The sequence below is a fragment of the Leptonotus elevatus genome, chromosome 18, assembly GCF_054856555.1.
Source record: "Leptonotus elevatus isolate MCC_2025b chromosome 18, RoL_Lele_1.0, whole genome shotgun sequence".
In the NCBI taxonomy this organism is placed as follows: Eukaryota; Metazoa; Chordata; class Actinopteri; order Syngnathiformes; family Syngnathidae; genus Leptonotus; species Leptonotus elevatus.
The window spans coordinates 16,771,910-17,015,440 of NC_141256.1; the positions used below are offsets into that span (position 1 = coordinate 16,771,910).

Consider the following 243,531-nt stretch of genomic DNA (forward strand, 5'->3'; position numbering starts at 1 on the left):
AGTATCTCACTGCCCCTTTACAAAACATGCACATTCACGCACACACATTTGATTTTAAGTTGTGAGGAGACGTCACGCACCAACACTCCATTGATTTGTATAGGATTACGCTCACCTCAAACAAAAGCCTCTCGCGACTTAACGGTTGAAGATGCAGATTCCAGAAATGGCTCGTTAGAACGGCAAGGGTTTGGGGAACGCGAGCATGTTCTCAGTTTTTTAATCGGATGAAAAATGACCAAATGAGAGCAGGTTGAAAACTTATGATTGATCGAAAATGAAGAGGGAAAAAGGGCGAAAATTACATTGAAAAGAGATCAAAAATGTGCGACTTCTCCTCGCTTAAAGTGAAAATAAAGGTACTAAATGAAACCTTAGCCAAATAAAACTTAGTTCTTCAGAAAGCAGAGGCTTGTGGCTACAAAATGTGCCAATTTGATGTCTAGTGAGCAAAGATTGTGGCCATGGTGACGAGTTGAAGTGAAACTTTTGGAAATAGATTTTTTGGTTCCCGTCACTGAAGCCTTAATTGGGTATCAGAGTGGCGATTACACTCACTGTCTTTGAACCCGCACAGGGGGAAGAGCTTTCATTCCTTAATTTTTTTTTTGACACTGAGTTAAAGATGACAAAAATTCCAACAAAATGAGCTAATTTTCATATCAATCGGTTAACGTATGCGCGCGCAGCGTCTCTTTGAAAAAGGTGCTTGATGTGTGATTTTGTCTTTCCTTTTCCCATTCATTCCTATGGGACTTTTATTTGGGAGTTTTTTGGGAATAGCGTCGCCATGGTAACTGGGAATTCTTATAAAAATAATAGCGCAGCGAGTCAGAGCGAGCCGCATCGTTTGATACCTCATTTGTCCCGGTGCGATCTACGGTTCGGGCCGCATTTTAGCGGAAAAGTCGTGGAATAATAAAAAATAACTAGAAAAATTCCCGCGGAAATTTTGAATGGGCCTGCTAACTCTTTTCAATGAGCTGAACAGTTTAAAATTTCAACCATTGAAATCGGTCAAGAAATGTGGAAGTTAACCATAATCAAGATCAAATAAAGTATCTTACTGTCCCTTTAAGAAATATGCACATTCACGCACACACATTTGATTTTAACCAACATTTCAATGAGCTGAACAGTTTAAAATTTAAACCATTGAAATCGGTCAAGAAATGTGCAAGTTAACCAAAATCAACAGTATGTTACTGCCCCTTTAAGAAACATGCACATTCACGCACACACATTTGATTTTAAGTAACATTTCAATGAGCTGAACAGTTTAAAATTTCAACCATTGAAATCGCTCAAGAAATGTAAAAGTTAACCATAATCAAGATCAAATAAAGTATCTTACTGTCCCTTTAAGAAATATGCACATTCACGCACACACATTTGATTTTAAGTAACATTTCAATGAGCTGAACAGTTTAAAATTCAAACCATTGAAATCGGTCAAGAAATGTGGAATCTACCATAATTAACAGCATCTCACTGCCCCTTTACAAAACATGCACATTCACGCACACACATTTGATTTTAAGTTGTGAGGAGACGTCACGCACCAACACTCCATTGATTTGTATAGGATTACGCTCACCTCAAACAAAAGCCTCTCGCGACTTAACGGTTGAAGATGCAGATTCCAGAAATGGCTCGTTAGAACGGCAAGGGTTTGGGGAACGCGAGCATGTTCTCAGTTTTTTAATCGGATGAAAAATGACCAAATGAGAGCAGGTTGAAAACTTATGATTGATCGAAAATGAAGAGGCAAAAACGGCGAAAATTACATTGAAAAGAGATCAAAAATGTGCGACTTCTCCTCGCTTAAAGTGAAAATAAAGGTACTAAATGACACCTTAGCCAAATAAAACTTAGTTCTTCAGAAAGCAGAGGCTTGTGGCTACAAAATGTGCGAATTTGATGTCTAGTGAGCAAAGATTGTGGCCATGGTGACGAGTTGAAGTGAAACTTTTGGAAATATATTTTTTGGTTCCCGTCACTGAAGCCTTAATTGGGTATCAGAGTGGCGATTACACTCACTGTCTTTGAACCCGCACAGGGGGAAGAGCTTTCATTCCTTAATTTTTTTTTTGACACTGAGTTAAAGATGACAAAAATTCCAACAAAATGAGCTAATTTTCATATCAATCGGTTAACGTATGCGCGCGCAGCGTCTCTTTGAAAAAGGTGCTTGATGTGTGATTTTGTCTTTCCTTTTCCCATTCATTCCTATGGGACTTTTATTTGGGAGTTTTTTGGGAATAGCGTCGCCATGGTAACTGGGAATTCTTATAAAAATAATAGCGCACCGAGTCAGATCGAGCCGCATCGTTTGATACCTCATTTGTCCCGGTGCGATCTACGGTACGGGCCGCATTTTAGCAGAAAAAAACGCGGAAGATTAAAAAATAAGAAAAATAACTAGAAAAATTCCCGCGGAAATTTTGAATGGGCCTGCTAACTCTTGCAACTCTTTTCAACGAGCAGTTTAAAATTTCAACCGTTGAAATCGCTCAAGAAATGTGGAAGTTATAATCAACTAAAAGTATTACTGCCCCTTTAAGAAACATGCACATTCACGCACATACATTTGATTTTAACTAACATTTCAATGAGCTGAACAGTTTAAAATTTCAACTATTGAAATCGCTCAAGAAATGTAAAAGTTAACCATAATCAAGATCAAATAAAGTATCTTACTGTCCCTTTAAGAAATATGCACATTCACGCACACACATTTGATTTTAACCAACATTTCAATGAGCTGAACAGTTTAAAATTTAAACCATTGAAATCGCTCAAGAAATGTAAAAGTTAACCATAATCAAGATCAAATAAAGTATCTTACTGTCCCTTTAAGAAACATGCACATTCACGCACACACATTTGATTTTAAGTAACATTTCAATGAGCTGAACAGTTTAAAATTCAAACCATTGAAATCGGTCAAGAAATGTGGAATCTACCATAATTAACAGTATCTCACTGCCCCTTTACAAAACATGCACATTCACGCACACACATTTGATTTTAAGTTGTGAGGAGACGTCACGCACCAACACTCCATTGATTTGTATAGGATTACGCTCACCTCAAACAAAAGCCTCTCGCGACTTAACAGTTGAAGATGCAGATTCCAGAAATGGCTCGTTAGAACGGCAAGGGTTTGGGGAACGCGAGCATGTTCTCAGATTTTTAATCGGATGAAAAATGACCAAATGAGAGCAGGTTGAAAACTTATGATTGATCGAAAATGAAGAGGGAAAAAACGGCGAAATTAACATGGAGGAGATAGGCGCCAAAGTCCGACTTCTCCTCGCTTAAAGTGAAAATAAAGGTACTAAATGACACCTTAGCCAAATAAAACTTAGTTTTTCAGAAAGCAGAGGCTTGTGGCTACAAAATGTGCGAATTTGATGTCTAGTGAGCAAAGATTGTGGCCATGGTGACGAGTTGAAGTGAAACTTTTGGAAATAGATTTTTTGGTTCCCGTCACTGAAGCCTTAATTAGTCACACTCTAAATAGGCGACTTTCCCCCTTTGCTCACTGTCTTTGAACCCTCACAGGGGGGAGAGCTTTCATTCCTTAATTTTTTTTTTGACACTGAGCTAAAGATGACAAAAATTCCAACAAAATGAGCTAAAATTCATATCGGTCGATCAACGTATGCGCGCGCAGCGTGTCTTTGAAAAAGGTGCTTGATTGGAGTTGATCTCTTTCGGATTCCCATTCATTCCTATGGGACTTTATTTGGGAGTTTTTTGGGAATAGCGTCGCCATGGTAACTGGGAATTCTTAGAAAAATAATGCCGCACCGAGTCAGATCGAGCCGCATCGTTTGATACCTCATTCGTGCCGGTGCGATCTACGGTACGGGCCGCATTTTTGCGGAAAAATCGTGGAAGATGATATAATAATAAACGCAACAATAAACCCTTTTTTCTAGGATAGTAATATGTGCCTGCTTGCTGCGCAAGCAGCAGCTTCGCTGCTGCTTGCTCCGCTTAGCAGGCCCATAATAAACCCATTTTCTAGGATAGTAATATGTGCCTGCTTGCTCCGCAAGCAGCAGCTTCGCTGCTGCTTGCTCCGCTTAGCAGGCCCATAACTAGAAAAATTCCCGCGGAAATTTTGAATGGGCCTGCTAACTATTGCAACTCTTTTCAATGAGCAGTTTAAAATTTCAACCGTTGAAATCGCTCAAGAAATGTGGAAGTTATAATCAACTAAAAGTATTACTGCCCCTTTAAGAAACATGCACATTCACGCACATACATTTGATTTTAACTAACATTTCAATGAGCTGAACAGTTTAAAATTTCAACCATTGAAATCGCTCAAGAAATGTGCAAGTTAACCATAATCAAGATCAAATAAAGTATCTTACTGCCCCTTTAAGAAACATGCACATTCACGCACACACATTTGATTTTAAGTAACATTTCAATGAGCTGAACAGTTTAAAATTCAAACCATTGAAATCGGTCAAGAAATGTGGAATCTACCATAATTAACAGTATCTCACTGCCCCTTTATAAAACATGCACATTCACGCACACACATTTGATTTTAAGTAACATTTCAATGAGCTGAACAGTTTAAAATTCAAACCATTGAAATCGGTCAAGAAATGTGGAATCTACCATAATTAACAGTATCTCACTGCCCCTTTATAAAACATGCACATTCACGCACACACATTTGATTTTAAGTAACATTTCAATGAGCTGAACAGTTTAAAATTCAAACCATTGAAATCGGTCAAGAAATGTGGAATCTACCATAATTAACAGTATCTCACTGCCCCTTTATAAAACATGCACATTCACGCACACACATTTGATTTTAAGTTGTGAGGAGACGTCACGCACCAACACTCCATTGATTTGTATAGGATTACGCTCACCTCAAACAAAAGCCTCTCGCGACTTAACGGTTGAAGATGCAGATTCCAGACATGGCTCGTTAGAACGGCAAGGGTTTGGGGAACGCGAGCATGTTCTCAGTTTTTTAATCGGATGAAAAATGACCAAATGAGAGCAGGTTGAAAACTTATGATTGATCGAAAATGAAGAGGCAAAAACGGCGAAAATTACATTGAAAAGAGATCAAAAATGTGCGACTTCTCCTCGCTTAAAGTGAAAATAAAGGTACTAAATGACACCGTAGCCAAATAAAACTTAGTTCTTCAGAAAGCAGAGGCTTGTGGCTACAAAATGTGCGAATTTGATGTCTAGTGAGCAAAGATTGTGGCCATGGTGACGAGTTGAAGTGAAACTTTTGGAAATATATTTTTTGGTTCCCACCACTCAGACCTTAATTAGTCACGCTCTAACTGATGCAAGAAAGGCGACTTTTACCCCTTTGCTCACTGTCTTTGAACCCGCACAGGGGGGAGAGCTTTCATTCCTTAAATTTTTTTTTGACACTGAGCTAAAGATGACAAAAATTCCAACAAAATGAGCTATTTTTCATATCGGTCGGTTAATGTATGCGCGCGCAGCGTGTCTTTGAAAAAGGTGCTTGATTGGAGTTGATCTCTTTCGGATTCCCATTCATTCCTATGGGACTTTATTTGGGAGTTTTTTGGGAATAGCGTCGCCATGGTAACTGGGAATTCTTATAAAAATAATAGCGCACCGAGTCAGATCGAGCCGCATCGTTTGATACCTCATTTGTCCCGGTGCGATCTACGGTACGGGCCGCATTTTAGCAGAAAAAAACGCGGAAGATTAAAAAATAAGAAAAATAATAAACCCATTTTCTAGGATAGTAATATGTGCCTGCTTGCTCCGCAAGCAGCAGCTTCGCTGCTGCTTGCTCCGCTTAGCAGGCCCATAATAATATACACTTTTCCTGGGTGGATAGTAATATGTGCCTGCTTGCTCCGCAAGCAGCAGCTTCGCTGCTGCTTGCTCCGCTTAGCAGGCCCATAATAATAATAATAATAATAATAATAATGTGTTATGTAACAATCTTTACGAGAACCGACCTCACGTGCCCATTCTGACGGAGGATGCTAAAGCTAATGTCAGTTTGAGGAACATTTTAGGGCTATTTCGACAGACAAGACACTATTGTTAGATTCATCTCAGGTTAAACCACGGGACACGCGGACAGACACGCTGTTAATAGCAAGAACATTTTCCAACTGTGTGAGTATGCCAAATAGTGTATTATTTAAAAAAAAAAATCCTTACGTTCGGCGAGCATGGACATCCTGGAGGTCCTGACGCGGCTTCAGTCGTGGGAGTCTCACAAGGTGCCTGACGAGAATAACACGGCGCCCTGCTGGTTGCCTGTTTGAAATCACATTTGGATCGGATCGTATTTCGTATAAAGTGTATGGTCGTTTTAAATATTTATTCATATCATTTGCCGTTTTTTTTTTTTTTTAAGTACAGTAACTTAATTCTTTTATTGAATCCACCAACAGAGGACGCTGCAACCCATGAAAAAGAGAACCGTATGTCAGCATCAGCATCATTAAAGTTCAATGAACCCCAACACCTTTGTTTCTCTTTTTTTAAATCACATGTGCAACTTCTAACATGAATCAAGGCTGCCCGCTGACAAGATACACTATTTTTTTTAACTTTTAAATATAGCAAGAGTTTTCCACTTGACACACACAGTGACAGTTTACAAGCAACACTTGAACGTGGCAACTTGTTCTCACCCCACTATTAAAAAAAAAGAAGAAAAAAAAGTGAACTCCCTTGGCGTAAAAGTGGACCAGCTGGATTTTTGGGCAATATTCCTGTCCCTTTCTTTATGCAACTGACTATTTGCAAGGCGACTTGATGGCAGTAATGACTATGAATACGATTTCAAAGTAAGCTTCAAAAGGCCAGTCAGTCTGTGGGAGCTCAGTTTAGTCAGACATATAATTTGGTTTTGTTTTGAAGGCTAGACAGTCAAAATTAATGTCTTGGTGTGGATGAAAACAAATTTCGCCCTGGAGTTGCTCGTGTTGTGAAAGGAAAAAAAGTTGTGTAGCGTCAAGAAGCAGGCTGACCTGAAAGAAGCCTATTGTTATGACTATTGTGATAAAGACAACATGGCAATGGAGTAAAACTACTCGCATGCACTTTTGCACTTATTCGGTGCGCCTGAAAACAAACCAGGTCTTGACCCACTTTGGACAGCTTTTTTTGAGTCCCTGCACTGTTCCCGTGTCAGAAACTGTTGCCATGGCAGTCCAGACTGGATTATGTGAGCGACAATCTGACACCAGATCTGCTTAATAACGGTCTGGTGATGACATTAAAGGCACATTGTGTAACTAGCAAACACCGTTTGAGCATTTTCCTCCCTATATCCTAATTGATATCCATTTTAGGCTCATGTACTCGTAAGACAATTCAGCACATTAGATCGACTATGTCTCACTAGCCATGTTTTTTTTTTCTACTAGTACCCAATTAAACCTCACTAGTAAACTCCTTTCATGATCAGCAATCTTGCTCCACGTTTGTTGCAACCTTCAGCAGGGCAGGAAAGCGGCTGAACTTCATTCCAAGATAGTCAGAGGTGGCGACCAATCCTAAAGGCTATAAAAGTGACCAGTCCAGGTCCTGACGCAAAGATGGATTTTTGGTAGAAAATCTCAACCAAAATTGCACCAAAAAAAAAAAAAAAAAGTTGAAAGAAAATTTTAGATATTAAAAGCATTTTTTATTAAAAAAAAGTTTTTTTATTATCATTCATTAGCATAAGATAGCAATGTTAGTAAACTTACCTTCCAAATTGCTGAGACACGATGAGACGTAAAATGTCACAAAATATCAACAGATAAAACTGAAAAGAATAAAACACTTTTCAACTCATCATTAATATGTGTAGTTTTTATCTTGGTCATCTAAAAACATTTATTTTGAAACATTTATACGCCCTTACTGGTTAGCAGACACTGACCGCTGGAGAACTTAAAAGAGAATGTTTATTAAAAAAATAATAATAATTCTAGTTCATTCAAAATCATTTTGATGAAAACTCCTTGTGCAAGATGAAACTAATTGAAATGAATCCTACAATCCAGAGTTGTCATGGTGGGTTATCTTCAACATGCAGACGCCTTGGGGGGTTGGCGGTGGTGTGGGCCTCCGTTGCCACGGCAACAGGTCCACGGCACACTATGTTATAGAGCTCTTGGCCCACCGCGCCCCCCCGCGTCTCGTCCTTCACCCCCCCCCCCCCCCCCGCCTGCTCTCATGTAAGCCTCGGCACACAGTGGGAATCTTCTTACAGCCCCCCTCACACAAAGCGAGCGCTCCTCCCATTGGCTGACAGGTGACAAGCCTGCGGGTTACATAAGAGGCTTGAAAGGGAAGGACTCCCCCCCCCCCAACAGGCTGACCCCCCTCGGGGTGGCCTTTGTTGCCGTTTGAGAACCGAGCCCGCCACAACCGCCGCAAACACAACACGCGCCTTTGCGTCTTTTCTTGGAAAAAGCTTCGAGACTCATCCGAGTTTGAGGAGATGCAAATGTGGAGTCTGTTGGAAATCACAATGCACTTTTTTTTTTATTGTATGTGCAGTAAACATCATTTATCCACAATAGAGATGCAACATGAAAAGTATTTATAAACACAATTTGAAACTCTTCTTTAGTGACTGTTTTCACCCAGAAATGGGAGAATACAATATCGTATAACATCACTTTTTTATTTTTTTTTCCTCTTTGGGTTCATAGAGTTGCTTGGTCAAAACAACTCCCGCCACCCGACATGCGGAGACTTGACACCAAGAAACCGAGCCACGTCGAGCGACTTCACTTGCTGCATGTCATTCATCAGCTATGCTTTGATGGTTTTTTTTTTTTTTCTTCTCGTCACGCTGATGCTTCAGTTTTTGCTCCAACTTCCCTCATGCTACGTGGTGCGCGCGCGCGCGACTCCATCTATGCTAACAAAGTCTTCGTCACAACCGACAGCCAGTGGGAAAGAACAGAGCAAGACAGTAGGGCTCGTTCCTGCCGCTCTCTGATATCGCTTTATCATTTGAGGTCTGTGTTCGCAAGAGGCAGATGATAAGCGCCCGTTCACGTTCATGCGAGAAATTGGAGAAATTGACACGACGCTTCCGAGCAGCAGCCATCTTGAGAAAATACCGTTTTGAATGTTTTCGATTTTGAACGTGTTCTTTTCCATCAGTTTCAGTTGACTTTTTCCTTCTTCTCAAATGTTATCTGTGTTTGTTTTTTTTCAACAAGTCTCTTGTTGTTAGTTGAACTCGCTCCACTTTTCTCGTGTTCTCATGCAGAGTTGAACGAGTTTTTTGAAGCGCGCTGAGGACATTCAAGTGTCACTCGTCTAACAGCATTACTACACATGGAATTCATTTCACCCGCGTTTCCCCCCCCCCCCATCTGTGGTGTGTCGCTTCACATGTGTACGTACGTACGCACACAAGAAAGCCTCCCCGGATTACATACCATACGGCGGGTCGGCTGCCAAGCGCCACAAGATCAAAATCGAGCCACAAGATCAAAATCGAGCCACATGCTGAACTTTGTCAAACACAAGTGATGGGAAAAATGCTTGAGACACGCATTCGCACGCGAAACAAAACACAACCTTGCTAACTGAACTGGTGGCGCTTGCTAAAAGGCACGGAAATGTCAGGAATGTTCGCAGTTCAACTAGTGCACATTCAAGACCGAGAAAGGCTCATGATGTGCAGACTGTATTGCGCAACATCCATTCGACAGAGTACTTGAAGTGCAAGTTAGCAATTTGTCTTTTTTTCTCATAACAATTATTGTTACAGATCTGTTTCCAGTCTTTTCCCTGTATGAGAAACATTCAAAATAGGCCCCAAAATGCTGGAAAAAAAAGTGGTTTATTTTCAACACAAATGGTGGAACAGCAGGAAAAAAAAGACAGGATTTTTGTCACCTGAAAATATGAAAATAACCCAACACCATTAGAGTTCACGTGCGTATTTTGCCACATCATCCCACAGACAACAAAATAAAAAAAGTAAAGAAGCGCTTCCACTGGACACCAATAGAAAGAATAAATTATCTTGTGGAATAAACAGAAGAATTCTCCCCAAAAATGTCTCATCGCGCCTCCTTGCACACGATTCCTCAGTGCATCAAAGGAAACATCTTTTTTTTTGACGTTGCTAAATCCAAAACAATCATTCAGTTACTCCAGTTTGGACATTTTGCAACGTTTTGCAAAAGCGACGCCTGTCAGGCCAAACATGAGAAATGTGTCTTTATTCCCATGTAACTTTGCAACTGTGAACGTTGCCACGATTTCGCAACCCTAGTTAGGCAATCCTTGGTGATGCAGCAAAAAAAAAAAACTGGTTTGCTTTCCCGGCTCGTCCCACGAACGCTCCCCCCACACGCCCGTGTGACCCGAGCAAAATTCTGTGGGGGGCTCGTGGAGCCGGGACAGCCCTCAAAAGAGAGAGAGAGAGAGAGAGAGAGAACGACTATGTACACAGGCCACCTAAACTCCAATACCTCTTTGGTCATTCTATACATTATGTACAAAAAAGCTGCGTTAGCTTAGCTGAGGCGTCCCCGGGGGCGGAGCTAGTTGGCGCGGGCCATGCGCGTCTCGCCGCTGAGGAGGTTCAGCATGGTCTGCACCAGCTCGGGAAGGTCGTAGTCGTGCTTCCAGGCCCAGTCGCGCTTGGCGTTGGAGTCGTCAAAGTCCATCGGCCAGGAGTCGGCTGCGGGGGCGGGAACCAGAAGCGGGTTAGGGCGCATTTTAGCTAACAATCAGCCTTGGCGTTTTCTGTGGTTAGCAGATGTGCGTTGCAGTCGGCTGCTTTTTGCTTTCAAGTCTCAGTTCAGGCATTCCTGGGTGGAGTTTGCCGTTTCGTCAATGGAGGGCGGTTAAGTTGCAATAGTTGGTCGCCATTGCACATTATACCGACGTATTACGTTTCATATCCAATTCAAATTGGTTCACTGCCAGCACATGTAAAAACGAAATAATGGACCTGTGACTTCTGCAGCCGTCAATGGCAGTGAATGAAAGCCTTGGCGGAGGTCTTTGCTTTCTTGGGTGCCACTTTGGCAGCCAACAAGAACACACGAAATTTTCAGTGCCGAGCCCAAGAAAACACTGACATATTTTTATTTATTTATTTTAAATACGAGACTCTATTCACGAACCTAAATAATCCTGAAATTGCTTTATTTAATTTTTAATACGAGACTTTTTTTCACTAACCTAAATAATTCTAATAATTGCTCCATGAAAGTGCATTCTCATCATTTCGCATCATTTTTTACTGAGCTGAACTGCTTCCAGTCTGACCCGCCACAATAAAAACTCATATTGCAACAAGAGTCCGACTTACCGATGGCCTGCCGGACCGGGTCCACGTCGTACGAGACGTCCAGCTCGGGCACGTGCTTGCGCAGCTCCCGGACCAGCTCGTCGGGCGTGAAGCTCATGGCGTTGATGTTGTACGTGCGCATGCTGAGCGTGTCGGCGGGCGCCTCCAGCACCTCCAGCGTGGCGCGCAGGCAGTCGTCGATGTACATCATGGGCAGACGCGTGTCGGGCCGCAGGAAGCACGAGAACTTGCCCGTCTTGATGGCGTCGTGGAAGATCTGGACGGCGTAATCTGCAGGGGGCGGCACAAAAAGGCGTATTGATTCGGGGGTGTGGTTCATTTAAAGTACCTTTAGCTCCGCTCATTTTTTTTAACACGCAATTATTGACTTACAAGAAAGAGTAAGAAAACTTGGAGAAAAATATTTTATTCGGGGTGTGGTTCATTTAAAGCTCCTTTAGCTCCGCTCATTTTTTTTAACACGCAATTATTGACTTACAAGAGTAAGAAAACTTGGGAGAAAAACATTTTATTCGGGGTGTGGTTCATTTAAAGCTCCTTTAGCTGCGCTCATTTTTTTTAACACACAATTATTGACTTACAAGAGTAAGAAAACTTGGGAGAAAAATATTTTATTCGGGGTGTGGTTCATTTAAAGCTCCTTTAGCTCCGCTCATTTTTTTTAACACGCAATTATTGACTTACAAGAGTAAGAAAACTTGGGAGAAAAATATTTTATTCGGGGTGTGGTTCATTTAAAGCTCCTTTAGCTCCGCTCATTTTTTTTAACACGCAATTATTGACTTACAAGAGTAAGAAAACTTGGAGAAAAATATTTTATTCGGGGTGTGGTTCATTTAAAGCTCCTTTAGCTCCGCTCATTTTTTTTAACACGCAATTATTGACTTACAAGAGTAAGAAAACTTGGAGAAAAATATTTTATTCGGGGTGTGGTTCATTTAAAGCTCCTTTAGCTCCGCTCGTTTTTTTTAACACGCAATTATTGACTTACAAGAGTAAGAAAACTTGGAGAAAAATATTTTATTCGGGGTGTGGTTCATTTAAAGCTCCTTTAGCTCCGCTCATTTTTTTTAACACGCAATTATTGACTTACAAGAGTAAGAAAACTTGGAGAAAAATATTTTATCCGAGGTGTGGTTCATTTAAAGCTCCTTGAGCTCCGCTCATTTTTTTTTAACACGCAATTATTGACTTACAAGAGTAAGAAAACTTGGAGAAAAATATTTTATACGGGGTGTGGTTCATTTAAAACTTGGAGAAAAATATTTTATTCGGGGTGTGGTTCATTTAAAGCTCCTTTAGCTCCGCTCATTTTTTTTAACACGCAATTATTGACTTACAAGAAAGAGTAAGAAAACTTGGAGAAAAATATTTTATTCGGGGTGTGGTTCATTTAAAGCTCCTTTAGCTCCGCTCATTTTTTTTTAACACGCAATTATTGACTTACAAGAGTAAGAAAACTTGGAGAAAAATATTTTATTTGGGGTGTGGTTCATTTAAAGCTCCTTTAGCTCCGCTCATTTTTTTTAACACGCAATTATTGACTTACAAGAGTAAGAAAACTTGGAGAAAAATATTTTATTCGGGGTGTGGTTCATTTAAAGCTCCTTTAGCTCCGCTCATTTTTTTTAACACGCAATTATTGACTTACAAGAGTAAGAAAACTTGAGAGAAAAATATTTTATTCGGGGTGTGGTTCATTTAAAGTTCCTTTAGCTCCGCTCATTTTTTTTTAACACGCAATTATTGACTTACAAGAGTAAGAAAACTTGGAGAAAAATATTTTATTCGGGGTGTGGTTCATTTAAAGCTCCTTTAGCTCCGCTCATTTTTTTTAACACGCAATTATTGACTTACAAGAAAGAGTAAGAAAACTTGGAGAAAAATATTTTATTCGGGGTGTGGTTCATTTAAAGCTCCTTTAGCTCCGCTCATTTTTTTTTAACACGCAATTATTGACTTACAAGAGTAAGAAAACTTGGAGAAAAATATTTTATTCGGGGTGTGGTTCATTTAAAGCTCCTTTAGCTCCGCTCATTTTTTTTAACACGCAATTATTGACTTACAAGAGTAAGAAAACTTGGAGAAAAATATTTTATTCGGGGTGTGGTTCATTTAAAGCTCCTTTAGCTCCGCTCATTTTTTTTAACACGCAATTATTGACTTACAAGAGTAAGAAAACTTGGAGAAAAATATTTTATTCGGGGTGTGGTTCATTTAAAGCTCCTTTAGCTCCGCTCATTTTTTTTAACACGCAATTATTGACTTACAAGAGTAAGAAAACTTGGAGAAAAATATTTTATTCGGGGTGTGGTTCATTTAAAGTTCCTTTAGCTCCGCTCGTTTTTTTTAACACGCAATTAGTGACTTACAAGAGTAAGAAAACTTGGAGAAAAATATTTTATTCGGGGTGTGGTTCATTTAAAGCTCCTTTAGCTCCGCTCATTTTTTTAAACACGCAATTATTGACTTACAAGAGTAAGAAAACTTGGAGAAAAATATTTTATTCGGGGTGTGGTTCATTTAAAGCTCCTTTAGCTCCGCTCGTTTTTTTAAACACGCAATTATTGACTTACAAGAGTAAGAAAACTTGGGAGAAAAACATTTTATTCGGGGTGTGGTTCATTTAAAGCTCCTTTAGCTCCGCTCATTTTTTTTTAACACGCAATTATTGACTTACAAGAGTAAGAAAACTTGGGGAAAAATATTTTATTCGGGGTGTGGTTCATTTAAAGCTCCTTTAGCTCCGCTCATTTTTTTTAAACACGCAATTATTGACTTACAAGAGTAAGAAAACTTGGAGAAAAATATTTTATTTTACATTTAGAACAGATATAAAATTTGCGATTAATTACGATTACAAATTGTAATCGTCTGACACTCCTAGTATTGATAGTTAGTGGAAAATAGTTGAATTGACTCAAGCGTGTGGCGAGCTTAAAAATAAATAGTTACATAAGAAGTGTATGACGGGGGGGGACTTGCTCTGAGAATAGACGGGCATGAAAAATTGATAGCTCGCATGTGACAAATAATCTCTCACCTGTCGTGCCGCCACCGGGCATGGAGTCAGCTGAAATGATTCCAGGGTAGCGGAGACAGCGGAAGTCCAAGCTGTAGCGGTGGTGGTAGTACTGGGGGGGGGGGGGGGGGGGGGGGGGGGGGTGTTACGCTGTGTTAACATGTCGTTGCGCAACATGGTAATAAAATGCTAATATTTCACAACTATGCTCACATAACTATAAAATAATCGCATTGACTATTTGGGAAAATGAAGAATTTCATTTGTTATCATACTTCGCCCATGAGCTCAGCGTGGACTTTGGAGACGCCGTAAATGGTGCGGGGCCTCTGCACGCACAGGTCAGGCGTGGGGTTGCGCGGGGACGTGGGTCCGAAGGCGCCGATGGTGCTGGGGACGAACAGACGCAGGCCGTGTTCGGCCGCGATGTCCAGGATGTTGTGAAGACCTGACGATGACGACGAGGACGAGGAACCGTTAACCAAAACCAAAACAAACAAAAAAAACTTTTCCCGCATGCAACCCGCGAGCGATGGTCGCACCGGTGATGTTGACGGAACGGGCCAAGGCCACGTTGGCCTCGCCGACGGCGCTGAGCAGGGCGCTGTAGTGGACCAGCCAAGTGATGCGGTTGTTCACCACGATCTCGCGCAGGTTCTTGTAGTCCAAAATGTCAGAGTAGATGAACGGGCCTGATGGCGGCAGAACAAAATTGTTTATCGTTGGATGCTTGACTCGAGCTTGCTTTTTGATTTGTCTTTGCAGACACAAACTGAAGCTTCAGCCGTCATTTTTTTCAATTGGCTAAGGTTTTTTTGGGGGTGGGGAGAAATTTTAATGATTTACTTAATAGCAAAAATCTGAACATTTGCGGGGGTCTCCTTTTGTTTTCACATCTGACGTCTTTAACTTCACACAACCACATTAGTAAAATTGCATTATGCTAGGAAAAAAATTATAAAATTATAAATACATTAACATAAAAATATTTCTAAATAGAAAAAAAAATCTATTTAATTTAATAATGTGCAAATATTCTGTTGTGCCAAGTAAGAAATTAAATGTTTACTTAAAACAACTCAAATTAGAAATGGTATAGTTAATAATTACTAAAACTACAAGATGAATCTAATTAAAGAAAAGCCATAATAAAAGGATTGGATCTGTGTTTAAAATATGCGCAAATCACATAAAACAAAACAAATTCATAAATGTTCCGTTTAAATCTTTTAAGCTTGATTGAAATCTCACAATTACAATTCAAGTTTTTTTCTCTCTCCCGAGCACTCCCAAAATCAAAATGTGTGGGCAAAACTGCAAAGTCACAGTTAGTTGCGCATTTCTGTACACAACCACTAATGACTTGCATTAACTTGAGCTGCCGCTTGTTGTTCTTATTAGTCACTGGACCTTGGTAACACATTAACCTGATCCATAAGCCAACCCGCTTGTGGTCTTTGGGACGCGTCGTCTCATCGACAAAAAAAGTGCACCTGCCGGAATCGATACGCAACAAAGTTGGGCAAGCGTGCGTACGTACGTACCGCTGTGGAAAACGTTGCTCGACGGCTTCCTGATATCGGACAGAATCACGTTGTTCTTTCCAAAGCGCTTCCTGGAGAGCAACGAGACATGTTGGCGAAACTAAGCAACGGCAAAATGAGCCCGTGGACGGCTTGTTCTTACCGTAAGACTTTAGCGAGCCCCACGCCGAGCTGCCCCAGGCCACCTGCAATGGACAGAAGCGTTGATTGTCACGCCGCGAGAGAGCAACCGTGGAAGACTCAAGCTCAGAGGGGGGGGGGGGGATGTGGGGGGGGGGGCGTCTTTTGTTTTGTTTCGAACTGGCACAATACTCTGGTCGAATTGTCAGCCGTCTCAAAACTATGCCCCCGCATCCCAGCAACCTCCTTGTGAAACAAAACGGGGGCTCCGCTGACCTAGTCTCGGGGAGAATACTCGATACGCTGTTACATCATTTGCCCGTGCGCTCTTTTCCAAGACAAAAACTTCAGCTTTTCGGATGCTCGCTCAGCTGACTTGACTCAAAACGGGTTTGACTCGGGGGGGGGGGGGGGGGGCAAATGGCAGCACTCACCCGTGATGAGCACCTTGGGGTGGTCCGTCTCGGAGAAGGACACCGAGTGGAAGCTGGCGTCGGACGTCACCTGGCGCGGCGAGAAGCTGATGCCGCGCACCGCCACCGCCAGGGGCGGGCAGTCGCACGCCGGGCCGCCCAGCATCGCCGCCCGCTTGGCTACCTTGCTGAGGGTTCTGATGACGGACATGCTTGATACCTGTCGGGGTGGATTCAGATTTCTTTTCAAGCTTGAAAATGCATTTGACTGCCACCTTCGGGTGCTTGTAGTCGGTGCAGCTTTTAGGTCAATAAAGCCCCCGTTGTGTCCATGTGTTTCCACACTGGATCTTTTCCGTCTCTCAAGTTATTTTTCCAGGAATGCAAATATTGAACATACTTGGGTACGGGGGGGAACAAACAACATGCATGCACACAAAACGGGCAAGTAGAGAAGACACACTTGGTATCTTAATTGACATGCACGAAATGGACTCTTTATAAAATGTATAATGTATTATCCTAAACACCACTTGATGATGTGTATTATGCTGTTCATTACACTGGTTTAGTGTTTATTTTTTTAAATTAAGGTTGCTCATAGCGCTTTTTTTAAACTCCTAATTATTATTTAATTTACACTAATCTAACTCAATCCAATGTATTTATCATTTACTACTTAGCGGGAGTTTTTTGTACATTTAAGATGATTTGATGCGATTTATGTTATTTTTATTCTTTAACAGGGATCATGATTTGATTGGTTGCCATTTTTGCCCATTGTTTTCGGGGAGAACGTTTAAGATTATTTGAACACGTATTTGCTCCTTTTCGCTCGTTTTTAAAGCTCGTCAACACCGTTTCTTCGGTAGTAAAAAAAAAAGTACTCACCGCGTGTAGTTTGCAGCTACCAAAAGAAGGAAAGAGGAAAAGCAACTTGGGGAGTTTTTATACGAAGGCTGCCCTGCCTTCAGCGGCGGCCAATCAGCAAGCGAGGACGCTTTTTGTAGCCGTTTCCAGGGAGGGAAAAAAAATATTACGCACGCTTTCGTTTTTGTGTCCTTGTAATGGTGCGACAAGCTTGTTTGTATGCCGCGTTTAAATAACAACGCCCCACGCCAATGACGCACGAGAAAGGCTTGACTCGGGTGCACCCGACGCCGCTTGTGGAGCACCTGTTAACGGACACCAGCACCAGCAGCACCACCCGGCCCCTCCACGCCATGTGCGCCGCATTGTTGTGCCAACATCTCGGCTTGTGTAACGCGCTCGAGTGTGGCTCCACCTCGCGGGATGTGGGAGAGACGTCACGTCTTCTCGACTAGCCGTTACTTTGGATTTTGGAACGTAATGGCAGAAATGTCGATGTTTATAAAAAAAAAAAAAAAAAAAAACGGAAGTGGAAAATGGTGGTAAAACGGCGGTTAGCCGCTTAGCTCGGACTTGTTCGGAGTGAGCGCAGCAAAACATACAATTAGTATTGGACTTTTAAAAACAACCAAGAACAAAACTATTACTATATGTTTAAATAAAAATGTTAAAATTGCATCTCCAGGACCAGGGCATGTTTAAAAAAAAAAATCAAGCTGCCTTACGAGTACGCGCGTTCTGATGCGGAAGTCGTTCTCATGTATTTTTTTTTCATTAAACAAAATAAAAGCCTTCCTCCTTGAATTTAAGTGTACTGTACTTACCACAACTAGCCGCAGTCCAACTGACCTTGACGTTCTTCTGAAATAGCTTCGTGGGTGGCGTGTTGTGACGTGAAGTGATGCTCGTGTGTTATCTGGAGCCAGTGTTGCATCAGCTGCTATATATCAGAGGCCGACTGCGTTGTGGGGGAATCCGGTCTGGTCGCTGATTGGTCGACGCCCGGAGGTGCGGCGAGGGCTTGGAGGGCAGGCCGCGCCCGTGTGACGTCACTGCAGACTGGCGTCCATTCCACTGTGTCAATGGAGGGCCGCGAGTGGGGCTCTTTTTTGCTTGTTTACCCACACAAGACCTGCGAGACTACTGCACGCGTCCACGTGGCTGCCACGGAGGCTTTCAATTGGGTTAATTTACATCTTGGGTTATTTTCTCTGCTGTCACACTATTTGCGTTGTCAAAAGAAGACTTCCCCCAAATATTTGACTTGCATTTGTAAATATTGACCTCATTTACTGCTCGTATTTTAAAGCTGAATTCCGCATCTCACCAGCCATTTTAGCTCACTATAAGCACCAAACCTACAAAAAGAGCAGACTTTCTTTTACCAGGAAAATAAAGTTTGTAGCTTTTTCTGTTCTTTAGTAATCAGCAGTAGAACATGGGTTGGATTAACAAACAACACCGGTTTCTGACCAAAAAGCGGTGAAAACTAAGCTTTTTGTGGAACCCCCCCCCCCCCCCCCCCCCCCAAAATAAAGCAGAACAGTAGCTTAGATGATAATATTCTTAGCTTTTGTGACACGGAAATGATAAAACAAAAATAAAACCGAGAAACAGCTTTTGATGGCAAATTGATTTAGATATACGAAGGTTTTGATTTGACAATCTTAACTACACACTATTCATAAACTTTGTTAAAACTCATGATTACCAACTCATTCCATTAATACCACAGATACAAATAGGTCTGTACGACAACCCTTTCCTTTGAGCTGCATGCCTATTACACGACTTGAACAAAAGACAAGAGACCAATCAGAGACCAGTATTTTGGGGTCATGAACTCTAGCTTAGCAACAGTTGCTATGTTAGACTTCATGGCCATTGTTTGTAGAAAATTCTGTACATTCTCGGCTAATATTAGCTGATAAAAGTTGTATCTTGGATTCTACCTGTACGACTTCCAACTTATTTTGCTATGCTGGGTCACTAATATGGTCAACTTAATATATTTTTCATAAATAGATACTATTGGTCTGTCTCCAACTTGTCCTGACATTTTTACGCCTTATTAACTCATTTAAAGTGTTGAAAACATCTTGAACAAAACTATTAACGCACTTGAACGCTCCACTGTCTGAGGGTTGAAATACTCTGCCTCTTCCTTGGCTTTACGGGAGCTGTGTGGCATTAAATCACCTCAAGATTGAAAGTCTGGATTATTATTTTTTTTTTTAGATAAGTGAAATTAATTAGGTTAAATATATTTGAGTGAATCTGTTTTATTAAAAATAAATCGCTGTAACGCTTCTTTGCAGAACCAAGTGGGTCAACCACAAAGATAAAAATTATTATTTTTTGTCTGTTTCACAGTTTTATGTCATCATTCATGGATCGAAGACCTTTGAAGACTTTGAGAAGATGATGTCATTTGCTTTTGTGCCTTATAGAAAGCAATGTAAGGTATAATGTCAACATGAACGATGCAGTGTTTGCTAATTCAAGCAAGATGGCATGTTTTTGATTTCCGGAAAAGTTGTCAATTTCGTGATGTAAAAATTCCTCCCGACAGCAACGATTTGGAGGTGAACTATACACTTAAAAAAAATAATAAAAAATAAATAAAAAATTATCTATCCCTTCGATCTATCCCTTTAAGCACTTTGTCCATAATTCCGATATTAAGGGATTCCAAAGTTCAACATTTCATTTTTTACTCGACAAGGTGTCTGTCCAGGGGAAAAAAAGGTTTGACATTGCCGATTTGTTTACACTTGAAAAAGGTCGGCCAAAGAAGCGTGACGATGTGTGTGTGTGTGTGTGTGAGTGGAGTGAACTAAAAGGGGCGGGAACAAGGTCCGCGCCAGCGTGTGAGTGGACGAGCAGGCACACCCATTTCCCCTCGTCGCAAGAGGAGGAAACCATCTTGTCACAAAAAAAGTTAATCAGTTAACAAACACTTTTTTCCAACAACAAAGTTGTAGAAGGTTTTTTTTGTGTCGTGACCTTCATGCAATCACGCATTGTATAAGGCGGACGGATGTCGTCGGCAGCCGTCACGCGGGCCACCGAGGCAGCTGACGGGTGACTTATTTATTCCACCGTCACCTTGTCAAACGCTTCAGTCGTCACGGACATAGCAAAATAGTTGCGCCGGCGGACCAATCGCGCGCCGAGCCGCAAAGGGACATTTGCCGTTGTCGTTGGAATGGCGCGACAAGTCTGCGTCACGGTTCATTTATGCGATGGCTTCATTATCGTTTAGAACAGTTTGAAGTTCATCTGGGGGTCATCTGTGCCGCTTGAAATGGCGGCATGTGTGTTTCCTCATTCCATTTTAACACGAGTAGGAGTTGAATGTGCTTTGTATGATTAGATTTGACTTTTCCCTTCAAAATGATTGATGGTCTTTTGTTGGCATTTGAGACAGGGGGTGTGTAGACTTTTTATGCCCAATATTTATTAAGGAGACGTTTGATGACGTCCGTGCATCTTTTCCTTAACTAAAAGAAACGCTGCTTGACAGCACTCATCACTCGATAGTTTTATTAGCTGTGACAAAGCCAAGGAGGACATGATGCATAAATACGTTGCATATAAACACAGCATTACGTTGACGTCTCTCTGTTCCATTTGTACACAAACAAACAAAAAAGATTTTGGCACAAAAACATCATCACGTGCGTTGTAGGAACTCGACTCTTTAACATTCAATTTTCATTTAAAGCACCGTTTTAACATAAGAGGCGCACGGAAATAAACGGAATGCCGTGTGACATTGTTATAGTATTTAAGTGTTTTGTAGCTGACAGACAATATCATTCAACTCTATTCTAAGATACAATGTAAAACAAAAGCAACAATTAAATAGTCACGTTGCAACATTGATAGCGGTAAAAAGGATCATTTTGAAACATTCTTCCCATAATTAACAATAATAATGACATAGTGTTATAGAGTGGTGCCTTGAGATACGAGTGACCCGACTGAAGAGCTTTTCCAAATACGAGCAGTCATTCCGCAGATTTTTTTTTTGGGCTTGGATTTGAAAGCATAAAGCATATTTAAGATGTGAGCAGTTTGGTGGCTCGAAAACTGTTCAAAAAAAAGAAGCTTCAAAGTGTTCAATTGCCACTCCCAGTGGAAGCTTGCTGTCAAACGATATATAAAACAAGACAATTACGCGCTCAAGTATTTTCAACCACCAAGCAACATTGTCATCAGAACGCCCCGCCCCCGCTAGCTTAATTCTAAAAGGTCATGGGAACTTCGAACCCTTTAACATTGGAACACAAACGTGTTCAAACCAATAATATTGCATCTTACTGAGTCAGAGTATGCGTGACCTCTTTGCCTCTTTTTTTTTTTTTTTTTTAAATATAAAAAGCACATTACAAAATGATTTTCGGGGGAAGGCTGGAACATATTAACATTTTGAGCGACGAGCCTAAACTCGCATCTCAAGGCACCGATTTACATGTGACTGCGTAAAGCAAATAAAATCAAAAGTGCATTGTTTTGAAAAATCATCAAAGATCACACTGTGACGACCTTGACTCAGATAGGCTACGGGCGTCGTCCTCTATTCCATGGAAACTTTATTTCCAATACAAGAGCTGCAGGGAAAACTCTTGTCACGATATGAAACATATCGCGACAAGAGTACGATTGTCTTGGTAAAGGCAGAACTTTTTTTTTCTGCATCTTTTGTATTGGAAATGGAATGCGAAGTGGTGAATGTGATTAACATTCAACAATCAAGTTGAATCCAACCCGCTCCCACTCACGACGGGCGAGCTGACCCCACCTACGCTCGTTACGCTTATTATGCTTCTGCCTTATGGCAGGCGCTCGCTCTACCGGTTGCCATAGCGACCATTTGGCGCTTCCGGAGCACGGAGGTTCAGTAGGAGGTCTTACACTTATCCCCCCCCCCCCCCCCTTTCTGTAGTGGTATAGCCTATATGCGTCTCGATCGGAATACAAGTCGTCATATCACTACTTTTGTCCATCCAGTGTAATGCGAGGAATGTATGGGCTTTTTACAGTAACAAATAAATGGCAATGTTTCATTTCTTCGGAGACGTAATAGCTCAAAACTCAACGACACATCCAAAGCAGCGGCTGTGCGACGTAAACATAAAACATACAAACGCGTCTCGTTTTGTACCTGGCGGTGATTTAGGGCGTTTGCAGGAGTGGATCTTGAGTCTCCAGCTGGGCCAGCTGCCGGCGCAGCAGGTTGACTCGGTTCTGGAGCTCCTTGTTGTACTCGATGATGTGCATCATTTCCTCGTGGGCCTCGTCCAAGCACTTGGACGAGCGGTTCCAGCGGAGGAACACTCCTGGGATTCAAGACCGTACTGGACGTTAGTGGCAAGTGGAACAAAAAAAATTGATGTAATGGACGGACGTGCATTATCAATTCAGATAATTTAAATGTGAGGAAGACTTCAAAGAAGGCAAGCCAGCTTCAGAAAAATGCACTTTTTTCCTTTTTTTTTTAACAAAAACAAAAATATTTTAAAAACTGAAATACAGAAAGCAGTAATGTGTGCACTTATCCGTTTTTTTTTAATTATCTGTCTCTAATCAATTATTTTAAGATTTATTTTTTTAAACCTGGAATTCTTGAATAAACGGGAATATACCACCAGTAATCATTTTTAACGAAAAACGGGTTGGTTTAAATTCTAGACTACAGTGAAAAAAAGATCACAAACAACCTGAAAAGGTAGTAAAAAATTATAACAAGGCCGCAGGGTTTCTACCTTATAGAATGTCAATCAAAATTGAGTTTTGCGAATATTCTTGTTTCGTAATACGAGCGAAGGCGATCGTTTTCCTGATTTCATCGATTGTAAACACAATTATGGGACAGTAATGAATTGCCGTCCATGGCTGCACCTGTAAGTCATAAATGTCACATTTGACTGAAGAGCTATTTTTTTATAGCAGCAGTCAATAACGGCCGTAAATGTCAGCATGCGTGAGCTTTAAAATCTGATCAGTCGCACGCGGCGACAAATAATCGCCGCCGGCAGAGGGGTCAAGCGGGGTCGGGTCTGCCAAGAAGCAGCGGCGTTTTTTTAAAACTCGTCCACTTCATGTGATGCACGTCAAAATCAAACAACACAACAAAAACTTCCGCAAAGCGCGCCTGCCTTCGGCGACTTTATCGCAGCTCGCAAGTACAGAACATTCCTGATTGCGTTTTTACAGGAGGGAGAGGAGATTAAGCGGCGTCCTACTTAATCACAACCGGAACAAATGCGCAATAAATTCAATAATAAAATATATTGCGCAAACAAATGTGTATTATGAGTAATGTTTTTCAACTACTCTGACATTCGGCACACTAGTAGGAGAACTACATGTCACGAGGGAGGAAAAATGGTATGCTAGTTGACATCTGCATGCTACTAGTGAAAGGATAAATGTAAAATTGAATTTTAAATGGTCACAAGTAATATTTATTTGCTATCCTTGATAACTAGTACTAAGCATTAGCGTCGTTCTTCTAGTTCATTTAATTGTGAGAGTACCAAGTTCGTACAGCACAGCAAAATTGGCAGTGTTAATTCAACACCTATAAAGTTAAATTTAACACTTTTTGTAGTTAAAGCGCTATATAAAAAGCAGTCCATTTACCATTTAAGTGTCTATAATGGTCCACACAGAATATAGTTAAAACAACAATTTAAAATGTTTTTTTTCTTTTACACTGAGATGGAGTTAAAACAACTCTGATCATGGTTGAAATGTAACACTAGCCAGTGTTAATTTTACACTAGTGTGTAGTGTTAAAATATTACACCATCTAGTTGTATTTTTAACAGTCAAAACGGGTTGCTTTTATTAACACTAGAAATGTTAACATTAACTAATGAATGTGTTAAATCAACACGGCCAGAGTTGAAAATATCAAACTTTTAACACTCCAGTTTTTGCCGTGCAGTCTGTTCTGTGAGAGAAAACGACTTCATGTGCCCAAACTCCTTTTGTTTGAATGTCAGTGTTCCCCAGTGATCAGTAAGGAGGACTCGTTTCTCTCAAACTGGAGACGTGCAGGTGCAAAGGTTGACCTTTAACTCTGTAGAGGTGTAATTATCTAACACTCGGTGATCAACTCCGTAAAAACATCGAGTTTGGACACCGTTAAAAGTCTAAAAATGTTAAAATTACACTTCACGAGTGAAAATCAACTCCCAAAAATGTAACCCTGAAATTTGAACACTCCAATTTCTGCTGCGTAATACATGGACCTTAAGATGGACCTGAACATTTTGAACGATACGCTCAAAGCACTTTCCGCATGCACTTTTTGTAACAATGTAGACACGGACACAAAACAAAGCGTCTGGGATTAAACGACTCCACACGCGTGACCGCACGCCCTCCCTGAGCGTCAGGGTGGTTTCGGGTGTCGTCTGCCGGGCGAGAAAGCTCAAGCAATGTGAACGATGTGCAACATGTGAAAAAGGCAGAAAGCCAAATGAAGGCTCGGCTATTCGAGCTGTGCAGTCACGTGTCGTGTGGTAGCTTGATGTAAAGCATCTTAGGGCACGAGAGGTCAAAAGTCTCACCACATTTTGTGTCTTTTAAGATGGCTCCTAACCCAATTTTCAACTTTTCATGAATTCAGTCTGCCTGATATGTAAATTACATGCAGATGAGCTACTTTTGATGCTGTTACGCGTTTGCTTTCCACATTTGGTGGCAAAAAAAAAAGTAAAAAAAAAGTGTGGTATGTCCTCCACATGGAGTCAAGTCAACTATAAAAGTGATATTGGTTCGAGAGGACAATACTGACCCCTTGTGGAACATTTTCCAAATATCAGGCTGACACCTGGTCTATACGTTCATGATGGCATTCAGGTATCCAAGCCTTCTAGGGTTTGGGCCTGTCAGACTTGAACCGGCTCACCTGAAGAAGACTTGCACATTCCACAAATGCTATTTTATGATGACAATGACCCCACGTACAAAATGAATTGTTGTGTTGCATAGAGGTGACATCTTGCAAAAAAAAAAATACAGATGGATGCAAATATTGCCGCCCTGCGCAAAAAGTGTTGCTACATATCCATAATGCGTGTGGGATGAATCCAATGTTGGCTTTTTTTTTATTTATTTATTTTTTTGCTTTTGTGTCTTACCCTCCCACAGCAGCAGACTCTGCGGGGCCACCGAGGGCCAGATGACCAAACCGTTGGCCTCGTAGAGCGGGTTGCTCAGACGCTCCAGCTCCTGGGGACGATTCACCCACGACCACAGCGAGACCGTCTTCTCAGACACGCACAGTTTGGTCCTGGGTGGGGGGAGGAGGACGGCGATGAGGAGGCGTGAAGAGAAAATAAATTGATGTGTTGCAGTTGACGGGTTAAAACACACAGAAAGTCGACACGAGACAAACAGGGTCACAAGTAATTTGTTAAGAACAACGTAAGATTCGCACGCGAGGAGAGCAAAGTAAACAATAAATATATTGGTCAAATCCTGCCAGGGTGATTCAACATTTGGCTCTGGGGTGCCTCGTTGTCACGGCGCGAAAAGGCCCAGTGAGGCCTCGCTAGGATTTTATGTGAGGGCATAACAATTAATGATTCTTTTTTTGTCATAGTTGTTAAAGGGGACGTCAACCCCAAAACATGTTTGTTTTTTTGGGACAATAATATGTTCTAAATATGGTATTCTGCTTAATATTACATTTGTGGAATAAGAGTTATGCAGCAAAATCCAGCCATTTTTATCCATCTCAGGGGGCGGCCATTTTGCCACTTGCTGTCGACTGAAGATGACAGCTCACCTGTTTTCATCTCTCGTTGACAGCAAGTGACAAAATGGCCGCCCCCTGAGATGGATAAAAACAGCTGGATTTTGCTGCACAACTCTTTTATTCCACAAATGTTGTAATGATTCGAATGTCATGTTTAGACAAGTGAGGTCACGCATAACATATTATTGTCAAGAAATGTTGAAAGTTGACTTCCACTTTAACAACTCTTCTCAGTGGTGTGTCAAATTAACAAGATTCGGTTTTACTTTGCAGGGACCTTGAACACCAAATTCCAGTTGAAGCGGAAAATATAATTGATGAACGGAGGTGTCAGCTGACTCCACTTTAAAGAACTCAGAACGTTACCTCTCCGCTGCGCTGTTGCCCAGAAAGGTGCCAAACTGGGAAGCGTACGTGTGCTCAAAAAGCAGCACCAGGAAGGCCTCGGAAAACTGGAAGGAGCACGGAAACTGCCGGAGGATCTGCCACACGCAGTCCAGGAAGAGCAGGAAGACGGGAGCCTCCTGGCGAGGTTTGCCGCTCGAATAGGCCGACTGGGCGCAACGCTGCCGGAACGGGTGACCCGCCTGGACGCAAGACAAGAACGACTTTCGTGTCGCACATTTGATGGCTCTCAAAGGGGCGACTTTGATTCAGACCGGCGCTCACTTGGAGCCACTCCCGCTCCACCAGGCCCTGGAAGCCTCGGATGGTCCTGCAGCCGGGATCCAGGATGATCTGAGCCAAGGAGGCGATTTGAAGGGTGGAGTCGGTGCCTTCCGTGCCGTGGACGAGGACGGACGCTCCCTCCCTGAGACACAACATACGCGGTAACGCATCACGGTATAGACATCTCAAATCAAAATGGCGTCCACCCCGGTGGGAGTCGGGAACCTGTCGATGCACTGGGCCGCCAGGCAGGCGGTGGTCAGGATCTCCTTGACGTGCGCCAGCCAGTTGGACGCCTCCAGCTTGCTGAGCCAGCGGTCCATGTTGTGCGACTGGTCGTTACACGCCTCCACCAGCTTGATCAGACTCTCCTGCAGCACGCTGGACCTGATCAACAAACAAGTGTTTCAATAAACGTTGTTTCTTTGCATGGATGCAAATGCAGACAACTTTTTTTCCGTTTTTGGCACATATGATAATAAGTAAAATTCCTAAATCGATAGTTAACTCACGAATCGCAAATTTTGTACTTGTTCTTCTAAGTTTTCATACGCTGGTAAACAAGAGTGGAGAAAACTTAAACTAATAGTAATATAGCTGCATATTTTAGTCACTAATGTCATAATAATTCATAAAATTGAGTTAAAATTTAAATGATGTACTACACTGTAAAAAAACAAGTGATATTGATTTGTGTTGAGGTCATTTTCTGCCACGAGATGGCATAATTGCATATGTAAGACATTGGTGACTGCTCAGTGCATTTTTCTTGACATGAAGTAACTTGTGAAATTCTGCACGTTTTTAAAAGTTGAACAATACAACTTGACCCCAGTCTCCACAAATATATGCATTATTATCAAATGTATTTCTGCTCAATTTTGACGTGTACGTGTCTGCTGCATTGCGACTGGAATTCCCCCAGTACAGGCTTTCCAAGTAAAGGGGCGGTCATTAATCATGCAAAAAAAAATAATTAATTTTATTTTTTAAAAACTCAAAATTAACTAACTACTTTTGACACCCCTAATAATAAGCTGTTGATTTTCCGTAAAATTCCCAATATTTGTGGTCCATGTTTATAAAACACAAATATTGCTCTCTGCTCACCATGCACACCACCACCCGCACTCTCCGTTCCAGCAATTCTATGAAGCTCTTAATCCCTTAAGTCTGCTGTACTTTTGCTCAACCTTCTATTACTGATCCATCATCAGTCTCGGGTTCACCTTTCGATGGCCTTGTGGATCCTCCTCCACTGCGGGTAGTTGGCCTCGGACTCGAATCCGCCCCCTTTGGCTTTGGCCTGCTGGGCCACGTTGATGGCGCGCGTGTCGATGACGTAGCCGCGCTTGCCCGGCCTCAGGGTGGCGTTGATGAGCTTCTCGTCTTCCTTGCAGCGCCGCCCGTTGGTGCCGGTGAGAGGCTGAGACGCTCGCATCATCACCTGCGGCGCGCATCCAAAAAGTGGCTCATATAACAAGATCACATTATCAAGGATGGCGTTTGCTCACCATGCCGTTCTTCTTGTGGTAGTAGCTGAGCACGGGGAAGCGGCCGCCGTGGCGGAACGTTGCCGCCGTCCTCAGCGCGTCGTCGTCGATGCCCTTGGGCACCGCCAGCAGCGAAGGGTAGGACGGGCACACCCGGTAGTCCTTGTTGACTTCACTCAGCCGCCACTCGTCTGTCTGAGAGAGGACACCTTCTAAAAATAGGTCACCACTGGTGGGACATGGTGATTTTCCTGTCAATGTTGCTGGTGGTGATCATTTGAAAATATAAATATGCAAAGCGTTGCATGTTGATAATCATCTATTTCTGACATTGTGTGTACAGTCACAGTGTCTTCACGCAAATACATTTAATGATTAAATTCAAAGTAATTTGATCAAATTTCAGAAGTGTGTATAGAACTACGCTTTGCATTTATCAGTACCAATGAAGCAATGTAGCTCCCGCTGTACTGCAACATACTCCATGTCTGGCACCAGACAACATTATTTCTCCTGCTCATATACCATCAAAATATTTCAAGGTATATTTCATTATTGTCTTGTTCAAGGTACCTCAACAGAGTGGTAGGGGGGGGGGGGGGGGGGTTCGAGCACCCTCTAATGACTAGTCACAGGTGGCATGTATGTCCTACCATGGACTCAAGGTCCTTAAAGGCATCTTCAGGACGGAAGCAATTCCATCCGTCGTGGACGACCTCAAACATGGGCCGGTAGAAGAAAGGGTACATCAGGGAGACGGAATCAAGTGTTGACAGGGCCTAGAGAGCAATAAAAAAAAAAAACATGACATCATTCAAGCTTGTTTTTTTTTTAAATTAATTTGTTTTTGTTGTGTTTTTACCTCAGTAGAGCTGGCAATGTTGATACATTCCTCCATACCAGGAATGTCCAGCTGGATCACTCTCAGGTCTTTACATTTGACTATGACCCTACCAATAGAGCCCACAAACCTGCAAAAAAAAAAAAAAGTCAATATTTCATGTCAAACTGTGACGTGGTGGTAACGACGTATTTCTACTTTTCCCCACTGTTACCTCTTCTCTATGGAGTCAATGTTGGAGTGAAGCAGCCACAGCTCCTCCGTGTTGTCTTGTCTGGAGGAGAGGATGAGGTGGTGGCCCGTCAGGCACAAGGTTCCCTCCACGGTGGGCATAAAAGGTCGGTGGAGGACGACCCCGTCCACCCGCGGCGTCTTGATCAGCTCGGCGAACTCCATGATGACGCCGGACCGCCGGCAGCTGACACACACTAATGCAGGTGAAGGAACGTAACGTATTTTTCCCACACCGTTACGCTTTATTTGGCGTTACAACCGTGTTGGTGCCGAGTGGCGTAAAAAATATACTAAAATTGGATGGATGTAAAACTAGCAATTGCCGCTAGCTACAAGCGGGGAACGGCGTGGCTAATGCTAACGAGCTTGTTAGTAGTGACGACAACGTGAAAGTAGGCAATACAAATAAGCTGTTGTTTACACCTCAAGTGTTAAAGTCGCGCGTGTATCAAATATTAAAGCACATTTAATGTCCAAGTACCTGAGCGTTTTCGTTTGTTTGCACAAACGAGTCACGTGCGTCCGTCGGAAACAACACACCGACTGGAAACAAATGAGGCGGAAAAAAAGGGTCGACTTGGGACGAAAGGAACATTTTTAAAATATGAATTGGTGAATTGTATTATTAGTTTTCTCTATAGTCAATCAATGAAACTAGATTTGTTTAAAATGTGTTATGACCAATTTCTCATAACTGACTATACCAATTGTGGACACCAGGCGGTAGTATTGTACAATCTTTCTTATCGTGAGAACTGCAGTGATGAATTCGATAATAAATGCACATATGTCATGGAAACAATCGGGATGAAGTGGAAACGATGTTTTAGTCAAATGTTCAGCGCTTAAAAAAAAATGAATACATTTTGTAGAATTCCGCTCAGTTCTGATATTTGGTAAATGGCCCTCAAAGCCACATTACAGTTTGGCTCCTCATTCACCTGCTGATGACGCAGCATCAGGAGCCAACTGAGGGTCTTGTTCAAGGATACTTCGACATGGTCCCAATGGGCTCGAACCCACAACCTCAGGGTGGCATGAAAAACCTCACTATCATTGAGCCTCGCCGCTTGCATTTGATTGGTCAAATCCCTGCATGGCTATTCTTTTCACTTGAACTGTCCATGGGTGCAAATGTGAGTGGGAACGCTTGTTTGCCATTTCGTGCCCTGCAGCTGGCGACCAGTCCAAGGTGAAGTGCTAGAGAAAATGGATGGGAAATTGACCAGGAAAAGAACAACAAGAAAACATTACTGAATAAGAAACTGAAGCCTCTTATGGGGGCCAGTCTTTGGATGCCCCATTGGGTTGAATACGTGTGAGCGTTTGCGTCACTTGCAGCCTGTCCGCGCTCCACAATACCAAATGGATTCATCGCACTGTTTGACATTTATTCCGGAACAGTCGGATTTGAAAAAGACTGGCAGTTTGCGCACATCGACGCACTTGTTACTTCCTTTCCCTTCGCTTTGCTTCTTCTGCGTGAGTCACGTCTGATGATTTGGCTGCCTCCTGTTCTGGAGGGGATTGTGATGGTATTTTTAAATCTTTTGTTGGTTTTTAAAGAGCAAATTAGTACGTTGTTGTTGTGGTGGTGGTGGAGGAATCGAATGCATTTAGTATCTAAATAAATCTTGTTTTGTTTGTTCCCCATTTGGGGCATGGCGAGCGTTGATAAATACAGGCAAAAAATGTTTGACAATACTTTTGTGGATACTCTGTAAACGGTACACAAGGATAAGCATTAAATACGCAAAGTATTTAAATAGACATCAGCATCCAGCATCGTATGATTGATTGGTAAACCGCCCCAAAAATCTTTGTTTACTTTTAACAAATATGACAAAATGTGATTTATTTTTTTGTGTCAGCAATAACAAACTCCCCATTTTAACACATGGCATCAAGTTTTGTCCTCATTTGAGACGACAAATGTGCGCAACTCGACTATCAAATTAAGGTTTGTCGTCGAGTCAAATTCCAAGGTTAAGGGTACAAAATCAAAACCCATCCGCAACGCCTTAAGCCATTTGTATACCTGCACTCAAAGTATACTTTTTTTGGGGGGTGCGAGGCGCTCTCTAAATGCCGCACGGGGGACTTGAAAGGAGACGCTAGATGGCAACCACGTTGAAAGGGAGTATGAGAGGGGATGGGAGGGGGCAGAGGTAGGGGGATGAATTACGTCGGCGAGGGCCAGCGGAGGGACGCGGTGGTGGCTTGCAGCTGGAGGAGGGACGCGGGGAGGGCTGAAGCGGCAGCAGCAGCAGCAGCAGCAGCAGCAGGGAGGAAGGAGGAGGGGTTCGATGAGATGGACCTTTAAAAATTGCCCCATCGCTGCACGCGGCCGGATTAAAGTGCTCGAACCTGCAGAGGGGGGCCGGCGGACGCGGGGCGGGGCGGGGGGCGTAATGCGCTGCGTCCGCGGGGCTTGCCGCGGCGCGCGCGCGCCATCCGAGCCCGGAGCCTGCTGCTGCAGGGTGAGGAGCCGCGGCGGCTCGTAGATGGCTCCGGGGCCCCGGTTGCGAAACAGGTGTCCGGGAAGTGTCGTCAGGACGACGAGGGGGCAACGAGCGGGGGCAAGATGGCAGCCAAGTCGGACGGCCGCGGGATCGTCAGCGGCTTCGCCCAGCTGCGCAACCTGGACGAGGCGGTGGGCGCCGGGGAGGAGGGGCCCGACAGCAGCAGCTCCTTCCACATCTGCCACTGCTGCAACACCTCGTCGTGCTACTGGGGCTGCCGGAGCGCCTGCCTGCGCTACCTGCGGGCCAGGCGCGGCGAAGGTGGCGGCGGCCGCGGCGGCAGGAGCGAGGCGTCGCGGCCGCCGCACGAGGAGCGCCGGCGCTTGTGGCTGGACTGCCTGTGGATCGTCCTGGCTCTGCTCGTCTTCTTCTGGGACGTGGGCAGCGACGTGTGGCTGGCCGCGCACTACTACCGCGGCCGCCACTTGCTGTGGTCGGCCGTGACCCTCTTCTTCGTGCTCGTGCCCTCCGTGCTGGTGCAGATCCTCAGCTTCAGGTGGTTCGTGCAGGATTACACGGAGGGCGCGCTGGGCTCCGTGCAGGGGCTGAACAGCCGCCGGGCCGCCGCCGTCAGCCTGCAGCGGGACCGCTGCTGCCGGATGTCCGTGTGGCTCTGGCAGAGCCTGCTGCACGTCTTTCAGATGGGACAGGTGTGGAGGTAAGATGCGCGCGTGCGTGAGCGTCCGCTGACACCTGGAGGAACCTGCACGCGGGTGCAGTAGAGAATTGAAATCATTCTTTGCGCTTTTGCATTGTGCAGAAAGAACGAAAGTGCGCGGGAAGGGGAGGCTTGATGGCTACTTCACCAAAAGTGCGCCATTGCGCTTGTGCGCGTGGGGTACAAGCGTGTGCGTTCGTGCATGTGTGTGCATGTGAGGTGTCTTCAAATCCCACTGCCCCTCCCCCCTCCCTTAGCTGCATTAAAGACGCCAATTCGATATTGCAACACTCCTGACGGAACATCTGTTCCCACGCAGTCCACCATACAACCCCCCCCCCCCCCAACAGACATGATGTCATTGTGTCTTCTGCAACGCTACGCATTTCTGGCCCCCCCACATAAAAAAAAAACCCATTTCAAATCTATTAGTGAGGACAGGTGTTGTTATGTGGTGGACAAGATCTCATTCCAACTTTCTAGCCGTCTTTCCCCATTCAAATGAAATATGTAAATGTGTATGTGCACGGAATATGTCAAATGAACATAAATATGAACCTAAAAATAAATATGTAAATGCTGACCCTTGGGTCACTCATGACATATTTCCGTAACTCGAATAGATTTCCGCCATCTGCTGTCCATTTGTCAATAACGAACACAGAGTAGCCTACGGTCTGGTGAACCTCGCCAATATGCTCTTCCGAAACTCGCATCCCACTGAGCAGTGAAAGTTTTTGCAAAAGCGGAAGTTGATTTTTTCCTCATAAAAACCGCTAGTGACCATTCAAACGGTTTGCGAACGTCTTTGAGATTGTTTGCGACCTTGAACGAACCCTGACGAGAAATCAACATTTGCTACCTTCGCCTCTCAGCCGGCTTAAGAATATACTTGAGAACATATTAAGAACGCCGGTGACTTTAGCCGTTCCTCAACACGCGTTCTTGCTCGTTTCTTACGTCCTCGTGATCTCGTGAAACGTCATTAGTTGCGGTCCAAGTCCTTTTCCAAAAGCAAGCACGCGTGGACTACCCGGATGTTGTTCTTGTCAGCGAGCTTAACCTAACGTTTCATCAGTTGTAGCTTGTGAATGCTCATAATATCCCAAGATGCATTTTGCGCTGCTTTCACGGAAAAATGAACGAAAATCATGTTCAGGGCTGGACTGGCCAACTATCATTCAGGGCAGATGCCCGGTGGGCCGGCATGCAGTTCTTATTAATTCAGATTTTCTTACACTGGCCCACAATTTAGAAGGACCATTAATCCATTTTGAATATAGATAGCAAACGGAAACATCATTAATAGGCAAGAGTTGAGTTGGGCTGGGCCGAGCTGGTGGGCCTAAATCAAAATGCCAGGGCCTATTTCCCTATTTTTTATTTTTTTTTTTGGGGGTGCCAGTCCAGCCCTGATCATGTTCTTATAGGAAGACCGTACTTGGCGAGTTCACAAGGCCATACTCGGCGTTCTGCATATTGAGAAAACGACCAAAAACTGCTAACATTGACATGAAAAATTCTGACACCTTAAAACATCCTAACTGACCCGCAGTATCAACATATCCTAACCGTGCACGTGTAATCCCCCGCTCTCTCCTACGATATCGTTTGCCGCCTGGTGCGGCGGTGGTCTCGCAGCCGGCCAATAATCTCCATATCGGCTTGTTAGCCTTTCGCTGAACTCGCGCTAAGCTAGGCTGACACAAGCAGCTTTTGACCCCGCGGTAGGGCAGCCAGGCGCATCGCGTCTGAGGGGCAGACGGCGGCCCTGGCAATAATCCCCCCGTGAGTGACCCCCCCGCTGTCGCAACACACACTTTATAGTCACACACACACTTGACACTATGGAAAGCTGATTGAACATTTCCTCGATAGCCTTGAGCTCAGGCGCAAGGTCCATGCACTAGTATGCTCTTTGTCCTCACTAGTATGCTCTACTATGGCACACTAGTAGCACAACCGTAAGATTATTTTTTTAGTACTCGTGCCGCTTTTGGCCTACTAGTAAGCAACTAAACCTTACTAGTAATCTACCGTTTTACACTAGAAAACTACTCGTCCCAACTAGTAGCATGGTTCACACACTAGAATCCTCTTGGACCCTACAAGTAGAAGCGACATTTTCTCTTATAGGTTGACTTTATAATCGGACAATATATGAGTAATTATGCCCAAAGATGTCCATTATAAAATAAATATACAGCCGTCCTTTTTTGTAGGTGTAAAAAGCAGGATTAAACGTGTGACAGTTTTCATTCTTCTTTTTTCAAGTTTAGTGTCAAACATAATAATATGCCCCATCTAGTGGTCGACAGCGGAATTACATCCAAAATAAACAAACTAAATATTTAAAACTGTACAAATTGCTTCTATAAAATGGCGATAAAATATTGATTCAATTTTTTTTTAAATTAAATAGGAAATATATACAAAATAGTCAATTTAGCACTGAATTTCCCTAGTGTCAAACATAATAATATGCCCCATCTAGTGGTTGACAGTGGAATTACATCCAAAATAAACAAACAAAATATTTAAAACTGTACAAATTGCTTCTATAAAATGGCGATTAAAATATTGATTCAATTTTTTTTTAATTAAATAGGAAATATATACAAAATAGTCAATTTAGCACTGAATTGTCCTAGTGTCAAACATAATAATATGCCCCATCTAGTGGTCGACAGTGGAATTACATCCAAAATAAACAAACAAAATATTTAAAACTGTACAAATTGCTTCTATAAAATGGCGATTAAAATATTGATTCAATTTTTTTAATTAAATAGGAAATATATACAAAATAGTCAATTTAGCACTGAATTTCCCTAGTGTCAAACATAATAAGATGCCCCATCTAGTGGTCGACAGCGGAATTACATCCAAAATAAACAAACTAAATATTTAAAACTGTACAAATTGCTTCTATAAAATGGCGATTAAAATATTGATTCAATTTTTTTTAATTAAATATGAAATATATACAAAATAGTCAATTTAGCACTGAATTTCCCTAGTGTCAAACATAATAAGATGCCCCATCTAGTGGTCGACAGCGGAATTACATCCAAAATAAACAAACTAAATATTTAAAACTGTACAAATTGCTTCTATAAAATGGCGATAAAATATTGATTCAATTTTTTTTAAATTAAATAGGAAATATATACAAAATAGTCAATTTAGCACTGAATTTTCCTAGTGTCAAACATAATAATATGCCCCATCTAGTGGTCGACAGTGGAATTACATCCAAAATAAACAAACAAAATATTTAAAACTGTACAAATTGCTTCTATAAAATGGCGATTAAAATATTGATTCAATTTTTTTAATTAAATAGGAAATATATACAAAATAGTCAATTTAGCACTGAATTTCCCTAGTGTCAAACATAATAATATGCCCCATCTAGTGGTCGACAGTGGAATTACACCCAAAATAAACAACCAAAATAGTTAAACTGTACAAATTGCTTCTATAGAATAGGGATAAAATATTGATTTGTTAACATTTATAATTAAATAGTAAATATAAACAAACAAGTCAACTTTTCTCAAATGTTTTGGTCATCTTAATATTTCTCCACAAGAAGGTCCAAATATTCGATGCAATGCAACTTGTGTCAGTTACGCGGCCGGTTTGTTGAGAGTGCAGGTGTACCTAATATTGTGGCCTGTTTGGACGCTAACTCATGGGCTGCTTTTCGTTTTCCCTGCCGGTTTTTGCTGCTTGCACGTCAGATATCAGCATCGTTTAGCGTGCAAGTTGAGACTTCATTAGGAGAGGAAATCGCGCTCAAGAGCTGACAGGAGTCACGTCTCATTACTCACTTTTATCTTCACCTCCACAATCAATTAGCCGCCTTCCCAGCGTGCATTGCGGCCGGCCCTCAGACTGGCGTCACGCTGCGTTTTTTTTTTCTTCTTTCTTCCCCCCTCGCGAGCGAGGATTGGAGTCGCGCCATTTAATCCCGTCATGTTGCAGCGCGACACGCACAAAAATTCTGCCGGTGGCGGGACGGACGTCTTCATCGGCGCCAACCCGAATGAGCGCGTGACCGCATACGGCGAGGAAGTTTGAGGGGAAATCCCCGGAACGGGCCCGCCGTGGGAGTCTTTCTTTTCTTTCCCTTCCAATTTGTCACAATTGGCCGGAAACGCGGAATAATTGCCAATTACACCAATTTGGCCACGAGAGGCGAGCGAATGGAGTGCGTCGCTCCTGTAAACACAGCAGGCTGCAATTTCACACCAAATAAACAAGCTAAGATCCGAGCTCAGCCCATCGCCTTTAAAAAAGTCGCCTTAAACACTTCAACCACACCGAACGGTGTCAGCAATTAGATCGCTGGCGCATTTGCGGCGCCCGAACGGGATCGGCAAACATTTTAGGCCGTTTTCAATTACACAATGGAAAATAAATAAATAAATAAACTTAACTAAACCATTTTAACACTTTTAATTTGTTTGGGCTACTATTTAATGGCCATTCATTATGCTGTTTCTTCTGCTGTGCACAGCTTGGCCACCCGGGGGCAGTATAAGACGAATATACAGAAATACTTGGAGATATAGGAGTAATATTAATTGTTTTTCTTTATGCCAGCGAGTATTGTTACATTGTCTGTACATTATTATGTGGAAATTATTGCACAACCATTAGCGATGAATTTTGCAGGCCCAGCATGCGTATTTGTAAAACCATATCACGCATATTTCGGACTAATTAAATATTTGTATGTCTGGTTCCACGTTTGCAAGTTTTTTTTCACAGATTTGTGCATTTGTTTCTGGTTACTATTCGTGACTCCAGTTAAATATTTGGGAATCTGGTTATGCATTTGCAAGTGGTTTTGCTATAATAATGGCCCCTTACATATTATGTGTTAGCATTAGCGTTAGCATTAAACTAGCAGATTAATTAAATTATTTGCTCCAAAAAAACTTATAAAATCATTCTATATTAAATAGTGCCATGACCCCCAAAACGTATTTATACGTTTAAAATTATTATTTTTTTTTTTCTTTGCTAGAAGGCTTTCATGCAGCCTCTGACCTGAAGAGGCCGCTTAAAGCAATGGTAGTTATTACAAAAAGTGCCGGCAAAGTATGAGAGATCAACCAGGGCCATGTTGCCAAAAACTTTTTTCCTCAGTTTTTTCAACAAATTTGTGAATAATGATGAAACTTAGCCATATTCTCATGCTAATTTCTGCGAAACAGAAACAGATAGAAATATACTTTTTTTCCCAGATTTTTCTTTTTGTAGGTTCCATGTTTTTATTGCAATAGAACACGATATTCTGTGGGCCTTGCAAAACCAGTCAAAATCCAGTAAACCGGCCTGGAGCGAAGGGGGTTGCTTCAGTCAAAATGGCTGCCAGTGAGTGAGTTAATACCTCATCGACATGTCGCTGTTTTTCAATGCACAAAATGTCATTCTTTGTTTTCTCTGCTTTTTTGGTCTGAAATCTGTGTTTTTGGTGAAACCAATCCACCTCCTGCTGGTTACGTAAGGAACAGAAAAAGATAGAAAGTAGTTTGTGTTTGTTAGGTTTGGTGCTTATATTGTCCCATGCGACAATATTCAATGTATACGGCAATATTGAGTGAATTTGGACTGCGTGCGGCGTTATTTATCAAGAGCGCGCACGCGCGCGCGTGCATCGCAGCAGTCATTTCGCCATCAGCGACGACCGCCATGACACGACGAAGGAGCCTATCAAAGTGCGAGGAAAAAAAAAGAGCGAGGGGGAAGCGAAGGCGTCGCGGCTGCAGGCAAAGACGCAGAAAGGCTTGAATGTCACCGGCAGAATGCGGCGCGCACGTTTCAAAACCTTTTTCACATTCTGTGCTTGAATTCTTGTGAGCTGGAAGATGTTGGCGGCTCAGTTGTGACGAAAAAATATCTTTTTGGTGCAAAGGTGACAACGCTCAGTTTAGAGAGGTGCGAAGTGAAGTAGTACTTTCGGAATTGTTTGGTAATGAAGCGTGTTTTGTGTCTTTGTGTTCCCACGAGCTCCCCCAAGAAGATGACGTTTCTGAATTCTATAATGTGCTTCAAACTCAATTGAATCCGCCCAATTTCAATTGAACACATACAAAATTGTTGAATGTATCTACATGCTCGAACCTGGGTCTTTTTTAAAAATATAAGAAACACGTAAAAAATAAATACAATATAACATGCTAATAAAAAAACAATTGCAATGCATTTTGGGGGGGAAATCTGGTCATGTATATCATTTTATATTTAACACAGAGTTGATGAAAACCATCCTGCTGTCTTTGAAGTCATTTTGGTTGTCTACGTGACGTCTTGTCTGCCTAGTAACAAGTGACCAATCAAATGTCGGGTGACTAATTGGGCAGTAACATTTCGTTCCTTAAAGTAGACCAGTTAATTGTCCAATTTCCAAAATCAAGTAACCTGTATTTAAGATCAAATGAATTTTATATTGAATACAGAGCTGACGATAATCATCGTATTGGCAGAGGATAAAGAATACATGCATGCCAGTGAGTATTGTTATTTTCAGCCTACATGTGTTTTTCTGTTCTTTAAACCACCGCAACAGTGGTTTCGTCGCTAAGTTCCACTCGGCGCCGGAACCTTATCACGGTTGGGTTCATATGACTTTTGCAGGTGAAGCCTTGGCCAGGGTTTGTTTCGTTTGCTATTTTTAGTCGAGCGCGATTAAAGAGCTGATCGTCGATGTCGCCTTGACGCTGCACTCTCAAGCCGAGGCCGGCAGACACAAACGGGAATATTAAGCGCAGATGGGTATAGCGGGGCACGCATTAGCATGCGCGGCACAAGGCGTGCACACGCACACACCTCCAACCTCAGGGAGGCAAGCGTGTGATGCACGCTCACAGCGCACACACACACACACGCGCTTTGCTTGGTTTTCACATTTGCTCGCCCTGTTTCTGGAGGCGTTTGATATCGGAGAGGGAGGAGCGCCGCACAAAATGGACAATGAGCTCCTCCCCTGCTGACTTCGGTCTTTGGAGAAGCGAGTCAATGTGCCTCTTGGATGCAAACAGCTCGCATCAAACAAATTGGCTACCTTTTTTTAGGATAATTAGGATTATAAATAGGACATCTGATATAGCTTTGTTAAAAAAAAAAAAATACTATTCCTCCCAGGTATTTATTTACTTTTTTTCCTCCAAAATATTTTTTGTGTATCTTTGAAAAAATAAAATGCTGTGCGACTGCTATGTTTCTTTATTTAAAAATTAAAAAAAAAATCAGCCATTTGTTTGCATTTTTACAGTATTTAAAAAAAAAAGTCAGTCTTTTACAAACTTAAAAAAATAATTTATGAATAAAATAAAAATGGAAAACTTTTCAAATTATTGGCCAATCTGAAGTGTTTTAAAAGCTCTTTGCCAATGACATTTTCAAGGGACTCATTTAGCCATTTTCAGCAGCAAAAAGACAATATTTTTCTTTTAATTAATCAATTAATTAATTCATAGAAAAATATCAAACACAAATTAATTAATGTGATAATATTAACTCATTCACTGGCAACCATTTTCACTGAAGCAACCCCCTTCGCTCTCTGCAGTTTTACTGGATTTTGACAGATTTTTGCAAGGCCCACAGAATATTATGTTTTATTGCTATAAAACATTTTACTTAAAAAAACTAAATCAGCATTAGAGTATAGCTAAGTTTCATCATTATTCACAAACCTGTTGAAAAAAGCTTGTTGCAACACGTTTGACCTCTTCTACTCTGCTGCCAACTGCTGGCCATTTTTTGTAATAACTACAATTGCTTTAAGTGACCTTATCAGGTCAGAGGCTGCATCAAAGCCTTCAGTATGGTCTAGCGTAAAAACGTATAAATACGTTTTTTGGGACCGTGGCAATATTAAAAAATGGAAAGTTTTTTATACGTTTTTGGGAGCAAATTAGTTAATAGCTTTTAAACCACATTTTGCCACTTGCTGTCGACTGAAGATGATATCTTGCTTACTCAGGAAATAGGATTAATCATGGCTCCGTTTGCTAACGTCACATGACCAAAACCCAGAAAAAGTCAACCGTGATTGGTCTTTATACCGGAACCCGCCCAACACTTCGTTCCACACAAATAGGTGGTTTTGACTGCTTAATGCATATTCCGCAAACGCAATAGTAACCACGAGACGAATGGAAGCACATCGAACATATTGGTGGAAAGAACGTCTTGGACTTGACTTTCCCTTTTAATGACTCAACAGACACGCTTCCTAAAAAGGGATGTTTTTTTGAAAATACAGTACGAGGTTTGTGTCCAACGCTGGCCATTTGTTTAATTGGGATGTGGACGCGTGCGGCGTGACGGTCTGGCCTCCCTATCGGGGCACCAAATCGCCATGGCAACAGCCTCACCTGACCCGACAGCCCAGCGGAATGACCGACAAACTGGCCTGCTTTAAAGACACTGATAAGCCCCCCCCCCCCCCAAAACCAATACTCAACTTCTCCCTAAATTTAATAAATGCAATCCATCCTTTACAAAGCTTCAACGTACAAGTTGAACATATCGCAAGATGAGCTTTTTGTAATAATTCCCACGCCGACCGACACGTTTGTCCTGCACATTTTCTCAATTGGCTTGTGTGCTTCCTTGCGTGTTTACAGCCGCTCTCTCTTTTGGCAACATTTGTCGCACGCACGCACGCACGCTTTGTGCAACTTGGCTCCTGATGACGCTTTATTGACTTTGTAGTTTGTGCTGTTTGTTCACTGGCGTGCGTGCGTGCGTGCGTGCGTGCGTGCGTGCGTGTTGGCGGTCCTGGTTGGCAGCTGTAGCGACTGCATCACTTCCATCCGCCGCCATTAGCAAAGCTGTTGGTGCTTCTATTTCCTCCCTGGGCTCAAATCTAAATGTGGAGTGTAATGCGTTTCTATATGAGGTGACGACTTTGCTGATGCCTGAGCACGAACGCGTGCGTCACTTGCAACTCCTACTTTTGTTTTAAGCATTTTATTTTGTTAACAAAAATGTTACTTTAATTCTACACAGTCGATTTTACTCTAAGATGAGTGTATTTGGTCCCACTGTAAATACAGTAAAAAATTACACGTGGAAGAGAGTTAAAAAAAATGAAGAAAAAGTCACTCAAGGGTTGAGGAACAAACCCACAACTTAGACAGCCAGTCTACTTCCTGAGCCACACAGCTCCTGCTGCGTGTTGGTATATTGCTCGTGTCAGCTGGAATCTTCGGAACGCCAACGTTTCTGGTCTCCTCCTCACTCTAAAAACAGTTGGGTCAAAAATAACCCAACTATGGGACAAAAATTGACCGATCCTCTACTTGGGTCAATTTGACCCAACTTTGGGTCAAGAAATGGGTCTTTTAGTGTAAAACTACCCAGAAAGTTGGGTCAAATTGACCCATCAAGTGGATCGGTCCATTTTTTATGCATAGCTCAGGTGGTAGAATGGTAGTTTTTAACTAGTAAAATTATGCAAAAATCTCCTTGCAAAATTTACTCAGAATTTCTGAGTGAATTTTTTTTAATATCTTTTTTTTTTTATGTGATTGACAAATTCTCTCTAATACTTTGAGTAAAATGTACTCTGAATATTTAACTCTTACTCTAGAATGTGACCAAATAGACTCAGTTCAGAGTAAAATGTATTTTCTGGAACAGGGGAGTCAAACATAAGCTAGATGATTTTGTAAAGTAAAATTTTTTTTTTAAATCCAAACATAAATTCGTAATTTCACAAGCAGTCCTCAGATGAGCAATGCAACTTGTATACGGAATTGCCCTGGATCTCGTTTTTAATCATAGACCGACATAAACGTGTTAAATATGACACAAATTCATTTACTGGTTACAAAAACACATTACAGGAAAAGTGTTGCTGCGTTTTTGGAATAATAGAATTACAGTTGAGCAAACCCGCAAATAGCGAAAATCTGCGTATAATTCACACCAATTGTTTTGAAGTTATATACCATGATTTGACCGATCCGAGTTCGACACCCCTGCTCTAGAATTTACTGCGTAGTTGTACCTACTTTTGTTTTTGTTTACATGTATTATGTGTTTAGAAACAAACTTCTGCCATGTCGCTTAGTTTGCCAACGTTGCTACGCGACCTCGCTTGGAAACATCGACCGGATAAATGTTTTTCCCGCCGCCATTTTTCATCCCCAAAAATGCCGGTGGCGAAGACGATTATTAGGCCCGGAGGAGAGCCGCTGAGTGTGCGAGTCCTTGCGCACAAAGGCCATTTTTCACGCTATGATCCGGTTCCATAATTTGCTGTCTTGTCTGTCGGATGAGGGTGCCGCTCGCGCTCCCAGGTGAGCTCTTTGCCACGATGCCGCCTTCTCTTTCCATCCATTAGCGCTTAAGCGTTAGCGTCCCGCCACGCTAACATACAAGCGCCACCCGGGCTATCGCTTACGGCTATTAATGTTCTCGGCCTCCTCCTCCTCCTCCGCGCGACTGTACGTCTTCCGTCCCCGTCTTCTCCGTCCGTGCGTGCGTCTGTTGTCAGCTTCTGGTTTCCTCTCTCAACACGCTTTGACCTCGGGCGCAAGGTCAACGTATTAGCATCCTCTTTCAAAAATCAAACCTACAAAATAAAAGCGTACAGTGTAACAACACGTTCGATAAAGAAGCACAAAATACGTTCCCCTGTAGAGCCAAATGAAGTGCGTTAAACGGTTGTTATACTGACTTTTATTTTGAAGGCCTGACTTTTACGTCGATGCTGCCTCATCCTATCTGAGTGTTGGTGAGCAAACCGGCCGGCGTACGATTGCCTTACAGAATACACCTTGCCATCTGTTCAACACAAAATGGCCGCCATTTGAGAAAGAATGTGAGAAACACGATAGAATTCACAAAAGAGCTTGAAAAATAGCCGATGTCTGGAATGGATTAGTTGCATTTCCATTATTTCCTTTGGGAAATATTGCTTTGGTTTTTGTACGATCTGGTTACAGTCATATTTCCTGGACCGGCAAAACTCCGGTTTATCGCAACGGGTACGTACCATATAAAATAGTTGTACGCTAACTGATGTCATGATGCTAATCTGTGCATGCAACAAAAGTAAGCACAGCTGCGTACCTTTCACACGGCCGCCGTTCGTGAACCAGCTTTGAACGGCCCCCTCCTTGATGTTGCCTTTTGCATCGACACGTCTTTTCAAAACGACTTGACAATCGGCCGCGTCGACGGAAAATGTTTCCAAAAGAGGCGAGCTTGGGTGTAACATTTGACGGCGCTTTGATAAGATGTTTGATAAATGCGCCAAAGGAGTTGCTGGCACTGCAACATGCGGGGAAGAGTCATCGCCTCACTTTGCAAAGATGGATTTTTTTTTAGGGGGGGGGGGGCGGGGGGGGCATCTGGCTGTTTCTGGCGCGAGCTTTCATGTGTGTATTCGCTCATCAACTGACTTGCAGCGTGTCGAGCTCCGCCAATTGGCTACTGTAACCAAATGCTGCGTTCACTCGCGCACTTGCCTGGTAAAGCGCAAATGACTCATTTGCGAAAAACTTTCCAAAGTAGAAAAAAGTGTAACTTATTGAAATATATTCAGTGGGCAATATCACGTTGCGTTATTCATTGTCTGTTACTCTCCATATCCTGATGTCTTGTTTGCTATCATACTCTGTCAATATCAAGACTTGTATCATCAGTTACAACGCAGTGTCGATTTCACAATGTATCGCAGTCTGTTACGATGCAGCATCGATATCGCAAGGTATCGTTTGTTACCATATAGCGTTAGAATCACAATGTATTGTCTGTTACGATACATATTGATTTCACAATGTAACATTGACTGTTGTGATACCGTTTTGATATCAGAATGTATTGGCCGTTGCACATTGACGATTTACCAATACAGCATTGATATAACGATGTACGGTTACGATACTTATGGTTCAGATGATTGAACATTTTCTCTTACGATAAGGTAAGGTAATAATTTTTGTCTGTTACGTTATAGCACTGATATCGCAATGTGTCGTTTTCAGTTACGATGCATACCATTTAGACGATTGAATGTTTTCGTTAACAATAAAGTGCTGATATCGTGATCTATTGTTTTCTCTTACAGTAATGTAATGATATCATGTTGATGCGTTGTTGTCACATCAACATCATGTTCGGCGACGGTGCATACCGTTTAGACGATTTAACATTTCTGTTATGATAAAGCACTGATATCACAATGTATCATTTTCAGTTATGATGCATATCGTTTACTAATTATAATAATTTTTAAAAAAATAAAAAATAAAAAAGAAAGTTTAGAAGAATTTTATATTATTTTATTAAAACGAACCAATGTCCATATTTTTCATCCACACTTTTATTTCTGTATTTATTGAAAACTCAAAGGTGTCCCAGGAGCTTGCAGGTTTTCCGTGGCCTGCTTCAGTAGCGGTCAGAGAAGATCAGGACGTTGCACGCGCCTTCGATAAACACCCTCGGGCCGCTTTATAAATAATTGAACAGCTTCCGTTAGTTGTCGCACTTCACGTCTCCTCTCGTTTTCATACGATTAGCATTGGCGACGCCCCTGCGGGCGAGCTGTTCCGCTCGGCGAGAAATGAAGAAGGTGAGAATTGGCGTCGCGCGGAGTTAAGAGAGAGCGCTTTTATTTGGGCTGCCGTGTCCCGCGCCGTGCGAGCGTGCTGCCGGCCGGCCGCCATGATTGGAGGGCGAAGCGGGTTGGCCCATTTCTTCGGATGTAGGCCAGCGCACATTCTGGCCTGCATCCATCCTTCACTCTTTCTTGTCAACCTTGGACTCCTTTTGTCTCCCTTTTTTGTTATTTAACAACTCAATTGGTTTGGAAGCAGGCTCATAAATCTTTTTTTTTTTTTTTTAAGGAGTATTACATTTTAGCCTGATTGTTGTGCTCATTCCCAGTCGACTGCTGTTTATGCGTGAAAGTAAGCATTTTCACATTTTTTTGAATAACTGTTCTCAGACACAGTTGGCTCCACAGTCGCTTAAGGAGTATTATCTTAGAATGGATTGTTATGCCCATTCCGAGTCAACTGCTGCTGATTATTCTTCACTTATTTAGCATGTATTCCTCACTGTAAAAAGCATCTAGTATGAGTCAGTTCTGTTCTTGGCCCAGTGTTTGTTCTACTTTATAATTCCTACAGAGTGTCTTGAAGTAATTCAGGATGGATTGTTATGCCCTTCCCTAGTCTACTCCTGTTTATGAACAAAGGTAAGGATATTCTTAGACATCGGTCATTGCTGTTCTACTCGACGATCCCTCCACAGTCGCTTAGGAAGTAATATCTTAGAATTGATTGTTATGCCCAGTCCGAGTTTACTGCTGGTGATTATAGACAAGAGGTATGTATTTTTCTTCACTTTCACATGTGTTTCTAGTTGTAAAACACATCTAGTTTGAGCAGTTAGCTCTGTTCTTGGGCCAGTTTTGTTCTACTTTATAATTCCTACAGAGTGTCTTGAAGTAATTGAGAATTGATTGTTATGTCCCTTCCTAGTCCACTCCTGTTTATGAAGAAAGGTAAGGATATTTTTAGACATTGGTCATTGCTCTTCCACTCGACAATCCCTCCACAGTTGTTTCAAAGGAATATAATCTTAGAATGGATTGTTATGCTCAGTCCTAGTCTACTGCTGATTTCTTTGACTTTTAAAATATTTTTGTGTGTCTCCGTGTCAAAGGCATGTTTTCATCTGGTTTGTGCTGTCAGTGCAGTTCTCAGATGTTGTACTGCATGATCCTGCTAAACTGTTCAAGCAATATTACCTTAGGATTGATTGTTATGCCCATTCCTGGTAGACTATTGATTGTGGACAGAGGTAAGGATTTTTTTTTTTGTCTGAGCACATGTTTCCTTGCGTAAAAGGCTTTTTTCCCCCCATTGAGTATGAGCAGTCGGTGCAGTTCTTAGACATGGGCCAGTGTTGTTCCTCCAGAGTGGCATAAGGAGTAAAAATAAAAAAATGAGAGAGAGAGAGAGAGAGAAAAGCATCGGTGAGTTATTTTCATCCAGCGTGACTGGGTGGATTAGTCCGGCATTCCTTCACGGGATATGACGGACCAAAACGACCATTCCTTTCCCTGCATATCAATTAGTTGGAAGGATGCAATTAAGAGCCAAAAGTGTCAGCGCACTGAGCTGTCCAGCAAGACGACAGCATGCTCATGCAAAGACAAATTTCAAGGTCGTGCGCCGTTCTGCCGCGAAAATGACCCATTTTTAAACCCCCATTGCCGCCATTTTCTCATTTTGCGTTTTGTGCCCGCGCTCAAAACATCCGGCAGTAAGTGGATTTCGACTCTTCAGAGTTTTCATGCGCCCAGATTAGCGGGATGTCTAATCACGGAGCCTTTTGAAATCAGCTTAATTCATCCCAATGCTACCCCTCGCCTTGGAAAAAAAAAAAATCCTACTTTCGGGAATTGGATCATCCACGGCAGCATTGTCAAATGGCTTTAGCGTTCAGTGGGACTTTGACTTACAAGTTAATTGGTTGTGCGACCAAGCTCGGAACTCAATGTAAAGAAACGGAAACCTTGTGTAATGAAAACAACCACATGCAGTAGTTTATAGTCTTTCAGTCCGCTAGCTTAATGCTAACATTAAATAGCATCTATGATGTGGTGCTACAACCCTTCAAGCAACAGATTGCAGCACTGCTAATAGATTTCATTGCTCTCCCGCAAAGGCTGACCTACATTCTTGTTCCCATTGTCCGGCGCTGACGGGTCAAATGCGGCAGCTCACTTCCAGCTTCGACCTCATCTGAAAATACACAAGCCGCATTTTGCCTCTTGACTTGACATTCATACAAGCAAAAAAAAAAAAAAAGGAGGTGTTAGCCGAGTTAGCCGAGTTAGCCCACTGTCGTTCTCAGCAGCTCAGTGGCGCTCCCTCTCTGTGTTTGCCCGTCAAAGGGAGGCTAATGAAGACGAAGGACACGTCGGCCATTTGCAAAGGTGACCGCATCTGAAGGCGGCCGAGCGTGCGTCAACCCGTCTGGCCTCCGCCGGCCTCGTCGCCGGGGGCAACCTGTCTGCTGTCTGAGCGAAGCGCTTCCGTCCCGATCGACATCTCTTCTGTATGTCCGCCAAACAATATTAATGGAGCGCAAATATTTGTACCCCATGAATTCTACCTAGCAACAAGTGACTCTGTAAATGTCTTTACTTCCTTTGCTTCGACCTCGAGTTGCAAGGGGAACACATTTGCACTGCAACTAGTACATGCCAGTTTAGTTTTTTTTTTTTATGAGGATTGTTCTGCCCGGTAACAAGCAATGAAACCAATTAGAAAAAAATTGCCAAGTGATTTGATTGATCTACATTCATCCTCAAATTTGGGCTCGTTTCATCTGTCGTGCGAGTAATTTCTCTTAATTTAAGTTGAGCTTGGGGGCACAAATGATTATGCCCCATGAATTCTGCCAAGCAACTCGTGACTATGCAAAACTACTGTACTTGTTCTGCTTTGTGGTACAGTGGAGCTTTCTTCACCCAGTTGACAACAAAATAACTTTATGGGGGGGTTTTGTTTGGATTTTGGGCTTGAAGGCATACATGAATGAAATTGAAATAGTATCTGGTTTAAAAAAAACACTATCCAAGAAGAGCAAAGTTTTCTTCCAACCATCCCAATAATGTAGGCGACTTGTTGCCGATATGACTTGCCCGTTGCCCCTCTGGCACGTCGTTGCCATAGCAGCCTTTTGTCAGCTCAAAGGCCTCCTGCCGAGGTCCAAGTGTGGCGCTTCATGAAAGCCGTCACCGGCCTTGTCATTCTGAGACGGCGCCCAGCAGGCCACCGCGCTGCCGCCACTTACCCGACATCCACGGATGGATTCTTTTGTTTTGCGTTTGGCTCGGAAAGCTTTGCCTTGGTGTGTTTTTAATGCCCACTGATGAAGGGAATAGAGCTGCATGGTATGCTTCTTCCACTTGAACTGTATACTCTTCTTTTTCTGCACTCCCAAGGCTCCAAAATATTGTTTTTGTCTTTCTTTGCTAATCACTGGCTTCATTTGATGAGCAACTTTCCAATTCTTACCAATTTTTCTGCTATTTTGATGCTCAAAGTTGGATGCGGCTTTAACGCGACTAACCTTAGGTTAGCTTAGCAATTAGCATGACTTGCTCATCTTTCCTTGTCATCCCTTGGTGAGAGCGATACTCCACAACGCGCTGAGCCGCAATCATAGCCTTGTGTTAGCTTGTTGCTAGCTAGTGTTAGAGTAGACAATATTAAGTATTGTACTCTTTGCGTGTTCAATTAACTGAATGGTGAGATTCTGGTGAAGAAGTCCCTTTGCAAAGGTATCATTAAAACAGAAGCTTCTGATGACAAAAACTGACGACACTCAAATCATGTTCTGGTCAGATTGTGTCTTCTCTACTCCGGCACATCATTATTTATTGGAAAGTGGGTGAATACGAAAAGTCTCCTCCCATCAGCCCACAGTACATTTGTTTACAACTCAGTGAATACCAGAAAATCCCCCTTTCTGTTCCCATAGGTATAAATCAGATTAGAGAAAAACAATAATAAATCAGCCTGTCTCTTCCGACCGAGACCGGTACCAGGCTACATACACTCCCTTTTTTTCTCAGGAGAGTGAGACAGATAAGACTACAATAGACAATCCCATTCATTGAGCTACACAGCTATAACTAAATCCAAAACGGCTAAAATATAAATTGAAACTGAAAAACAATGTTAATAACTCATCACTAGCCAGAGCGACGTTAGTAGCACCGGACTTGCCTCGACCTCCGACTGCCTGCTCGTAGGTGACGTGACCGCGTTGCGCCACGTTAAGACTGCTTATTTGCACTCCCGACACTTCATTTCAACGGCAGTTCTTCAGCGTAGCGACCAGAGGCATCCCCCGCATCTTGTTTTTTACCGCTGACAATTAGCGTTGTGGCCACTCGCGTCCTCCCAAGGTGAGCGTGGACAAGCGAAGCCTCGCCTAATGACTTTATTGACCAGCCGCTAGCGAGCATGCTCGCTCCGCTAGCCCTCTTCAAAGCTTTGATGCGCGCGGGTTCAATCGGACGCGAGCGTTTGAAGGCAATGCCGTCTTTTGCGCTCGGCCAAGAAATGGCGAGCCTCGGAAGAAAAGTGGAATCGTTCGGAACTCAGCAGTTTGTTTATTATTAGAAATGTCAATGAGATTCAGTACGAAGGAATGTATAATATATTACAACTAGAAAGGCATGTTCACAAAAAAAAAAAAAAAAAAGAGTCAAATATCCGTTGCTTAAAGGTTGAAAGAAATCGATGCTAGTTTTGTTAGCACGTCACATTATCTGTTTAAGCTGATAAGACTTTTGTAAGACAAAGTTATGGTTTGTTTAAACACGCACTCGTAAAATAAAACAAACTGAAAAAATAAAACAAAGTGACAACGATGAATGATGGATTTATTATTTCAATGTTTTATTATTGCCAGCTCTTGTGTGGGATCCCATTCGATTAGACTGAACCTAATGATGTGGCCTGTGAGTGTATTTCTTTTTCTGAAGCACATTTGCTTCCCTTTTCCGACCCGCGTCCATTTCCTGCTTGCATTTGTGCTGTCTGTGCTTTCCAGCGCTTGCAGGCCTACTTTAGTCAAGTAAGTGGACCTTTCAGAAGCAATTTCTCTCCCGTCTTCTCCGGCTCATGCGCTGCCTTTGATGAAAGTGTGTCAGAGCTATTTGATGCAGCCCGCTCCCAATTTTGGGGAGGAGACCTCGCGCTCCAAACTGCCTCATTATCCTCTCGCAGATGTTTAGGTGAGCAAAATATGCTCAAGAAAAAAACACGGCATTATTTCCTGGCTTTATTGCTTGAACTGCCGATGTGTAAAAGTTGCTTGTATGGATTATTTGACTTTTCTGTTGGAATTTTTTTTTTTATAAGGGCAATAGAAATTCACAGCTTTCTGCGCTCCATAAATGATGTGATGTGCAAATGTTGTAAACATGTTTGCCGATGTGGTTGACCAATCAGGCGCCTCGTTGGTGCGTGGGTTCATCAGAACAGATGGCCAATGTTGACTCATGCTCGCCACTTTATGGAAACACCACATTTGATTATTTTAGCTTAACTAGCTATGTGCATTTTATTATGATTTGTTGACATTTAATAGTTATTATATGTGCTGTTTGAAGTTATTATTTACATACAGTAGTGGTAGGACCAGTCACTACTCGTTAGTAGTGTCGCATGTAGTAGTCACAACTAGTTGTGGTTGCAATAATAAATTGTAATAAACTAAGTACCATTAGTAGTAGTAGTGGTCATAGTGGGTAGTAGTCAGTAGTAGTAGTAGTAGTAAGGTGCAAGGTGGTCAAAGTAGCTAGTAATAGTGGTTGAGATGGTAGTAGTAGATAGACATCGTAGGAGTAGTCAATACTAGTTAGAAGTATTGATCATAGTAGCATGTATTCTTCTCAATTTGTAGTAGTAGTAGTAGGAGGAATAGTTACTAAGCACTAGTTTTAGTTACAGTAATTAGTAATGGGAAGTGGTAGTGGTCATAGTGGGTACTAGTCAATCGTCATTAGTAGTAGTTGTAGTTGTCGTATGGTGGTCACAGTAGTTAGTGATACCAGTTGTAGTGGTAGTAACTAGTAGTAGTTGTAGTAGTTAGTACTAGTAATAGGAGTAATCACTACTAGTTAGAGGTAGTGATCGTAGTGTATACAGTACTCCTCTCAATTTGTAGTAGCAGTTGCAGTAATAAGAATAGTCACTTATTAGTTAGGAGTTGTATTGGTAGTACTACTTACTAAGTAGTAGTGGTGTAGCAAGTAGCCATTGCTGTCATTTGTAACGATAAGTAGTAGTAGGGCTAGTCACAGTAGATAGTAATAGTGGTTGTGGTAGTAACTACTAGTCTTTGCAGTAACAGTAGTAGTGGTTGTAGCAGGTAGTCAATGCAGTAGTGGTAATAATAGTAGGAGTAGTCAGTACTAGTGTAATTGTTGTGGTCGGAATAGTAAATAGAAATGGTAGTTTTAGCAATTATTATTTGTAATAGTAGTAGAGGTCATTGTAGCAACAGTAGCTAGTAGTAGTGGTGATTGTAATGTGCAATATTTGCATTTGTGAGTACAACAAGACTTGGTCTGCATTTGACGGATTTGTGTTGCATTTAGCGGCGACAGGCCCTCAACGATCCTTCAAATGCGTCCGTCTTATCAGCCGTCTGAGGCCCGACACGCGCCACGACGGATGCACAGGACAGCTGTCACAGGGAGAAGCTCGGCGCTCAAGCTCGGCGCTGTCCCCGCAGCCTCGCTACTCAATACATGATTATCATCAAAGCGTCAAACGGGACTGCGACGGCTCACTTTTTCAGCGGGACGCGCGCGGCCACGTGGATTCTGTTGGAAATCATTCCTTTGATTTCTGCGTGTTCAAATAAATTCAAAGTTGAAATCTGTGAACAAGTTTGCCAGCCTTATTTCAGATTCTGAAAGCCACTTGGAGCTACTGCTCAATCATCGCAGCTCACCCACAAATGTGTTCTTCTCAAAGTTCATGCATGCATATATACAGAAATCGTTCCCTCCCCCTTTATTGACAAAGAAAGTACCTTTTGGTCTCTTCTCAACATGTGACATTTTCCTGTCACAACAAATCTACACACCCCCTCTCCTTATCTCTTCCTCAAGGATGTGGGCAACTTGGCCACACCACCTCCCTGCACCAGAGATTCCCCATAAAACTCCACACAGAGCACAGCCCCCCCTTTGATCTTGTCCTGTCAGCAGAGTGAAATACAATCAGGCCATCTCCCATTGAGTTCTTTCAGTCCTTAACAGATGTGAGGTAAACAATTGGCTTCCTAGATAAACTATTGAACTCTGTAGCTGCTTCGCACCAGAGATTCCCGCATATCTGCCTTGTGGATTCCGACACCTCACTTCCTTAGGAGAAAAACAGACCACATTCTTCTACCATATGGGAACAGTTTTACATATCTAACTAAAATCAAAAACACTTTGAAGAATATATTTTGAAACAGAAAAACAATGTTAATAATTCTAACAATTCAAACGGTGGCCATGACGAGCAACAAATCTGAGCTCGAATGCGCTTCAGACGTCGTCATAACGTTCGGCCGCCGTCGCTTCACTCTTCGCAATCAGCCGTCAAAACATTGATTGACTTTTTGTCCATTTGATGGTCTCGTCACTTTGGTGGTCTTAAGATGTGGATGAGTCGGATGGGACCACACAGAAGGCCCGAGTAGCAAATGCACCGCCCGCCATTGCATTTAAGACACTGCTCACTATCTTCCTCCTCCTCCTCTTCCTCTTCCTCTTCCTGGAAGGTGAAGCAGCGCATTAGTGAGGTCCTGGCCGCCGTCCCCGCGAGGACAGTGGAGTGAAAACAGCTGCTGGCGTTGTCCTTACGAGACCCGGCCACGACGCTCTCCCTGGCCTACTTTTACTCGCTTCCTCCAGCAGGAAATGATGCATTCGTTTAATAAATGTCGCCTGTCATTAGTCAGATTTCCATCCAAGTGTTTTGAGTTTTTAAGCAAATTTACTGAAAATGCGGAAAAAAAACCGGACATGCGGCTTCTGCCCCGTTTCCATCTGTTGTTCTTTTTCGAATATTGAGAGGGGACTCCGCCGCTGTAGGTGGCGCTATACACCATAGAGACGTGATCCACCAGTCGTTTTAAAAGAAGAAGAGCAGCAAATGAGTGAAAGATTCCATCCAATGTGACCTTGGATGAAGTAAGCGTCACCCGCTCGCATGGCAATTGAATATTTTCCGCCAATACGTACTTTAATGTCCGTCTGGGTCTGAGTGGTCGCGTTTTGGTCAATGAAATGGACGCCTCGGCTCTGCGCCGCTTACATTACTTTCCCTCGCCGCGCTTCCAATTCATCACATTTCCCAGACTGCAACATGTCGGAGTCGGGTTACCACCACTTAGCAAGGCCTCGGGGGGGGACGCGTCGGCGCTCTCGGCCGCCGTTAAAGCACGCCGTTGCGGTGTTGTCCCGCCGTCGAGTCATCCGCTCTTTACGCTTCCATTAGACCTGAAATGTACTCGTTCTCCGCCATGTTAGCATCCTCGACTCCCAAAAACATGCTTACACTATACAGTCGAACGTTGACTGTGAGTTGCATTCTTTCTGTCACCATGGTTGGATTTTCTTTTTTGTAACATGTTTTTTTTTTATAAGAAAAATAGTACTCAGCCATATTGGATTGTATTAAAACATTTAAATCGAATTTAAAGAATGAAACCGTGGTTGCGCAATGATTTCATGTTTCAACTCTATAGACATTGGAGCTGCTCCTTCTGATGTGCACGTTGTCCACTAGGGGGCAGTACAATAATATAATGTAGTGGTGACTTGTCTTGAGGTATGACTTCCAAGGTAAAAAGAAAATTTCACGTGTATTGAAATCAACCACATAGTCTTTTAAGTCCTTTAAGTCTGCTAGCTTAATGCTAACACGTCATAGGACATGCCATAAACATGCTAATGTATAACGTAGACAAATATCACAATATTCACAGGTGTATATTCTTGATGCGTAGAACAGACTAATATTACCTCTAAGGAGTTTTGACGTCTTCTCTGTCTCCATGTACAGTACATGTCTGCATTATACTGCCCCCTGGTGGCCTGGACATGCACACCAAAAGAAGCAGCATCATAGCCACTGAAGTGAAGCAACAAAAAAAAGTTCAGTTATGTACATTCTGTTGAATTATGTCATGTACAATATCAAGTGCTTTTTTTTTCTCATTAAAATACATTCATATTTTTTTGGTTGGATTTAAAAACATTTCTATTCATTTCAATGAGGATTAAATGAAAAAAAAAAAGAGTCTGATTTTAAACGGGAACGTGAGACTGTGAATGTCCTCAACTGCTGTTTGACGACTGCGACAAATCGACAACAATCCATTCTGCTCCATCGACAGAATCCCCGCAGCCACGCAGGCCGGCTGTCCCCGTTTGGCCCCGGCAAAAGGCACGGTTACCTTGGCAACGCCTCCTTATTGCTCCTGCATCATTTTTTTTTAGTACCCCCACTGCGGCGTGAACTGCGCGTGACCTCAGCGAACCCCGCTTCATCTTTCCTTGTTGAGCGTCGCGTTTGGGCTCACGCATGGGTTTTACGTGTCAGCAGAAACCCCTCGGGTCGGCGCCGGGTTCTGGATTTTTTTCCCCCCAGCGGTGACGCAGTGTGTTGATGTGTGAGGCTTGCTGCGCGAAAGTGTCGTTTGTCTGCTTTTCAAGTATCGAATGCTGTGCACTCGTTGGACTCGGGGGACATCGTAGGGGAAATGTACTTTCTATTGTTTGAACGGTAGGACTTTGACTTACAAGCAAGTTAATTTCAGGACACTTGTTGGTTTGTCCGCGTTGTCACACCATTTGTTTTTTCCTTCCTTCCTTCCTGCTGTCTTCTTTTTTTAATGTAAAAAAAAAAAAACGACTTTCTGTTCTGTTGTGTTTACATACCGGCCAATAAATCTGATTCTGATAATAATTCACGAAAACTAACTAAAACTGGAAAAAAAATTGTTCATGAAATAAAATTAAACTGAAAATTACAGAAGAGGATTAGGGCCAGTGAAGAGAGGAAAAAAAAAGGTTGGCAGAATTCTGACTTGAATTTTGTCAGAAATAAAGTCAGAATCCTGCCAACCTTTTTTTCCTCTTCACTGGCCCTAATCCTCTACCGTAGAAAATTAACCTGAAAATGTTTTGGCATTTTAGTGCACTACACCCGCCCCCCCCCCTTTTTTTTTTTGTGTGTGTGGTGGAAGTCTGAATGGTTAAATTCTACGATAAAGGTTGTGCAGTGTTATCAAGCGTGTCCTTTGGGGCCTCCACGGTGACACGGCGTCAATGATGATGGATGGGCTCACTTATATTGCGTGTCAAAGTGTGTGTGTGTGTTGGTGGGGGGGGGGGGGTCTCCTGTCTTCTTAATGATATTTGACAATCGTTTCACAAGTCTCGCCATTCTTAAACAGCGTTGTGATCACTATCGTTATTAGGAATCTCATCTATCTTGAAAATTGTTACTCCTTCTTCTTCTTCTGATTAATCTTGTCTTTTGGTGGCGTCTCAACTTGCCCCCCCCCCCAAAAAACATTATTTTTTTCAAGCATGTGTGTCCTGGTGAAAATCAATGGATTTCAAGGGGGTCCAGAACTCAATCTGCCAAATGTGGCTCAATAGCGCCCCCTGGAAAGTCAAGCCCCAAACATCCGCGCAAAATCCTCAAGGCCCCCCTCCCTGCATGATTGGTCCCAATCTGAAGTTAGTGTCCAGGCTGACATTTTGTGGACATGTTGCTCATGACGAGACAAATGAAAAAAAATCTCAAGAACCCATGTCTGAAATTAAAAAGCACATTGAATATATTGGCTGAATTTCATGGCTCGTCTATTGCCAAAGTCCTACATTTTTTTTAAAATTCAAACAAGCTCGGAATCTTAAAACGAGAATTTTTGCTACATCATTTACTGTGGGAGAATCATGGCGTCAACATTTGATATCCATTTAAAAAAAAAAAAAAGGGGGTGTGAGCACCCATTTATTGCCATCATTATATCAGAGGACCACAGGCTTGTGTGTGTGTGTGTGTGTGTTGTGCATGCATTAGCGGGTGCGAGGGGCGCCGCCTCCTTGATTTGCATGTCTGCTGCAGCATCGATCATCATCACCGAAGCGCTGCAAAATAGTGAGACAGGTGGGCAGGCTCCGGCTATCAAATGCTCCTCTCGACCGACACGCCTGTGAAAAGCCGTTGGAGCTTTCGTGTGATATTTTCCAAAATCCAGCACGCAGCATAAAAATGCATTTTGTTCTCACCATTAAGTTCATTCAGGGATGCAAATGGATGAGAATTGAATGATTCCACTTCCGTTATTGATACTCTTCAATTGAGCCGATTCTCTTATCGATTCTCATTCGGTGAGGGAATGAAATAATGCAAATGATAGACAATGATGTCATTATTGTAATATGTCGTACAAGAGATGTTTCTGCCGTGTGATATGGACAAAAAGTTGCATCATGTCACGGACAATTTTTTTTAAAATCTTGATAACTAGTCATTTTCCTTCAAATAACATGAAATTAATGAACATTTTCGGTGATATTTTTTTTTTACACATTTTATACGGGAAAAAAAACCATTAAATAAAAATACAATAGAACTCAAATAGCCACTGTTGTTGGATGCTACATCGTCACGTGTAGCAACAGAGCTAACCCAATAGCCCACAGGTGAAAATAACCGATCGAGGGTTATATGGTATACGCTTGTTATATTCTTGGGTGTGATGACTTTGGCACGCTCGTCAGACAAAACTGCTCACTAGTTGACATCGATGTCACTACTTGTACTACTAGTCAAGTGCAAGATGTTAACTGGAATTTGTGACTATACTCGCAATGCACTCAATTGTCTTACAATTGAAATGACAATTGTACCAGTTGCACGGACCTTAAACTGGATATCGAGGATCGTATCGAGGATCACGGAATAAAAGCTAAAAGGGCGGATTTGGCTTTGGCTTTTGCTTTTGCTTTTGCTTCCTTCTCTCGCTCGACCCATTCGAGTGGAGCCGGAGGGGACGGCTGCATAAGAAAAAGAGGGATGGGAAGGGGTCGGCGGAGAAATGGTACGGCCTGATAGATGGCGCGGGGGAGAGGCGGCGTTTGTGAGCGGAATAGTAAGAAGACGACGAAAAAGGCCCCCAAGACGCGAGGCGGCGTGGCGGGAGGAAGCCGAGTGCGAGGCACAGAGCCAGAAAATTGCATTGCGTGCTCAGTGATTAGTTTACCTACTCCCCCCTCGCCACCCCCATCCTCCCCCTCCTCCCCCCTCCTCCCCCCTAGGTCTCTTTTTCTGTGAGCGACTACCGCCGTCTTCTCCTCCTCCTCCTCCTCCTCCTGCTCTCTCGTCCGCTTCCACTGTCACTACATCACACTGTCACTTTTGCCGAGTCGCACCCTTGCCGCTTATCTGCCGCCTCCTCCTCTTCCTCCTCGTGGTGGTGGTGGTGGTGGGCTGACGTGGCTCTCGCCACTCCACTCGCGTCTTATCGCCAGGCCTTAAGGAAGGAAAGAAAGGAACGCACGCCCAAACTGCAAGCGAGGCACGCGTACTACCAACTAAACATTCAAATAAAGATCAATTACACCTTGTGCATTTGAATGATCCCACTAGCTTAATGCTAACTTCCAATAGAAAACACATTGACATGCTAAACCTTTTAAACCTAGGGCCTAAAATGTCTCATTTTACAGCATCTTGCTGAGTCAGTTGATGTGAATCTTTTCTTCATTTGTGCCTGCGTGATTGTATTATACCGCCACCCAGTGGCCAAGGTGGGCACACCAGAAAGGAGCAGCACAATGAATTTGATTGCAGCATTAAATCATGATACACAAACTTTTTATTTGTTACTAAATTATAAATTGATGAATAAATTAATAAATTTATTAAATTAAATGTATGTTTTATTGTATTGGTATATTTATTTGTTATTTATTTATGTTTTTGTTTTTATTTACTCTGTTATTACAAAGTACAATATCATAGGGGGCTGTTTTCATTATTATTATTTTTTTAAGTTTATAGTGGCTTTAGCGCATTTCTATTCATTTCTATGGACAAAAGAAACACAGAAGTCCTGAATCTCAAGATGAACCAAAGCAAAGCTTCAGAAAGAAGAAACAGAGCTGAAGTCTTGAAACGTATATGAGGTTCCTCGGCAAGTGGAACAAAAAACTTTATTTCTTTGTCTTTAAAAAAAAAAAAAAGGCACTTATGTCAAAAACAAAACAAAATCGTATTGTGTTTTGTCCCGATCTTGTTTATTTGTGTGTCGTTTTCATGGAGTTGGCGAAGGTACCAAGCCACAAAAAAAATATTTGAGCAAACAATTGAAAACATCTCGTCTATTTAAAATTTTGGCCAAGCCACGACAAAGCAACTGGAAAAACTCTTAACAACTTGCACTTATTTGTAAAAAAAGCCAAAAGCCAAATTTAAATAACTACAAGCCAGCTATCATGCACTTTTTTTTTCTTCTTCTTTCCTTTTCTTGGTCGTGCGCTGTTTGAAAAGCAACTGGGTCAAAGCTTTTTCTTCTTAATCCGCCACATAATCTGCTCCTTCCTCCTGTGGTGGAAGCGCAGCCGCCAAAGCGGAGCATGAACAGAAAGATTTCACTCCTGGCTGTCGCTGACTGTTTTGCTCCAAAAGAGCAAAAGGAGGAGGCTGCCGAGAGGTTCTGGCGGCTTCCTGCTTTTTGCTGCAATAACACAATTTGAAGAAATAGCGCTTGTAGCAAACTGCACCTTATTCACTGAGAGATGCCACAAAATTAGCTCTTGCAAAAGTAGATTCATGACGCGACACAATCTAGCCTTACTTTCTTGTTATCATTAGAAAGTAATTTGTTAGATTGTTAAAAAAAAAAAAAACATATATATTTGTTAGGTCAAGGCTGTGTGAAACAACCACGTTTATGTCTCATTCCTCCACTATTTGAGCATAACAATCAGACACCTGACTATGTTGCCCTGTTTGACAATTTAATGAGTTTTAGATCTCTATTTTCTACATATGTTCAGTACACTTGTTTTGTTTTTTTGTGAGTCAAAACAATCACTCTTAAAGCTATGTGATGACATAACAATCAGGCACTTGCATATGTAGCTTTGCAGGGCAATTTATATCGTTTTACATCCCTTTTCCAATGCATGCTGTATGCGTGACATTAAAGCTACATGCAGTATTTTAATATTAGTCAAAACAATCCTTAATGTAATGTGATGTGTTGGCATAACAAATAAACACCTGGGTATGTGGTTTTTGTGGGCCAATTTATACAGTTTTACATCTGTATTTTCTATACAAACTATGTTTGACGTATCAAAGGTTATATGTAGAAAGTTAGTCAAAACAATCCCACTTGAAGATATGTGTTAGCATAACAACCGGGCACTGGTTTATATAGTTTTACACCCTATAATGTTAATCAATGCACTGTGTGCCATGTCAAGGCTATAATAAGGCCACTTGTAGTAAGTTTATGTACCCCCAAAACACAATATTTCTTAAAGCTGTGTTGGCATAACAACCAGACACTTGTGCGGCCTTGTGGGATATATAATTGTCAATCCCTGCTGTTACAGGATGCCATGTTAGCGATGATGTGGTATGTGTGACACGTTGAAGCTAAGTGTAATAAGTTCACGTGAGTCAAAACAATCCTTAGCTATGTTTCAAGGGTTGACTCGATTTCTTCTTTGCTTCTTACTGTAATCGTCTTTTCCGAGTCGACTTTTGTCTGCGATGTGATGAAAGTGCCGATGAGAGCTGCGCTGGGCTTTCTCATGCGCCGTATGAAATCAGTCATTTAATTAAGCAAGTCCTCGATTGAATTAGTCTCGTGGAGATTGGACGGCGCCGACCTGTTGGCCGTGATAGCTCGTCTTGATCACGAGCTCCTTTTTAGAGGGATCGTTGTTTTTTTTTTTTTCCTGTCCTTGTCGGGATGCGTGTTTTTCATCAACGATGGCAATCTGCATTCTCAGATCAGCCGGAGACGTTTTCTCCTCGGCTTTTGTCTTCCGAGTCGATGCGGCGCGGCGAGATAGCAGCGCGAGGGGCCCCCGCAGAGGCCGAGGCCTCGTTTCCATTCTCCGTCACGTGCTCCCCGAGTGGCTACCTGAGAGCGGTTGCTAATGGTAACAAATGAGCGGCTCTGAGAAGGGGGGGGGGGCTGGGGGGGGGGGGGGGCAACATATCGAGCGTTCTGCAGCTGCTCATAAGATTGGGATACGAGCTGGTCTTGGGCGACCCCAATCCAGGGGGGTTCGATTAGCTCTTTATTAATAAATAAATCATTAAAAAATAACCAGAATATTATCATTGAAACTGGGGGGAAAAAAAGACACTAACATCTGTAAAGTTGTGCATTTGTATTTGAATTTTTCTTTTTTTTTTAACCCTTTTTTATTTTAAATTGTTTTATTTACTTGTAAATAATCATAATCATAATGACAGTAACCCATCTTAAAAAAAAAAGAAGCTGTTAGTAGTGTTGCAGCATGATGAGTAATGTCGTATAAATCAAATTATACATTTATTTATATATACTGATACACTCTATTTCATATTTATCATGACTTTTCTATGATATAGTAATTTTTTAGCTGTATCCTGCAGTACTTATTTTTTGTTAATAATCATTCTTTGAATATAAAATATTTTTTGAATATAAAATAATGAGAACTTGTTAACGCGTTTGCTGTCACTGCCAATTTCCTGTCCGACCGTATCCGGGTTTGATGACTTTGTTATTGTGCTGTCGTTGCAGAGTAGCTGTCAAGCGCGGTGAGAACATTTTAGTGTCGACACGCACACAGCAAACTTCTTCTCCCTCGACTCCTCGAACCCCCAACCTCCCCCCCGTTGTATCACTCAATCCATCCATCCATCCATCCATCCATCCCACCAACGGCCCTTCGGCACCGGTCACAGATTGTTGTGCGTTTTGCGTGTTGCGGACTGACTGTGGGATTTGGAGCCGGGTTCAGCCATCATGCTAGCTCGGGTTTAATCGCCGCCATAGGGAGGATGAAGACGTATCTGATGGAGGAACAGCGCTACTATTAAAAAGGACACACGCTGAGCCACAAAGGCGGGATTGACACTGCAGGTCTTAACGCCCTGTTTCGATTTAGTGCCTGGGTCGCCGGAGGGTTCGACTGAGTGTAAGTTAATGGAGCGGATGCTAACATTTCATGTGAAAGGCAATAGACCAGCTAACAGAAATGAGCCTAGATAGTTGCGTAATTATAATGTAAACATTGAAACAGCTGCCATTGAACAAACATGGGGCGACAACAAAGAAATATGTGTGAATGGGTAGAGTTTGCTTTCTTTTGGTATTTTCATAGCTGCAAAAAATATGAAAATGATGAATTAATTGATTTCTACAAAGGGTACAAGGGTTTGATGCAAGATGCTGTCATATTCATGAATGAAACGCGATGACATCCACCACACATAGCGGAGCTCGGAATCTGTCCACCAAAATCACGTGCGCCACAATTTAGACCTGTTTTTAGCTCGTCTAAGATCTAGTCTACACTGTAAAAAAAAAAAAAATCATAAAAAACTGTAATTTTCCGGCAGCTGTGGCGGCCAAAAATACGGTACTGTGAAATAACAGAAAATGACTTTCTCGTACATTTTTTTTATTGTAATTTTAACAAAATAATGTAATTAATCTTTTAAAACATGACCAACGGTTGAAAAACTAGATATTGGGTTTAAAATGGCAACAGTTTACTGTTAGTTTAATTCATTTATATAGCATATTTGTTTACTTTATTTTTATTTTTAGTTTATATCTCATTAGATGTCCTTTCAAAATAAATGTTAATACAATGAATGCTGCTATCTATAGAACATTACAGTAATTGCAGTTATTTTCACTTTTATGAAAATTTAAATTCACAAAGAAATTATGGTAAAATTACGAATTGTTACTGTTAATATATTTTTTTTAGGGTTTTAAAGTAAAATTTAACATTTTATTCCATTAAATAACAGACAAATATTTGTGAAATTACGATACATTTGACAATTACAGTGATTTCATGTTATTTTCCATTTGACATTTGAGTTTTTTATGTAAATTAAATATTTTTAAAATACAGGGAAAAAAACTAAAACACATATATTTTTCTGTTATATTAGTTGTTTTTTACAGTGTACAATTTGGGTTGGCTTACTGTGAGAGTTTTCAGATCGGATGATTTTAAGTGAACGGATCTTCTTCCTCCTCTTGCGGGGAGTTCCACGCGTATTTGACGACCATTTGGGATCTTGTAGCGCATTATCGGCAAACGTTGTCGGAAAGAAACATACGAATTGTGTAAGTAGCGTTGCTCATCCCAGCAGGGAAGGCGGTTCAAGCCCCGGGGCTGACTGTCGACGTCTGCAGTTGTTGCTGATGGCGGCGCTCGCGTTAAACACGCAGCGTTTATTCACAAAGCCTCGGGGCTTGCGCGCGTTGCCTTTCACGTCGTACGTGAAGTCGGTTATGAGCTTGTGAATTTGTTAGTGATGTGAAAGCTTGTCAGCTCCTAAAAGCACAACGGAAGCACAGTCCGTGTCTGACGACGTTTTTTTTCAGCTATTTCTTTGAACGGGACAATCAGTCAAAGTCGGGCTGCAATCAGGGCTGGACTGGCCATCTGGAATGTAAGGCAGATTCCCGGTGGGCCACCCCCCCCCCCCCGAGTGACTTTCAGCCAGTTGTTTTTCCTCTACAGTTCTTCTCTTTTGCATGAAAGATACGCCTTATCAAAATGCAGTATAACAAAATCTCCATTTTAACTTTCCGGTAGGCTGCTTCGTCAGCACTTCCAAATATGGGCGAGTGCAGTGTGAAAAGGGCTTAACAGTGATCCAGCTACCAGCCAGCCTATAACCGGAGCTTCTACCAGCCAGTTCTGCACTCTCATTTGTTGACTCCCACGTCACTCACCGGGGCCAGCCCCTGCCTTTTAAAGCCACACGCATTCAAAATCACAGATACTACAGTGGAGCAGAATCAATCGTTATAATGCAATACTGCAAAGTTCTTCGAAGTGTTTTTGTTCATGTTAAGCCATTTTGGCTGTTGGAATGCAGACAGAGCTTGCGTCCGTGGAGATGTCGTGATGATGATGATGATGATGATGATGATGATGCTGGCCGGTGTTTTCGACAGCAGACGGCTGAGCTTGGAGCACCGAGCTGTTACCGCACACGCGCACACACACACACAGACACAGACCAGCGATTTAACGAGCCGTGAGCAAACGGCTACAATCGCGCCACAAATAATTCATGAGGCGCTCAACGGAAGAGCGGGCGAGACGGCGGGCGAACGGGAGGGGCGGCGGCATACAAGGAAATCCCCTTTTTGCCAAAAGCTGACAAGTCAGCATGTGTGTGTGTGTGTGTCGAAATATTTGCAGGCAGCCATTTGTTTTGGGAAAAGACACAGCAGGGGTGCGAACGCGCGAGTGTGTGTGTGCGCGTGTGTGCGTGTGTGTGCGTGATGGAGTGAGTCTTGATTTTTCTGGCAGCATTGAAAGTGTTTTGAAAGTGTACCCCTGCGATATCGCGGTTTGTTATTTGGGCCGGTGTCATATCGCACCTTTTTTGTTTTTGTGAATCGATTTCTAAAGTGCAGCATACTCCTGCTATTTCAGAGTAGAAAATAGCCACCAGTATTTTAGCCCGCAAAAAAGAGGGTTATAAAAGCACTGTTTTTCTTTTAGATAAGGATACGGCCTGACTCAATTATTTCACCATACATTTTTTTGATCGTAATATTCAGACTTGGTCCCTGTGAAATTTTCACTTTTAAATTGTGATAGTCTGACATTAATCCCTAAGTAAGACTTTTTTCTTGAAAAAGGTGTTTACAAAACAATTAAAATGTTAAAGACCTCATCACAAAAGTAACAACAACAAAAACAAAAATGAAGGAAATGTGAAAACCTAACAGAGACCAAAAGAGAAAATGGGAATGGGAAGGTAAAACTAATCTTGGTGATAAATTAATTGGATCTAGTTTATTTACTTGAGTTTATTTAGTTAAAATGATTTGTTAGGGAAAATGATGTCCATAAAAAAGAGTGTAAAACAAATAAGAAAATAACAATTTATTCCTCCAAAACTACGTCTTGATTAAAATTGTATTGGCTTTTTCTCATTATGCTCCATTTTTCTTTCACTAGAACACTTTTTCTCCTCATCACACAGTTTTCGTTGAGTTAGGTTTGACAGCTGTTTTGAATTTTTTTTTCCAAAATTTCTATCATGTCATAGATCCCCGTTTTCAGATTTTTTTTAAAGATGTGAAAAATGCTGTACAGAAACAGGCATGACTGCAATGTTTATTTTCCACTATGTTTTTACAAAGATATGGCTACTGCCTCTTAATAGCTACTATGCTAGCTTTCTGTTAGCAGATCGTGCTAGTCTCAATTGCGACTGTACACACGAGTAGCCACGAAGATTCCAATTGTAATCATTTCTTCTTACTACCGTCTTACTACAGCCAATCAATTTAGCTTATATTGAGGGTAAGCTGTGGAGAAAAAAACTCGATGCGCTTTAGAATGACTGACTGCAATTTTGGAATCGGCATGCTAATTCTAGTTTCAATCAGCATAAAAATCGAACTCCAAAGATTTTTTTCTCCCCAAATTGTTCCCCAGTGTAATGCTATGACTTCAATGTCGTCTTTTCAATTCTCCTTCATACACATGGAAATACTTTTGCCGACGCTAATTTTCAAGGACGACGCCGCTTACTGTGTCAGACACGTGCGGTGCTACGGACACACTGAGGCTAATGGAACTTAGTGGGTGGAGACAACAGGCCCACGTAAGGTCTCTGGCATGTCATTAGAGACCAGAATGGGGGGGGGGGTGGGGGGAAGGGGGGGATATTGGCAGATTCCATCTGACATTTACCAGTCCCAATGAAAATGTCACAGAATATCAGCCTTTACCTCGGCATGCAGTGCCGTTCCCAGCCTGGAGCTACAGTCAGAATTTCACCAATTCTGCCCAGTCAATCATTTAGCGTTTCGGCGCCCCTTCGTTGAAATACAAGTACCATAATCTTGCTGTTGTAAGAGTCGTTGTTCCTGCGGAGTTAAGAGAAAATATGCCCGTGAGTATTCTCGGCTTCTTTATCAAATGGCCACTTTCGGCAACATGTCTTCTACAATGCAACCCTTTATGAATGACTCTAAAATCAAATAAAAAGACAAAGATTGTTGAAAACCAAATCATACAAAAACTAGGCCGAATGAAAACCAAAGTTCCCGCTGTGTTGACGTTGGAGTGACCCCCGATCGCTTGCGTGCGTCCCCGCAGGTACATCCGCACCATGTACTTGGGCGTCCAGAGCCACCGGCAGAAGGAGAACCAGCGGCGCTTCTACTGGGCCATGATGTACGAGTACGCCGACGTCAACATGCTGCGACTGCTGGAGACCTTCCTGGAGAGCGCCCCCCAGCTGGTGCTGCAGCTCTGCATCATGATCCAGAGCAACAAGGCCGAGTGGCAGCAGTGTAAGCGGAGGGCGGGCGGGCGGGCGGGCCGCCGGGGGTACGGGCTGGCTTAGGCGGACGGGGGCGTCAAACTCAAGGATCCAGCCCTCAACATAATTTTAGTAGCAGACCACATGAGGGGCAACCCTAACGACGATGCGCCCCCGCAATAAAAACAAGTATAACACGCGCCCGCCCTAAAGGCTTTGACGACTTTAGGACCGATAATGTGTCTTACGCTCGTACCAGGCCAATTGACTGTTGTGGAGTTCACAATCAACACTGTGTGGGATCCGATTTCAAACGACCATCGCTCTCTTTTTTTTTTTTTTTTTTTTTTTTCTTAAGAGCTCAGTATTGTTCATTCGGAAATGTCATCATCATTGCTCTTTTATTTTTTATTTTTATTTTTTATTTTTTTGTGTGTGTGTGTGTGGGTGAGTGCGTGCGTGCGTGTGTGCGTGTATTTGTTAGCTCACCAGAAAACCTATTAGAAAAAATCTCATACCGTTCACCTAAACCGAACACCAGGAGACCCGAGGGGACCAAAGAAAACCAAGGAAGGTGAAATCCAGCACCGACCAGACACCCCCCACTAGAACTCCTCCCCAGCCCAAGAAACATCCAGACCCCAACAAATCCAAAAAACATAAAATCAGGGAGGCCTCAAGAGACCAAAGGAGAGACCGAGAAAAGGAAGGAAGGACAGACGAAGCCGCGTGAGATCCGAGACACCAGCCTCCACCGATTCAATGACCTGAGGAGGAAACAGATTGTGTCTGAGTTTCGGTAGATGCTGGTGTGGTGGATCTGGCATGCATGAAAATCTCCACCAAAGAGGGGAGCCGTCGACCCCCGCCGGAACAGAACAAGCGCAACACCTCAGGGCCCCCCAGGCCGCGGCAGCGCCAAAGGACGACCCCCGGGCCCCGCCAGGGCCACCGGCCGGAGAGCAAACCCAGGAGCAGGAGCGCCCCCCGCCCCAACACGGCCATCGCTCTTACTGAAACTCCTCGCCGTGCTGGTCTTGCGGGCAACACAGTCCCCCTTCAAGGAAAGCAATCCTTTCATAATAAGACACGTCTCATTTCTGGCTTGTGACATAACTTGTCGCTTCTACGCTTCGCTTTGAACGACTGAACCGATCATCTTTCTGCCGCTTATACTGTTCAATTGGACCTGATTCCAGCTGCCTTACGCCAAGAGAAGTGGACCGATTGCTCCCACTCGATTTCACTGACCAAAGTACTGACACAAGAACTGAATTAGGCCCCCGTGGGATGGGTTCAAACCAACTTTGCTGTACGCCAGCATGGTGGGCACGTGGATTACACGTCTGCCTTACAGTTGAGAGGTTCTGGGTTAGAACCTTAGCTCGGGCCTACCTGTGTGGAGTTTGCGTGCCTGCTTGGGTTTTCAACAGGTACCCGGTCCCCCCCCCCATCCCAAAGACATGCATTTTAGGCCCTAAATTGTCCATAGGTATGCCATGTGATTTCTAGCAACCAGTCCAGGGTGCACCTCACGACCCGACTCTCTGATCTGGATTGGGTCCGCAAGCGTGACACGGTTGCTACCCTGAGAGATAAATTAGGAAACACATTCAGTACAGCCCTCATGCGATGGGTTAAAACTTTCCGGGTAGTGGGCAGCATGTCAGCCTCACAATGGAGAAGTTCTGGGATCAGATCTCTGCCAAAGTCTGCTGGGGTAGGCTCCGGCTTCCCCGAGAGCCAAATGTGAAGAAACGCTATCAAAATTGGACAGAAATTCCGCTTGATGTGACAAACTAAAGTACCTCTGCCTTTTTCTTTTTTGTCAGGTTCTTCGGTCTTGTCCTCCCTCCTGTCCCTGGCCTGGGTGCTAGCGTCCTACCACAAACTTCTGCGCGACTCCCGCGACGACAAGAAGAGCATGAGCTACCGCGGCGCTCTGGTGCACCTCTTCTGGCGGCTCTTCACCATTTCCTCCCGGGTGCTCTCTTTTGCGCTGTTTGCCTCCGTTTTCCACATCTACTTTGGCATTTTCGTGGTGATCCACTGGTGCGCCATGGCTTTCTGGGTCATCCACGGCGGCACCGACTTCTGCATGTCCAAGTGGGAAGAGGTGCTGTTCAATATGGTGGTAGGGGTGGTCTACGTTTTCTGCTGGTTCAATGTGCAGGAAGGGCGGACGCGCTTCCGAATGGTGGTCTATTACATTGTAGTACTGTTGGAGAACGCCGTTCTTAGCGGCCTCTGGTATGCATACCGCGACCCCGCCACCACCGACGCCTATGCCTCTTATGCCCTCTGCAGCGTCTTCCTGTGCTTTGCCTCAGGTGTGGCCTGCATGGTCCTCTACTACGGGGTCCTGCACCCCATGGGCCCCCAGCTGAGGGTGCTGGCAAGCTCCTGTTGCGCAGAACTGCTTTGGGGGCTGCCGTTACCCCCCGAGGCTGAGCCCATGGCGCCCACGCCGGGCCCGCGCGGCTCTCAAGCCACACCGACGCGGGGCCTGGCGGGGGAGCAAGTCGATTCCGACGAAACCGCCACGGACTCCTGCCTTCCAGTTTTCCAGGTGAGGTCCACGGAGCCGGTGGACGCGTCCGGTCGACCCATCCAACCCGAAGGGCCCCTCATCAAAATAGACATGCCCAGGAAACGCTACCCGGCCTGGGATGCGCACTTTGTGGATCGGCGCCTGCGCAGGACCATCAACGTGCTGCAGTACGTGAGTCCGAATGCGGTGGGCATCAGGTACCGGGATGGCCCCCTCCTCTATGAACTCCTGCAGTACGAATCCTCGTTCTGAAGGGCGTTCTCATGCACATTCTTTTTGACACTCATCCCCCCTTCGTCAGATCTGTCGTCATCATTTATTTTTGGAGAAACAAAAGAGAATATTGCAAAGCTCCAATATCTTATATATAGAGAGTCCCCCTGCGGCCGTGTATGAGTGTATAGATAACATATGAATGTTCCACGATGAAATGTGTCTCATGCATTATTCTGTATTGCTCCCATTGACTTGTGCATACCTGCGAAGGGCAAGTCGTTTTGCCCCTCGGCGCAAAAGCCCGACGGCGATGTTGGAAGGGCGCATCAGATGGTATGAGTCTTTTGCACATCCCGACTTTTACTGCCATCCATTATGTAAATAATGCAAACGTTGATGGTGTTTACCGAGACCCTCGGGCCGCGCTGGCGAAAAACACCACGGCATCGCAAATGTGAGCCGGTTCCCATCCATCCCGGCTGTTGCTATTTCTGTACCAAAATCCTCAATCGTAATCACATCATGTATGGTGAGAGAGAGGGGGGAAATAGAAGCACACTGACCTTCAATCAGTTCCACCCATTGATGAAATATTATTCAGTGCAGACCGCCCCCTAGTGGAGGCCAGGCGATGACGGCACAATTTACAACACAATGTAAGAGACAGAGCACATTTTCTAAACGAGAGGTGGAGAACCATCGTAAACACACATTCCAAATGGCTTCATTGGGCAAAGACAGCCTTCCACAAACCCGGCACCGTCCTCTTCTCGATACGAGAGCGCCTCCTTAAAGTATCGTTTCATTACAAACAAATACTTGGCAAAGGTCAAATATGAAATCGTATTCCACAGCCAAAAATAGTTTCATGTTGCAACTATTGACGCCCACTTCAACAGTGAGCTTCATTTGTCTTGATTCGCGGGTTCTCTGCTTTTTTTCCGGGGCCACACGTGCCTGATAACATCGTACTTTAAAGTGGAAACGGCAGATGCGGTCTAAGTTTGGGCTGAAAGCTGAAAGTGTTTTGTCAAAAAGAACTGTGTTAAAGGGCCTGACTGCATACTGATAAGAATGCCTTGTCATTGGGGCGGTACCTTAAGAATCACTACTTTGGTGCACTTGAAAAGCTGTCCCCTTTTCTGCTCTGGAAAAGGTACAAAAGTAGGCCTTGGCGCCCACGAGGGAGGGCCTGTGGACCTTCGGGTGTCTTGTCACTTGGGTGATACCTTTAAATGTTTTACTGACAGCTACCTGTGCCTTTTTTGGCCAGGGAAATGGTACAAACAGTCGACTTTGATTTAAAAAAAATAACCCTCTTTGACTATGTTCGTGTGGCTTGTACCTTTTGGGATGCAATGGCTTGCCACTTGGACTGTCCACAGTCAATTTTGTAGAGTAAATTTTACTCTGAAAAAGCGGACTATATTCGGTCCCAGTCTAAACACAGTAAACTTTATACTCAGAAGAGAGTAAAACATTATCAAATTTAAAAAAAAACTCAACCGTTGAGGAGCAATCACAGAACCTTCAGGTTGGGAGACAGCCAACCGAACCACTGACCCACGCCGCTCCTACTCGCTGTCTTTCATGCTGAAGGTTGTGGGATTGTTCGTCAACCCTTGAGCGTTTTATTGTTGTGGTTTTTTTTTTAAGTACTTTACTCTCTTCCAAGTGTAAAAGTTGACCCTGTTTACAGTGGGACCGAATATAGTCTTTTCAGAGTAAAATTGACTCTACAAAATGTACTGTGTACCTTCAGAAGTCCAACTTCATAATTCACATTGTTTAACATTTGTTTCAAAATACCTGGCTAAATTTTGTTCTGGATTCTGATTGCAGAACCCGGTACGGTATAGTTTGCTAGACCACCATGCTGCATTGCAAATTGGTCCTTTGCCACAGTTCTCGTAGAGCCGGGTTCACTAATTCCAGTCCTCGAGGTCCGGAGTCCTGCAGGTTTGAGATGTTTCCGCCCACTAACACACCTGATTCATATAATCAGCTCATCAGCATGCCTGATAACGATCCTGATCTTTACTATCGGGTGTGTTGGTAGGCGGGAAACATCTCAAACCTGCAGGACTCCGGACCTCGAGGACCGGAATTGGTGAACCCTGTCGTAGAGCCTTGTCCTCCATCCCCTGGTTGCTGCTGTGCCCTTCGTGAAACAATTGCATGTCTGAAAGGCAAAACTGAATGGGCTTGAGACCAAGCCTTGAGGTCTCCAGCCAAAGACCGGAATGACTGAGAACTGTTGAGTCAGCTCGGATGGATTAAACATTCAGTGAACGGACCTTTTAACCGTTCATTGGCCTGGCATTGGGCGAGTAACCTGAAAGGTTCTACTTTTTTTCTTTCTTTTTTTAACCATTGACACTTACGGCACACCTGTACCTTCAAGTCCAGCAAGTTAGCCCAAGAAGGACCCCGTTTCAAACAGTGTAGCAGCCAGAGTTATTCAAATGTCTTGTCGTTGTGTTGTCAGTAAGTTGTTTGTTTGTGGGTGACCGGTTTCATAAGCGCATTCAAGTACAAAGCAAACCAGCCAATACAGGGGTTCCTCAGGACCAACAACCAAGACCACTAAAGCAGCTGACTCAGGGGTGTCTCACTGCATAGGAATGTGCTCAACATGCCACATCCAGGACGACACCTCACCTGACATCACTCACCTTTGTTTTGCATATTTTGGTTTGGGGCAAATCTGGGATTTTTTTTTTTTTTTTTGGGGGGGTGTAGTTTGGCTTCCTGGCAAACAAACAGCGCTGACCCTTTTGCAAACACGGACACATACAAATCAGGTGCAACTACACTGTGATTCATGGGTTATTTTTATGACTGAAAAAAAGATTTCTCTTCAACATTCAGTCTCACCGTGCATCATGTTTTTTTGGGTTAGTTCGTTTAAACTTGCTCGAAAACCTGAGTTTGCGGGACACAGACAGTATTTTTCACATTTCTAGAGTGCAATCTTGTAACAAGGGTTCTAACAGGCAGAAACCAAATACAGTGACTTAAGTCAACACCTGTATATTTGGGTTTTCGATGTTTTCCTTCGTTGACTCCGAGAGCTCAGCAAAACGACAACAGACTGCAAGTTGAAGCCTCTTCCTGCAAGTTGTCGTGGCGATGGCGTAACGTTCACGAAACCTTTTGCTCGCCCGTGAACAGCATCCGCAACGCACAGCAAGAGCGCTTCAACAAGAAGGATCGTTCTTCTCAGTCCTTGTTGTGCCTTCAAACTTTCCGGGGCGGCTTCGGTCCAGCCGCGGCACCCGCAAACTGCGAGCGAAAGCGTCTTTACGTTACTTTCGTCACCATTGAATCGCACGCGGTCTGGTCTCGCCGAACCCGTTGCCAACCAGATGACGATTTGCTCAAAACCGTGTCGGCTTATGCACCATTTTGTCATCATGCTGCGGTTGCATAGAAGACGGTACATTGAAGGATTTTTTTTTTTCCCAGAAGAAAAACGCAAGTTCTCTATTTAAATTTAGCATTTAGCGGAGCCTCAAAAGTCGATTCATTCTGGGATGCTGGGCAAGCACTTAATTAAATTAATAATAAATCTATATGGCACCAAGGATGTTGTACTTTTAAACTGCACCACATCAACAATTGAAACCATCAATACAGAACAAAAAAAACACAATATAACAACACGCAACTGTACCATGTACAATTGTCCTGAGAAGTTCAGAAAAATCCATATTCACGGAATAACAACAAACATTCAAATACAAAACATGCTCACCGGGATGCTAATGCGGATCGTTACATACGCGTTTTTCTAGGTGACCTTGCCTTTGCTGACCAACCAATCAGGCGAGGGACAAATGTTGAAGTCACTGAAGGCTGCCCCTGTGAATTTAAAGAAACAGACACATTGCAAAAATAGATTAGGCTAATGCTAGCACAAGCAATTGTGAAGGCCTTGGGCAGATTACAAATGACATGGCAACACAGACTGAAAATTGATTGGACAAAGAATCTAACATCCATATAAACGTACTAAAAGCACAAAATTGATGAAATTCCAAATGCAGAGGTTCCATTATGTGTCTGATCAAGTGAAGCGAATCCATATTTGCTGCAAGTACGCTTTTGAGCACAACAGATGTCAGCCATGAACTCTCCGGTCAGTGATTGTTGACGATAAAAATTGTCTTTTTTTTTTTTTTTTTTACAAGTTTTTTTTTTTCTCTGACTTACAAAAACATTCTGTCCATCAGGATAAAACAACAAGTTTGCAGCCACCTCATTTTTGTCCCCAGCTCTCAGCATGCATCTCCACCTCCATCACCCCCTCTGATGTATACACATTGATGTACAGCAGCGGGACGTGCTGGATTAGCACCACACGCTGATGCCGCCGCTCTCCGTTACAGTTCTAGGAAACAGTGCATTTACAAGCCGGTGCTGAACAAACTCATCCAGTGGTGCTAATGCTGTGGACCGCCAAGTTCACTTTCGGGGCTTTACAAAGAGCATAAAAAAAGTGAGACAGCCCAAAAACAACGAGACGTCAAAAGCGCCAGCACCTCAACACCACACACACACACAATCTACCACAAAACTCTCTATGGTGCCATTTTTATTTGCCACAGCTAGTCTTCACATGATGTTAATGTTTCTTGTTCTCAGCATACACTTGTTTTTTGTTTGTTTTTATCTGGGACAATGAAAAGCTAGATTTTGGAGCACAAACTGCTGATGGAAATTAAAAAAAAATTAAAAAAAGTCTATATATCTAGAACGTGATTGCTGTGTTGTAACTTCCTGTCATCTATATGTCCTTTTATTTGTGTGTATTGATTTCTTTTATTATTATGGTAGACTTGGCTGTGACATTTTATCGGAACCTGGATTTGATATATCGCAAACGAACAACTATGGGTGTCATGTCAATTGCTGCTAATTTACAGATTGTTATGGAAAATGTTGCTTTTCTTGATATTTCCTCAATTTCTAGGTTGTGTTAGCTTGTGGGTGTGTATTTAAATAACCTCTGGGTTTTATGAGTTTTATGGATGCCGTATTACCAAAAAAAAAAAAAAAAAAGGCCACAGCGTGAGGATTTCTTTGTGGTGGTTAAATATAAAACATGAGTAAATAATTAATGGGGAGGAGGAGGAAAAAAATAAGCAAGGCTGATGTCCAGTATTGTACCTTTTTGCCCTGTTTTAGGGAACAATATGAATATAATGAATAACATATGGTGCTAACGTTCATTTTGTATGGTTTTTGTTTTTAGAAGAAATGACAACTATTATGCTGAAAATATAATGTTAAGCCTTACTGTAGATTCATATATGAGACTGTTCATCCCAGAAGAAAAAAATAAATGAATATGGTATTTGAAAGTGCAATACAGCCACAGTGTGTGTTCAAAATTTTTATGTCCCATTGTAACTGAAATAAAAATCTGACTTCAATTGTGAATTTGTGATACATTCTATTTCAACGTATAAATGATGTCATATTTCTGGATTTTGTTTTGTGTGTAAACAGGACAATTCACGCTTCAACTTGTTGAGCGTCATAATCTTCCGCTTGAAGCTTTTGAACAAGCTGAAGTTGTTGCGGCTCAAGCATTATTACGCACTGAAAGCATCCGCTGAATCCAGCTTTTGTGGATGCTGAGTTCCAGCGCGGCCCTCCGGAAAGATTTTTGCGTGTGTGTGAGAGAGCTGAGTAAAATTTCTCACGTCTCGAATATTATATGAGTATGCAGTAGATGCGTATCGCCACTTGGACCAAAGGGGGCGCTACAGTGTTTGCTTAGCCGCATTTGACGCCCAAAATGGCGGCACGGTTGAAAAGTTTGGATTGTTTTGTTCGACTTTGTTTCCCCGAGCATTCATCGAGGCGTTTAGCTAAATAATCCCCCGTTGGATTCAAACCGAAAGGCTCGCATGACGCCCCCCTGCTTAAGGATTTCGGGACGGGTCCGAAAATGAGAATGGCGCTTAGCCCTCACCCCAAATTCGGACTGACTTCACCCATGCTAGGCTAATAAGCTAAGCTAACGTCGGAAGGAATTCCCGGTGTTCCCGAAAAGCTTCGTTTTTTGGTTATGTCTTGTCTCGCTTGGACTGAAGAGGAGGAGGGGGCGGCGAGTAGAACATGAGGAAGAGGACCACGTCGTAGACATGGAGGAAGATGTGAAAAAAGTGAAAAAGGCAAGTCAACACTTTTTTTTTTGGAGGTGGTTGTTTTTACAGCCGAACTCACTGACCATTGGCCGGCTAGCATGCTAACCCGCTTGCGCTCATCGATACAGTTGAGTTAGACGCTAAAAGTTAAGTCCGTCTCGTAAAATCGCAAATAAAGGTATCACATTGCTTGTGCCGTATAATATATTATTATATTAAGTGTACACGAACAAACTTTGGGTCTAGTACTGCGGTGCTGAGATTTAGCTTTATGCACTCGAATAACGTCACACTGATTTAGCTCAATGATACTGTTACGTAACGGGCTCCCCCCTATACTGTGGAATCCACATTTTCATAAGGAATAAATGTGTTTGATTGTTTTGTCTGTAGTCCGTTACAGTGATGTCGGTGGTGCTGCACTTCTCGTCTGCGCAGCTTGAGGGTGATAGTGAGTTGTTGCTATTTAGAAAGTAAGGAATCATGACGATAATGATTAAATTCACACGTCAGTCAAATGAAAAATCTGGGTTGTCAACCACTATGACGTGGCTTCAATGACGTCATATTTTCATATTTCATGCAGAATTAAAACAACATGGATTGAAGTCTGATGCTTTACCTTTATGATAAATCTTAAACAAATTGTTGTTCTACATACACAGAATGTATATTGCATTTTTCCATGCTGTAATTAAAGATAAATTCATACAACTCCACTACAATTCACGAATTTGTCATGTGCAGAAAGTCAATCAGTGCCCTGGAAATGGGGGGAAAAAAATGTATGTTCCTCCTTGTACTTTTGTAGTGACCAGCAGATGTTTGGCACAATTGCTGCTGTGAATAACCAAATACACGGTTTGGCATAAAAAAAATTGCTTTCTAGATTTATTATGATTATTTTTTGTTAAGCCTCTGTTAATCTCTAAAACATATTCACAGTTTTTGTGTTTTTGCTAAAACATGTCCAAAAAAAAAAAATCATTTAAATTGCTGCCATCTGGTGAATAATTATAAACAGGTGTTTATGGCCTCCACAACGTCATATCAGACTGTGAGTCATAAAAAAAGTTTTTGCCTCAAAGCAACACTAAGATGAACATTCTTTTGTTACGATGTTTCTAAAATGTTGTGCCAACGCACCGGGTTCAAGTCGAACAGCCGTGAGCTCACATTTCAAACATGCAATGTTAATGCACCTGTTGCGTGAAGGCAGCTAACACAGTATTGAATAATGCAGCGGTCATCCGCAGAGTTGTTCCGTGGACTCTGCAGTCAAGTTTGAGCGTCGGTGTCATCACAGGATGCTGCGCGGCGTTCCACTTCCTCTTTTGGTGTCATCGTGCAGTGGCGAGACGCTTCCCTTTTCTGTTGTTGTGGCTCACATGTCCTGGTGTTAGACATTGTCACTTTGTGCTAGCATAGCGCGAGGCAACGGGTGATAAGCGTAAACAACCAAACAATCGCGCAAGACTGCTAGCATCCGGTTGCATGGAGTACGAGGTAGGATCTTTCAATTATTATTATTATTTTTTTTAAAGAGCTCAGTATTGTTCATTCGGAAATGTCATCATCATTGCTCTTTTATTTTTATTTATTTTTTTATTATTATTTTTTTTATTATTATTATTATTTTTTTTCAATCTTTCAATTCTAACCAATAGACTTATTGAGAAGCGTGCTTAGATGTAACCCGAATTGGTTCTTAAATTGGAATGTGTTGTACACTGTCACTAACCTATGTTGTAGTAAGAAGGGTCATAATGTCTGTAAGCTGTAAATCTAAAACGATTAAATGAAAACACAAAAAAATACCGGTTGTGCCTTCTTGTGCCGCGTGATGATGTCTGTGCAAATAGGTTCATTAGTTCATAACCAGGAAACCTAGCATGCTTGAGAAAATCCTCGGTTTGCAGTTTAGTTCTGGACTCTTGTGCCTTGTTTTGTAACCTTGTAACTGTGTAACTGCATATGTTGGGGCCATTGTACACAGAGGCCACCATGTATTTATTACAAAATGCATCTTCCGTTTTGTTGTTGAGATTTATGCTCTACACATTGTGTCTGCATGAGGCCAGTAGTTGTTGCTACTTTTTTTTCAGTGTACTTTGACACAGCTCCAACCGAGGAAAAAGTGAACGTTTTTTTTCTTGAAAGCAATTGTTGCTGTCCCACATTTCAAATGATCTGAATACGAGAGGCTACACTCGCTCTGTGTTGCCATCCCTTTTTGTGACGACACGCACTGTAAAGTGTCTCAATATTTTCTGAACTCCCCCCCTCTCCCCTTCAGCCTGGTATTGTGTCACCCTTCAAGCGGGTCTTCTTGAAGGGCGAAAAGGGACGGGACAAGAAGGCACAAGAGAAGTCAGCAGAGCGCCGGGCGCTCCACACGGTCTCTCTCTCGCAACCCGACCACCGCATCGACCCCGACATCCTGCTCAATGACTACATCGAGAAGGAAGTCAAAGTGAGGCAAACGCCAACACAATCAAGTCTTTCCCTCTCACATTGAACTTTATTGACACGTTTTTGATGTAACAACTTGGTGCTGTGTTGTTTGTAGTATTTGGGGCAGCTGACATCGGTGCCAGGCTACTTGAACCCATCGAGCAGGACAGAAGTCCTCCAGTTCATTGACAATGCAAGAGTAAGTCATCTGAATTGGCACAGGGTTGAGAATATGGCCGTCAAAACATTCACGTTTAAGGGCCACGTGCCATTTTTAAAACGAGTAAAAAAGACAAAAATGTTTGTTAATATCAATAAAGTTAAAAATGTTACATGTGCATGTCCAATCAGTTAGGCGTGTCTTTCAAATCAGCTAAGATCTCCGGCTCACCCGTGACGCTAATGAGGACAAGTGCTGTAGAAAAGTTGATGGCTGTAAGTTACCGACGACCGTCGCTCCCGTCCGCAGAAGTCGCATCAGTTGGCGGGCCAGCTGACACCGGAGCAGGACGCCGTGGTGAGCTTGTCGGCGTACAACGTGAAGCTGGTGTGGCGCGACGGCGAGGACATCATCTTGAGGGTGCCCATCCACGACATCGCGGCCGTCTCTTACATCCGGGACGACTCTTTGCACCTGGTCGTCATCAAGACGGGTACGGACGGCAGCGCGAAGCCCGATGAGTCGCGCGCAGAACCAATAATCGTCTGCCCCCTCAGCCCAGGAATCCGGCGGCTCGCCTTGTCCCAGCTCCTGTCCCGATCTCAACAAATCTCAGACGCTGAGCTCCTTGTCGGAGAGCGGGGCCGTGCTGGTGGAAGTGTGCTGCCTGCTCGTCCTTGCCGTCGACAACAAAGTATGCCGGATTGAAATCATTATTGTTTATTGCACTGCGCAGCCAGACCGATGTTGCAATCAGGGATGTGATTTTTCCGCTAATTCGCGGAATTCCGCTTTTTTTATCTCCAAAAATAAAAGGTTACAATTTTTTAAGTGGTAAAAAATCCGATTTCGTCTCTCGACAGCGTTCCATTTGAGTGTTTCCGTAACAGAAATGAAACGGATCTTGCGATTGGCTGAAGTCTCCGTGTTGACCAATAAACGCGCTTGTTATAAAGGCATAGGCGTATGCCATTGTTCATTTCTCAGACGTTTTTGCCGGGTGTTTAAAGAAAGATGTCCGTGATCGAATAAGGAAATTGACAAGATCGTAAAAAACACGTTTCGATGGGACCGGTTAGAGAAGGACATATCTGCAAATGTCGGAAAGAAGACTGACGAATTTGTTCAGTGACTTTATTCGGAAGATCGATCGTGCCGGGAAAGCGCTTTGCATTTGGTGCCGTGATACCGTTGACGATGGTGCGAGAGGTTTCAAAGCTCTTGAAAGTCACGCAAAGAGCAAAAAACACGTGAAAGAACTCCAGTCAAGAACAACAAATTATTCCATCGCTGGAAGTTTCGGTGCCCAAACGAAAACTCCAAAACTTTACGGCCTCCATCCCTTATTGACATCACAATCGGAAGCGGTAATCGAGAGACGTGATCCAGTCGTGAATTTTGAGGTCGGTGGTAAACGTTTCAAATGAATCGAAATCAAATTTTCGAAAATATTATAACGTAATAAAAATGGCCATAAATATTTAACATGGTTAATCATTGACACAAACTCAAATGAATGCTGCATGTTTGCACTTTTCAGGTTTCAATATGTTGACTGTCTTGATGTATGCACTTACAGAGATGATCTTTTAGTCAATCATGCATTCGACGAATGCATGATTGTGTTTTTACCCGAGCTTGCTGCATGAGGTATTTTATGTTTTTGTTATGCATTATGTATTAAATTAAGAATGATTGATTAAATGATTTATTGCATGATAAATATATATGATGATATTCTCAGTGATAGTTTTTAAAAGCAAAGGCAGTCCAATGTTTTTGAATGTGACTTTTTGATTTTGAGTTGACTAAAACTGCAATTTTATATGGGATAGTTCAATATACATTGAAAATTTATGCTGTTGTTTTGTCTATTTCTTTGTCATCTGAGTGCATTGAAAGTACTTAAAAACACGGAAAACCCATGAGCTCTGGACCGAGCTGAGTGCCCGCGGCCCCCGGACCCCCCCGGCTAAATTTTCAGATCATTTCACTTTGGTCAAATCACATCCCTGTGCAATAGAATTCTATTTCCTGTTCTGATGGTTATCATCACAAATGTGTTAATCACAGGTAGACTTCTCTGCTTAGCTCCCAAAAAAAAGCACACGTCGGTAGTGAATGTTTTTCATTGTTGTGTGTGTATTAGGCAGCTGCAGAGGAGCTGTGCCTTCTGCTCAGCCAAGTCTTCCAGATCGTCTACACCGAGTCCACCATCGACTTCTTGGACAGAGCCATCTTTGACGGAGCCACTACGCCCACGAGGCATCTTTCCCTCTACAGCGGTAAGCATTCAAAGCCGATTGTCGGGAGTGAAATGGTTTTCCGATCAACTGCGATGAATGTTCAGTATTGCGGCTTCGAGGTTTGATGACTGTGTATACCGTATTTTGGTGTGGACCACCTTGAAAAAGCGTCTTCCCGTCAGAGTGCGTCGTCGTGTGCCGCATGTTAGAGAGAAAGACGGAAGAGTGAGATGGGAGCGGGCGAAAGGTGCGCCTCATGTTCTCAATCTCGAGTACTGACTTTGTCGTGTTCCTCAGATGACTCGTCAAGCAAAGTCGACATTAAAGAATCATTCGAAGGCGAGACCAGTCCTTTGTAAGTGCTCACCTTCGTATTTTTTCCCGCACGTTGTACGTGAAAGTTATTGCCGCGCCTCTGAAACTCTTCCACCCCCCGCCGCAGTCCATTCCGGGCATCGATGGAAGCAGACAGCAGCTCCCCGTCGGCCTCCGGCCCCGCCTCTCCTCAAGCCAAGGCGGCGAGCGAAGGGGAGCTCAGCACCACAGCCGCCGAGTTGCTCCAGGACTACATGACCACGGTATGACCTCGTCGACAGCCCTCAATCTTGCGTAGGCACGATTATTAGCGTTATTGTGAGAAAACTGAAGAGTTCTGTAACACCCCCCCACCCCCCAATTATTTTTTTTGCTCTTCTCCCTCCAACATATTCACCTCGTTCTTGGAGCCTATTCCCAAAATTCATACTTTTCCCACAACTTCACATTTTCATGCAAATAATTCCTACAGTATCAAGATTACTAGTGGAAACACTTAAAAAAATATATATATTATTATGTCTTCCCTGATAACGTTCCCAAATCTATACAGAAATGTTACATATTTAGATACATATCATTCAACAGAATTCCCAAATGAAGAGATATTTGACATGTTTACCTCCTTTTTTCCACTTTGCTTGACCAATTTTAAACCATTTTCAACTTCCAAGTTGCGACCTTCCATTTGATGAATCTGCTGATAATTCTGTGCCGGTGCAGCTTCGCACAAAACTGTCCTCTCAGGAGATCCAGCAGTTTGCCGCGCTGCTGCACGAGTACCGCAACGGCTCCTCCATCCACGAGTTCTGCATTAACTTGCGGCAGCTCTACGGCGACAGCAGGAAGTTCCTCCTGCTCGGTATGGCTTCTCTGTTGTCCGTCACTAACCGACGCTAATGCAGCAGTGAAGTAGCAACAAGTACATTCTCGATAGTTGCACAAGCATTATCAGGTGCTGTATAAGATGTGACGGCATAAGAAAAGACAAAGAAAAAAAATCGTAACTCAATTATAGCGATAACGTAAAAAGCCCAAAACGACTCCCATTTTGTGCGTCTTTAACGGTTTATCTTAATGTTGTTGCCCGGTCGTCAGGCCTGCGTCCCTTCATCCCCGAGAAGGACAACCAGCACTTTGAGAACTTCTTGGAGACCATCGGCGTCAAGGACGGCCGCGGCATCATCACCGACAGCTTTGGCCGCTACCGGCGGGCGGCCAGCTCCGCCTCCGACTCCACCGCCAATGGCAGCGGCGCGGCGGCGGGGGGCGTCGCAGGCGCAGACGGCGCCGCTTCCGACGAGGGCCCGGAGGAGGTCGGGGAGGCCTCGGAGGGCGACGAGTGGGACCGAATGATCAGCGACATCAGCAACGACATCGAAGCGCTCGGCTGCAGCATGGACGGCGAAGGCGCCGCGCCGTAGCGCCTCAGGCTGAACTGGCTGGTTACATGATCACACTGAAGGTTAGTCGTCATATGAAGTCAATCAAATGCACTTACGGTGACATGCAGTCAATCTATTGTTGTTATTTTTGTACTCGCTTATAGGCAGTATCTGCCACTGCTGTCAGCAATGTAGCGACAAACGGTTCCTCACAAGTGTATGGAGTCATGACTGACGCTTTTCTTATTTTCAATATTTTGTATTATTGTTGCCTTATTACTTTTTTTCCTGACATGTTTTTTCCTCCCCTGTTTATCAGTGTACAATATTCCCCAACCTATTCGCAATTTTTGGATTTTTGTTTTTGAAACTTCCCTCTGTTTTGCGCTCTCTGAAACACTCCAAGATGCCACAAGTTGGTGACCAAGCCTTGTCAAAATGCCCAAAATGCCTTAAGATGCTGCCAACAGCCATGACTTTACATATTCAAAGGAAATGTATGCCATGTTCAAGAATAATTTGTTTGTTGTTTTTTTTAACAATATTCGATTACAACAAAAATATATGTTCAACAGAATTTCAAGATGCTCTTTGTCGTCACGTATTGTAAGTACTAATAAAGTTCATGAAATGTCATCCCTTTTATCAAAACGCAAACTTACTCTTCTCCAAAGAGGCCGTGATAGTAGCCAAAATATATTAAAGCCTGGTCATTGAGTGCATAGCTGCTGAGGCCATTTCCCACAGCAAACCCCTAAAAAAATAAAATTAAAATAAAAAGAACATACAATGACATTGTTGTACAGTAATTACCACAAGAGATCATCAGGTGTGGCACAAGAAATGATCCGAAAATGATTATTTACTACAATTTTTTTTTTTTTTACGTCTGTTCATCCATCTATGCCTGACAATTACATTCTCTTCAACTAGATGGCAGAAGGTATAATTAACTCGTGTATCCATTCACGCAACAGGCCCACATTTCACACTCAATTAGTATTTGTGAGTAAATTAAGACGAGGTCATCAGCAGTGCTTTTTCTGACATTTTTGTCGCGAAAGTAATCAGGTGACAACTGAGGTGCCAAGTAAGGAACTATTTTGATATTGTTAGACACACAAAATCAAATTTTTTTTAAGTAGATAGTACGTATTATCTTGTATCTTTGAATAGACCAAGTATTGATCCTTGTGGAACACCATCATAGAGACCATTATAGACATTTTTTGCTGGTGTTAATTACCTATTCAGTAATTGGCACAGCCTTAAAAATATTTTATACAATAAATAATATACCAAAAACGATTATGATCCCAAAATATTTCAATCTCCTCTTGACAAGAAGTGGTTTCCAGATCATTTGATTTCACAAAAATGTTGCAAAGACTGTTCGTAACAACCCGCGCTAAACGGAGCTCCTCCCCAACATGCAAAGTTCAACTCTCAGTAGAGATCCATCACTTCCATATTTGTCCTCGGACCCGTTTCTGTACTGCTTTACAATTTAGACAGGGCTTGGCCACCATCTTGTAGCGTAGGCTGGTTCAGAAAGCACAAAAAGTTGTGAATAGGTGACATTTCTGCAAATAGCAGAGGTTCCCAACAAACACACATTTTTGAATTTGCGGGGGGAATACTACACTAATTTAACTTGGCAACTGACGACCACAAATGCTGTCAACGAGCCCCTCTTTGTCCAAGTAGGTTTTCCCAAACAGAGGAACGGGGAACCCAAAATGGCCGCTTGTTCATCAAGCAGGTTTGCTGACAAAAGGGCTTTTAGATCCTGTCCGTAATCAGCAGTTGTTGTACATGTACATTTTTTTTGTCAATGAAGGGGAGATACCCATTTTTTCTGGAAGAATATGGGAAACTCTTGAGTTCAAGCGTTGCGTTGTTCCGCTGGCGTTTACCCCCAATTGTGCCTTTCACGCTGTCGCACAGTTGACCCACACACGGACACACGCCGTGGAATTGTTGTGCACATGTTTATTAAAAACAGCTACTTTTTCAACATTTTTGTAACACTGTTGTGCTTTTACAGTAGAGGGCTTTGAATTTTCTACTTGGGCCTTCTTTTTTTTTTTTTTTTTTTTTTTTTTTTTTAAGACTACTTTCTTTCTTTCTACTTGGGCCTTCTGATCGTGGTTGCGTTTGACCGATCATGTGCTCGGGCCAGCCTGAAACTTTACTTGGTGTTTTCCGTCAGAGCTAAGTTTCCTAATGCCATCAAAGTTGGGAAAGTCGGCCGCTTGACTGGGAGCACATTCCGTCCAGGCCGACGCTCACGAGGTCGTTGGTTACATTGCGTGAGCCAATCGAATCTCCTGAACGTGCAAAGTTGGGATGCTGGTATGCTACGGCCGCTTAGCCTGGCCTCCGATAACGACAATGAAAAATGTTCCCAGTGCAAGCAACAACACGTTTCTTATCACGCACAATTAGCACGTAACCGCACATCTTAATTGGATGCTGAGCGACGAGAGTAATGAATTATTAACAACGCGGCGCAAAAGTCCTTGAAGGCATCCTAATTGGCCTCCCGTAATGTTAATCCTTAATCCCGTTTGTCTGCGTTGACGGGATTGTTCTGGCACTTTTACATCGCAGAGACTTTATTAAAACGATCACCCGGTCGGATTGGGTCATTAAAAGAGACTTTCGTCTGTGTTCGGGCCCCCGTCGGGCTCCATTGTCAGATGGCGTTAGCGTAAGCCAGTTAGCCGTGCTGATGTTTGTTTAAATTTGAAATGTCAGAACCTTCTTATCTACACAACCAAATTTAATCAAGCTAAATTCTGCTATAGCTACAGATATAAATATGGTCGTTTGTAGGAAATGTGCTAGCAAATATGTACTTAAAACGAGTGTACTGGGATGTCGGTTGGTGTTATGGTCTGTCATAGCGCAGAATTAGTTTTGGTTTAGGGTTAATTGTTTTCGGGAATATGTCGGATAATTGGTATCGAAAATGGATGATGTTCGAGTTTAGGGTTGCCCAGTGTTTAAGGGTTAGAGTAAAAGTTGGCTTAGGGCTGAGGATTTTTGTTCAGGGTAAACTTTGTGTTGGTTAGAGTTAGGGGTAGGTTCGGCGTGGTTTGCAATAAGGGTTTATGGTTTCGATTGGGGTTGTTTGGGTTACCATTGGTTACTTCGGTCACTTCGGAGACAAAAGCATCAACAACTGCAGTTGCACCCTTTGGTACATTCTTTTATTAGGTCTAAGTATGTTCAAGGCATGCTGTGTTTTCCGTTACATTCGAATAGGCTAGCGTTAGCGTCTGCATGCTACGCGTTAATGTTGAGCTAGCACAGCGAGAAGCGCCTTGAGTTGATGTTCATCTTGGTGACTCCGATGAGCCGCAGCGGCGCCGAGAGGCCCAGGCCCGGCGTGACGGGGCACTCGCACGGCAGGTCGGACAGCTCGTCGCGCTCCTCCAGGCCGTAGGTGGCGTCGTTGAGCATGCGGCGGTGCAGTTGGCACGCCTGCTCGATCCGCAGCTTGCTGATGTCGCCGCGCAGACGAACCAGCTGCTTCGCCAGATGCTGGTCCTGCGTTCGCATGTCGCTCTGAAAAGCAAACCGGGAGAAGGCCTGGTTGTGCCACCAAATCCACAAAGAAAACTCAGTTTCTCACGCTTCTTTCAACCGGGTCCATTCGTCCGTTTTTGCTTGGCTATTGTTGGAGACGATGCGATGTAGTTGCTGTGACTCGGCAAACAAAGCATAGATTAGGACCAAATTGTTTGCTGCCAAGATTTTTTATTTATTTTTATAAAATAGGTCAAGATTCGATAACTGTTAAGTCTCAACGATGTCAGATGCCCAAACGGGCTGCAAACTGAACATGAACAAATACAAATTTAAGATTGATGATAATTCCTATGTGATTAGATTATTTAACTCCAGAAGTATAAATTCAGACCTATCTAGTCCCCTGCTAAAACAGGCTGCCATCAAAATATAAAAACAACAAAATACTGGTGACAGAGTGAAGATTGTATTGTAATTTTTACGTCATGAAGCACAGAGGGAATTTATACAGGCTATTTGCTGCCTAAACGGGCTTGCATTTAGTCAAAGATGAAAAGAAACAGGAAGAGAGCCAAGGTTGCATCTTAACTTTGCCCAACTTTTTTGCCGCCTTGATGGGTTGCAGTAAAAATGGAGAAAAGCAGCAAGCGACTGAAGGTTAGTCGAAATGTCTTCAAGGAAATCACTTATTCGTGGCCAACTTTTTGCTGCCCCGACGGGTTGCCAGAAGTAAAGTAGCAGAGTCGGAGCAAGTTTCTTGGTTTCTAATAACATTTCAGAAGTTGGGAATCATCTTACCAGTTCTCTCCTGAGCCAACTGAGAGCCTCATCCACGTTCTCAAAGGCCTTCAACACACCCGATGGCAATTTGCACCGGATCACGTCCGAGTCCCCTCGTTTGCGGCCGCCTTCCGCTTCGCCGCTACCCGAGCTTCGGACACTTTCCGCCTCCACCCTGGCTTTCCATTCCAGGTAAGAAGGTCTTCTGGTCTGCAGTCTCAGTTTCTCCGTCAAGGCCTTCAGGGTCAGGAGATGATCGCCTGAATGCGAGCGGTCGTCTTCCTCGCATCCCGCCTCCTGCTCGGGTGCGATTGGACTGGTCCGGGAGGCTTCCATTATTGGAGCGCTTCTTCGGCACACTTTCTAAAACATTCTGAAGAGTTCCTCAAGTTCTTTAGATCTCTAGACGAGAGAGAGAGAGAGAGAATACGCCAAAAGTCGTTCAACGGGAAGTGAAAATAATTATGATGGTAGTTAGCGGATTCTCTTTCTCCATTGTGGTGATTAAGCCAATTGACTTGTCACATCAAATGACGGCGGCTTTGAAGTTGCTATGGCAACATAAGAGCATCGGTACTGTACATGACTCAGCAGTTTGATTTCAGTCTGTCATTTAAAAACAAAGAACCTGGCTTCAAAGAAAGCATTCATACGTACCCAAATTGTTTCCTGCGTAAATAGGCTGCCCCCCACCTCAAAAATACAAAAAGAAAAAAATCTTAAGATTGAATATTTGATCATTGCCACTGATAAAATCAAGCTGTCATTAACAAGCTTGAACAAAGTTACTTGTTTTCTGCCTGAACGGGTTTGCCTACGAAAAAAAGGGAATAAAGCGAAAATTGGATTGTAGTCGTTTTGTCGTCACTAAATTCAATAACTTGCTTTACTTGGACTAGGAAACGGGCATGAAAGCTACATCAAAGGCAGCCTAAACAATGTGCGCGTTGTTATAATAATAATAATAATAATAATCAGTAAAAGTGGTCTCAGGCCATTTGCGCTCCCTTTATCCCATAATAAGCCATAACAGGCCTGACCGGCAATGAGCTCATTGTATCTAATGATAGGCTTGCATTAAGACATGGAGGTGATTATTATGGCTTGCCAAAACCTTACTGGTCTGACCGATGGAAAGTTTGCCTCATTGCATTTTTTTCCCCACCAAGCCGTAAATTAAACAACATAGTCAGCATATTTTCACATAATGGGCATTTTATTTACAACCATCAATTTACTGCCCGGCTTATCTGTGCTGGCAGGGCACATAAAGGCAACCATTCACACTTATGGATAATTTGGAGTGTTCAATGGACCTATCATAGTAATATGCATGTTTTTCTTATATGTGAGCCAAGATTGAAACTTTGACATGCTAACCACGACTAGTTAGATTTACTTGACATTGGCATTTGTTCAGTAACTTATTTAAATGTTACTAGTAAATGTAGAAATTAAAAAAAAGAGATAAGTTATTGTAGGCTATTTCAAACGTTTTGTATTAACAATTGACAGGTAGTTCTTACCACGTGACTCATCAAGGTGAAGCGCTGCTTGACATCAAACGCACTTCCTCGTTATTGAAACTTGTTCAAATGTCCTTTCGTCGTCTCAACCGTGGTCCTAACTTGTCAGAAACCAAGTACACGAGTGAAGACCACCGTATGGACATGGAGCCCCTCTTTGGGGGAAAAAAGACCCACTCGCTGCGTTTTTATTTAATTCCCTCCCTCCGTCCCACTTCGGGTACTTGCGAAGAGGGTCAGCTTGTTTTGGAACAGGGAGCTACCGGTGGAGGGGCGGGGAAAGGTTGTCCGGGGATACGTACGCCGCCGCCTCGAGCGAGTTGGCCCGTTGCTGGGTAACGTCGGTGCGTCCGCCATATTGCGTGTTTCAGTCAGCCCTAAAAGGTATTGCAAATGAATGGAAAATCTGTGTTGCTGGGATACGTCTGTTTCCGCCATATTGGATGTGTCAAATCGGCGTTGTGCGCCTTAATTGAAAGAGGTAGTACACAAATTTGAATTTGTGTAACAGGTAGACACCAAAACAAATGACTAACTTTTAATCTGGTAATTACAAATGTTCGACGCACAATTCGGATTTTAATAGTTTTAATAAGTTGAAACTATATATTTTTTTAAATTCTATAGATTGTGCTTTTCAACTAGTGAGGTTAAGTCTGGAATGTATCCCACACAAACTGGTTCATGAAAAATGAAAAGGTGTATAAGTTTAACTCCCCCCATACATTTATTCTTGATCTACATTGTATTCTAGAATAAGTGTACGTAATGACAAATTCCATTATGTGTCCTCCACAAAACTTAGAAACATAATTTTTGAAAAGGTCCATATTTAATCATGAACTAAATGTCACAATAAATACTGATCTGAAAAAAACATTTTGTCCTTGTTTAGGGTGCAATAAATTAACTGAAATGTGCTACTAGCACTAACAAATAACACAAATTACAACTTGTTGGAAACAAATGAAATAATATGAATCGTTGTGTTATTGTCTATGGATGCCTGCTCACGAAAAACCTGAATGTCAAGTGCAACTAACTAAAACAAAGTTACAAGGTGAGCTCTTCGATGTCGTCGTCAAAGGAAGGAATGACGCGGACGGCGGGCCGGCTGTCCACCACGTGCCGAGCGCTCATGGAGGCGGCGGGCGTGCTGAATCCGAGGCGGCCCACCCCGCGCGAACCCGCCCGCGTCCCGACCCCGCCCGTCATGTCGTCCAGCAGCTCCGCTGTGCGGGCGTCGCCCAGAGGCGCCGCCAGAGAGCCGAACAGCTGCTGCATGAGCACCGACTTCTTGCTCTTTTCCTCCGCCTCGGCGCCCTTCAGGCTGAAGATGCCGATGGCCTCCAGAGCGTGGTCGTTGTCCTCCCTGGCTGCGCTTTGGCGAGGGTTCCCGAACGAGGGCGCAAAGTTTCTGAAGACCGAGTCATCGTAGGCCTTCAGAGAGGTAAGACTTCGCCGCCGCCCCGGCGACGACGGCGGCGTCTCGGCGGTGGCCGCGTTGGACTCGCACGAGTCGACCAAGGCGCCGTTGCGCGCGTCGTCCTTCTGCAGGTCGATTTCTCGCATCTTGGCCAACAGCTGGTCTTTCTTGCGACGCGCTTTGCCAGCGTCGGCGGCGCCGTGGTGGTGGTGGTTCCTCCACCGCTCCGCTTCCTCTTGGACGTGGACACTCTTGCGAAGGTTGGTCAAGAAGCTGCCTTCTTCCTCCTTTTCCTTCTCCCAGTCTGGAAAATCACACGCGCAATATATGAGGAATGCCAGAAGCTGAAAGTCTGGAGTTTGATCAGATTTGTTTTCAGAAAAATCAACTGGACAATACGGTAGTGCCTCAACTTACAAGTTTTTCAAGTCTCTTGCTTGATCTGCTTTGTGATGCAAGCAACAACAAAAAAATATATACATACATTTTATTTTGAAACTTTTGTGTGGACTCTTCTTACCGTCTATGAATACGTTGGCCTTCACGTCAAGGACGTCCTGGGAGTTCCGTTGATGTTCCTCCTCCGTTTCTTTCACTTCCCTTGAGCCGCTTTCATTTTCACTCGTCGTCGTCGTCTTCTGCTGCTGCTGCTCCGGGTTTGGTTTCGGTCCGCTGTCCACCCCGTCCACCTGCTGGCCACGTCAAAGCAAAGAAACAAAAAGATATAGTGCTCGAGAAGCTGAGCTGTTCGCTTGTTAGAGATTAGGGAATGAGCGGATGATTCCAAATGCATTTGAATTAATTATTCACTCAATCCCAACTCCCTAAATAAGACTTTTTAGAGGACTTTTTCTTGTTGTTACGAAACAGTATATTAAAGTTCTTACATAGTGACCGGGGGAGATCACGGCAGCCGCCACCTTGAGCGACAGGTATCCGTCGGGGGCCGGGTCGCTGTACTCCACGGAGGCGGGGGGAGGCGAGGGGAAATCGGGGCTGCTGCTGCTGCGGCCGTACGTCTGCACCGCCTTGGAGTGCGTCCTGTCGTAGACTAAAATAATCATGAATTCAGCGACGCTCGTCCTCGTCGCCGTCTCGCCGGAGGACGTCTTTTTGCCTCACGTTTGTATTTCGCTTCGCCATCGGCGACTTTCCTCGGTGAGACTTTTCCCATGCGGTGGGCGTAAATGTTCCTGGTTTCTAATTCCCGTTCTTTTTCCTGGAAAAGAGGACATCGTGATGCTAACCTGCTCTTTTCGTGCCTGTGTTTTTAATAGTGTGTGGTGGTTATAAGAAACACAACCAAACGTTAGAGAAAAGACGGTTGGGAACATATTGCATCGGAATTTAGCGTGGGAATGTCGTTCCGAGCTTGTCGGCCACCACTGGTGTCTGTTTCTATGTAAGCACCCTGAGTTTAATGGCCAGACGCTCCAGCTCCTTCTGCAGACTCTTGATCTCTTCTTGTGCACCGAGCGTCTTCTTCCTCTCAACAGCCAGCTGCCTCTGGTGGCTGCCGTTGAGCAGCTCCATGTTCCTCTCCAGCTCCTAAAAATACATTTCAAATGGAGAAAAGATGAATGAAATGGCTGAAAATTGAGAATTTTAAAGATGTATTGCTTATTCGGCTTCGTGACTAAAATTGTGATTAAAAAAAAAACCACACACTAAAATGTTACAATAAATACTAAAAAATAAACAATGAAAAAAAAATGAAGTAATAAAAAAAAAAAAAACACTAAAATGTTACAATAAATACTAAAAAATAAATGAAAATAAAATGAAGTAATAAAAAAAAACCACACACTAAAATGTTACAATAAATACTAAAAAATAAACAATGAAAAAAAATGAAGTAATAAAAAAAAAAACACACACACTAAAATGTTACAATATATACTAAAAAAAAAAATGGAAAAAAATGAAGTAATAAAAAAAAACCACACACTAAAATGTTACAATAAATACTAAAAAATAAACAATGAAAAAAAAAGAAGTAAAATAATATACAGTAGTAATAGAGTTGTGACCCCTGGTGGCCAATGTGTGCACACCAGAAGGAGTAGCACAATGTCCAGTAAATTATGTTGCAAATTGTTTTAATAGGAATTCAAGTCAAAAGCTTTATTTCCAATAATATGTTATATGCTGCCCCGCTAGTCGAAACATGATATTTTGATTAATTATTGCGTAAGGCTTAATTTACAAATGTCACATGACCAAACCCAGACAACGGGTCAACCGTGCTTGGCCGTTCGTTACCCGAGTTCTGAGCAACTGTGATGTTATTTTCAGTCAACAGCAATTGGCAAACTGAGATCAAAACGGGTGAACATACTGGAAAGAACATTTTTGACCCGACTTCCCCTTTGAATTCTTTATATTCTATTCACAGGTAATTGTCTAAGAAGTGTATGTTTCTATTAATTCCAGAACTGTAGCGAGCGATTTAATTAAAAACAAAATAGCTGCTATTTTCATGTCAAGTTAACGGTTTTTACGGGGCGGTCACCTTAATCTTGAGCTCGGCCTCGTGCGTGCGCGCCCTCTCCTGGTCCAGCTTGCCGCTGAGCTCCTCGCGGGCGCCCAACTCGCGCTGCTCCACCAACTTCTTCATGCGCCCGACGGTGGCGTGGCTCCGCAGCAGCTGCTCCTCCTTCTCCTTCAGGCGGCGCTCGGCGGCGCGCTCGCGCTCCCGCGTGCGCCGCAGCCGCTCGCGCAGCACGTGCGTCTCGTTGGCGTGGCAGGACAGCATCTGGGAGATCTTGCTCTCGGCGTCCGTGTAGTTCTGCAGGGCCTTCTCCTGCCGCGTCTGAAGCTGAAATGCGCCGTTGTCAATTACTAGAGGGCTGGATTGCAATGATCCATCAACTCCAAATTGCAGTTCATCTTTTTTTTTTCTTTTTTTTCGTTTTTTAGATGAGTGTACCTGCTTAAGAATACGATTCTCCTTCTGTAGCTCGGCGATGCGCAGCTGCAGCTCGCCGTGCACGTTGCGCAACTCGTTGATCTTCAGCAGACGGCCCGACAGCATTTGCCTGGTCAGGGGGTCCAGGTCTCTGGGAGGGAGGGAGTCCTTGCTGTGCGACCGTGTCGCACGGCTGCGGCCAGGACGTGGTGGGCGGGCTTGAACCCGCTTCTCCAAACCTGACATGCACATATAAAAAAAATAAAAATAATAATAATCTGTGAAAAACATGGCAAAAATACACAGTTCAAAACGGAAATAATATTTTACTTAAAACAGGATAAAAAACATTGTAACAAATTAACTTCAAACATGACCTTCCCAGGCGTGTGTCGAACCTGTGTTGTAGGGCGAACTGCTGGAAATGAAGTTTGCGCGCGCCGGCGGCGTGGGCGACAGCGTCTGATCTTGCGCGTACGGCGAGAGCGAACGTTCCGACTCGTTGTCGTAGTCGTCCGAGTAAGACGTGCCCTTGCTCCGGCGCCCCTCGCCGTCTGACGCCGGGTCCCGCTCGGGATCGGCGGGGTACATTTCGCTTTTGGGAGTCGCCTTTTCAGCCTGGATCCTGTCCTGGTATTTCTTGTAGAGCTTCTGCTTCTTACTGGCGGAGGTTCGACTCTTCCAGCTCCGGAGGGACCGTTGGCTTCGATTGTCGTCCCAGTCGTCATCGGATGCGTCGCACTTGGAATCCATTTTGTTTCGAGTTCAGCAAAGCAACACTATCGCGAATGGTTTGGAGAGGGAGAGGAGGACGTTTTTTCACAATCCAAACAATCTTGCTCACAGGCACATTTTCAGGAATAGGCAACACACAAAAGACTTACAAAGATGACCGTTGATTAACCAACCTCAAAGTTGCTACTAAGCAACTGAGGCGAGACACTTGACATAATGAGACCAACGGGTTGCTCTTGAGGACTTCCTGGTCGCACAGCATGGTCACTTAGCAACAACACAATGCGCTGGAGGCTTTATTCATAAAGTTTATTGTTGTCGCTTCGCCGAGAGGTTTACACGATTGAGGTTGTTGTATGCTCTGTTTGTGCAGGAAAGTAGTAGTTGCTTTATAATTATCTCAACATCATTTCCGTTAGGCTGTTTTGCATTAAAGATTAGTGTTAAGCTCTCAGACGACTTTTGATAGACAAAATCAGGGTGTGGTTGAATCTTTTTTTTTTGTGTGTTTAAATGCACAATGCCTATTTGTGTTTTGTTTTGTGTGTCAGGTTTTACCCTTAAACTTCAATTAGGAGTGAAAAGTAGCTTGGAGCAAGCACATATGGCCTCCTTTTTGTTTTAAATGATTGTGTGAGAGAACAGGTGAAAATAAATGCTTTAAATTGGAACTAGTGCATACAAAAGATCATTTAAAAATAATAAACTGGGGATCATCGGCATTCAATGTAAACTGGGGTCCACAATGTAAATCCAGCCAAAACAACCCCCCCTGACAGAGCAAATGGGCGTGTTTCTATGGCAACACAAGCCCACAAAGCCAAAATCAAGCCCCTACTTACCTCGTCCACTTCAATCCAAATTATTACTCACGACCAGAATGTCTTCACTACGAAGAAAATCTATAGTAGATTCAAGCATTGGGCAACTGCCCCATCTTTGACCGGATTAGGCTAAAACCCTCGCCGCCGTCTGCTCTTGTCAGTTGCATTGTTGTCACCGCTAACACACAAGTGGGCGGCGTCAAGCACCAATTAGTCCGTGTTAAATAAACAATGAGTGTGTGTGTGTTTTGACAAGCCCACAAAACAATTGCATCGCGGGAGCTAACGGAAAGCTAGCCGAGCTCCGCCGTTGGAGCAACAAAACAAAACACTGCAACAGGTGAGGCGGCGTCTTACCGTTAGGTGTCGTCTTCCACCTTCACGGCCATGAATCCCCCACAAAAAGAGTGGGTCGTGTTTTGTTTTTTTTACACCAACTGTGACATTGGTGGACCGTCTCAAGTGTGAAAAGCTCGTCGCACAATCTCGAAAAAAATCAACAACAAAAAAAAGGCTACAACTTTTGGCTAAGCTAACACTGCTAACGTGCTACGAAGCGAGCGAGCTAGGTAGCCTCCCCGCGTTTTTATTTGTCAGTGTTCAACACCGCCGTCTTGTGCGCGTGGGGTAGTCTGTGTGGATAATATGTCGAGGTTATGAATCCAAATTGAACTGGGAGGGAGGACGGAGAACAGGAACGACGGCCATCGCTCGGCTGCTGTTGGTGAGGAGCCGCTTCTATGACGTCACAGGATCGTCTTGCATTACACCACGCGAATGCGGTTAACTCAGCCTACGGCGGTGCATAAACACTAATTGGATTGCTACAATAATAAACTAATAGTAAATATAAAGAATAGTATTTATGGGAGAAATAATCATGATCAATGCATTGGCCGGGAATTGAACCAGCCACCAATGCTTTGAAAATCAGATTTAAATGGGTGTGACGTCATTAACATTTTGCATGTGTGAAAATTGAAGTACACTTTTTCTTTTAATAACGTAAAAATACAGAAGTACCGAAATGTACTTAAGCACAATATTTACTTTGGCTCATGTAGTATATAGTATTGTGACCATGTCAGTGTGCTTGAGCAAGCTAATGTTACTTTCCTGATGCTACGTCGTATTAAATCCTCTTCCCTTGTCCAGGGAACTCTCAACCGTGGTACAGACTGAACATGCATGATCTCTTTTCGTTGCTTTCGCACAAACTTTATTTGAGCTTTTTTCCACCAACGCACGCTCAGCTCAAGCTCCACCGCTCTCATTCACTCCCTGGACCAACAGCGCCCCCTGTGCCAAAGTGCGGCACTGCAATACTCCATCCTCCATAAAACTACTCTTTAAAGGGCCAGGCTTGGCGTGTAACAGTCGTTAGAAGAGAAATGATTCAGACAGCAAGAAAAGGAGAACATTTTGGACACCCCTGATTCAAAACATTCGGTCTCTGGATTGTTCCACCTGAAAGTAAGTTTTACTTGAAAGCAGTAGAATTAAAACGTTCAAAATAAAAACATTCGATGGTGTGTCGCATTTCATTTGATTGTGATGTATACATGACACATATTTTTCTATGAAACAGTATGTAAGAGATCATATTTGCCTTTCCGTAAATAATATGTAAATAAGTCGACGCGTTAAAAAGGAGAAAAAGGGAAGAAAATAAGTCGACTTATTTTTCATTTGAAAAGTAACACCGGAAGCGCGTCGTTTATTATCGCCAGCCGGTCAGCACAAGCGTCCGATGGCTTAGTTTGAACCCTGGCGTCTTCGCTCTCATGCAATCAAACGCACTTTGTCGCGATATTGTCGGTTGAGCTTCGCCTTCTTTCGGTGGCCCCGTAATGAGGAATTAAAATGGTTATCATCAAGGTTTACATTGCCTCGTCAAGTGGATCATTGGCGGTGAGTGATTGGGGATATATATATCTATTTTTTTAACTATTGTTTGTGGATTATTGATCAAAATTATAACTATACCTGTGTGCAGCCTTTGATCATTAACAAAGGAAGTCGAGTCGTTTAAAGTTGTCTTCATCATCACAGAGAGGGAAAGTACAGGACAGTCCGTTGACCGTTTGGGTCAGTGATGCCAGAGCAGTAATTGGCTCTGAAAGCCTTTAAATGGAGTTAGTGTTGATTGAATGCAGGGTTCAAGTGATGGGAGGGAAACAGCCATATTAGGACTTTTGCTGCAGAAGGCATGAAAGGACCGTTTGAAATTGTCAGCATCATAAATTGCTTGTCAAGTATGCAATGCAATGCAAGGTAACATTTACATAACTCACACACAAACCACCGTGCTGTCAAAGTTAATGAAACAAACGTACCCTGATGATGATGTAGGTTTTTACCATTCAAAGTGTTTAAAAAATAAAGTGGCTGCTTTAGAGCGCCTTGTTGTCAGCAGTGAGTGTTCGCATGTCACGTGTAGAAAGATGGAAGTGAGAAGAAGGCCGATTTTATTTTATTTATTAAAAAAAAGAGTCAAGACTTGACAGCCGATGTATGGACAGGGACTTTAGAGTGCCTCATTGTTGTGATTGTTGTGGCATGGCTTTGAATGTATCCTTATGTACTATTATTATTTGTGTGTGTTTTTGCATTGTTTATTTGTCCCCCCGCAGTCCTATTTTGTGCATGTTTGTCCAGTAATGAAAGGATTATTCCAAGTTAATCCCTTCATTCAGAGTGCAAACAAAACACTTGCATACTTGTGTGCAGTGTGAGGCATTTATATAAATTTTTTTAGGGGTGGGCTATTTTTGTAATTCACCCACATGTGTTGAATCTGGCACCCTAAAATGATGACACACACACGCACACACTGAACTGTTTCCCATCAGACAAACTGGCTGTCACTTGGCCACGTTGCTATTGAGGGTGCACCGCAGGGTCACATTTGTTTGGGTGCGAGAGTGCATCAATCGAGCCCCTGACCGGCAAACAAAAGCGCCATTGTGGCCGCCGTCCCAAAATGCAACACCCTTTACGCATGGCGGGATATCCTCATTACTGATCTCTGATTGTATTTTTTTTTAATCCCTACTGGGATAAAAAAAAAAAAAAGCAAAATAAAGCTGCAATAGATGAAATTATGAAACACGCAATAACCGAAAAAAAAAGCAAAATAAAGCTGCAATAGATGAAATTATGAAACACGCAATAACCGAAAAAAAAAAAGCAAAATAAAGCTGCAATAGATGAAATTATGAAACACGCAATAACCGAAAAAAAAAGCAAAATAAAGCTGCAATAGATGAAATTATGAAACACGCAATAACCGAAAAAAAAAGCAAAATAAAGCTGCAATAGATGAAATTATGAAACACGCAATAACCGAAAAAAAAAAGCAAAATAAAGCTGCAATAGATGAAATTATGAAACACGCAATAACCGAAAAAAAAAAAGCAAAATAAAGCTGCAATAGATGAAATTGGCGGCACGGTGGCTGACTGGTTAGCACGTCCGCCTCCCAGTGCAAAGGTTGTGAGATCAAGTCCGGCCTTCGGCCTTCCTGGGTGGAGTTTGCATGTTCTCCCCGTGCTTGCGTGGGTTTTCTCCGGGTACTCCGGTTTCCTCCCACATTCCAAAAACATGCATCACAGGTGAATTGGACACTCCAAATTGTCCATAGGTGTGATTGTGAGTATGGTTGTTCGTCTTTGTGTGCCCTGCGATTGGCTGGCAACCAGTTCAGGGTGTGACCCCGCCTACTGCCCGAAGCCAGCTGGGATAGGCTCCAGCAACCCCCGCGACCCTTGTGAGGACAAGCGGTACAGAAAATGGATGGATGGATGGATAGATGAAATTATGAAACACGCAATAACTGAAAAAAAAATAGCAAAATAAAGCTGCAATAGATGAAATTATGAAACACGCAATAACCGAAAAAAAAAAAGCAAAATAAAGCTGCAATAGATGAAATTATGAAACACGCAATAACCGAAAAAAAAAAAGCAAAATAAAGCTGCAATAGATGAAATTATGAAACACGCAATAACCGAAAAAAAAAAGCAAAATGAAGCTGCAATAGATGAAATTATGAAACACGCAATAACCGAAAAAAAAAAAGCAAAATAAAGCTGCAATAGATGAAATTATGAAACACGCAATAACCGAAAAAAAAAAAGCAAAATAAAGCTGCAATAGATGAAATTATGAAACACGCAATAACCGGAAAAAAAAGCAAAATAAAGCTGCAATAGATGAAATTATGAAACACGCAATAAACGAAAAAAAAAGCAAAATAAAGCTGCAATAGATGAAATTATGAAACACGCAATAACCGAAAAAAAAAGCAAAATAATGCTGCAATAGATGAAATTATGAAACACGCAATAACCGAAAAAAAAAAAAGCAAAATAAAGCTGCAATAGATGAAATTATGAAACACGCAATAACCGGAAAAAAAAGCAAAATAAAGCTGCAATAGATGAAATTATGAAACACGCAATAACCGAAAAAAAAAAAGCAAAATAAAGCTGCAATAGATGAAATTATGAAACACGCAATAACCGAAAAAAAAAAGCAAAATAAAGCTGCAATAGATGAAATTATGAAACACGCAATAACCGAAAAAAAAAAAGCAAAATAAAGCTGCAATAGATGAAATTATGAAACACGCAATAACCGAAAAAAAAAAGCAAAATAAAGCTGCAATAGATGAAATTATGAAACACGCAATAACCGAAAAAAAAAGCAAAATAAAGCTGCAATAGATGAAATTATGAAACACGCAATAACGAAAAAAAAAAAGCAAAATAAAGCTGCAATAGATGAAATTATGAAACACGCAATAACCGAAAAAAAAAGCAAAATAAAGCTGCAATAGATGAAATTATGAAACACGCAATAACCGAAAAAAAAAAGCAAAATAAAGCTGCAATAGATGAAATTATGAAACACGCAATAACCGAAAAAAAAAAAAAGCAAAATAAAGCTGCAATAGATGAAATTATGAAACACGCAATAACCGAAAAAAAAAAGCAAAATAAAGCTGCAATAGATGAAATTATGAAACACGCAATAACCGGAAAAAAAAAGCAAAATAAAGCTGCAATAGATGAAATTATGAAACACGCAATAACCGAAAAAAAAAAAGCAAAATAAAGCTGCAATAGATGAAATTATGAAACACGCAATAACCGAAAAAAAAAGCAAAATAAAGCTGCAATAGATGAAATTATGAAACACGCAATAACCGGAAAAAAAAAGCAAAATAAAGCTGCAATAGATGAAATTATGAAACACGCAATAACCGAATCCCGCTGAGGAATACGTGATCACATTTCAGATGCATCTTGACTTTTGATGAGCTTGCAATTGAATTTCTCTCGCGGAAGGTGAAAAAGCAGCAGCAGGCGGTGGTGGGCTTCCTGGAGGCCAACCGCATCCGCTTCCAGCAAGTGGACATCGCCATGCTGGAGGAGCAGCGGCAGTGGATGTACCGCCACATCCCGTGCGACCATCGGCCGCGCAAAGGCAACCCGCTGCCCCCGCAGATCTTCAATGGCGACCGCTACTGCGGGGTAGGAAGACAACGGAAACCGCCTCGACGTGTTGCCGGGAAGGGAGTTTCTTAAAAAAAAAAGAGAAAAAAAAAAAGAAAAAAAAAAAAAGGAAGGGAGTTTCTTGTTTTGCGTTCTACGATGGTCCAAAAAATGTGCACGTCAAACTGTTAAAGCAATTTTATTTACAGCTAAGGAGAAAACATTTTGAAAATAATGTACTGCTAATTGTGAGTTATGTTGCCTCAATATTGTAATTGCAATTTAATATGGGATCAGTTTTTATAATATCTCCCGAGATTTATTACACAAAAAGTGCCAAAAAGTATTTGAATGGTTTCTGCTGAGTCTCGTTTTATTTTTTTTTGTCAATGAATTGCGCTTTGACCGTTTACGAAATGCACTTTGATTTTTATGAAAAGTAGCGTATTTTTTGTGTTTTTTGCTGCTCATATTGGCACATTTTCAGAATTCCTTTTGCTTGATTTTCCACACGGAACCTGATTTGCATAACAAAATCTCAGCGATAATGACATGCTTGAAAAGGGGCAGACGTGTCCTCGTCCAAGTTGGAGCATAAAGAAAATAGCAATAGTTGGAATATGGAATATCTGAACGTGATCTAATTGGTGGAATCCAAATGTCACTTTAAGATTCAGTGACATTAAAATAGCCGAAAACCAGTGAAACTTTCTCGGCACCAAATTGTGGGTTGAAATGTTTTGGTGTCAATTTTAGTGTAAGACTAATGAAAATGAAAGACATTTCGTTTGAATACTTAAAAAAAAAAAAAAAAAAACTGCGTTACGATGTTGATTTTAATTGAATTGTTCAACTCAAACTGTATCATGTGCATGCAAAGTATGAAAAAAGAGATTAGTCTGCAAATATGAAGAGATGATAAAAAATCCGAGGGGCCGCGATGGCACAAAAGTAGGTCACGGCTGTTTGGCTCCGTTCGAACGAAGTCGTCGTCGTCCGCCGGGTTGGCTCGCGACCCTTTTTGCTGCCTATTGTGAGTTGACGCGCGCCATCATCTGTAATCCCGCCACGTAATCCCGGCACGGATTACGTGGCGTCACTCTCGCTGCCGCTGGTAATCCCATCGCCACGTGCTTTGCGCAACGGGTTCCGGGACGGCAACCGTTACGAGCTAAAAGGTTGTGGTGGTGAACTGGTACGAAAAAGGTTCACGTGGAAGCTGTAAATGTAACGCACCCTTTTTTTTTTTTTTCTTCCCGGCAGGACTATGACGACTTTTTCCAGTCGAAAGAGAACAATTCTGTGTTTGCCTTCCTGGGCCTCACTTCTCAAGCATCTGCCAATGTAAGGGGCTTGTCTTTTTGGCAAATGTATTCGTCGTAAAAGTCTTAATTTTGCGTCACGGAAAAAAGGAGAGTCTTCCACTTTCATGTCATTTAATGTGATAAGATTATTTGTCCAAAATGATTATTTTTTTCTTTTTCTACAGCCGGACTCTTAAGAGGCCAGTTCTGAACAAAAAAAGGTGAAACCTCCTCCTGTGTCTTCTTACCGCGGACGCCAGACGTCCTCAAAAAATGTCTTGCGCAAGTTGACAAAACGGACTTTGAGACCCCCCCCAAGAAAGGCAGCATTGCCAATCGTGTCGGTGTTTGTCAGTGTCACAATATTAGGCACACCCCGCTCGGTTGCTAAAAGCTGCAATTCTGCAACTTTGCCTCTAGGCTGAGCTAGTGCGCGTCAGATGCGCTTTCATCCCAAAATGAGGAAAAATCCCAAAAGGGCTTTGCTGTCTTTTCACTGATCGTTGTGAATTTTTCTTGCTTTGGATGTCATCGGACGAGGGACGGGTGTGCCTAATGTTGTGGCCTAGTAGCATGCATATGAGTTGTCCATTTCTGCGACATGTGCATATTATTTTCCATGTGCTGTGCCATCATGTCAAATCCATAACACTGTGACTTTTATGACATTTGTCAGATGTGATGACAATCTGCCACTTTTGCAAAAATAATAAAGTTGATCTATTGATTGCATCTTACGCAATTATGGGTGCGTGCGCGTCCCAAAAAAGATATTGTAACAATTGTAACCGTTTTGACACTTTTATGACCGTTCCAAAGCCTCACATCAAAGGGTGTGTACACTTTTGTTTGTTTGACATCAAATTGACATGATTGGACGTAACGAGGCCAAACTTTTGGCAGTCACTGTTTTTGCACTTGCACTTTGACTTGCGCTTGACCCGGTGCCCTCTTGTCCCGCGACGCTCGTCATTTCCCATCAAAATGCCCGTCTGCAATCATTTACCCGCAAATCAATAGACGAGTAAATATTAATTTATCTCAAAGAAAAGGGGAGGTGAGATTAACAGCATTTCAAATGAAAAAAAAATGGGACCAAATTTCCCCAAAAGAAAGTTTTTTTTTTTTTTTAAAGAAAACAATGTTTGTGTTACAAGAAATGCGTTGTCATTTTAAAAAGAATGACGAAGACGCTTCCATTGCAGTTTAACAAAAAATAATAATTATCCCCCGTACCACACTGCAGATAAAAATCAGATTTCAAAACTACGAATGCAATCGGGGGTTTTCTGTCCGTCGGCGCCGAGTCAAACCATCCGCCGTCACTGTCCGCCTTTAATGATTGATCCGAATGTCAACACGCGTCTGCGGTCCGAGTCCATCCAAACTGCGCTTTTGCAGCAATTACTGTATGTTTACGTACGCAAATAATTGCACTTCACAGGTATGCTTTTGACTTTTTTCCGCAAACGGCGCTGATATCGCCACTGATACGTAATCATTTTTGACTGAATTGCGGCAGGATCTTGACGACGTCGAATTCGCATTATGACCTCTGTTTGTCACAGAAAACGGGTTTTTCTGTCCTTAGGTAAGTTTTGACCTTTTGTCTCCATCTTGTTAATGCAATCATCTACGACAGAAGGTTGCAAGTGTAACAGTTCTCTATTTAACAAACAGTGGTGTGTTCGCAGATGAAAGTTTTTTCATGAGTCATATTTGTGTAAAAAAAAAAGAAAAAAGTGAGCTGTGTAGTTTTAACCTTTTTGTCGCAATATAGGATGTTATTAAGATTATGGAGGTGAAACTAAAGTTGAAAAGATCTCACTGTTTTGTTCGTTTGTGCCTCAGGCATTCTTCATCTTTTCATCTGCACAGGTCAGTATTTGCTTTAATTAAACACAAACAGCGGTCACCCATTTAGCTTAGCCACATTGACAATTTATCTTCTTTTTTTTTTTTTATGAAAATATAGTTTGTCTAACAAAAGTCTGCTTGCTTAAGGCTAACATCTCTCTGCTACCTGTTGTATCTATCGAGCTAATTTGCTATTTTTGATATCTTACTGCCAAGGCTTCTAGCTAGCTAGCTAGCCAGCAAGCTAGCTAGCTAGCTAGCTCGTTTGCTATCTATCTTGCATTATGATTATTTACTGTGTTCATCTCGATCTATCGATCGCGTTTACACCTTATCGACCTATCACCTGCTTGCTTACTTTACTTTCTTTAATACGTTTACTCGGGGACCTTCTCTGCCTCTTCTTCGTGCTTCTTTTTTATTTTTATTTTTTTTATTTTTTATTTTTTTATTTTTTTTTAAGAGCTCAGTATTGTTCATTCGGAAATGTCATCATCATTGCTCTTTTATTTTTATTTTTTTTTTAAAATTATATTTTTTTGTGGGTGAGTATGTGTATGTGCGTGCGTGCGTGTATTTGTTATTCTTCGTGCTTCTTAAGTACTTCCAGTAGAGCTCAGTGCTGCCTGGCACGTTGTGGCCCCATGTGGTACTACACCGAAATTCCGACTGGCTTGTATACTGTTACAAAAATAAAAAAAACATAAAAAAAATGTAATCGCATCTTTTGCATTCCCAGAATGCTACAGCGGCACAGTGAGGCTGGCGGGCCACGAGTCGTCCCGTTGCTCCGGCCGCGTGGAGGTCCTCCACGGCGGCGCGTGGGGCACCGTGTGCGACGACCACTGGGACCTCACCAACGCGCAGGTGGTGTGTCGCGAGCTGCAGTGCGGCACGGCGCTGGCCGTCCACAAAGCCGAGCTGTACTTTGGCCACGCCAGGGACCAAATCTGGCTGGATGACGTGCAGTGCACCGGGGACGAAATGTCCATCCTCAAGTGCCAGCACAGGCCCCTCGGCGAGAACAACTGCGCTCACAGCGAAGACGCCGGCGTGGTCTGCTCGGGTGAGGCTGGACTTCCGTTCGCATTCATTAGGTTGACGTTCCAATCATATTCAGTACAAGAGACATATTAAGACATTCCTTTTAAGATAAAACAGTGACTTGTTGCTAGGCAGACTTCGCAAGACCGATTTGGGCTGAATCATGGGGTTTTCGTTTCACTATACATAACGTTGTGAAATTAATATTAATCGCAGCTCTGTATGAACTACAAAGTACATATTGAAAGAATTAAATAACAATTTCATGAAATAAGGTTATAAAAATGTTGGAAGGCATGAAAAAAATAGCAATTTACAATTTTTTACAATTTATCAGAATGAACTTGTAATATTACAGAAACACAGAAATGTTTGAATATAAAGTCCTAAAAGCGGACAAAAGTTGTTTTACAAAACATAATTGAAATTGTATGAAGATAAATGCAAGCAAAATATATAATTAAAAGAAAAAGTTTACCAGAAGTTGTTTATGCAAATAAAGTTGTTTTTTTAATATAGAATATTTGTATGATAGATCATTTTGTAAGGACAAATATGTTTTATTAAAATAAATAAACTTCCCGTGAATATTATTTGACAAGGAAAATAATAATAATCATATTGGAGTAAAGCTGTCATTTGACAGCACAAAAGAACGGAAATGCATGAAAATACCTAACGAAAAAAGTTGTAATAGTAAACAAAATGTATTTATTCAAATAAAATTGTCATTAATCAAGCAAAATATTTGTATATTAGGGGAGGGGGGGGGTCAAATTTTACCATCATAATAGTCATTTAACATGAATAAACTTGCAATACTACAATTGATATTTTGCACCAGGGAAGCAAAATAGTATCTTAAAACCGTCATCCAATTCCGATGAATGATGTCTTTCAGATCACGTGCGCGTGAACAACGGGAGCAACCGGTGCAACGGCAGGCTGGAGATCTTCCAGGACGGCCGCTGGAACAAAGTGTGCGGCGACCTGGGCCTGCCCGAAACCAAAATGCTCTGCCAGGAGATCCACTGCGGCAAACCTCTGGTCTCCGCCCAAAAGCTGTACTTTGGCGAATCCAGCGAGGTGTCGGCGGTGAAAACCACGTGCGCGGGCAACGAGACCTCCATCTCGCAGTGCTCGCACCGAGCCGTCAGCGAGCGCTGCGTCGACGCCACCTTTTCCTGCCACAGTAGGTCGACATTTTGGCTTGGCATTTGTTGCCCGAAGCGTTTCATGGGGAAGTCACTTCCGCTGTCCACCAATAGAGGGTGCTAATTGACCTGTGACTGCAAATGTTTCTGTTGAGGCCGTAACACGGTGCTAGCAAAGGCCGAAAACCATCGGCTATCAATATGCAGCAGTCCTGTTGAAGCGGTTAGCATGGCCGCACCACAGTCAAGAGGTTCTGGGTTCGAATCTCGGGCTTAATGGCCTCCCGTGTGGGAACACGGTCAAAGTCATCACTTTCTTACAAAGATATCCCCCACAGAAAGATTTAAATGAATATATCACATGAAAACAACAGAAAACGTCTTTTTAGCGCACGTAAGTGAAGACTCGGGGTTTTGAAATAAGAATACATTTAATTTTTTCTAATAGGTTTTCTGGTGAGCTAACAAATACACGCACGCACGCACGCACGCACATACACATACACATACTCACCCACACACACACAAAAAAAAATATATATATATATATATATATATATATATATATATATATATATATTAAAAAAAAAAAAAAAAAAAAAAGAGCAATGATGATGACATTTCCGAATGAACAATACTGAGCTCTTAAAAAAAAAGGAAAGAAAAAAAAAAAAAGAATACATTTAATGTATTATAACTGCCGTTTATATGTGATGTGGTATTTGAACGGCCATAAGATGGTGCTAGCAAAGCTTTGGAGTCAAAACCAAACGTTGTGACGGTCTTCCACCAACTTTCCACTCTTATTTGGTTACGATGCATTCATAAGACAATTTACCATAATAATAATAAGAATGTTTCCTTTTTTTTTGCGCCCGATAAGACAGCCAACCCGTTCGCCTGGTCAACGGGACCAACCGCTGCGCGGGCCGAGTGGAGATCCTGTACCTGGACCAGTGGGGCACGGTGTGCGACGACAAGTGGGGCATGCAGGAGGCCAGCGTGGTGTGCCGGGAGATGGGCTGCGGGGCTCCCATGGAAGCCAAATACAACGCTTTCTACGGCATCGGCGACGGCCAAACCTGGCTGGACGATTTGGAGTGCACGGGCCGCGAGAAGTCGCTGGCCGAGTGCTCGCACAGGGGATTCGGCGAGCACGACTGCCACCATCGCGAGGATGCCGGCGTCATATGTTCAGGTGATTACTAAGCTCCGCCTCCAGAAGTATTACAGCACCACGACGACAACGCATTTTCCAGAAACCCTCCGACTGACCAACGGGACGACGCAGTGCTCGGGCCGCCTGGAGGTGTTCCACGGCGGCCAGTGGGGCAAGCTGTGCGACCACGACTGGGGCGCCACGGAGGCCAACATGGTGTGCCAGGAGCTCAACTGCGGAGGCCTCGCCAAGAGCGGCGAGGACTTTGGCGAGAGCCAGCTCGGGAGCCTAAGGAGCACCTGCCCCAGGGACGCCGCCTCCTTCTCGCGGTGCGCCGTCCGCGAGGCGTCCGACGCGTGCCGAGGGGTCTCGCTCTCTTGTATGGGTAGGACGCGTTTTTCAAGTCGCGTTCAACGCCGTCGAATTATCAAATCGGTCAAATCGCTCCTCGCCAATGAAAGCGATTGGGGGAAAAACTCGATTTCACGAACGTCGCCGGACCAAAGGCGGCAAAATTAAAAAATAAGGCCTAAATGACTAAAAGCAAACGTAAAAAAATGGATATCAAAATATAATTACAAAATTAATTACAAAAAATACATAGAAATGGAAATAAAAACAACAAAATATATATACATAAAGAAATCAAAGTTAAAAAAAAAAAAACATTCTAAAAATAAAATAAATGCTAAACTAAATATATAAATATAATTAAATATCAATCAGTGCATAAAAATGCTCTGCTCTCACATTTATTTATTTCATGCTGCAGACGCTCTGTCAGGTCGAAATGTTATTCAAATGAGGGGGCGGTCCCAAGCGTGTCTTGGTTTGGATTCCAGCAATGGACGACTATCTACTACTAAATATTTCTTTAATTTTCATTTTTAGTCATTTATATACTTTTAATTTTGTCAGCTTTGGTCCCCCCATACTTAAGACCCCTTAACAAGTAAAAAAATAAAAATAATAATAATAATGTGTTCACCGTCCACAAGGCCCCCCCACGCTCCGGCTCGCCAACGGCACGGACCGATGCTCGGGCCGAGTGGAGGTCTACCACGACGGCGTTTGGGGGACGGCGTGCGACGACTCGTGGGACATTCGAGAAGCTCAAGTGGTGTGCCGGGCCATGGACTGCGGCACGGCCACGACGGCCAAATCGGGCGCCTACTTCGGCGAAGGCGCGGGAGAAATCTGGCTGGATGACGTGGAATGTGTGGGCAACGAGTCGGCCTTGAGCGACTGCCCGCATTCGTCCTTCGGAGACAATAACTGCAATCACGCGGAAGACGCCGCCGTCGTGTGTTCGGGTGAGCAAAAAAGACCCTCGGACAACTTCTTGGCATAATCGGAAAAGTTGATCCTTTGGAGTGGTCGGAGCCTCAAATCTCCAACATTTCCCAAGCTTGAAAGGCCACAGGAAGTCGGCCATCTTGGTCTAAAAGCAGCAATTTTAGTATCATTTTCGCCCAAGAAAATTCAGCCCCAATGCCAGTTTCACATAACATGAAAATGAATACATGAGTAGATTCACAAAAAGTCGTAATAGAACCCGAGTCTGAAAGGCCTCAGGAAGTCGGCCATCTTGGTCTAAAAGCAGCAATTTTAGTATCATTTTCGCCCAAGAAAATTCAGCCCCAATGCCAGTTTCACATAACATGAAAACGAATACATGAGTAGATTCACAAAAAGTCGTAATAGAACCCGAGTCTGAAAGGACACAGGAAGTCGGCCATCTTGGTCTAAAAGCAGCAATTTTAGTATCATTTTCGCCCAAGAAAATTCAGCCCCAATGCCAGTTTCACATAACATGAAAACGAATACATGAGTAGATTCACAAAAAGTCGTAATAGAACCCGAGTCTGAAAGGACACAGGAAGTCGGCCATCTTGGTCTAAAAGCAGCAATTTTAGTATCATTTTCGCCCAAGAAAATTCAGCCCCAATGCCAGTTTCACATAACATGAAAACGAATACATGAGTAGATTCACAAAAAGTCGTAATAGAACCCGAGTCTGAAAGGACACAGGAAGTCATCCATTGTTTTAAGTTTGGGTCGTTTTGGCCCATTACTGGGGTCCTTCCAAAAAAAACACCAAAAAAAAATCTAGCCCAGGAAACTAGTTTTAGTTTGGAACATGAAACTTACTAGCCAGGTTGATCATGAGTAGACCCACAAAAAAGTCTGAAGAATCCATAACTGAAAGGGTACGGGAAGTCTGCCATTTTGGTGGTCATTTTATGTCATTTGGGCCATTTTTTGGGGGTCCTTTCAAGAAAATTCAGCCCCCAACACCAGTTTCACATAACAACATGAAAATAAGTAGACATCTCCATCACAAGTAGATTCACCAAAACTCTTAAGAATTCATGTCTAAAAGGACACAGGAAGTCATCCATTGTTTTAAGTTTGGGTCATTTTGGCCCATTACTGGGGTCCTTCCAAAAAAACAAAAACAAAAATCCAGCCCAGGAAACTAGTTTTAGTTTGGAACATGAAACTTACTAGCCAGGTTGATCATGAGTAGACCCACAAAAAAGTCTCAAGAACCCATGCCTGAAAGGACACAGGAGGTCTGCCATTTTGGTTCAGCCCCTGATGAGTCGCCATGACTATTATGAGTTGGAGCCACAAAAAAAGTAGACAAAACCTTTTATCAGAAAAAGTCATGAAAGTCAACCATTTTGTTGTAAAGTGCCAGTTTGAGTTCTTACGATCTGCTGTATTTGCAAGCAATGTTGTTTTTCCGTCTTTCTAGCCACCATCAGACTGATCAACGGGAGCGACCAGTGTTCGGGCCGGGTGGAGGTCCACCACCAAGGCCGCTGGTGGCCGGTGGCCGACGTCCAGTGGGGGTTGCACGAAGCGGCGGTGGTGTGCCGGGAGATGAACTGCGGCGAAGCCGTCAAGGCGGCGGGATCTTTCGGGCCCGGCCGAGGCGTAAGCGGCTTAAAGGTCGGCTGCAGCGGCAGGGAGACTTCGCTCGCGCAGTGCTCACTGCGCGAGCACGTCCCAAGCGGACAACATGGCGCCCAGGAGGCGGCCGTCCAGTGCTCGGGTACGGCCTTCGACTCAAAGCACTTTTTTATGAGAGCGGAGGACGGAAGAAAATAGTATAGTACTAAAAAAAGTGCAAAATGAAGACATTGGTCATTGTGGGAATGCTGGAACCCCGGGTTCAAGCCCCGCTTGGACCAACCACATTTGAGTAAATTCGATGGTTCGATACCAACTGACTATCATGTCAGGAAATGGAATATTATAATTCCTCTGAAATGAGTTTTCTTTTTACTACAATTACAATTTTGGTCTTATTTATGTAATTTATCTTTCAATTTCCTTCATAAGCATTCTGCTATTAGCATTCTGCTATTAGCATTCTGCTATTAGCATTCTGCTATTAGCATTATGCTATTAGCATTATGCTATTAGCATTAGGCTATTAGCATTAGGCTATTAGCATTATGCTATTAGCATTATGCTATTAGCATTATGCTATTAGCATTATGCTATTAGCATTATGCTAATAGCATTCTTCAGCTTGCAGCATTCCCACACAATTTCTGCAGAAATTGCACTTAATAATAAGAGCAAAAATAAATAAAAATGATGTTTATTGTGACAAGAAAACAAAATCAAGTGTGACAAATTTAACAGTATGACAAGTTACAATTTTACATATGCTTGCAATACTTACAGAAAATAATCTGAAAAAAATTTAATAGAATAAAGTATTGTTAATAAATCATAATATAATAAATCACTTATAATTTGACATCAATAATGAGATTTCAATAAATATAACTTCTGTAAAAATAAGAATTTTATTCTCATCAATAATACAATTTTACTCACACAAGATTGAATCATCTTAGCATATTTTTTTAGCATGTTATGATTTTCTCTCAGATAAAAGTCTGACTATTAAATTGCATCGTAGACATTAACAATACACATTTCTCAAAGATACTCAAAAATCCAAACATGTCGAGGCAATGTTTGAAAGCAATAACTGCATTTTGTTCGATATTCAAACGAGCATAACAATCCCAAAACATTTCATGAGGATGCAAAAGAAAACGAAAGGACAAACGGCGGCTTTCTCTTCCCCAGGCAACGTGAGGCTGGTGGGCGGCCACAACCGCTGCGCCGGGAGGGTGGACTTCTACGACAAAGGCCGCTGGGGGGGCGTGTGCGGCGAAATGTGGGACAGCGGCGACGCGGCCGTGGTGTGCAAGCAGCTCAACTGCGGCAAGGTCCACCGGATCAGCACCGGCACCGAGTACGGGCACGGCTCGGGACACATGTGGATCGCGCAGATCGAATGCAGCGGCGTGGAGTCCACCTTGGCGCAGTGCCCGCAAAGTTCCTACCAGGAGCGATCGTGCAACACCACGTCGCTCGCCGGCGTCGTCTGCTCAGGTGACGGCGAAACCAAAAGGAAACCATTCGTCTTGATTTACAAATTGTTTGCTTCTTTACATTATATTTTATTATGTGCATACTATCAGGGCTGTGCAACGAATCCCAATTCAATGATTTCACTCCGCAATCGCAAAATTGCAAAAAAAAAAAAAAAAAAAAAAAAAAAAAGATTATCAATACTAATTTGGAGTTCTTGGAGTTACATTTAGACATTTGCACCTTTTTTAAAAATAAAATAAAATACAAATATAAAATTGCATTTAAATAGCTGACATAAAAGCAACAGTGTAGCTTGTTTTAACTCAATCACTGGCAGCCATTTTGACTGAAGCAACCCCCTTCACTCCTTCGCTGTTTTATTGGATTTTGACCGATTTTGCTATAAAAACATTGAACCTACCAATCAGGGAAAAAAAGTATATTTCTGTTTCCGTTTTGCAGCAATTAGCATTAGAATATAGCTAAATGCCATCATTATTCGCTCGATTTCAACATGGCCCTGGTTGATCTCTTACCCTCTGCTGCCACCTGCTGGCCATTTTTTTTGTAATTGCTACCATTGCTTCACCCGTTCTCCGCAGTTCAGAGGCTGCATCAAAAAAAGCCTTCTGTGTGCTCGAGCATAAAAAAAGCCATTTCAAATAGAGCGTATTTATTTGGGAGAAAATGAGTTAAAAAAAATATTCTGAAAAAAAAAAATCTGAAAAAAAAAATTTGAAAAAAAAAAGTCACTCTGGAATAAAAATTTGCCCCAGTCCAAAAATTGCATATATGTTTATTTGTCAAAAAAGCAAGAACAGTAGAGCTCGAGGCCACACCCCAAATTCCCGTTCTATGCTTGTGGGTGCGTTTGGAAATACCCGTCGAGTGCACAAATGACACCCAAAATGAAGGCGAGGCGGAACCAAATCGAGTTATTACGTTTAGACAAAAAAGCTTGACGGAAGAGATGCGTCTCGGTAATTGCTCCGGCAGCTCCACGAATCTGCGTTGTGATTGGCTCCCGCAGACAGCTTGGAGGTGCGCTTGGTGGACAGCGCCATAGAGTGCACGGGCCGAGTGGAGGTCCGGCACGGCGACGCGTGGCACTCGCTGTGCGACGACGGCTGGAACCCGGCCAAAGCCGACTTGGTGTGCGACCGCCTGGAGTGCGGCCGCGTGGTCGGCGTCCACGGCGGCGCCCGTTACGGCCAAAGCGTCGGACCCGTGATGGAGGCCGGCGACCGCTGCTTCGCCAACGCCACCTCGCTGGCCCGGTGCTCGCTCGAGGGTTTCACGGCGTCCTCGTGCGGGAATGATCGCGACGCGGCCGTTTCCTGCGCAGGTTCGATTGTTATATTGAATATTTTTTCTCTTCTCGTCTTCTTATTTGGCCGTCCGTGTTTGTTTGCGCTGGCAGCAAAACTCCAGCTGGTCGGCGGCTGGGGCGGCTGTTCGGGCCGCGTGGAGGTGTTCCACGCCGGCCAATGGGGGACGGTGTGCGACGACGAGTGGGAGCTGAGCGCCGCCGACGTGGCGTGCCGGCAGCTGGGCTGCGGCCACGCCGTGTCGGCCCCCTCCAGCGCGCACTTTGGGCGGGGCAGCGGCCCCATCTGGCTGGACAACGTGGTGTGCGAAGGTCAGGAGTTGGCCATCACGCACTGCGCACATCAGGGCTTTGGCGAGAACAACTGCGGACACTCCGAGGACGCCGGAGTCATCTGTTTGGGTGAGGAGCCTCCTCGGGTGAGAGTTGAATGACCCTTGCGAGCATTTGGTATCGTAGCCATCGGGGACATAACCATTCACGCAAGCCCGATTCGATTCGATTTTCGATTTTCAGTTCCCGATTTTTGATTATAATTTTTTTGGGTGCAAAATGACTCGTTTGACCAAATCGACAACCAAATGATGTTTTTATTTTAACATCTACATTTTGTCCATGTTACAAACATGAACTTTTTGTAACTTTATATATATTAAAAAAAATAAACTCAAACATGTCCATCTAGAAACGATGACAAACTGTGCAACGCATAATAGTTAACGTGGCGTTGTGAATCGATGCTTTTATTTTTTACATCGATGCATATTTTAATCAGTGTACATCGATTTTTCATGCATTGTTACATACCTAGTCAAAATTAATCGACAAGTAATCGAATATCAAAATTAATCGACAACTATTTTAATAATAGGGTTATCGTTTGGAGCCATTTTTTAATTGAAAGTTGTCCAAATCCTCACATCAACAACGATTTCTGTAGTCCTTGATGAAAGACGACATTTGCAAGTATCTGTTTTTGCTTTGGAAAACATTGACCGAACCGGTAACATCGTACATTCATTTTTTTTTAAATCACTATACGAATACAAAGTACGAAATCAACACCAATCACTGGTTAATGAACTATAATCAGGGGAAAATGCCTTTGTAATACACTTAGTGCAAAATTCAAATGAATCCGATTAATCGATTGAATAAATGATTTGATTCTAAAAATATTCGATATATCCATTTTCTTTTTACCGTGGTAACTCACTGGTTGAACCTTCAAAAGAAAATTTGTCTGAAGGTTCTAGCAGAAATAGTTTCCATCATTTTTGCCATCCTGGTGGCATTCCACAAGGCTCCCTACTCTGCCCGCTTTAATTTTTTCCTAAACCCTACATGAATGCCAACAACATTTCTTGTCATTCAAGGAGAAAACTAGCAGAAATAGTTTCCATCATATTTGCCATTCTGGTGGCATTCCACAAGGCTCCCTACTCTGCCCGCTTTAATTTCTCCTAAACCCGACATGAATGCCAACAACATTTCTTGTCATTCAAGGAGAAAACTAGCAGAAATAGTTTCCATCATTTTTGCCATTCTGGTGGCATTCCACAAGGCTCCCTACTCTGCCCGCTTTGATTTCTCCTAAACCCTACATGAAATGCCAACAACATTTCTTGTCATTCAAGGAGAAAACTAGCAGAAATAGTTTCCATCATTTTTGCCATTCTGGTGGCATTCCACAAGGCTCCCTACTCTGCCCGCTTTAATTCCTCCTAAACCCTACATGAATGCCAACAACATTTCTTGTCATTCAAGGAGAAAACTAGCAGAAATAGTTTCCATCATTTTTGCCATTCTGGTGGCATTCCACAAGGCTCCCTACTCTGCCCGCTTTAATTTTTTCCTAAACCCTACATGAATGCCAACAACATTTCTTGTCATTCAAGGAGAAAACTAGCAGAAATAGTTTCCATCATTTTTGCCATTCTGGTGGCATTCCACAAGGCTCCCTACTCTGCCCGCTTTAATTTCTCCTAAACCCTACATGAATGCCAACAGCATTTCTTGTCATTCAAGGAGAAAACTAGCAGAAATAGTTTCCATCATTTTTGCCATTCTGGTGGCATTCCACAAGGCTCCCTACTCTGCCCGCTTTAATTTCTCCTAAACCCTACATGAAATGCCAACAACATTTCTTGTCATTCAAGGAGAAAACTAGCAGAAATAGTTTCCATCATTTTTGCCATTCTGGTGGCATTCCACAAGGCTCCTTACTCTGCCCGCTTTAATTTTTCCTAAACCCTACATGAATGCCAACAACATTTCTTGTCATTCAAGGAGAAAACTAGCAGAAATAGTTTCCATCATTTTTGCCATTCTGGTGGCATTCCACAAGGCTCCCTACTCTGCCCGCTTTAATTTCTCCTAAACCCTACATGAAATGCCAACAACATTTCTTGTCATTCAAGGAGAAAACTAGCAGAAATAGTTTCCATCATTTTTGCCATTCTGGTGGCATTCCACAAGGCTCCCTACTCTGCCCACTTTAATTTTTCCTAAACCCTACATGAAATGCCAACAACATTTCTTGTCATTCAAGGAGAAAACTAGCGTCGATCCTCAAATCTCAATAGTTGGTCCACTGCAGATCAATTGCAAATGGACATGACAGCGATAACCGAACTGCCGTGCGGTTTGCCGTCCCTCTTTTTTCCTGCCGTCTCAAGGTGCTCTGGAGAAGCCGCAGATGGCGGTGAGTCCGTCCGCCGAAGTGAACTGGGGCTCAAACGTGGAGTTCACCTGCACCATCCTGACGGAGCACATAGGCGGCACCTTCCTGCTGAAAAGGCTGCAGGGCACCTTCAAGCTTCACAAGTACAGCGAGTACGAGGCGGCCACCTTCAGCCTGCCCAGGGTCAACTTCAGCCACCAGGGGTCCTACTTCTGCGAGTATCAGAAGAAGCTGGAGGGGAACGTCATCTACTATCCTCAAGGAGATCCCATGGAGCTGACCGTCAAAGGTGCCGGCGTCCGCTCGTCCGTCTTCCGTCCGTCCGCTCGCGTCTTTCGCCGCCGTAGTGTTCGTTTTAGCCGCCGTTTTGAAAATGGTGTCCCCGTTTCAATCACACTTGGTAGTTTTTAATCAGAGTTAGTCAACCTCATCCCGTTTTTATGTAGTCCACTATAAATCTAGCATTTGAGTCTTTATTGTAGTCCAAGAAAACGTCATTTCATTCGTCTAATTTCGAGACAATCGTTTGATTCCTGTATTTTGTTTTTTGTCAGCAGATTATGTTGAACATTTCGTATCTAAAACTTTTTCACATCAAATTTTCTCTCCTCTTTTTTGATGAAAAACAACGTGGCACACAACGACGGCATATCAACAAGTGGCTACTATGCTACAAGCTAGTAAATTAGCCAGCATTAGTTAGCGGCCAGATTAACGTTATTGTTGGAGCGTTATAGCCGTTGGATTACTGTTACCTTCTAACTGTAATTTAGGGTTGTTTTCCTTTTAAACGGTCACCGTTGATCCACTTCCTGTCTGTCGCATGCGTTTGTGCAGATTTGAAAATCTCTGTCACATGACAGTGTCGCCGTGAGATTAGCAGGGACAGGATTTTACCAGATTAAATCATTGTTAAATACTGATTTAGTCCCAGTGTTTGTTTATGAACTCATTCTCTGGCAGCCATTTTCACTGAAGCAACCCCCTTCGCTCCCGGCTGTTTTACTGGATTTGGACTGATTTTGCAAAACCCACAGAATATTGCGATGAAAAACATGGAACCTACCAAAGGAAAGATTAGAGTTTCTTCTTTCATTAGGAAAAAAAAGATTTGTATCTGTTTCAGCAATTAGCATTAGAATATCGCTCAGTTTCATCGTTATTCACAAATCTGTTTAAAACTGTGGGGAAATGAGCTTGTTTTGCAACATGGCCCTGGTTGATCTCTTATACTCCTTTTTTTTCTTTTTCTTTTTTTATGATTTTTATGATCTCTTATACTCTGCTGCCACCTGCTGGCCGTTTTTGTAATAACTACCGTTGCTTCAAGCATTCTCTTCAGTTCAGAGGCTGCGTCAAAGCCTTCTGTATTCTCTAGCATTAAAAAAAAAACATATAACTACGTCTTTGGGAGCATGGTAATATTTAAAATTGAACGTTTTTATAAATTTTTGGGTTTTAGTCCGGTGAAAAATTGTGTGTTGAGGATTACAATTTTGGCTGAGGAAATGAACACGACTTGCGTTTTGTTTCCAGTCTCGCTGGAGAAGCCGCTCATTTCCTTGACCACCTACCAAGTGATGGTGGTCTACAGCCCGCGCGAGGTGTCGGTCACGCGCGGCAGCAGCTTCTCCGTCACCTGCTCCGTCCATTCCCTGTACCCGAACGGCGCCTTCTACCTGAAGAACACCAACGGCAACGGCAACGCCACCGCCACCAAGGCGGCGTTCGGCCACACGGTTTTCTTCGTGGCCTTGTTCGAATTCGCCGACATCCGGGACGAAGACGCGGGGGCGTACGTCTGCCTCTACGCCGTCAACTTCTCCTCCAAGGCCTTTTGGTCCGCCCCTTCCACATCGCTGTACATCAACGTTGTGGGTAAGCTCGCCGCGGTTTGCCGTACTTTTTCCCTCCGGAGCTCAAACCCGCCCCCCCCTCGTCGTCCACGGCAGCGGCGGCGTCGTCGTCGGTGGTCTCGGGGCTCGTCAGCGGGCTGCTGCTGCTGCTGCTGATGGTTCTCGTTGTTGGCGTTCTGGTCTGGAGGAGACGAAGGCAGCGTGCCGGTAAGCGCGTCGTTCGCGTGTGGCTTTTTCAAGGCCGATATTTCAAGCCGATAAGAGAAAATATTAGCGTCAAAATTCAAAAAAAAAAAAATTTCAAACTATGTTAACAGCTTTGTTTAAAAATTACAACAAAAATTGTAGAAGGCTTCAGCATGTATGATCTAAATTACATTTTCCAAAATGTCTACTTCTTTTTTTTTTTCTTTTTTTTTATATATATAAAAAGTGTCCAGTTCTCAGTCTCAGCATGACTTTTTTTATCAAGTGGAAATTTTCAATCAATCTGACTGAGCGACAAATGCATGCATATGAAGCTCATTTTGTGTTTTCGTCAAGAGTTCGTCAAAGCTTTCAAAAGATCTTCTGATTATGTTCAAAATGTCTTTGCGACACGGTCTGTGAACATCTTACGGATCCTGATGAAAACCCTTCAGTTCTCGACGTCCGCGAGCAGTCACCGCTCAGGTCGACACCAATATTTTGTCATGTTACCGATAATCGGCCCGGCAGATAATCGGTCAATTCCTTCCTAGGAATTAAGTCACAAAATTCAAACAGTCAGGGCATCCACATTTTGTTAAAAATATCAATTTGACATCTTAATCGAGCTGAAATCTCAACCCATTCATTTATTTTGTTATTTAGTTTGACTCGATTTGTCATACAGAACCAAACTTCATCAGGAATTGAATCATGTGTCGATATTGTCCAACATGAGGCCTTGGTTTGCTAATTGGGCTCATGTGTGCCGCCTGAGGGTCACATGCAAAGACTCAAGGCTGATTGAAATGATAGCCCCCCCAAAACAATCGTTACCTGGCAACTAACGGCTGGGGGGGGGCTGTCTCCACGGCAACGAGACGATATGCTTTGGCGTCCCAGCACATGCACATACATTCGCAATAACATAACCATATTGACACCCGCATTCTGTTGGCTCCCGACTTTTCCCGACTCGGATGCGTTTGGCGAGGATGCGAGTCAGAAACTGGGCGCGTTTGATTTTCTGTCATGATGTTTTGCTCTCCCCCTTTTTCAGGCACCTTGATTCAGTTCAGCAACCGATTGGGAGGAGCCACGAAAGGTGACTGGGAAGAGACGGCCGACAGACGACTGGAGGGCAGGTACGGAAAAGAAAAAAGGACGCGTTCCAACTCCACGTCCGGCCGCGGGTGACCGAAGCGTCTCCGCGTTTTGACCTCCTCAGGGACGGCGGCGCGGCCGCCATTGACGGAGGCGCGCGCAGCGTCCCGGCAGACAAGACCGGCGAGGAGGACTCGGAGAGCTCGCTGGAGCGCGTCCCCGAGGACCTGGCGGGACGAGTGTGTTACGAGCTGGAACCGCTCGTTTTCTCCTGATCGCTCGCCTTCGTTCGTGCCACGCAGGGGAAAAAAAAAACACAAAATCCCTTCACGGTTTGCTTAGCTGGTCAACAGAAAATCTTTGGTTTTACTTTTAGAAGTACGGAACCCGCTTGCGGATCGGCACACGTGGTTTCACATTCCGGATGATCAGATTTGGGGGGATTTTTTTTTTTCCATTTTCCACCATTTTTTGGTGGAAAACGTAAAGCGTGTTGCATGTTTATTAGCATCTTTTTTTTTTTAAAGAATTTCCTGGATTCTAAATTTGGATTTCCACGATTTGCTGATAACTGAAAAACCAGTCCATTGAAGCCACTTCACAAAATGGCCGTCAACTCCTGTCAAAATGATTTTTTTTTTTTGCTTTTGGCTTCCCGAGGCGCGCCTGTCGTCATTCGTGCTCATCGGGTTGGATGAGATTCCTGCTCGCATCGCTTCATTGGTCATCGCTTGCATGGAAGGAATTAAAAACCTCGCCTCAAATATTTCTCCCGGCTTCTTTTGTTGCTGTTCGCAGCGTTTGTAAATGCCCCAAACAATAAAACTTTTATTTCCTACAGTGAAGCACTTCTTTCATTTGTGCGCGCGTGCGTGCGTGCGTGCGCGCGCATGTCAACAAGCCCCAAGTAGCAAAGCAGTCGCGCACGGTGGGCGTGCCGACGCGCACGCACGCACGCACGCACGCACACAATTCATGTCCAAACCTGCTCACCTTGTCTGCTTTCCGACACAAACTCTGCCGCGTCTGCCGCCGAACGTCTTGAAATCACATTTTTGTTTTGTGTTTTTTTCTGCTGAAACTCGCCGCCATGTCCGTCAAAGTTTTTTACACCAGCGTGAGCAGCAACTTCGAGGTACGCTTTGCTGCCCCTTTTTTCCGGCCTATTGTCCACAAAAAAAATGTACATTTTGGGTTTGACTTTTTTTTTTTTTTTTTACGGCTTCCAGATAAAGAAACGGCAACAGAGGATCTTCATGGTCCTCGAGAGCAAGAAGATCGACTTCGCCAGGGTGGACATTGCGGCGAGCGAAAGCGATAAGGCGCTCATGAGGTCGATCGCGGGCAACCCGACTGCGCTGCCCCCGCAAATAAGCAACGGCGACGACTACTGCGGAGTAAGTTGAGAGTTTTTGTTTTTTTTTCTTCTTCTTCTTCCTGGAAATCAATATTTGCTCTATGACGACGCTTGCGCCCCCCACGGTAGCGAGTCTCGAACCTGCCGCCGGGTCCGTCCGAGCGTTGACTGCAGTGTCTTTGAGATAGCGACTCGGAGACGCAGGTTCGCCGTCGGGACCCGCTTTTTTTTTCTTCTTCTTTGCCATGCGTGCGCGAACGACGGCGATGGCGGTGAACGCGATTCGAGCCGCTTCGCGATGAGCGGCATTTTTTGGCAAATGCGAAATATTCATACAAAGACGCCGCCTCTCCGGAGGACATCTTACTTTTTAATAAACACTTTATATTCTTAGCTTTATTTTCATTTGTGAATTTCAGGTTTTGCTTGAATGTTGCCGAATATAATGTTACAAATAAATGCCTCCTCTCCCGTAAAGGCTTTGTCGTAAATGCCTCGTCGGCTACCATCTGGAAAAAAAAGAGACAGGAAATAATTATAATATGCACGTGTGTAAATAACAGGCAGTGACGCCGCATTCCGTCACATGTCCTCCTTTTTTTTCCCTTTCAGGACGCAAGTGCGTTCGAGGAGGCAATTGAGAATGAGGAACTGGACGCTTTTCTCAGACTGTGAGAGAGGAGACTTGACTCATACATTGGACTCCTCCACCTCATTGTTGGGAAACAAATACAGTACATTTTCAATGATATGCTGATATTTCCATTGTATGAAATGCTTTAGAATAATGTTGACTTTGGTTATGACACAATTCAATAAAGAACAATTCAAAACAACTTGATTTCTGTCCACTTCATCCATATGTTGGTTAACGGGTACTCTTTTTTTTTCTTTTTTTTTCTCCCCACAGTTTAAAATAGTTGCTAGGTGTGTTTACAAATTCTGTGTGTGATATTTTCTTATATAATTGTGAAGAAAAAAATTGGGTTCGTTTTGAGAGCCGTCAAATGATGATAATGGTTTCACTGTCTGACCAAGTTCTTCTTGACAAACCAACTTTCCGTTCCGTTCCGTCCTCAATTCCGCTTATCCGGGGTCGGGTCGCGGGGGGCAGCAGCTTTAGCAGGGAAGCCCAGACTTCCCTCTCCCCAGCCACTTCAGCCAGCTCCTCCCGACGGGATCCCAAGGCGTTCCCAAGCCAGCCGTGAGACGTCGTCTCTCCAGCGTGTCCTGGGTCGTCCCCGGGGCCTCCTGCCGGTAGGACATGCCCGGAACACCTCCCCAGGGAGGCGCCCGGGAGGCATCCGAACCAGATGCCCCAGCCACCTCAACTGGTTCCTCTCAACGTGGAGGAGTAGTACTCCACCCTTTTCCGACTGAGGACCATGGTCTCGGATTTGGAGGTGCTGATCCTCTTCCCAACCGCTTCACACTCGGCTGCGAACCGCTCCAGCTGGAGATCACGGCTTGAAGAAGCCAACAGCACCACATCATCTGCAAAAAAGCAGAGATGCAATGTTGAGGCCACCAAACCGGACCCCCTCGACACTCCGGCTGCGCCTAGAAATTCTGTCCATAAAAGTTACGAACAGAATCGGTGACAAAGGGCAACCTTGGCGGAGTCCGACCCTCACAGGAAACAAATTTGACTTACTGCCGGCAATGCGGACCAAACTCTGACATCGGTCGTACAGGGACCGAATAGCCCGTACAAACCAACTACAAAAAAAAAATATATACAAAATCAGATCATAAAATGCAAGCAACTATAGAATTATAACCACCTTTTTTACTTATACAGTATTGTTAAAAAAAAATCTTTCTACATACAACAGAGGCAACTAAATGTATGTTTTTCCCTCCTTGTTCAGCAGAGTAGCTGCATTAAAATATGATTTGGTTTTATTTACATTTGAATGACGCACACACACGTATATGTGAGCTGGGTTATGTATTTGTATAATAAATAGAATAAACATTATTCTAGTAAATCAAAAATACAAGTTTAGTTTAATATTCGTGAATGAAATACGAATTTAAACAGGCAGTCTTCGGGGGCCGTCATTTGGGGGCGGGGGGGCCTTCCTGGCGGCATTAAAACCGCGTCGCGCACTTATGACGTCCTCTTTACCAACTACCCGAGAGGAAGCGAAGGTGCGTTTTCCCACTTGCCAGATACAATCCGTTTATTTAATCTACCATCCTGTTTTATGGCATCCTAGAAACTACTCATCGATGATGGAAAATAACTTCCGTGTGTTGTTTGTGCTTTATTACAGAAGTTTAGGTTCGCCGTCCATCCATAATCAACAATGGCCGAGGAAGGGTAAGCATAGCGTCGCTTTCATGTGGGATGTATAAAATGAGACGTTACAATTGTGACGTATTTATTTGATCTAATGTAGTAAATATTTGGTTGTGTTTCACTAACTTACATGGTACTGGTCTTTCAATTAAACGAAGAGGTTTCTTTGCTTGCTTTTAACGAGGTTGCTAGCGAGTGTTGCCTCGTCACGAACATACAACTCATCCAAAATTCAGTATATGATATTACTAGTTATGTGCAGTTGGTGTAAAGACTGGCTAACTGGCTGATGGACAGATGCACTCTTATTGTAATTGTACAAGTGTGAACCCCGTTGGAACGTAGTGAGATACGTTCCAGTCCCAAAATCGAGGGACATTTGCTAAATAGACAGACCATCGCACGTAAACTCATTAAAACATGAACTAGCTGTCTTGGTAAACGTATTAAAAACGTAAACTCTTTGAGTTCTTTTTTTTTTTAGTATAATATGTCCAAAACGTGTTACTATGCAGCATTTCTCTTCATCTGAGCTTCCACATGCTTGAATGATGACTTTCCATCTTTTGTCGGATACCCCTTCACTCTCCAATGGGTGACATTCCTCTTCTGACGAGCTGGGAGCTCATCGCCAAGCCAAGCCAACCCGGTTTGGATCTTTTACGTTTGACTTTGGTTGACGTTCTGTCCGCTTCTGTGACAGCGTTGCCGCTGGAGGTGTGATGGATGTCAACACCGCTCTCCCCGAAGTGCTCAAAACCGCACTCATCAATGACGGCCTTGCCCGCGGAATCCGCGAGGCCGCCAAAGCCCTGGACAAGTACGTGTGGAGTTTGAAATGGACAGTGGTACCTTGACTTAATCGGCAGTGACCCAATCGGAGTAATCGGGTGTTTTTTTTTTTGGAAAGAGTTGTGAGCAAAAAATGTAGCTTCGACATATAATTGTGGTCGCCAACAAATGAAACTTGTCGGTCAAGGTGCCACTGTTGTGAAATTAGTGACGATATCTTGGCGCCATTGTTACCCAATTCTGTCCCAGATGTTAGCAATCGAACAAAACAAAAAAAAGTCTGGGAGTTGTTTTCATTTCATGTATTGCTTTGCACTCTGCAATGAAATCCAGACGTCAGGCCCACCTGTGCGTCCTGGCGGCCAACTGCGACGAGCCCATGTACGTCAAGCTGGTGGAGGCTCTCTGCGCCGAGCATCAGATCAACCTCATTAAGGTGAGAAGACCCGCTGGCGTCGAGCGTTGAATCCTTTTCCATTTCCAAAGTTGACGCCGGTTACCAGCTTTCGTCTCTTATCAGGAGAAAGTGAATCCCAAAAGGGGAATAAAAAGTATTCAGTGTTTCATTGGAAGGCTTTGGTTGCGTCACTGATGGTAACTTTGGCTCCCTCTACTGACCGCTGTGACGATATTGCCACTGTTACCCAATTTGTGTCTTGAGGTGCAGCAAAGTTGTCACTATTATGAATACTGGTACTTGCGGCTTACAACGTGCGCGCTCTCCCTCTTTCTCAGGTTGACGACAACAAGAAGCTGGGCGAGTGGGTGGGTCTGTGCAAGATCGACCGTGAGGGCAAACCCCGCAAGGTGGTGGGCTGCAGCTGCGTTGTCGTCAAGGTAACCACTACGAACGAGCCTCCATTTTAACCCTAAAAAAATCTAAATATTCTTTGAAAGCTCTTCGAAAAGGAAGAGGTTGGGTGCTTTATTACCTTAATTTTGTCCACTATTAAAAAAAATATATATATATATTTTGGACTAAATATGCATTGAGTCACTTCAGCCCATAAACAAACCATTTTTATGTTGCTATTATTTCTTAAAAAACTAAAATTGCCATGGCAACGCCTTTGTCAGCAAGTCACAGAGAATAAAATAAAAAATTAAATACATTTATATAATAATTAATAAATAAAGAAAGAAAAATATCGTCGCCACTATGTGGAAAAACACTGATGTCCATTTATTTTTATGTTTTTGGGATGAAACTGAATGCAGACATCCCAACAAATTTACAAATGGGGTGGTGGCCATGTTTGATCCAGTCTCATTTTCACTCACAAATGTAGCTACTCGTGACGTGTCATTCTGTTTAGTTCTTATTCTGTTGTGTGGATGGATGGATACATCTGCCATCTAGTGGTAGATCATGTAATTGCGCTGCTTTTAGCAAATGATGCGATTGTACGGGCGGACACCAGTTTTGCCGCTGTGACGTATATGTCGAGCTTTGGATGCCAGGCAATGTCAGGTGCTGTGCCCCGGCCGTGGCGAGCAGCTGTCATTTAAACTGGCTAGAAGGACCGCCACGGTACGAGCCCCGTCACCTCACCTGTAGTGATCGGGGTCCCTGAAAATGGCGACAACCCGTCGGAAAATGTGTCTGCGACAACTGAAGCGTGCGTTTGCGTATGCTGGCCTTGTAAAAGAGCGCCGCAGTAGTAACAACCCACCTTCTTTTTCTTTTTTCCTCCCCCTCCATCCCTTTTGACGACGTTCTAAATTCCCGCCACAGGACTACGGCAAGGAGTCCCAAGCCAAGGATGTCATTGAGGAGTACTTCAAAGCCAAGAAGTAAAAGGAGACAATAAAAAGTTTGGAACCGTCAACTTTTGTCTCATCTCACGTATTGTTTCGTAGTCATGAATGCTCAAGATCACGTTTGATACTTTGCTCCCCAAAAATCTGCCACTCAGCACTTCTTTGTTGTTTTTCACCTACACTGCACATTTATCAACTTTTCCAACTTAAAATTATTCGCAAAAATCAGGATATGCAGGGCAATTTTCCACATTCTCAAAATTCCTACAATTACACGATTAACAATTTTTAAAAAAGTGTGTGAAGGTAGTTATAAAGTTTCTGTAGTTCCAATTAACAATTCACGCTGTTAAGCGCATTTTGCAGAAATAATATTCCAATTTTCGCAGAATAACCAAATGAAGAGCCACATTTTTTTCCTTTAGTTTCAAACCCTTGCAACTTCAAATCTCAACAATTCAATTATTTAGTTCCGCATCACCTCCGACTTCACAATTGTACACCAATTATGTCCTCAAAATCGGAGTTGTCCAAATTACAGCCCGAGGGACTTTTGTGTCTTTGCAACAGCCCAGGAAATGAAAATGAATTCATTTTTAGTAGCAAAAGTCAAGTTTTGGTTTGGGAACGAGACATTGACTATCAAGAAACTGCTTTTAAAAATGGTCAGCTTGCTGCATATTTCATGTTTTGGTTCACGATGTGGCAATTTGCTACGGGCTGCCCCAAAATCAAATATTTGACTTCAAACCTTCAACCGAAAGCAACCTTTCCAAATCGATACTGTAATATTTGGGTTGGATCTCAAAGCGGTTCTCGCACCCTCCGATTTTTTCTTTATGTGACCCTGGAAGGTGCGAATTGTCAAGCACAAGCAAAGACGACTCCCCAAATGTTTTGTCCTTGTTTAATATTTACACTTCTGAAAAGAACAGACATGAAAACACATTAAGGCACAACACATGATGCACATACTCAACACCCCCATTCACCGCACCAACCCCAAAAAAAACAAAACACACCACCCACACCTCGAGACCCTTGACTTTTATTGCAAATAATTTACACAGGCGTCTGCATTGGACGGACCATAAAACGCTAAAAATCGGCTGTTGCGGTGACGCGCTGCCTGTACACGGACCCCCAGCTTGAGTCGCACACAGCTTTTTTTATTTTTTTTGTGGATCCTCAGACCACCTCCGTCCTCTGATGCCGCTTTTAAGACCATTCAGTTTGTAAGTCCAGACGTTCGGGGGGGGGGGGGAAATGCAGTGTATAGTTTGTTCTTAAATAGTTTTAGAAAAAGGGATGAGCGAGTCCATTGTGACGAGTCCTTCATCAACAGTTACAAGTACTCGAACTCCAGTGCTTGATGTAACGCCAGCAGGTCAGAGTGGCTGGATATCCTCCAGAAGGGCATGTTGTGCTGCGGACGAGCAAAAAAATCACTTGGCGGCTAATTCTGAGGCATAAAACAAAAACACTGCAAACTAAATCCATGCAGAATAGCATTTTGTTGTTGTTGCTTTCTTGTCAAAGTGTTTGGAGCAAAAGTGGTCACCAACAAGATCACGTCTGGAATTTTGTCATCAATAACTAAATATTGGGGGGGGGGGGGTTGAATCTGTGGTAAATTTATTTTGTTTAAAGTAAACTAAACTATTATATTTTGGGGCGGTTATTTCAGATAGAAATGAAACATGTCCGAATCAGGCTGAAAATGAAATCTTTTGAGATGTTTGAGGAAAATGTAAAGGTGCTGTCAAAATCCACTAAATAATTTTTGCATGTCTTGATTGCAACCAAAAACAACCCTGAATTCTTTAAAAAAATACATTTTATATTCCAGAATTGACGTTGATAAACCCAGCACATCAAGGAATTAATACAAATGAAGTGATTTAAATGTGCTTTTCATTTGTAAAATTCTGATTTGATTGATTGCTAAAAATGTCCATACATTTTTTTTGGCAAGAAAGCAATCCAGCACTTTCTGAACTAGTCCCAACACCCAGCAACTAATTCAGGTCTAATCCCGAAAGTGATTGAAGAATTTGAAAATGCAAATATTTTGTCTACAGAAGAACCCGCAAAGCTTTTTGGATAACAAGCATTGTTCAAACTGTGGAACCTCCCAAGTCAGAACACGAAATAAGAAGAGAAAAAAAACATGGGCTACGTCCAATGTAGGAAAACCACAAATGTTCCAATTTGGCTTTTTAAAACCTCAGAACGAATCTTAGTGAGTTTAACTTGAACTAAGTAGTGTTTGGCTGCTCAATACAACATGAGCAAGATATCAAGTTGACCACATTTGAGCAAGCAAAAGCTTAAGTAAGTCGATTTGTCTCCAACTGGGGTATATACCACGGAGGAGGCGGGACTTCCGACTTCCTGCTTTTCACACAGCTTTGTTTCCGTTTCCTGTTTGCGACGTCCCAATTCTTGCGCTTCCGCCTTTGTGCCCCTCGGTTGCGCAGTTGAGTTGAGAGGGCGCAAGGGTGTGGGGGTGCGAGTGTTGGAACGCGGCCACAACGCCGATGTGTGAAACCCGGAAGTCGGAAGTCCGTGGAGATTTACCCCCTTCCTAATACCCGGTGAATGCCAATACTGCCATATTACCACTAGATGGTGCTGTTGCTTTGCAAACACCAGAGCCGTATCTAGAGCGAGTTTGCCAAACTCGAGTTTCGGCGGGGTAACAAGATGGCGTTCGTATGTCACGTGACCAGCAGTTGACAATCACAGCTGGAGTTGGCCAAACTCTCTCTCTATAACAGTACTGGCAAACATCTACTGCCTCTCATCACTCGTCAGGCTTCTTACAAGATTCGGTAAGTTTTTTTCTCTCTTTTGACTTCAGTGCAGGAAAAAAAACACCTAACATTTCTTCATACTTGTATGGCAGTAAAACGTTACATGACATTTTGAGGTTCAAGTCTTTTTGATGCTGCTTGGTGACTATGGGAAGCTGTTTGGAGTACTTGTAGGACAACTAATGAGAAAAAAATGTGCACACAGATAGACATGGACCTTCTGCTGGATATTGAAAAAAAAAAAGCTCAAACAGATTTCCATTTTGCTATGGAATTAAATTCATTTGATATCGTTTACATTCTGGTAAATTGCTTTGAAATGAGAACAACTGGGAAGTCAAGCGTTTGGGATTGTGTTGGACTTTGGAGGTTTCACTCATCTTTGACTGCGATTTGTACAGAAAGCATCCACAGCAAGGAGCAGCAGTCAAAACCTCGAGAGCAAAGACAACAGGCAGGCGTCATCCAATCAGAGAGCTCACACTGCGCCGAGTGGGCGGGGCCACACAGGCAGGCGGGACGAGGCGCGTTTACCTTTTTGGCCGCCTGCTCCTCTTCCGCACCGTCCCCCACTACAACATACACTACTTTCCTGCCAAACCTTTGCATTATGCGCTCAAAGCAACTCTCTTTGCCTGCGGGAGAAACAAGGAAGGGGTTCGGGTGAACAACAAAAGGAGTGCAAAGGTCATTTACCTGCCCGGCGGCATGCTCCTCATCCTTGCCATCGCCAATCACAACATATGTAATGTTAGCGCCAAAGCGGGACACTATACGCTCAAAACAGCTCTCTTTGCCTGGAGACACAAAATGGCTTTCACAAGATTCTCCTTCTTCTTTCGGTGACAATGACATCACACACAAAAAGAAAATGGGATTTTTTTTTTTTTTTTGCATGCCTTAACAAATGGACAAGGTGATGATTGCGTAACTTCAACATGTTGCGTTTGGTCCCTTTTCATTCGATAGTGTAATGATGTCAAGTGGTTACCATGGCGACCAGCGTGTCTGTGCAAGTCTTTATATCGGCTTAAGAACATTTGAAAACGCAAACGACTTTTCAGCTTTTTCCTCGACAGGTTGTGAATAGGCAAGTGCCGGTTAGCGGTTTGACGGTTTATCGTGCTTTTCAAAAGCCAAGGCTTTAATAACTGCTAATACTGGCTGTCGAGCTGTCATGCGCTCTTGATTGTATATTGGCAGACTTCTCAATGAGCCACCTCGTTTAAAGTTAAGTGCCTCAAATGTTGTTGTTTTTCCAGACGCATCGAGCCAAAAGAAAGATGTACTGCGTTTATGCTCTGATTAATGTACATTATACTCCAAAAAAAAAAAGAAAAGAAAAAAGGGCCAGCAGGTACATGTAAGCCCCAAGGACAACATGAGTAGCCCATACGTCTGTTCTAAAAATAACTCACCAGATGGGACATTGTGACTTACTAATAATGTAATTAAACAGAAGAAGAATGTTAAAAAAAATTTTTTTTGAAAACTTTATTTATATTTTCCATTTAAATTACAAACAGTAAATTTGTCTTGAAATATTTTTTTATGTCAACTTTATTCTATACTAAATATTTGATATTTTGTTGCAAAATAAACTAGATTGTGTTCAATTACTGTTGTTAAAACAATCTTCTAGCTGCATTCCTAATCCCCGTGTGCCATCTAACACGGGCCCCTGCGTCCTCGCGAAGTTGTTACCGTAGCGACCACGCTGCATCTCCGCGCCCGCCATCCGCGCCCCGTCGAGCGCTTCTCACCTATTTTTGTCGCACTGTAGATGTTCTCGACGGGGAAGACGGATCCGAGGCTGTACAGGAGGATTTTGGCCAGCGCCGGGATGAGCTGCGTGGTGGTCACCAGCACGTTGACGCAGTTGCTCCTGCGGGACCCGAGCGCAATTGAGCGGCGAAAAAAGACTCGGAGCGGCGGCGGCGGCTCGGGGGGGGGGCGTTACCTGGAGCTGATGATGGAAAGCGACTTGAGGGCGTGCGTCAGCCACGAGTCGGTCAGAGCTTCCACTTCGGCTCGCAGCTGCAGCCAAGCGTCCCTCTTGGCGGGACCCAGCAGACCTGCGCGCGCGGGGGGACGATAAGCGTTCCTCCCAAAATGGCCACCGGGTTCACGTGACAAATATCATCTTGGTCTTGCCGGTCTTACCGCCCACGTTGTTTTTGTAGCTGCTGTACAACTCTTTGACGCGGCGATAGCGGAAGGCCAGCTTCCTCATCCAGTCCACGCCGCCGCGCACGCCGGTTGCCAGGCACAGGTTGGCGCTGGTCGCAGCTGCATGGAAGCCATCAGTTGCAAAACTGTAAGTACTGAAATCAGATGTTCAGTTAGTTGCAAACGGGGTTATTGTCGTTTTGGGAATTTTCATTTGAGTTAAGGTGGGAGTTTGACATGTTTTCGTTTTCGTTATTTATTTAACCCTATAAAAAGCCTGAAGCACTTTTGAACAAACAACATTTTTTTTTGTTAACTCAAATAACCTTGGTTGTAAAGAAATCAGCTTAACTTTTACACCAGCTGACTGATTTTAACATTTGTTAGGTTTAAAAGTTTAGACCATAAATTGATCCCAAAGGGAGTTAGTTGACTCTCACCTTAAGTCCTGCCCGTTGTCATCGGATGATACGTCATCAATATGTACCTGATCACATTCCTACACACACACACACACACACACAATTAAGATAAAAATGATCATCAGTATAACACGTTCTATATTCAGAGGTGGCAAATCCATGTCCAGAAAGTGAAAACCCTTTCACAGTTTGACTTTTAGCCCCAGGTGCTAGCTAGCTAGCTCGCAAGCTACCATGGTGCTTGTTTACCTGCTAGGGTGCTAGCTAGCTAGCTAGCTCGCGAGCTACCATGGTGCTTGTTTACCTGCTAGGGTGCTAGCTAGCTAGCTCGCGAGCTACCATGGTGCTTGTTTACCTGCTAGGGTGCTAGCTAGCTAGCTAGCTAGCATCAATGGCTAAAGCCAAACTGTGGCAGGGTTTTTTACTTTCTGGACATGGATTTGCCACCTCTGTCTCTCTATTGTGATCATGCCAGGGGATCGTTATGGTGATGTAGTTTTACATCTCCCCCGCTAGGTGTCAGTAATGTCTTTGTTGCCGTCCTGCTGCTTTGTTGCTCGTCCCAAATGCTTTCAAAGCTGCACTTGAGCGTCTCACCTCCAAGTCGTTAAAGAACAGGTGCGAGTCGGCCAAGTTGAAGATCATCTCCTCCATCCTCAGGCCCAGCGTGACCGCCATGGGGGGGTCCTGAGCCACAAGCGAAAAAGAGCAGTGTTTTCAGTGAAGGTTTCGTTCAACCAAAAAATGATTGGTCGCGCCCATCACGGCGGCCGACGACAGGCGGGTTGCACTTGTTCTGTCCCATCAACATTCCCTCGGCCTCGCCATGCGTGCGTGAGGCTCAGCTGCAAAAACCATCACGCGCGATAGGTCAAGGGGGGCCGCACGCTGTCACTGCACCAGAATAGAAGCAAGCCAAACTGATGGGCGAGAGTGAAAGTGGGCGAGCGAGCGAGAGAGAGAGAGAGAGAGGCTGGGCTGGGCATTCCCAAGTGTGAGAAAGTGAAGAATAACAAAGTGCTGGTCCTGATGGCACTGAAAACACCTGAAGATTTCTTAAAGGGGCAGTTACCCCATAATAATTATTATTATTTTTTTTAAACTTCCTTAGCTGACAAATGTGGACGATGAGCGACGGCGCGAGAATGGCGCGACGACGCGAGAATGGCGCTCCTCTCCGATTGTCCTCATAAAACGGGAAAGGTTACACGGAGCCGACGCATCCTCGCCGTTCGTGTGAAGCGAGGCAACTCGGTATCTTGCCGTTGCTATGCCAACAGCGTAAACACTATTTTGGGAGAGGTGTGAACAGACACAGCTGCCACTATAGCTCATGCGAGTGGGGTTCGGGGGGGCGGGGCGGGGGGGGGGGGGGGCGCTCTTATTTTAAGGCAAACATTCAGTCGCAGTGGTGCAAATTGTTGGCCAGTTGACTGATGATGATGATGATGATGACGATGACGGCATCATGCCACCCGTTTGTTTGTTTACAACTGACGAAGGACGCGCAGGTCACCTGACTTGAGCCAAGACTCGACTTTTAAACAAGCACACGAACAAAACGAGAGCCGCGTCCGTGCTTACAAAAACTCGATTCTTAATTTCGTCGATGTCTTCGATTTTTTTCTCTCGATTTCCTCCCCACAGTCGATTCTCGTCATTATGCGGCATTTCTCTTTGCTGTTTCCGGCCATTGCAGCGGTTCGATTATTATTTTCTTGCCCAATCAGATTTCCGCCTCATCCATTTTCATCATTTCAATTACAACAGCAACGGGACGGTTTCATCCCTCCATCAATCAATCAATCGATCAAATTTCAAATGTATCCCTCATAGGGCCAGACGGGCCCTTGATGATGACATCATCATTTTTTTTATTTTTTTGGTCATCACAAAGCACGTCTGTCGTGACCCGCACCAATCAATACATTTAATAATCTGCAAATCTGGTGATGAGCTATTATCAACCAATCAACCAATCAATCAATCAATGGATGTTTTTTTTTTTAATTATGTATTATTGAGTTGCATTTTAATGTATGAAAAGTGCTATATAAATTGAGTAGCTATTATGCATTTAATTGAAAAGTTGTTGTTGTTGTTGGATATCGATTGCGACCTTCTTTTCCGAGTTTGGCCGAAGTCGAAGTACGTTTCCGGTTAGCAAAACGCACAAAACGCCAGATGCCAATTTTAAAAAAACGCAGCCACGTCGTCCCGCGTCTCACCTTTCCGTATTTCTGCGCGTAGGAGCCCGTGAGCAGAGAATGGAAGACGATGATGGTCTCGTCCAGATCCCACACGAAAACCCTCTGTCGGAGCACAGCGGACATTTTCAAACTCGTTCGGGAAACGGCGGCCATTAAAAAAGCAGGTGAGTCGGCTTTCGGTCCGCCCGCACCTCCAAGTCGCTGTCGGGCGGCGGCGACGGGTTGTTCTTGCGGCTCCTGCCCCGCGACTTCGAGCCGCCGCTGCGGCACGCTCGCTCGTCCAGATCTTTGATGGGCGTGGACGGCCTCGGCGCCGCGTCGAAGTCTCCTGAGGTTGCAAAACCCAACAAGTCACATCAGGACGCGCTTACCTTCCGTTTTTTTTTTTTTTTTTTTTTCAAGCTAGCGTCCAAATCAAAAAGTGCGTTTGCATGCATGCGCACACACGCAGCAAAGGCCAGATGCTTCCCACCACATTGCGGTAACTCGAACCCGACCGAGCTTGGCCTCTCAGATTGTTATGTCTCAATCAGAGCGGGGGAAACGAGGGGGCGAGGGGGCGTGGGGGGGGGCGGCACAAGGAGAGCGCAATGATGAACGCAGCCAAGAAAATTGCGGGTCTGCACGCGCTGAAAATGGGCAAAAGTATTGGGACACGTCGGAGCGATGACGCAAGAACCCCCGCCAGACAAAATGCTTAAGAAAAGCTGCAATAAATGACGAGTTGACTGCAGTGTCGTCATCTGCACGCAAACGCGCCTTCCTGGATGAAGCGTGACGGAAATAAGACTTTTAACAAAATCGCTTCCACTCGTCGCCATCGATGAAACGTTCAATCTTGAGGCGGCATATTGTTGCACGACTCCCGCAGAGCGGGGACGAGGCCGATTCTCAAGACAGTTGAAGTGTCCGAACCAGTTGCAAGATATTTTCCACACTTTAAATCGGTTTATAATGCATAAAAACGACAATAACAAGAATTGATCAATAGTATTGATTAGTGAAAAAAAAACACGATCTATTTCGACATGCGGGGGTTTCCACAACAGCAACGTTTACCACAGCGTTGTCGTCAAGTCTGTGCCGTGATGGACTATTTCAGTTTCGGTGCTTTGAGGTGCCTTCGTTAAAATGTTAACGAAATTGAATAATTCGACACAATCCAACAAAAAATGACACTAACATGTTTTTTTTTAAAGTGATTTTGCCTTTGTTAAAATTGTAACTAAATTGAATAATTAAACGCAATAATTAAAATACACGAATATACATTTTTGTTTTTTGTTTTTAAAAGTGAGTTTTGCCTTCATTAAAATGTTAATGAAATTGAATAATTCGACACAATCCAACAAAAAATTACACTAACATATTTTTTTTGAAAGTGATTTTGCCTTTATTAAAATTTTAACTAAATTTAATAATTAAATGCAATAATTAAAATACACGAATATACACTTTTTTTTTTTTAAGTGAGTTTTGCCTTCATTAAAATGTTAATGAAATTGAATAATTCGACACAATCCAACAAAAAAAGCTACACTCATATATATTTTTTGAAAGTGATTTTGCCTTTATTAAAATTTTAACTCAATTTAATAATTAAACGCAATAATTAAAATACACGAATAAAATTTTTTTGTTTTTTTTTTTAAAGTGAGTTTTGCCTTCATTAAAATGTTAATGAAATTGAATAATTCGACACAATCCAACAAAAAAATTACACTAATATAAATTATAATTTTTTTGTTTTGTTAAAATGTTAATGAAATTGAATAATTCGACACAATCCAACAAAAAAATTACACTAATATAAATTATAATTTTTCTGTTTTGTTAAAATGTTAATTAAATTGAATAATTCGACACAATCCAACAAAAAAACTACACTAATATAAATTATAATTTTTTTGTTTTGTTAAAATGTTAATGAAATTGAATAATTCGACACAATCCAACAAAAAAATTACACTAATATAAATTATAATTTTTCTGTTTTGTTAAAATGTTAATTAAATTGAATAATTCGACACAATCCAACAAAAAAACTACACTAATATAAATTATAATTTTTTTGTTTTGTTAAAATGTTAATGAAATTGAATAATTCGACACAATCCAACAAAAAAACTACACTAATATACATTTTTATTTAGTTTTTTTTAAAAGTGATTTTGCCTTTGTTAAATTTGTAACTAAATTAAATAATTAAACCCAATAATTAAAATACACGAATATACATTTTTAGTTTTTTTTAAAAAAAAGTGAGTTTTGCCTTCATTAAAATGTGAATTAAATTGAATAATTCTACACAACCCAACAACAACAAATTCCACAAATTTTTTGGTAAAGTCCCGCGTCACTCTTGCGCACCAACATTTTCCCACGCCTGCGATGAGCATTCCGGAAAACGCGCGGCCACCCACCTGCGTGAAGTTCTGCCGCCTGGCCCGTCATGGCGGGCGCGGGGTCCTGCAGCTGGTAGGCGGCCACGGTGGTGCCGCCGCCGCCGCCGTCCACGCCGCCGGGCGTCATGTACGTCCCGTACGTGGAGGCGGAATAATACTGGGCGTACTGGTTTTGGCCAAAGCTCGTGTACGAAGGATATTCCTGCGGAAAGAAGAAGAAGATTTCCACAAGATGGTCTTCCCCTCCGCGTTATCTCGGTCTTCCCTCCTTTGGGATTTCTTTTCCATTTGCAAACGGCTGGTTTGGATGTTTTTTTTACGTTGCCGGCGGAGAAAACCGCTTTTTTTTACGAGCCCTGCCGCTAAACGTGCGCGGCTTTTTGTGAACCCGAGCGTGCCGCGCAAACGCGCACGCATTAAAACCTCCATTTGAAGCTTTTTACTGCCAAAGATCAAATCCATCCAGCAGACGCGGCCAAATATTCCCGACGAAGTCGGTGTGTCCCCGTTGTAAGAAGAAACAACAAAAAAAACGCTATTATTTGATTTGCGCGTCTGTAAAAATACTTTTTTTTTTTTTTCCTTAACTGCTATTGCAAATGTGCCTTTTGAGGAAAAACAAAGCTTCAGTCCGATGACGTTGCTTGGATCCGCTCGCGCAACATCTGCTCGGACGGCGACACGTGCCAAGAAAAGTTGCGTGGGAAAAGTTCCTCTTTAAGATCTTTCAAGTTGCGCCGAAAGCACAAGCGGGCAACAACTGCTTTTGTTTTCATTCGCGTGAGCTCGATGTCGGATCGAGCCGCGCCGGTTGCGGCCGCCGATTGGTCGCCGCTAAGAGAGCGCGATCTAAAGTATATATAAAGTGAGTTTTGCCTTCTTTAAAATGTTAATGAAATTGAATAATTTGACACAATCCAACAAAAAAATTACACTAATATAAATTATAATTTTTCTGTTTTGTTAAAATGTTAATGAAATTGAATAATTCGACACAATCCAACAAAAAAATTACACTAATATAAATTATAATTTTTCTGTTTTGTTAAAATGTTAATGAAATTGAATAATTCGACACAATCCAACAAAAAAATTACACTAATATAAATTATAATTTTTCTGTTTTGTTAAAATGTTAATGAAATTGAATAATTCGACACAATCCAACAAAAAAATTACACTAATATAAATTATAATTTTTCTGTTTTGTTAAAATGTTAATGAAATTGAATAATTCGACACAATCCAACAAAAAAATTACACTAATATAAATTATAATTTTTCTGTTTTGTTAAAATGTTAATGAAATTGAATAATTCGACACAATCCAACAAAAAAACTACACTAATATACATTTTTATTTTGTTTTTTTTTAAAGTGATTTTGCCTTTGTTAAATTTGTAACTAAATTAAATAATTAAACGCAATAATTAAAATACACGAATATACATTTTTAGTTATTTTTTAAAAAAAAAAGTGAGTTTTGCCTTCATTAAAATGTGAATTAAATTGAATAATTCTACACAACCCAACAACAACAAATTCCACAAATATAAATATGTATTTATTTTAGCTTTTAATCCAGTTTTTATGAAGTGAAGTACATTTTTGTTTCGTTTTCATTCGTCGATAAAAAACGCAAACTTAATTAGTACCGCTTATTGTTTATTAACGAGAGAGTTTTAGTCGAGTCTACGTGTCGTTTTAGTCTGGCGAGAAATGCGCGTTTGACGAAACGAACCTGCTGAGTCGCAGCGTAGTTGGCGGGACTGGACACGGCGTTGTTGGCGGCGTAGAGGCCCGACGAAGGTGCGAAACTCGAACCTGGAAGCAGAAGCACGAAGACGATAAGCCGACGACCTCGCGAGAGCCTCGCGGGACTTTCTTTTTTTTTTTTTTTTGTGTTTCCGCTAGCGACCGGGCATCTGGTAAGGCGAGTAGGCCGTCTGTCCGGGCTGCGGCGTCGTGAAGCCGCCGGGGCTGTAGCTGAGGCCCGTCTGGAGCGGAGACTGACTCTGGGCCAGGCCGCTCTCCGTCTTGATTCCCGGCAGCATCACACCCAGGTCTGCACGGGGGGGGGGGGCGGACCCAAAAACCCCAACGGGGACAAATCTGTCATCTGTCCTCTCCTCAAACGGGAGCGCGTGCGTGGCGTGGCGTTACCGTAGCCGGACAGTCCGTAGGCCGGCCCCGTTTGCGAGTACGTGTAGACGGCCGACTGCTGCATGCCGCCGAACTGCGGCTGGCCCGCGTACGCCGGCATGGGCGGGGCGGGCGGCGTGGACAGGATGTGAGGGTACGGCCTGAAAAAGCAGGAAATGCGAGAGCCCGAGAGAGGCCGTTTCGCAATCTTAAGCATAAAACTTTAACATGAGCGGGAAAAAAAGTGCGTGCGTGCGTGCGAGCAACGGGCGACTTACTTGGAAGGGTACGAAGGAGGAGAGTACTGCTGCGCCGAGCGGGGACTGTAACCGCTGCTCGTAATGACTGCGAACGCATCATAATTCATTTTAGGGTTACTCGTCCACATGACTTCATTGACAAACAATATTTCTTCAGTAGTTCAAGTCAAAAAGGGGGAAACTCCTTATCAAGGTTGCTCACACAAACTGCGGAGGAGCAACATTAAAAATGAATAAATAAATAAATAAATAAAAGTGAAAATGAAAACAGATATAAGAAATATAATTCAAGCAAGGCGGCGAGACTTCCTTGTTCGCCGAACCTCTCATTTTAAACATTGAAAGGCAGTTTGCAACCCAAGACACGCCCCCTCATTTGAATAACATTTTGTCCTGAAATAAATCCATGTAAGAGCAGAGCATTTTTTTTTAAATGATTGATTTACATTGATTTGAATTTTTACTTTATTTGTTTGTAAATATATATTTTTTGATGTTTTTATATCCATTTATAATATTATTTTGGGGATTTCTTTTTTTTTTAGATCAGTTTTTATTTTCACTTGTATTTCATTTATTTAGTTTTAATTCCGTCCGTTTTTGGTCGTCCATAACAAAAACGAACGAGCTAACTTAGTGCAAATTTGCCGCGCGGTTCGTTTAGCAATTTCTGAGAGGAACGTTTGGAAAAGATGAAATTAGCGCACGCACAACCTCGCAAAGTTGTAACGAATTGCGATGAATGATTTTGCATCTGCAAATTGTTTATTTATTATGATTATGATTTTATTATGATTTTATTATGATTTCAAATTAACAAATAATTTCATGAGAAATGAGTCACAAAAAAAAATTGTGAATTCAATTCGAATGAACAGAATTGCAACCCAATGATTTTGTCTTTATTTAATCTGATATGGTCCGAATCGGAGTCAAAAAAAACATTTGCCATTGAGACGTCGCACTCCGATTGTGTGTGCGTGTTACCTGAGCCGGCGTACGAGTCCAGTACTGCGTCGCCTGTCGTGGTTGCTGCGTCGCTGTTGTTCATGGGCTCCGTTTTCACTTCAAAATCAAGTACAGTTCAGAATCGAAGTCTTAGCTGAAGGTTGGGTTCGAGGAACACAAAACAAACAAACAAACAAACAAACAAACAGAAGACACGCACGCACATCTAAATGTTCATCCACATTCCCACCAAGCGATGCGGTTTTTGGAGTCCTCGAACTCCGTCCAAAGGCGAACCGAACTGGACCACTTGGTGAAAATGTGTTTTTAAAAAAAAAAGTGTGTGCGTGAAAGGACATTTTTGCAAAGACCTCCGTGTGATCTCGTCGACCACAAAAAAAAGTGCTACCTTGACTTACTCGGTTCACATTTTAAATAACAAGATGGCTGTCAAAGTTAAAGCGTTAACAAATTAATTCATCACAAAAAATGATCGCATTAATCATGTATTAATCACACTATTAATTTTGGCCACAAGGTGATCTTTTCGCTTGACAGCATTAAAGTAAAAATATTTAATAAATGTTGGGGTCAAAATATTGGGGTCATTTTTTCCCCATTTTAATTAATTAATTTTTAATAATTAATGACCTGATTAGAAAAAGAGGAGGAGCGTCCGCAGTGGATACAAGTTTTTTGAAGATGTCCTTATAAGATTAAATGTCGTAAGAAATTTAAATTTGGCGGGGAAAAAAGTGTTGACGAAGAAGCCTTTTTATGATTCATCAAAATTCTTAAAAAATTTGACAGCTCTAATAAAAACAAACACAACAAATAGAGGAAGCAAAGAATTCAACTCGTTTTGTTGAGTTCTGTATTGTGTTCATGTGTTTGCCTTTAAGGGGCGTGGCTTGGATGATGTTTCACGAGGCATCTATTTTCCCCCTTTTTTTTTTTCTCCCCCACTTCACTCGCAACACAAAGTCAAATATTGACTCGTAAGTCGAGGCACCACCGGTGAGAAACAAAAAATGTGAAACTATTCCATCAGTGGTGGGAAAACTATTGAAGAGAAAAACAAATCGGATGCAGTAATTTCGACAAATAATAATTATGAGATATGCTGAGCTTTTTTTTTTCAGGTAAAAATATTTGCTTTTGATTTGAAAAAACGACGTTCCCCACCACTGCCGAATGAGAACAGTGGCAATGTTTCATTCCAAAACGCATGCACGCGCACTTTCACAGTGGACAGATGGAAGAAAAGAAAAGAAAAAGAAAAAGAAAAAGAAGAAAAATAAGTTTGCAGCAAACTCAAAAGCAATTTGAGCCAATTGAGCAAAAAAAAATGACGAGTCCAGCGTGGACTCGTGGCGTTGCGGGGCTGCTGTCATTTCACACACGCATGCACCTCTGTACCATAATCCTTGGAGGTTGGCGCGGGGGAGGGGCTGCTGCAGCCCAGCAGCCAATCAGCCGTGTTTAGAACGGTCATGTTTTCACCTACAAAATAAAACGCAAGGCGGGAAGGCGGTGAGGACAACGCGTGACGTCCTCCACAAATCAGAGCGGATTCAAAGCGACGCCGTCGTTGGACATCAGGCGGACATTTTTCTTTTTAAATGCGTGAATGACATCCAAGTGTTTTTTCATTGTTAGATGAGAAAATACAATTAGCTTAGCATCAAGTCAACTCAACTCAACTTGATTGTTTATAGAGCACTTAAGTCATTCACTGGCAGCCATTTTCACTGAAGCAACCCCCTTCGCTCCCGGCTGTTTTACTGGATTTGGACTGATTTTGGCAAGGCCCACAGAATATTGTGTTCGATTGCTAAAAGAAAGATTCGAGCCTCTCTTCTTTCATCAGGAAAAAAATAATAATATTTCTATCTGTTTCCGTTTTGCAGCAATTAGCATTAGAATATAGCTCATAAGTTTCATCATTCATCACAAATCTGTTTAGAACCCTGGGGAAAAGAGCTTCGTTGCAATATGGGCCTGGTTGATCTCTTATACTCTGCTGCCACCTGCTGGCCGTTTTTGTAATAACTACCGTTGCTTCAGGCGTTCTCTTCAGTTCAGAGGCTGCGTCAAAGCCTTCTGTATATATATATATATATAAAATATGTTTTTGGGACCATGGCACTATTTAAAATAGAACGTTTTTATACGTTTTTGGGAGCAAACGAGTTAACACCAACCAGCGCTGCATCCAAAATGGAGCAGAAATGAGTCATACAACAAGAAAGCTAAAACAAGAAATTAATAACCAAAACAATTCTGAGTCTCTACTTCCAATACGAGATGCCATAGACGGCAGAAATGAGCAAAGGTGTTCCGGGTTCCGCCCCCCCCCCCCCCCCCCCCCCCCGCCGCCCCTCCCCCGCCACTTCCCATGCAGCAGGCCCGAGCCGTCTGATGTCAGGTGCGGGGAATGCGAGCGATGTCGTTTGTTTTGGCCGCCCGATGCGCCGGTCCCGCCCGGGTCCGGCTTTCGCGTCTTCGGGCCCCGCTCGCCGTGAGCTCATCGGCAAATGATTAAAACGTGTCGGCGGCGTAGGACGCAAAGGTCAGCGCAGAGAAGGAGGGGGGGGGGAGGAGTTAAGGGGCCCGCAAGAGGAGAAAAAAACGGCGGCGTGAAAGATTGGAGGCGATGACGGACGCGTGACGCTTTAATGCTCTCGTGGAGGAGGAAATAGTTTCCAGTGGGATTTTGGAGCCTCTCGTTTCGCGCCCGCTGCCAAGTGGTTAGCGGCAAAAGTGCCTCCGCGTGTATTTACACTCGCCGGCGGCGTGCCAGCGCGGTTGGCACGGCAAAGCACGAACGCTCTCCGGCTGATGACTTTGCAATGGATTTCATCGAGTTCCGATGTTTCCATCACTTGCCGCAGAGCGGGACGAGATGCTCGTAAAAAAAAACGGGAGAAAAGTCGAAGTTGGGCCCTGAAACGATGACCTTTTCCTGTCATGTCATTTATACGTTATAGTTAATACAGAGCCGTGCAAAAAAAGATCATAAAGCCGCAGTTTGTTCTATTGAGCAGGACAGAGGCGACAAATGAGTAAAACATGGGAAGACATTTTCATTATTCTCGCGGTGCAGAGTTGCACATTTTGAGCCATGGAATGTAAACAACGCACATTCGATGTAATCGTTTTTCTCGCAGTGAAAATGCTTGTTTTTTTTTTTTTCTGTCCAATCATTTGACCACTCGTGTAAACGGAGCAGGAAGCGAACTGGAAACATTTTCCAGTCTTCAATGAACCTCAGAAGCAAGTTTTTGAACGTGGGAGGATCCAGAGTGCCCGCAGGAAACCGGCGGCGTTCCGCAAGGCTCGCTACTAAGTCCGCAGCGTTTTACAGTTTTACGGCAAACGTCCATATTTCCTTGCGCCGGCGGAGTCGGAACCGAACACTCGCACGACGTTGGCAACCCCTTTTGACCAAATGAGCAAAAAAAAATGCCGTTTACGTGCAAATGTGTCAACTTAGCAAGATGGCCGCTCACCTCCTGTCCCATTGGCGGTGACGGCGGAAGGGCTGCCGAGGTTGCTCTTGTCCAGCTTGGAGCCGCTCGAATCGCCGCCACCCACGCGATTATGAGGACTGGCTAGGTCCTGCATTTCCATAGACCTGCAAGGGTTCCAAAGTCACGCGGAGGACGCCACACTTATGCATTTCTCGATGTTATATATTTGGATGGAAGGTTGCCATGGTAACATTTCACGTGGGATGTAAACAAACATAAAAAAGGAAGCGGGAGAACAAAGTCGCCGCTGACTTTTTTGCGTTACGCGCCGCCGCGAAAGCACACGTGTGCCATGTTGACACAAGTGTGCGTAGCGGCGCTGTGCGGCGGGCCGCCTGCGTGTGCGTGCGCGCGTGTGCGTGCGTGTGCGTGTGCGTGCGTGCGCGCGTAATGAGTCACGCCGCCCGCAGGCAGGCCGCTCGCACTTTTTTTCGCGGCACATCAAAGCCGAGCGAGACGGCAACGATGGAGGCAGGATTGACGAAGGCGGGTCGGACCCGACCCGGCCCGGCCCCTCCCGTCTGCTCTGGCAAAGCCGCAAGTGCGACTGACAGCTTTAAACATTTCACTCGCACCACAAACAGACTCGGCTCAACTTGACGAAGTTCAACTTTCCAACTCGGCTTTCACTCACTAAATTCACGTTTTGGATTTTTTTTTTCCTTTTTCTGCGAACGTATCTCAAGGGCGCATCTCCAAACGAATCTTTCAAATGCGTCACGAAGTGCGTTTTGTCTTTCAACAGAAGGAAACGAAACGGTTGGCTTTTCATAAACTCTTCTCGTCTGCTCTTCGCATTAAGAGCGCGCACGGAGACGCATTTCTCGATGGATGTTCACGCGTGCGCGCGTGGAAAAGCGAGCGCGAGGATTCGCGTCCTAACGAGCGTGCGCGCGCGCGTGCCAGCCTTGCCGCGGCCAAGCAGACATTCGTTCACTTTTCGTTCAAAAAATGCTTCACCTGCTGGTCCAAAAACTCAACTTAACTTTAACTTTGCCTCCTGCTAGCTTCATGCTAGCACACAATACAAAATTCTCCGTTTTAACCCTTTAAATATATTTGAACACAAATGATGTTTCACAGGCATTTTTTTTTTTATCCACGACGAAGAACGTGACGCTCACGGCGGAATTCGAATTTCGTGGCGTTTGCGTTTCAAATTTTCAAGAATTGCGAAAATAAAACGGAACGGAAATTAGAAACCTTCACAATAAAGTTTTTGCACTTGGAGGGAGGCGGAAAATTTCACCGTATCAATGACGGGTAAATAAAAAAATGTGGGTTCTGTCAATAAAAGAGACTGGTTGCGCATTTTGACCGAATCTGACATCAAACGTAGTCACAAAAGATGGCAGCGGGTCATAAATAAATAAAGGTACGTTTGGGGAGGACGAAAAGATTGAAATATTTCTGGAATAAATGAATCGTTAAGCGTTTAGTGCAATATTATATCGTGCTGTTTACATATTTTAAAACAAATTGTGTTCTTTTTGCGTTGGCCATAACAGATTAATCGCCGACCTATTTATTTCTATGGGGAAAGATGATTTGAGATAAAAGTGTTTCAAGTTACAAGTGTGCTCAAAGAATAAATGAAACTCGTATTTTGCGTGCGTGCGTGCGTGCGTGCGTGCGTGCGTGCGTGCGTGCGTTACCTGCTGTCGGAAGGGTCTGGAACATGAGAGTCACTGTTGGATTTCTTCACCTACAAACAAACAAAAACAAACATTTCAACTTATGTACAGCGTGACCCCCACTTCAATATTTTTTTCATTTAATTACATTTGCTTATTTTTTTTAATTTATCCTGGCATCTTTTTCCTTCCTTCAGTACTTAAAAAAATCCACTTGTCACTATGAGTGTTGGAAGTGTGCCTTTAAGGGGCGGGGCCTCGTGAGTGATTCGCTAATTAGCCACTTAGTCTGCGCGCGAGCGTCTGGGTGTGCATTGACGACTGTGGCTCTCCTTGCCCACACATGTCTTAATGACTCCGTTTTCACTCGCATCTCGCAAAGCAGAAAAAGTGAAAAAGCGTTAAGTGGCCTTGAAGTTTGGACATGAACTTTCTTTTGTTCACCCTTGACCCCCGAACCACGCCCGCTTGGAGCCTCCTTTTTAAAGGGTTGAAAGTTCACGGCGGGGTCATGTTAGGTCACAGGGAGCGGCGGCGGGTCTTTCACCTCTCGGAGGCGGTCGACGCGGTAACGAGATGTGACGTTTGCTCGCGTCAATCGGCGCACGTTGTGGTCTTTTATAAATGTAAAAAAATAATAATAATAATAATAAAAGAAATACAGGCAAGCCTGAGAAAATAAGTGCAGCGCGTGTGCGCGCGCGCGTTTGAGTGTGCGCGCGCGCGCGGCCGCCGCAGCGCCGACAGCGGGTCTCTATTAAAATTCCTTCCTCTTATTTGGAACAGGAACTAATTAGGACAGTAAATGGAGGGGCGGAGCTACGAGCAATGCGGACCAGCTGCCGTCTAATCGCTGTGTCAACACGCTGCTGAGGTGGAGGCCGCGCGTGCTGGACACACACGTGGAGGCGCGAGCACGTGCACACGCACACACACAAATCAACATCGCGTGTTGGAGACATTTGTTAAATGAGCGCAATTATCGACAGTGTGAACAAAAGCGCCGAGCCGAGCGGATATCTGGAAAACTCGAGTTCCAAATTAGCATCACCCTCATTTTCACTTTTTTTTAAAAAAAAATTATTTCAAATCTCTTATTTTGAAAGCCTTTTTTGAAATGACACCAACGAACGAGCAACATTCCTTTCAGTGCACGTTGCGGATGTGATGACATTTCTGCCGTCCGTGTGCTGCAAGCGCTAATGCTAACAACGACGCTAGCCAGCAAAAGCTTCCCTAGCGAACGCGCGACTCCATTTTGTGACGGCAGTTTTAAAAATAAGAACGTCCGCTTCCACCGGGACAAAATCAAACCGGTTGAACAAATTGAAAAACTTAATGTTATTGAATGTATTAAAAACGTGAGTATTTTTGTCCCGCCCACTTTGCTAACGTTCTCCTGCTGCCTGCAACAATTCCCAACAGATTGAAACCACTCAAACGTTGTGGATTCACAAAAATCTGGACCTTTAATAACTTCTATTGCCCAAAATGGCCACGTTTTCATTCTTCCACATTTAACATGACAACAAAAATCGAGAGACGTGATTTGACACGTTGCCGAAACCTCGTATTTGAAAATCATCGCTTTCCAGAAGAGCCGAAAAATGACCAAATGTTTGTTCAGCCATGAAAGAGAGTTCAAAGAAAAGTTATTTTCAAAAGTTGACATCATTTGTGAAAATAACATCTGCACGTGTGGACGATTGAAACGGATCAAATTGTGACTTGCCGGCGATATTTAGCTCCTCCTTCCACATTCCCAGACGGCTTCAAAGCGTTCCACCTTCAAAACTGTTGCGACCATTCAGGGCATCATGAGAAGTATTTATCGCATTCCTTGAATTCCCAAATTTTCACTGTAAAATTCCCAAATTTTCACTGTAAAATTCCCAAATTTTCACTGTAAAATTCCCAAATATTTGACATGCGTCCACAATTTCATTCAAAACATTCCCGCTTAAAACTGGTCGGCTCGTTCAGGACATCTTGGCAACAAATTACCCAAACTCCTCAATTGTCACAACAAAAATTGTTTGAATTCCGCTGCAAAAAAGTTGTGACTGAACTGCCCCGTCCCGTGCGTGCGTGCGTGCGTGCGTGCGTGCGTCAATGCTGTTATTATTTGGCCGGCGTGTTTCTGATTAGCGGTTCCACGCAGAGAGCCCAATAAGAAGCATCACTCGGCGACGGGGCCGACGGGGGCCGACGGGGGGCCGACGGGGGCCGACGGGGGCCGACGGGGGCCGACGGGGGGCCGACGGGGGCCGACGGGGGCCGACGGGGGCCGACGGGGGCCGACGGGGGGCCCTCGCGCGGATCACTTTACGCGCACTTTCATGTCGCGTTTCATGCTTTGCTGAAATTTAACAAGGCTGTCAGTCACGGCGCGGGCGCGAGCGCGGCCGTGGGAAAGCCAAGAGGGAGCAGACGATCCCGGCCGTTTGTGCCTGGACACGATCGGCCGCGGCACCAAGCGCACTTTGATCCCCCGCCGAAGCTTAGCGTCCGTTGTGCGCGTCCGCTTTGGCCTCGCTGACAACGTCGCTCGGACCTTTGATTCTAAATACGGAACGTTTGCCTTTTTGCGTAATTCTCTCAGCGTTTCATGCTTTTTCGCGTTGTCGCTGGAATGATGGCGGCGTCAACGCCGAGAGGCCTTCGAACGCTTTTCAGCCTCACGTTGACCTCCGACCTCCGCGAGGCAGCCGAAAGACTCAAAGCCGCAACAAGACGAGTTGTTAAAAGTCACGCCGGCTGCTCTGACTGCGACCATATTTGGTAGCTTTTAAAATGGACGCCTTGCTACGTATAGAATAGTACAACCATGTGACTTCTCTCGGCCAATCGGTGTTCTTAGTGAAATGCAATCAAACATGAGTGTGTTCTGAGAGATTGCAAAAAAAAAAAAAAATGGAAGCGGAAAATCCATTTTTTGATTTCAAAGAAGCGAACGCATGAAATCCAAATGAATCGTTCCACTTCAAAACGAATCACCTGTTACGGGACAGATCGAAGAAAATGCCAGATTTGTCGTCACCTACCGACAAGTTCATTTCTGTTGCGAAATCCGAATCGAACCGAACCGAACCTTCCACATTCCAAGAATCCACCGAGAAACGTCCCAAATGGTCTTTTATTGGTGAGACGAACACGCGAGCTCGTTTGCTAAGCGCGAGCTTTTAGTCGTTGACTGTCGGCGCCGCATACGCTCCGTTAACAACCTCATTGACAGAAGATTGTTTTTGTTTGTTTTTATTTTAAATAACGGCTAACCAGATGGCTCCGTATATTATCGCTCGCGTGAAAATAAAAATGAAATTGTCACAGCTGCATAATTCACACAAATACTTCTATTAATAATGTAAAGTAAAAAACAAACAAAAAAACCGGAGTCCTTGAAAATTGCTAAACAAATCTAAGCTTTTTATCAAAAATGGAGCAAGTTAAAAAAATGTAAGTCTTTTGTCCACAGAAAATAGAATCAACATTTTTTTTTTTTTTATTAAAAATAGAAAACGGATGAAAAACGAGGTTGTGGGTTAGCACGGCTGCATCCTCATTTAAAAGGTTCGAATTTAAAATTGGCCATTTCTTTGTGGCGTGTTCGTCCTCGTGGCTTGCACGCCAAAAATTATCATTATTATTTTTTTAATCGGCATGTTAGGTTTATTGAAGCGTCTCAATTGTCCATCGGTGTGAATGCGAGTCTTTGTCTGTTTGTGTGCGCTGTGAAAACAGTCAAAGGTGCTTCCTCGTCACCCTCATGAGGACAAATGCTAAAAAAAAAATATAAAAAAATGGACCCCCCCCCCTCGGATGGTTTATACTGCAAAAGGTTGTAATAAATAGAAATCAAAAGTGTCCTTTGGCTGATCTTCTTTTTTTTGTGTTCCCGAAGGAACTTGTGTCACCTGAGCCACTTTGGAAAAAAGGCTCGACCTTTGAACCCGACGGCCGGGTGAGCGAGCGCCCGTGAACACAGCGCGCCTGATGCTGCGCGGAGTCCCTCAGGGAAGGAGCAACAACAAGAAAAGAACGACAGGTATTTTGTGCTAAATGAATAAAAGTAGCATTTGTTTAACGGATTTACCCGCAATTAGTTGAGAATCGCTGTCGAATGTTTGCTTGTTTTTCACGTCTTCTTCTTCTGTTTGCGTTTACGTGACGTGTTAAGGAATTTAAAGCGCCATCGAGCAGGAATGAGGGCAAATTTGATGCATTTTATATTGTGAAAACACACTTTTAGATCATTCAAGGAAAGATAAGCACAATTTGCTTTTATCACGATGATGTCATGCCACTTTTAAACGTTTACTTTTTTTTTTTTTTGTTTACACTACATCAAGCGAGCCGATGAAATAATGTCAAATATTCATTCGTATTTCTTACAATGGACACTAAGTGACCTGCATAAAGAAAAAGAGAGCCGCTAAAAATAGATGCTCATTTTTGCCACTCTTTGAAATATAATAATAATTGATTCTCGTAAGATGTCGGCTGCTGAATTTCGCAAAACCGCGGGCGTCAAAATATTACAAGCAGATACTTCATTCGTCATTAACAATAATCTCACAATAATCTCCTTGCAAGAAACTCCTAAAAAAACAACAAAAAAAACCAACACACTTTTTAAAACTTTAACCAAGCTGAGAACTGCAGAACCAAAAACAAACTCAGTTATTTGACAAACGTCAACTTCTTAACGACATAAAGTCACTTTTTTTTTCCTTTATTTTTTTTATTTTTAAATCTCCTAAAAGTGAGACTTACCTCAAGAGTGCAGTCAGGTCACTTTGCTGCCGTGCACTTCTGCACATTACACAACGATGTCATCCGCCCGTCTGCTTACACGCCACGCGCACGCGCACGCACACTCGCACACAAACACTGGGTCCAATTAAAAGTGCGTTAATGGTCCCGCAGGTGCCACGTTGGTCTGCGTCTGGTTCTGTGCTACAAACAGGCCTTCGCGACCTCCTTTCATCTTCCAAGTTTTCGTGGGAAAAAAAAAAAAAACTTTGTCAATAAAAAGCAAAAGCGCGAGCGTTTAAAAGGCGCTTTTGAGTCGTCGTCCTGGCAGGCGGTCCATCCGTGCGCGGCTGCCGTCGTCCTCAACTCCACTCGTGGGGAGCCTTTCGCTCTTCCTATCCCCTCCTCCTCTTCATCATCATCATCCTCCTCCTCCTCCTCCTCCTCTTTGCTCTCTCTCCCCGCCCTCGCTCCTCCTCACGCTCGAATCTCTCAACCTGTCGCTCCATTCACATTTTTTTTTTTTTTAGCCAGTCTGTTCAAAAATAGACGAGCGGAAAAAAACTTGAAAGCGGAAATGAAAATCTCCTCAATTTGATATACACGTGAGAAGTGTGTTGTTTACATCCCCCAAAAAAAGAAAGAAAAGAGAAAAATGAAGTCATTCTCTCAGCTCCGAATTGCGCTTAAGCCACGCCCCCCCTCAACTGTCACCTGTCAATCAAATAAACAGCGCTTCGACAGTTCTGCAAAAATGGACGCCGCGTTAAAGCGGCAAGTGAAGTGGCTGGAATGTTTCCCATCAGGGCATTTCCTTTGTTGGGACAACGAGGCGCTCTAATGCGGCCTCCTCAAGCTTGAAGGGAAGACGCGCACGTTTTGATGAAGCCGTCGAGCGAATCTCACCCTGGCCATGACGATATCCGACAGTGTCGTAAAAAGTGCAGGTCAGGCAATAAAATTCTCACACACTTTTATGAGCGCCTGAACACCGCGCACACACCAGTCGCTGTTAAATGGAGTCACGTGTGTGCGTGAGCACCGTATGTGCGTGAGCAGCGTATGTGTGAGCTGCAAAACAGTCGTACCTCAAACACTTTTTTTTTTTTTCATGAGGAAAATTAGCACTGTCTTAAAATAAAAAAAAATATATGGAATATGAAACACGAGTCCAGCCGTTTTTATCCTTCTCAGGGCGGCGGCCATTTTGCCACTTGCTGTCGACTGAAGATGACATCACAGTGGCTCGGGCAACGACCAATCATAGCTCACCTGTTAGCTGATGCTAAGCTGTGATTGGTTGCTACCTGAGACCCGAGCAACTGTGATGTCATCTTCAGTCGACAGCAAGGGGCAAAATGGCCGCCGCCCTGAGATAGATTTTGCTGCTTAACTCATATTCCACTAACGCAATATTAAACAGATTAACATATTTAGACTCGTGGGGCTGCATAGAACATATCATTGTAAAAAAAATAATAATAATAAGTTGACTTTCCCTTTCAATTTTTTTTAAATTACTGTATATATTGTCACTTGTGTTGGATGTGTGCCTTTAAGGGGCGTGACCTAGTGAGTGATGTCATGAGCCGGAGTCAGGAGTTCCGTGTGAGCAACTGGCTGTAAGCGGTGGGCGACAGCAGCTCGTTGCGGCCGTTCTCAGTTTGTCCCGTTTCCCATCAAGTTTTTATGGGGAGTTTTTTTTGGTTTGCTCGACCGACAATCGAGTTCCTCCGCCCAGCGACAGAGGAGCCACATGGACGCCGTACCAAAAATACTGATGTCGCTCTTTTGTGGAATGTTGCGCCAATGAAAAGCAATTGACACGGAGGAATCGGATACGGGGCTTTAAGCGGCCATTAGTCAGCCCTATTGTTTTTTGTTGTTTTTCGGTTTTTTTTGCTGCTTGGGATGTTCGGCAGAATTCCATTTGAGGTATAAAGCCCATGAGAAGGTGGGGTGGGGGGGGGGGGGGTTGCGTGGGTTGCCTCCTCCAAAAACATCCCTGATGAAATATTTTCACAGCAAGTGAAGAAGGCAAGCCAGGGAGGCGCCCGAAAAAGAAAAAAAACAGTAGCAGGGCGTGGGCGTAGGAGAGAAAACACAACGGCTCGTATATTACACAGCTTAAGTCACATTTGTTGACATTTGATCATTTCAAGCGCGCGTAAGAGGCGTCGTGCTCGCCACCGCCAAAACAACACGGGTGGGATTTCCATCCGATTGTTTCAAATGTTTTAAAACGCGCAAGACGGATAATCTGCTCGTTTTTCTATTTGTTCTTCTTTTGCGAATATTGAGAGGGGGGCCTCCGCCGCTGTAGGTGGCGCTACACCCCATAGAAGATGTGATCCAGCAGTCGTTTAAAAGAAGAAGAACAGGAAGCGACGAGCGATGAGTTTTCTTTTGTAATTCTTGATCATCCGTCGCGTTTCTTTGCCGTTTTCCATCGAATTGCATTCATATTTGCTTCTTTAATTTATTCCAAAAAGATTTCAGTTTCGTCGTCCTTGTTACTTTATCGTCCGCCATTGCTTTGTGACGACAAACGTACGTGTGACGTCATATCCGGCCAGCGTTTATTTAATTCAGAAAATTGGAAACCTGACGAGTTTTCGTCATTTCAAGTTTTCTACTCGACAACATTTCAGGTAAAGTTCAACCTCAATTTTGGGGACGAATTCCTTCCAGAACGTCCAAATTGGATCAAAACCAAAGCAGTATTTCCCAAAAGAAATAATTGAAACCCAATGAATCCGCTCCAGACAAAAAAAACATTTGATAGAGAATTAGTACAATATGTTAAATAAATAAATAAATAAAATAATAAAATATGAAGTATAAATGAACATGGAACAACTTTTCAACCCTTAATGAAGACTTTTGATGGCGAATGGAAGACAACGAGGATGGGGGAGGGAGGAGCCATTTTACGTTCTGATTTCTTCTGTCATGTTTGTCGTCTTCCAAATGGCCGCCACCGAAAACTTTGGGTCACGTTGTGAAAAATGCGGTTCCACAAAGTACAACGCGGGACAATAACGAGTCTCTCCGTTTGCTCGTTAACACTTTTGGGGCAACGTCGACAAATCCTGTCAAACATCAGGCCTTCAAAATAAAAGCAGTATGCAATAACACGTTGCCGAAACCTTGTCACACAATTTCACGCGGAGGATGACTCGCTCGAGTAGAAACAAGTCGCGTTAAGTCAACGGTTCGATTCCAGGAAACAAACAGCCGAGTCGCGCCTTTTCTTTGTGCCAAAAACCAAATGACACAAAAAACGTAACTAAGAATCTGAAAACGGAGGTTGTTCTCGACACAGTTCCATCATTTGTCCGTCCTCCATGTTGTCCCCATTCATTTGGCCTCTAACCCCCCCCCCCCCTCCTCCCCCCAACCTGCCCCTCCCTCGCTCAAAGCACTCGCTTCTCTCTCTCTCTCCATTTGTGTGAGTGCTTATCAGCGCCGTAACCTAATCTTCGTCCTTTCATGTAAAATACATTGTGCCTCGGTCGCCCCGCCCGCCCGGACGGCCCCCAACAGTTGTGCCCCAGCCCGGGGAGGTGTAAAACTATCCCTCGTCTTTATGTCTACAAAAATGACCCTTTTTTTTTTCTTCAGGTGCACTTGGACTCCATACAAGAGAGAGGGACCTAGAAAAAAAAAGGGAGGAGGTTGATGGGAATACCCCCCCCCCCCACACACAACCCCCCCCCCCCCCCCCGGCTCTCAATTTAGTGGGCCTGACATTCACACGATAGTGCCACTTCGGGAATGCCACAAAAAGATTTTTTTTTTTAAAGAATTTTTACACCGGATGAATCAAATCTTTCCCAACGAGATGACAATGGAGCTAAAAGTGATCGCGTTGTTAAATGTTAAATTCATAGAAATAAAAAATATTCATATTTGTATATTTCATAACAAATCATAAAATTGAGTTAAAATTAGATGCGCTGTACTGTAAAAAAAAAACGAGTGTGATATTGTTTGTGTTGAGGTCATTTTTCTGCCACTAGATGGCATAATTGCATTTGTAAGACATTGGTGACAGCATTTTCTTTTTCTTTTTTTTTAATATTAAGAGCGATCTCATCTTTAACATGAAGTAACTTGAATTGTAAATTGTAAAATACAACTTGACCCCCGTCTCCACAAATATATTCCTTATTATTACATTTATTGCTATAAAATTTGGACGCGGACGCGTCCGCTGCGTTGCGACTGGATTTCCCCCAGTAAGGAACAACGGCCATTAATCACGCGTTCCAAAAAAAATGGTGGCGTGAAAGGAACTTTAAATGAAGTCGAGCGAGCGGGGGCGCTCTTCATCCTCCTCATTTTCCCGGTGGTCTTCGCGCGCGCTGCTCGCTTGATTTCGCCTCCAGGATCAGCGACATGATTTAAGGCCGCTTAACTCCACGCACACAAATGAAAAGTAACTGATGGACGTGCGTGCGTACGTGCGTGCGTGCGTGCGTGCGTGCGCGCCATTTCTGCGCTGTTAATTGTGAAGCGTTTGGCCTCGACTGCCCCTGCCAGGCTAATCTGATGAGAGTGATTAAAAAAAAACACGCACACACACCGGGAGAAACCGACACCCGCCCACGGATGACTGGACGCGCGCCCGCGCGCGCACACGCACACGCACACACATGGCGGCAGAGTCAGACAGCGGGAGAAACATTTGCAGATCCAACAGATTGTCCAGAAATGAAAGATGATGAATGACTCCATTGTTTTCTGCCATTTTGTCTCGCTGCTAAGACATTTTACGACGTCACCTTGAAAATGCCACGAGTAGACGAAATCAGTTAGTGGCCATGAAACTCGTTTTGAATTTGTCACAATTCGGACCTGTGTGACTTCATATGACGACTTTTTGGCTTGTTTTTAAGGCAAAAACGGAACAAATCGGGAGGGGCAAGCAAAGACGGTCAACTTTAAACTTTGCACGCACCAAAAAAAAAAAAGAAGAAAAAAAAAATCACTAAATGAGATGCCTGAAGACAAGAAATCCGTTTTTTAGTTTTTTACTCATTTATGACACTTCAGTTAACGTTGTCATGAAAGTCGGTCTTATTAATTTGACACACCACAGAGACGATTACACAAAAAACATCAAATACGTTTGAAAATGATGACAAATCAAGGCACTCTTAAACAAATGTGGGCGTGTCCGCTGAATGTACTAAAAAAAAAAAAAACACACTCGGCTCAACTGTCAATCAAATATCACAATATGACAACCTGCAAAATGGATGCTCATCTTCCATCTGAGAAAATATAACCGCTTCAAGTTTCCTGTGGATCAGATCATTGTTGGGCTTTTCCATGCACTCGAAAAAACAGTTGGGTCAAAAGTAACACAATTATGGTTCAAAAATAGACATGGGTCAATTGGACCCAACTTTCTGGTTTGTTTTATACAAAATGACTCTAACTAAATTTTGACCCAAGTAAATGATCTGACCAATATTTTTTAATTTTTGTACACTAAAAGATCCATTTCTTCACTCAAAGTTGGGTCCAATTTTTGACCTGTACTGAACTGTTTTTAGAGTGTGCCGTGACAATAAGGCGCTCTAAATTGGCCCTGCCAGCACGAAGCCCCTTTGCACTCGCGGATGTCAAGTCCCACTTTCCTACCTTCCAGTGCTTCCACCCTTACTCACTGTGATCCGCACACACTCATGGCTGACATTGACAATGCGGCACTCTAAAGCCGCTACGTCAACGGACAACCCGATCGTGGCGAGCTAGCAAGCTAGTTGTTGTCATGGTAATTGGAAAGCGTCAAAATCAAGCAAGATGACGGATTGGACTGGAAGAGTCGGCGCTTGCCGCTTCCTCTGCTGCTTGGAAGCTGAGGAAACACAACACCGCTCTTTTTGCAGCCCCCCCCCCGCCCCTCCAAAGACCCCCTTTTCCCCTGACCTGACCGCAGCCACTGCACAAGTTCCACCCCCCACGCACCCACGCCAGGACCCCAAACCACATCCTCCCTCCCCAAAAATCTTCCCCGAGAGCACTTCAGCGTCTCGTCTTCACGCAAACCTCAATCTGTGCACTCGATTCGCGCAAACACGTTTCGCATTTCGCTTCAAATTTTTTTCTAGGAAGTCCTCAAGTTACGGCCGAGTTGCGTTCCTAAACTGGCGATGTAACCCGAATTTGGACCTAAGTCGGATTTCCCCGTCGATATTTACATCAAAATACTTTGTACATTAATTTAAAAAAAAACATTTTCGTGCAACCCGGAAAACAATATTTTGCGTTTCCGCACGGACATTGATTGCTGCCGGACGCCAGAGCGGCGCCAATTCAAGCGTCAACACGGAAATGTGACGCGCCCGATGGCGAGCCGACCGACAACAACGCGACTTGAAAAAACTGCCGCGATTACTTTGGGAAATGAACGAAAGCGAAGGCGCTACGGACGAGGCGCGGGCGCCGTAAAGTCGAAACGACGTCGCACGTAACCTCGAGAGCTCCGGGTTAGGAATGGCCGACCATAAACCGCCGGAAATAACAAAACAATGCGTCAGCGTCGGACCGTCGGTCGTCAAATTTTTCGACACCGAATGCGTACGTAACGATGTGGCCAACGGAATCGACTTTTGTGATCAAATGTGCGATGGCGGTCTCGAGCGTGTCTTTTGTGCGGCGAGCGGGGGACGCTTCCATTGTGAAGACGGCAATCCGATACGCAGGCAGCCCGCCGGCGCGGGCGTGTGCGTGCGTTTGAACGATGAAGAGAGCATCACGGAGGGCGGGGGGGTGGGGGGGTCCGGCGTTGTTCTCATGGGCAGGCCCCTGCTGTGTGGAGCCCCCCCCCCCCCCCCCCCCGAGGGGCCCCTCATACCTGCCTGTCTGCGCTACCTGTTGTCCCCTTTTTGGACTTTCCGTCCTTCCTTCTTCTCCCCTTTCACACTTCCATACTTCCTCGACCCCCGTTTTAACGCACGCGCGCACGCATGCCGTATTTTGAGTGATTTTTATTAGCAAGCCGATATGACGTGTTTTTTTTTTTTTTTTTTTTTTAACAGCCTGCTCGCATGGAACAGCTGGCTGTTAGCTCCTATATTGAATCTTTGCTGAGAGCAGATGGTGCGTGCGTGCGTGCGTGCGCGCGTGCGTGCGTGCGTGCGTGCGTGCGTGCGTGCGATCTATCTCCTGCCTGTTGCAGCGGAGCCCTGAAAAGCTGCTTTTGAAGGATATCTACCTTATGTCGTGATGTCACAGGCAGCATTATTTAACAGGCAGCTGGGAGGCCATTCATCATTTAATTAAAAGGCGTCTGAAAAGGAGCTCGGGCCTCAATGACATTAGCTTCAATTATTGATGAGCACGATGATGCTGCTGCTGCTGACAACAGACTTTGTCCTCAATCATATTGAACTTTACCCTCCTCGAGGATTTTTTTTATTTTTTTTATTACACAAGTTAAAAAATGTCTTCTAAATTTGACACACGACAAAGAAGAGTTAGCTTAAAAAGTCTCCAGTGGCTGTAATATATCCCACCAGGTCATCTTGAGGCTTTTCCATGCCGCAACAACGAGGCGCTCTAAAGTGCCCCTGTCTCGTCTGATAAAAAAAAAATATATATATTTATATATATATATATTTATATATATATATATATATATATATATATTTATTTATTTATATATATATATATATATATATATATATATATATTTATTTATTTATATATATATATATATATATATATATATATATATTTATATATATATATATATATATATATATTTATATATTTATATATATATATATATATATATATATATATATATATATATATATATATATATATATATATATATATATATTAGGGGTTTCAAAATTAGCGCGTTGATTTAACTAACACTTAACACTAATTGTTTTTAACGCGTGATTAATGACCGCCCTTTTACTTGGAAAGTCTGGACTGGGGGAATTCCAGTCGCAACGCAGCAGACACGTCCATGACAAAATTTTGCAGAAATAAATTGAACAATAACGCATATATTTGTGGGGACTGGGGTCAAGAAGAATGCAGAATTTCACAAGTCACTTCACGCTAAAGACGAGATATCTCAATCTAATATGAGAAGAAAAATGCACTGAACTGCCACCAATGTCTTACAAATGCAATTATGCCATCTAGTGGCAGAAAAATGACCTCAACACAAATCAATATCACACTTGTTTTTTTACAGTACAGTACATCTTTTTAATATTAATTAAATTTTTATCAATTATTATGAAATGACTGCATCAATGACTAAAAGATGCAGCCATCTTTCTATTAGTGTAAAATCTTTTTCCACTTTTATGGTAACAAGAGTATAAAAACTTAGGTAAAAAATATTGTATTGTACATTTTGACACCCCTAATATATATATATACACTCGCACGTCCATCTTATCTCCATGATGTGTGCACACTTGCAGCTGACAATGGGGCGCTCTAAAGTGGCTATGCCGGCAAACTATCTGACGGGAAAATGTATTTTTGGGTGAGCGAGCTAGCTTGCTGCAACCTTTACGTATCAAGTAACATCTGATGTGAACAAAGGAGTTCTAGTTCTTAAATAGTGTGTCAGGGGCGACTCATCTCGAATTGTAAAATGCTTCACGTGTCCCTCTTTTTACCCGTGCCCCCCCCCCCCCCCAAAAATGAGCAAAAACTGAATGGCGAAAACCATTTTCACGCTTTACCTCAAAAATCCGAGTTCAATGAATCCATTTGACAATTGATTGCGCGTTGAACATTTGCCGCCGTTTTGCTGATGATGCAGAAAAACCGCCGGCAACATTGCGTGTGCGTCAAGTACGAGCGAGGTCAAAGGCAAAAGTGGCCCCGGCATCGATACCGCTGCGGTGGCTCGTGTGCCGCACAGACGGAAATCCAATCCCTTCGGCAGCAAAGGAAGTTCTCGGCCGGCTGCGGGCGGGTCAGTCGGGCTCCTCCGTAAGCAACCGTAAGCAACCGTAAGCAACGCGCCGTTGTAGCAATTTGCCGTTTTGGACGCTCGGCCAACTTGAGCAAAAAAAGGTGAGGCCGCAATAAAAATCGCAATCTGGCAGCACGTCGCCCGCGTCTTGAAAAGTCGGCAATCTTGGAGACGCATGACCTCAGCCGTCCCACACCGCCGGCCGCGAGCGAGCGAGCGAGCGTATGCGTAAAGCAGAGCGCCAAACACCTTGACGCACTCAGCAGACACTCGGGTGCAAATATCCTGCGGTTTCCTGTCTGCTGCCTTTCTCCGAAGAAAGAAAGCCCACGCGGCTTTTTCTCCGCCGCTCTCGATGGATTCTCCAGGCCGGTTGGCGCGTCGTTCGCAGACGTTGTGCTCGACGGTCGACGCTGACCCCGTGACCTCGCGCCTCCGCGGCGCTCTAGCGCCTTCCGAAACACGCCAGCGCCAAGCTAATTATCGTGTTACATCTTTTTTTTTTTTTTTTCACCAGCCCCCCAAAACTAAGCGGGAAGACTGACAAGGTTGGTTTTATGGGGTGTTGCGTCGGGTTCGCGCACGCGCACGCACACGCACTCGGGGAGAAAACAGTCGACCTTTGAACACAAGCGGGCTAACCTTTCCCCGTCTCGGAGGTTTTTTCTAACGCGACGGGGAGAAAAACTGGCAAAGCAAAACCCAATTTTTCTGTTTGATGCAACAAAGGCAGCATTGACGGATTCTTGACGCTGCCCGGCGGTCCTGAAATTCTCGGAGCAACCGGGAAAATAAATTCAATTCAAAATAAACACATGAGCCGATCACATGTTGATTTGGGATGGACATTCGAACCCGGTTGCGATGGCTAAGCAATTATCAATATCATACAATTAATTTCAGATGTCAGGAAAAACTCAAGAAAAATCACGTTTTGTTCCGTTTCGATTTCAACGGCAACTCGTTAAGGCAGCGATCAAATTGGTCTTCAATTAATACTACAACAAACTTATTGATAAAGAGAGTCCTCGAGTTACGATCCACTTCCGTTCATGCGCTGGCGATGTAACCCGAATTATGACTTAAGTCCGATGTCACCGTTAAAGTCAATATTAAAAGATATTTGCGCGACCCGGAAGACGGCGGAAGCAATTTTTTTGCGTTTCCGCTCGGACATTCGTTGCTGCCGGACGGCAGAGCAGAGCTAATTGGAACTTCAACACGGAAATGTGACGCGCCAGATGGCGAGCGCACCTGGAGAGGTAACACAACTTCAAGTAACTTTATTTAAACGGAAATTAACGAAACCGAAAGTGCTACGGACGAAGCACGGACGCAGTAAAGTCCGAACCACGTAACTCGAGGACTATTATTATTTTTCTTTATTTGGGTTTGTCACCCTCACATTCTACTGAAGCATCTGTGACTTTGATGTTGTATGGCTTTAAAAGGCTGGGCCTGGCCTGGTGGGTGACGTGGGTGTCAGCGAATGAGTCATCTATTATGTGCAAAAACGATCTCTGCGGAGCATCAAGATAGACATTTTATTGTTCGAGTTCTTGAAATAATGGTTCCATTTGGTGGGGCAGAATGTCTGATTGTTCTGCACTCCTGTTTCCATTGCTACTAACTAGAAATGAAGCAGATTAATGCCGGCTGGAGCAGCTGTGCATTGATGTCCCTCAATTGACGTCGGCCATCTTGAGACAGCAAATGTAACTAATTAACAGCATTCACAATATAATCAAAAGAGATTATAAAAACATTTCCAAAGGAACTTGAAAATCAAGGAACTGCTGTAAATGGTAAACATTTGAAATGTCCCCTCAGATAAAAAAAAAAAAAATCCCTTCCAGTTAAGGTTGCCGCACGAATGCCAACTCGCCACTGTCAGCTCGGCATCCATCTTACGAGAATCGGCGTACACGATCTGCGCCGCGGCGAGAATGCCAGCCGACTCGAGCGATGGCAGCGTTTCGCCAGCGTATCCTTGTTGCCGGGCAGATTTAAAAAAAACAAAAAAAAAAACATTCAACCAAAATGGCGATGACGCCGACACGATTGTGGTGAGCGGGTTCGCCCTCGCTCGCATTTAGCCGCCGTGCTATGTATCCGCGTATGTTTATGCCATGTGACTGCACGGGGCAGTCGGGGTGAAAGAGGGGTGCAACCCGACCCCCCCTTCGCCTCTTCTAACTTGGTCCGTGCAGTCGCTCGCACACAAACTGGGACAGCTGCTAAAAGAAGCTTTTCCCGCCCTCCTCCATCTTGATGACTTTTTTTTCCTTGCGAAGCTCAAAGGAGTCAAAACTTGAATCAACAGCAATTAGCGCGCTACCTTTTTTTTATCCAACTGGATGCGACCGATCAACAATCGGTTTTACTGGACCGGCAAACACCAAAAAAAGCACTTTTTGGTCCACCTTGTACACCGCGAGTGTATGCGCGTACGTCTCGTAGCTCGCGTCAATGCTAAATCAAACCCGTAGTTGACACCAAGACGTCATGATGGTCACACGCTGAGGCGGGAAAAAAGTGTTAACAGCATTTTGCCACAGCTAAACAAGTATGTGACAACAGGTGGCGTGCGACAGTTAAACAGGCTAAAAGTAGCATTAGCAACAACCGCGTCTGGCCGCGACCCAGCGCTCCTTCCAGGCCACCCCGAGGGACCCCGGACGGCAGCTTGGCCCCTCGGACCGCAACCCAGATGACGCGCGGCGCTGGGAAATGTCGGGGAGAGGGGAGGAAGTCGAGGGACTTTAAAGGCGAGCAGGGAGGACAAGAGGGGGGGGGGGGGGCAGGTGGGGGAGGGGGGGGGGCTATCAAGTATCAACAGGCAACTCCCCGAAACTTTGTGTGCGAGGCGAGCTCTTGTTTTCTTGGTCACCCGAGACACGCCTTTTTCAATTGGCAACTTTCACTATCAATGTTAAACCTTCAACAAGGAAAAAAAAAAAAAGCAAAGTTGTCGCTTACTTTATGTTCTGTCAATTTCCTAAAATGCCGTTGCTAATTAGTTAAAACAACAACAAAAAAAGGGGGCAATTTCCCCGTTAACTGCTGAAATGTCACGCCGGAAATTTCAACATTTCAACAACATGTTTACCGAAAGCTGATCCTGTAATATGAGAAGTATACATTGTTCATTTGGTGAACGTTTCCTCTGGCCTCGCTTAACATTTCCACAATGCGCAGGATATTTTTTCGTTTTGGTTTTGTCGCCCTGCCCTGCGGCGACCTGCATTCAACTTTTACCCGCCTGTGTATGTCAGTGTGGCTGAATATGAGTGGACACGCCCCTCAACCTATAAAATACCACAACATGGAAAAACACGGAGACGTATTTTACATGCGCAAAGTGTTTCAACAGAAATGAATTAGCTAGCTATCGGTACGGATGTAACGATAACGGCAATATCGTGATATGGCGATATTAAAACATCGTCATCGTCTGTTAAAAAAGTCAGGTTGATTTCCATTTGTGCAGTTGTAGCACCCTCTCGTGGCTAGTTTTTGTAAAGTGCAGTTTAATTTTCACAAGGCATGTTTTGGCCCTTCCATGTTTAAAATCCTCGCTCACGGTCAGATGAAGGGGAACGTCACATGCTTGGGAACAGAGTCGTTATGTGGAGGAACTCAATGCGTGCTAGCATTAGCAAGTACGTGCCTCGATATCAAGTCTTATTAGAGATTCTGGCTTGTTGCTGTCATGTACAAAAGCACAATATTGTGTTTTTTTTAGTAAGAGCTCTTTTTTTTTTTTTTTACAATATTGTGACCTTTTTTGTATCGCCAACCTCCCCAAAATGTCGTGACAATATCATATCGTGACGTTTGGATCTTGTTACATCCCAAGTACGGGTATAGCATAGTTAGGCTACTTCCTGCATACCCCAAAAAAATGTCTTCTTGTTTAGCTAGCTCGAGCTGTCTAACGATTGCTAATTATTTATTCCCATCCCGATGAAATTAATTATTCCCACAAAGCTAATCCAAATTCAAATACACCGTAGCGTTCTTCAGTCTCACATTTGTGCGAACAACCGAAATCTGTGCGCCGACGCCGATATCTCATTTCCAGCAATGAATCAATGTGGCCGACGCAAAGCTCAAATTCACGCTGCGAGTGATGTCACCGGCCTATTTCGAGCAGGTGAAGTAACCGGGGAATATTAATATTTAATAAAGCCACAGTGCAAGACAAGAGCTAATTCTTCCTCCTCTTCTCCTTTTTGCCGACTGTAAATTTGAGTGGCAGCGGTCCGCCGGGTCGGCGTGCAATCCACACCGCCGGCGTCTCGCAGGGCAACATCAAAAAGTGGAGGAAAAACAACATAGTTGATGCGTCGTGGCCCACTTTGCGCTATTATTACAGTGCAGGCTGGCAGGTCAGTGGAGGGGGGGGGGGGGGGGCATGTCGAGAGCGGTGGGAGGGGGGGGGGGGGTTGGGTGAGTCCGAGGCTTGATGGAGGAGATGAAATTACACCTGTTCTGCTAGCTGACTAACGACTTTGAAATGCGAGCACACCTTGTTCGCCGCCAAAATCATTTTCCCAACAATATGCGACCGATCTTTAAATAAGCAAAATGGCGGCAACGCGCGTGCTGATGTCACGCACGGATTGCCGCGTGGCCGAGCGCGGATGCTCACGTCTTCAAAATCCGTTTCTGACTTGAACGCTCATTTAATTTCTCCATTGTTGCGAAAGCTTTTGACTGTTTTTCTTTGCAATGTTGCAATTAATTGTTGCGCTCAATTCTCTCACGGCCACAACACACACACACACACACACGCACACACGGGTCAGGAATTCCGTATCGTAGTAACTTACCGTTTGCTCGTTGAGGTCCTGTGAGGCCTCCATGGCTCGCGGGCTTCAAACCTCGCACGCTTTCAACTGCAAAAAATCAATTCATAAAGCAACATGTGCGTTAGCGGACGTGAGCAAGTTTTAAACTTAACTGCATTTTGCATTATGTGTTAGCATTAAGCTAGCGAAGGGAGAGAAAGGGTGAGAACTCAAGATTATGGCAGGTTGCGGGAAAAAAAAAAAAGAAGGTTTTCTTGATTGTGGATTTCGACGAATGGCGTGCGTGTCCGGACGTTCCCTTGCAATAACGACACATGTTTATTCCACACAACAAGCTCGAAAGCCGCCAAAACACTTATCTTCTTTTGTGTGTGTGTTGATGTGTCAGTGCGAGGTTCCGCCGGTGTGTTTATGTGTGAGCAACAGGAGCCGAACGGGCGGCGGGCGGCGGGCGTATCGTCTTCATCCGCGAGCCAAGCGGCGAGATAATTGCACAAGTAAATATCAACAATGAAAAGGGAGCCGCGTAAATGATCCGCGCGCTTGCTTGGCCGACAGAAAACACTCCAGGACCAGAACACTGACCGGCCCGTCCGTCCGTCCGTCCGTCCGGCCGCCGCCGCCGCCGCCGCCGCCGCCGCATTGTGATGAGGTGGACAAGATGAAATGCTCCAATTTAAAAAAAAAAAAAGTTGTCTTATTCGGTAAACAACCGCATAACTTTCAAGCATTTAGCCCGCTAGCTTAATGCTAGTAGCGAAACCACATAGACGAGCTAACAAATAGCATCGTTGTCGCGCCACAACCCTTTTATGCAACGCATGTTTGAACGCAAACAGTGGAACAAAACATATCAACGGACGATATGAGAATACTCACGAGCGTGTTTTTTTTTCATCCTTTACGAAGATTTAAAAAAGTTGAAAGCATGTACGGTCCAACCATCGCGATGTCTACATTACACTGCCCCCCGGTGGCCAAAGCACAAACACCAGAAGGAGCAGAACGATGTGAAGCAAAGAAATGTGGCAAAAACTGTGGAATGTCTTGATATTATATTTAATGATGTCATATACATTTGGTGAAGCAGAATATTCTATCTAGCGTGCTATTTTTCTTAGAAATCATTTTGTCCGATTTTGTTTTTCTTTCCTTCTGATGGCACAGTGGCTCATTTCACTTGAGTTGTGTACACAAAATGTGATTGGGCCGACATTTTCCAGTCAAAGTCGCCGGCATCCTCTGAATTTTTCATCGCCTGAAACCCAAGACAATAATGCAGCTCGCAAAGTGAATTGATTTGCGCGCTGCCACCGCCGATGTCGCCGCCGCCGATGTCGCCGCGGCGGACGCAACCTTCGCCCTTTTTTTGCCGGAGGACGGTCCAAGCTCCCGTCTGTAAATTCCTGCCATTAGAAGTTTGAAGGAGGCCAACGTGAGTTTGAGTCCCGCTGAAATCCTCCCTTTGGCCCGACGGGGGATTCGAGGTCACCTGACACTGCAGGCAAAATCAATGATGCCTGCCGTTTCCTCCACAGTCCCACAAGAGAGAATTCAATTTCTCACTGTAAAGTACGCTGATTGAAGTGGGGGGGAGGCGGGGGTGGTGGGGTGAGGGGGGGGGTGGTGGGTGGGGGGGGTCATGCAGGATTAGAAGGTGGCCTACAATGTGATCATATATGTTGAACAAACCGCAGGCTGCATGAGCTTGCGGTGAAACGGCACGCGCCGATACGAACGCACCTACGAATTGAAAGTCATATTGTTCGTCCTTAGGATTGTCTCGATCATAATTTTTTTTTGCTCCCGATTTTTAATTGATTTTCAATTCCTGCTGATATCAAATACGCGTGTGATACTTCGACGATAAGAAGAAGAAAAAAAGAGTGAGATCAAATTGTCTGAAATGATCTCATGTATGTATTTATAATTAAAGCTACAAATCGGCAGTAAAGAAAAGCATTTTTATTCTATCTTGACTTTAGAAATGATTCAAGTTCCAAATTTTGGCTGAAAAAAAGTATTTTCTGTGTTCCTATGTTACGATTTGTTTAAAGTCTTCCTCGGCAGATCCATTTTGCTCAATTCCTATTGAAAGCATTTCTTTAACAATTGCACTGCATTTTTCCTGATATGAAGTTAAGTTAAAACAAGCCATCAATATGTTATCCTGTGCCGTTTCATAATAATAAACATCGATCTTATTTCACGCGCGCGCGCATATAAAGGTCATTCATTCCAAATAGCCCACGCGGCAAGTATAAGCCGCATTTGTACGCCATAGGATCATTTATTTCCAGAGTCGAGGAATGACATCTGCACAAGTCATCCCGGTTATGCGTCTATAGCCCTTGAATTTATGTCTGCTCCGTACGCATGTGAAATGTAATCCGCCAGCACGCGGATTAGGACACGGTGCCCCCCCCCCCCCCGTACAAGTGGCGGAGGGCAGGCCGCAGAGAGCCCCAAGCGCTCCCGTTTCCTACATATCAGGTAGGAACACAAACGCCACGTGGGGGTGAGAAAAGGACCCGGGGAACCTTGTTCCTCTTTGGCCACATGTGTTATTTCACCCCATATTACACACGCACTGGACACGATTGGTGACACGGCGACATCGTGCATATAACGCAGATATGCCATGTGATAAATAAATAAATAAAGAAATCATCGAATAGGGTGTCGTTGAAAAGATATTAAATCGACCAACAACAAAACTCATTATACATTATTAAAACCGATTGATGTCACCTCCAATAATATAAATATTCAAGTAAATTCTATCAAATAAATGTAAAATAGTAACAAAAATAATACTTCAAATTAGTTGTAAAAAAAATTGCGCCAATGTTGTTTCTTTATTAAATGGTTTCAATATTGAAATGTCCATTTCTTAATTTTAATCATTTTGAAAAAAAAATTAGTACAGTATTTAAAAAAATTTAATTAGATAAATATGACCTTTTAATGTCCAGTCTAGAAATTGAGGGAATTTTTCTCCCCCGCCCAAAAAAAAAACTATCTTTAAGTGGTCTTTAATTCTATACATCATTTGTTGGGATTAAAAAAAAAGTTTTAAATATTAAAGTTGACAATATCATTCAACATAATAAAAATGACTGTCAACACTAATTTTAAGTATAAAAATGTAGGTAAACTCTAAAAAAAAATACAATAAAACAACAATATTCATGGTCATTTAAATAATTATAAAAAAATTAATACAAGTTAACAAAAGTGGAAAATTGTTTCCCCCCAAATATTTTATAACACAATGATGATCTAAGTCACCACTTGTATAGATTATGTAATGTCGTTTTTATAATATTCTTATTTCATATAAGAAGTACTAAAGTGACAATTATGACACGTGTTTGTTAAATAACGTTACCTTTTTAAATATTACACAGCGGTTTGCTGTTTGTTATGAACATTTTTTTTAAGTGTTCAGCCTGCTGTTCTTAAACGATATCTCAATTCGTAATTGTCGAGTTCTACCTGCGTAGTGCCAGCGAGTCGTCTGGTCCCAGGTCCGGGTTTACTTGCTGCTGCAGCTCATCATCATCATCATGACGTCGCCTCGCAGGCTGTCACCGGACTTTGTTTACAACATCGCCGCTAACAGTCCAGTCCGCAAAAGCGAGCAACTTTGAACGCGACCAACACCAAGCTGACCCAAGTCCGACTTTTCACAAAGAAGTGAGCTGACAGCGGCGGGAACGCGGCACAACTTTGCAACTCGGAGTCGACAAGTCCAAGTTGGAGGAAGAGAAGCGCCATTAGAGGCAACTTCATTATTGACCAGTTGACGCTGAGCAGGAGCCGCTACTGCGCATGCGCGCTGTCGACGCCGACCCTGATGGCCGAGTGAGTGATGGCTTTTAAATTCGGTTGGGGGGGTTTCTATAAATACATTGAATGTATGTCATTCTCATTTTTATCGCCCTGGAATCGCGGCCCTAATGTTAATCTATAAACGTGATTTGTTCTTTTCTATTAAATTGCTTGTTAAAAAACATTTATTTAAAGTATTTATTTGATGGGCTCAAAATGGAGGAGGACGAGAAAGGAAGGAAGGGAAGGAGTCGACACGGCAATTTTATTATTCACATTGTTGCAGCTATCTATATGATGGAATTGCTTTATTGTGCGCACAATACACTTGATACATGTCATTTTAATCCAATTGTACTTAAAAGGCCTGTTTTATTCTAAACGCTAGCTAGCTGTGTAGCTAGCTTGCTAACTACTTCTTATTTTTTATTACACAAAAACAATTTGCAAACTCTCGATTTGTGTTGCCAACAAAATAAATATATATATTTTTTTATTGTTTTTAAAGCTTGCTGACTGCTTGCTGTTAGTTATTATTCCGTTTGGGTTACAGTAGATCTTTTTTTTTTTTTTAAAGCTATGGGTGCAAAGTTTCAAAGATTCCTAAAGATTTATGAGAGCAGCACAGACAGATCTTTAAAAGGCAATTCCTGTGATATATATATTAGTCTAATTGTCAATTTAAAGGATGTAACATCCTTTAAATTGCCATTAGACACCTCTGTCACTTACAACACTTTGTAAATTGTCACTTGAAAGACCTCCACTTTTAACACAAATTTTCATCCCATAGCTGCTAAGTAGGGTGCGAAGATTCAATTGACCCGAGACGAGGCGTGAGGGTAGCGCTGCAGCAGTGGAGACACGCGGAGTGTAATACGGCAGCATCCAGAGGGGAAACGCAGCAACAGGTAATGTTGCGTGTCCTGTACGCAGAGGTGGCAAATATACTCACACGCTGTAACAAGTACAGATACTTGTGAAAATAAAAGACCCTGGTAAGAATAGAAGTACTCATTCAACTCCTTTACTTACTGAGAAGAAGAAAATAAATCATTGGACACGCTGCACCCTAAAAACAAATTGACCACACACACAAAAAAGGTTACATTTGACCAATCTAGCTGGTAATTAGTTATGTGTCCGACAACCGCTCTAGAATGGTAGGAGTATATTTAATATTTATATTTAATATTGGTAATTGGGCCAACCGATACAAATTGGCTCATCTGTATTAGAGGCTGACATTTTTTCAGTGTTGCAGTTTGCAAGCTCCAAAGAACAATTTCAAAACATTTTATTTTTATTTTTATTTTTTTTGAAGGACTGTGTATTTGAGTTCATCAGTTGTATGTAGAAATGTATGAGCGAAGATGCAGGTATTCAACTAACAGGTATTACATGTTGCAGTGGTATTGCACAATGTAAAGCTTCAAGTGAGCAGGAATACGAAAGACAATATTGCACAGGGTTGTTCACAGATCGTGATTTTTTTTAAATTACCCAGTAGTCTAATGGGTATGTGTGTATGAACATGTGTTCTCAAAACAAATTATTTTCTGCTTATAAACCCAAGTCTGTCACGATTGACACGCCGTGCCCAAATAAATGAGCCGCACAAGCCGTGACCAAGCCCGAAATAGCAGGAAGCCGCAGTGGCGACCCGCCGCCTCCGGTGCCGCGTGTCAGGCGAGCTTAGAACACTTGGCAGCACACGATGCACGAAGGAAGCACGTCCAGGTGTTTTTAGAGGCGTCAGATGGTGGAATTTCAAGGCGGCGGCAGATGCACCCCCTCTGTTTGTCAGGCCAGCTGTTGCTTGCAAGGATGGGCGCAATAAGCCCCCCCCCCCACGAAAAACACCATAAAGCGAGTCGCAGCACTCCCTCTTCTCGCCGGGCCCCAAAAGAAAATGGCCGCCAGCTCAACGGTATTTATAGATATGCACGGAACTCGTGCTCGCGCTGGCCCGAGGTGCTGACGACGTAAAACGAGAGGACGCTTCCAGAAAGTCCGGAGTGTCAGGGTGCAAAGATAAAAATACCCGCTGAGAGATGGGCCCGGCCATTAGTCGCGCAGACCGGCATGTGACATGGCAACGCTTCAGACCTGATTTATGATTATTACTACCGCCGGCCCGGGCCGCTCCCACCCGACAGCCCAAATCCAATTGCCAAATGAGGGTTATTTCAGGAAGACACGCATGAACTAAATACCAGGCTGATTTAAAAAAAATAAAATTAAAAAAAATAACTTTTGTATTGCCTGAGAATTGGCCTTTGCATGTTGGTCGCAAAATCCATTTCCGGCATCCGAGTTAAGAATCGAGCCAGAAACAGCCGCCGACCATGCGCCGCCAAGCAATAGCAGTACAGTACAATGTATGTACAGTCCTGTACACGTTTTACAGCAATATTTAACAGGGGTGTCAAAATTAGTGCATTCATTTTGAGTTCATTTAAAGTTATTTTAACGCCACTAGTTTGTTTTAACGCGCGAGGTGATTAATGACTGTCACTTACTTCCAGTCGTAACGCAGCAGACACGTCCACGTCAAAATTTGGCAGTAATAAATGTAATAATAATGCATATATTTGTGGAGACTGGGGTCAAGTTGTATTTGACAATTTTAAAAATGGGCAGAATTTTACAAGTTACTTGATGTTAAAGATTCCATAGCTCTTAATATGAAAGAAAAATGCACTGAGCTGTCACCAATGTCTTACAAATGCAACTATGCCATCTAGTGGCAGAAAAATGACCAACACAAATCAATATCACACGTTTTTACAGTACAGCACATCTTTTTAATTTTAACTCAATTTAAATGAATTATTATGAAATTACGGTATCATTGACTAAAAGATGCCGCCACATTTCTATTAGTTAAATTTTTTTTTCACTTTAATTAACAAGAGTATGAAAACTTAGGGAATAAATATTTTATTGTACATTTACAACAGATATAAACTTTGCGATTAATCGAGAGTTAACTTTTGAAGTCATGTGATGAATTACGATTAAAAAATGTAATCGCCTGACACCCCAAATATTTAATCATATTCATAGTTTCATATATACCTGCGAATAAAATAGTGAAACTTGTTGTCCCAACTTTCCCATTTCTTCGTCTTTTGTTTCCTCTTTCTATTGCAACCCGCATCGTCCTTGAATCGCACTTCATCTTTTTATAAACTTAAAAAAAAAAAGTGATATACTTGAACATATTGTATACTTCGAGGAAATTACTGCGATGCTTTGTCAAATTCGTTGCGTCATTTTGTGCCGTTTGTACAGAACATCAACACTGCAAAAAGGGAGAAAATGGCGGCGTTGTAAAAAGGGGCTAATGAGTCCCCTAATTGTCGGAGTGAGCTGCCACATGGAGGAACAAAGGGAAACATTTGACACCTCGTAAATTCCTGTAATGTCCTTCCCCGAAGCGAACACTCCGGTTACGCTTGTAACTATTTTTGTGCGCAAAAATAAGATATCACGGTGTAATGACGACCAATACAACAACTCTATTAGTAAACATAAACAGTATCAGCAGCCCAACAACCACAATACGTTTCTTCTCTGACCGTGTCAGGCAGAATTTGGATCTCGTATTGGATCTCACATGCAGTACAGTGCAAGTACAGATACGCCGGCGCCTTGAGATACAAGTGATCCAACTTGCAAGTTTTCCCACATACTCTGAAATGTACTTAAATACAAGCTTAAAAATCATTTTGTTTGAGTCGCCCACTTTTGTAATGTTGCATTTTCCGTGTCGCACTCGTGAGCTTCTTTCCCATCTGTCCTCCCGAACGGCCGCTCCGGGTTTTACTGCGGTACTCTTGGGGGAGGTTATGAGAAAGGTGGGGGCTTCTGTGGTCTGTTCCAGGACGCTTGGCTTTATGTGGAGGGAATGTTTTATAGGAACGCACATAATGTTTAAGTACGTGAACAGTTTCCGCAAGAGTCGTCCCACGCACGCACGGGGACAGCGGCTGCCTTTGACAAAAAATATGCAAGTAACTGCTGTTTGATTTGATACAGCCAGAAAATATCATGGAAATATTTGTTTTTTTATATTGTGAAACAAGCGGAGTGGCGACCCCTCTCCAGCAATTCCAAATTCAGCAACGTCGCCGCCAAAAAGACACTAGTTTTCATTTTCATGTTTGCCGGCTCAAATTCTGCCTAGCAACAAGTGACCTTTCGCTTTCAAATGTCTTTTTATTGGTTTTACAAGTCTTACAAAAATCAAGTGACCTTTCAAGACTGACAGAGAAATCGCTGTACTTTTCCCGATGACTAAGTTTCATATTTGAACTACCTACGTTTTTCATATTTAAAAGATCAGCCAAGAGGCAGGATGAAAAGTTGCAGAGAAGAGAGAAAAAAGGGGGGACATTTTGCGTGAAAGTAAGAACACGCGTGCTGTCATGTTAAAAGCGTTAGTCCCTGGTTGCTTTTGCTGAGGTAGTCAAGAGGGCAAATCACTTGTGATTTTCACTGCTACAAATCTTTTTATTTATATACTGTATGTGTATATGTATTTTTTTTGGGGGGGGGGGTTAGCCTTTAATCGAGGAAATCTAATATCCAGTATGCACCTTACGCTCTGTGTGTGTTCCACCACACGTTCGTTCATATTCGCATGTCTGATGTTCCCTTTTGGATGCCTCACTGCCATTATTCCTGCATGTCATGTGACCACGGGAAAAAAAACCTGTCAAATGTCCTAATGATGAAGATGTCTGAAATACTTTTGTTTTCTTCAACTTGAATTCAAATCACTGTCAAGTGACGATAAATATCATTAGAAATTAGAAACCCAGTATGTAAAACGAAGCTTCGCAAACATCATGGACCGGCGCCACGGGCTGGCGTGACCACTTTAGAGCGCCTCGTTGTTATGGAAGTCCAACATATAACCAGCATTGGCAGGACGCGTGCGTCTTGATTTGAGAGTCACATGGGACGAGCATTTAAGGGAAGAAATCATAACGAGGCCATCTTAACATGTCGTCAGGCTCTTTCGCTCTCTCGCGCTCGCTCGCTCTCCGTCCACGAATCCCCACATTGACGCTGAACCTCAACGGCATTACAGCTGGAATGCTTGCTATGTTGTTTCAACTAATGGAAGAATAAAGGAAAACAAACAGAGAGGGACACAATTAAAAGAGAATGAAGAGAGAAAACGTGGATGGAGGCGTGGCCACTTGGACACCTAAGGCTCAATTCGTACTCAAATCCTCCATTGCAGCGTTGTTATTATTATTATTATTATTATTATTATTATGATTATTATTTTGTCCACTGCTAGTGCCTGTTGGAAAAAGACATCCAAACAATCCCTTAAAGGCCCAAAGAATATTGTGTTCTATTGCTATAAAAACATGGAACCTACCAAAAGAAAGATTAGAGTCTCTTCTTTCATCAGGAAAAAAAAAAGTATATTTCTATCTGTTTCCGTTTTGCAGCAATTAGCATTAGAATATAGCTAAATTTCATCATTATTCACAAATCTATTTAGAAATGTAAGCAAACTAGCTTTTTTTCAATATGGCCCTGGTTGAACTCTTTTTCACTGCTGCCACTTGCTGGCCGTTTGTGTAATAACTACCATTGCTTCAACCATTCTTTGCAGTTGAGAGGCTGCATCAAAGCTTTCTGTGTGCTCTAGCATTAAAAACAAACATAAACGTATAAATATGTCTTTGGGACACGTAAAACATTTCAAATAAAACGTATTTCTACATTTTGGGGAGCAAATGAGTTAATATTACATTTGTGGAATATGAGTTATGAAGCAAAATCCAGATGTTTTTATCCATCTCAGGGGGCGGCCATTTTGGCACTTGCTGTCAACTGAAGATGACATCACAGTTGCTGAGGGCTCAGGCAACGACCAATCACAGCTCGCCTGTTTCCTGAGGCTGAGCGGTGATTGGTTGTTACTTGTGAGCAAACAAAATGGCCGCCCCCTTCAAGTTGTTGTTTGATTATTTATTTATTTTTTACTAATTTTGAATGTTAAGCAAAGATGGAAACTTTGAATTGATGTTTGATGTCCTAATGCTGTGTTTTTTAAAAAAGCAGTTTCAATAAAAAAATAAAAATAAAATAAAAATGCTTGTGCAAAAACAAAAATGGTTGCCCCCTGAGATGGATAAAAATGCGCTGCTTAACTCGTATTCCACAACGTAATATTGACCAGAATACCATATTTAGACCAGTAGGGCTGCATAGAACATATTATTGTCAAAACAAACATTTTGCATTGACTTTAAAAAAAAAATGACTGCAGCAATACCAAATCACTTCACTGTAATGTTTAGCTAGCTAGCCAAGCTGCATTATAAAGTGATGCAAAAACATTCGTCACACTATGACATTAACATACAAAAAACATGCATGAAACCATTTTGACTTGACTTTTGTCTTACAACAGTTAGCTGCAGCACTCTTGAACCCGCACCATTGGCATTCACTTTTCACTTCGAGGCCGGCAATCGGTGAAGAATTTAAACATTCCGTGTCCTCACCAATCATAATCACAAAGGCCGCCGTTGGCTCGCAGGCGCACGCACGCACGCACGCACGCGGCCTGATTGCTCCTCAGTCTGGCGTGTGTAACGTTATGGATGCAGATTGAACGTGTCACTGTGGACCTCACAGAAGGAAGGACGGAAAAGGCACACACACACGCGCGCGCGCACACACACACGCGTAGCCGATCAAGTGCTTAGATTAAGTGCTGTCTGCTGTCCTCTCACTCTTCAATCCCCCCCGGAGAGTGGATCAATACTCGCTCAGCATCAGGTTGCCGTTAATGTCTTCATTTTTTAACCAGTCGCTGAATGCGTGTGCGCGCGTGTGTGCGCTACAATTAAATGGCCCCGACTCACAGCGCCCCCTAGGGAGACTCACTGGGAGCACTGAGTGTCTTTTTGCGTGGAGCAATTAATTAACTTCAGCTGGGATGAGCCTTTTTATTTATTGTGTGGAATGCAAACCTTTCTGTATCATCCACTCGCACCCGGGTTCGAGTTACACGAGTATAATTATGCGGCGGGATATTTATCACTTGAATAATACATGTGATGTGGAGCCAAATGAAAGATTGCGCCTAAACCCGAATGGATGCTGACACAGACACGGATGGTCGAGCCGGGGAAGATTTATGCATCCGTGCAAGTGTTGACTTAATAACGCGGCAGCACGCTGGCCTAGTGGTGAGCACATGTGCTTCACAGTTCCGAGGTTCTCGAGTGTATCCCATCAATTTTCCACTTTTTTTGAAAAGTGGCTTCGGTAGCTGGAGTCGATTTGGTCACGTTAGTGTGTGCGTGTGAGCGTCTGGGCGCGAGTCGTGGCTGACAGCAGCTTCTTGTGGGTGCTTTCATTCTGGATTTGTGACTTTTGCTGTTTGTGCCGTTCACTAAACGGCGAAAAGTGCACTGGCGATGGTTTCAATGGGAAAATATATTAGTAAATATAATACATAAGTATTTGAGTTCTGAGCTTCATCACAGGATGAATGAAACTTGTAAGTCAAGGTTCCGTTGAACTAATATTTGAAGACCTTTCCCACTTTTGGTGACCTCATCAAATCTGAATTCATCACGTTTAAAAGAACAACAAAGAGGAAAACGTGCTCATCTCCTCCTTTCAGCACTCGTCATCCCTCCATCCCAATCAATCTCCCCCCCACTAATGCACTCTTTCATGTGCTCTCCTGTTACCCCCCCCCCCCCTCCCCACATCCTCCCCTCCCCCCCTTTCCAGCAGCCCTGTCTCCATCACCCTCCTGTCTCATTGCTCTTTTGTAGGCCCGATGCATTTTTGGGGAGTAACGTGATCCCCCGCTCACCATTTTCTCCCCAGGGTGGTCCCGCCTGGCCGGCCGGCCTCCCGTCCGAACGGCCCGGCGGGATCGGGGCCGAGGCGAACGACATCGAACGGGCATGGAAAATGAGCGCTTCATTTTAAAGCTTGGGCTTGTCGTTGCACGTGTCGTACCTGTGCCATCTGTTCGGTCACGTCACGGCTGTCGTCGTTTGAAAAACAGACCTTATGGAGCAAACGTTGAACAAAATGTACTTTTTCATACATATTTGAATGATTTTAACTCTTAAATATTATATAGAATAGGAGGAGGGCATGTTTGATGCCCCTTTTTGGGGAATAATTTCTACATATTTCTATTCATATCATTATTTAAAAAACAAAAATTCAAAGTACAATTAATGGTACCTTGATTTAGGAGTTTAATTTGTTGCTGCTTGTAACTCAATTTACTCCTATTTCAAAACAATTTTCAGGATTAAAATGTATTGAAATGAATGGTATTTTTCAAAGTTAAATGTAGTATTACTATTTCACTTAAAGTGATATTTGCATGTTCCCATTTTATATGTTTTGCTAGTTGATGGTCATATTTTGAAAAAAACAACAACAGAGAGTTACTCTGTTGGTTCTATTATGTTGGAGGACGACACTTTGCTCTCGTACTCTACATTGAGTACAATTTGTGGTTACTCTGATGATAACCATAGAGTCAGGAATGGACCACGTAGCGGTTAGCATAGCAATAGCTATGTAGCAGTAGCGTAGCGACAACAACACAGGCTGCTCAGCACAATGTAGCTCAAGTCAAACATAAACAATCATCCGTCCCGTGGACAAACTTAGCGGCACACGTTTGATTTGTATTGTTTTGCTGTTTCACATTTTAGAAATTATTTTTGCCACACACGCACGCGCGCACACACACGCACACACTCTGGTAAAAATAGAATGAAGAGAAATTTGGGCTCATTTGTCATTCGTATCAGTGTTGGCTTATATTTTTTTCTTGCAGTTTTCTTGCTCACAGCCAAACTGGAGCTCAACTTGAATGTTCCAGCCAATGATAACAAAATCAAAGTCACATTCTCCACGCACGCACGCACGCACACACACGACACACACAGTCGGCGGTTAGTTGAGGTGCATGGCGGGAATGCTGCGGTCGCACCTGGGAATACTCTCTCGGGCAACATTTTTTCTCGCTCGTTTGCGCTTTCCTCTCTCGCATGCAGATTACATTGACTTCACTTTTTGTTTGCAGCTGGAATTTTTAAGATGGATATTTAGCCATAGAATTAGTTTTTGCACGTCTACTTTGTGACGGGATTCAACATTCGCTCTCGGCCCGATCCTCCAACCCTGTCAATCTTGTTAACTAATCATCCGAGCAGGAAAAATGATTGTGAAAAGTGTAATCGATCACGCAAGCACTAACATTAGTCGGTTAGCTTAGCAATTAGCAAGGCTTATCCGTCTTTCCCTGTGTTATTTACTCCTCGTGATCTCTTCTTGTGAACGAATACAAAGCAGTATTGTTTATTTGCATTCACCCTTCTTGTCGTTTATTATTCTTAATTGACTGCTAGATTTACGTTCGCATCGTAATCTTGTCATGTTTGATGCCGATGTGTCGTGGTTCACTTCTATGAGTAGTTATCCAGGCTGCCACCTAGTGGAAATGATAGGAAAAAAAGTGGCACGATGAAAAATTTCCAGCGCCGTCAGGATCGTCATGTCATCCAGCACTCGTACATTAGTTTGTAGTTGTGTTAGACTATTAGTTATATTTCTTTTAAATTGAATTCTACCCTTTATCTTGACAAAATCTCGTCGCCACGGTGACGAGGCGTGTGCGTCGATCACGCGCGGGCTCACGTTGCGAATTTTAATTCTGATTTGATTGGGATTAAAGCGGGGTTTTGAAATCTGCGTTAATGGCTTTCAGACCGGCTCTAATCCTCATTTAATGAAGTCCTCAGTGGGCTGGCCGGCTTGGACGGGAGCCCGTCATAACTCAAGTGGACATTTAGGCAAACACTCCATGGGAAGTGGAGGACGTGTGTGTGTGCGCGCGTGCATGTGTGTGTGTGTGTATAAGAGCAGTAAGCATACATGTAGAAATTGTAAAAACACGGGTGGATGGCGACTTTTGAATGCATGTGATCTTATCAAGGCGCTCATTCTTGACTCTGTTTGTGTTTGTGTGTGTGTGTGCGTGTGTGCGTGTGTGTGTGTTCACCATGCTCGCTTGGACGCGCATGCTCCCTATCACTCCCTATCATCCCTATGTAACAGGAGCCACCCCCTCCACCCATCCCTGTCAAAAATAAAAATCATTTGTCCGCTGCAGGAGTGTGTCCATTAAAAATGCATGCCGTTCAGGGGGGGTGGGGTGGGAGGGTTCGGCTTTGGAGGGGGGGGGGGTGTTCTGTGATCCTCAGGGGACGAAAGCTGACACTCGGCTCTCCGGAAGGGCATCAGTAGTACCAAGGTGGACAAATGGCATCCAAAGAGAAAAAGTGGACAGAAAAGTGGATCAATATGTTCAACAACAACAACAAAAAAAAGCACCAAATAAGTGACCTGACAGCCGGAGATCAATCTTCATGTACCAATAGATCCGATTGCTGTATGTCTTTCTATTAAAGGCAAATCGATTTTTTTTAAATTAAAATATATAACATACATGTTTTTTAGAGTGTCATTACTTTAATGCCATCACATGTGGGAAAGGAGAGCCACAGTCACCAATGCATGTCACACTAAGCAAGCCCCGCCTCTTAAAGACCAATGCGTGTAAACAGACACTCCAATACGTGTGTGTGTGTTTCCACTCAACTGAGTGTCATTGTTGGTCAAATGACAAGTTTTGGTGGCAACAAGATTTGAGACATCAAAATGTGCAAAAAATGTTCCTTGATGCCAGCCAGTTGTGTTTTGTGTTTTTCAAGCGAGTGCGATGTTGGTGATCCTCCCTCGTATTCCCACTAATCGGTGTCCCCATGCTGTGTTTTGCGTTCAGCTCTCTTGTGGAAATGACTGTTTTCTTTCTTCGCTTGACTCCATCTGCTTCCTATAAGCCATTTGGAGGCACCTCGGCCATTTATTCACACACAAGCAAAATCCCCGACCCGACCAAATAAGCCGGTGCTTTTTCAATTGGGTGGTCAAATCTGGAGCCAATTAAACGGGGGTCACCCCCCACACCCCCCCTTTTCATATTTCCTTCACACCCAGCTTGAGGAAGACCCCAGATTAGAGGAATATTTTCCTTATTGCCGACTACTTTTGCAGAATTCCACGGGATCATAATTGAATCCACGTGCGGGCCGGAGTCAGAGGTGTTCCCGTTTTTTTTGCAGCGTGGTGGTCGGGCAACAACTCGATGGCCTATCAGAAGCACTGACATACATTTATAACCAAAATGAAAAGAGCAGCCTATTCTATTCATTTCATTGCTTTTCTATTGGCAGTATTTCTTATTTGCGTGTGGTTGATTTATTATTATTATTTTTTTTCGTCCAATCAAATTTCATCGTCTATGTGTTGCCATGCCAATCTAATCTGCCCGGGGCCTTCACAATCAGCAGAGTATGGACTGTCTCTTTAACCCGTCTCATTTCAAATTCATCCTCACTGGCCCTCAATGATGTCAAACCTTTTCCGTCCTCTGATTGGTTGGTCAGAGCAAGACTTATTACAGACAGCAATATGTCTTGAACTGGAATGAGGACAAATTAGGACAAAATGTACGTATCTCAAAGTGAAGTTAGAGATATCGACAGCACCAAAAGAAGGCACTGAAGGCCCAAATAGCAAATGCGCAGCCGGGCACTGTTGGACGGAGATTCTGCCCGTGTTTTACTTTTTGCTCCCCTGTTTCTTGTCTGCTCGTGTTGGAAAATTTTAAGCGACTTTTAATTCCCGAAGTGGACGCTTAATTGAGATCAAATAAACAAATGTCACCTGTGAGCGATTTCGGCTCGTTTTTCTGCTTGATAAGCACTAATTAATGCACAGCCTCCACGCACACGCTTCTCGTTTGAACGCACACACACGCGGGGCGGATTAGCTTCCCCCTTTAGGACTCAACAGTGAGAGCTTGTTCTGCGCTCCTATATACGCACTGACCCGTCGCGCTTGGGCTTCCTGCGAATGTCGTCGGGGAATGAATGGCCACTTGTTGGGACACTTGCACGGAATCGCGCTTGTCTGCGCCCTATCACTTTAAGTGGCGTTATTAAGAAGGAAAGCATCAGGAAATCAAGTCATCTGGTGTCGCGAGTGGGCTGCGGCGGGTTTGAGGAGAAAAAAAACACACGGCAGGTGATTGTGATTCATGTCTTCCTAATTGTAATGGACTTGAATCCTGTAAAAACAACACGCCGGGTAATTCCTGCGCACACGGGGAACCCCGCGCACGGCGTAATTGTGCCCACCTGCTAAAACATCATTTAGCGCGTCGCCCCTTTCCGTCCGCTAACACTGCTCTTACGACTTGGACGTGTGTGACCTCCTTTACGCTCGGCCCACGCTTTGATCGCCATAATTGGATCAGACTATCCCAAAAATCAAAGTCCCGAAGCGGCTATGCACAAAGACGTGAGAAGTTTTGAGGTACAAGCAGTTTGGCAGATGCAGAAAAATTTGTCAAAAAGGATATTTCTTGTCAAACTCAACAAAAACAAAGAGAAATGCATGTTGTGTATTTAAAACAACCATATCGCATTTCTCACGTTCATATAATCTTCGTCCCCTGTGAAAATCAACTAATTGTGGTTTACTGAATCACTTACAGTAGTTGTGAAACTCTTCTTCCTTTATGTCTGTATGGCTGTATTATACTGCCCCCTAGTGGCCATGTTTTGTACGCCATAACCTGTTTAATTCTTTACATTCTATTGAATCATTTTAGTACTTTTTTTATATAGAACAATATTATAGAGTGCTATTTTCCTTATTCAAAATATTTTAGTTGGATTTTTGGTGGCGTCTGGAACGGATTAAACTGCGTTCGTATTCATTTCAATGAGGACAGATGATTTGAGATACAGTGTGCATGTTTTGTGTTGCAAGCGTGGTCACATAATGAATGGCCAGCAACGGGCCAGTTATTTTTAACCAATCAGATTTCAAATTTGTCCTGACGGGGCCAGAGCGCTGATCCTCAGTGACGTCCGCAGAGCAAAATGTTAAAACTTGTCACAGCCAAGTTGGACGAGCACGACACATTTGTAGTGTTTGCCACATATTGGCAAATCAGCATGCATGTCTGCTGTTTCTCATGTATTTCATAGAAAAGTTTTGTCATGCTATTTGATTCATTTTGATTATGAACTGCTCCAGACATGGCACAGTTGTGTGTTGTTCTGTTGTGGTTTTGTATCATATGCATGGTTTGTATAAGTGCAACTTGATGGTTGTGTTATTAAGAGCTGGATTGAGTCTGGTAAGCCCCCGCTGAAGCCCCCACTGAAGCCCCCACTGAAGCCCCCACTGAAGCCCCCCCAGATTCCAAATGCACAACCCACCACTGTGAATGATGAGCCTCAACATGTTATTCGATGTTTTCTTCCAGCTGGGCTTGACAATGAGGCGCCCTCAGCCACTGCCGTCCAAGTGCGATGCTGCCACCTTGTGGTTGGAGACAAAAACATCAACAACATCCCTGCGCGTGATGGCGTCGTAGCAAAATCACTTGGGGACCCGTTTAAAAATATGGTAAGTAGATCAAACATTTTCAAGTGTACGTGTTTGCCCCCGCAATGTTGCAATTGTGCCTTTTTCAAGTGATGCTTCAAATATCGGAACGGAATGATGCACGACCCACGTGACAGGCAAGTCCCCATGGATTTTGATCTTCTTTCATGACTTTCACTGCTTTTCCTAAACAATGCAAAAATAACTTAAGAATGTATTTTCACCTTCCACACCAAGAATGACTGCATTTAAGCTAATGCAACATAAAAGGTCAACTTTTATGTTATATCTACAGAAATCAATGTAAGTGCCTGTATTAGAGAAAGACACCACTAGATGGCAGCATTACAACATTTTGACAAATGGCCTGCAGAGCTTGGGCTTGTTCTCCAAATCCTCAGTACTGCTTACATTTTGAGTCATATTCTTAGCTCGATTAGCAATGCTGCAGTATTTGTCGTCATATTTATTCCTTGTTGCAAATACATCCTGCCATTATGTGATATGTGAGGAAATGCGGCACGAGGGGGAAAAGCAGAATGAAAATTCTGCATGTGGGCACAAGTTTTTTCACTGGCGGGGCTACTTTAGAGCCCTTCGTTGTTGGCCACAAGTGCACCAAAAAAAAGTCTTAAACAGTCAGTGTGTGTGTGGACGGAGTCTTCGCGCTTTCATGTCCGTTTTAGAGTTTGAGTTCAAAAATTGTCATACGTCTTGTAAACTCAAATTTACAAGACGTATTTTCACTCTACTTGACTTTGCTTTTTGTAGGACCACCTCCTAAATTCTCACGGGAACACACTGAAGTGAGTACAACAAATGACAGCATCAGCTGCAACGAAATGTCTTCTTCTTTTTTTTTTTTCCTTTTGGGCTGACGTCCAACAAAACTATTAGCAAGTATGGGAAATCCCTCTTCCACTTCACCCCTCCCTTGCGCTCGGGGGGCAGCCGGCCAAGTTTATTTTCTCCCAGGTGGTCTCTCAAAGGGTGCTGTTGGGAGGGGGGGGAAATGGGGTGGGGGGGGGCTCCTGCCACGCCACTGCTTGATGTATGAGGTGAGGGTCCTTGAAGTGACATCGGTGCGTCTCTTTTATTGCGACGGCGCCGACTTGTTGAGGTGAGGTGTGATGAAACTTTCTTCCACATGCTCCACATCCGCGCACTAGTATGCGCTTTGTCTTCACTCGTAAGACAAATCAGGACAACAGTCAAAAGAATGACAACGGCGAACGAGACTCGCAAACCAAATTCAGACTTGTCTCCGCCCACTTTTGGATTCTTAATACTGAGGACAAAATCTGTACTCGTACATGGGCCTAACTGTGGATGGCTTTGAGAGTCATTAGAATTTGTATTTGATGTTCTTTAGCGCCGCATAGGCTACTAGTACGCTTTATACGGCCCCGCGGGTGGTCAAGGACAGACACAGCCATCATTGCACGTTTTTTTTTGAACAAACTAAACACGTCGTTAGCACGTTCAACTAGCGGCGAGTCACTCGTGCTAGCTGCTAGCCTGAGCTCACAACCGAGCTCTCATTCGCTGACTCCCACGTCACCCGCCAGGTCGGGCCCCGTCTTTTGGAGACACACACATTCATTCAAAGCCACAGATACGACAGTGTGCAGTCGAGCCTGAGGAGGGCGACCCCAAGTGGACATAAATAATACATGTTCTTCATGTGCATACTTTGTATTGGTAATATGCGGAATCCATTTTAACTCGAGTAAAGGACGGATGGGATGATCAATACATTAAACTCATTTTAAGAATATTGAAAATAGCCCCAGCCCGAATAGGAAGTGTTAATAGAGTGTAGGGAAAGTTTGATGAGGTTGTAACGAGTGATATTAAGCAATAAAATGTTTATAAATAATAAAATCAATATATTTTCGCTACTTTTCATCTATGGAGGTCCGACTGTGCACAGCATGTCTCCCTAATTGACAATGTTTGTATTTATTTATTTTTTCCACCTTTTAACTGAATAGCGAACATTCTCAGCCGAAAGTAACACTCGTTGTCATTGTACACTTGAGCTGCTTCGGATTAAAGTGCAGGTAAGCGTATTTGTCACGTGACCAAACATTAGCGCCGACGATTTCTGCCTCCTCTGCTGCTTTTAAACGCATTTGTGGCGAAGGATTATTTTTGTACGCTTTGCTTTTTTTTCTGTAAGATTTCAAGTGTGTGTGTTTGCCAATAAAATTGGACCGAAGAGGGGGGGGGGGGGGGGTTGCTATCAGAGAGCCAGCGAGCGAGAGAGAGGCCTTTTGTCAGAATGCATAAATAACTGTCTGCGGGATGTAAACATCACCGGTCATAACCCAGCAGAATTAAAACAAGCACTCTGGGCAGGATTAACGCACGTTTTCCTCTTTTCTCTTCCTTTCCCCTTTAATTTCTCATTTAAAAAAAAAAAAACAACAACTTCCCTTTTAGTCTTTTTAATTCATGTTTTTTGCTATTTTGGGGTTTAAACGAGCCAGTCTTTTTCTTGTTTTCAAAGATAATCTTTAGCAGGCCAACGTTTGTTTATGCAACGGCAACCGCATCCAGCTTTATCTTTTAGCAACAACACTGCCACTTATCTCTGCTCAGGTTTGGCTATTATTCCAAAAGGATAACAGAGGTGAGGTCACAACACAAACCAAAGCACAACAAAGTGTCAAAAAAGTGATACAAATAGATAGATATATATTTGTACCTGCTGTAGCATCTGTACAATTTCAAAGACTTGACTACAAATGTTTACGCAGAGTACATTTTACGCCGAGAACGCCTTTATTGTCTTTGGCCAGCAAAGACAATAAAGAATGACTTTAAAAAAAAAAAAAAAAAAAAAAAAAAAAGGACAATGCATTTAAATAGTTTCTTGTTACGGGAACGAAAGGAGGAGGACATCATGGATTTCCGTCCGTCCAGGCCGTTATTCCCACTCGAAAGTCCGCAGAGATGAGGTATCCAAAGTGTGTGTGCTTGGTCACGATGCGGTGGTGCCACATAAGCGCGTGGAGCTCAGCATTTCCTTCAGCTCGTTCTCGGGCTTGCCGGTCACCATGAAGGGCCACGTCTGCGGAGGCAAAAAAGGCGGGAAATTGCAAACATTCAAATGCAGTTTTTTTCTTAGGCATTGTTCAAATCACGTCGTTATTGTTTTTAGGACTGGCCTGTAGGATTTACCCCACTTACAACCAATCAAGTGGACGAGTTATAACAAAAATCAAGAAAGAAAAGTTACTTAAGCTCTAATGTTTGGTCATATTGGATTCGCTGCTTTGTGATCATATTCTGTGGCGTTTTTTTTTTCCAATGCGTGGAAAAATGTTGCTTTAACGATTTCTTCTTCTGCATCTTATTCATTGGTTTGGATTTGAGTTCTAAAATAGCAACAGGTGCTGCAAAATGTGAAATACTTCTTTAAAGAACAGAATTGAACAAGCATTTATGCTCCTTAAAATGAATGATGTGCTCAACTGATGGATTGTTCACATTAGCAACAATTAAGCGACGACAACTGATGTTGACAATCTATCACACAAGCTCATGTGAGGCATTTCATTAGGTACACGTGCTTATTTGATAATGCAGCTCTTGTATTAGAAGCAGTCGTCATATTTGTCATAAAATGCAATTTATAGTTTTCCTTTATTTATGAGACAACTGTGTACAACACTGACACTTTTATCGTTATTTGGTATTTTTCTTGTGGATTTTTACATTGCAAGTGTGACTCAATTTTGTTATAAATATATCAAGTCCTTTTGTGAAAATAAATGATTTGGATGCAGCGAGTGTAAAGTAATGATTACAAACGATGAATGAAATACGACATACTTGAGTTCATGCCAGCAAGAATTAATCTTAAAAATTTCCAATGGAGGTTGAGCACTAACTAATAAATAACAATGCATTTTGTGTTAATGCAATTAGGCAAGTGAAAATTTGACTTCATACTACTTTGATGACTTTTAGCAGTCTTGTTTGTTTGTTTATTTGTACGCAAGTCGGCTATCTCAGCAAAACCCATAAGGAGTTTTGCATCGGGCCCTGGACGTTGTCTGTCAGGCTCACCAGGTTGACGGGGTGGATGTATCCGCTCTCGTACTTGTCGTTGGCCAGCACCTGGCGCAGGTGCGCGATGTAGCTGGACGCCAGGCGCAGCGTGTCCAGCTTGGACAGTTTGGTGTCGGCCGGCACCCACGGCAGCGACGTCTTGAGGCGCGAGAAGGCCTTGGACAGGACGCGCATCCGGGCCCTTTCGCGCGCGTTGGCCGCGTTCCTCTGCACCTGTTTGCCCTCCCGCGGGCCTCCGCCGTCCTCCTGCTCCGCGGAGGAGGCCTTGCGGGACGGGGCCTTGCGCGACGCCGTCCTGCGGCGCTTGGTGGGCGGCGCGCGCGCTGCTGCTGCTGCTGCTGCTTGGCCTTCGCCGTCTTGACCTTCGCCATCTTGGCCCTCGCCGTCTTGGCCCTCGCCGCTGGAGCTCTCCTCGGCGCTGTCCGCCGAGGCCAACTTGAAGATGCCGTCCAGCAGCTCGTCGTCCACGTCGCTCAGGGAGCCCGTGGACATGGTGGCGGTGGGGGCGCGGGTGCTGTGGCGCGGGTGCGGGTGCTGTGGTGCGGGTGCGAGTGATGCGCGCAGGCCGGCTTCAGAAAGTGGGCGCCCGGGGGCTGCGTGCGTGGGTGGGTGTGCTCATGAGTGGTGCGGAAAATCTCCGCTGGACTTGGTTTTATCTCCGCGAGTAGCGGGGGCGGCGGCCTGCGCGCATGGGAGGAGAAAATGGACGGGGATGGTCCACAGACCAGTCTCACAAACGTCAAACTTTTATTGGAAAAAAAAGTATTTCTCAGCTTTTATACAGCCAATGCTCTTCTTTGTTTTTTGTTTTTAGGTTTCAATACATCTGCAACGGCATAACAACATTATACAATGCTGGCACAGATAGCCGAACAAAGGAATGTTATTTGTCGGAAATAAATCATTTGCAGAGCAACTTTTTGCTCAAATATTTAAATAAAAGTAGAAGTTGACTCTTACTTCAATAAAAGTAAATAAATACAGACTATTTAATCGCAAAAGTTAAAAATGTTACTGCTAAATCTCCAACAATGAAAAATAAAAGCCTTTTCTGCACACAATATGAATTAACTTGCCTAGCACTTGTATGGTGAAATAAAAATGGAGTATTCAAAGGATTAGGCTTATCCCTAAATTATTCAAGTAATTGTGGAAAAATTATATTGCGTAATTAACTCATTTGCTCCCAAAAACGTATTAATACGCTCTATTTTAAATGTCCCCCCAAGGCGTTTTTTATGCTAGAGCATTACGGAAGGTTTTGATGCAGCGTCTGAACTGAAGAGAACGCTTGAAGCAATGGTAGTTATTACCAAAACGGCCAGCAGGTGGCAGCAGAGTATGAGATCAACCAGGGCCATGTTGCAAAACAAAATAATTTCCCCACAATTTAAAGCAGATTTGTGAATAATGGTGAAACTTAGCTACTTCTACTTTTCCTGATGAATGAAGAGACTCTAATCTTTCTTTTGGTAGGTTCCTTTTTTATAGCAATAGAACACAATATTCTGTGGATCTTGCAAAATCAGTCAAAATCCAGTAAAGCAGCCGGGGGCGAAGGGGGTTGCTTCAGTCAAAATGGCTGCCAGTGAATGAGTTAAACAACATTCTGGATGAGGTGCTGCAGTTTTTGTCCTCTTGCCATCTTCATGTTCTGCTGTCGTAGCTGTAACTTTGACTGTGTTTAGTATTTGGCCTGGTGAGTGACGTGGGTGTCAACGAATGAGCGTGTAGCATTAACTGGCTGTCTGCGGGTTTACTGCAATTGACATTGATTCGCTAATTTCGATCTTGTCGATTTTAGATATGCTCTTGTGGTACACGCTGCATTTTGAAGTGTCAAATCATCTCAAACTTTGGACATTCTCTGTCTTTTACAGATTCTTTCCTCTTGTCTTGCCGCCATCTTGCCGGCTTATTTCTACACTGAGTGGTGCATGTAAATTAGACCTGTTTTCACCTGGTCTAAATCCTGCCCACTTTCTGTCACGTGACAGAGCCCGATGATGCACATTGATTCTGGGAAACAAATGGGCTTCCGGATTCCATACTTTTTGGGGGGGGGGGGGGGTATTTATTTGAGATGAAAAAAATTGTCAAGAAAAGCCGAGGTTTGCGCTTTGCTGCGTCCCAGCGCTGCTCAATGCGAGCAATTTGATTCACAGGAAGTTGCCTGATGGTTGGATGACGTGTACTTAGCGCGCAGACCCTTCCACTCACACGTCGCACATAACTTTCAGCACATTGTGCCAGTTCGCCGGGTGGAGTGCAAGGACAAGCAGGGGGGAGGGGGGCTGGGTTTAAAAAAAGGGGGGGGGGTCACGTCTCAAATGGCAAACTGGCGCCTCGGCCCCCTCTGATGTAATGGATACGAGGTACCCCACAATCCCCCCGTTTGGCCTTCGGCAGCCATGCGCCTCGATCGCACCTTGCGACCCGTGTGCAAGTAACGCCGGCCGATTTGGGGAAAGACTCGAGATCGCCAGCGTGGAGTCCGAGTCCCTCCTGGGTGGGCTCGAATTCAAAGCGGAAAAGTCGGCCAGATTGATGATGCACCTCTGAGCTGCGCGCGTTCACCAGAGAGAACAAGGCCGACCGGGACGCAAATAGCTCATGAAAAAAAAAGGAAGAGCTGTGCACGTCCTCCTTTGTTTGCTGAAAAAACAAAATCATTTTATGACCGTTAATTATTTACATGCGGTGCAAAGGCCCTCGTCAAATTGCTTCATTTCCTTGTCCGTGTTATTCTTAGGACAAATAAATTGTCTTGATACAGCACTGCAGAATTTTGCGGAAATTCAGCCCCGTAAGCCGCTTTTCACAGCTTGAAGTCATGACTGAAAAGACAGAGAAAGTCTGCCATTTTGGTTTGGAGCAGCCATTTTGTAGAAAAAAACGTTGTAGAATTGTTGCCAAATTGAAGCCATGCATCCTGGCAACATGAAATTGTGAACCTTGTTTTCTTGTCTAACGTTGGTGGAGCACGTCATCAGAGTTTGTTGATTATGATCATCATCATCGCCATTGAAAATGTTGGTTCATCTCTGCTAAAATCTGCTCTCAAAATGACTTTGTGATCATGAATCCTCGTGGAGATGTTCAAACAAAGCCAAAGTATTTCCTCAACTTCCTGACATAAGACAACAGGTGGACGTAAGGATATCAGCAAGGGAGGCTTGAAGAAAGACAAAAACGGGGGACCGAGACCCTTATGGAAGGACATGCTGCTAATTAGCCGGTTGGATGTCAAAGGTCACTGTGGTGGTCTGATGTCACCATTAAGGGACGGCTTCCAGATGTTGCTCACTAAAGAGCTGCTTGTGGTCGTCGAATGTAACAAGTTGCTCAAAGATGATAAACTGACATTGTGGTAACTTTATTATTGCGCTTCCGGAACTAATTGGCGTTATTCTCAAATGCGGAATGTGCAAAGTCATGTTTTTATCCTACTGCAAGTAACGCTTTGAGTTGAATCGATAAAAATCGCTGCATCGTGTTGCATCCCATTTATCCAGGTATGTATCGAATTGTCTTTTATGAGAGCTGTGCAACAGATATAAATCGGTTTAACGGCTTTTTTCTTTGAATTGAATTCATTTGGATAGTTTGGATTTTGAAGAGCTTTTGCGTCTTGTTTGATCTTCATAACCATGAAAAAAGCTACGGCCATATTTTATCGAATCAAAATCGTAATCCCATCAAAATACCGCCTGTATTAGGAATCTTATTTTTTAATTTTATTTGTAACCGTACACCTGGCCTGATTGACCTTCACACACATACCACGTTGCTGCATCGTAAAAAAAAAAATAACCGTTGTTCCGATTGCTGTTGTTATCGGGAAACGTCGTTGCAAACTGATCATCGACGTCGACAGTCCGCTTGCGTTTGTGTGGCGGGCCTAACAAGAAGCCAAATATTGTCTTATTCACCAGTGGGAAACCATCCCGCGTTTTTGTCATGCAGAAATGAAATCATAAAAATGAAATAGGAAAATGGGGGGGGGGGGGGGGGGGGGTCCAAAATGGAGCATTTGGCGGGGAGGCCGTGCGAGGAATAACAACTGTAATCTGTGAAGGAAGCCGGGGGTGAGAAAAACATCATCCATCTTTGTCCGAACACTTCGGCTCTCTGTCCATTATCACGATCCCCCCCCCCCACCATTCCCGGCAACCCCCCCCCCCCCCCCCCCCCAACACACAGCCACACACACATCCAAGATACACACAACACAACACGAGGCGGCTTCTTCTCAGTTCAAGTCCGTCTTGAAGCCCAAAAATCCCAAAAAAAAAAAAAAAGGGAGGTTGTCGGGAGTGCAAAGACCCAACGGGCAGCGACCAGGACAGGATGTAGCGGACAATAAGAGAGAGTTATGAACATTTTGATTGCATGGCAAATATGATGATGACCATTATGATATTTCAAAAAAGACAACAATCCCTTCGATATTTGCTGACAGGAGCATCCGGAAGGGAGGAAACTGGTCACGCCAGCAAACTCGAGACGGATGCGCCACGTTGCGGGTTCGCGGCCTGGAAGTTTTCTTCCTACGCTGGGAAGACGTTCAAGGGTATCGTTTGGAATGAACACACACACACACACACACACATTTGTCTTCATAAGCACGTGATGGGTGTGTCATTCAGAAAAGTCCAAAAGTTTGGCAGCTGTCACAAATGCACCAATTCCGAACCGCTGTTTTATCGTCATTGTCAGGTGGAAAGCGCTGATGTCCAAACATGGTCAATTTTTCACAAATCGCAACTGTGGGGTCGTCTTCTCCTTTTATTGATTTCGTCACTCGTGGCTCTTTTGTGAAGAAGATGCAACGTTTGTCATTTCGCCGACGTCTTGGGTCAAAGTGCCAAAGCGGTCGTTCGGTCCCGGAAGCGACAACGGGTTCCAGAGTCCTGCGCTCTGTCACCGTGAGCCGCTCGCCACTTTATAAACAAAGTGCTGACTTTTCAATCTCCCATTCAAGACTTTGGGTGTGTTTATGTGTGAGACTTCTGCACTCCACTAAATCCTTTTGCCGCAAACTCCCCCCCCCCCATCCTCACCCCCCCATCCTCACCCCCCCCCCCCAACCACAACATTCAGAGTCAAAACAGTTGAGCGCAAACAAACTTTTCAACTTTTACAGCCAAGACGCAAACAAACACACGAGCACTTTATACACTTGCAAGTGTGTCGGCCTGCCAGAAAAATAAATGGAGGCAAAACCGAAATACCAAATGTGCATGCTGATGTATGCAATGAGGTCAAGATTTAGGACCATATCTAAAAATTGCACACTAAATAAATGACCATAATTGGATGACGGAAATTAACAAACTATTTCATTTGATATTATTTTCTTTGTCAAGCAGACCAAATTCCTCAAAATGTGTATGTATTTTTTTAGATTGTGTTTATTTACTTTTTAAATTGTATGTCATTGTTTATACTCAACTCACAAATCTCACTGATTAATGTCGTTCGTAACTAGCAAAATACAAATTGCTGAGAAGCACTTGATAAGTATCATATCATAATTTTGTAAAACATCTTGATTTGTATCAAATTGAATGTTTTTGAGAATTTCATGAACTATTATTACTATATTTAATTTCTTTATACGGAAGTGTGTAACTGTTCAGTAAACTATTTTTTGAAGGCATTCAAATATGTGCAAATGTACTTGCAGGCTAAATGCTACAAACATAGCATATTTGTTTATCTATTTATTTATTTTCAATACACCGTTGCAATATGGGGGGGGGGGGCTGAACCTAACTAACGCACTGCAGGCATAATAATAAATCATAAACGTTATTAATAAACATTTTTTGTTTTTAATTTTACAACTTATGGATGTAATTTCACTCCCACAAGGCATTATGGGAAAATATGCTATGTTTGTAGACTTTAAAGCTTACAAAGTATGTTTGAGTGTACTTGCAAATATGTTCAAAAAAAATTCCTCCACATTGGCAGTTCTACACATTCGTACCATTATTTGTATTGATAAAAGTGACCAGGTGTACCTAATATTATGTCTGCTACCACATTTGCCAATCTTCCTAAGCCCCTCCCCCCCGCCCTCCCCCTCTCCAATTATGACCTCACTGCATCATATCTTGTGACTGATACGAACATACGCTCATTATCATCTGGTGTGCTTGCGCTATCAGCGATTCCGTAGGAGTCGTCCGCCGTCCCTGAACGCGGCCGGCGTTGTCCGCCTTCCGGCGCTGGCCCAACAAACTCCAGGCTCACGTGAGATGCGCCTGGCAGGCCGTCTGCCGCCCATCAGCGGATAAAGCGCAACCCCAAACGGCTGATTGGGCCCACGTGTTGATTGGGCCAGAGACGTTACCCGCGTGAGCGCGTCTCCCTCCCTTCCTCCTTGCGGGTCCCGTGGGGAGTTTGTGCCCGCCACGGAGACCCGTCCGTCCTGGGCTAGCATCTGCCGCTACCGCCTCCATCTTCTTCAGGGAGGTAACTTGATTTGACTTATGGATGACAAAGTGTTACATACAAACACAAATGCATGGCCTGGTGTATGTATTTAAACAAGGGGTGTCAGGCAATTATTATTTTTTAATCGTAATTAATCGAAAGGCTTCACGATTAATCGAATGAACTCACGATTAATCGCAAATTTTATATCTGTCCTAAATATACATTAGAAATTATGTAAGTTTTCATTCTCTTGTAGAAACGTGGCTACATCTTTTAGTCATTGATACAGTAATTTCATAATAATTCATAAAAGTGGAGTGAAAAAGATGTACTGTACTGTCAAAAACGAGTGTGATATTGATTTGTGTTAAGGTCGTTTTTCTGCCACCAGATGGCATAATTGCATTTGTAAGACGTTGGTGACCGCTCTGCATTTTTCTTTTCATATTAAGAGCTATCGAATCTTTAACATCAAGTAAATTCTGCACATTTTTTAAATTATAAAATTCAACTTGACCCCTTGTCTTCACAAATATATGAATTATTATTACATTTATTACTGCCAAATTCTGACGTGGACGTATCTGCTGCGTTGCGACTGGAATTCCCCCAGTACAGGCTTTCCAAGTAAGGAACGGTCATTAATCACACGTTTAAAAAAAATAGTGGCGTTAAAGGAACTTTAAATTAACTCAAAACACATTTTTTTTAATTAATGTACATTGAACCTTGTTTTTTTACAACGGATACATTTGTACAATAGGTGAACATTTGTAAGAAAGGGAGACATGTTAACATGTTAATAATGCATTAATAACACGTTAATTAATGTCAATACAAATTACAATTATATTTCTTGCTAATACAATCTTATCATGAAATTAAGAATCCAAATTACTGAATGAGATCAACGAATATATGAAATAATACATTTTAATCCGCCAATTTTGAGGAAAAATATGGATAAATAGTACAAGCAATACAACAGACCTTTCGAGAATATAAATATTTGATGTGCCAGATTAAAGAATGGGCCCCCGTACATTGGCAAACCCTGGTGTGTGTGCCGAACCTAAGCCGCCACATCTCATCTTAATCCGTGTTTTCGCAAAAGTGTGGCTGGCGGTCCCGCGGGACGCCGGCATAATGCTACCGGAAGACACCAGGAGATGACTAAGAGGTGAGATGGGACTCCTGATAAAAGAGACGGCAAATCTCTGGGGAGCCCCCACAATCCTCTCAACCCGATTCCAAAAAGGGCAGGAAGCAGACAAGTGCCTGTCCGTGTGTGCGTGCGTGCGTGCGTGCGCGTGTATGTCAGCTCATTAGTGTGCGAACGTGTTTGTTTGTACGTGCGAGTGCGACCCAAGCTCCGGTCCACTTAGTTGCGCAGGCCAGATGCTAAAGCATCTCGCCTCTGTGGCCTAATTGCAAACAGATGTGTGCTAAGCTAACCTCATGCGCTTCATGCTAATGATTGCGTTGGTTGGAAAAATTCCTGAAAAGTGAAAACAAAAATGTCTCACAAATTTGATACGAAACAAAGATCAGGTTGCGTTAACGAAGCCTTAAAAAAGGCGTGCATAGTTTAATAATATTCAAAATGGTGATAAAAAAAGATACTGCTTTTGCAAAAACTTAAATTGGAGAGGAAAACTGATGACACTTCTTCCTGCTCTTTTTCACGAGGGGGGGGGGGTTGCGGGGGGATACAGATCACATCCATCAGCTAAATGACGCTCTTTATCTATCTTTTCCACCTCGGATGCTAATTAAAGATAATAAACCGTGCGGCTCATTTCTCTGCCGCGCCAAACGGGACGTCACGTCTGTCCGCTCAACCTCGCACTTGCGCACATGTGGCCACCCCGCGGGCGACACACACACACACGCACACACACACGCACACACATACTTGGCCGTGGCGCCAACACAGGTGCTCGCCGCACATCGAAAGTTCACGCCACGTTCCGTGTTTACACAAGTCGTGAATGATAACGCATCAACGGGACACACAGACGCGTAACGTCATTTGTCTAACTTACCTTCAGGTTGTTGTTTTTTTTTCGGGCGGCTTCGCTGACGTGTTTTTTCATTTTCTTTTTTTCTGACTCAAATTGTTGCCATCATCATTTAACCTTTCAGAAATGCTGGACATATTAAAACAAAATGGCTGACTTGCGGTTCATTTTAGGACATGGGTCCTTCCGACTTTATTTTTTGTACATCCTGGTATGATAGACAGACAGATCGATTTTGTTTCTATGGTGAAACTAGTTTTCGTTTTTGCTGTTGCTTTTCTAGCACGTGTTCCATTTGGGTCACGGCAAAGTCCGCTAATAATTGCTATGTAGTAATTTGGGAGTTGCAAATGAGTTGAAAGATTTTTTTTCTTCAAGTGTGACAGCACCATCGGAACATAGATGCTCTTTATTAGCCTGTCTTTGGTGTTAGCATGAAGCTAGCACAGTTATGTGGTTGTTTAAAATCTGCAACATGTACTTAATTCTCTTTGTTTTATGTTTTGTTGTGAAGTGACTTGTGTTGAGTTCACTGATTTTTTTGTGTGCTCACAAATCAAAGCAAAAATAAATAAATGCTGAACTACAGCTCGTATCTTGAGAAAGTCAGGAAGTTGTCGTAGTTGCCTTGGCGGAGGTCTCCAGCTCAAATGGACTTTTCCTTTTTGGCTTGAATCTCGATTGCTGTTTCCATCCGTGGCTTTCTTCCGGTTTGTGATTGGCCGGGATGGTGCAAGCGACGCCCACCTGTTGCTCTGGCCTTTGCATTTTTCACCTGGACTAACTAATAAAGCCACTTTTTTTTTTATGGGCAGCGAGATGAAAGATGCGCTTTGTGCCCATTAGCGCTAAAACGGCACACGAGCTGAAGTGGAATTAACTGTTGCGGTTAACCGAGCCGTTGCGTTGCATCGCGTGCACGTGGAAGGCTGGTGAGGACGCACACGACCACACACGCACACACACGCACACACACACACGCACACACACGGATGCTTGTGTGCACTTGTGTGGCTCTGTATTTATACTCCAGCATAACTTAGAGGACAGATAATGGCTGATGGGACAGTCGTAAAAATAAGCGGGCGCACGTTTGTTTGGATGAACGAACCTCCCTTGGCCTCCCTCCTTCACAATCCCGCCCGACGTCTGCTTCTCTATGTGCGCCGTTTGCGTCAAAGTATCGGGACAGAACGTGAGAATGGAAGAAAATGAGTTTGGCGAGACTTTTGACAAGTCTCACCATCCAGCTTTTGCTCGAAACGAGCATTTGTTTGCATAAAGTGGGTTACAAGTCTGTTAGCTTAATGCTAATACATAATGGGAAATACCATACGAATCGTATCTGCTGTTTGTGGCGATGTTTCAATCTTTTGAGCAACAGAAACATGTACAACAATAATAACAGGCATATATTCTTTATCTTCTGTGAAGAACAACTCATATTCCTGCTGACGAGTTGCCTTTTAATTCCTAACATTATGTCCTTTAGCATTCTGCACACATTAATATATTAAAAATAATAATAATAATTTGAATCTCTGGTGAAAATGACATTTTCATTAACATAAAAAAAAAATTTAATACAAAGAACTAGCAAACTTGTTAAAACAGTTTAAAAAAAATATATAAACTAACTTGTGTAAAAAATTAAAAATCCCACTCTATGCTAGCCCTTCAGGTGACGCACATGGCACAATTGCTAGCAGTTAATTACGTTGTGTTTTTTGTGATGCTAGCAAATACGCAAGCTATCGCTGCTGAACGTACACACGATGTTCAAATCTGTTTCTAAGCAGGCGGAAAAACAAGTCCCAGTACAAAGAAAACAACATACATCATCACAAGTACTTCCTTTGCAGAGGCTTGAAATGGGGCGGGGAGGGGGGGGGGGGGCTGAAGACAGATATGCGCTTGCATACTCGCACTTGAGAAAAAGCGACCATGTCATCTCAAAATGTTGAAATGAGAGCATGAGCGTTAAGTGAGAAACGTTACGTCCACAAGACAAATGGACTCGTTTCTTCTTATAAATCATTCAGGATTTTACTTTGATTGCAAATGAGCTTATTTGAATGAATTGTTTGTATTTTATTTAAACCTGAACCTGAAGAAAAAATTGCTCTCATGTGTTTCTGCAGCAACAAGTGCTTTTACTCACTGTTGCCTCCTGTGGCTGGATGTTATATGACAAGACATGCTCCTTTACGACTGGATATAATTTGAAAACATATTCGAATGAGCTAAAATGAATAGCAGCAATGCAGCAGTGTTGCAATTGCTTTAAGCAGACGTCAGAAATATTGTAAGAAATTCCGGCCAACGACGATACTCATCTTTGTCAAAAACAACTGATAACGTATTACTGAGGAATTGCAGTTTTTGTACTGTATATCTTTCTTATACTGCCCCCAAGTGGTCAAAGCACACACAGCAGAAGGAGCAGCACATTGTCAACCAAATTGAAGCATAAAATCTAACAAACATGGTTTGTTTCTTTACCTTCTCTTAAATGATGACACTTGGATTTTTCATCATGAATAAGACCGAAACTCAAGTTGACATTGTGTTACCCAGGAGGGCTTTTTTTTTTCTTTCTTCTTTTTTTTTCTTTCTTCTTTTTTTTTCTTTCTTCTTTTTTTTTCTTTCTTCTTTTTTTTTCTTTCTTCTTTTTTTTTCTTCTCTTCTTTTTTTTTTCGTACTAAAAGTGGAAACATCGCTGTTGAAAGCCAACGAGTCAATAAGAAGACATTTGTGGGCCCGTAAATTGCAGCGCGATGAGAATGGGAGGCGGTCTTTCGCTTGCTATCTCCATGGAGGCCAGGTCGTGTCCGATATATCTGACACGCTTTTATTGGCCGGCTGTTTAATGGCTTCCTGCTTGCAAAGACGAAGCTTGAGAACTTTTTTCTGCTTTTCCTCTTCTCCTCCTCATCCTCTAATCTTTTGTTTTTGGGTGCAGCGAATGCCGCATTGTTGCTGTATGTATTTCGTTAGCATAATCGCTAACCCCCCCCCGCCCCCGCCCCCCCCCCCACAAACAGAGCCATGCCGCCCACGCCTCACTCTCGGTGGACGGCTAAGATGTGGTTAGAAATGAGCAAATGTTTTGATGATGAAGCCCTTTTCCAAGAATCTTTTCTCCCAAACGCCCGTGGCCTTTGGATGACTCCCCGAGGAGACCATTAATTTCAATATCACTATGTGTGTGCGCGCGCGCGCGTGCGTACGTGTGTGCGTGCTGAAAAGCACAAATCTCCCATGCAAACAACACATACACTAGTATGATCAAAAGCAGATCAATATGGATGGACACATTCACACGCACGCACACACACACACACACACACACACACACACACACACACACACACACACACACACACACACACACACACACACACACACCCTTCCGACCATCATTCTGCACGCTCACCCCAGCTTGCCCCCCAAACATACACACTTATAAGCAACAACCCCCCCAAAAAAAAAACGTCCTTCCTTCTATTTCATCGCCTCCCACACCTCCACCACAATTCAGACATTTCCACAACGCGCGCACACGCACGCATGCGCATGCACACACACACTGTTAGGTTGGGCATCTTAATTCCAAGATTTAGTTTTGGGTGCTTCCAGGTTTCCTTTTTTTTTTTTTTTTTATTCAATGATTCTAAAATAATATTATTATTTTCTTGGCACTCCATTCATTTTATTTCATTGTATTTTGTTTATTTTTATTAGTTTTTACAGTTGTATTTATTTATATTTTTTAGAAGCTTAAATATATATTTATTCAAGATTTATTTGAGGTGATTTGTTATTTATTGTTCTTTAGTATTTTTTATGATTATTTTTGTTTTACAAAAAAAAAACAAGAAAATATACCGGTACGTTTTTGTTGTTGTTATGTGAAGTCTTACTTGAAGTGTTCAGTTGAGGAAAGAGGACCTGAAAACATCAATAAAACCCCGGAAATTGAGTTAAAGTTAGATCAACCTGATCAAAAATAACACACAACATTAAAATGTCTTCTTTTTTTTTATGTGTATTAAATACAAGTCCCTCTGAGACAATGAAGCCTATTCTCGTGTATCTGGACTTTGTTGCGTAATGTTTGGCTTGGCCTGAAAGATAAAGCCGTGAAATACTCTAATTGACACCAATGAAATCCATGTCCATCGAGGTCAGGAATAAAATAAGGGCGTGTCGGAAAAGAGGATGACTCAACTTTGAGATAAATCATGGGCGAAGATTTTGTGAAATGGACGTCACTCCTGTGATGAATGTTGAGCAGGTGGCTGCGATACAACTGACTAATAAGAAAACCCCTCGAAAATATGGCCGCCAAGCTTGCGCAGCAATGTCGACGCGAGTGCGCGGGCGCCTGTCCACGCGTTACGGATGACGTCGTGGGCCGTTATTCCTTTTTAATTGTTATTTTTTGTGCGCTTTGGAGCCGAGCCACGGATTGCTCATGTGTCAGCGTTATCGTTTGCAAAGCTAGTCTAAACATGGCAACGCACTCCTCTACGTTTGTGCAGGTGTGTTAATGTTAGCGCAGTAAATCTGCTGCTATGACGTTAGCATCGTTTGTCCCGCGCGCTCCGATGTCTCAATTGGGAAAGGGCCAAACTTTAGATTGTTATTTTTTGTATCTGTTTGGAATGTACCTCAAAATGACTCGACACACTGCCATTTATGTCTAAAGCACTGGCAACAAAAGTGAGTCCACCCCGAAGTGAAACTAAAGTGTATTTGTTGTATTTTGTGCATGCGGGTTAGGGATAGACCAATTATCGTTTGGACCGATTATCACTGCAGATATTTAGTCCATATGGGCATTGGCCTTTTTTACGAGTTTGAAGGCCGATAAATCGGATATCTCAATGAGCGGTGAACGCTTGCGAACGTAGTGAATTTAGGGTTTCATCAGGATTTGGAAGATGTTCACAAACAGTTTTCACTGACATTTGGAACATATTCCCAAAAGATTTCACTGTCTGCAAAGATCTTTTGAAACCTTTTACAAACCATGACGAAAACACAAAATTTGCTACATTCCCAATTTCGCATTGCATTTTTTGCTCAGTGAGATACAGGGAACTTTTTATTTATGGATTTATTTAAATTTCCACTTAATTGAAGATGATGCTGACAATGGGAACTTGCTGCACTTTAAAAAAAAAAAAATTAAGAAATGATGTTGAGATTTAGGAAAACTTTATTTATTTACTTGCTTACTTTTTAATTTAGCTTAACACATGCTGATGTTCTTGGAATCTCTTATACAAAGCTGTCAATTCTTTATATATTTAAAATCGTTTTTTTTTTTTTACACAATTTTGACACTAATCTTTTCTCTTTCACTGCAAATGAATATCGATTATCGGCCTCCTTGACTACTAATAATTGGTTTCGGCCCTGGAAAACCCGTATTGGTCTATCGCTAATGTGGGTTGTTCAGTCGGTCGGTTAGCGGTCAGGTTGCTATCTGAGTCAATAGGTAAGTACAGTAAAACTTGTAGCTCAGTTAGTTGCCAAGTCGGTAGGAAGGTCAACAATACAGTACGTACGTCAACCAGTTGGCTGGTGTGTCAACGGGTAAGAAATCGCTAAATCATAAAAGTTGACGTTCCAATGTGTGCGTGCGTGCGCGCGCGCGCGCGTGTGCGGTGTGGTCTGGTGGTCCCACTAAGAATGGAGATGATGTAAACAGGCCCGGTGGTTCCCACGTCTCTGTTTACACTCGGCCGATCCCAGAGCTGCACCGGCACGCCGCTGGATTGACTCACACGCCGTCCGTCTTTGTCTTGCGCGCGCACACGCACGCCGTCCGCGCACACACCATCTTTAATACGACAGCCATCTTGTCGTGCATATTCATTAGTGTACAGCGAGTTCCAGGGCGCCGTTCGAGTCCCACTCGCCATTTGTGAAAATCCGCGATATGAAGAGATATCAATGTGAACTTCTTGTTTATTCTCACACGTATTCGCAAGCAAGTGCTCACATCTGCGTGTTTACTTTCTATGTGTTATGACCTAATGAAAAAAATTAGCAACCCCCCCCCCCCCCCCCGCCTAAACCTTCCTCACAAACATCCTGGGACATCTCGATGACGTTCTTGCACTGATTGACTTACAAAGATCGATTTCTCTTGACTGCACTCGTTCACGAGGCGCAATTGTCTCATTGATAACGCAAACATTCCCACTGGCTTGTAAACAGTATCTCAGCACTCCTCTTTTGCTTTTGTAGCCTCTCCAGAATCTTTCCAAAGCAGATGTTCCTCCCCTCTTCTCCCCTGGAGTTAAAATCGCCACATTCGAAACGTCAAGCGCAGAGTAAACACATAACGGAACGCGCCACGTTGTTGTCTGCCAATGGCGAGCTGGCTTAAGTGTCAAATTGGCATTTGTGAAACATTTGTAAACACGACTCACTTGTACTTTATTTTATTAGGAAGAACGGCACACAATTAACCTTTTTTTTTTTTAAAGGATAGTTTTTTGTACATGCTAATGTTTTATATGGGCTGTCTAGATTGTGTATTTTCACCTCTTGCCAGTGAATCTAGAAGATATCCCGTTTGTAGACTTTGTTGTCAGTAGGTAATCAATAATGTATATTTCCTTCCTTTAAATTTGTTTCAGCTCTTGTGTAACATGTTACATTATTGTTTGATGTTAATCGCTTGTTCAAATCAATTTCGTTTTAAATTTCAAGTCTGTAAGATCAAAAATCATTTGATGCATCTGACATGTCAAATTTACAAATGCAGTTTGTGTTCTTTAAATATAAAGATGGTTTATTGATTTATGGTTTCTGAATTTATTGAACAAATCATTTTACATCCTTTTATTTATTTTTTATTTGTTTGTGGATCTCGTGTACTGTGTCATTGTTTGTCGTCACATGTAAATACATTTCTTGTTTAATAAATGTCCTTTTAAATCGAGAAAGTGAAGTGCTATTATTCCGAAGGCTGCAACCGGAAAATTGGTCGATTGGCTCGCTTTTATTTTGTAAGCTCTATCCGGAAAGTGTTTTGCTAGGTGGCGCAGTCATTTGTATTTTTTTTTCTTTCCCATCTTGCGCGAAGGGAATAAACAAACAATCCGGTTGACGAGCTCGTTAAAGTCTGTGGGGACTCCCGCATTGACACGCGGATGAGGTACCGAAAACAATCCAAACGCAACATTTCACATCAAAACGAACATTAATTGCGCAATGGAAAATCCTCAGTGGCATCTGAAGGACTGCTAGCTCGACATGCTAACAACTTTTCATTCATACTTCATGTCGCTCTGGTGCTTTTATTTGTTGGTTTGTGTCCATGTTTTAGTCACAAAGCTACAATAATTCGTATCCAAAGTTTTGCGTCGCGGCGAGTTTACAACGAAAACGACCACTGGGTAGATAATACTGTGTCGCCCCCCCACCCCCATCGATTTTAGCCTAGCTTAGCCTCCTAGCTAGCTATCTAGCTAGCTAGCTAGCCGATGCACCTTGTCCTCGTTTGACGTCAATTTTTGCGTAATTGTGCGTAATTTCATCCTAACTCTGACTATTGCGTTTATTGATCAAAGTGTCTGTCGTGAGTAGTCGGAGGGGAGGCTCGCGATGGCAGCCCGTGAGAGTTCCCACAAAGCTCAACGGTCAAGTGTAACACAGTCTTTGTGTTGGGGCGCTGAGGAGACGAAACGCTTTGGACAAGTGGACCTGTGATGTGCACGATGTGCACGATCGCCGCTTTCATTCGCCAAGCGTGCAAGTTTTGTACTAAAGCGACGACAACGCGGGCTTGTTGTGCTTGCGGGGGGCTAGCAAGTGACTCAGCATCAGGGAGAGAGGTGGATGTTTGATTTCAAAAAAGATAAAATAGCAATCTACTGCATGTCAAGGTAAGTTGCTAGGTTGTAACTAGTGAGTCAGGTTAGGTAGATCTGTTCATTTGTAAGGAGGAAATTGAAAAAGCGGAAAATAAAAAGCCTACCTTAACGTTATGCCATCCATATGCAATTGCATGGCCTCAAACTGATTTTGAGACAATACCGTAGTGCAAAAGTATCTTTTGTGTTCTGACACTGGCACATCATGATGTGCCAATATTTGCCCACTCTTCTCTACCATCGGGAAAAGCCTACTAGCACATCTAAACTTTATTCCGAGGCACATCAAATGTTGGCTGGTGTGTGATGACTCGCGTAAAAATATATATATATATATATATTTTTTTAAAGATGAATTTTGAATGTGATTGGCTAATTCTGTACACCTCCACATCCTTTCATGCCCTTGTACTGGGTAGATGTCACATAAATGATCATAAACATGGGTCTTCCTTTCCTCCAGGCTTGACCCGGCGTGACGGGCACGTAACGTCATGACGATGGTGGACGATTGAAGAGCGAGCCCCCGTCTGGTCCTCTCTGTGAAACACGCATACACGCACACACTTCCTCCATGGATTCCAGCAACGATGACACTCTGGATATCATCATCACCAACGTGGTGGCGACATTCAGGACCAGGTGCCACCTCAACCTGCGCACCATCGCCCTGGAGGGAACCAACGTCATCTACAAGCCGGAGGTGGGGGTAAGGATGATGTCTGCCATTGCGGCGCTCGCAATGACGTGCGCGCATGGATGGGATGTTTTTATTTGAGTGTACAGTTATTGCCTATGAATTTTTGTCATGCTGTAGGGCTGGAACTCTGTCGTAAACAGAGGACGCATTTGGATACTGTTGGTGTTCCACAAGGGTCTATGCTAGGTCTACAGATTATTATTATTATTTTTTTACTGTATGCTCTACAAGTAATTTTACAAAAGGGCCCTGCGAGAAACCAACTGTTGTGTTTTGTGTGATATAACTGGCAAATATAACAAAAACAACTTTGCGTGCGTTTTTCAGAAAGTTCTCATGAAGCTTCGTAAGCCCAAGATAACCGCTTCCATTTGGTCCTCAGGGAAAATTATCTGCACTGGAGCAACAAGGTAGAAATGACTTGTCACGTCCGCTTGATTTGAAAGCAGAAGCTTCTTTGAGCTGCGTGCAAATAAATGCGGATTTCATGCTTGATGAGGCATTTTGCTGATCAATGTTGACCACTGTAATAATCCCTTCTCGCTCTCCTCCGTCTTTCAGCGAGGAAGAGGCGAAGCAAGGTGCTCGCCGGCTGGCGCGATGCCTGCAAAAAATCGGCTTCAAGGTGCGAATTGTCACTTTTCAATTGTCCCATCGAGGCGGCGGCTGTTTGACGTCGACACGTGTTGTGCTCAGGTGAGGTTCTCGGCCTTCAAGGTGGTGAACGTGCTGGCCGTGTGCTCCATGCCCTTTTCCATCCACCTGGTGGACTTCACCAAGAAGAACAGGCCCATCGCCAGGTAGGGCAGCACAGCGCCACACTTTTCAGCTCCCCTCCGCGTCTTGCAATATTTGGAGCAAGGGCGACCCCTAGTGGCGACGCCTCAGCAGAATTTTGCGTCTCAAAAAACTGTTGCACTTATCAAAAGACACGAGTGCACAGTGAGGCACTAGTAGAATGTTATGTCAGCAGTCATACTAGTAGCATACTTTGTCAACTAGTGCAAATGGTTTTATGGAAAGCAGCATCTATTGGATTCCAAGCCAATAAAAATCATGTGGATGTCCTTGGACAAAAAAAAAAAAAGATACATGATACCTAAAGTATGTAGTGCTTTAAGGTGTAATATAATAATATGTTGCAGTGCATTCCAGGTGTGTTGTGAAATTGCGCCTAAATGCTGCAGGTCAGACTTTGAAATTGCCCGAATTGTCAATGAGTGCAAAATGTTGTGTTGTGTCAGTTACGAGCCTGAGCTCCACCCCGCCGCCACCTACAGGATCAAAACCATCAAGGCCACCATCCAGGTGTTCTCCACCGGCAGCCTCACCGTCACAGGTACCGCGCACGTAGAACACACACCTGAGCGGGCAACAAGAAAACCGCAAGTCAAGTATTGCGATCAGGTTGCGTAACAAATCTGATCCCCGGGCGCAATCCGAGCGCGGGACGTGACGGGAGTTCCAAGCTGCCAGTGTGGTACTGATTTGTTGCTCTCTCTCTCTCACGGTGACCCCGTGACCCCGACAGGACCAAACGTGCAGAACGTGGCCACGGCCGTGGAGCAGGTGTACCCGCTCCTCTTTGAGTGCAAGAAGCCGCTGTGCAAGTGAGGAGCGCTTCTTTCACCTTCTCGTGGATTTCCAAGACGGACGGGACGGACGCTTCTTGTGGACTCGCAGTCCTTTTACGAGTGTAAAAGGGAAAAAAGCCCAAAACGTCTGCGTTGAAAAACTGCCGCGGTCCCATCGGCACAAGTAAAGCGGAAGACAATTTTCTCCGTCCACGGAAAACGACAAACCTCTCTTCATCTCTCGTGTTCGGCTTGACGGCGGTGTCTCGCGCTAAGCGCTTGTACATTTCCTCACACGCGCTGTAAAATTGTAAATATGATTTTGTATGATTGTTATTCCAGGATTGGCCCCCCCAGTGTGTATGGGGTAACTTTTCATTTTTATTGAGGTTGTCTTTGTGCAGGTTGAGAAGGTTTCAACGGCTACAAACTGCGACTTTAAGCTTGGTTGCGCTTCAAGTGGTGCTGACACGCGAGGGGTGAGACCAACTTTTAATATTTATGCTCATGCAGATGCAACAATTCACTCGTTTTAAACACATTACTCTTAAAATCCGGTCAATGTTGTACGATCCGTTTGAAAGCGGATCGAGTGTGACGCCCTCGACGTGTTTTTCCGCCACTTCAACATGTGCGACCTTTTTTGTATTTTATAGAAAAATAAAGATGTCATAAATAAAGCAGACATTTGTGTTTGAGAGAATGCAAACATTTAGATAGAAACAGAATCCATTGCTCAACAGGTAAGCATGTCTGCAAAATTCACGTTTGTTAACCACTGCAGTGACTCATATTCCTGAAGATGGCAGTGTTGCGTCACTTTGGGTTTGAGATCAGCACAAACGTTTTACACCAGGTACCGTTTATTCAAAAAAAAAAAAAAAAAACACAGGAAAAAAGGTCACCATCATGAGCAATATTAAAATGCAGACATGTTGATGAAAAATGTTTTAGTTTTTTTCCTAAAAAGTAGATTTCACAATATACTGCAACATGTCATTTGATCATCAACACTGCCTTGATCTTGAAAAAAGAAACAATAAAACGACTCAATCTTATTTAAAGTGCATTTGCACATAAATAACAATTGAACCTAAATAAGAACAAAGTTAGAATTGTGACCAAATAAAGATGATGCAGTTCCCAAGATGATTTCTTTTCACCCGATGAAGAAATGTCTCCTCTCGGTTAAATCGTCACGCCAACATCATGTGGACCGTGACATGGCAGCCAAAATATTGAGAGCATTTTCTTTTTTCTTTCTTTTTTTTTTTCTTTTATTTTTATTTTTTTTATTATTATTTTTCTTTTTTTTTCCTTTTTTTTTATTATTATTTTTTTTATTGAGAGCTGCCGGCAGTAGTTTGAGGATCTGGCTTTTGAAAACGTCTTGACAGTGAACGACTTGATTGACGTGGAGTGAGTTGAACGTCGAGTTGACGAGCGGTCCGGCGGCCGCTCACAGGATGTTGGCCGGCATCTCCCTGAGCATTCCGCTCCTCTCCGGAGTTTGAACCTTCGCGCACAGGCTGAATTCAAACTGCTTCCTGGAGAAACGAGGACGGATGAGGTCGTGCGACCGGTCGGACTTGTGCGGCAACTCACTTCTTGGCCAGCTCTTTGGAGATTTCCTCCAGCGTGCGACCTCTCGTGTCGGGCACGTAGAGGATGACGAACACCAGCAGCACGAAACTCATGGCGGCGTACAGGAACATCATGTTCGGAACGCCTATCTTCTCTTTAAAACAAAAAAAACAACATTTATGAGCGTTATGCTGCCCTCAGGCATGTAAAGCTCAAATGCGGTTAGTTAGGAACAGCTGCACGTCATTTGCGAGATGTATGCGAAGAACATTTCGTCCTTGTCAAAGATAGCAAAGCTGGACTCCGCTTTTTTTGTTTTTTATTATCGTGTAGCATAGCAACAGTAACCAATATATTGCTAACATGTTTCTAACTTTTGTGTTCAATTCCAATTGATTTTGATTTGAATTTTTATTTCAAACATGCATAAAAGCCAAAACTTGCAAGTTGAACATCCATGTTTGAAAAAAAGAATAGAAAGAAGTATAAACTTCTTTATCGCCATTTCAACATCACAATTTCAAAATCAATTTGTACATTTAGCTAAACATAGTATTATAGTATTAGGCTATCTGGAGGAGTATTAATACATTTGTTATTCGTAAACTAGGCTTTTTACACAAGAATAATTATCATTATGACATTATGGTGTGACCAAAGCGTTTTCCCCAAATATTTCCTATTATGAGGATGACGAGGCGAATGTGCAGCTTTCCCAGGTGAGAACGCCAGCGCGCCAACGCACCCGTCATGGTGAGGAAGGTCATGGAGATGAGCAGGTTGGTGGCCCAGTTGACGGCCGACACCACCGACACGGCTCGCCCTCGCACCCCCATCGGGAAGATCTCGCTGAGGACCACGTACACCACTGGCAAGTCAAACACGCACACACGAACGAGCGGCACTTGATTATCTGACACGACTGCTTGCTTGTTGATAGCGTGTGCACTTTGTCCCTCTCAAGAAACAGTGCAACAAATAGTTTATCAGTGGTTCTCAAACGGGGTCCGAGAGTCGCAACTTGGGGGTTCGTGAAATGACGTGCAAAAAAAAATTGGGAAAAGCCACATTCTGGCAATGATGTGCGTACACTCGTGGCTGACAATGAGGCGCTCTAAAGTGCTATATGACGCTTTGGATGTCTTAAACATTATGCAAGAAATGTTTCCTGTACAATTTCAAGTGATACCATTTTGAAAGTAGGGATTTATGCATGGGAGACTTTAACGCATAATAAAGCAGAACAAATTTGCTAAATTAGATTTTTTTTGTGTATTTACTGTCATAATATAATCAAAGAACACAATATTAAACCGTTAAAATGCTATAAAGTTGTTGAAGGTAATTGAGTTCATTAACATTTGGAATATAAATGGGGGGCATTTGGGGACGTCTGGACCAAACAATTAGTGTTTAGAGAGGGTTTGTTTTTTTCTTTTCTTTTTATACTTTTTATTTTTCAAAAATGTTTTTTTACTTATTTTTTTATTCAATTAAATTTACTATTTTATTAATTTTGATTTATTTTAATATAGTGTATGTTGAGAGCTCGATTTATATATATATATATATATATATATATATATATATATATATATATATATATATATATATATATATATATAAAAAACATCTATATATATATTTTTATATATATATAAAAAAACATCTATATATTTTTTTTATATATATATATATATAAAAAAAAACATCTATATTTTTTTTTGTATAACCAAACAGTAATACTAAATTAAAAATGAACATCCAAAGCTCATGGGTGAAATTATTCAATTAATTTTCGCTATAATTATAGCTAGTTTAATAAATGTAGCGTTTCGTTTCGGTAGTTTTTGTTTGAAATAGCGCACTCTCATTTTATTTGATTCACAAAAATGTTTTGTTCACTTTTATCGTTAGTTATTTTGTCCGTTTCCTGATAACCGATCATTTCTCTTTTTGACCCAAAAAGTTGTGGAAATTTTCGCCTAATCTGGCGCGAACGTGCGTTACTCACTTGGCCCCAAGCCGATGGAGAAGCCGGCAACAAACACCAGCAAGCTGATGAGCGACGCCCACTTGAGTGAAGACGACTCGTCGCCGTCCACGGGCCCGCTTTGCACCGGCCCGTCCTCATCCGTCTGCCAGACGGGGGCGCCGGTGAGAAACGGTTGCGTGCGGTTGTCCCAGGAAACGTCGGTGCGGTTTGCCGGCGGCTGGCTGACGCACAGGCTGCTGAGCTGCGTGCGGCCGTGCAGCGTGAGCGCGCCGAGCGCCGCCAGCGACACCCCCATGGCGGCCGAGCCCACGCACAGGAAGCTCTTGGGCCCCACGCGGTCCACCAGCAGCACGGCCGGGATGGCGCCCGCCACCTTGACGGCGCCGAAGCCGGTAGACGCCAGGGTGGCGGCGGCATCGCTGCGGAAGCCCACGCCGCGCAGCAGGGGCGACGCGTACGACAGGATGTTGGGCTGCCCCGTGGCCTGCTGGAGGAACACCAGCGCCACGCCCGTCAGGAGCCGCGAGCGCAGGTTGGACTTGGCGCTGAAGAGCTCCAGGAAGCCGTGTTCCGACTCTTCCTTCAACCCCATTTGGATATCTCGCAGTTCTGCGTCCACTTGCTCTTTGGCGCCGCCCCGCAAGCGCGCCAGAACCTCCCTGGCCCGCTCGGGCTGACCCCGCGCCACCAGGAACCTCGGACTGGGGGGGAGGAACACCAGGGCGGCCATCTGAAGCAGCGCCGGCGGGATGACCAGTCCGAAGGTGTAGACCCAGCCGCGGGGCACGTCGGCGAAGGCGTAACTGCAGCCGAAGCCCAACATGACGCCCAGCACCAGCATCAGCTCGTACAACGTCACCAGCAGGCCGCGGCGTTCCCGCGGCGAGATCTCGGCGATGTACAGGCACGCCGCCGTGCCCGACAGCGACGTGCCCATGCCCACCACGGCGCGGCCCGACGCCAAGGCCGGCAGCGAGGCGGCGACCATGAGCAGCGCCGTGCCGCCCACCACCAGGCCGGCGCTCAGCAGCAAGGAGCGGCGCCGGCCGTAGCGGTCCAGGACGGGTCCGCCGGCCAGGCAGATGAGCAGCGCGCCCAGCAGCTGCGAGCTGACCAGCAGCTCCTGCTGGCGGCACGACAGCGACAGGACGCCGCGCAGCTGCAGCAGCACGCCCGACGTCACGCCCATCTCGTACCCGAGCATCAGGCCGCTCACAGACGCCGACACGGCCGCTGCCGCCACCAGACAACTGCAGCCCGCTGAAGGCAAAATTGTGCGCCCGTGAGTCCTTTTGCACGTCTTCATGCGGCAAAATTCATTTTCATTTTCTGACCACAGGTGGCAGTAGCGGTTCAAAATTCAATTTTAGCGAAGTATTGCAGTCATGCGATTTACGATTACAAATTTGACACCGCCGGACACCCGTATTAAATCCACATTATTAGTTATTTATCCATCTTTGTAGTCCTTCATAAAAACAAACCAATTATCTTTTGTATTCGATCAAAACGAGACATTTGCAAACATCTGCTTTTACAGTGGAAAACTAAATGCAACCATTATTTTCAAAAAAACATTTTTTACAACCATGTAAAAAGTTTTTTTTATCACGTAACAATACAAAATAAACAATTAGTTAATAAATGGTAATTGTGGGGAAAAAATGGTTTGGTACAACATTTTAATGAATTAATTGAATTTTTTTTTTTTTTGAATTAATTAAACTACCGGACAGTGACAGCCCAAATTCTAAAGAACATTTCTCTGTATGCGGCGTTTGTTTGTTTGTTTTGCTTGATTGGGGAACATTTTTGTTGTCAGAGGTTTTAATTCCTGAATGAGCAGCCAAGTATGCGCGTCGATTGGACTTTAAACACCGCCGGGCTTAACTCACTTGACAGGCGCGTTTGCTTGTGTGTTTTTTTTTTTGACAAGTTAAGATGTTGCCCAATGATTAAAAAAAGTTTGAAAATGATTTACGGGTAACTTGATCTTTTTTTTTTACTTTTTATAGCACAAGCGCCTGCCATTCGAAGAGGGGGTGTGTAGACTTTTCATAGCCTCTGCAAGCGCACGCAGCGTGAGTAGTAAGATTGTGAAAACAGTTCATTTGAGAACAAGCGCTGACTGAGCGCTAACCAAAGGCCACCAGCTAAAAATAAGCACGCCGTCGCAATCTAATGAACGACAACATTGAAATAATGATCATAAAAATCCTCGTTATCCATTCGTCACTATTTCCTTGTGGCTGGTTTAGACGGGCACCGCTTCGTGGCCACTAAGATTTTCTACATTTATACATAAAATATTACATTAACAAAAAATATGTAACATCGAAATATATTTGGTCTTGTGTAGGTACACGCTTGGTTTCTTAATACTATAACAATAAATATTAACATTCATGAAGAAAGTGCATCTAAAATGTTGGCTCCATTACTATTATCTTATAATATATATTTTTTTAAATCTCATTTTTATCCAATTATAATCCATGATTCTATGGTGTTGTTTTTTTTTGTTTTGTTTTTGTTTTTAACCTAAGGTAATCATCAAGCTAACAATTGAGCTTTGAATGTGTTGAAGAAACGATTGCGAGCAGAACATTATTACCTGGACGGCCCGTGACCGTTTGGTGGGCCGGGGAGTCATCGCCGGACGGGTCCCCCGAGGACTGCCGGGACATCACCTTGGTCTGGCTGTCGGAGTCCATCGGAGAGCGCCGAGCAGCGACCCTACACCGCACGTGAAGGTGGAGACAAAAAACACATTCATCAATTGGGCCAGTTGAACTGAGATGCAAATTGGCCGTTCAAAACGAATCCCGGGTCCAAAACGAAGCCCGGGTCCAAAACGAATCCCGGGTCCGAATTTTCAGATTAGAGTGACAATGAACGTGTGACGTGCACTGTGACGTCATCCTCGCAAAAAAGGCCTTTTGCAAACTCGGACATTGGACTGGAGAAAGTCGTCACCCTCTCGGGTTAGCTTAGCGCTAGCTAGCTGGTACAACTTAAAACGAAAAAGGAAAACCTTTCCGTACATTGGATGTGGCTGCGTTGGCATATTGGCTGTATATTTACACTCCAATGTTTTCAAACGAGGCAAAAATGAGGCTTGGGGCGACACATGGTGTCAATTAAGCGCTATATAAAAACACCACATGTACTATTATGATTCCATTTAGATTTTTTTGGGGTACTGTGCCGTGTTTTTCAGCCAAAGTGCAATTAGCAACCCGTTCAAGTTAATTTGGGTTTCACTGCCAAAACAAAATGGCAAACGTGCATTTTGGGTCCAAGTCAAATTGACAAATTCACCTAATGGTGGATTTTTGGGGGACCTCTCCTGCATTATTCACAGAAACCCCTGCTGGAAATGAGAAGTGAGCATGGGTTGTTTGCGGTGGGGCTTTTCACCTTGTTTGCACTTGTGATGTTTGCAAAATGAGTGTGCATAAGGTCTTAATATTGACGAGCATGAACTTATTTTTACCCCTGCATGACCTTTTTCAAAATGTTGAATTTTGATCACTTATGTGGGAAAATGACTTCGAATTTTCAGGGTAAGTTTTTTTTTTTTCATGTGAAAAACCAAAATTTTGAGACGAATGCTTCCAATTGGACAGCAATTAAATTAAAAAAATAAAAGCATTGAATGGATTTGAGGAAATCAAGAGGACTTATGCTTTAGTGAAGAACCGCACCTGGCGCTTTCTTTAGACTATTTTTTTCTATTCTTGCTTTGGTTTGAGGATGAGTCCAAAAGTTCGACAACATGACCCAGTAAAAAAAAAAAAAGACTCCTGACGTCACGTTGTGACGTGTTAGGTCGTTGTGGCAAAAAAAAGCTTCCAAAAATGACGACAAGAGTGACGTTAAGTTTTTTAGAAAGTGGTCGTCGTTGTGTCCTACCTGCTTTTTGCCTCGTTTAGTGTCGTGTTTGTCGCTCCATTGGCTTTCTTGCAGCTTTTTTCTCGACTTGACTGCTCGGCGAGTGCTCGCGGGCCCTCGTGTTTTGGTCAAACTAACCTCCGTGGCCACGCCCCTTTGTGTCGGCGCACCAATAGGAGGCGCGCGTCCACCCAAGCAACGCCCACGCTGCGTTGCTATTGTCCAAATGTGCAATCTGTCAAATGTCGATCTCATAAATTGACAAGAACGTGTCCCCCTTTACATGATGCGGAATATTTTGACTTTTTGTAAGCCATTAACGCTGCAAATGATCCTATTTGAAGGTTATTTTGTTCTGAAGATCATTATATCATCATGCATCTGTAGCAACATTCGTCCAGACTAGAAAACACAAACAAACAAGAGGCCTGCACTTGACTCACTTGACTCGGGTCATGTTTTAAGAACCCTCACGTTGGAGTCCCACTGTGAGCGTCTTATGTAATGAAAAAAAAAAACCAACAACTGCATCGCACTTGTCAGCAAATATTTCCTCAATATAAATTCATCATATCATATAACTGTCTATTTCTTATCTGACATTCTTGTTGCAGGAAGTGTATTAGCCCACAGTCCAAAGGTCACGGCTAATTTTTATGTGCAAACTGGACAGTTTTATTTGAATGGAAAGGTTCGCCCACTTGTGTCAGTTGGAGCTTTTTGAGTTGGACATGGAAAGTTGGCCGCTTTTCCTGACGCAAGCGATGGCATGATGTCTCACTGGTCAAATGAGTTTCATGTATTTACAAAAAATAAATGAGTATTACTAAAAGTATTGTACAGTATAACGCCTCCATCGAAGGTGCCGGGTTTTGCAGTCTTGCTGTTATGTTTATTTTATTTTGTTGCTTTTTACAGTTACTAGTTTGTTGCTCCTATCTATTTGAGGTGTAATGCCATTGTTGACCGCTAGATGGTGGCACACTAGTTACGTGCACCTTTTCCTTTTGAAGGTCAAAGTGACCTTTAGCCCAGACAAAAAGGTCCAACAAAAATAATAGGTTAATTTGACGTTAACATAAAAAATTAACTTTATTTAAAAAAAAAAAGTGTGTTTATTTTCAGTTTTCCAGCAATTTCTCCCCCGATCCACCCCATGTTTCTGAAGAAGAAAAAAAATAAATTCTACACATTTTAGCCAACCAAACAAAATTATCACCAAAATAGAGAAGTTGAAATCAACAACTGTGTGTGTGTGTTTTTTTTCCTCTGTCTGAATTGCAATTTTTTGGGGTCATGTCAATTATGTTGGCGCGGGCCAACTGGATCGTCCAACATCTGCCCGAGTATCGCCGGAAGTCCCGCCAGAAGGCCGAACAGATGACCGCACACACCCACCTGTGCCTCCTCATCATTAAAGTGGAATAAATGAAAACCAAACTTCTTCTCAGTTGATTTCTTCTCTCAAGGAAAGTGGCGTAGCAACATTCCCGAGCTTTACCATCCACGGTCGTTAAAATTAAATAACGCCTTACTCATCAAGATTTTTTTTTAAACGCCTTACTATGGTCATTTTTTTCTTCTTCTCCTCCTTACTATACATGGTTGTAAAAAACAACAAATAACGGCAAGGTTAAAAAAAAAAAAAGCCTTACGCCATGGTCGTATTTTTTTTGTTCGTTTTACTTTTTTTGTCGTTTTTTTTATGTTGGTTAATTTTTTTTTCCGTTTTTTATTTTTTTATTTTATTTTTTTACTCCTTGCTATACATAGTTGTTAAAAAAAAACAACGCCTTACTAATCAAGGTTAAAAACAAAAAAACGCCTTAGGTTAAAAAAAAAAGCCATGGTCATTATTTTTCGTAATTTTTATTTTTTACTCCTTACTCTCCACGGTCGTAAAAAACAACAACAAATAACGGCAAAGTTAAAAAAAAAAAAAAAAGCGTTTTTTTCGTTCGTTTTTTTTTTTGTTCGTTTTTTTCCCCGTTTTTTTTGGGGTCGTTTTTTTTATTTTCGTAATTTTTAATTTTAATTTTTTTTTTTACTCCTTGGTCATAAAAAACAACAAATAACGCCAAAGTTAAAAAAAAAAAAAAGTGGCTTACGCAATGGTCGTTTTTTTTTTGTTTGTTTTATTATTTTATTTTTTGGGTTTTTTTCAAAATTTTTTGTTGGTTTTTTTCCCCGTTTATTTTCGGGTTTTTTTGTTCTTTTTTTTTTCCGGTTTTTTTTTGTTCTTTATTTTATTTTTTTTCGTATTTTTTTATTATAATTTTTTTTTTTTACTCCTTGCTATACATAGTTGTTAAAAAAAACAATGCCTTACTAATCAAGGTTAAAAACAAAAAAACGCCTTAGGTTAAAAAAAAAGCCATGGTCATTATTTTTCGTATTTTTTATTTTATTTTTTTACTCCTTACTCTCCATGGTCGTAAAAAAGAACAACAAATAACGCCAAAGTAAAAAAAAAAAAAAAGCGCCTTACCCCATGGTCGTTTTTTTTTTTCGTTTTTTTTCCCCGTTTTTTTTGGGGTCGTTTTTTTTATTTTCGTAAATTTAATTATTTTTTTTTACTCCTTGGTCATAAAAAACAACAAATAACACCAAAGTTAAAAAAACTTTTTGTTCGTTTTTTTTTTTAGTTTTTGTTTTTTTTTCAATTTTTTTTGTTGGGGTTTATTTTTTTCCGTTTTTTTTTGTTCTTTATTTTTTTTTCCGGTTTTTTTTGTTCTTTATTTTTTTTCCGTTTTTTTTTGTTCTTTATTTTTTTTCCGTTTTTTTTTGTTCTTTATTTATTTTTTTTTCGTAATTTTTTATTATAATTTTTTTTTTTACTCCTTGCTATACATAGTTGTTAAAAAAAACAATGCCTTACTAATCAAGGTTAAAAACAAAAAAACGCCTTAGGTTAAAAAAAAAGCCATGGTCATTATTTTTCGTATTTTTTATTTTATTTTTTTACTCCTTACTCTCCATGGTCGTAAAAAACAACAACAAATAACGCCAAAGTAAAAAAAAAAAAAAAAGCGCCTTACCCCATTGTCGTTTTTTTTTGTTCGTTTTTTTTCCCCGTTTTTTTTATTTTCGTAATTTTAAATTTAAATATTTTTTTTTACTCCTTGGTCATAAAAAACAACAACAAATAACGCCAAAGTTAAAAAAAAAAAAAAAGCGGCTTACGCAATGGTCGTTTTTTTTTTGTTCGTTTTATTTTTTTATTTTTTGTTTTTTTTTCAAATTTTTTTGTTGGTTTTTCCCCCCGTTTTTTTCCGGGTTTTTTTGTTCTTTTTTTTCCGGTTTTTTTTTTCATAATTTTTTTTTTTTCCGTAATTTTTTATTATAATTTTTTTTTTTACTCCTTGCTATACATAGTTGTTAAAAAAAACAATGCCTTACTAATCAAGGTTAAAAACAAAAAAACGCCTTAGGTTAAAAAAAAAGCCATGGTCATTATTTTTCGTATTTTTTATTTTATTTTTTTACTCCTTACTCTCCATGGTCGTAAAAAAGAACAACAAATAACGCCAAAGTAAAAAAAAAAAAAAAAGCGCCTTACCCCATGGTCGTTTTTTTTTTTCGTTTTTTTTCCCCGTTTTTTTTGGGGTCGTTTTTTTTATTTTCGTAATTTTTAATTTTAATTTTTTTTTTTACTCCTTGGTCATAAAAAACAACAAATAACGCCAAAGTTAAAAAAATAAAAAAGTGGCTTACGCAATGGTCGTTTTTTTTTTGTTTGTTTTATTATTTTATTTTTTGGGTTTTTTTCAAAATTTTTTGTTGGTTTTTTTCCCCGTTTATTTTCGGGTTTTTTTGTTCTTTTTTTTTTCCGGTTTTTTTTTGTTCTTTATTTTATTTTTTTTCGTATTTTTTTATTATAATTTTTTTTTTTTACTCCTTGCTATACATAGTTGTTAAAAAAAACAATGCCTTACTAATCAAGGTTAAAAACAAAAAAACGCCTTAGGTTAAAAAAAAAGCCATGGTCATTATTTTTCGTATTTTTTATTTTATTTTTTTACTCCTTACTCTCCATGGTCGTAAAAAAGAACAACAAATAACGCCAAAGTAAAAAAAAAAAAAAAGCGCCTTACCCCATGGTCGTTTTTTTTTTTCGTTTTTTTTCCCCGTTTTTTTTGGGGTCGTTTTTTTTATTTTCGTAAATTTAATTATTTTTTTTTACTCCTTGGTCATAAAAAACAACAAATAACACCAAAGTTAAAAAAACTTTTTGTTCGTTTTTTTTTTTAGTTTTTGTTTTTTTTTCAATTTTTTTTGTTGGGGTTTATTTTTTTCCGTTTTTTTTTGTTCTTTATTTTTTTTTCCGGTTTTTTTTGTTCTTTATTTTTTTTCCGTTTTTTTTTGTTCTTTATTTATTTTTTTTTCGTAATTTTTTATTATAATTTTTTTTTTACTCCTTGCTATACATAGTTGTTAAAAAAAACAATGCCTTACTAATCAAGGTTAAAAACAAAAAAACGCCTTAGGTTAAAAAAAGCCATGGTCATTATTTTTCGTATTTTTTATTTTATTTTTTTACTCCTTACTCTCCATGGTCGTAAAAAACAACAACAAATAACGCCAAAGTAAAAAAAAAAAAAAAAGCGCCTTACCCCATTGTCGTTTTTTTTCCCCGTTTTTTTTATTTTCGTAATTTTAAATTTAAATATTTTTTTTTACTCCTTGGTCATAAAAAACAACAACAAATAACGCCAAAGTTAAAAAAAAAAAAAAAGCGGCTTACGCAATGGTCGTTTTTTTTTTGTTCGTTTTATTTTTTTATTTTTTGTTTTTTTTTCAAATTTTTTTGTTGGTTTTTCCCCCCGTTTTTTTCCGGGTTTTTTTGTTCTTTTTTTTCCGGTTTTTTTTTTCATAATTTTTTTTTTTTCCGTAATTTTTTATTATAATTTTTTTTTTTACTCCTTGCTATACATAGTTGTTAAAAAAAACAATGCCTTACTAATCAAGGTTAAAAACAAAAAAACGCCTTAGGTTAAAAAAAAAGCCATGGTCATTATTTTTCGTATTTTTTATTTTATTTTTTTACTCCTTACTCTCCATGGTCGTAAAAAAGAACAACAAATAACGCCAAAGTAAAAAAAAAAAAAAAGCGCCTTACCCCATGGTCGTTTTTTTTTTTCGTTTTTTTTCCCCGTTTTTTTTGGGGTCGTTTTTTTTATTTTCGTAAATTTAATTTTTTTTTTTTACTCCTTGGTCATAAAAAACAACAACAAATAACACCAAAGTTAAAAAAACTTTTTGTTCGTTTTTTTTTTTAGTTTTTGTTTTTTTTTCAATTTTTTTTGTTGGGGTTTATTTTTTTCCGTTTTTTTTTGTTCTTTATTTTTTTTTCCGTTTTTTTTTGTTCTTTATTTTTTTTTCCGTTTTTTTTTGTTCTTTTTTTTTTTCCGTTTTTTTTGTTCTTTATTTTTTTTAAGTATATTTTTTGTTCTTTATTTATTTATTTTTTTTTCTTCTTTTTTTTTTTTTTTTTTTGTTCTTTATTTTTTTTTTTACATAGTTGTTAAAAAAACAACGCCTTACTAATCAAGGTTAAAAACAAAAAAACACCTTAGGTTAAAAAAAAAAGCCATGGTCATTATTTTTCGTGATTTTTATTTTTTACTCCTTACTCTCCACGGTCGTAAAAAAACCCAACAAATAACGCCAAAGTAAAAAAAAAAAAAAGCGCCTTACCCCATGGTCGTTTTTTTTTTGTTCGTTTTTTTCCCCCGTTTTTTGGGGGGTCGTTTTTTTTATTTTCGTAATTTTTAATTTTAAATTTTTTTTTTACTCCTTGGTCATAAAAAACAACAACAAATAACGCCAAAGTTTAAAAAAAAAAAAAGCGCCTTACGCAATGGTCGTTTTTATTTTTGTTCGTTTTTTTTTTTTAGTTTTGGGTTTTTTTTCTATTTTTTTTGTTGGGTTATTTATTTTTTCGAATTTCGTTTTTTTTTTTTAACTCCTTACTCTCCATGGTCGTAAAAACAACAACAAATAACGGCAAGGTTTAAAAAAAAAAAAAAAAAAACGCCTTACGTCATGGTCATTTATTTTTTTTCCGTTTTTTTTTTGTTCTTTATTTTTTTTTCTCGTAATTTTTTATTATAATTTTTTTTTTTACTCCTTGCTATACATAGTTGTTAAAAAAAAACAACGCTTTACTAATCAAGGTTAAAAACAAAAAAACGCCTTAGGTTAAAAAAAAAAGCCATGGTCATTTTTTTTCGTATTTGTTTTTTTTTTTTTTTTACTCCTTACTTTCCATGGTCGTAAAAAACAACAAATAACGCCAAGGTTTAAAAAAAAAAAAAAAAGCGCCTTACGCCATGGTCGTTATTTTTTTTTTCCGTTTTTTTTTTACTCCTTACTATACATAGTTGTTAAAAAAAATACAACGCCTTACTAATCAAGGTCAAAAACAAAAAAACGCCTTAGGTTAAAAAAAAAGCCATAGTCGTTTTTTTTTCGTTTTTTTTTTTTTTTACTCCTTACGGTTACGGTCGTAAAAAACAACAACAAATAACGCCAAGCTTTAAAAGAAAAAGAAAAAGCGCCTTACGCCATGGTCGTTTTTTTTTTCCGTTTTTTTTTTGTTCTTAATTTTTTTTTTCGTTTTTTTTTTTTCGTAATTTTTAATTTTTATTTATTTTTTTACTCCTTGGTCATAAAAAACAACAACAAATAATGCCAAAGTAAAAAAAAAAAAAAGCGCCTTATGCAATGGTCGTTTTTTTTTTGTTCGTTTTTGTTTTTTTTTCTATTTTTTTTGTTGGGTTTTTTTTTTCCGTTTTTTTCCGGGGTTTTTTTTGTTCTTTTTTTTTCTCCGTTTTTTTTTTGTTCTTTTTTTTTTTTTTCGTAATTTTTTATTATAATTTTTTTTTTTACTCCTTGCTATACATAGTTGTTAAAAAAACAATGCCTTACTAATCAAGGTTAAAAACAAAAAAACGCCTTAGGTTAAAAAAAAAGCCATGGTCATTATTTTTCGTATTTTTTATTTTATTTTTTTACTCCTTACTCTCCATGGTCGTAAAAAACAACAACAAATAACGCCAAAGTAAAAAAAAAAAAAAAGCGCCTTACCCCATGGTCGTTTTTTTTTGTTCGTTTTTTTTCCCCGTTTTTTTTGGGGTCGTTTTTTTTATTTTCGTAATTTTTAATTTTAATTTTTTTTTTTACTCCTTGGTCATAAAAAACAACAACAAATAACGCCAAAGTTAAAAAAAAAAAAATAAAAAAAAAAGCGCCTTACGCAATGGTCGTTTTTTTTTTGTTCGTTTTTTTTTTTTAGTTTTGGGTTTTTTTTCTATTTTTTTTGTTGGGTTATTTATTTTTTCGTTTTTTTTTTTGTTTTTTTTTACTCCTTACTCTCCATGGTCGTAAAAAACAACAACAAATAACGGCAAGGTTAAAATAAAAAAAAAAGCGCCATGGTCGTTATTTTTTTTTTTCCATTTTTTTTTTTACTCCTTACTCTCCATGGTCGTAAAAAACAACAACAAATAACGGCAAAGTTTAAAAAAAAAAAAAATGCGCCACGCCATGGTCGTCTTTTTTTTGTTCGGTTTTTTTTTTCTCCGTTTTTTTTATTTTCGTTATTTTATTTTATTTTATTATTTTTTTTTTACTCCTTGCTATACATAGTTGTTAAAAAAAACAACGCCTTACTAATCAAGGTTAAAAACAAAAAAACGCCTTAGGTTAAAAAAAAAGCCATGGTCGTTTTTTTTTGTTTTGTTTTTTTACTCCTTACTTTCCATGGTCATAAAAAACAACAAATAACGCCAAGGTTTAAAAAAAAAAAAAAAAGCGCCTTACCCCATGGTCGTTATTTTTTTTTCCGTTTTTTTTTTTACTCCTTACTATACATAGTTGTTAAAAAAAATACAACGCCTTACTAATCAAGGTTAAAAACAAAAAAACGCCTTAGGTTAAAAAAAAAGCCATAGTCGGGTTTTTTTTTTACTCCTTACGGTTACGGTTATGGTCGTAAAAAACAACAACAAATAACGCCAAGGTTTAAAAGAAAAAGAAAAAGCGCCTTACGCCATAGTCGTTATTTTTGTTGTTTTAAAAACAACAAATTACGCCTTACTAATCAAGGTTAAAAAATAAAATAACAAAACGCCTTACATGATCTTTTTTTCGTTGTTTTCTTACTCCTTACTATACATGAACGTTTTGAAGTTAAATTTGTCCCAAAAAACATGTTATTTGGGTAGCAGAATTAACAGGGACAAAATGTGATTCTCTCCAAGGTTAAAGGACTTGCGATGCACGTCACAAGTTGGATGCCAGTTTTGGTCACTAGGCGGCAGTGTGGGACCATTAAAATAGTCAGTTGGGGGAAAAGTAACAAGCCGACTGACCAAGTAAAGACGAAAGTAATATTGCCGGTTCACATCGCTGTTTTCAAAAGTGGGAGTAAAAGTTAAAGGTCATCAGAAAAAAGAAAAAAAAACAAGCTCAAGTTACTTGCGTTCAGACGACAGTTACATTATTTTACAATTGTCATGAGTGACATAACTGCAGAATCTTTGCATAACTTTGACTTGCAGTTTCCGCCTTGTCAGTCTAATAACGGACTAATAACGGATACGTTAGCGTTGCGTAAGACATCAATCATCTCCGACATGTTGCAAAGGTCACAAGTTCGTGCAAGTCTTTCATCTCGTCACAAATAGTTTCAAAAAAAAAAAAAAAAAAGAGATTTTTGTGTTCTTGTATTTGTAAAATGAAGCCATTGACGGCCTCCTGTTGTGCAAAGTGTCCGCTTTCAACATTTGGACGGAACAACCACAGAATATCAAATTGTCGTAACCAGCATTAAAAAACTTTTGGGGAAAATCAAGTCAACCTTCAAAAAAACACTTTCAAACTTTCAAAAAGTCATCGAGATTTTTTTTCCAACAAAAACTCGTTTTCAAATTCGATTGCAACGCAGCAACGTTTCAACAAATGCCACATTTGACGACATTGATTTTTTTTTTTATTTCGTAGTCTTCTATGTACATGACAACTCAAGTGGAAATATACAAACTAACTTAAATAGTGTTCGACAACATGACAACAGAATGTTGGAGGAATTTGGAATACAACACTTTTTGCACCAATTGTCTGCTCGTACATGGACCTTATGCTAACTAGCAAATGCTAAAATAGCTTTTAAAGCCCTCATCACTAGTATAGCAACTGTTTCCACTCCTCGTGGGTATTTTGCTACTAGTATGCTCAGGAGGCTACTAGTGTGACACATATTGCTACTCGTTAGCATATCAATCTAATGTTACCGATCATTCATTCTACTCGTGCGCCCCAGACTCAAATCGGATCACGTGTGCACGCGTTGCCGGGCCTGAAGGATCTCAAATTGGATTTGCTCTCCGTTGACATCCAGCCGCGACGATTGGAAACATTTGACGAGGAAGACACAATCAATGCTCGCAAAAGGAAGACGTTTGTTCACCAGGCCAAATTGTTTTGTTTTTTTAAAGGAAACATGTAAAAACACTTTCTGACAACATAGCAGCGAGTTTGCCTTGTTTTTCAACGTTTCCCTCATTTCTGTGTGCAAAATGAGCGGTCGCCATGACAACCATTTTGAAGGTGCCACAGCGCCCTCTTGTGTTAAGTGCGTTCATTCCCCGCTGTAAAAAAAGGCACCTTGGACGATCAACAGCCGCTCTGTAACATTCCCACTCGCTCCCTTTTCATCCCATGACTTGCACAAAATAAAAAATAAAAACACATTTAAAAAAGGAATGTTGCGGAAAAGACAAAAGGATGACGTTGACGTGAACCAACAAACTTTTGCAAAACATTTGTCATTATTTACACACAGCAGTTTGTTGACGAGAGTTTTCTTTTTCCTCCCCGAAAGATGCCAGTCCAGGCAAAACGTGTTGCGCAAGTCCTCAAGTGAGGGGAGGGGGGGGGGGGGGAGGGGGCGTGGCGTTTGTTTCCTATAGGTAGGAGTCCATGGAGGGCGCGTAGGAGAAGCCCACAAAGGCCTCGGCCGCCTCTTTGATGCTGGCCGTCACCAGCGCGCTGTCGGGCGAGCAGCCGATGGAGTTGGGCACCGGCTCGTCGGTGAACTCGGGGTCGAAATGCCGCAGGTCGTTGGGGCCCGTCTGGAAGACCACAGGTGCAAAAAAAAAAAACAAAAAAAACAACAACATCAGAGTCCCACAAAGTCTTTTCTTGTTTTGTCATTTTAGTCGACAAATATTGCTTCAAATGATTTATGCAGTTTGCAACATGTTTTATTGTTTTTTGTTAGTGATAGTGCTTCCTATTGGGGGGTTAATTAAGAACTCCCCAGCAAGGTTATTATAGGTATTAATGCAAACTAACAAAAATAAAACCAACATTTTGGGGCTTTAAAAAATAAATAAAACTAATGCTTTACAAAGTTGTTTTTACTTTATTACGCAGTATTTAATTACCTTTTTTTTTATCTTGCACTCCATATATTAAAAAACTAAAACAAATGTAAAAATTGTAGTTTATTGTGCAATATTTAAAAAAAAAACTAATTAGCAAAAATTGTTCTTTATTACGCAATATTTAATTACTTTTTTATCTTGCACTCTAAAAATATTTTATATGTAAAAAAACCAACAAATTTTAAACAATTGTACTTTATTACGCAATATTTAATTATCTTTTTTTAATATCTTGCACTCTAAAAATAATCCATATATTTAAAAAACAAAAACAAATAAAATTTTAGTTTATTGCGCACATTTTTTTATTATCTTGCACTCTGAAAATAATTTATACGTATATTTAAAAAACTAAAACTAATTAGCAAAAATTGTACTTTATTACGCAATATTTAATTACTTTTTAAAATCTTGCACTCTAAAAAGAATCCATATATTTAAAAAACAAAAACAAATAAAAAAATTGTCGTTTATTGCACACATTTTTTTATTATCTTGCACTCTGAAAATAATTTATACGTATATTTAAAAAACTAAAACTAATTAACAAAAATGTTACTTTATTATGCAATATTACTTTTTAAAATCTTGCACTCTAAAAAGAATCCATATATTTAAAAAAACAAAAACGAATAAAAAAGTAACTTATTCTGAGCAGCGAGATGGGCGCCATTTTCTTACCACGTTGGGGTTGAAGGGCGGCGTGATCTTCTTGGCGTTGAGCTCGTCCCAGTTGATGGGCGAGAAGAACATGTGCTTCTTAATTTCCATCTGAGCGGACACAAATTGACCGTCAGCCAGCGCAACGGCGCCACAACGACAACAAGAACGTGCCGAGCCAGCCGAGAACCCACAAAGTCGTCGTGGCAGCCGAGCCGCTCGGTCCGATCCTTCTGCAGGAGGCCCTCCAGGAGGTGTCGGGCGGCGTTGGAGATGTTGGGCTTGAGCTGCAGCGGTTTCGTCAGGATGTTGTCGTACATCTCGGCCGTGTTGCGACTGTAGAACGGAGGCTGCCGGGAAAAAAGGCCGAACGTTAGCGTCGTGGCGCCGCCGCGCGCGAAGAAGGCGGCGCCGAGGCTCACCAGGCCGTACAGCATCTCGTACAGGACGGCCCCCAAGCACCACCAGTCCACCGTGCGGTCGTACGGCTGCTTGTGGAGAACCTCGGGAGCCAAATACTGAACGGAAGAAGAAACGCGAGTGAGGCTCTCGCTGGAGAATTTAATGCAACGGGAAACGTTTGTCTTGTTTTGACCGAAGCTTGACAACCTAAAAAGAAAATCTTTCAAGCTCGAACATTTTCCCCCAAAAAAGTAGTTTTTTTTCCTCCCCTTGATTAAAATGAATTTTGCATTAAATGTTTCTCCATTTTTTTTTTTTTTTGTTGATTGATCCAGAAAGCAAATTTTTCAATCCATTTTCACTTCATCAACATTCCCTCTGGCGCCATCTTGTGGCTGAATTTGATATACAAGAACACATTGCGGCTGAGGAAACGCAACAAAAAAACGTTTCTGTTCAACTTTTCAAAATGACACCCATATACATGTTGAATTATACATTTTCAAGTACTGTAATTTGTCCTCTTTGAAATTATATAATTTGACCTCCGAGTCCTGTTTGACTTTTGAGTGGAATTTTTTTTGTCGGAGGCCGCGATCCACTTGATATTTGGAGCGGATTTGCTTTTCTGCGTTTCTGCGTTTACCTCGGGCGTTCCGCAGAAGGTGGACGTGGTTCCGTTGGGTTCGATGTTCTCCTTGCAGAGTCCGAAATCGGTGAGGATGACGTGACCCTGCGAGTCCAGCAGGATGTTCTCGGGCTTGAGGTCCCGGTAGACGATGTTGAGCGAGTGCAGGTAACCCAGCGCGCTGGCGATCTCGGCGGCGTAGAAGCGCGCGCGCGGCTCCAGGAAGCAGCGCTCGCGCTGAAGGTGGTAGAAAAGCTGCAATCGCAAAAAAACTCTTTTACATTTAAAGCATTTATAATTCCTACACGTGTAATGTTTTTTTTTTGTTGTTGACATTTTTACAGGCGTATTTTTTTATTCTGATTTTAATATTTTCAACATTTTAAAAAAAAATGCGCATGAGAACTATATAGCGAGATGAACCCTTTTTTTTTTTAGTATTTTGCCCATTTTCTCAAAATAAATGCTCGAAATGAAGCCAACACGGTGAAGCAACATTTGGTTGTTATGCCGCACACAAATGGAAGACGCTTGCCAATACAAGTGAAAACAAACGTTAAACGCTTTTAAAACCAAGATTAAAAAACGAGTCACAGTGTTGAAGGTTTTTTCAACATTTTCAAACTCATTTCATAAAATGATCTTCGCTACTTTTATTGATTTTATGCAGTTACATGATTTTTTATTGCTTAACGGTGTTTTACTTTTACTATTTAGTATAAGCAATTTTTAATGGGCCAATCTAAACTTCTTTTTTTTTTTTTTTTTTTTTTTTTACATATATATATTTTTGCAAATCTTAAAAGGTGACCATAATAATAAAAATCTGCCTTTGACAGAAGGTGATTGTTGCCTTGGCGGAGGTCTGCACTGGCAGCAGAAAGCGTCAAGCCGGCAGTTAATTAAGACTTTCAAAGGCTGAACTAACGAAGAGGACAAAAACGCGTCTGCTCTTCCCAGATGGATTTCATCATCGACAATGGCAGGAAATGAATTGCGCGACGCGCCATCGCCGACTCGGCGCCGGCGCCGACTCACCTCTCCGCCGTTGATGTAGTCGAGGACGAAGTAGAGCTTGTCGGTGGTCTGGAACGAGTAATGGAGGCCGACCAGGAAAGGATGCTTGACGTTCTTCAGCAGGACGTTCCTCTCCGACATGATGTGCTTCTCCTGATTTCAAAAAAACACAACCTTGATGTTTTTTCCCGCTCGCCAAAGCCGGCGACAGACGCGCGTTCCCGCCGCCTTCGGACCTCCTTCTTCTTGAGGATGGCCGCCTTCTGCAGCACCTTGACGGCGTAGAAGCGGTCGTCCTGGCGGTGCCGCGCCAGCAGAACTTTGCCGAAGCTGCCCTTGCCGATCACCTTGAGGAAGTGGAAGTCGTTGGGCTTGGCCGACGGGTTGGACGACGGGCCCAGGTTGATCTGCCGCGTCGGGCTGGGCTGGTTCGAGCGACACAAAACATGGCGTGAGGCAACACATTTGCATAACGACGTCAAATGTTTTATTAGCAGATGAGCCATAAATACAAAAGAATGTGTTCATTGGTTATGCAAGGAAAAAAAGGCCCGGCTCGCGGGTGCGTCCAATGTTAAAAATGAAATAATTGATCATGTGATAATTGATTATTGAAAGGACTCACAGGAGGGGAGGGGCTGGCGTTGATCAGCTCAGCATCTTGCGGAGGACTCAGGTTCAAGATGGACTGCACCTCCGGACTGAAACGCAAAAGTACAAAATATTGAACAAGAAAATCACAATTATAGATTTCTATTGATCGAATCAAAACATCATATTTTTTAAAACATTGTTTTTGTACTTGTTGATTTGTTTCCTGACACGTCAAAAACGCATACACTGACATCGAATACCGCATTTTCTCCCTCTCATTACATTAGCATAGCAATATATATATTTTTTTAAATGACAATTAAAAAAAAATCTTATTACATCATTAGGCTTCATGTAATCAGTGCAAATAAAACCGATGATTGTCATTAATACAAATCAAATCGTAGGACTTGTTCAAGATGCACTTCTGCAATAATGATAGATAGAAAACAAATCACATTTAATTGAGGTCATCGTGACATCAACGTAAACTAACTTTAAAGATAAAACAATAAATCACAAAAAAAATCCATCTGCGAGTAGTACTGACTGTTTGCACGCGTACGCGTTGGTGGCGAGCCTCTGGATGAAGTCGTTGAGTCCCATCTTCCTCTGCTTCATGAAAGCTGAAAGAGAATTCAAAGTCACGCTTGCATTAATCCGTCCAGGCACAAAACACGAGGCGGCCATCGCGAACCCGGTCCCGGTCCCGGTCCCGTACCGCTCACTAAGGCCACGAGCCCTTTGGACTTGGAGTAAGTCATCTCGGGCTGTCCCGTCGCGCTTTTGATCGTCATGATCGCGAGGAGACAGAAAAGAAAAGAAAAGACAAAAGTAGAAAGAAGCAACTTTGATGGCTTTCAAGTTTGCCTCTTTGCTTTTATGACGAACTCAGAGGGAGGCGTTTCCGGGTGGGCGTGACTCAAAGCGGCGTGTCTTCGCTTCGATTGGACGAGCCCTGCCGGGCATGGACCAATCAGAGGCCTCAAAGCACCGGATCCCGTTACTCGGGCCACGCCCTCGCTTCCCGTGTGCTTACGTCAAATAACAAAAAGAAAGCGTTCTGTTCATCGTCTATTTGCACATTGTTACGCAATAACATGACGAAACGTCAGAGGAAGAAGCTCGTGTGACGTCAAGAGCACACCTGGCTGGGAAATGTCCGTAAATGCAACACGCCCCCCCCCCCCCCCATGACGTTAAAGCGCTTTAGGCGTTGAATGTCATAAAAATGGCAAAAATGTGCTTCAGAGTGCTTCAAAGTGAAAAAGATTCGATTTTATCGCCGATTGTAGTATTAACAGCTCTCCACAACTTTTAATAAAGTTATGAGACTTGGGCAAAGTAAGAATTCGTTACGTTTCAGGGCATATATACCCCCCCCCCCCCCCCCAAACACTGCTCGCTAACACATATTATTTCTTATGGACGATTGTTAGCTTTTGAGCTATGATTGTTGCCTCAAGTAAGTAGTTGTCAACAACATTTAGTAAGTAGAAGTGTGGTGGGGTGAGATTAATTTTTATTCTGGGGCAAATGTGACAACCCCCCCCCCCCCCCGACTAAAAGTGCACAAATCAATGTAGACTTTTCGACACATAAATCCTACCAAATTCCCTTTGCAAGAACGTGTCAAGTGCATTTTCAAATCATGGTATTCGGTCCACCCAATTCTAACGGGATGCTCGTAGTAGTTCTTTCCACACACAGAAAGAAAAAAAGAGGGGGGGGGGAGGGGGGTCGGATGGGGAAAAAAAGCGGCTGCCAGTGGAAAAGTACAGAGTGAGGGGATACACACTTGGGGGGGCCTGAACATACACAAGTTTTATGAAGGAGAAAAAAACTCGATGCATAACTTGTCATTATGTAAAACGCCTGAATGTCGACGGGCTGATATTATCGATAAGGCCACGTCCACTTTGCTAAACAGTTCATGTGAGCATAAAATGAAGTTTTTTTTGCAGCGTATAATGTCCAAAAAAGGTGCTTTAAAGTTGCAAGATCAAGTTGACAGGAAACAAAAAAACACATTTTTGCAATTTCATCCCACAAAGATTTTGAGCCTCATTTTAAATGATAGATTTGATTTTGTAGATGAAGCTTAAGCAAGTGTGTGTTTCCCCCAAGTTAGAGCTTACGTAATACACCCCCCCCCCCCACACACACACACACACACAACGGCGTACATACGTGACGTCTATACGTCGTGCATAAGTTAATAATTGTCCTCTTTCTTCTTTCTGTTGTTTTCGCAGACGTCGCTCGATGCGGATGTTGCGTTCAAAGGCGGCTCGTTCGTACTCACACGTCCAAGCGGCCGTTGTGTCTTTCATAGAGACGTGACGTCGTCCGGGGCAGCTGGCGAAGGTGGACTCCGAGAGGTAACCACACTGCGGCGCATTCCTCAGCCAGGAGGTTTTCATCTGACCGATTTGTCTTCTTTTTTTTTTTGCCTCCTCCTCTTCTCGTTCTCGTTCTCGTCTCGAAGGCGGAGACGTTCCGCCTTCTAGCTTTTCTCACGCTCGGTGAGTGAGATGTGCTGCGTTCAGGCGCCCAGCGGAAAAGTTTGCGATTTGGAGGTTCCGCGTCGCTCGGCGGAAAAGCGAGGGCTTTCCTCGCAACTTTTTTTTGGGGGGGGGGGGACTAAAAGAAACGCAGAAGTGGTCTTGGTGCTTTTGAGGGGCGGTGTTCATTTGAAACCCGAACCCGACTTGTGAACCCAATTTTGAAAACTGAGGTCGCACATTCTGATGGCAACCTTCATTTAAAACGCTACTTTGAACCCTTAACCTTCATTTAAAATTCCAATTTGAAACCCTAATGCCAATGTAAAACCCTACTTTGAAAGGTTTAGGGTGATTTTTTTTTTAAATACAAAAACACACAAACATTTTTGTTGTTTTTTTGAATCCCAAAAGAAATGAAACTGATTTGTGTAAATAACAGAAGTAAATGTAGGTCAGCGCCTGTTGGCGGTGTCGCGGGCTTGCCCGATACTTTTGTCCCTCCACTCGAATAATATCCGCATTCAAAGCGTGCCAGTTTTCTCATTGTGAAATTTCGAGTCCCCTCGCGAGCGACGCCGGCAACCGCGCCTCCTTGAGCAAACAGCAGTCGGGCGAAGGAAACAAGTCGCGTTGCCAAAGAACAAGAGTTGAGTTTGTTAAGGAGAGCGAACAACGCGCGCCATTGTCGCCACGCCGCCGACCGAGCGCCTCGTTGTCCCTCGCGAAGGCAGCGAGCGAGGGGGAGAGGCGCTCGCTCTTCGACACGAATTGCTGAAAAACAAGAAGCTGATTGAGTTTTAATGGGGTCCCCACGCCACAAGGTCAAAGGTTGAATCAGCGCAGTGTAAAAAAAAAAAGAGATATTTCCATGAATTGCAACTTTCCTGTAATTATTGTTGCAATGTGGAGAAGTTGGAGTTTTTGTCGAAAAGCCATGAAAGCAAGTTGTGGGAGATTGGAGTGGAACCTCAAAACTGTGAGGCAGCTGCATTAACCACTAGCGCACCATGTTGACCATCTTTTTCTTTTTTGGTGGGTGGGGGGGGGGGGAGGGGGGGCAGAAGCTATGCCACCTGTTGTGGACCCGCCCTTGAGGCCGAAACAAACACGCACGCTCACGCCAGACGGACGCAAATCGGCGACGTCACGTCAGCATCCGACGCGCCCGTGTGGACGTCTCGGCATGTTTTTGGGCTTTTGTGTGACTCAACAAAAACACACACACACACACTCACACTCACACGCATTGACGGTCCACTTGGGTCCAAATAAGAGACGTGTGTGTGCGTGCGTGTGCGTGACTGGAGCGGGCTTTTACGTAACCGCAGCAGCCTCATTCCCATTCATCATCCGACAGCTCGGATCAAACACCGTCGCGGGGCCGAATGACACAACGGCCACCGGAGAGGTGGATGAAAATGATCATATGAAAGATTGGGAAAGGGGGGGGGGTGGGGGGTGTTGTCGTGGTTACGGGCTAATGGCGGGTGAGTGTGTTTACACTCCTGCGCTAATATCCGTCGACTGGCATCGCCTTGCCGCCCTTCCTGCACTCTCGACGGACCTCCCGGAGTACGAGTCACGCAGCCTGCATGGCATCCACAAGATGGCCGCTCGTGCCTTACATAACACGCACACGCACGCACACGCGCACACGCGCGCACACACGTATAGTCACCAAGCAGACTTTAGGAAAACATGGGAGTGGATCTTTTGTTCGCTTTAAGCCTTTTAAAGTTTTGGGTTTTGGCCATTTTGCAGTGAAGACTTCACTGTAAGTATAAAAAAAAAAAAAAAAAAACTGCTCCAAAACAACAAATGTTGAGTTGAAGTCAATTTGACCCGCCGCATGTCAAATGAAAACAAAGATGAATATCTTGTGAGGAGGTCATGCCGTCATGGAGTTCATGAGATTTTTTTTTAATTTTTATATGTTTCTCATGTGGCTAATTAAAATCAGCCGTGGTCAGGTCAGAGTGACCCGAGAACATGATTGCCCCCCCCCCCCCAATAAAATAAACAATCCACAAGCTGCCCTGCAACCTGGTTGGCAAACTCCCATGATGACATACTCGCCTTGGCGGAGGTAACAGTGACACCACAGCATGAACGGCGAAAAGGTAGACAAGGAGCATCTTATCGGCAGGCCACTTACGGTTGTCGCCGCGGCAACCGTAGCTGTCCGACTCCGACTCGTTGCGGTAGGGAAGGTGCAGGGCCTGCTGGGGGGGGGGAAAGAAACATTTGCTGTCACACGTAATATAATAACTAATTGACGAATAGGCAAAAATAATTAACTATTGAATGAACTGGCAAACATCTAACAAACCAAATTTGTAACAAACAAACAAAATAACGAATAGAAGAACTTAACAAATGTAACAATTAGCACACAAACATATAAATAAGTCGTTGCTAACTTACTGTCAAACATACCAAAAAATGAATGGACACAAAAACAAACAAACTTTTAAACGAACAAACGAAAGAAAGTAACACAATGCTGAGAATTGAAAAACGGCGTCAAATCGATAACATTTCCTCTCCGGTCCTGTAGGGGGCATCGGTGCAACGACTTTGGATTGGTGACAATTGGCCATCTCGACCGCTGGTTCTCGGACCCCGGTCCTCCAGAACCGCTATCCAGCCTGGTTCCCATGTCTCCCATAGCCAACACAGCTGAGGATTCATTATCAGGCTTCATGCGGAGCTAGCTAATTAGCATACACGGTTTCGGTATTGGCCCGATATCGTACCTGGTATCAGTACTCGCCCATCCCGAGTGAGAGTCAAGTCAAAATATTATAAGAACAAATAAAGCCGTCACTTCAAGTACAGTCGAAAGATTTGTTTTGTTTTTTGCAAAAAATAAATTTTTCCTCTCTTATTCCGATTTTGTTTTCCAAGCGCGAGTTGCAAAAGGAGAACGACCGCGAGTACTGGCCTGCGTGCGCTGGCGCGGCTGCCAGACGTCGTCGGGGGCGCCGTCCGGGGCGTGGCCGACGAAGGCTCCGCTGCACACGGCGCACTCCAGCATGACGGGGCAGCCCGCAAAGGCAAAAGGGGGCGGGGCCTGGACGCCAACCCCCCAAGACTGGCGACAGCCCACGTGGACGTTGGGCACGCCGCCGCCGCCGCCGCCGCCGCCGTCCTTCGATTTGACATTCGCACGCGACAGCATCTTCCACTTCCTCACCTGAAAAATCAGACTTTCACGCATTTGCTTGTTTTGACGCAAATTGTTAATTTGTTCAGATTTTTAGTTCATTCTAAACATCCATAAAAAAAAAGTCAAGCTGTTTAATTTGAAAAAAAAGTCAAACTAAAAATAAAATAAATCAATCAATAAAAAAAAAAAAAGTACAAATAATTGCAGCTGCTGTAGGCCACAACTCACACCCCGACGCTCACGTCACAAAATTCCTAACAAAAAAAAAAAGGACTTAATAAGCCATTTGATTGCTTTACATTCCTTTTTTTTAAATCGTTTTGATTTCATTCCTGCTCCAGAGGAATCAAAACAAACCAACATTTCAAATTGAATTGTGTGACGACGTGCAAAAAGTCGTGAAAGGCTCGCTTGGGGAGTTTCAGGAAGGTCAAATGAAGTTCATCTGCGCCAACCTGAAATGTCACTCAAAAGCCGAATATCCCCAGCCAACACTTTGTGTGCGTGTGCGTGCGTGCGTGCGCCTCACACACACACGCTTTTATGGAGAACATCTTTGCTGCTTGACAGCCGCGGGCAGAACATGTTTTCCACTCGAGAGAATGTGGCGCGAAGCCACGATAAGAAACACCGCGCGTGTGTGTGTGTGTGTGTGTGTGTGTACCTGACACACACACACACACACACACACAGGATCAGATATGCGCAGCAACAACATGACACGCGTTTGAAGGTCGTGTCCACACGTCCTCTTGACCTGCTTCATGGATGACCAACGAGCCTTTCAAGACAACATGGCCGTTATCGAATCGCATCTCGCGTTAGCTAACATCGTGCTAGCAACAAACCAAAAGGACGTTTGCAAACTTGGCTGCCGGATCTGCGAGATGAACAGCTAGCTTAGCGCTAGCTAGGCTCAGGCTAATAGCAACGGAGATGGATTTAAAATGGGACGAAAGAGAGAAAAAAAAAGTATTTGTTCTGCTGTTAGCGCAGAATCCTGGAGAATAAAAGTACGTTATTTTCAACTAAAAAGGTTCACTTTTATTACTAGTTACGATCTACATTTTTTTCAAGTCAGCGAACATCATTGAACTGTCCGTCACTGATTGGCTGGAAGAAATTGTTATAAACGTAGATTTTCTGTTTTGGCTGAACTAAACTAAACTAAACCAAGCTAAGATAAACTAAGCTAAGCTAAACTAAAAATAAGCTGAGTTAAACGAAGCTAAACTAAGCTAAGCTAAACTAAGATAAACTAAACTAAACCAAGCTAAGATAAACTAAGCTAAGCTAAACTAAAAATAAGCTGAGTTAAACGAAGCTAAACTAAGCTAAGCTAAACTAAGATAAACTAAACTAAACTAAAATGTCATCATGATGGATCCATTTGAACTTAGTTGCAAATGTGTTTCTTTGCTAAGACGAGAAGTTTTTGTGTTGCGAAGCTGAAAACCGAGAACGCGTGACGCGATCCATTGTTGTTGCTGTTGGACGGCGAACCCGCCAAAACGAACGTGCGCCTGCGGACCGCGACGGACACGAGTCCATTTCATCACGTTGGTAATCACGCGACATGCTACTAGCGTGTCCGCCGCGCTCCCTTTCGCTCGGCATTTCTTTCCCGCGGAACCTCCGAACGTGTCGTCGCCGCCTCCCGTTGTTCAAGAGCGTAAACAGGGGCGAGGTCTCCATGACACCGATCCTATTTAACATCTGCAGGGGGGGGGGGGGGCTCGGCGGGACGTCTCGCTTGCTCGGCCTCGCGTCGTCATGGCAACCCAGTCGAGCGCACGCTTGGCAAACGCACTCGAGCGCACGCTGCGCTTCGACAGCCTGTCAAGTCGATTTGTTTTCAAACACGTTTGAAGACTGAGAACGATGTCGAATTCAACTTGTGGCGATATCAATGCCACTCTAGAGTGCCTCATTGTCAACCACGAGTGCACGCGTGTAACACAGAGAAGTCAGACTTTCATAGCCAGTGTAGGAATTAGCACTTCGGGTTGGTGTGGTTAGAGTGCCTCGTTGTCGGCTGTAAGTGTGTGCACATAACAAAAAAAGATGGAAGAGCAACAAAGGATTTTTTTCCCCCCCTTGAGTCCGTTAAAATAAGGCTGATTTCGGCTCTAAGATTGTCCCGAGTATATATATTTTTTTAAACAACTGTGTTTTTTAATTAATATATGTATATATAATAAATAACATCTGTTGACATTTTAAAATCAAATCAAATCAAATCAAATATGGGTATTGATTTGGACAGAAATATATTTGATAAATATTTGAAAAAAATTTGGACTGAAATATATTTGGAAAAAAATGTACACCATTTTTTGTACCAAAATATATTTGTTAAAAATCATTTTTTATTTAAATTTTTTACAAAAAAAATTTGTACCAATATATATATATATATATTTATTTTTAAGCTTGGGGGGAATCAATTAAATTTACATCTTTCTGTTAAGTGAAATAAATCTGAGATATAAAAAATTATAAGTTTTAAATAATGAAGCTTGAAAAAGAGTTAAATGAAATACGGGTGTGGATTCTTAGCAAAATTAAATCATCCATACTTTTTTCAAACCTTGAAAAAAAAATATGTATTATACGTTGTAAGCGAGGTCACAAGGTCACAAGGTCGCGAGGTCGCGAGGTTCATTTGTTTGGTGTGCTTGAATTTCTCAAATTCCATTTTGTATTCAACAAAGCAGGCTTGCGTTTGATTTGTGCAGCAAGATCAACTCTGATCATCTTGTGAGATTTGCAAAAAATGCTGCGGCAAACAAAACGGCTGCGTCAGAGGAAGAAGAAAAAAAAAAAGGCCACGAACATTCGCTCGCTCGCTCGCACGCACGCACGCACGCACGCACGCGCGCTCGCACGCACGCGCGCGCGCTCGCACGCACGCTCGCACGCACGCGCGCGCTCGCACGCACGCGCGCTCGCACGCACGCTCGCACGTCCTTCTTGAGCGACAAGCGACTGATTAACTTGCCGTCGACGGGAATGTGCGAGCGACGCGATGACATCACCGCCGGGCGCAAAGGTCGCCGCGGCGGTAAAACGTCTCGCCGGCCGCTAATAGGTAAGCCGGCGTGGTCGGGGTTGCGCGTGAGCAAGCGGGACGGCGAGCCTTGAAATGGAATCGCTCGGCCGTCCGCGCTCAGGCGGCGAACAAAACATTTGTCATCCTCAAGCAGGCAAAATGGACGTTTCAGCATTTTGCAATCGAGAAAGGATTGATGCGGTGCTGCCGTTGAGCAAGGCATCCAACCCAGGTGGATTCCAAGCATCCATACAGGACAGGACAGGACAGGACAGGACAGGACAGGACAGGACAGGACAAGCTTATCCTATTTCAGTCAATGACCTGTAAAGACTTGTTGTCGACTTCCACAATTGCAGCTGCGCACGCCAGGAGCACATTTTCATCTGATCGCATCGTACAAAATGTAAACAAATGCTTCATTTTAGCATTAGCCAAAAGCTAAAAATAGCCAAAGTGATGATTATCGAAATGTGTATATTTTGAAGATAGACGACCAGGGCCAAAGCCGATACCAATTATTAGCAGTGAAGGACGGCGATAACGATATTGATTTTCGCTAAAAGGGAAAATATTGTCATGAAAATTGGAATAAAACAGAAACTCCAGCATAAGTTTATTGAGCAACTTTTAGGGTTCATAAAATATTGGAGTTTAAAAAAAAAAATCTTTGTCAATAGACATCTTTGTTTTAAAAATCTAACAAAAAGTTCCGGGATCTCCAAGGGATGTTTTCAAAAGTTAATTAAAAACGGAAGTAAATAGTTGTTAATTGTTTGCTGCAGTAAATAAAGTTTTTTTTTGAATTTCGAAATATCTTTGTTTTCATTTCAAACAAAAACAGAAAGTGCAAAGAGTTCAGCAGCATCTGTGAAAATGTAAGAATTTTAAACAATAAAAAACAAATTCTGTTCTTGAGAAAAATGTAAATTAAATGAGTTCCCTGAGGTAAATACATAAAAAAAAGATGATCTATTATCGGCCATATGATTCTTCAAAATGGCGGATGCCGATATTCGTCAAAATGCCGAAAATAATAATCTGTCCTCGTATATTTGTGCGTGCGTGTCTTATCAGTGCGATTGCAGCTTTTGATGATGTGTGACGTTTGCATTGACCCGCTGCTCCAATAAAAGCGTCCAATCAGCTCTTTTTATCACGTCTCGCGTCTCGCGCCTCGTCCCGAGCTTTGATATCCTCCATTCATCATCAGCGTTTAGCCTGCGACCTTTTAGTTGCTTTCCTTTTTTTTTTTATTTCTTCAATCAACCCATTTCCAGCCCCTCCTTCTCATGCTGCTGCTTTTCCCAGCGTGACGGAAAAGCGAGCCCGTGAGCTGATCGGGCCGAGCGAGGGGTCGAGGCCGGCGACGGCAGTTTCAATGGCGATGACGCATCAACGCGCTGGAGGCGGTGACGCTCATTTTCAGTTGTGACAAAAATGACTTTCTTGTCATGCAAGAACTCGATTTTTTTTTGCTAATTTTCTCTCACCTTGCAACTTTGACTCTTGTCGTAACTTGGCGGCAGCTCGCAGGATGCCTCGGCACGGTGGCGGTGGGCGGCGCCGGCGTGGTAAGGCGTGCCGGCGTGGTAAGGCGTGCCGGCGTAGTGGCGGCAGCCGTACGGGGCCAGGTGGGGGCAGCGCAGATCCTCGGCCGGCGGGCACTTGGCGCACGGGTGCGACAGACATTTGCCCGGCGCCTTCTCCGCTTTGGGGTGGCGCATCCATCGACGCACCTTGGTGGGAAAACACAGAAAGGTCATTTGAAAATACACGCAATTAGGTCATATAGGCGCATTTATGATAGGGGAAGGGAGGGATGCTCAATAGTACAAAGCAACATCAAGAACATAATAATAATGAAAAAGTATTTTTTCTTATGAAATTTGAAAAAAAAGATTGAATAACACAAGAATAAAGTCATAATTTAATGAGGAAAAAATTCTAAAGAAAAAACTAAACATTACTAGCATATTTTTGTAATAACTGTGTAATAATACAAGAATAATATTTCTTATGACATTTGAAAAAATGTAATAATACAAAAATAAAGTCATGTTTTAATGGGAAAAAACTACTTTTGGTCTTTCATAATTCGTGTGGACAATTTCCAAACTACTTTTACAATCCTTTGGATGCGTCTGATTTGTTTACATGGAATGTGCGGTCTGACGAGACTCACCGCTTGGGGTTCAATTGAAGATTAAAGCACGATATGTAATAACAGTACCATAACGAAACCATCCCGCGGCAGACGAAAACATTGGAAAAGTGCGGTCAGACGAGACTACTAATAATACTAGCGTCAAAGTGCGTTGGTCTTTGATGGACCGGTCAGGACATAAGAAGACAATATTTGCTTCCATCAGCACAGTCGACCCAAAAGTAGTGAAACGGTTCAAAACGATGATGTCATTGTTTGTTGATTTTTTTTTCAGCCGATAGACACTTGTGGTGCGCAGTAAAACACAGATGGGGCACGGGGGGGGGGGGGGGGGGAGTGGATTGGGGCGTGGTTAGCTCTTTGATAGTGACATCATCTTTGTGTGTGCGTGACGGCAACTCACCTTCCTCTTGACGAACTGAAAGGCCGAGCACTTCTTGAAGGAAAACGCCGTCGCCTTCTCTGCTCCTTCGCCGCCTCCTCCTCGTCCTCCGTTCACCAGCTTCATGGCCGACACCGGCGTCCCGCGTGCCTCCGTAGATCCCAGGGTGACGGGCGGGTGGGGGTGGGGTTGGGGTTGGGGGGGGTCTTTGGCTGGCGGGAAGCAAAAGAAAAGGTGTCGGCGGGCTGTCACGGCATCGGGGATGTCGCGAGGCAGGATGCGAGGAGGAGGCGAAGGACCAAAAATGCGAGAGAGTGAGTGTGAGAGAGCGAGGGACGGGAGGGGGGGCGGGACGGCACCTTAAAGCAACGCTTCTCAAAATGTTTACGCCTCAGAGAGATTGGTCGCCATTTGACAACATTCCGACTTACACTCAATTCAGTTATGGCGACATGAGAAGCGAGAAAAGTTTATTTCTTGATTTTTTTTTTGTATTCAGCAGTTGAACATGAGCCACTTTCACCAAAAATGCTCGTTTCTCGCCAAAAAAGTGAAGAAAAATATGTTTATTATGAAATTTGCACAAGAATAAATTAATAATTTTAATAAGAAAAATACTAGAGAATAAGCTAAATATTACCAATATGTAGAATAAAGTTTTTATATAATTAATAATATAATTGGGGGGGGGGGGGGGGCACCGCAAACTAAAACAGCAAAACAAAATCAACGGTGGATACAAAAGTAATAATTTCTTGACAGATACAAGATTACCTAAATGCACTTTAGTTGTTAAATATGTTAGATTTAATTAATTTCACATTTATTTAGCCACAATTTTTACTTCACTGTTATATTGCAAAATATTTTTATTATGACATTTTTTTAGGGGGGGGGGGGAATAATGCACTAGAATAAATTAATTTAATTATGAAAAATACTAAAGAATAAACAAAATGTTACCAATGTGTAATAACTGTGTAATAACCCAAGAATAAGTAGGAATTTGGAAAACTAAGCTGTTGTTGTTGGGTTGCAATATTTACTTCACTCTTATATGGATTTGGAATTATGGAATTATGGTTATATGGAATTGAATCATGAAAGAATGTATTTATTTGTACTCATTTTCACATTTTCAAGTCACATTTTTCAACTTTTTCAAATGGACAAGTGTAAACTGTTTGAGGTGAAGCAAAACATTATCTTGAGCTCGTACCCCCCCCCCCCCCCCACCCCGTTTTTTTTTCACTCCTGTTTTCTGTTCAAAGAAGAGCGTCTCCACTTTGTTTTGGTGTCCATGTTGTCGTAAGTCGTAATGATGACAAAACCCGCGACTCTCGATGACGCAACGGCGGGACACCTCGCAGCGTTCCGCAAACGCAGCCGACAGGCTTTTGTTGACATTCCCGCAAAACGCAGTCTTCCTTACCTTGACGCAAACGGGACCGCAGCTGAGACGCGTTTACATCCGAGGGCAGTCACAGGTGCCGTCCCGGAACGAGTCCAAGGCAGCGGCTGACGTGCTCGGCTTTTGCGTGGCCAATTTCCTTCTGGCAACAAGCAAAGTGCGAGCGCATGACGACGGCGAGCGCGTCCTGCTGCAGTCCGCACACTTTATCAATGGAGGAGCTCCGCAGTGACGCCGGCTTCTTCATCGCTCGCTCTGTCTCTCTCTCTCTCCCTCATCAGCACCTAACCCCCCCCCCCCCCCCCCCCCGCCTCAGTCCACATTTCTCTGAATGGATGTTTAATACCCACGGCGATATTCCTGACTCGGCATTTGCCCTTGACTAACAAACCTCGAGCGAGCGGCCAACCGTGATTTACAAGCCATCATAAAGCACAACGGCGGCGTTCGGATCGGCGGCAAATTGTGCACCTCATCTTTCATACTTCAAATTTCGATCGCTAAATTGCTGCGTTTTTGCTGAGAACATATTAGAAATGTGAAAACAAATGTTTTCGATCCAGCAACAAATAAACATTTGGAAATGTGCTTCCGTGCTGTAATTAATTGTTCTATTCACAAATAATTGACCACCTCTTGGGAAAAAGAAAACACAAATAACACATTAGCGACTAATTGAAGTGTTTTTTATCGTAGCCTACAAGCTACTCGAAAATGTCTTACCAAAACGGTTGTTAGTGACACATTTCGTTTTGTCGCTTATACGAAAATGTCAAGCTGTGGCTCGTGCGATTCATAACCTAGCTTTAGCCTAGCATAATGCTATAGCATGGAACACATGATCTTAGCCTAGCTTAGCTTGCAATTCCATCGCAGACCGTTTTGTACTCACTGAGTTTTTAGCTGAGAAGCTAACCCCTCTCGCGGGGATGCAACATTTAGCATCCGGGTGTGGGATTTGCTGTTAAAATATAACATTTTAGTATTAGCATAAGAACAAATAACAACACGGGATTATGCTACCACAGTTGAACATCGTGGCGATGGATGTCCAGTTAATAATGCGCAATATGTGTATTTTTTTGGGGGGGCAGTTATGCTTCCACATAGAAGAAAGAGGAAGCAGCTTCTCTCCTCGGCGGCGGGTCGAACAATGACTCGACACTATTTGCTGGAATCATCACATTGCTGACTCGCAAGTAATCAACGGTCACTCCAATCAACACAAGATGGCAGTCATTGAGGTTGACACAGAAATGTTTACATCTCGGCGTAAGACTTATTTTCACAACCACACCCATTATGCAAATCATGCCCTGCCTTATCCAACATCTGTATTTTTGGCCTCTTTTAGTGCCACTTCCCCTCCTGTCTCATTGGGCTAAACAGTCAGTAGGCTGACAAAAAAAAAAAAAAAAAAAAAAAAGCCACTTTAGCTGTTAGCATTGTCGTTAGCGTCACTCATTGAGTGCTTTGAGAGGCGCATCATCGTCCTCGGTCGCTGGAGCGGAAAGTAAATCTCAAATAGAGCCAAGCGCATCAATTATTCTGCGATGGTGGAGCCAAAAGAGGCTCCGCCGCGCCTCGGAATTCAAAATGAACGGCCCGCAAATAATTCATGGACCCTTTCGCAAGCGCTTCACGGCGCTGCTGGTGATAAATCTCGTCTCGCACAGACGCAGGAACAGTATCATGGACGTCCAGTCCTTTCCGAGCGCAACGTCGTTTTAAGGCATCTCGCAAAGGTGGGTGGTGGGGGTGAGAGGGGGGGGGGTATTTGCATCAGAGGCGCTTGAGAACTTTTAATCGAAAAGCCAAAAGGGGCTCTTCGAAGGCTGTTGATGGTCAGGCCGCGATTTCCGCTCCGCTAATGAGCTCCGCTGGGCTTGGTTTCATCCGAAGCTCCACAAAACCTCGGGAAGAAACGCCACGCAGCTTTCACATGCCACTTTCACAGAACGGCTACATCGTTTTCAAATTGTAATGGACAAAAAAATGAACATAAGAATAATATTGATGGACACACCAACTTATGGCGCAAAAACACAAACAGTGACTTCACTTGTAGGTTTACCAGCTAGCTTGCGTTGTACGTTTAATAACAACTTACAAGCATCTTTTTGGGCCACGGCGTCATCATACGAGCGCATATCGACAAAATAACGTCAGATGTGAAAACCTCTCATGGCGACCTTTCATATGAGATACGACTTAATGGGGTTTCCCGCTCATTTATTTTTCACATGCTAATTACTCCACGAGCTCAAATCCATCAAAATCAATCGGCTGATGAAAATATGTCCAGCGAGCTTCAAGATGATTCCTTAAATATATTTTTTGTGCAGGCCGAAGAAATCCTGAAAAATCAGCAGAATCAGGCACGTGTGGGATGCTGCCAGCTCTGAACACACACTTTTGTTGGCCAACAACAAGGCACTCTACAGTGGCTACACTAGCCAAAGCGAAGATAGATTTCAGCGATGACAGCTTAGCTAGCTAGCCAGCTAACAGCCTTTGGCAACTGGATAACCGCTAATGCGAATGAAAATGTTATAAAATGGCAACATCATGCTGGATGCCATTTTAGCAAACAGCAACAAAAAAGTCCAGAAAACACAATTTTGCTCAAATGATGAAACGGCCCTTGCGCCTTTTTCATCAACAAGTGTGAACACGGTTGCACTTGCGCAACATGACTTGTTTGGCGTTTCCATCATGACTCAACTTTGTCTAAACACTCGAGTAGTCTCGGTTGGAACCTTAAACGCTCATTTTCAAGATGGCTTCCGGTCATGTGACCAGCTCGTCATGTCAAACCTGCTCGCCGAGGATTGCGCAGTGTTTTGCTCCTAATCTTCGAACATCTTTAAAAACACGTCAGGCTGTCAACTTTCGCTCATTTTTCTTCGAGTCGGGTTCGGCGGGTTCGTCGCGCTCCAACGCGTGCCATCCGTTCTCAACGGTCGACTTTCTGTACTTTCGTGTCACATCTTGCGTTGCCGTACTTGCTCGTTACTGCATTACAAGCACAAATTGTTTTTTTTGTGGCCAATGAAGATGATCGTGATTCCTTTTCGGCTAAAAGCAAGAACTTGACTGCTCTCGAACGACGTCCAATGGAAAGCTAACGCTGACCGCTTCATATATGCTAATTAGCGTTAGCATGACACTATCGCAGCAAAAAGCGAAGCTTTGCGGTTGTAAATGTCTGAGTTAGACGAGTAAACGTCAACATCTTAAATTCTCTTTTTCGAGTCGAGTTATGCTTGTATCTCAAATTTTTACTCTCAAGTCAAGAGCAAAAAACGACGGCTCTCATCTCGTCCTATTATCAGCGTTTGACGCGTCTGCCCACTCGACGCTCTGCCTTGTGACTTTTTAGCAGATCTGGCAACCCGATGATCTCCGGACCAAGGGGGCGGGCCGATACCTGGCCGGGGTCGGAATGCGGGAGACGCCATGTTCTCGTCAAGACAAACATTGCGCGAGCCAAGAATGCAAGAATGCAAGAATGCGAGGCGGTGACTTCGTCGCGCCATGAAGACGGAAGGCTTCTTTTGTTGTTGTTTGTTTTCCTCCGCTGACCTTTTCAGGAATACGCTCGCTCTTGAACGTCTCCAGACTTTTGGTCTCTCGTACAAAAGCGGACGAGCGAAGGCCATTCGATCTTATCTGCTCATCAACTAAATTGAAAACAAAAACAGCAGCACCGCCATTTTCATGCTTCATGTCGTATTTCTGTTTCTAACCATTTGGACACAAAATGATCTCATTTCATTCAATTTGCTAGTAATGCCTTTCTGTAACTTTTTTTTTTTTTTTGACTTCTGAAAAGCTACAATTGAGTTTATTTCATGAAAATGTAACCAAGCTAAATGTCATTTTATTATTCTATTTATGAAAAGCGCCAGTCGAGATCATGTAACCCAGCGACATGTGCAGTCATTTCATTATTCGATGTTGAATTTTTCGTTTTTAAGGTCAGTAGCTCAAATTCGTTTTGCCGTTGTTGTTATTGCGCCTTAAGAAATTACATTCTTCGGGGTTTTATAAAATTCTTCAATTTATTTGAGTAACTGTTTTCATGCCTTGCTCACATTTTGCAAAAATGACTTTCTTCAAACTTCTAAGACGAGAAAATAGAGATGAACTACACTACTAAGTGCGAGTACTAATAAAATACGTTTAAAAAAATATTCATTATTATTAATAATACTAAATACAAATAAATAAACTCGTCCTAAGGTACAGATGCAAAAACGCGGTGTGCGTTTTGTCCACTACAAAATGAATTTGTCATCCTCCGCGTCAAATATCAACCTGAGCCGCTCGGAGGTTGCAGCCAGAGCACGAACAATGGCTGCCGAGACTTCAGAGGGCCCCGCGTTGGCGATGCCGCCGCGATAAGGAAGTCTGCGCGCTATTTACAGACGGCCGGCGCGCGCGCTTTGTGCCGCCGCATGCCAATCATCTCCCTTTTCTTTGAGTTTACCCTTTTTTTTTTTTTCCTTTTTATAAAGAGCTCAGTATTGTTCATTCGGAAATGTCATCATCATTGCTCTCTATTTTTTTAAATTTATTTTTATTTTTTTATTATTATTATTATTTTTTTATTTTTTTTATTTTTTTTGGTGTGTGTGGGTGAGTATGTGTATGTGCGTGCGTGTGTGCGTGCGTTTACCCTTTTGAGGGGGGTGCGGTGACGGTGACATATTAACATATGGCCAGAAGGACATTGAGACCGTCTCGTGAGGAATTTGTCCAAAAAAAAAAAAAAAAAGGCCTCAAGCTGGCAGTTTTCTGGCAAATGAAACATCATTTGAAAACGATTGCAAGTCGCACGTTGCCTTATTAAGTCCCCCATTAGCTCAAAAGCTAACACATATTGGGGAAAAAATGTTCCTTTTTCCAAATCAACGTAGCCGACAAATTGTCAACAAGAAGGGGCTAACATGCTATCAAGCTAACTACGCGTAAGCGCTGGTCTGGGCACGGACCTGCCAGATGAAGGTCGTCTCGACGTGGACACCCCAAGCCCGCTTTGGTCCTTTATTGTCCACTTCCTGCAGGGCGGGCAGCTGCTTCCTGGCGCCACGGCGATGAGCAACCCGTCCAGGGAGGGGCCACGCACGACAGAACAATTGGAGTGGCATGTTCACAAACAATAGAGGTTGACACTTGATTTAGGGAATAGTGAGTGGATTTGAAAAAGTCTACACACCCCTCTGATCATTGTCTGAATCATTTCCAAAGTTTTTCTACCATTCATTTCACAATTCAAATTCATTTTTAATTTTTAAAATCTTTTTGAGGGGAAGTAAAAAAAACAAAAACAATAAACAACCAAGATCATGTGCTTGCAGAAGTGTTCACACCCCTCTGATAAGTGGGGATGTCTCCATTCAGAATAAAGCAATCCCATTTCGTCATATTAAATGCGAGTTAGCACACAACTGATACCATTTAAAGTGCCTTTGATTAACCCCAAATAAAGTTCAGATGTTCTAGTGGGCTTTTGTGGCAGACAGATTTTGCCACGTGTTTGAATTTTTTTTGATATGTTTTATATTTTTACATCCTTACAAGAGAAAAAGGTTTGAAATAATTTTTCTTTGTATCATTTTTTTTTATATTACAAAAACTTTGAACAGGGGTGTGTATACTTTTTATACGCATTCAACACAGAAATCAATAGTCATTTATTATAAATAATTTGTTCCCCACTGCAGCATGTATTTTTTTTTTCTTACCTTTTATCATCTTTTTTTCTTTTCTGGCTAGCGGGCAAGAATCCTGATGACATGACGGATGCGGCGGGAAAAGCCGGCAGAGAGCGCGAGACGAAGCACATCAAAGTCGACGCGGGCAGAACCAGCTCAAGGAGAAATTCAAAAAGAAAAACAAAGATGAAGAGCGATGGAAGATGAAGGCAGCAGAAAGAGCATCGCTGATGAGCTCCATTCCAGCTCTGCGGGGAGCGCGGCCTGCTTTCGCGTGCACGCACACACAGTTTGGATGCATAGATTGATTGTTGTTTATGAATAGAGAACTTGCATAATTACAATAAATTCCATTTTGACCTGTTTAGAATCCAAGGTTGGTGTTCCACAAGGGTCCGTTCTCAGGCCGTTACTTTTTTCTCTGTTTAGTAACAGGCTACCAAACTTCTGTCGGAACATACGCGTGAAGTATTTGCATACCAATTCTTACAAAAAAAATGTTAAGGTGTAAAATAACGAAAAAAAAAAAAAAAACATACAGATGAAGCATTTGCATACCAATGCTAAAAAAACAAAACGTTTTAATTGTAACAAAACAAAACAAAAAATACATATGAAATATTTGCATACCAATTATAAGGAAAAAAACATTTGCATTGTTTAAAAGAAAAAGAAAAAAAGCATGATTCGCATTCAGTTTTTTCCAGGATATTTACTTCCTGTCATGCACGTCGAACCACAGCCGCTGACACACCGCTAATGAACACCAGGAAAGTAGTAAAACACTAACTCACACTCGCGCAGAAGCTGCTGTGGCCACAGCTCACGCTCAGACGCTCACAATGCTGATGTCACCTCACCAGGCTCCGCCTCTTGAAGGCACATGACAACAATTTGAAGTGTTGAAATATGTTCACAATATGTTTCAAAATATACATACGTGTGCCGACTTCCACTGTTGCTAACATGACTCAGCAATTTCTTTCTTTCTATCCAACAACAGATGTAAAAAGGGACAGAAATTGCCGGCGGTGTCATCATCTTGTTTCTGGCCAATCACAACCAGCGCGCACGCTTGTTGATGAGCACGCCGTTTCCGCGACACACGCACAGTCAAATTGATTGCACACATCGGCAGGGTCGTAAAATTCTTGCCACGTTGTCATTGGCCGAGGCGGTTTGCCCGTCAGCCAATGAGCGGGCAGGAAGGAGCCTGCGGACTGGCAGCCTGGTAAAACTACTCGGCGACTGTGGTGCGTGCGCGTGTTGGGGGGGGGGGGGCAGTCTGGCATGCAAAGGAGGCAAATAGGAAAACCGCGCCGCAGTGAATGCATCAGAAGGCGGAAGATGATGCGGGTCACTGCAGCAATGTTGACACTGTGGACTTCTGGTTAGCACTCATGCTAATTGGTTCCTTGTGTGTTTTTTTTTTTAAATAGATGTCAATCATTTGGGGCGGGATCACAACCTTCCTCATTTTTTGTACGAATGTTCTCACATTTTCAACATTTTTGGGTTCCAGCGTGACGGGAAGCCTTCCCATGTCAAAAATGACAACAACTAAAGTTCTAATTGATTCTTCATGTTTTTTCTTCTTTTCAAATTGGTGAAAATTTCTGATCTTTTTGAAAATGCTAAATGAAAGAAAAATTCTGCCTTTCTGTCCGATACAAAACTGCACAATTTTCTAAGTTTTGAATATATTCTTTCAAATGTTTCTCTTTCAAACAATTAGGTTCAAGAGTGCTCAGAAATCGAACAAAAAAAAGGCATTTTGTCGGTCAGGCGGTTGCAAAATCATTATTTTGCATTTTATTAAAAATAAATTAAAATGTATTTTTTTTTTTTTTGAGTACTGGTCAATTTAGTAAATTGGTATAAAAAATGCAATGGCTGCAATTGTTGCTTCATGTCTTATAGTTTCTTTGAGAATGTTGCCTTTCCGACACAATTTTGTTAAAATACTTTTCTAATTTTTGCAAGCACCCTGAAATGTTGCCCTCGTAACACATTCACTCGTCTCCCACCCAAAAAAAACAAAAAAACATTTATGGCATTAATGACAATTCAGACTGTTGTATTCTATGTAAAAAAATAAAATAAAAATAGCAATATTTTTTTTTAGGATTGGTCATTTTTCTCCCCCCCCCAAATAAAGCTGGTTAAAAAAAAACGTTGAAGTGTGTGTCAGTTTTGGTGTGTATTATCTTCGCCACGCCATCTTCGGGTCCCGGCGTGTCGCTTGCATGAGGCTCGTTTTCCGCAGGCTGCCGATCGTCCAGCGTCGGGCAGCCCGTCGACGTGTGCTCATAAATTCAACCTTTGAGGCGGACACGCAAACGGACGGACGGACGGACGGTTACATAAACGCGAGCGGCTATACGGAGCGAAATCCTTTGGGAGGGGGTTCGAGCAGGAGAGCGTGTAAGATATGAACTCGGGTAACCTTTTCTTCTCTTTCCCTGGCTATTTATTTATTTTTATTTATGAGCGGTCGCCGGTGCCTGCAAATGAGTTTGCGATGCCAAACGCGTGCAGAAAAAGATGTGAGATCATCTCGGGTGTGAAGATGAGCTCAACATTCAGATATCAAAAGTGGGCCACGTCGAGCACGTTGTGTTCCTTCTGACTTGCCCGTATTGTTCTCGCGCGTACAAAGAGAACAATGGAGCGATGGTAGCGATCCACTGGTGCGCTTCCCGTGCGGTGCCTCGTTGTCTGCGAGTGTCTGCCGTCCAGGACCGGGCCGGCCGGGCGGAGCGGACGGGATCGGAAAGGAAAGGCGGCAGCAAGCGCATTTTGCTATTTCGAGGAGCTTCCTGCAACCTTTGGCTGGCGTCCAAATGCGGCCCGCTCGCTTTTTGTGTGCGCGATCGCGAGCGCGCCGTGTGACCCGTTGGCGGAATTATGAACGCGTGGCGGGCATCATTGACGTGTGCCCGCACGCCTGGCGCCAAATACGCCAGATGTGTATTTAGTAAGTTCACGAGCAGCTAAGCCGGACGTGAATTGGCGGAAACGTGCGGTGACCGAGTGGGCTCGTTCTTGTCACGAGATGTTGTCGAAAGGCTCCGCTGAGCGTTTGTGAGGTCAACGCACTGTACGAGCCAAACGAACAAGCAATTGGCCTTGCACTACCTCCATTTTGTAAACATTAGGCCAGACTTTCAGGGTCATGACGCACACGTATCGACAAATGTCAAATCTGGATGGCCTGATAGCCCAATTTCCTTTGAAGGCCTTTTCAATTTGCTCTCACAATAAGAATTGAAAAACAAAAATGAAGTGTGATTAATTGATGAAAATTGAAAAGGCGAATCCACAAAGGCTAAATTGAGGCAAATGGACCCGAACCCTAATCCCATTTTGCATTTGATCCTTTTTCTAGTTTTTGGAAAATGTTCAAATACATTTTAGACAACATTGCTAATCGGCCAACAATAACAAATGCAACTCATTCTTTGCTTTTTGTTGTTGTTGGTCACATGATGTGCCAGGAAGGTCAGTGACCCCTCCTGTGTGTAGAGAGCCACGTTGTTTGCGTACGAAGGGGCGTGGTCTCGCAAGCGGTGTGTCTCAAAGCGGCCAATAGGATGTGGAGACGTGCGGGGGGGGGGGGGGGGGGTCAACTTGACATCAATGAATGGAAAACCCCAATTCTGACGATGACGACGATGATGAAGGACAGTTGAATGAACTTTGCCGATTGTGACCTCCACCAGGGAGCTTTTTCATGCCGTTTGTAAGTGAGGATCATTCACATTTTTATTATTGACGCATATTCATTTTTAGAGGATTTTTTTTTTAATTACCCCCCCCCTTTTTTTTTTAAATGAAAGTCCTATTTTTGTGATTTAAAAAGTCCAACTTCATTATTGAAAATGAAAGTCTCATTTTGGTGGTCATAATAATGACAATATGAGAAGTCAGTCGGAATTTGAAGTAGTTTGAAACATTTTTTGTTTACATCTTGGGGTAAACACCAAAAAAAAAATTCTCCCTCAAAATGATTAACTCTTTGACTGCCATAAACGTTATAAAACGTTTAGCATAAACCTAGGGAAGGGCGCCGAGGACGTTAA

At 42.8% G+C, this 243,531-nt stretch overlaps 16 protein-coding genes, 2 long non-coding RNA genes and 1 other non-coding gene across 39 annotated transcripts in view; 10 read left to right on the forward strand and 9 right to left on the reverse strand.

Moving 5' to 3' along the window:
- Nucleotides 1-9,686, reverse strand: part of pinx1 (PIN2 (TERF1) interacting telomerase inhibitor 1) — a 30,804-nt gene extending 21,118 nt beyond the window's left edge. Inside the window, exons 1-2 of the mRNA XM_086061193.1 lie at nt 9,438-9,686; nt 6,202-6,300 (exon numbers count right to left, since the gene is read on the reverse strand). Coding sequence (XP_085917319.1) covers nt 6,202-6,220 — 19 coding nt within the window. The 5' untranslated portion in view covers nt 6,221-6,300; nt 9,438-9,686. The remainder of the gene's footprint in view (nt 1-6,201; nt 6,301-9,437) is intronic.
- A 139-nt stretch (nt 9,687-9,825) lies between these two features.
- On the reverse strand, nt 9,826-18,288 carry tdh (L-threonine dehydrogenase). 3 transcript variants are annotated; one of them, XM_086061190.1, is made up of 9 exons: nt 18,123-18,288; nt 16,450-16,648; nt 16,038-16,080; nt 15,896-15,966; nt 14,894-15,043; nt 14,627-14,799; nt 14,373-14,463; nt 11,330-11,599; nt 9,826-10,693 (listed from the first exon to the last, which is right to left on the reverse strand). In XM_086061190.1, exons 2-9 carry the CDS (start codon nt 16,637-16,639, stop codon nt 10,554-10,556), a joined length of 1,128 nt encoding a protein of 375 aa, XP_085917316.1. In that variant the 5' UTR covers nt 16,640-16,648; nt 18,123-18,288; the 3' UTR covers nt 9,826-10,553. The 3 variants fall into 3 exon arrangements, with proteins under 3 accessions (XP_085917316.1, XP_085917317.1, XP_085917318.1); XM_086061191.1 differs by lacking the exon at nt 18,123-18,288 and adding an exon at nt 17,320-18,013; XM_086061192.1 differs by lacking the exon at nt 18,123-18,288 and having other exon boundaries at nt 16,450-16,666.
- A 2,539-nt stretch (nt 18,289-20,827) lies between these two features.
- mtmr9 (myotubularin related protein 9) lies at nt 20,828-29,882 on the reverse strand. The gene is made up of 11 exons (XM_086061001.1): nt 29,796-29,882; nt 29,295-29,508; nt 29,102-29,210; nt 28,893-29,018; nt 28,261-28,434; nt 27,976-28,193; nt 26,972-27,133; nt 26,747-26,888; nt 26,444-26,664; nt 25,458-25,609; nt 20,828-22,643 (listed from the first exon to the last, which is right to left on the reverse strand). Exons 2-11 carry the CDS (start codon nt 29,474-29,476, stop codon nt 22,480-22,482), a joined length of 1,650 nt encoding a protein of 549 aa, XP_085917127.1. The 5' UTR covers nt 29,477-29,508; nt 29,796-29,882; the 3' UTR covers nt 20,828-22,479.
- A 1,644-nt stretch (nt 29,883-31,526) lies between these two features.
- xkr6b (XK related 6b) lies at nt 31,527-70,336 on the forward strand. The gene is made up of 3 exons (XM_086061000.1): nt 31,527-32,494; nt 65,469-65,665; nt 67,467-70,336. The coding sequence occupies exons 1-3, from the start codon at nt 31,899-31,901 to the stop codon at nt 68,435-68,437; spliced, it is 1,764 nt and encodes a 587-aa protein (XP_085917126.1). The 5' UTR covers nt 31,527-31,898; the 3' UTR covers nt 68,438-70,336.
- A 3,819-nt stretch (nt 70,337-74,155) lies between these two features.
- ccm2 (CCM2 scaffold protein) lies at nt 74,156-83,136 on the forward strand. The gene is made up of 10 exons (XM_086060632.1): nt 74,156-74,586; nt 76,856-77,032; nt 77,129-77,212; nt 77,483-77,666; nt 77,731-77,867; nt 79,323-79,458; nt 79,717-79,774; nt 79,862-79,997; nt 80,458-80,596; nt 80,833-83,136. The coding sequence occupies exons 1-10, from the start codon at nt 74,557-74,559 to the stop codon at nt 81,156-81,158; spliced, it is 1,407 nt and encodes a 468-aa protein (XP_085916758.1). The 5' UTR covers nt 74,156-74,556; the 3' UTR covers nt 81,159-83,136.
- A 1,182-nt stretch (nt 83,137-84,318) lies between these two features.
- fam167ab (family with sequence similarity 167 member Ab) lies at nt 84,319-87,211 on the reverse strand. 2 transcript variants are annotated; one of them, XM_086060635.1, is made up of 4 exons: nt 86,963-87,211; nt 86,094-86,129; nt 85,455-85,838; nt 84,319-84,692 (listed from the first exon to the last, which is right to left on the reverse strand). In XM_086060635.1, the coding sequence occupies exons 3-4, from the start codon at nt 85,770-85,772 to the stop codon at nt 84,429-84,431; spliced, it is 582 nt and encodes a 193-aa protein (XP_085916761.1). In that variant the 5' UTR covers nt 85,773-85,838; nt 86,094-86,129; nt 86,963-87,211; the 3' UTR covers nt 84,319-84,428. The 2 variants fall into 2 exon arrangements, with proteins under 2 accessions (XP_085916761.1, XP_085916760.1); XM_086060634.1 differs by lacking the exon at nt 86,094-86,129 and having other exon boundaries at nt 84,320-84,692; nt 86,963-87,210.
- Nucleotides 87,212-87,569: 358 nt separating this feature from the next.
- Nucleotides 87,570-95,031, reverse strand: lca5 (lebercilin LCA5). Of its 3 annotated transcripts, none has more exons than XM_086060631.1 (9): nt 94,842-95,031; nt 91,695-92,075; nt 91,318-91,535; nt 90,901-91,206; nt 89,799-89,936; nt 89,511-89,607; nt 89,276-89,439; nt 88,909-89,080; nt 87,570-88,692 (listed from the first exon to the last, which is right to left on the reverse strand). In XM_086060631.1, the coding sequence occupies exons 2-9, from the start codon at nt 92,047-92,049 to the stop codon at nt 88,016-88,018; spliced, it is 2,127 nt and encodes a 708-aa protein (XP_085916757.1). In that variant the 5' UTR covers nt 92,050-92,075; nt 94,842-95,031; the 3' UTR covers nt 87,570-88,015. The 3 variants fall into 3 exon arrangements, with proteins under 3 accessions (XP_085916757.1, XP_085916756.1, XP_085916755.1); XM_086060630.1 differs by lacking the exon at nt 94,842-95,031 and adding an exon at nt 92,874-93,178; XM_086060629.1 differs by lacking the exon at nt 94,842-95,031 and adding an exon at nt 93,213-93,630 and having other exon boundaries at nt 87,571-88,692.
- Nucleotides 94,585-100,389, forward strand: sh3bgrl2 (SH3 domain binding glutamate-rich protein like 2). Its single transcript, XM_086060636.1, has 4 exons — nt 94,585-94,766; nt 98,207-98,392; nt 99,617-99,697; nt 99,843-100,389. The coding sequence occupies exons 1-4, from the start codon at nt 94,719-94,721 to the stop codon at nt 99,852-99,854; spliced, it is 327 nt and encodes a 108-aa protein (XP_085916762.1). The 5' UTR covers nt 94,585-94,718; the 3' UTR covers nt 99,855-100,389.
- Nucleotides 100,390-100,777: 388 nt separating this feature from the next.
- On the forward strand, nt 100,778-117,272 carry LOC147158948 (scavenger receptor cysteine-rich type 1 protein M130-like). 2 transcript variants are annotated; one of them, XM_086060619.1, is made up of 17 exons: nt 100,778-101,101; nt 101,180-101,248; nt 101,509-101,535; nt 102,254-102,580; nt 103,460-103,750; nt 104,596-104,910; nt 104,972-105,256; nt 105,870-106,184; nt 107,633-107,932; nt 108,988-109,296; nt 110,309-110,623; nt 110,699-111,007; nt 113,284-113,577; nt 114,825-115,166; nt 115,241-115,351; nt 116,391-116,475; nt 116,559-117,272. In XM_086060619.1, the coding sequence occupies exons 2-17, from the start codon at nt 101,206-101,208 to the stop codon at nt 116,707-116,709; spliced, it is 3,819 nt and encodes a 1,272-aa protein (XP_085916745.1). In that variant the 5' UTR covers nt 100,778-101,101; nt 101,180-101,205; the 3' UTR covers nt 116,710-117,272. The 2 variants fall into 2 exon arrangements, with proteins under 2 accessions (XP_085916745.1, XP_085916744.1); XM_086060618.1 differs by having other exon boundaries at nt 100,778-101,248.
- Nucleotides 117,273-117,374: 102 nt separating this feature from the next.
- Nucleotides 117,375-118,627, forward strand: LOC147158949 (SH3 domain-binding glutamic acid-rich-like protein 3). Its single transcript, XM_086060637.1, has 3 exons — nt 117,375-117,569; nt 117,664-117,831; nt 118,404-118,627. Exons 1-3 carry the CDS (start codon nt 117,525-117,527, stop codon nt 118,464-118,466), a joined length of 276 nt encoding a protein of 91 aa, XP_085916763.1. The 5' UTR covers nt 117,375-117,524; the 3' UTR covers nt 118,467-118,627.
- Nucleotides 118,628-119,865: 1,238 nt separating this feature from the next.
- On the forward strand, nt 119,866-122,717 carry rps12 (ribosomal protein S12). Its single transcript, XM_086061839.1, has 6 exons — nt 119,866-119,945; nt 120,071-120,117; nt 120,800-120,916; nt 121,222-121,324; nt 121,624-121,725; nt 122,624-122,717. Exons 2-6 carry the CDS (start codon nt 120,104-120,106, stop codon nt 122,684-122,686), a joined length of 399 nt encoding a protein of 132 aa, XP_085917965.1. The 5' UTR covers nt 119,866-119,945; nt 120,071-120,103; the 3' UTR covers nt 122,687-122,717.
- Nucleotides 120,639-120,714, forward strand: LOC147158951 (small nucleolar RNA SNORD101). The gene has a single exon (XR_015091032.1). It is a non-coding gene; the product is annotated as a small nucleolar RNA SNORD101 (small nucleolar RNA).
- A 964-nt stretch (nt 122,718-123,681) lies between the features above and the next one.
- Nucleotides 123,682-163,537, reverse strand: eya4 (EYA transcriptional coactivator and phosphatase 4). Of its 11 annotated transcripts, none has more exons than XR_015090704.1 (20): nt 163,218-163,537; nt 159,741-159,806; nt 141,210-141,259; nt 139,534-139,658; nt 137,441-137,524; nt 136,061-136,138; nt 135,092-135,158; nt 134,835-134,974; nt 134,590-134,736; nt 134,413-134,495; nt 132,690-132,873; nt 130,458-130,594; nt 130,285-130,368; nt 128,654-128,743; nt 128,075-128,133; nt 127,629-127,754; nt 127,426-127,540; nt 127,229-127,350; nt 126,162-126,262; nt 123,682-124,075 (listed from the first exon to the last, which is right to left on the reverse strand). XR_015090704.1 is itself a non-coding variant. In XM_086060625.1 (20 exons), the coding sequence occupies exons 2-20, from the start codon at nt 159,771-159,773 to the stop codon at nt 123,995-123,997; spliced, it is 1,941 nt and encodes a 646-aa protein (XP_085916751.1). In that variant the 5' UTR covers nt 159,774-159,806; nt 163,218-163,537; the 3' UTR covers nt 123,682-123,994. The 11 variants fall into 11 exon arrangements, 9 of the variants coding, with proteins under 9 accessions (XP_085916751.1, XP_085916752.1, XP_085916747.1 ...); XM_086060625.1 differs by lacking the exon at nt 126,162-126,262 and adding an exon at nt 126,000-126,100 and having other exon boundaries at nt 127,629-127,789; XM_086060626.1 differs by having other exon boundaries at nt 127,629-127,789.
- LOC147158953 (uncharacterized) lies at nt 125,112-130,591 on the forward strand. Its single transcript, XR_015090710.1, has 3 exons — nt 125,112-125,483; nt 127,249-127,782; nt 130,307-130,591. It is a non-coding gene; the product is annotated as an uncharacterized LOC147158953 (long non-coding RNA).
- On the forward strand, nt 162,855-196,512 carry LOC147158954 (uncharacterized). Of its 2 annotated transcripts, XR_015090709.1 has the most exons (8): nt 162,855-163,586; nt 164,347-164,464; nt 176,977-177,119; nt 177,189-177,235; nt 177,870-177,904; nt 185,641-185,751; nt 187,355-187,661; nt 195,908-196,512. It is a non-coding gene; the product is annotated as an uncharacterized LOC147158954 (long non-coding RNA). The 2 variants fall into 2 exon arrangements; XR_015090708.1 differs by lacking the exon at nt 195,908-196,512 and having other exon boundaries at nt 162,860-163,586; nt 187,355-189,292.
- Nucleotides 179,533-181,815, reverse strand: tcf21 (transcription factor 21). Its single transcript, XM_086060633.1, has 2 exons — nt 181,176-181,815; nt 179,533-180,174 (listed from the first exon to the last, which is right to left on the reverse strand). The coding sequence occupies exons 1-2, from the start codon at nt 181,668-181,670 to the stop codon at nt 180,085-180,087; spliced, it is 585 nt and encodes a 194-aa protein (XP_085916759.1). The 5' UTR covers nt 181,671-181,815; the 3' UTR covers nt 179,533-180,084.
- A 160-nt stretch (nt 196,513-196,672) lies between the features above and the next one.
- tbpl1 (TBP-like 1) lies at nt 196,673-200,500 on the forward strand. 3 transcript variants are annotated; one of them, XM_086061500.1, is made up of 7 exons: nt 196,673-196,823; nt 198,005-198,250; nt 198,569-198,651; nt 198,803-198,866; nt 198,938-199,041; nt 199,486-199,580; nt 199,773-200,500. In XM_086061500.1, exons 2-7 carry the CDS (start codon nt 198,116-198,118, stop codon nt 199,853-199,855), a joined length of 564 nt encoding a protein of 187 aa, XP_085917626.1. In that variant the 5' UTR covers nt 196,673-196,823; nt 198,005-198,115; the 3' UTR covers nt 199,856-200,500. The 3 variants fall into 3 exon arrangements, with proteins under 3 accessions (XP_085917626.1, XP_085917628.1, XP_085917627.1); XM_086061502.1 differs by having other exon boundaries at nt 198,005-198,244; XM_086061501.1 differs by lacking the exon at nt 196,673-196,823 and adding an exon at nt 197,260-197,553.
- Nucleotides 200,337-207,416, reverse strand: slc2a12 (solute carrier family 2 member 12). Its single transcript, XM_086061499.1, has 6 exons — nt 207,311-207,416; nt 206,010-206,131; nt 203,414-204,655; nt 202,145-202,267; nt 201,421-201,553; nt 200,337-201,362 (listed from the first exon to the last, which is right to left on the reverse strand). The coding sequence occupies exons 2-6, from the start codon at nt 206,107-206,109 to the stop codon at nt 201,275-201,277; spliced, it is 1,686 nt and encodes a 561-aa protein (XP_085917625.1). The 5' UTR covers nt 206,110-206,131; nt 207,311-207,416; the 3' UTR covers nt 200,337-201,274.
- Nucleotides 207,417-216,267: 8,851 nt separating this feature from the next.
- sgk1 (serum/glucocorticoid regulated kinase 1) lies at nt 216,268-233,941 on the reverse strand. 2 transcript variants are annotated; one of them, XM_086060616.1, is made up of 14 exons: nt 233,751-233,941; nt 232,340-232,530; nt 231,263-231,508; nt 226,493-226,744; nt 225,704-225,767; nt 221,592-221,667; nt 221,073-221,148; nt 220,684-220,872; nt 220,469-220,600; nt 219,449-219,685; nt 218,823-218,918; nt 218,595-218,750; nt 218,422-218,511; nt 216,268-217,425 (listed from the first exon to the last, which is right to left on the reverse strand). In XM_086060616.1, exons 2-14 carry the CDS (start codon nt 232,442-232,444, stop codon nt 217,258-217,260), a joined length of 1,887 nt encoding a protein of 628 aa, XP_085916742.1. In that variant the 5' UTR covers nt 232,445-232,530; nt 233,751-233,941; the 3' UTR covers nt 216,268-217,257. The 2 variants fall into 2 exon arrangements, with proteins under 2 accessions (XP_085916742.1, XP_085916743.1); XM_086060617.1 differs by lacking the exons at nt 225,704-225,767; nt 226,493-226,744; nt 231,263-231,508; nt 232,340-232,530; nt 233,751-233,941 and adding an exon at nt 221,763-222,202.
- Between the last annotated feature and the right edge of the window lie 9,590 nt (nt 233,942-243,531).

Bases quoted from the DNA above. Each gene is read 5' to 3' on its own strand.
- tbpl1 (XM_086061500.1), top strand. From the start codon at position 198,116: ATGGATTCCAGCAACGATGACACTCTGGATATCATCATCACCAACGTG. The intron at 198,251-198,568 runs GTAAGGATGATG...TGCGTTTTTCAG, and splicing joins TCTACAAGCCGGAGGTGGGG to AAAGTTCTCATGAAGCTTCG. The intron at 198,652-198,802 runs GTAGAAATGACT...TCCGTCTTTCAG, and splicing joins ATCTGCACTGGAGCAACAAG to CGAGGAAGAGGCGAAGCAAG.
- tdh (XM_086061190.1), bottom strand. From the start codon at position 16,639: ATGTCCGTCATCAGAACCCTCAGCAAGGTAGCCAAGCGGGCGGCGATG. The intron at 15,044-15,895 runs GTACGTACGTAC...TGCCGCCATCAG, and splicing joins GAGCAACGTTTTCCACAGCG to GCCCGTTCATCTACTCTGAC. The intron at 14,800-14,893 runs GTGCGACCATCG...CGTCATCGTCAG, and splicing joins CCGTTCCGTCAACATCACCG to GTCTTCACAACATCCTGGAC.
- sgk1 (XM_086060616.1), bottom strand. From the start codon at position 232,444: ATGAAGCTGGTGAACGGAGGACGAGGAGGAGGCGGCGAAGGAGCAGAG. The intron at 225,768-226,492 runs GCCAGTACTCGC...CCCCCCCAGCAG, and splicing joins AGCCGCGCCAGCGCACGCAG to GCCCTGCACCTTCCCTACCG. The intron at 219,686-220,468 runs GTGAGTCGGCGC...TTGCGATTGCAG, and splicing joins ACTACATCAACGGCGGAGAG to CTTTTCTACCACCTTCAGCG.
- fam167ab (XM_086060635.1), bottom strand. From the start codon at position 85,772: ATGGAAGCCTCCCGGACCAGTCCAATCGCACCCGAGCAGGAGGCGGGA. The intron at 84,693-85,454 runs GTAAGATGATTC...TTTGCTTTTCAG, and splicing joins GTTGGCTCAGGAGAGAACTG to AGCGACATGCGAACGCAGGA.
- rps12 (XM_086061839.1), top strand. The intron at 120,917-121,221 runs GTACGTGTGGAG...AATGAAATCCAG, and splicing joins GCCGCCAAAGCCCTGGACAA to ACGTCAGGCCCACCTGTGCG. The intron at 121,325-121,623 runs GTGAGAAGACCC...CCTCTTTCTCAG, and splicing joins ATCAGATCAACCTCATTAAG to GTTGACGACAACAAGAAGCT.
- LOC147158948 (XM_086060618.1), top strand. From the start codon at position 101,206: ATGACCTCTGTTTGTCACAGAAAACGGGTTTTTCTGTCCTTAG. The intron at 102,581-103,459 runs GTGAGGCTGGAC...GATGTCTTTCAG, and splicing joins CGCCGGCGTGGTCTGCTCGG to ATCACGTGCGCGTGAACAAC. The intron at 111,008-113,283 runs GTGAGGAGCCTC...TGCCGTCTCAAG, and splicing joins CGCCGGAGTCATCTGTTTGG to GTGCTCTGGAGAAGCCGCAG.
- eya4 (XM_086060620.1), bottom strand. From the start codon at position 159,773: ATGGAGGCCTCACAGGACCTCAACGAGCAAACG. The intron at 141,260-159,740 runs GTAAGTTACTAC...GTTTGTTTGTAG, and splicing joins AGGACCTCAACGAGCAAACG to GTGAAGAAATCCAACAGTGA. The intron at 135,159-136,060 runs GTAACACGCACA...ATGCGTTCGCAG, and splicing joins GGACTCGTACGCCGGCTCAG to TCATTACGAGCAGCGGTTAC.
- tcf21 (XM_086060633.1), bottom strand. From the start codon at position 181,670: ATGTCCACGGGCTCCCTGAGCGACGTGGACGACGAGCTGCTGGACGGC. The intron at 180,175-181,175 runs GTGAGCCTGACA...TTGCCTCCGCAG, and splicing joins ACATCCACCCCGTCAACCTG to ACGTGGCCCTTCATGGTGAC.
- sh3bgrl2 (XM_086060636.1), top strand. From the start codon at position 94,719: ATGGTTATCATCAAGGTTTACATTGCCTCGTCAAGTGGATCATTGGCG. The intron at 94,767-98,206 runs GTGAGTGATTGG...CTCTCGCGGAAG, and splicing joins CGTCAAGTGGATCATTGGCG to GTGAAAAAGCAGCAGCAGGC. The intron at 98,393-99,616 runs GTAGGAAGACAA...TCTTCCCGGCAG, and splicing joins ATGGCGACCGCTACTGCGGG to GACTATGACGACTTTTTCCA.
- slc2a12 (XM_086061499.1), bottom strand. From the start codon at position 206,109: ATGGACTCCGACAGCCAGACCAAGGTGATGTCCCGGCAGTCCTCGGGG. The intron at 202,268-203,413 runs GTGAGTAACGCA...TTGACTTGCCAG, and splicing joins CTCCATCGGCTTGGGGCCAA to TGGTGTACGTGGTCCTCAGC. The intron at 201,554-202,144 runs GTGCGTTGGCGC...TTTGTTTTAAAG, and splicing joins GACCTTCCTCACCATGACGG to AGAAGATAGGCGTTCCGAAC.
- lca5 (XM_086060631.1), bottom strand. From the start codon at position 92,049: ATGGATTCCAAGTGCGACGCATCCGATGACGACTGGGACGACAATCGA. The intron at 91,536-91,694 runs GTTCGACACACG...TGTGCATGTCAG, and splicing joins CAGTTCGCCCTACAACACAG to GTTTGGAGAAGCGGGTTCAA. The intron at 89,440-89,510 runs GTGAGGCAAAAA...TGATTATTTTAG, and splicing joins TGGCGAAGCGAAATACAAAC to TCTACGACAGGACGCACTCC.
- LOC147158949 (XM_086060637.1), top strand. From the start codon at position 117,525: ATGTCCGTCAAAGTTTTTTACACCAGCGTGAGCAGCAACTTCGAG. The intron at 117,570-117,663 runs GTACGCTTTGCT...TACGGCTTCCAG, and splicing joins GCGTGAGCAGCAACTTCGAG to ATAAAGAAACGGCAACAGAG. The intron at 117,832-118,403 runs GTAAGTTGAGAG...TTTCCCTTTCAG, and splicing joins ACGGCGACGACTACTGCGGA to GACGCAAGTGCGTTCGAGGA.
- mtmr9 (XM_086061001.1), bottom strand. From the start codon at position 29,476: ATGGAGTTCGCCGAGCTGATCAAGACGCCGCGGGTGGACGGGGTCGTC. The intron at 29,211-29,294 runs GTAACAGTGGGG...TTTTTTTTGCAG, and splicing joins ATTGACTCCATAGAGAAGAG to GTTTGTGGGCTCTATTGGTA. The intron at 26,665-26,746 runs GTGAGCGCCGGT...TCTTGCGTCCAG, and splicing joins TGGAGCGGGAGTGGCTCCAA to GCGGGTCACCCGTTCCGGCA.
- ccm2 (XM_086060632.1), top strand. From the start codon at position 74,557: ATGGAGGAAGATGTGAAAAAAGTGAAAAAG. The intron at 79,459-79,716 runs GTAAGCATTCAA...CGTGTTCCTCAG, and splicing joins GCATCTTTCCCTCTACAGCG to ATGACTCGTCAAGCAAAGTC. The intron at 79,775-79,861 runs GTAAGTGCTCAC...CCCCCGCCGCAG, and splicing joins GAAGGCGAGACCAGTCCTTT to TCCATTCCGGGCATCGATGG.
- xkr6b (XM_086061000.1), top strand. From the start codon at position 31,899: ATGGCAGCCAAGTCGGACGGCCGCGGGATCGTCAGCGGCTTCGCCCAG. The intron at 32,495-65,468 runs GTAAGATGCGCG...GCGTCCCCGCAG, and splicing joins CAGATGGGACAGGTGTGGAG to GTACATCCGCACCATGTACT. The intron at 65,666-67,466 runs GTAAGCGGAGGG...CTTTTTTGTCAG, and splicing joins CAAGGCCGAGTGGCAGCAGT to GTTCTTCGGTCTTGTCCTCC.